The sequence below is a fragment of the Atractosteus spatula genome, chromosome 11 (genome assembly GCF_055471065.1).
Source record: "Atractosteus spatula isolate fAtrSpa1 chromosome 11, fAtrSpa1.hap1, whole genome shotgun sequence".
NCBI lineage: Eukaryota > Metazoa > Chordata > Actinopteri > Semionotiformes > Lepisosteidae > Atractosteus > Atractosteus spatula.
Window position 1 is genome coordinate 33929430 of NC_142716.1, and position 279530 is coordinate 34208959.

Consider the following 279530-nt stretch of genomic DNA (forward strand, 5'->3'; position numbering starts at 1 on the left):
TACCCCTCAGCAGCAAGGAACTGAGGTCTCTGCCTCTCGTCCTCTTGGCTGTGTCTGAAGTTGTGTCTCTGTGAGCACATGTCCGCAAGCTTATGTGTGCCTGTAGGGGTTTGCATGTCTGTGTGTGTACGGGGGGGGCTGAGGGCTGGCCCCCCCACCTTGAAGGGGCACCTGCAGCAGAGACCCACCACTCCCTCAGAGCAAGAAATATCGTTTCCCTGCTCCCTGCTGACACTGGACACTGCTCTGGAAGGACGCTCTTCCCCACTAGAAGGTGGACAATACACATTAGAAAAGACCCAGAGCAATAATTTGCACCAGGACCCCTGTGACTACAGTGTGCAGAGCCCCATAGCTCTTGGACAGTGACTGCCATTAATCTTCCTCTCCGACAGGCCTGGCCAGGGCACAGAGTGAACTATAGGGACTGCTAAAGAGCATCACAAATGAGCAGATTTTATTTCATTTCAGAAATAACACATTGATTGCAAATCAAGATAAAAAATAAAGCATACATATGTCTCAAGTTTAGCCTAGGACAAACAGCACCCAGTAGCTTTGTGTGGTATTGAATGTTGTGACGGTCTTATTCCAGACACTCACAAGATATTTTTTGCTTTTGCTGCATAGCAGTGATTGAAATTGTTGCATCAATAAATTACAAATGAAAGACTGAAGTGAGTGTGACTGCACACTCAATTACCTCCTAGCTGGAGCCTCAGTCTGCCTCCCAGGATACAAGCTGGTTTCCTGGAATTGCTCTTCCCTGGCTCAGCACAAGCCCAGATAACTGAGACATGGGGCCCTCCTCAGCTAGAGATAGGCTCTCATTGACCCATCACCAGTGCTCCCAGCAGGAGGTTCTTGCCAACACTAGCTGCTGGTTCCATGCTTGGAATGGAGTTAATCCTTCTTCTATTTTTTAACATTCAAATTTGGAACTGACTGCTAATAGCCATGTGACTGAAATTTGGCTCACCGCAACCACACATGGACCCATCTGACACCCCTGTCAGGCCTCTTCCTCTGTGACACACTGTGAGCCCCACAATGTCTCCCAGGAGAGTCAGCACTGATTGGAGGAGCTCTGTGACACGCCCCCTTTCAGGCCTCTTCCTCTGTGACACACTGTGAGCCCCACAATGTCTCCCAGGAGAGTCAGCACTGATTGGAGGAGCTCTGTGACATGCTCCCTGTCAGGCCTCTTCCTCTGTGACACACTGTGAGCCCCACAATGTCTCCCAGGAGAGTCAGCACTGATTGGAGGAGCTCTGTGACACGCCCCCTTTCAGGCCTCTTCCTCTGCGACACACTGTAAGCCCCTCGGTGTCTCCCAGGTGAGTCGGCACTGATTGGAGGAGCTCTATGACACGCCCCCTATCAGGCTGCTTGAATTCTGACACTCTATGAGCCCCATAACACCTCATTGAACGGTCAGCACAACGTATCTGAATCAAAGTGGAAACCAGTTTGCTGACTTGCTGTATTTTCTTTACAAAAACACTCACTTACAAGAAGAGTCTTGTGTTGCAGTTCATCCTCTCAGGTTCCCAGACACTAGACTCTGCAATATTCATCAGCTGCTGTCTTGCTGTCTGGAGACACCACTATATCTCTACAGTTCCCTTCTCCCTCTCTCCTTCTCTGACTCTCCAAGGTCTTTGTACGGTTCAGACAGTATTTTGCTTTATAGTCACTGTTTAAACTGTTGTAAACAGCAAGAGAACGTCGGCAATTCTGTATAAAAAATGCTTGTCTTTATAATTTGTCAATATTGCGTCCACTTTTATGGCATTCTAATATTTTTTAAGACGGAATTCAGGAATGATAAACGTTAACAGCATTATGTTGTACATTATGAACATGTCCAGCCTCTCTATCCCTCCCTCTGGAGCCGCCTGTAGTCTTCTGTCTGGCCTTAGTCACTATGTTACATAAGAACACAAGAAAGTTTACAAACAGGAGCAAGCCATTCGACCCTGCCAGCCCATTTTGTAATTAGTAACTAAATGAGACAAGGATCTCAATCAGCTATTTCTCAAAAGAATCCGGGGAACCGGTTTCTGCAACAAATTGGCTGTGTGTAGCTTGTTCCATACCCCCACAACCATTGTGGTAAAGTAATGCCTCTTGTTCTCAGATATAAGTGCACTTCCATATAGTTTCCACTTGTCCCCACAGCTTGGGGTTTCACTATTCATTCTGAAGAAATATGCTCGGTTGACATTTTCAGCCCCTTTGAGTGCTGAGCACAGACAGGACACGACTGTTCTTAAAGCAACAGTTAGAGATCTCCATTATGATTGAAACCACTTTGTACCAGGTCTCATTGGAATTTTCCCTGTTTATAACTTAAAAGGTCCAGTTCCTTCAGCCTGGCAGCGTAGTCCCATAGTCATGTGGGGACATTCCAGAGTAGCAATATCTGATCTGCAAAACTGTACAAGACATTCTAAATGAGGCCTTACTAGTGTGTTATACATTGCTAACATAGTAATGCTGATGCCTTGATTTCAAATCATATGCTTCTAACTATATATCCTAACATTTCATTTAGTTTGCCTTTTTAATTGCTTCCCCACACTGACTAGAAGATCTCAATGATGTGTCAACATGAACACCCAAGTCTTTCTCATAAGTAGCCTCCTGTAGCTCAGCGTTTCCCATAGTTTAGTTTTACTGCCTGCACGCAAATCCTCGCACTTGTCCACATTAAACAGAGGTTATAGCAGCATTAAGGTTAACAAACACATGTAGTGAGTGCCAAGAGTATAACCGCAGCCAGATTCCCATCCTTCTGGAACAAAGGATTGTTCTGTAATGTGAAGACTGCACTAAGACCTCTTCACAGTACAGTAGCTCCACTGGGAGCGGTGAGTGTCTCGGGGACAGGACAAGAAGGACAAGAGGACGTGTGATGTCCTCCGGAAAGTGTCTGCCTGGTCTGACTGCTGGACTGACCTCTTGTGCTGTTGAGGAGCTGCTGGGAAGGACCGGTCCTCTTGGTAAAGAACAGCACCCTCCACTCAAGGCTGTTAGGTAACCAAACACAGGTGTGCTTGAACTTTGAACAGGCAGTGGAAGAACTCCTATTGGTGAATAGACACGCCCTCACAAACACAGCACAGTAGGGAAACAGTAGTCTCTGCAGCGGTAAAGGCTGGGGAAAGGCATTCTGAATGCAGCTTGCTCTGGTGTGGTTTCTCACTGGGCTGTAGACGAGCTGTTGGACTGGGAAGATCCCAGTCTCTCCTATCCACTCAGAACAGATGACAGGGATAAGAATGCTTCTTGCTGTCGCGTCTTGACCCAAGAGCCTTCCTCCATTGTGTTCCAAAGCAACTGTGACCCCCAGAAGCACTGACGCCCCGGTTTGGCCAGGGACTCCATCTCTTTCAGAAAGGAAAGTGTCACCTGTTCTCTGTCACGAATGTACTTCTGCTTAAAGGTCTTATAAAAAAAAAACAGAAATTGGGTTTCCTTGTTTGTTTTCAAACTGCCAGATTTCCAAAAAATGCCCAGAACTGAGCTGAGATACAGCATTGGTTCCTACAGGGCAGAAGTCTTACAAAGTCTACCACTGTGACTCTGACAGAAACTGACTTAACCTACATCATTCAGAGAACCCTCTTTAGATGCAGGCAAAAGGTTCAGAGACACCCCTCAGAACATTTTACTGAGATTCAGCTCGTGGGAGCAGGACTATGGCAGGATCAGCGCCTCCTGCAGCTGGGACTGGGACTGGGTTAGATCTAGAGCTGTCCCCAGGGCTGGCGTTATGTGTCAGCTTGTGTCTAGATGTGCCGATGCTCTTGGACAGATTTTAGGTGCATTGGGAGAGTGATGCTGCTCGTACCGGTGGATTCTTCCCGCGCAGTAACCCTTGTTGCTTTCTGGGCTGTGTCTGAGCGTCTCTGCTTAATGGTGGAGGCCCAGGTCTGACGTCCCAGAGGACGATGAACTCCCACCAGTGGCCATTCTTCTATCCCCCCTGTCCTGATGGACAGTCTCCCCCCGTCACGCACTGCCACAGCCCCCTCAGAGACCAGAGGAGCCTGGCAAGAGCCTCGGTATCTTGGTGAGCCTTATTCCAGCGACCAGCTGCTCGGCCGTGTTGTACTGGGATACCCTGGTTCCTTTCAAGAAATGGATGGATGAGAAACCGGGCACGTCCAGCTCGGTTCATTGGTGGCAGAAGAAACATTTCATTTACTATAAGATCTGGTCTCCGGGGGCTGACCTCCCCTCTATCTGCGGCTGGGCCTCCCCTGTCTCCTCCTGCCATCTCCTGATTGGCTGCTGCCCTCCGCGACCTCCCGCTCCTTGACCACCACGACCTCTACGGGCCGCCCCGGGGGCAGCGGCGAGGCCCGCGAGGGAGCCGGGGGGGGCAGCCTGACGTGGCGCACCACATGACGTGGCCGTGGCAGGGCCCGGGGGGGGCGTGGGTAGCTGGGGGCGCCCGGGTAGGGGAAGCTTAGACAGGGAGGGGGGAAGTGGAGTCTGCGCACCAGGGCAGAGTGTCGCAGGATGGGAGGATGGGGGGGGGGCAGGGGGGGAGCCCTTGGCACCGCAGGAGGGGTCTCCATCTCCGGGTTGAGGTCCAGGAAAGCTGGCGTCACGCCGGTGATGGCACTGATCTGGTAAGCGTTGTGCCAGTCGGTCGCCGCTTGGCCAGGCTGGAAGGGGCTCAGGAAGGTGTCAGGGGGCACCCCCCACACAAACTTCCGGAGCAAGGACAGCCACCAGCCCCCCGAGATGGGGCTGAGGGTGAGGCGGGGCCACAGCGCCCCCAGCGCCCGCAGAGCCTGGCGGTTGGCGGAGCCGTACGGGTGCCAGTCCTCGGTGTGGTAGAGCTGGGAGAAGAGCAGGTCGAGCCGCAGGGCCGGGTGCGCCTGCAGGAAGTGGGTGAGCGCGCTCGCACAGCGGCTGGGCGGCTCCTCGCAGGGCGTGTAGTTACTGTACAGCGTGACGTAGCTCACATTGTCATAGACTGACAGCACAGAGCGGAGGTACCTGGAGAAACACAAGCACTTACACAGAGCCACACTGGCATGCAGTTACACTGGCATGCAGATAAAGTACCACACAGACATGCAGATACAGTGCCACACTGGCATGTGGTTACAGTGCCATGCAGATACAGCGCCTCACTGGCATGCAGTTACAGTACCATGCAGATACATTGCCATGCAGATACAGTGCCACACTGGCATGCAGTTACAGTACCATGCAGATACATTGCCATGCAGATACAGTGCCACACTGGCATGTGGTTACAGTGCCATGCAGATACAGTGCCACACTGGCATGCAGTTACAGTACCATGCAGATACATTGCCATGCAGATACAGTGCCACACTGGCATGCAGATACAGTGCCATGCAGATACAGTGCCACACTGGCATGCAGACCCACCCCTCTGCCCCAGCGCCTCACCCGTCTGTGTCGAAGAGCAGCGCTTCAGGGTGCAGGTGGTACAGGGGGCAGCTGCTGGCCTGGCCCTTCTGCACCAGGGCTCCGGTGGCCGTCCGCAGCTCGTAGAACAGCAAGTGAGTGTTGGGCCGCGTGGGGCCGTAGGGGAACCCAAACGCCTCGTAGAACTGGCTGTAGGGCACCCTGGCCTCTTCCCCCGTCCGGATGTGGTAGGGGCACTGGGGGCACCCCTGGGCATCAGACACCCAACAGGGGTCAAATGGCACGCAGTTCTGGCCCCAGCCAGCCATGGCACCTCACTTTCCTGATGGGAAGGCCGGGAAAGTGTGTAATAATAATCAGTCACTAGGTCAGTCTTGTACTTTGTGGAATAGAATATATTCACCTCAAGGCAAAGGTGCTGATAGACCTCAGCAATCAAGTAGTGCTATAGACTGGTTAAGAGCACTAGTTCCCGGTCCAGGTCCTGGAGGAACAATATCTCTTCTGTTTTTCTTGTTCCAACTAAGTTCTTAATCACTAGCTCATTGATTCTAGTCTTCTATATCGGACATCTTTGTAAATTGGCTTTCAGCTCTTAAAAAGTCAAGCAGGATTTCGAACTAGTTTAAACCATGTACCAGTTTCTAAGTTTCAGAACTGCACTTTTTCAGTTGTGCTGCCTGAAATGTAACTGACTGGATCCCAGCAGAAGGAAGAAATACTCACTGTGCTCATGTCTTATACTCTGTCACTCTCTCTGTGGGCGTGTCCGATACAGCGTCTTTCTCCCTGTGGGTGTGTCTGATTCTCTGTCATTCCTGCTGTGAGCGTGTCCGATACAGTGTCATTCTTCCTGTGGGCGTGTCTGATTCTCTGTCAGTCCTGCTGTGGGCGTGTCCGATACAGTGTCATTCTTCCTGTGGGCGTGTCTGATTCTCTGTCAGTCCTGCTGTGGGCGTGTCCGATACAGTGTCATTCTTCCTGTGGGCGTGTCTGATTCTCTGTCAGTCCTGCTGTGGGCGTGTCCGATACAGTGTCTTTCTCCCTGTGGACGTGTCTGATATGATCAGTCTGACCTGTCTCTGTTTGAGGAGAGCCTGTGTAATATTCTGTGTGCTGAAGTTGTTTTGGAAAAAGGACCCCTAAAGCTGTTTTTGACACACAGGACTGACCGAATAAACAAGTTAAATAAAAGTCTAAACAAACTCGCAGGTCAATTAAGTCATCAATTATCACTGAAAATGTAGATCTTATCTGGAATGAATACCAGGAGACAGTGTCCCTCCAGGACCAGTATTGGAGACCATCTATTTAGAAGACTGACAATACTCCAGTCTATGTTCCAGGGTTGATGAATCAGATGTTTAATTTGTCTGTAAGAAAATTCCAGATATTACTTTGTTCTTAAAGCAAGGTTATTACAGGTAGACCTCTACATTATGATTGAAACAAACTTTTTTAGAACCCCAGTTTTTTTACTACTAATCCATGGATTAAATAAATATGCTGACATTGCTGATTAAATCGACTGTGCTCTGAATGTAGTGGACCCGACAATAGATTATGAACGTGTGGAAGTGAAGAAACCTCCTCCAGTCTATTGTGAAGCCATGTCGGGCTCAGAGCAGTGATTTACTAACTACTGAACGGGTGGGAGAGCACACAGCACACAGAGTGCCCGGCGCTCTCTGTGACAGATGTACTGTTGCCACGGCTATGGCAACACCCCAGGCATGCTGGGCCACTCTGAGCAGCGTTCCTCCCCTCTCGCCCTCTGTTTGCACAGGCGGCCGCTGTGCAGGCTCCACTGTTCTCATTCTCGATTGTGATGCAAGCGCTTTAAAACTGAACATGATACTGATTTTCACTACAGCAAAAGGGACTGGCTTTTGCAGGAGCAGTGAGGAGTGGAGCCATTAGCAGCCATTAGACCTCTGATTTGCCTCATCTTCGCAAAAGGTATGGTGACTCAGTTAGATGCATCATCTATTTTTGTAACCGGCTGTAATTGAAAACAAAATACCATGGTCAATTAAGTTCCTGCATTTATATAGCGTTCTTCATCCTGGAGGTTCCCAGTGTTACTGCATAGAGGGTCAGGTGCTGATGTGAGAACTTGATTCACCAAAAGAATTAAGTGGAAATGTAAAGAAAGTGGAATGGTATAAGCCAACAGTGGAATCTAGTTAGAACATCACCACTCTCTCTAACAGTGCAATCTTTCTACAGAACAGTGTGCAGTTATTACACTGGAACATTGGTCTGGAAATTCTGGTTGACAATGAAGAGTGCCACTTACTGGTCAGCCAGTGCCAGTGGTTTTCCTGGGAGGTCTCCTAGCGCAGTACTGATCAGGCCCAGCCCTGTTCAGCTCCTAAGACCTGATGAGATCAGGCTGCAAGGCAGCACTGCAGTGCTTCATAATCTTGTAACCCCAAGTTAAGCTGCATCTACATGTAGAACGTTTAAGACATTGAAAACAATCTGACCTGTTTTCAACATATAAGAAACGAAAATCTCCTTGCTCGTGTGGCGGAGCTAGTTCGGGCACGGTGACGTCATCGCCCTCCCTGCGCATAGCAGGGACCTCAGCCGCCTGGGCTGGGGGAGGTCTCCTTTAGCTCATGCGGCTGACTCTCTGTTGTGTTATGCCAGAGACCCAGACTCGCGCCCAGGTGTTGCGGGACGAACTGGCGGGGTGGAGTGGCGAGGGCATGAGCCCGCGCGGAACCGCGACGGTCACACTCACATTGGGCAAAGGGCCATGGTTTTTTGCAGTGCAAAGAAGTTTATAGCAATATTTTTGCAGTGCTAGTAAATGAAGCAACAATAAAACCGCAGGAAGTGAAATGAAGAATAAAAAGTACTAATCCGGGACTAATAGTGAAACAGGAATCCGTGGAATTGTGGTAGATGTTACACAAAGAGTAGCGGGGGCCTGGAACAAGCTGCCCAGCCATGTTGCTGAAGAATGTACTTAGGTGAGGGTCCCTGCAATCCTTCAGTAAGCACCTGCATGAGACCCTCAGCTCAGTAAGCAGCTCAATCAGCCTCTGCTCAGCCTGTCTCATGTGCTTGTGCTCTAAGGACACCAGCATCAATGGCATCCAGACCCGTGCTAAGAGCAGTGTGCAGGCAGGCAGCTGAATTTGTTAACTGGTCCTTTGCCTTTTTATGCAGTGTATTTTGTTTGAAGCAAAAAGAATTGGGGGGCTGGGGTTCTGCATAGTGTGACAATCCTGAACTCAGTTTCAACTGGTAATTACCACGGTAATCTTCACGTTCAGTAGGTCGGGTTTTAGCAATTTGAGCAATTTAGCAACTTGCTTTTTTCCCTTCTTGCAGTCTGTTTGATGTTGTCTAGTGTCAAAAACATCTTCTGTATAATGTTCAAGTAGATAGCTGTGTCAGCATGCGTAGGCTGCAAAGGAACACGTAAAGCTTTATCCTATGCTGAAAGGAAAAGACAAGAGACACAATGTTTCGGCTGTGGAGCCTTCTTCACACACCTATATATGATATATATATTCCATATATAATATTTCTTATAGCCTCTTCCCTCAAAGGGAATTTGAACTCAAAAGATTCCTACTTTTTGCTCTATTCCCAGTTACATCCAACCTGGTTTTTCACCCACAGCACACCACTGCCCCACCTTTAACTGGTGCTTGTCTCCTCTCCTGTCCACCGCTCCTGTCCAGCTCCGTCTCTCCTGGTGTGTCTCGCCCCCCGTCTCAGATTGTGTCTCATGTATCTTGTGTCTCATGTATCTCCCTCCTCTCTTGGACTCTTGACACCTTCCCCTCTGCACATACAGGAGAGGTTTTGCTCTGCAAAAGGACAGAGGGATAACAAATAATTTCTCTGGTATCTGTGCTTCCTTCTCTGGCCTCTCTATATCCTAGTCTACCTAGTTCCCTCTCACTCTGTGTCTTTTTCACTTTGTTTCTCTCTCTCTTCCTCTCAGCTTGTTGTGTTTGCCTTGCTCAGGAGCAGTTGATACACAGCACCATAGTAACATTCATAGAGCTCTGAGAGTGAAAACTGGAGCTGAATCAGCCCATGTCCCTGACTCTCTTTCTGCCGGTGTGGTGACTGTCTGTCTGACTGTGTGTGCACGGCTTTCTGTGCCTGTCTGTCTGACTGTGTGTGCATAGCTGTCTGTGCCAGCCTGTCTGTCTGACTGTGTGTGCATGGCTGTCTGTGCCAGCCTGCCTGTCTGACTGTGTGTGCACGGCTTTCTGTGCCAGCCTGTCTATCTGACTGTGTGTGCACGGCTGTCTGTGCCAGCCTGCCTGTCTGACTGTGTGTGCATAGCTGTCTGTGCCAGCCTGTCTGTCTGACTGTGTGTGCATGGCTGTCTGTGCCAGCCTGTCTGTCTGACTGTGTGTGCATAGCTGTCTGTGCCAGCCTGTTTGTCTGACTGTGTGTGCATGGCTGTCTGTGCCAGCCTGCCTGTCTGACTGTGTGTGCATGGCTGTCTGTGCCAGCCTGTCTGTCTGACTGTGTGTGGCTTTGTGCATGGCTGTCTGTGCCAGCCTGTCTGTCTGACTGTGTGTGCACGGCTGTCTGTGCCAGCCTGCCTGTCTGACTGTGTGTGCATAGCTGTCTGTGCCAGCCTGTCTGTCTGACTGTGTGTGCATGGCTGTCTGTGCCAGCCTGTCTGTCTGACTGTGTGTGCATGGCTGTCTGTGCCAGCCTGTTTGTCTGACTGTGTGTGCATGGCTGTCTGTGCCAGCCTGTCTGTCTGACTGTGTGTGCATAGCTGTCTGTCTTTCTGTCTGCCTGTCTTTATTCCTGATTCTCTGTGTTCCCGAGAGACTGTCTGTGTGTGTATGTCTGATAGTATGCGGGCCTGATTGTCTGTCTGTTGTTGCACAGGGTTAAGTGACTAACTCCTGCGCCTATAAATACAAGGAATTAGTCAGTTTTTGTGAAGTATTGAAAATCCACCCTTGATGTATGAATTGAATCTCATTAATCATATAAATATGTGCTGAAATTCACTCAGTGATAACATATGCTGTTTTGATAAACAAATTAACTATTCATTAATAATTAATATTGTTGAACATATTCTACAGAATGCACTGACAGCATGTGACTCAGACAATCGCTAAGTGGTTTTCCATTTTCAGCTGTTGGTATAAAAATTGTTTACAAACCAGTGGCCGGCTCTCATTTTGCAATTAACAGATTAAAGGCTGGCATTAAGTGATATCTGGCGGTTTAAAATGTGTTTAAGGGCAGTAACATGGGGAAACATCTTTAACTGCTCATAGTCTCCGCTCATAAGCAGTTTTTCAGTTGTATGTTGCATATCTGTGTTACCAGCTGCCTGTGCAAATCTCTCTTTCTATCCACTGTGCCTGTGTCTGTGTATCTGTCTCTCTGTACACAGTGACTGTGCCTGTCTGCACACTGTGCCTGTCTATCTGCCTGACTGTGTATCTGTCTTTCTGTGTACCAGACTGTTGGAAAGTTTGTCATTCAGAATGTATAGATATTTGCCAAGGAGAGGTCTTTTTTCCAAACTGTCTCTTTGATTGAGGTTTTAATTGTCCTGCTCATTCCGGAGCTAGGAACAGTATCCCGGAGAGACTGGGTATTTACTTCTATCTCTGTTATTCTATGTCTTTCTGCTCTGCTCTGTGTGTTACTCTTACAAACGAGAGGAGCCATTCGGTCATATCTAGCCTGTCTGGTATTTAGTAGCTAATTGATCCAAGGATCTCATCCAATTTTTTGAAAGAAAGCAGTGTATCTGCTTTGACAGCAAAGCTGCATAGCTTGTTGCATACTTCCACAACCCTTTGTGTATAGTTTGACATGCATTGCCCTATTGTCTCTGCTTGTCGTTGTGTCCCCTGTTTTCACTGTTGGTTCTGAAGAAGTCCACTAGGCTGACTATCGGCGTTTTTGAGTGCTTGAATAAGGTCCTGTCATGACTACTTTTCAAGTACACACTGTCCAGAAAGGGGCTGTGGGACTCAGGGAAGTCATGATTGTCCAGATCAACTGTCCAGCTTTTCAGTGGGACAGGGCAAGGGCGAAGGTTGTAGGTGAGAGGTGGTGGGGTCACTGGCTGGATTTCGGACAGGCCAGCGAGAGAGACAGGGGCAGAAAGGGGAAGCAGGCGGGATTCAGTGGGATTCAGTGGGATACAGAGCTCAGGGAGAGGCAGAGAGAGAGGGGAGGACACAGAGTGAGTGTTTTCCTGTCAGGAAGCTGGCTGTGAGTCTCTGTGTGAAAGGAGACACTCTGACACGGTGATCCCCAGAGCGGCGCGGCTCCGCGCAAACACTTCCGCGCATTGTTCTGCGGCCTGCGAGGAGCCCGGGAGACTGGGGTCTGGCCCTGTTTCTGCCGGGGGAAAGCTCTGCCGCTCGCCGGGAGCGCAGTGGGCTCGCCGGTCCTGTCTTGTGATGGGCGGTTCGTGTTCTGACCGGGGGTCTGTCCCACAACGATGGCCTACACCCCACATGTGGTGAGTAGCCTCGCGACTCCCGTCTGCGTGCGTGTGTGTCTCCCCATCTGTCTGGGCTAGCTGGCCGTATGGGGGACACTCTGCTGGGCTGGGGTGGTAAAATCAAGGCTCTGAGAACAGCCTGAAGTCAATTCATTGCGAATTAATTTTGATCAATTTCCAGATCTTTAATTTGGGAAAGCACCTTCCTCTCTTAATAATGTCGGACAGTTCTGTGTAGCAGAGTCCAATCCTGGCGTTGAAAGGCTGGTGTATCTGTGGGTCTTCACTGCAGCTCGGCTTTTAACAGGCTAAGCCATCTGGACAAATTACACAGCTTCTTCAGCGTCGTCCACTCAGGTGTCGCTGCTTTAAAGAGAAGACCCGCTGACACACCAGCCCCTCACAGCTGCTTCGAAGATGTAGAAGTACTGTTGAGCAGAACATCCCCGGATTCATTGCAATTTGCCAGTGCCGAGTCAGGTCTTGAAGTGCCTGTCATTTTTTATTCAGTGTTCTTCTCTTCTCTGTAGGCCCCTTGACCAGGTCGTCGCTGTAAATAGGGATTTATTCTCAACTTTCTTGTCTGCTTAAAGAGAGGTTTCATATTTGAGCGGTCAGTGTTGGGAGTGTGCCTGGAGGCTGTCATTACACCAATGGCCATAGGAGGGCGCTAAACGACAACGGATAAGCTTGGGAGGGCTCGATTAGAGTTGAGCTTTAGCAATTGATTTCAGGATGTCACTTCAATACTTATATTTCTCTTTCTTCACACCTTTTCTCTGTGTGTCTGCCATCTCCCAGATCAGCAGAACAAATTCTTAATTGTTTTTAATTTTTAATATTTACAACAACAGAAGTTGAAAAATAATAACTCCTAGCATGGTTAGGCTGATGTGACTGTATTGCTGCAATCATATTTATCTAACTCCAGCTTCAAGAGTGAACTGTATTCAGCATTTACAGTGTATTGATGGTTTTGCGGTATTTACACTGTGTATCGTCACAGAGTAGTTTTGCAGTTCGTCTTGGCTGTCAGTGATATGCAGCATGGCTACAGATAAGCTCTGGGGTGGTTTATTTCAATGGATGTAGGAGCGGTGACTGTCAGGGTGTTCGTGAGTCTGTGAGGGTGAAGGGTTGTGTGCAGGTCAGGGTTTATCTGTGCTTAGTGCAATGCCTCTGCATACACAATTTGTTTTTGCAGTAGTAGGTTTGTGTGTGTACATCTGCAGTGAAAGTGCAGTGTGGGCTTAGGACTCGCTGCTTAATGTTGCCCCTTAGCTGCATAATAAAAGGATTATTTGGGATTATAAATAGCAAGGAAAGCTGGGAAAACCACAAAACAACCTTTCCCAGGCCAAGAAAAAGCCAGACGTGTTTCTATCAAGCAGCCACGCTTTTACACACTGTTGCCTATAGGTGCTGCAGAATGCTGTGTCTCTTTGGAGGCGTTTCATCTTTTTGTAACAGTGGACACCGGCAGGGGGATCTTCTGTTTCCATTCAAGACCAGTGTACTTTGGGCCAACAAAGCCCAACTCAGGCAAACTCAGTCAAACCCAGTTAAGTCCATCACAGTGCAGCCTGCCCCTTCCAGTCCAGACCAGTCCATTGAAGAACAACCCATCCCCTCAATGCATATCCAGTGCACTCAACTGCTGTCAGAGCCACGTTCAGTCCAGTCTTGCACTGCCCAGTGCAGCCATGTGATGTCCAGTCTATCCCAGACCAGCACCTGCTCTGCACACTATACGGGTTTTACAATCAGGCCTCCAAATAACTCTCCCAGTGGTTTGTCAGTGGCCTCACTGGTGACCTCAGCTCTTCAGGCAGCAGGGCCCCCCACACTCTAGCTCTGCAGCTGCAAACAGCTGTCCCTGCTGAGCTCCCACCCCTCTCAGGCACACGAGTCCTGCTCCTCACCAGGGCAGAGGGAAGCAATTGTGACACACGTGCTTGGAGTCTGGACACGCTGGGACCCCAGCTCCCAGGACCCCATGATCACACTGGCGTTGCACAGCTGCAGTGATGGGGAGAGGCTGTCGGTGAGAGGCAGTAGTACCCTGGGCGAGAGAGAAAGAGGCCTGGGGATAGCTGGAAGGGTGAGAGAGGTAGTGTCTCTGCCTGTGTAAATGATTAAATCTCAGTAACAAAGTGAATTAATTGACGGTATAGAACAAAATGGTCAAATTCCGAATTAAGCACAAAATCATGAACTTTGCTAAAGTAAGTTGCCATGCTGTCGAGAGATCCCAAGAATCGCGACGTGATGCGACCCTTCCTGCTCACTAGTCACCACAATGACTAGTGTACTGTGATGTACGAGCAAATAAGTACAGGTCGTGCAGCAGATGTTTCACCGCAGGAAGTTTCCAACATGATCTGCACGCAGAGTTATCAAGTAAGTTCCATTTATCGGCAAAACTGTCTCGAGAGCAATATTCCTGTTGGATTCAAATGTATTCACAAGCCTGATTGTTTACAATGTAATAGGGCTGCTCCACGTCACCAGAAATGTTATTATCTCGTTCTGAACCTCAGAATATCGCCTTGGGCATACCTGCAAATTTCATCTATTTTGTGATGTTAATTGGAGCTCTTACAGGTTACTGTGCATATTTTACTTTCATTGTGATTTGACATGCACTCATCAAATGCCGATTCTTTCTGATGCTGAAATATAAGAATAGCATTGCAGCTCCCCTTTGAAGCACACAGACCTGGCAGTGGACCTGGTTATTAGTACAGAGGTCTGTCATGAAGTCATGGAAGTTACCAAACTGGAGCTCGTTTGACAAATAAAAGTTATTTTGTGCTACATGATTGTAAAACATAAAGCAACCCCATGTTTTTTAAGAGATCTTAACTCAAAACTATCCTTTAACCTTTTATCAGAGTATGCTATTGTTCATTTTTTTTCACTGATGCCCTTGCCCAAAGCAACTTTCAGAATAATTGCTGACCTACACAATTGTACTAATGCAAAATTGTCATAGTGTACGGCTGTTTAACGAACAGCATGGAATTCACAAGTCGTAAAATAAGTTATACCCTGCCCAGGAAACAGCAGTTTCTCCAGACAGAGCCATGGACTGTACTTGACAGGAGGAGCAGTATACTTTGATCAGGGCAGCGCTGCATACAGTCTCAGCGGCAGCGTTTCAGAGCAAGTACTACTGTACCTGCAAACACACCTTGAGAGCAAAGTTCCGGGCATCCTGTGACTCTGCTCAACCCCATGGGAAACAGCCTGGCCCACAGTCTGTCCCTCATCTGCCCTTTTCTTACAGCAAATGTTATTTTTCCCTCAAGGCAGTTAAAACACATCGCCTGCACTTGCAGTCAGGATGATGTATGACCTTTAATTCCATACAGTTTAACGTTTAGCCACTTAAGAGTCTAACAACGCCTGATTCCAAACTGTAAGTCTAGTTAACTCTTTGCTTTGCAGGTCCTTGTTCAAGCTTTTTCATGTTAAAGTTTGCACTCTGAGATCGACTCATATGTACAAGGCATGCAATTCTACTCTCCTGGAACATGTTTCACTTGCAGACATGCGCGGAGTATCACTGTGCACAGAAGGAGCTGGAGTACAGCTGTGGGGCTACACAAGGTGACACAGAATCAGACACCAATACAGTGCAACTGTGGCACTGCTCTGTACATGCCTGTGAGTCCCAGTGTGCATGGCAGGATTAATATAAAACATAAGGCCTTCAGTTTAGAGTTAAATGAATCTTAATGAAGCTGGCTCGGAGTTTCTCTCTCCTGAGCAGGAGTGGGCCCAGCTGAGTCAGTGGATTGGCACCAGCACCGAGTCTGCCCAGGGCACCTTTAGGAATATATTTTACAGGCATCTCCGTAAGAGCAGGAACCCCCCCCCCCATCCTCCTCCAGGTGGAAAAGTCACTGGTACCCAGTGAAGGGATCTGAGCACTGGGGCAGTATGGTCAAAAGAAAGAGTGCGAGTCAGTGACCTACATGTAGCTGCTGCCCCTGAGGTTATTACTGGGCCAACCTTCTAACAGGGAGTCACAGCAGCTGAGGTCAGAGGTCAGAAAGGCAGGAATGGACAAGAATCCCTGAATACTTCCCAGGAATGAAACTGCAAGCGTGGGTGAACTTAGATGACAGCAGTATAATAACCATTGAGAACTCCCCCTCACTATCTGCATCTTTAATTCTCCCCCACTCTGCTCTGACAGTGCTTAGATATGCCCCCAGCCCCAAGCAGTAACACCAGGTGCACTCCTCACACCCCATGTCTGCCCTGTGATACTCCCAGGTGTCCAGCACCAGCAAGGGAGGATCTGTGGTGTCTGTGCTGGTGAGAGGACACAGCCTGATGTCGGAGTGCTGTGGGGGCTCACGTCCTGTCCACAGGAGAGAGTGGGGGCAGGACCCGCAGGGCAGAGGGGCGATGGTTCGATCCGAGCAAGCTCGTTCTCCGATGTGATGCCCTCCTTCAAACTCTGAGCTCTTCTCCTCAGGGAGGCAGCTTCTGGACAGTGTCAGGGTCATCCAGGGGTCAGGGGGTGGGGGGTGGGATGAGTGCCGTCGAGTCGGTGTCGACTCATGGCGACCCTATGGATAGCTCCCCCGTCACTATCCATAGAGTTTTCATGGCAAGACATGGAAGTAGTTTGCCAGGCCTTTCTTCTGCGCAGATAGTGCAAGTGTTGTTGCCATTGTCACGGAAACACGATCCTCCGCCACCAACACCACCCCATACTGCTGCTGCCCAGTATGGCTTATGAGAGAACCTTGCGCCCAATGAGGGACACGAACCCACTGAGATTATGAGTCTCATGCTCTACCAACAGAGCTAGTGGGGGCTCCAGGGGTCAGGACCCCTCCCTAACTAAGCACAGCAACAGTTACGGCCACACGCTTTCAGCATGTCTCTCTTCCAACACTACAAACTCAAATTCAGTTGTTTCCACAGAGCTTCATCGGCATGCCCAGTGAAACACAGTGTTGCCAGAGCAATAACAAATGAGCAAAAACATCCCCAAATGTTTTAGATTCTGTGCTGCTGTGCTGCTCCCAGCTGTGACTCCCAGCTCCTGGCTGGTGGTCAAACAGGATTCATTCATTTGTCCTTTTTTCTCTTTCCTCACTGGCGAGAGGAAGTTCTTACTGTGGGAGACAGGCAGACATCTTTCAGCACTGGGCACCTGGTACATGGAGAAGATTTAGAAAGAGGGAAACATGTCATTGTCCAAAAACCCTGCTTTTATGAGGACCGGAAATTAGTCAGACACAGGACACAGGGATTACTGGGACTAGTGGAGCAAAGCATACTGAGGACTCCACAATTGTTTGCTACTTCCCTGTTGCAGTGAGAACATTATTATTCTATTATTCTTCATTTATTCTTCATTTTATCCAGACTTATGTTGTACCCATTTATACAGCTGGGCATTTGACTGAAGCACTCCCAGGGAAGTAGGGGGGTACCTTGCTGAAGGTCACCAGCTGTGCCACACCTGGGATTTGAACCCACAGCCCCGACCTTTGTTCCACACGGCTCTCTCCTAGGCCTCTGCCTGGAGGGGTCATCCCACACTCCCCGGTACAGAGCCTCGCTGGACAAGCTGGAAAGCTTGTTTTGCCCAGGGCTGGCATGCCCTGCCGCTGACATGCCCCGCGCTGCAGCATGGTGATCCTGGCACAAGCCTGGCACTCCTTCCGCCGGCGCCCGCTGCCCACACGGTGAGACGTGGGCCGAGGGGGCGATAGTGCAATGCACAGCCCCAGATCAGGCTGGCACTGATGTCGTCGGGCCGGCACTGCAGGGGTGGGGGTGTGTGAAAAAAATGCCATCATATACATTGCTGATCAAAAAAACGGAATCAAAGGCATTTGTTAATGTTGAAGCAAACAGGTGATTTTCCACCATTCATTCACATCACTCCAGCAATCACAACTAGTGGTTATGTGTGAGCAATCACATCTGCCAGTTTTATTCCTCAGCTACACACAAACGGTACATCACAGTGACAAAGGCAGCAGCAGCAATTGCAGGAATCACCCAGTCTGTCCGCCAACTTGAGTTATCGTTCAGTGTAGAGACAAATGTGCCCAACTGGGGCAGGTGTGACAGGGCAGCGAAGCTTTCGAATGACCCCACTCCCTCGCCCCCCCCAGCTGCTAGTCGTGGGACTTGCCCCTGTCCTGCTGCCCCTGTCCGGGCACTGTGTGAGAGGGAGCCAGCATGAGCGGGTGGGCACTCATCACTGATTGCAAACCGAGACGAGACCCTTTGGAAGGTGGCGAACACGGGTTCGAGCAGCTCTTGCACTTTAAAGTCCACTTCTTTCTGGCCTGTGAGGGGAGGCTCGATGGCGGCCCACAGCCCACGTGGAAGAGAAGTGTCAAAGCTTGAAAAACACTTGCAAATGGTTTGACGGGCATTTCACCTCACCCTGTGTTCTTCTGTGTTTACATTTCAAACCCAGATTGACATACCCTGGTAGAATTCAAATATATTTCAATCTCCATCCATCTTCGGCTTGCTTGTGCTGGGGGTGAGGGTTGGGATATGTATGTGCCAGGAAGTCTTTTAAAAAATAGTGTTTATGACATTTTTCTTTTAAAAATACACTTTCAAGATATGTTTATCAATTTCCTTCCCTCTGGCAATCGAGAATATGATGACATCACTCTGCGAACGTTATTGTATTCTTTTAAACAATAGTGGAAAAGACACTGTCTTCCCAGGAAACGCTTCCTGCCCAGAGAGGTTTTGTTCAGGAACCGATGTTTCCAGTGTCATGTCGTAACTGCGAAGGTTTTTCTTAAATAGAACAAAAGACAGAATTTCCTCTATTTGCAGATTCAAAGATAAGCTTTAATGAAAATAAGGAAACAATTCTCCTTCATGTAAATAGTTTACACTGGTATAAGCAAGTAAAAATTTTAAGTTGCTTTAAAACTTTAAAGCTGTAGGACTGACAGTTCAATTTAATCATTCAAAGTAATGGCTGTTTTCAGAATGATGCCTTGAATGTATGTGATCACCCTGCAACTCACAGCTGTCAGCCCCACTGAAGCTCAGCAGTGTGAGCCTGATCAGTACCTGGATGGGAGACCTCCTGGGAAAGCTAAGGTTGCTCCTGGAAGAGGTGTTAGTGGGGCCAGCAGGGGGTGCTCACCCTGTGGTCTATGTGGGTTCTGATTCCCCAGTATAGTGACAGGGACAATATACTGTAAACAGGCACCGTCCTTTGGAGGAGGAGTAAAACTGAGGTCCTGACTCTCTGTGGTCATTAAAAATCCCAGGGTGTTTCTTGAAAAGAGTAGGGGTGTACCCCTGGTGTCCTTGCCAATTTTCCCATTGGCCTTTATAAATCATGGCCTCCTAATAATCCCTATCTGTGAATTGGCTTCATCACTCTATAGATAACTGATAGCTGGTGGGTGGTGAGCGTTCTGGCGCACTATGGCTGCTGTCGCATCATCCAGGTGGATGCTGCACATTGGTGGTGGTAGAGGGGAGTCCCCATTACCTGTAAAGCGCTTTGAGCGGAGTGTCCAGAAAAGCGCTATATAAGTGTAAGCAATTAATTAATTGGGCATAATGACGCATTCCACTGTGCCGGTCCGTCTTGAGAAGCAATTGCCCGATGCCCAGTAAGAGCTGGCATCGATGTCAGCGCCGTGGCTGGGCTCATCGAGAGGAGCTGAAGCGAGGCTCGCCAGTGCGGCCCGCTCATGAGGACCACCATGCCGACTCGACACGTCCACCGTTTGTTATCGTTATCGTTTGTTCTCTTCCAATTTATCCATCAGCTTTGCCACAGACCTCGTTTTTTTTTTTTAAATTGAAGGAAAGTTTCGAACATGTAGCGGTCCAAGCGGCGCTTTTCGACCAGCTGCCGTCGGCTGGCCAGCGGGGCGACCGAAACCCCGTCTCGTCCGCTCGGGAGCGGGACACGCGCGGCCCCGACAGCCTCGCCTCGCCTTCGTCAGCTCGTTCCGTTTTACAGGCGGTACAGTACAGTACAGAGACCTTTGGCACCGGCCGCCACCTCACTTCCCAGGAACAGAGCAACTCATCTATCGCGCAAATAACGCGTCTCACCTGTCTCGGTCTATACAGTTCAGTAGCGTATTTCATTCAAGAAGGTAATATACTGTTGATCATATGGGATGCAGTTCAGATGAAAAACGCTTCTTCCAGTGAATCACAGTCAGATGTTGGTTTTGTTTCAATGGCGTGTTTTTCGCAAAATGTGCTCCGCAGTAAACCATAACTCGTTTTCTACAGCCAATTTAATATCATATATACACAGGGACATTATTTAAATCGCTGAATTTCTCCTTCCGGCGCTTGTATCAACGCCAGCTGGTTTATATGATACCACAGCTCATGGCCGAAGTGGTTGCTAGTTTGCTGAAGTTATCCTGGCAAAGTCGCTACCTTCCTCTTCTTGAGATCCTACGGTACTGGTATTTATTGTCCTTTACATTTATTTAATACACGTTTCTATTGAAGATTTTGTAGTATTTTGTTTTCTGAATGAAAGACTGAGGAAGACCACGTTTTGAGTTTTCTTTTCACGAGAAGCTTATTTGACTTGAAAGCACAATGCTTCGAAATCATAGTCACTATATTTCGATCAGTGCTGTTGGTTCTCATCTAATCAGATTTCACTCCATCCATTTTCTTCTCTCCTTCTCATCGCGGGGGAGCTAGAGCCTATCCCAGCAAGTCACGGACAGAAGACAGGGTACGCCTGTCAGCCCATCGCAGGGCAGAGACATACACTCGCACTCACCGCTGGGCGCAGAAGCCCATTAACCGTCCAGTATGCCTTCGGACTGTGGGGGGACACCAGAGCACCCGGAGAAAACCCGAACACAGGGAGAACATGCAAACTCCACACGGATAGCATCCCTAAATCCGGAATTAAACCCAGGGCCCCAGCGGTGTTGATCCAGTAATGCTAAACACTGCGCCACCATTTCACCCCAAATTTCAATCGATTCCCCTCGATTCCAACGCTTATAGCTCAGGTTAGTTTCCCAATATAGTGTTGCTGATATTGCGCTATTGTCCTAGGTCAGAGTGCTGGTCATTTATAGAGGGTGATGTAATTTATTAGCAATTATTACCATCAGGTTAAGTAAGGTTAGAACACTAGGGATTAACAATGTTAATATATTAACACGGGCATACCTGTAACTGAGTTAAGATGAAGGAGAAGAGTTTTTTTGTAAGTAAGCACTTTTTTTTACATTAGCAGCTGATTTTACTCCTATCTTAGCTAATTGGTGGACATCTGTGTCAGCCTCCTATTTAAAGATTTTTAGTTAGACCAAGTGTATTAATGAAGCTTTATATCAAACACGCATACAATGTGGTTGTTACAGTATAAATAACCTTCAGAAAATATACGTAAGAGGTTTATTAACACATGCAGACTTGCTGTATATCGCTTTAGAAACCCGATGTATCTTGTTTATTAAATGTCCTTTCAAGATGTTTGTCAAGTATATGTTTTAAAAGAGGGGTGTCAGGTGGGGTGTTACCCAGAATGCAACAGGGGTACGGAGTCGGTGGGATTTTGTCCAAATTCAGTTTGCACCACTGGTGTCGTGATGGGCTCCCCTGGGAATCTCTAGTCCTTTTAAAGGGATTTCAAAATCCATCTCTGAAAGGACCCACATACATGTCGCAGACTGTCCTGTCGGTCGATGGAGTAACGATTTGGCACGGTTTCCTTGATGACTTCAAAAACAAACGCGAACGGGAAAAAAACTTTCAAAAGCGTGATTCGCACAAAGGTAAGAATTGGAGTTTTACTAGCGTTGTTTTTAGATATGTTCTAACGGGCTACGCAGTAGAATAGTTTTAATCAATTGTACATCTAGATGACAATCCCGTGTCTATATAAGTAACAGGTGGAGGAGGGTGTAGTGTGTATATTATGGTACTTGGAATATTAGCTCTACTTTATTAGTTGTAAATAAGTGCTTGAAAGGAGTAACTCTATAACTGGAGATGTAGTGGTTTTAAGGAACTCATTCTCGTATATTTAAACACAATTCTCAAGGACGTTTTGAGCATCACACTAATTATCCGAGTTGCTCCTTGTTGTTTGTAATTATAATTCGCGCCTTGAGAGATGGTGGTGTTTTATTTCTCCCCAACAAAATCTGGGTTAACCGCACTTTGTGAGCTCTTTTATAAAAAATGACCGTGGGGGAGGACTTCCCGCAGAATTTCCACACTCTTTACAGAGAGTTTATCTCGCTTGCTGTGGGTCTGATGCAACTTTGCGGCCCGTCAAGATCTCCTTGTAAACATCCGAGATGGTGCACCGTGGCATTCCCACAGAGCCTCGGCAAAAGCGAGTTTAAGCAATTTAAGACATCGCCAACACACCAATCAATCCGCCACGAAACCGCCGCGTTCCTACAGCACCTCCCGTGTGTGCCGAACATCGCACTCGCCACAACCGATAAGAGAACGCGGCACTTGAACCGATCAAGGACTCGCAACCTAGTCGCAAGATCGGTGAAATCACTCGTGCTTTTAAAAGGATGGTTTGCAGTGAGACGCTTCGAGTGTCCAGGAAGAGAACTGCTTGGCGAGTGGGGGGGGGGGGGTCAGTCTCGCAGAACAGCAGGGCTCTAAGGAACCGTCCGAACTGAGCCCAAATGTGTGACGTCACGATGCGGTCAGAGGTTGCGCAGGCCTGCGATGACGTATTCACCTTTCGCGTTTAATGGAACGGTCGAAGCAGTGGAGTGTACGAGGGCTTGTCCGGTATGAAAACCGGCGGTCCGGTCGTGATACCTGCAGAAAAGACTACTTTAAAATGTCACACCACAGTGTCCTTAACTGAGTGCCCTGTGTGCGCACTAGACACACCGAAGGAACCCGCCGCTCTGAGTTAAAGCAAATGTTTGAAAGTCGAGCATAAATATTTTCCAGCGGATCAGAAACACACTTCTTGTGTTTAGTTCATCTTGAGAGAGCGCTCTTCTATGTGCCAGTTAACAAACGTGTTGCTGAAATACTGGACGCGAGGGAGTGTGGGGCTCTGCTGTCGGTTGTTTCCTAACACGGGCTGGGATTCGGCTTAATGAGTAGCAGAGTCTCCCTGGTGTTTTTAATGACAGGATGCGGAGTTTAGTTCCCCTCTCTGCGTGTGCGTGTTTCTGGTCTGCGCTGCTGGCGGAGTGCAGCCAGCTGTGTAAACCGGCCCAGACCGCGGGGCAGGATCGCTGTGTCAGCAGGCTGTGGCTGCGGAGAGAGACGAAAACACGCCGGGAGAGAGGAGAGAAAAAACAACAAGGAGAAACGGCAAAGAGAGAAATCGCGAGCCGAGGGAGGGGGGTGAAAGGAATAGAATACTTGAACCCTTGTTGTTGAATCCGAGGGAGGGGAGCAGGGATGTGGGAGAGAACAAGGTTTACCGTAAGGCAAGGAGAGGGAGGACACAGTCGGAGACGAGGGGAGAGAAGGAGGGGGTGAAAAATGACTCGGCACCAACAGTGAAAGAGGACTCGGGATACAAGCTATGGGGAAGTGTATTTAAAACCGAGACCAGGAAGCCCCTCTTAATACAAAGGGAGGCGGGGGTATGGAACAAGCTGCCCAGCTATGTCTTTGAAGCAGATACCCTGGTTTCTTTCACGAAACAGCTGGATAAGATCCTTGATCAATTAGCTGCTGGGCTTCAGACAGGCTAGATTGGCCAAAGTTCCCCCCTAAATTATGTTCTTAGGAAGTTAAGAGAGCTGGGCAGAAAGATGAAAACACATTTAAAATCTTAACTACTCAGTCACTCCTGAATATTGCTTTTAGCCTTGGAATGAGCTGGGCAGTTGGGCAGCTCCAGTGTCTCAGTCACTCGCTGTGCCTCCTGTCCTGTTGGTCGTGTCTGAGAACATCTCCAGGATTCTCCTATGCCTCAGTTCATGTTGTTCGCCGGGCTAAAATACAAAACTGCCTCGCTAGATATTTCAGAAATACAACCGCTTTTCTGTAAGCTCTGCTCAAGGAGGACGGACCGAATCTGCTGTCGCACAGTGCCCATCGACAAAGGTCTGAGCTCAGAAGCCTACGCAACACCATAATTCTTCCCCCTTCACTTCCTCTTGCTTAGCTTGACAGCCCAGTTAGTAATGTGTGAGAATGGGTTTGATATGTAGGCCTACTCATTTTTGAGGGTTTTGTTTCTAACAGTTTATTGGACTTAATAAAGACTTTTATAGCAAAGTTAGCGGAAAGACTGCACTCTGCATTCCTCTATAGACTGCATGAAGAAATCAAGGACTACCTGGGGCACTAACTAGTCCTGGAATAGTGTGGGTGAGGTTGCATATGGTGATGGTCAGTGATTAACTTAACTGGCTGGGCAATTAGCAAGGACTGCGTGCTGCTGGGCGGTCCAGTATTTCCGATTGGAGTGAGAGGTCTTCCATCTGTATCTCTGCTATGGCTATTCATTGACTTTAGCACAGGAAGTCCAGTTCTGGGACAGTGCATTTTGTACCATTTATACAAAATGATTGTTAAAGCTTTGATAAATGCAATTAGACCATTTTTGTTTTTAAAATGTTCAACATGCAAGTAAAGATAATTTATGCACATCAAAGGCGGTAAGATCAATAAAGAAAATATATCGATGTCTTGCTAATACTTTAATTGAGGGGTTGCAAATGAAGTACAAGTGTACACTAACCAACCTTTTTGCACTACATCATAGTTTTTCCTTTACTAAGACCTTGAAATTCTGTGTTAAAGCACATACCTGATCATTAATTAAACCTGTTCAAAAACGTTGTCCATATAGTTCTCTGGTATATTACCATCATCAGTTACATCAGATGCTGTTGGTATTAATTTTATTCTTGTAAGACATTGCAAGTAGTAGATAAGGTGATGTATAACACCACCTTTGTTAGGACAACTTTTAAATCTTTGGCTTTGCATATTTGATTTCTTATTTAAACACTTTGTGCAGTTAGGTCATTAGGATTGGAGGTTTAATAAAAATCGAATGAGCCTCTGAACTTTGAGGACAGGAGTTGCTGTAGTTATCTGAACTCTTAGAAAGTCATATCTTGTGGCAGCCCCCAAAATGAAATGAAATAAAATCGAGGCGCAGCCCTGTTCTCATGAGTCCTCAGTCTGTGAGTCTGTGTCTCTCTGGACCAGTCTCCTCACACTGTCCCCTGCAGGGCTGAAGGAGGCTGAGTCAGCTGCGATCTCACAGCTAGACCTGAGCTCCTTTCACCTGGCTGGGCCTGGCCTCAGAGCTAGTGTGTGCGTTTGTGTGTTTGAGAGTATACATACTGTATTCTGTCTGGATGGCCAGCCTGTCGTAGTGTTATCGAAGCCCAAGTGCATTGCTATGAAGGCGAGTGCGTGGTTGTTTTTGACTCTGTGGCAGGGTGAAGTGTAAGATGTTTGTGCGTTGTCTGAGTGCTGCCTGGTTCCAGCTGAGGCCTGCCCTTACAGCTGCATGTTCCCCTGCCCCCTGCTCGCCCGCCTCGCCCCCCTGTGGAGACACAGACACCTTAAACCGGGACAGCTCCCCAGAATCAGCTGCCTTTTAAACCCACAAGCCTAGATTCCTGTGCCTGGGTTCACAGAGAGCCACAGAATGCGAGACGCCCAGAATGTCTGACACACAAGTGTTCCGAAACACCACGCGCAGAGAGGAGAGGAAACAGATCTGTTCTTTATTAAAGTATAATACAGATATCATGAAGAAGTTTTTGACGGTAGTGGCAGACATTTCCTCACACTGAAAATACTGCAAAGCTACGCCAGAGAATACTTGAACCACTCTCCCAGTTTTTGCAAAACTGGAGTTGCAAGTCGTTCCAATAATGGGGAGTGTAGGAAGGATAGAGGAATCAAAAGAAACCGTGAGAGATTCAGAGAAAACGGACCAAAGCCACCATAAGGGCATTGATCAGGCAACAGGCACACCTGTACAAAGTTCCTACTAAAAGAAGGCCATAATGTTTAGAGATCTGTATCTGTTGTGGGTCATAAATGAAGATGGTTGATGGGAAAAGATGTCGGGGATTTTGCTGCGGAAGAATGACCTCTGTTATCCTTCATGCATGTGATACTTGAATGGTACTGTACACACACGGACCGATATCCGGATGTGGAATTAGCATTAACCTGCAGTACCAGTGAAGCAGGGCCAAAGTGCAGCCCATTTCCCCTTGGCTGTTGTTTAACAAGGAGCCCATAAATCTGTAACTGCCCTCACAGAACATCGCTGACTCGGAGAGCTGTACAGTCCACAGTCACACAGGAAACCGCGTAGCGTCTGTGTAAATGAAGAGTCTCCAGCTCCAGCCAGGCAGTTAGGAGGTTTTCTGATTTGCTCTCTTATGTAGACGTGTCCTCTTCATTTTCTCTGAACTTGCTTTCTACTGAACTTCACCCCCACTCAGTATGTGAGACATTGCTAAGATGCACCGAGTCAGTGAAATGTTTTTTTTGTGTGCTTTTTTTCAAGCTCTCATTTTGCAGAAGGTGCTCTCTGTATTACAAACCTGAATGCAGAGAACCTGCTCCTTGTTGTGCCTGGAGCTTGAGTGTTCTATTTTGTTGCATTTAAAGAAGTGTTTTAACTTAACTGGCAGTGCAATAGGGCAGAATCAAAACTAGCCGCATCTTTGTAACAGTTCCTAATAGTATTGCTGTTTCTCTAGATGACTAGAGATGTCTTAGCCTTAAGTAATACTTCCATAATAGTTTGCTAAATGTCTAGCTGGCTCCATGATGGTTTATGTTGTAGCATTTCAGCTCTAGAGTCCTGGGTTCAATTTTGGCTTCTTGCACTCTGTGTGGAGTCTGCATGTTCTTCCGGGGATCTGTGTGGGTTTTCTGGCTACGCAGCTGGCAGAAAGGTGCAGTGTTTAAAACAGGAAGCAGAACTTCAAACCTGCATAGGAAGCTTATGAGAAAGAGTTGGGTGTAAATGTTGACGCATTATTTACATCTTCTAGCCACTGTAGGGGAGCAATGAAAAAGGTCATGAAAATGTTCTGATATATAGTTAATGGGTGGATAAAAACCTAGCACGATGTTTATCGTTGTTTAATTAGGGTCGTGTCCAAAATAGGAAGGAAATAATATATTGTTATTCAGTTCTTTAATTGTATGGTAGTTGAATTAGTTAATTAAGCTAGTTGTAAAGGTTGACAAATCTATTGGCCGTTTATTGAATTTTGTTTTCTGTTGGGTTTTTAGGAAGATATTGAGTTTACACTTAAAACTGAAGACAAGTTGCACAATCGATTAGTCAGCACTCTGCCGGAAATGGCAGGAGAATAAAGGAATTCTCCATAAACCCCCTTCTGGGCTTCATGTGCGAGTCCTAATCAACTGCAAACCAGTTCTTATCTCAAACAGACACTTTAGCTTGATTGCACAATTGGACCAGCATGCCTTCTAATAACGCACAGCACAGACAGTGCTCCTTTATTCCCTGTCAGCTAATCATTGCCAGCTCTTCTTGGGGCTCAATGGCTCCAGAAGAGTTTTGAGCGGTTGGTCTGCAGACCCGCTCCCAGCCAGAGGAGCCCACAGGACGATCCTGTCCTCCCGGAGCGCTCAGCCTCCGCGCTCACAGCCAGCCTCCTGGGGCACTGGGAGGGGCGGGTCTGCCTTTCTCTCCACCCCTCTGCACTGGCAGCTCCGAGAGAGAGAGCGAGAGACAACAGTGTTTATCCCAGGTCTGTGGCGGAGGCAGGACTGCAACGAGGCGCTCAGCAGGCTCTGCTCAGGAACGCACACCCACTCGGAGGGAGAGCTGGACGGAAAGGAATAATTACGGGACAGCCCTCCAGAGACTTAACTGCTCAGCCTGGAGGGAGAAGGGAACCCCTCAGCAGCACGGCCGTAGGCAACGCTGAAACCAGTGCAGACTGCGGGAGGAGAGACTGGGAGAGAACGCTGGGGGGAGAACTAGGACTGAGGTCCTGAGGACCTCCGAAGCCAGCAGAGCTCCTCGGGTTGGAAAGAGCCAGTGAGCATTAGGGATTCCAGCTAGACTAGCCAGAGTCTGCATCCGGATCAGCCACCAGCAACTGGAGGCAGGCGGACGCTGCCTCTGGGAACACCGGCTGGACAGACTGGGTACAGCCCACTGCAGACCAGCGCGCCACAGGCTGGCAGAGATTGGCCGGATTCGGACTCCTGACCCGCACAGAGTGGAATACAGGTCCGGAGGATCACCCTGGGGACAGAGCACCGCCCAGCTCGTCACACCTGCAGGAGCTGGAATCTGCACTCGGAGCTCCGACTGGGATCGGCACGGAGCCGGAGACTGGCCCCCAGCACTGGCACGGCTAGCTCTGAGACGCTCTCGTCTTCTTTCCTCGGGGCGACCAACGGGCTCTGGAGGAGTGTGGAGGAGCGGTTGCATCCGGCGAGGAGAGGGGATATCTCACGGGGATCATGTGCACAAAGAAACGCTCAGCGCAGAGCGAAGAGGTTACATTTTGAAGGCAGAAGATTACTGATTTTTTGCCTGCCTGCAGCCGACCACATCCCAGTCTGGAACATGCCCGGTCTGTCCGGAGAGGGGAGAGCGCAGAGTCAGTGAGGCTCCCTGCCTGGATGCCTGCCTCCCCCCGGCGCCCGATGATCTCTCACTACCCCCTGGCCTCGCTGCTGTCCTGGCCCCCTGGCACCCCTGAGGCCCCCAGCCTGGGGCTGGAGCTGCTGGGGGAGGATGGTGGGGTGTCTCTGCAGAGGTACCAGCCCCGCTCCCCAGACAGCACCCTGCGACACTGGGTCAGTGCGTCCCGCCCGTCGCAGGGCAAGGAATTCTGCCCACTTTGCTTTCTTTCTCCTGTGCTGTTGGCTAGCGATCTAGCTGCCTCTGAATGTGCTGGTCTGTCTGTCTCTGGCTTGATTGGCGTGACTGCTTGGTCTTTACCCTGAATCAGAGGGGCTGTCCTGGTGTTCCCAGGTGCTGAAAGGCGCTGTTCTGTTGTAAAAGTTTCTCCATCACTGATCATCAGCACCGATCAGCAGACAGTCTGCACCAGCCTTGAGCTTTTCAGTTCTCTGCATTGTGGGGTGTTTAGGACCCTGTAGTTGAGCTGAGTCGCTGACAGCCTGCAAGCTTACGATACGGATATGGAGAGGGCAAGATTGAGTTCTGTTCTCTTGGTACACATTCAGCGACAACATTGTACAAATCTAGTGATGAAATGTTTGAAGTAACTGTTTAGATTAGAGTCTATCTCATTCACTATCATGCCATTTGATTGTCAATTTGCTCTTGTTTCGTTCTGAACACAAATTAAGCCACTGCACTGGGAGATTAAAGGGACAATAATATCTAATCAGTATTTAATTCCAGTATTGTGCAAATTTGAGGATTGAGTGTTTGAAGCTACAGATCACATAGACTAAGATATGAGGTATATGAACCACATATATTAACCCATAACCGGATGGTTTTCAAAGAGTGGAAGAGAGATCTCGGCAGTTCATCTGGGCCTCGATCAGCCACCTCCTGTGTTGTTCAGGTTGTGGCAGTGCTTGGAGTTAGTGGTCAGCTGGCCACATGGGGTTAATCTTGCTGGCTGGTGGCTGCAGATTGCTTGGACGGGCTGTGCCTGTGGTTAGAGCGTGCCAAGAAAGGAAGGCGTTCAGTGGGAATCGAGTGCACAGTTCCTCCCCTGAACTGTGGCTGTCAGCACTTCTGGGCAGAGAAGCATCACTGTGTCACGAGGAAGGCTGACCCCACATTCCCCAGCTCCGAAAACTGCCTGTAACTGCAGATCAGGTTGTTATGACTGTACTGTAGCTGTATTACGTGGTTTGGAGTACTGTTCTGCAGGGTGTTCAGTAGCTCGGAGTCCAGTGCCGTTCTGCAGGGTGTTCAGTAGCTTGGAGCCCTGGTGCTGTTCTGCAGTGTGTTCAGTTGTTTAGTGCTAGAGAAACAGACTTTTTATTGTTCAGTAGATCAGTTCCGAAAGTCTTGAGTGTTGCTGGGGTTGAGTGCTGATCGGTTAAGAAGCCTGGGCCTCACGGACTGCATGAGAGCTACTCTGAGGGCTGCTGTGTCAAAGCTGGAGTCTGAGCTGGGTGGCGGTGTGTCGTGTGCGTCTGTGTGCACGCGCTGGCTGCTGGCTGTCCCTGACGCACAGGCCTGCTTTCCGGCTATTGTACCAGCCGGGGATCAGCCAGGACATCTTTCATTCCCTACTGACTGTATGCCCCTCCGACAGGGAGTCAGGGATTATAGGGATGGAGTGCTCCATTGTTCACATCACAGCCAGCCTGGCTTCGTGTGGGAGATCTCGGCCAGCTGCTGTCCTGCTGTCCTGCTGTCCTGCTGTCCTGCTGTCCTGCTGTCCTGCTGTCCTGCTGGGCAGGCCGTGAGCACACTAACATTTCTCTAGATCTCCTCGATGTTCACTGAATTCAGCTTGATGGCAATAATACTTTGATTTGCCAGGGTGTCTTTGGCAACAGCTACATGAAATATTTTGGAAACTATGAGATAAGTTAAACCATTTTGTTTCAGTTGGACAGCCCTGTGCATTCTCTTGTAAAAAAGAATCGCATGTGACAAAGGTGTGAGGTACTTGTTTTGCAGACTGGGTCCCATTCAGATGATTAATAAAGAAACGTGCAGTGAGGTTCAATATTGTCGTGACCAATGGAATAAGACTCCAAACATGACACATTGACTCATCACAGTATGCTGTCCAGAGGGTCTGTCCTGTAAGTGTGTGTTTCAGGGAGCTGTGAAGGGGTTCAGTGTCTCTGTTATTCTGTCCAGGGCTGTTTGTGTACTGCAGGCAGCAGACGGTTTGCATTCCGCTGAGATTATTGGTGCTGATTTCACACATTCTAGAGCTGTGGCAGTGTGTTCTGCTCTGAGTGTCTCGTTCCGTGTTCTGCGGTTTACCTCAGGTTAATGCCTAGACCCACTGTGGTGTGAGCCACTTCTGAGCTCCCTGCTCCTCCCTAGACCTCGCAAACCACAAAAACAGCGCAACCTCGTGACGCGGGAAGGAGACGGCAAGATGGGTCTTCCAGGTTACCTCGAACACGAACTCGGACTCGCAGAGAGCCCTGGAGGTGAAGAGGCGTGTAAAAATACTGCAGGCAGTGGACCGCTGGGCCAGTCGGCGCCGCGGCAGTGAGCGCAGGCCGGAGTTGGCGTTGCGGTGAATGATGAATAGTCGAGCTTTACTGCTGTCACACGGATGGCGAAGGTTGCCGGTAGTCAGCAGGAGTGTGCTGGCGAAGGCCGTTGTTTCTCAGGCCTGTCTGTGAGTGAGGGCTGAGGCCTGCTTTGAGGAGGGGCAGCTCGCTGGGCATCGCAGACCGACCTGGGTGTCGTTTAATGGAGGCGGGCGGAGGGAGAGAGCGAGGCAGGGCTCCTGGTTCTGCTGTCCTGGCTTTTATGGATTAGACGCCGGCGAGCTGGTTTAAGGAGCGTAATCTGATTTCCTCAGTTTATAGGGTTTAGCTGGAGGGGTATTAAAGGGGATGGCAGTTTTCTGTGCAAAAGCATTTCTCTGGCAGTGGCTGTGCTGTTTTTACCCGACAGTGAAGTTCTAAATGCCTGCCCAAGCTTGGCCCACCTGAGGATGGTGTCAGATGGCCTGGGGGTCTGTGAAGTGACCCTCTGCTGCCTCAATGCCTTGCGATGACCCATCCCAATCAGCAGCCTCTGTAGAACAGAACCGGCTCCAGCGACAGACCCCCGGCAGCAGAGAGTGCTTGACGCTCTTTGAGCCGTCATCCAGCGGGGTGTGTCTGTGTGTGTCTGTGTGTGTCTGTGTGTGTCTGTGTGTGTCTGTGTGTGTCTGTGTGTGTCTACTGTCGCGTCCCTGCCGAGCAGCCTGCAGTAAAACATCGACTCACACACCCACAGCACAAACACTGCATCTCCTCATGGGGATCCCTGACAATGAATCAAAGTCAGCCTTCATGCTGAAGTGTGGTCACCACAAGTCCCTGCTCATGTATCCCCCAGAATGCCTCTGTTCTGTATGAGTCCAGTGACCGATTATAACTGGCCATTGGCGGATACGTGCTTTTGATACATTGTGGCTTCATTACGCAGAAGACTCCGTCCGGAGAGGCTGGAGTCCTGAGCTCCCGGAAAGTGGAACTTCCTTCGGCTTGGTTTTCGAACCCTGCTGCAGTTTGTGAGCTTCCACACAGCAGGAGCCTGCTCCGTTTTCGCAAGAGGGCCGGATTAGGAATCTCTTCCTGGCCGTGTAAGAAGAAATGCCCATTGTAAACAAGCTGCCACCCACCCCCGTGCCTCGCCATGATCCCAGTCATGCGTCGGGTCTTACTGAGGGCTGGCCTCGGGGGCGGAGGGGGCGCACGGGGGCGCTGGAGAGGGGAGGGAGCGAGCCACACTTTTGGCAGCCCAGCAGGCAGTCTGGAACGTGAGGGAAGAGTCTGTCCCATTCGGAGAGCTAATCTCCTCGGAGCATATGGAGGACGGGGGGGCTGTCTGTGAGCGGAGTGCTGGGGTTCTGTAGCTCATTTGGGGCGATTCCAGCTGCCAGACAAGCCGTGCCCCCAGAGACACCGCGCTGGGGTCGGGAGACCCCTTTGTTAGGGGTCCTGTGGGCACAAGGGACAAAATATCCTCATCAGCTGGAGGGCATCGTTTTCCCTTTCTTTTCATTGCTGAGTTCGAGCAGTGCGTCGTGGTGAAACCCTTGAGCTGCTTTGAGCTCAGGGCTCTAAATCCTGTTCCTGATGTCACTCCTCGAAAACACACTGAGATATATCACATTACTTTTCATTTGTTGTCTGAGGCGTCGAGATAAGAGCGCTCAAGGTCCAGTGACCAGCCTGCTGCAGACATCTGAAGAATAATTCCTCCAGTCGCAAGCAGCACTGCTCGGAGCCATCAGCAGAGCCCTTATCTGAGCTGCGGTCTGCTTTGTCTCAGGGGTACCGTTTTAGAATTACTGAACAGACAATCATTTATGCAGACAATACAAGGAAAAGCAGAGGTCATGTAAAGTTTGTTCTCCCCCCCCCCCCCAAAATGGGCAACATTGAACTGCCTTCTCAAGACAATAGGAACGGAAGAAATTCCACAATCCTTTGCTTTTCTGTGAGAGTCGCGCTGCTCTTTCTGAGTCTAGTCTGGGGAAGGTCTTCACTGTGACACCACTGTCAGCCCTTTATCAGATCTGTCCGAGCTCCACACTAAAATGCAGACAGGCCCATTTTATTGAATGCATGCATTTGCCCAAGGGACAAAGGTGTCTTTCGTTTGCATTTACTCCATTAGGGGATGGTTTAACCTTAAGATTTCTTGGGGATCGCCTGCAGCAAAGCCTGAGACCTGTTTACGGTAGAACCCCAGCAGCACGTGTCCGAGCTGCTGCAGGTCCTGGAGTGCCTCTCCCAGGAATCCGGGACAAGGTGCGGGAACGCTGGGGCCGGACGCTTGCGGAGTGTTGGAATGGCAGGAATGCGTGGCGCGGAACGGGACTGTGACGGGAAGAGAGCGGAGCTGGGGGAATTTGGACTGCCGAGGGGGATTCTGCATTCCCTGTGCCCACAGGAATCGTGTGCGCTTCTGGAATGGTGGGGCTGTGGAATTTGTGGAATGCTCTGTTGATGGAGTGGGTGTGTTTCGAGATGGGGGGGTGGGTATAGGTGCACCAGCCCAGGAACCCAGAAATTGCACATGTTCACACCAATACAGCAGCCTGGGGGGTTTATCTGAGGAGTCACACTCTGAAACAATACAAACTATTCTGGTTGTATTAATGGCTTTGTAGAAAAACTGGTCTGTACAGACCAAGCTCACTGACACAGCCCAGATTCACAGCTGTTAATGGGGGATTCAGTTATCTTTCAGTGTACACTGTGGCCCAGGCACTGCTATTATCTAGACGTGCTGTTCTTTATAGTCTGGCCATTAAGCTGATATTATGCAGTACAGTGCATTGCTTGTGTTTCTCCAGTAAACCTGTACTTCCCAGCAGGCTGAAGTCATTACAGTAATCCGGTAAGCAGTAGCTGTTTCTGTGCTCTTGCGAAAGGATTATCAGCAAGTTTGAAATAATTATCCTTCATTTAAAAAGCCTGTTGAGACAAATGGTCTCAGACAAAAGATAGCGTCGACTGGGGCAGCCTGGGAACGCTAACAGGGAGGTTTCCAAAGATGATTTCACTAAAGCGATCTCCTGCCTTTCTGAAAGAAATTGTGCAAGTTTAATAGCGCTATGCTCGTGTGGAGGAATAGAGGCGTTAGAGGAGTAACTCCTACAAAGGGAAAGGGCTTGGGGAGAAATTTGATGTTTTGCAGCACTTTTTCTTCATTTTGAAAAATGCATCAAGAAAATAATCAAGCTCCTAAAATACAAAATGGCCATCCCGCAGCGTTCCCACCTTGTGGCTCGATCTGGACGGGTGTCTTGGGATGGGAGGCCTCCAAGGACAGTTGCAGCTGTCAGTGGTCTGGTGGACCAGTAGGTGGCGCTGTTTCTTCAGGCGTAGACTTGTTCCATCAATACCCATGTGTGGTGACCAGTGCTACTGTGTGATAAGAAGTGCCGCCCTATCGATGGGACACTAAACTGTCTGCTTGCTCAATAGCGATCTGCCCCACGGCGTAGTTTGAAGGAGACGAGACCCTGGTGTGGTGGCTAAATTCAACCCCAGGGTTGTACACGCTGGTCTCGCTGGAATTTCCTCTGCCTCCACCTCAACGCTCCGCCTGACCGGGGCTGTAGAGGGGCTCCCGATCCTGCACGCGGCGGAATGTCTCTTCTGTTCGGAAAGCTCTTTGGGATCCTTTGGGGTGAGAAGTGCCACAGAAATGCAGGGAATTTCTCCTCCCGTCAGTGGCCCCCGGGTTCTGTCACGCGCTGTGTGGATTGTGCTCTTTGAGCCCCTGGGAGAGCAGTCAGAACGCTGACACCAGCTCTCTCCCCTGAGCCAGCAGCGCTGCGTGCGCCGTGTGTGCGGTGTCGCGGGGAACAGGAGGGCACTTCCAGCGTGTACTTTCAGTCGTGCTTGTTAACAGTGCAGAATAAGAGTCGGGTTTGTTTTTGTATCAGTTGCAGCAATATCTAACCCAGGGCGGAGCGGTGGCTCTGTGGCTAAGGATCTGCGCCTGTGGCTGGAAGGTTTGCCGGTTCAAATCCCGCAGCCGGCAGAGGAGTCCTACTGCGTTGGGCCCCTGAGCAAGGCCCTTAACCCCAACTGCTCCAGGGACGCTGTACAATGGCTGACCCTGTGCTCTGACCCCCAGCTTCTCTCCCTGACTGTGTGCCTCATGGAGAGCAAGCTGGGGTATGCAAAAAGACAAATTCCTAATGCAAGAAATTGTATAGGGCCAATAAAGTCAATGAAGTGCTAAAGTAAACTGCCCTCATGAGAGTTAAACACCAGAAATTTGCTCAGGAACCTTTCTAGGGTTTACCATGGTGGAGCACAGCCTGCCTTCAGCAGAGCACCACAGTCCAGACCCGTCTGTGCTCCGTCCAGCTGACACTACAGCGCCACCTCTCACTCACTCACTCACTCACTCACTAGGTGCTGACACGGGCCAGCACGTCGTGTGAACGTGAGCCAGTTATTTCGGTGCTGTGGTCACCGTGGCACGTGCAGTGCTTAGCAAGAGGGCGGCTGCTGCCCTCTTGTGGACTCCTCCTTCTTTGCACAGGCAGACACGCAGGGCCGGACCAACAGTCCAACTCCATTCAAGGGGCTTCATTACAGACTGGGCAAAGCACGACGATTAATTACCGACGCGACGGGTGAATAACGGACAGAGGAGAGAGAAAAAGAAGAAAGAACGTGCATAAAACAGAGCAATCAGCAGGACTGAGAAATCGGAACAGCTGTCTGCTGATTGTCTGACCTCTCATTGAGGCCAGTAATCCTTAGCAAACACTCACATAACCAGCCCGATGTACAGACACTCCTGCCACACACAGGTCAACAGGGTAATTAAGCCTTTACTCCAGGTCAGTTCTCTGTGTGTTCTCTGAAAGCTTTTGGAACATGTAAAGTGCCAAAGAAAAGATTTTACCCCGGCAGATCGGGCCTCTTCTGTACTTATGCATTGCAGTTGCTTTGCCACAGTTTCTGCCACACATCTCCCTGCTTCGCCAAGCTTGTGCGATGATCTTATGGCACTGTACTACACTTTACTGTGCTCTTGCCATGCTTTCACCTTGCTTCGTTACACTTTGCTTTCACACTTGGATTTATAGTGCCTTACTGCACTGTAGTCTTTCTTTCCCATGATTTCACTGTGCTACAGCACTTCACTTTGCTTTTAGCATGCTGCACCTTAGCAAAGATTTCAGGACGGTTCTAGAGAGTCCGGTGGAGTTGACGTCGTAGTAGGAAAGGAGGGAAGGTCAGCTTCATGCTGGAGAAAACCCAGCTTGGAGAGAGAGGGAGAGCTGTCCTTCCTGACCCCCCCCCCCCCTTGAGAGGACAGCTTGGACACCCCACACAGCACCTGTCTCGCCTCCGTTGATCGTCCGTGTGCTGTGACCCCGGTGTAGCTCGCTTGTATGCATGTGAGTGGTTTCTGGCTGGTACTGTAACGCTGAAGACCTTGGGGTCTCTTGGGCCGTCTGCTAGCCTGCCATCCTAGATCTCTGTTCACTTTGCTGACCCAGTTGGGCTGCAACTGGTTTCTCAGCTCCAGAGCCATCCTTTCATTGGGCTCTCCTCTGGGTACCTGAGCAGCTCCTATAGCATCATATTCCTACATTCTCCCACCCAGCCCAATCCTTAACTCCTACTCCGATCGGACAGATGGATATGGAAATCTTTCCTGACGAGGTCTGGAGGTGGACGGCTCTCCCATAAGCAGCTGTGAGGGGGAGAGGAAGAGTGTGGAAATTTAATCAGTTATATTCTCATGTAGCGCCTTTCAGTACAGAGCACTCTCAAGGCGCTTGGTATAATTCATGTCATTAAAAACAGTACAGTGCACAGTAGGGCAGTACAGGAGTTTTTAAGAACTTCCCTCCCTGGAAGTTGCATTTACAGGATTTGGATTCTGTGTAAAGATGCTGGATTTTACTCCGCAACGAAAATATATCCCATTTATCCCTCGTATCGCGCAGTAGCTGAGGGTTTTTGCCTGCGCTGTGGCCCAGGCCGGCGGACACCGAGCAGCGCAGCTTGCTCGGGGGATGGAGACAGGATGTGGAATATTTCCTGGAATGTGTCTGTCACAGCAGCAGCGCAATAACAGACTCAGTGTTCCCCTCCGCTCGGCCCTCGTTCGCGTCTTCCGGAGCGTGTTGCGCAATCCGGCGCGTGCTCGGCGCTTTGGGAACTTGGGGAGGCGGGACCGGAGTCCGGTTGTGAACCGGGGGTCACCGGAGTGAGCGAGGGGGGGGGTCTCCGGCAGAACTGTCTCTTTCTCTCGCTCTCGGCAGGGGCTGGGGGGGGTCGTGCTCTGGCGTCGCAGGCGCTGCTCAGAGCGCTCACTCAGAGCGGGACTTACAACCTGAGTTTCCTACGGGACCCCCACGTTGGCAGCAAGGAAGCCTTTGTGAAAAGCAGCCTCGAGCCCCGGGGGCTCCTGGGGAGCTCTGGCAGTGCACTGCAGAGTTCATAGTGGAGCCGTTTCGTTTTTCAGAAGAGGTTTCAAACTGTTAATATCTCCCAGTGCAGTCAGAGCATAACCAAGGTGTATTGTTAGCAGCTCAGATATGGTGGTCCCTCTCTCCTTAGGGTTGGGTCATCACAGTAATGAGATGCACGAATATGGAAGTACTGTATCTTCTTGAGGCGCCTGGGTGTTTTTTTAATATATATAGTTCTCTTCAGATGAACATTTCCCAGGTCGTGGGATTTAGTTAGGAAGCACACTCTCTTCATCTCTGGGTGGATGAATTAATGGCTCGGTCGCTGGTCTGTTGATAAGCGGATTAGTCAGTTAGTTGGGTAGCGGGTTGGTTGGGTGGCGCTTTGGTTAGAGAACTTGTCAGGAGGGTGCTGGTGTGTTGTCTGGTAGCGTCTCGGGTGATTTACACCTTAAGGTTACAAACGAGAGGAGCCCATTCGACACGTTTAGCTGTCCAGGCATCTCATCCAGGCTTCCCTTCAAAGGAAGTGGAAGCCAGGGTATTGGCAGGGAATGTTTAACTCTCACAGGGGCAGTGTTTGCACAACATGGCAGGGTAACCTTTGTTCCATACCCCCACAACCCTTATGGTAAAGTAAGGCCTCCTGTTTTGGGTTTTAAATGCCCTGCCACATAGTTGCCACTTGTGTCCCCAGTTCATCTGCCACTGCTCATTCTGAAGAACTTCTCTGGGTGGACTGTGTCAGTGACTTGTATCATGTGCAGTCTTCTCTGTTCAAGGCTGAAGAGATTCAGTTCCTTCAGCTTGTCAGGTGTCGCCATTCCCACAGGTGTCCTTTGTGCGGTAGGTCTGAGTGAACCTGAGTTCCTTTTACGGAAGGGGAGCAGAGGAAAGGTTCCTGCGGTACCTGGAGCAATGCGATTAGCATCTTGGCAACATCCGACATCTCCTGCTGTCTTGGGAGTGGACGCTCTCCGCAGGGCGCGCTCGGTTTGTCAGGCCAGCGGTACACTCTGCAGTGCGCCGCACACCTGTGCTGATAGTCTGATTTCAGTGCCAGCAGACAGTGAGGGGATGCCAGAGCTGTCATTACTCAGAGGGAGCTCACTGTCTGCCTCACCGGGGCTCGGGAGTTGCACAACAGTAATTATGTGCAGGAAAAGTCTTGTTTTCAGGGATCTGTCTTGTTCATCCCCTGTCTGAAGAGTCTGAAATGTGTGCTCATTTTGTGTGTCACAGCATGCTAAGTACTAAGTACAGTATAGGTGTGGGGTAGCAATGAGTGAGAAACTTGCCAGTTAGGAAGAGTTACAACTCCTGAATAGGACCTGAGTAAGTACTGTGTAGCATGAAAAGGCTCCACTGCAGTTTCCTCTAATGCAGGGCCCTCAAGGACACCTTATTAAGGAGGTCTCGTTCAGTGTGGTAGACGGCCACATCTGGACCACAGCTGTCTTCATTGTTTCAGGCGGGACCACTGTAGCCTTATAATAACTGTTTAAAGAGCCGGTGGCTTCTTGTTTTTAGCTTTTTTTGAAATCTTGCGATGGAGGGTCATCCATGATTAGTGTGACAAGTTTCTTTAAATATAATCGCGTAGTGATCGCTAAAGGGATCACCCGGTGAGCTTGTCGTGCGGTCGGCGGTTGCAGCGATGGCCCGTGAATCGGGCTGTGCCAGCCAGGCGGGACTGCAGCGCTGTCCTGCCTGTGACTCGGCTGGCGTGCGCAGTGCGATGACATCAATCCCCCGACCCCCCCCACAGGGGGCAGCAGTTCCCAGAGGGCTGCCAGGAGTCGTGACCTCTCCCATCACATGCTCCTGCTTCCCAGGCCTCGGCTGCTCGAGACGGGGAGAGGGGTAGGGGGAGGCTTGCGGCTCACCTCTGTCGCCGTGGCGACGGAGCGCCCGGACCACGACGTCAAGGCTGGCCTGAGAAAGGCAACGAGCTCCAGCTGTGCAGAGCGGGGCTGCCCTGCAAGTGCCAGCCCTCCCTCCGGGATGCGCTTATATTGCACTCGGCTCTGTTTATTTACTAAAGGAATTACCGCGAGCACGTCTGCCGGGTGCGTAAGAGCTGCAGCGTTTGTGCTCTTGTAGCGTCCTGTAGTCTGGGACCGAAGCACGTTTCATACAGCTCCCCCCAGTCAGCACAGACAGAGTGCCGGACGCCGGGCTGCCCTTGTATTGATCCAGGCTCTGATGTTATCTGGGATGTACATGCTGTATGTGCATGGATCGCTAGTCCAGATGAAATGCTCAGGCTTGGCTTTAAGTTACAATAAGTTGGCCGGAGTTGAACACGGCTGCAGGCATGATGCTCACGTGCTCACACACGGCCTGGCTGGCCACTGTGGGCACTTCCCTTCACATTTTAACTGGCCCCTAGACCTGCAACATTCACATGCCAGGAGGTTTTGTTTGCATTATTGCATCTCATTTTGACCGTCTAATTCTCTGGGGGTCAAATGCCTTGCTAAGGGGGTGTCATTCAGTCCCTGCAGATGCGAGGAGGAGGGCCCCAGTTACGTCAAGGTCAGTTCTTTCGGTTGTTCAAAATGTCCCATGTCGCAAAACGTTTTTAAACCCCACTCCCTGGCATCCCCTTTGCCCTCTTGTACAAACGGATTGGCATCTCGGATTGTACATATTGTGTGGTTTGGGGGGGTAACAGAACCCAAATCAGTAGCATTTGACAAAAGCCACTACTGTTTGCTTGCTCATAAGAGGTTGCCCTACCCTCACCATCTTCATGCAGGCGTCTGCACCCAGTCTCTTCTGTGTTATGTACAGCATGGTGGACGAGATGCCACAAACAGGGGAGTAACTCCTGATTCCACCCTTTTCATGGATATGGGCGAGTGTTTGTGTCCCTGTGCTTGTTGTTGTTGTTCAAGTCCCCTTCCTGACAGTTTTCTTAGCACAAACCCTCACACCCCGAGCACCACCTGCTGCCCCAGGTGTGGAAGAACAGGATGTAGAAAAAGCTGCTCAAGATGGGATCCCAGGCACATTTCAAGATCGCAGTGTTCTCCTGTGTGAAATGTTATTTTATAATAAGCCTGCGCTTGGTTTAGTGGATTATACTACACTCTTACTCCTTAGGAAGGCCCACCCATGTGTTTGCCAAGAGACTTTCACATGATCTCATTTTTCCCATGATATTGGTATGCCATCACTGTACAATTACTAGACTAGAGCAGGAGAGTATCGGGATACTCCATGATAGATGTTTCTGGGGCATTCACTTGGTACCCCTCTCTTTCTCCTCTCCCTTTTCTCTAACCACCTTGTGTCCTGTCTATGTACATTTGACTGTCAGCCCAGTTTGTTATTATCTAGAACTTTGCTTGGTGTCCCTCATGTTGTCCTGTGAGGATCGTACTTGGAATTTGTGTGAAAATTCCACAGGAATGACCAGGAGCAAGCCATGGTAGAAAGGCAACGATCTTGTGGAACACTTCCCAAGGTGAACTTGCGAAAGAGTTGTGGTGATGTCAGGTTAATGATACGCCGGGATGACCTAGGTGATTCCAATTTTAAGGCATATAAAAATATCTTGACATTCACAAAGTGAAGGATTCTCTTCAGACGGAAGGGCATTGCTTGGCATTTCCAGTGTTCTTCCCATCTGCTCTGTGGTTCAAGGCTTTTCCAATGTGTGGAACTGTTTTTGCTCGCTTAAGGCCAGATGAGCTGAATGACATCACAATGCTGTGACATGATGCCTAGAGACCACTGTAAACAGCCAGGCAGCTACCTTTGTGATGTCATCCGTGCTTCAGCATGACCAAGGTTACATTAGAATGTTGGGGTCCACATCAACTTCCAGTAAACTCGACAAGCTTCAAAGACTCTTAACTAGCACCTAATTTCATATCTCTCTAAAAGTATTCTCCTTTTGTTCAGTTTAACCACTGGTTTATTAAATTTGTAAGTTTATTTTTTTTGTTCTTGGTAATGCAGTGTTTTAGCCAGGCTTCAAGGATAGGAGAGATGCTGTGCTGCTGGTTTAAGACGAAGAGGACTGTGATCACCCTGCGGCCTGTACAGAAGCTGCTTAGCCCTCGAAGATCCACAGAGGTCAGACAGGGGCAGGGAGGGTAGAAAAAGGTCATGGTCACTAATAGTACAACAGGGGAGGTTTAGACACAGATTCATGTAGTTCCAGGACAGCAGGAGGTTTGTGGTGGTCCAGTGAGCGATCGGTGAATTAAAAAAACTGCAGGCTGTCTCCTGAAGCCATTTTGCTCAAATCTCTTCCCCCTGTTCGTGGTCAGTCTGGTTGTTCTAGTTGTCTTTACTTGCTCTCAGAAAACCAAGACTCTGTTTTGTTTTGTGTTTTGGTTGCACTTGCAGTAGTTTGAGAATTTGCTGAAGTGATCTGTGGTGGGGCAAATGCAGGGACAGGAGGAGACTTGTGCTGTCTTGGGGTTAATAGAACCGGCAGCTGTGATTGGATGAAGAGCTAGTCAATCATCTCGTAAAGGGCTGTCACAGTCATTCTGGGCAACAGTCCCCAAGAAAACCCCTAGCATCCCATGTGAACCCCCATGATGTGGACACAGCCCTCTCCCTAGTGGACCAGTAGGGGGTGCTCTTCACTCTTCAGCGCCCCCCTGTGGTGACACGGTGCTGTCCTGGGGTGCTGTTCTTCAGAGGTGTTCACCCCATCTCCTGACTGCTTGGTCATTAGGGGATGGCTTGACAGCTGTTGAAAAAGTAAGGGGATTCACCCCAGTGTCCTGTCTCAGTCCCAGTCTGAGTCTAAAGCCTGTGGGTGAAGCAGTTTCTCATTCCTCCTGTGCGTAGTGTGGCTCGCAGTGGCTGTTCCCTGTCAGTGTACCTGTCAATTCCGCATCCAGCAGCGTTTAACACGTCTTCAGTCTGGAGCCCATTCAGAGCAGGGAGCGTCTGTACAGTCGATCTGCGAGGTCCTGGTTTCTCCCCTTTCAAAACGAGTACAACCTTTTTTTTTTTTGCTTGTTATTTTCTACTTTTGTTTTAAGCGCTGAATATTTGTTCTGTCCTATTTTCATCCTGTATGATGTTTCTGTTGAACGGGGGGGGGGGGGTGCGTGGCGACGGGAGGTTTGGGGGTTCAGTGCTGTGAACCCCCCCCCAGACACACACGCTCTTTCCCAAACATTCGGACAGGTGTTGCGCAGCTGCACACACACAGAGACACAAACCGCTTAGCTTTACACAAACAGTGCCAAAACACACACGCGTGACGGCCTCGCACGTTTGCCTTCATGACTTTCAGGGGTGGGCAGCAATACGAATAATAACAACAGCCACAACGCTGTGGCACTCTAAATGAAAGCAGCCTGACCATCGCGTATTGAAAACAGAAACCCGAGTACTTTCCAGGGTAAACCCCCGTGTCGGAGCTCAGTCGCAGCGTAGGAGCCGGGGGGCGGAGCTCCAGTCTTTGAGTAAACGGAGCGCCGAGAGAGACTTCAAGAGGGAGGGACGGAGGGGGAGTTGGGAGAAGACAGCAGAAGAAAGAGGAAAGCTGGGACTGATTGTGTGTGTGTGTGAAGAAGGAGGGAGAGAGAGAGGGAAGGCGAGAGTAGATGCGCTCAGACGGGACAATAATAAACGCTGGGGATCTGAAAGTTGTGACGCCGCGGCGCCGCGGGTAAGAGAAAGCCAGCTCTCATGCCCCGAACGGACCATGCGGGAAACGCTCACGATGAAATTCGCCTGGAAAGCTAAGATGGTAATTGGGACTCCGCTTTCATCGCACGGTGTTTTCTTCTTTTTTTCTCTCCGTGGGCTTGTGTGCGGGGCTGTTCTCCGTGGGACAGGATGGGTCGAGGAGGAGGAGGAGGGGGGGTTGTATTTGTCATGGGAAAGTAGCGGATGAAGGAGAGATAGGGGAGGGGACCACGGCGGGTGAGGCCAGAAAACATTGTCAAGTTATTGTGTCTCATAGTTAAGAAAAACAACGTTTGTGTCGTGCTTTTCTCTTCAGCCCGTCTGTACACGGGTGCCGTGGTCAGGGCCGTTTTGTGGGGGTGAAATAAGTCACTACAGCCATGTGTTTTTCAACACGGCGATAGCTAAAATAACAAACTGCCAAAAAACTGGGTTGGATGAAGGACGGACAATAGTTCAAGCTGAGAGCGCCTCACGGTCTGCAAGTTTTCCAAAGAGGCTTCCTCTGCGTGCACAGAGAGAGAGGGGGTTTGTGTTATTACTGCTGCAATTATCCCAAAGTGATTTCGGATGGTGTTGCACGGCGCTTAGTTCGCCAATACAATGTCTTTACAAGCTGAGCATAAACTGTTCAGCAAAAAAAAAAAAAACGGGGGCTAAGTCTACTTATTTCACAGGGGAAGAAGGGAAATATTTTCACCCGGTTTTTCTCCTGTCTGGTATGGGCATTCGTGCTTCAGAAGTTTCTGAACCTTCTCGCAGCCAGTCCGTTTATCCCGCTGTCTGCATTGACTGGTTGTGTAATGTTATTATTTCCCCCAGCTCGGAGACCGTTTTAGTGGAAACAGACCGACTTCAGGAGACATTATTTATATACCCTTCTTCTCCCCCACTGAAAAGGAAACGGCTTCTCGCCTCGTCAGGGTTTTCGTGGAAGTGGAAGAGGCGCTTGTTTTCGTCGCCGAGGCTCAATCTGGATTTCATTAAAACGCGTCTGTGCGAGAATGCTTACGAAGTTTTTTTTTTTGTTCCGCTGTATAGTCACTTGGTCTGTCCTGCTAGCAGCCATTAACCCGTAAGGCATTTAGCCAGGAAGGCGTCTGCTGTTCTGCGGTCCCCTTGCCGCTCAGACGGGCTTGTTACTCGCTTGCGGGACGGGACACTTCGGCGGTCCGACAGAGTGCTCTCGTCGTCCGGCGGCTGGGGGTCGCAGGGACGCGCCGGTCACCGCGGCAGTGTTGTGCAGTGTGGGAGTGCATGACTCAGTAGGAAAACTATGCATCCTGTAGTAATCTCTGCAGGAAATTTCACGGCCGTGGATAATACTTTTTCCTATTTATTCAGATTGTGTAGCGCCTGGCAGGGACGACACAATCTGAATCTGAGCAGGTTTCCCTGAGGGAGTTCTCCGATTCACTTTTCCTCACGACAGTCCCTCAGCAGTAGCTTTTCAACAACACTTTTTAAAAAAAACAAACAAAATAGGCGCTTTCCTCTGAGGTACACGAATGTATATACTTCTGTGCCTAATGGATGAGCCTTCAAAGCACTTCTGTGGTAAACTTTGAAGCGCTAATTGCTGTGCTGGCTCCTGGTACCTACGCTATGAAGCGTTTAGCTCGACCTGCTGATTAATGTTTTTACCAGGGGTCCGTCCGTCTCTTTCAGTTGTAATCTGAGACGGTGGGATATACAACGTCCAGGAGTGGCTAGAATCGTTTGTGTGTGCAGGGGGAGATGAGATACTGTTTAACCCTTGAGCTGTCCGTGGGCTTGGCTCGAGGTGATGACACTGTGCCCACGGAAACACAGGGGCCGTTGTCTCGACACCTCTCGCTCTTTTGGGACTGCGACTCGTAGCTGGGCATTGTAGCCTGGTCTAGCTAAAGACCTGAAATGTGTGCGACGATGTACCAAGAGCTTTGGGCCTTTCCAACTTGGAAAATGCCACTTTAATTCGGACGCCTCCCACCCTCCGCAGTCGCACAATCCAGGGAATACCTCTTCCCCCATTTTGTCCCGAAAACGACAAATAGGGTTTGCTGGTGGTCCTTTGCGGCAGTAGTGTTTTTCTTAGTGACCTCACGCATGTGGTTTTCATTTAAAAAGTTAAGAGAGGTTACAAACGAGAAGAGGCCATTCGGTTCTTCTAGCCGGTTAGGTAATTAGTAATTGATGCAGCTGTTTTTGAAAGAAACCGTGGTATCGGCTACAACAGCATGGCTGCATAGTGTGTGTGTTCCATACTCCCACCACCCTTTGTGTAAAGAAGGGCCTCCTTTTGTCGGTGTTGAATGCACTTCCCCCTAGTTTCCTCTCGTAGTCAGGGGAGGGTTTCGCGGTTTGCCCTGCAGAAGTCCTCTGGGCTGACCGTTGGTGAGGAGTGCGAGGACCTGGGTCACCCCACGCAGCCTAGCCTGCCTGCTCCAGGGGGGGTTCTCCACAAGGAAAACCCCAATGTTTTCATACAGGAGACCATGCAATTGCAGAGGGAAAGGGTGGTGGTGTGTGTTCTGGGGGGGCGGGGGGACTCCATTCCCGATACGAGACAGAGCTGTGTGTAGGAAAGAATTCCCTCTGCTTCCCAGGAGTGTGAGGTAGGGAGACGCAGACCCCACACAGAGCTGGCAGTGGCTCCTGGCTGTGTGTTGCTGCAAGCCCTCCTCTGTGTGGTCCCCCCTCCCTCCGTGTGTGTGTGTGTGTGTGTCTCCAGCATCATGAATTGTTCCCCAGCCTGGCGGTTTGTGGGGAGCAGGAGCATGGTGGCGCAAAACCACTAAAAAGATGAGTCCTGCTCTGACACCCCCGCCCGCAGGCACGAGCGGCTGGGTGGCAGAGGTGCGCCGCGCCTGCTGCCAGAACCCCTGGGCTGTTCCTGGCGCTCGACGCAAGCCGTGGGGCGTCGTGCCCCTCTGGCAGGGCAGGGGGTTAGTGTGCGGCCCGGACAAGCCTCACTGGAGCGTCTGGTGGCTGCTGCTTGTGCCGAACCGTGCCATCTGCTGGCGCTGTTTATTTTTCGGTTAATAATAACTTTTACTTATAAAGCACCTTTTTTAAACCAGGCGTGCTGTACATACTGATAAAGAGGAACAAAAAAAAGTACAGTACAAAGTCAAATAAACAAGAGAATACAGGTTTATACAGGTGTAGGACAATCGGACCTAGACCTTGATAAAAAGGAAAGTTTGACATTTGGATTTGAAGAGAGTCAAAGAAGTTGTCCCACAGAGTCTGAAGAGTGTTTTTCCATAACACTGGAGCACCAACAGAAGGGACACCGTCACCACAAGCCTGTGATTTAGTGCTGGGAACAGTGAGCAGGGGACCAGCCTCAACTGACCAGAGCCTATGGGAGGGAGTGTAAACATGGAGGTCAGAGATGTGCTGTGTGATGGAGCCAGACTGTTTAGAGCCTTGAAAGTCCGTAACAAGACCTTATATTGGTATTGCGCCTTTATAGGCAACCAGTGTAGAGACTCAAGTGTAGGAGTGATGGGTTGCCCAGGTCTGGTGTAGGTTAGTAGTCCAGCTGCAGTTTTGGACATATTGCAACTTGAGAAAAGAGTTGGGGAGCCCATAAACAGTTGGAATATCAAGCATAGATGTTATAAATCCATGAATCATGCACTCAGCATGGGACATTGATAGGAATTGCCTAATGTGCTCAGTGTTTCTAAGGTGAAAGATGATCTGGTGGAGTCCCGGCGAACTCTGCCCCCCCACTGGCAACGGGAGTGACCGTTGGCAAATTTGTTCTTTTCCCGGATCTCGTCTTGGGGAGGATCAGCCTGCTGATCTGTTGACCCTGGTGTCACAGGGAGACGTGTGTGTGTGTGTGTGTGTGTGGGGGGGGGATTCTCGGAAGCCCAGGGCCTTGTGCCAGTGACTCTATGCTCCCAGGGGGGTCGTGCTCTTTGGGAGAGGAAATTGTTTTATTTACTTTCCGGCTGTCGCAGTACCCCCTGTCTTCCCCGCCAGGGGTCGGCAGTGCCAGGCCAGGTCATGGCTGCCTTCTGCCTCCCTGGTTCGCAGCTCGTGTGGGGGTTCTCAGCCGTGTGGGCAAGCTGGAGAGTGTGTTCTGTGTGTTCTGGATCAGTTTCAGCTGAAGCACCAGGGCTCCCCTTTTCTCTGGCCCTGTTAGGCCTCTCCTGACAGTCTCTTGGCTGTCCCTTGCGCTCCTACAGTTGTGTAGATTTTATTTTTGTTTCTCACTGTGATGCTGATGGTGCTCTGTGAAGTAGGAGGTGGTATGGCCCTTCTCCCCCTGTGTGCTGCCCAATCTCTAACTTCCATGCCTTGCAGATATAGTCACTCGCAAATCGACCTCTAGGCTGTTTACTGTCAGTCAGAATGCCAGCTCTGGGAGAATCTGCTCTCGTCTTCTGGGAGCTTCGTGCAAGCTTGCTCTGCAGAGTTGTGTGAGGGCGTCACTTTCTCCTAAGGAATCATGGGAAGGGCAGGTGATGCCGCTGCGGCGGTGCCGTTTCTCAGGTGCTTTTAGGAATGGGGGATATTTTACAGCTACGGGTGCAGTCAGATAGATGGGCTGTGTGGTGTGTCGGTGAATCCTGTCCCCGCTTTTCCCCGAGGTGTAACAGTGTTTGTCTTCCCCAGCAGAGCTCGGTGCAGGACTGGGGGGAGGAGGTGGAGGAGGGGGCCATCTACAATGTTACACTGAAGAGGATCCAGATCCAGCAGGCAGCCAACAAGGGAGCACGTTGGCTGGGGGTGAGCACAGTCCCATCTGTTCTTTAAATAGTGCTTTTAAAGTCTTTTATACAGGGTCTCCTGTTCTTCCGTTACATGAAGGGTTGTGGGAGTGGGGAACAAGCTGCACAGCCATGTGCCTGGTGCCGTTAGTAATGGAAGGGGTTGTTAAATTCCACTCTGGACCTGAGCAATCTGGCTGCCCAACAGTCCCCACTAAACCAGTGTCCGATCTGGGGGTCTCCTCCATGCCCCGGAGCTGCTGCTCTGTGACCCCGACAGGCCCTGGGGCAGGTTTGTGGACGTCTCTGCCACTCCCAGGCAATTGGCTCCTGCCCTGTGGGTGGTCTCGGTGCCAGTGGTGTAATTAACATTGACTGTAGGATTCTTCACTGCAGTGGTGGAGTGCCAGGACGGTCTCTGTGCTGTTTGTTTTGATGTGATCGGAGTCACTCTGTGGGCTGCTGGTGAGTCTAGAGCCTGCCCCGCCAGAGATAACACTGTGCTGATGGAGATCTTGAGCTCCTGGTGTGATCATGGCTCTGGTGCTGTTACTCTTGCTGCGCCTTTAGTCACTTTTGAGTCATTCTGGTGTGTTTTGAAATGCGAGCCCCCATTGTAGAGGAGACACGAGTACTGTATCGACTGGCACACTGAGCATGGTAAAGGGAGCCTGGTCTCTAGGGTCACTCAAGCCAGTGGATGTCTGCTACAGCCTGAAAGCTGGGCAAGACTTGAGTTCCTGAGATTTTGGGCTTCTTGAAGGTGTTTGTTCTCTGTGGTGCCAACGAGAAGGCCAGAAGCCACATACTCCACTTTAGATTAAATAAAATCCAGGACATTTTCTACGCAATTGCTGTGTGGATTCATGGAAAAGCAGATAGGCAAGAAATAGCATTGCACTGTGCTTAGCACTTATTGGCAAGTTATTAATGTGACTGTAATGGAAGTCAGGAAAGACGGAGAACTAAAGTTGAGTCATCCAAAATGTGGTAGTGCTTTCATTCAAGGTGCAGGATTAAGGAGAATCTGTTTACAGACAGCTGGTGTGTTTAATAATGCTTTGGGAAAAAAACTCTCTAGAAAAATGAATCTGGAAGTGGAATTAAGGAGGTTAGATTGCATTATTCCATATGTATAAAGCACAATTAAGGGTTCTTTTAGGATACAGTTTATAATAATGGTCACCACATTGTACAGTAGGTTGTGTTGCTCTGGAATCAGTCCAGAGAAGAGCAACCAGATAGTCTGGGTTTTACAGCGAGGGGCTGAGACAACTGAATTGTTTTAGTCTTAAACAGAATGTTGTGAGGGGACCTGATAGAAATTTTCCCAATCCCCAAGAGATATGGCCAAAGTCAACCCAGTGGATTTCTTCAGAATCTTCAATGAAGGAAAAGCAGAGGGCACAAGGGAAAATGATGTGGATGTGCACTGATAACCAAGAAGAGGAGGCACTCTTCTTACACAAAGAGTGGTAGGAGAATGGAACAAGCTGCCTAGCCATGTTGTTGAAGCTGAAATCTTAGTTTCTTCCAAGACATGGCTGAAGGAGATCTTTGGATCAGTCGCTACTAAGTGACCTAGGTGATCTGAATGGCCTCTTCTTTCTTGTGAGCTTACTTCAGTTCTTAATGGTTGCCCCTGACCCCAGCTGGCTCAGGACTGTGACCTCTGGGATAAGAACACGTTCGAGCTGGCACCCCTGCAGGGCGGTCGGAGGAGCTGCCAGGGAGGGGGGCGGAGGCTGGAGATGGGAAGGGGGTGGGGCAAGTCCTCTGTTACTGCTGGCCCCTCCCCCTCCCAGCCCCCGCAGAGTGGGGATTAACCCCCTGGCCAGCTGCAGCTCCCTGGCGTCAGGGGTGGGGCGTTGCTGTTCTGCACTGAGCCTCGATGGGTGAAGGAGGTTGTTTGTGTGCAGGACTGACGTACTGAGCCGGGCGTGCGGAGGGTCAATACAGACCGCCTGAATGCTGGAGTAGATCAACACAGTGCTGAAAAACAGAGGGGGTCATACTCACGCAGACCATCTTGACTGTAAAGTACATTAACACCAGACAGAGAATGAGAGGGAGGAGTTAATACAAACATATCAGCTCACCAGGCACTGCAGAAGCACAGCTGGTCCTGAAGCTCACTGCCCCGAGCCACAGTGACACCAGCCAGCTTCAGGAGCACTGTTATACAGTCAACCCGATCACAGCACAAGACCAACAGCTCTCCATGCACTAGCCAGACGGGTTTCTGACCAGGGTAAGGGCAGCAAGGAGAATCAGACCCTGATGAAATATATGCCTGGCTTTAGAAACTGGACACAGACAGTCCTGGCTGTCCAGGGAGGGACCGTAGGCTGAGTCAGCCCTTTCTGCCACACTGCCCTGGGATTTTAGAATAATTGTCTTCCGTGAAATAGCCAGTCTAATCCCAGACTTCCAATACCTCCCAGAATCCGAGCAGCCACCAGTTTTACTGGGGGAGGAGAGAGGAAACTTTCCGCAGTCAAGTTTCCTGGCTTTTGTTTAGGCAACAAAGAATGAGCTTCAATACTAATACTAAAGATTTTGTTGTGAGGGTCTATGAAAGCATCTGCTCATTGCCCCAGCAGCAGTGGGATTCTGAGAGAGGGACAGGGGGTTAGCGTAGTCCACGCCTGCCTGCGCCACGCAGGAGAGGAAGGCCAGAGGAGTGTGAAACGGGCTGAGGGAGGGGGTGGGGACAGTGTGCAGAACTGGAGATACTGCCAAAAAATCTCTTTCACTTCTGTCCACTCGGATCAGCCCTCCTGCCCAGATGTAGTATGTTTTGCAAGAAAACGAGTGGAGAGTTAAAGAATGGCAGGAAGAAGGACCCCCCCCCCTCCACTTCGTTTCCTGGGGCTCGATGGAAGACTCTCCAGCCTCTCTCTCTCGTGCAGAGTCCCTGATCGGGGCAGGCAGACAGGCCGCGCTCCTCTTCTTCTCTGACAGCTCTAGCTGAGGGGGGGTGGGCTGTGATTGAAAGCAGATTGTGGTGTTTCCTGCTGCAGTGGGCTAACAGCAGCCAGGCCCTGGTCTCCCCCTCTCCACCCTGGTCCTGTGCGAATTTCAGACACGCCGCAACAGGACGTCAGGCCCTGAGAGATCAACACGAGCAGTGACGACCGGTCTTCTTGGCATTCCAGCGGTAAAGGATGACTCGGGGGTGATGATGGGAAACGTTATGGCCAGGAAGGAGAAGTGGCTCGAGTAGAAAATAAGTAGTTTGCTCAGGGGTTGAGCAAGGAAGAGGCAGACCTTGTGCCCCAGGGCAGGGAAGGACAAAGTTATCCAGGAGGTGTTGGTGTTTAAAGGGCAGATGTGTCACAGGTCCTAGAAAGAAGCACTGAAACCTCCATTGTCTGATCGTTTTCCGTTTAATTTGAACTGGAGATGTGTCCAGTGGGGCCTGAAAAAAACTCCTCCAGCAGTTTCCCGAGACGAGGGACATACCCAGGCACTGGGAAATTGTGTCAAGAGGACAGAGCTGAACAGTGACTAGTGACCAAGAAGTCTTACTGCTGTTACAAAGAACCAAACTAGGGGATCATCCCGATGGCAGTAAGATTCTAGAAGACAGTCCCCTGGATTTAGAGAATGTGGTCTTGTTTAATGTTCTCGGCGGCGGTCTGTGAACAAGCAGCACCAGTGGTGGATAGAAACCGAGCAGGCAACGGGCTTGGTATGTGTAGATTTTCATCAAGTTCCTCGTGAAAGACTAATTCTCAAACCGCAGGAGGTGGGCATTAAAGGAAATGCCTGTATCGGAGAACAGTCGCAATCTTTACAATCGCTGAATTTTCTTCCTGTTTTTCACTCTTCAGATGCGTGTTGCTCGCTGCTTGTCACTTACAGGCACCGGTCTGATGCTTGGCGTGTCTCAGAGCCCTGGGCCCTTGCGCGCGTTTTGGATGGTGTACTTTTCTCTCCCAACGGGAATATTGAGTATTGCAGGAAAGCTGAGTTTTTATAGAAGCTTTTGATCTCCGTCGCCCAATGCCAGATCTCGGCTGGGGTGGTGGAGTAGTGGGCTCGGGGGGGAAACGGAGGCATTCAGCCCCGATATGGAGAGAGGGGTTGGCTTGTCCTTCAAGCTCCTGTTGCCGTGGCTACGCATGCCGCTAAAAACTGGGCGACATGAGGAAGTGGCTCTGTGTTGACATGGTTGTCTTTTAGGATGGCCGAGTAGGAGATCCCCTGAATCACTTGGCTGTTTGCACGCCCAGTGAGCTGGATACGGGGGGCCTCTCGGCACGCGTGTGCAAGCTGTCCTGCAGGACGCGCCCCTGACCGATCCCCTGTCTCCTCTCGCAGGCGGAAGGAGACCGGCTTCCCCCCGGCCACACGGTCAGCCAGCTGGAGACCTGCAAGATCCGCAGCATCCGGGCGGGCACGCTGGAGCGGCTGGTGGAGACGCTGCTGACCGCGTTCGGGGACAACGACCTCACCTACACCAGCATCTTCCTGTCCACCTACCGCGCCTTCGCCAGCACGGCCGCCGTGCTGCAGCTGCTCCTCGACCGGTACGTCCGGGAACGCGCGCGGCCCTGCTGTCCGGACCTGTTCCCCCGTGCGCTGTAACGGTCTTCCTCCTCTCTCTCTCTCTCTCAGGTTCGGGAATGAAGGTGAGGGTGTGGAGAATGAGCCCCCCAGCCCCACTGACACCCGAGGAGCAGTGCGCAAGTAAGACCCCACCCCCCGGCTGTCCGTCTGTTTCACTTCAGGCCCTGTGCAGTCTGCCTTTTCTCCATGCCGATATGTATTTTGTTCTCATTTATACTGCTGGGCGCTGTGATGGAGTCATTGAAACCAAGAGCCTGGCTCTGCAGAGCAGGGGGTTTGAACCCGCAGCCCTGCAAAGCCCCGAGCACAGCCTCGCGCTGCTGTGGCTAACCCTGCTCACATGTAGTTCTGATGAAGCCTCGAGAGGGAGGGACTGGGCACGGCTGTCCCATCATTCCTTGCCTGTCGCTCTGTGGCCCCGCTGTGCCTCTGTGTCTGTACCAACCCTCCCTGTCTCCGTCTCCGTCTCCCAGCGCTCTGGCCTCCATCCTGCGCGCCTGGCTGGATCAGTGTCCGGAGGATTTCCAGGAGCCTCCGGAATACCCCAACCTGCACCGCGTGCTGGGGTACCTGCAGAGGGCGCTGCCGGGGTCGGAGCCGGCGCGGCGAGCTCGGAGCCTGCTGGAGCAGCTCCGGGGGCAGGCGGCCCAGGACCCCGACCCGGAGGGTGAGTGAGGGAGGGGGGCAGAGCGGGTAGCCCGAGCCTGGGCACGGTCGCCCCCGGCACAAATCCCGGGGGAGAAATCACTGGCAGGGACTGCACAGACGGCGCGGTTTACCGTAGTGCCACACTTCTGGCTCCAAAGCCTTGACTGGAGAAGAGCCACTGTGCCCATCGATCAGCTCCTCCTGGGGAGAGCTCCAGTGCCAGTGGGGTGTGGTGGGATGTCATGGGCATGGGCACAACTGGGCACCACTTTGCTCGCATGTCTCACCTTCCTGCCCCCCCCCCCCCCCCCCATTCAACTCAGGTGGTTTCCAAGGCAACACTGCCTTCTGCTTAGGAGAAGAGGAGGAAGTCGAGATCGAGGTGCCGGAGGACTTCCTGTCTTTCGAGGCTGACCTGGTGGCTGAACAGCTGACGTACATGGACGCAGTAAGTCTGTGGGCCAGGCTTGTGTTTTTGCGGTGGCGCGGAGGGTGTCTCCTCCTCCTGTCCTTCAGGGGGGTTCAGCGCTCTTCTCTCTCTCCTTCTCAGGAGCTGTTTAAGAAGGTGGTGCCGCACCACTGCCTGGGCTCTATCTGGTCCCAGCGGGACAAGAAGGAAAACAAGCAGAGCGCCCCCACCATCCGCGCCACCATCACGCAGTTCAACGCGGTGGCGGCCTGCGTGGTGAGCACCGTGCTGCGCGGGCGCGAGCTGCGGCCCAACCTCCGCGCCCGCATCATCGAGCGCTGGATCGACATCGCGCAGGTACGCCGCCGGGTCTGCAAGCGCCACTCGGGAACCTCGTCTTCAGCAGGCGTAACGACTCTGCAGAAGAACGATGGTCTTTAACTCGTTTGTGAAAGGGGTGAATGATGACCAGCATGGAGGGTAATCTGGACGTCAGCCCTGCTGCTTCGCAGCTCCGGGGCTAGAGGTGTTATTCCAGCATAGATCACCTTCTGTGTGGAGTTTGCACGTTCTCTCCTATCTGCATGGGTTTTTTTGGGGAGCTCTGGCTCACACGCTTCTCTAAATGGCCCCCACTAGGCCAGCTGGCTCTCTGGCACAGCGGTGGTCTGTGTGTTGGAGTCTGGGGGTGGGAAGCAGGCTTGTTATGGACCTGGAGCAGAGGCCCAGGCAGCCTGATTAGCTCAGGCCCCGTTCTCTTTATTCCAAAGTGCGTCCAACAGGTTATCAAAACGCAACGCAGTTTACCTCGCTAATTAACATTAGCGTGTGTACATCCAAGCCATCTGCCTCATTAGCATGACTTCTGCCATGTGCACACTGGGCAGTGCAGTGGAACTGGACACGGCCTCTGACCTTCCCAAGCTGCCTTGCGAATTACCTCTCCTCCCCTCAGGAATGCCGAATCCGGAAGAATTTCTCGTCCCTGCGAGCTATCGTCTCGGCGCTGCAGTCCAACCCCCTGTACCGCCTCAAACGGACCTGGGCCTGCGTGCACAAGTGAGTCACTGCTCCCGTCTCGGTTCCGTTGGTCCATCCATCAGTCCGAGTGCCTGCTGGTCTGTAGGTCTGCATCTGGCATGGGATGCAGCTTTAATCACTGTCATTCTTAAGGGCGTAGGAGTGGTCCCCGATAAGAGAATACTCTGTGCTTCTAGCTTGTTTGGTAGATAGCGATACAAAGATCCCATCCAGCTGTTAGCTCTTAGCTGATAGTGGCCTGCAGGATGTTGGTTTCTATAGGGTAGCTGTGCAGTTTGTTCCACTCTCCCGCGACTCTTTGGGTAAAGTGTCTTGTGATTTAAAAGGCTGTTCCACGGAGAAGCCCCTTCAGAGACGTGTCATGATAAGTTGTGCTCTCTGCCTCTCCCCTCCCCCCCTCCGCTCTCAGGGACAGCATGCAGACCTTTGACGAGTTGTCTGGTATCTTCTCGGATCACAACAACTACCTGACCAGCCGCGAGCTCCTCATGAAGGTAACCCTGAAAAATGAAACCGTTGCACCTCATCCCAATCCTCTGTACCTACACACACGCACCTTTGCCATGAGGGGTGGGAAAGGGCCCACTTTTTGAGATATTTTCTTGTCGCGTGCTGCTGGCGGGCTGCGTAGCTGTTTCTCGGGGAAGCTTGTGTGTGTGTGCAGTGAGCGAGCCCCTCTCTCTGCCTCCAGGAGGGGACGTCCAAGTTCGCCAGTCTGGAGAGCAGCGTGAAGGAGCACCAGAAGCGCACTCACAAGAGACTGCAGCTGCAGAGGGACACGGTGAGGGACAGCTGAGAGACGCCGTGAGAGAGAGCCTACGCCTCTGTGTGTCTGTGCGAGTGACGTATGACTACCCGTGTGGGGACGGTGCCAGCCTGGCTCTGCTCGCCCACCCCCACTGACCGCGTCCCCTCTCCCTTCCCAGGGTGCAATGCAGGGGACGGTGCCTTACCTGGGCACGTTTCTGACAGACCTCACCATGCTGGACACAGCGCTCCCCGACTTTGTGGAGGTGAGTCTTCGGGCACTGCCCTCGTTGCCCACTCAGCTGCCCCACTACTGCCCTCTTCGCCAACACCCCCATCCCTGCCCTCCTCCTCTCTCAGGCCAGGTCCGAACTCGCACCCGAGCCCAGACGCTGGGAGAGGCCAGGCGAGGGCAGGGAACAGAGGAGCTGGGGTGGAGCGCGCGTGCGTGTGAGCGCAGACTCTGACAGTGCCGCGTTTTCTTTTGCAGAACGGCCTGATCAACTTCGAGAAGAGGCGCAGGGTGAGTTCTTCACTGTCCTCCAATCCCCTCCCCCTTTCCTGGAGCCAAGAGTGTAGGGTATCGGGGAGACTCATCCCGCTCTCTCTCTCTCTCTCTCTCTCTGCCCCCCGCCTCCAGGAGTTTGAAGTGATCGCCCAGATCAAGCTCCTGCAGTCGGCCTGCAACAGTTACTGCCTGACCCCCGACCCCGGCTTCCTGCGCTGGTTCCGCAGCCAGCCGCAGTACAGCGAGGAGGAGAGGTAGGCCGCAGCCTGCTCCGCTCCTGCCCTGGCTCGGTCCCTCGGGTCCGTGTCCGCCGCTCTGTATTCCTGGCGGAGTCGAGCCTGATGCGCTGCCCACGCGCGGGAACGATTGCCTGACACGCTTGGTCCTATCGAACGACTACACACCGTTTCCAGAGCAACGCATTTAGTGGCCTAACAGCCTGGAGTAAAGACGTGCTAAAATCCGAATTGATTTGACCGTCATTTGCATATTGTAACACAACAACCAGGTGCCAAACAAACACAAACATTCTGAAAAGTAGCTGTAAATGACAATCTAGGAAAAGGGGGTGGGAGAGCGTACACAGCCCTGAGTTAGTATCTGGCGGAAGCTCCTTTTGCTTGAATTGCAGCCACGGTCCTGTTTGGGTAGGTCTGTACCAACACAGCACACCTCGATTGGGCAACGTTTGCCCATTCCCCCTTACAGCACGGTCCGAGCTCAGTCAGATTGGACAGCTTATGCCTTTTAGACAGGCCCTTTAGATTTGGACAGGGTTGGAAATAGGAGTAGAAAGGAGATTGTGCTGGTGTCTCATTTCCTCACTTATGTTCTCCCCTCCACTGTTGCTTTGCAGTTACACTCTGTCCTGCGGCATTGAAGGACTGGGCGACAGCAGCCCCACCTCCCCGAAGCCACGCAAGAGCATGGTCAAGAGGCTGAGTCTGTGAGTATGACCGACCCCTCCTGCCCAGCGCCGCTGGGGCAGGGATGTACTGGCCGGCTGTCAGACACTGACCGAGCCACACCTCCAGCCTGACGCATGGAGAAGTTTTCATTTCTCTTCTACGGTTTCTCTCCAACGCCTCCCTCTTGTCTTCCCTTGCCCGGCCAGGCTGTTTCTGGGGTCGGAGGCCGTGGTGAGCAGCACGCCGGTGAAGGAGAGCCCGAGGTCGCCCCCCAGTGGCAGCTCTGGGGAGAGCATGGACTCCGTCAGCGTGTCCTCCAGTGACTCCAGCCCCTCTGAGCCCGAAGGCAGCCTCACCCCCACCCACTCGCCTGATGGGCCCCCCAAAAAGGTACTGAAAAGCAGACATGGGGATCCCCGAAGGAGGGTGTAGCTGTGGCATGTTCTTAAGATACGGACAGCGGCCGTGATCGGTCGGCTCTCGGGAGGTAGGGCGGTCTGTATGAACCTCTCTCTCTCTCTCCCCAGCTCTCGGAGTCCTCGTCCTGCTCATCTCTGCACTCCATGGACACGTCCTCGTCCTCGGCCAGCGTGACGGTGCCGCCCTCGCCCTCCCTGCCCGCGCCCCCGCCCGCGCACCGCCGCTCCTGCTCCCTGTCGCCCACTTCGCCCAGCCCGGCGCCGCCCGCCTACAACCCGCAGGGCCAGGACTCCTGCATCGTCCGCGTCAGCCTGGAGCAGGGCAACGGCAACCTCTACAAGAGCATCCTGGTGAGGCCCTGCTGCTCCCCGTCTCTCCGTCGTGGGGTGCGAATTGTGCGTGTATAGCGCGGCGTCCGCGTGTTGCGCTTTGTGCAGTCTGCTTGGCCTTCAGAGGTGTATTGTTTGCACTGGCCTTCCTGTGCTCCTCGGCTCCTCTTCCTTCCTGCCCTGCTCAGAGAGCCCGGGAGCTTTCCGTCTGCCTCCGTCTGGGCACTCGCAGTCTCCCTGCACCCCAGTCCTCCTCTGGCAGCTGTGCCAGATTTTATTATTCCTTACACTTCTATAGCGCTTTTCTGGACACTCCACTCAAAGCACTTTCCAGGCAACAGGGACTCCCCTCCACCACCACCAGTGTGCAGCCCCACCTGGATGGTCATCAGCCCACTCTTCACACATCAGCTATTAGTGGAAGAGAACAGAGTGATGAAGCTAGAGAAGTTCAGAGATGGGGATTATTAGGAGGCCATGATCGGTAAGGGCCAATGGGAAATTTGGCCAGGACACCAGGGTTACACCCCTACTCTTTTCGAGAAACACCCTCGGATGAGCGCCCTCTACTGGCCCCTCTAACACCTCTTCCAGCAGCTTTCCCAGGAGGTCTCCCATCCAGGTACTGGCCAGGCTCACACCTGTTGAGCTTCAGTGAGGGTTGCCAGTTGTGAGTTGCAGGGTGATAAGGCTGCTAGCCCAGTGGGGGTGGGTCAGGTGTGGACGGCAGTGGTGTGGATTGTCGGTGACCCCTCTCCCTTTCTTCCTCCCAGCTCACCAGCCAGGACAAGACCCCGGCCGTGATCACCAGGGCGATGACCAAACACAACCTGGAGGGGGAGCCGGCGGACAGCTACGAACTGGTGCAGGTCATTTCGGAGGAGAGAGGTAGGCCCGCCTGCCTGGTCTGTGTAGGCTCAGTCTCCTTCACGCCTGTCCCCGTTTCCACCTCTCACTCCTGCGCGCCTCTCCGCCTGCCTTCCCATCATACTCTCGTTTCCTGGCTCGAGCGTCCGTGTCGGTTAGTGGCCGGGAGGCGGGTGAAACGCCCACCGTCGCCGCGGTGAGCCCTGTGGGGCTCGGAGAGATAGGCTCCCGCAGAAACGGCCACGCTCTCACGCCCTGCCCTTCCTGCGCTTTCAGAGCTGGTGATCCCGGACAACGCCAACGTGTTCTACGCCATGAAGAGCTCGGCGGACTACAACTTCCTGCTGCGACGCAGGGGCTCCCCGGGCCGGCCGGTGCAGCTGCGCAGCCGCTGCAGCTCCACGCTCCCGCGCGCGCAACGCCGCAGCGGGCTGGCGCAGCGGCTCAGCAAGGTCACGCTGTAGGGGGGGGGTCGGGACCCGCGCGGAGCCGGAGGGAGGAGCCCGAGCTGCACGCTGCTCTGGAGGGAATGCTGGGACTGGAGTGCGCGGACGCACGCACGCACGCACACACACGGATGTCATGGATGTACGCACCCACCCTGGGGGACACGGAACTTTCCTGCTCCACTCGGTTGTCGAGGAGATCGCACGTTGGGCACGGACAATCACTCCCCGTCTTCCAAGAGCACCTGTATCCCTGCCGCCTCCCAGCATTCCCCCTTCTCTCCGGGACCGGCCCGTCCAGGCTGGTCCCCCCGCCCCCCGCTGTCCGTGTGGACTGACTGACAGCTGGACAGAGCGACCGGCGGAGGCCGGAGATCTCCATGGACACTCCGCCACAGGAGAGGACGCCCCTCGTCCTCTCGCCCATCAGTATTCTTGAGGTTTTTTTCCTTCCTGACTTTCTTTTTGGTTTCCAATGAAGAAAGAAAAGAAGGAGAATTGACAATTTTCGGCCTTGTTGCCGAGTTACGCCGTGGTCTCCCCTGGCGACGGTTATGGCGAACGGACTTGCACTTTGCCGCTGTTTCTCGGGCGTTGTGGGAGGGGGGGAGGGGCGGGAGTCAGGTGTGACCCCCCCCACCCCCCCAGGGGAGGGGGCCGTCCTCCGTCGGTTCCCCCGCACGCCCCGAGCCGCTTGACGAACACCACACTTGGCGTTCCGATTGGCTCCTGTTGGCGTAGTTAACCGAGTACTTCCTCTTCCTGTGCCCAGGGGCTGGCCGTTTATCCAGTACGGTTGCACTTCTGAGTTTTGGGGTCCTGAAAGCCACCCGAAAATAGTTTTATTCGTTTTGTAAATGTCACAGGGTGGGGGAGGAAAAGTGACCAGAAAGTGAAAGCACAAGAGCAGCTGAGAATCCTTGTTACCGTTGAGCTCTGAAAACGCATACAGAGCACAAGAACAGAAGAATTGTGTGAGGGGCTTGGGGCTGTGGGCAGCGGTCAGGCAGTGAGGTACAGTGGAGCTCATCTCATGCCAATACCCCTCCGTACTGCTGCTGCCTGGACGCTGCCCCTCCCCACACGCAGGGCACGCTGTGGAGCACAAGGGCCAGTTTCCCTGTACGCAGTCCATCGTTTGAGCTTTCAGCCACGTGAAGAGCTATGTTGGCTTTTGCAACACTGTGCCGACTGGTGACTCAATCCTGTCTTGTGGACAGAGCAGAAAAGCAGCCAATGTACAGTACAGTACAGTACTGGGAGCTGGCTGCCCTCCCCCTGCCGAAGGGCTTTTGTTAAAACTGCCTGCAGGGAGACTGAATTAGGGCAAACCCTGTGCTTGGTTCTGAGATAGCACTTGTCACTGAGTTTTTTTAGCATCTACTTACATATCTATCACTGCCAAAGCAATCTTCATTAAAGCCTGCCATCTGCACATGCGACACTTCTTCTGCTTGGGATTGAGAGAGGGCTGAGTCACTCCGATTTTCTGATCAGAGCACCCCGTCCCCCTCGCTGCTCCCTGGCACTGGGGACCCCCAGCTCCTACTACACAGCTCCACACTGCCTCCCGGTGGAGCCTGGGGAGAGGGGTAGATCTTCTGCCGCATCCTGTCAGTCCTCATTTTGAGCAATGGTGTGCTGACACGCTTGTTCTGGGTAGAAAAGGGGGTTGTTCATAGTTCCATTTGCTTGCAGAGTTAGGATTAGGTGGCAGAGAATTTGATCTGCGTGGTTCTCACGAGTACTTCCGAGTCACTTTAAAACCTGAAGTTCTGTTTAAAAACGGCACCATTTGCTAAGACAGTGCAACCTTTGCACAGTGAAGCCCTCTGTAGAAAATGGAAGAGTCTGTTTTCTGCATAATTATTACCAAAGTCCGGAACAGGTTACTGCCATTCTCCTTGGGGGAGGGGGGTACAGGTTACCCCAGGGTCAGGGCTGAAGAGTGCAAGGGACTCCCAGTGGCTACGTCACCAGGTGATTTCAGTTTCCTGGAGTATATCACTTTTCACGAGAAGCACAGTGTTTTGCAGAGTTGTCGAAATGCTGCAGCACTACGTCATCTCCTGATCCCGCAGAGACACCAGTCCTGCATCTTGATGACTGAAGAGATTGACGTGCTGCCTTTGTTGGCCTTAAATTTCACCCGTGAGGTTTTTAGCCATTGTGGGTTTTAAGCTACATCTACTGCAGAGCTGTGACATTCCTGTGTGCCTCTCAGTAGAGCACTGTTTGAGCACACTACATGTCCTGTGGTAGCAAGGCTGGAGTCCGGAGCACAGCTCTCAGCACCTACCCACTCTCTCCCAAGAGAGCTCCGGTTAATGTCTTTTTTTTTTATAAAAAAGAAATGTATCGAAACACTAGTATATATATATACTACCCAGTTTTTGTAAATACTTTTTTCATATTATCCAGTTGTTCTGTATAGTTCCTGTTACCTAAAAATGAAGACGGTAGCAAAACATAAAAATAATTTGCAGAAAAAAAACAATCTGACTCATCTGCCTCCTTCCTTCCCGTTTGTCTGCGTGTGTCTGTGCGTGCGCGCGTGCTTTCTTATGAAATTCGCAGACTAGCTGACAGAGGAGCTGTCTGTTGTGAGGTCCGTGCGGAGAAACGAAAGCTCAGCGCAGGCCCTGGTGGTGTCGGGTCTTGATGCGGTTCCCCGACGCTGGCAGCGGGCCGGCACCACGGTGGCTCTGTTGTGAGAGTGTGCGGTGTTCGCCCATCTGGCTCAGGACGGAGATACCCAGAAGCCCTTGGGGCGAGCAACAGTGAGCGGACAGCCGAGTAGCAAGAGGGAGGACGCTGTCCAGAAGCGGCCAGTCGCTACCTTTAGAAACTTGGAAAGCAGACCCTAAATTAGCTCTGCTTTTAAAGAGCGGATACATTCCAGTGCTGTAAAGCAAAGTTAAAAAACCATCTTTAGATGCTTAAATAGATGACGCCCAAAAGCCAATTGGATTTGCACCCTTCCCCTTCAGTTTTGTTCTTGAGTTAACAGAAAACTGGGCTAATGTATTTCAGTCATACAAAACTCGTACACGAGGATCAATAGGCGCGCAGGCGCTACTGAAACAAACACGCCGAGTGTGACGGTCTTTCCTCCTTAAACTCAACTTCTTAAAGGCATGCGGATGCGCACAGGTACACTGATAAGGGTCTTGTTATTGCTGTCATGACAACATCCTGCCAACACAGGGCACCCACAGGGGCACGCCCCGATCACGGAGAGATGCAGTCGCCCTGGAAACGGCAGGGGGACACACCAACCGATAAATATGGTCATGGCAACGTCGGAGTGGAAGGGGAAGTTGTGGGCTCAGGCCGCGAGCACATGGCAGGAAGTGATCACAGCGGGATAAGCAGGGAGGAGAGGAGTCAATAGATGACTGAATCTGATTTTGTGCGACTTTGCTGTGAAACCATGACGACCGAGGGGCTCTGCCTTTTGCACCGTACCTCTGCGGCGCGTACTGTGGCTCTGAGCAAACGTGGAGGAGATGAAGGCCTTGAAACCGCTCCTCTGCAGCGCATTTCAGTAACTCCTCTCATTCCGGGCTGAACTGGACACACTGAACGGGACTCTAGGACATCCTAAGAAAGCTTACGAGGGTTGTAAGTGGCCCATCTTGCTTATTCCACTAGAGCAGGGATGCACAACTCCAGTCCTGGCATGCTTTCCATCTGAGCTGTTAATTACCTAATTGAGCTCGTTAGTGCTTAATTGGAGAGGTGGAAGCCCCTCCTGGCCGTGGACAGCAGGGTGCCTGTTGCTGTAGTCCCTGCGGTGCTGCTGGAGGTCTTTGGAGCTCTTGGGCGCAGGGTGCTTGTACAGTACAGAGGTGCCTCACTGGAGGGCTGCAGGAGCCGGACAGAGGGTCTTTGTCAAAACTGGCCCTCAAATTCATCCCGCTGTGTTCCCAGGCAAGGCAGGGGCTGGGATTCCAGGTCCATTAGAATAACATCACTTATGGCCCATGGCTTTTCTATATTATTAATATTTCTATAATATTATTTGTTATTATTAATTATGCAATGCCTTGCTAAAGTATCACCCCCTTTTGATAATGAGCCGTTTTATTGAATAGCAAAAGGGAGTCGGTAAAGAAGCAATCAGCATGGTAGGGTTTGGTTTTTCTTCACGGACATTTCTTTCAGCCGCCAGCTGGTTGAACACGCGTCGCTGGTTTGCTCCTTTTGGAATTGGGCAAACTGGCAGGTGCCTGGAGGGGGGCGAGTTCTGCGAGGGGCCGTGGGCGGAGAGGAGAGAGTGATGTTACCCGAGGGCATGACTGTGTATTTGTGTCCGAACTCTCCCCGCTGAGTGACGGCCGTCCCCCGCCGCAGCCCGGATCCCACTGCTGTCTGCTCTGCGCTTAGGCCTGGCCTGGGCCACAGAGCTACTGCAGCTCTGCTGGTGACAGTGAGGTTGAGATAAGCTTCTGTCAGCGGCAAGCACGGTGAGAAAAACAGCACCGTTTTTTAGTCTTGCTTAACTGGATTTTAACATAAAACTGAACTATGTCCCACGCGGCTGGTGAGGCCGGTCGATTCCTCTCCTATCTGCAGGATTGTCCTGAAGGAGCAAGGTTTTTCTGTAGGTCTTATGTCAACTTGGTTCTTAATGAGCTAGGAAAGGTTTATTCCATGCTGAAAAGAGAAGAAAAGAAATAACGTTTCGGCTGTGGACACCTGAAGAAGGCACACAGCTGAAACGTTGTTTCTTCTGCTGTCGGCATGGAATAAACCTTTACTTGTTCCTTTACAGACCACGCATGCTGAGGCAGCTCCCTGCTTGAACTCTCAACGAGCTAAACCAGCTGGTGACTGGCTTAACTGCGCCAATCTAACCGCTTCTCCCAGCTCCTCGGGGGCTGCAGCTGAAGAGCGCTTGAAATCCCCCTGGCACCAGGACACCACCCCTGCTGCCCGTGCTCAAAAGAACTGCCCGCTCTGAGCGGTGAGATCTGTGCACAGGCGCCGGGAGAATTTCAGCTCTTTTACTTCCTACTTTAGTCTTCCGAACACAGCAGTGGAGGTGCCTCCAAAACAGGAGGAGTGTGGAACAAGCTACACCCCCGTGCAGCTGAAACTGACACCCCAGCTTCTTTCTCGAAGGTGGACTAGATAAGCTTCTGACAGCCCAACAGGCTGGATTCACCAACATGGCCTCCTCTCGTTTGACACAGTTCTAACTGTAGGCCTTGCGCACTGGCTGCTGCAGAGTGTTGATTCGCACGCTCCCTAACAACCCAGCCTTGTTCCAGTCCCAGCTCATTCAGAATCACACAGCGGGAAACACTGCTGGTTTGCAGTGAGTAGATGCAGGATCTTTCCTCATCCACATATACAGAACGTCACCCTCAAATTGGGCAGATTTAACCCAGGCCCTGGCCTGTTCCTAAGATGGTGTGTTCCATTACTAAGGACTAATGCTGATTTATACCAGGAAAGGATCATCTTTCAATGTTAATAACTTAGTTATAAAGTCTTAATAGCCCTGTTGATCATTAACTATCTTTAGTCCTTTGAACGTAGCTCCTGCTGGAGGTTTCAGGGTATATGTTAAAGTAATGTGCACAGGTGAAATCTAGCTTTTAAGGATCAAGGAAGGGTTTAAAAACTCTCAGTAAATAACATTGGCTAGAGCCCTAGTCAGGGACACAGCTGGAATGGACCCTAGAAGATCGAGGAGGTCGGGATGCCTGAAGCTGAGATCTGGTGCGATCTATGTACCCAAACCGCAATCTAAGCATTTATACAATCGAATTAAATATTTAGGAGCAGCACCGACTAAGCCAGTGGCTATTAAAACCTTTTATTTGTAAACGATCATCATCTTGAGGCCTGAGTCAACAGCGTCTCTTTAAGAGATTTGATAAATCTTGGGGGAAAAAAAATGAATTGCCGATTAAGAAATCAATTAGACGAAGTGAGTGTTTCAGCTGTAATGAAGACTCTACACCCCTGCCCTTCCCAGGAATTGAGACTGAAATCCCTTTTGCACCTTGGCTGATTTTTAAGTCTCTTTCTCGTTTTCTTGCTGGCCTGGTGTCCACTCTGCCCCAGTGGCTCCTCCCTGGGGTTACCCAAGGACAAATCGACTCTGTTCGTGTTTCCAGGAAGGGTCAGTCCTTCTTCAGAGCTGGTCTCGGTCCTGGTTTAAGTCAGCTGTAAACCAGTCCTCTGGTCCCTTTAAGGAAGTTTCTTTCTTTCTTTTGTGCCGTCTGCGTGCAGCTGTCCTGCAGTTACCTCTGCGTCTCTGCTGGAAGACTCAGCGCTTTCCAGCTGAGAGTTTCTTCTGTGGCAGCATACACTGCTCATCACCTCTTGAAGAGGAACCAGAAACAGGCTCTGGTTTCCTCTGGCTGAAAATAACCTTTGGATTTTTTTTTTAAGTTGCAGAAGAGCCTCTCTCTTCCTGTCGTGCATTTCGGAGTCTGCTGGTTTCTCGTGTGTGCACTAATGCAGGTGTTCCCAGTCCTGCTGCACGCCTGCCTGTTTTATTGCACCTGCCAGCTCTTCAGTGTCTTATTAACTGCACTGTTTTTAGCTCTTAAACATATAGGAACTCAACTTCAACATTACTGCGTTTCCTAAAATAAAATCCCAAACATAAGAGCAGAAAAAAAAACCTTGCAAATGTTCCAATCAGGTAGGTTTTGTCCAATTAAGACTTAAATTAAGTAATTAAGGTCAGCTGGAAAGAAAACAAGAAAATGTGCAAGCCTACAGAGCTACCCATGCCCTGATGGATAAATTTAGAGGTTAAAAGAATCAGGCAGTGGAGCAAGCTGCAGCTGAGCTCAGCAGTGTGAGCCTGGCCAGTACCTGGATGGGAGACCTCCTGGGAAAGATAAGGTTGCTGTTGGAAGAGGTGTTAGTGGGACCAGTAGTGTGGTCTATGTGGGTCCTATTGCTCCAATATAGTGACAGGGACACTATACTTTCAAAGGTGCCCGCCTTTGGATGAGACTTAAAACTGAGGTCCTGACTCTCTGTGGTCATTAAAAATACCAGGGCGTTTCCCGAAAAGAGTAGGGGTGTTACCCTAGTAGCTAAATCCTGGCTAAATTTCCCCATCTGGCCTTTACCAATCATGGCCTCCTAATAATCCCCATCTATGAATTGGCTTCATTACTCTGCTCTCCTCCCCACTGAGAGCTGGTGTGTGGTGAGCGTTCTGGTGCGCTATGGCTGCTGTCGCATCATCCAGGTGGGGCTGCACATTGGTGGTGGTGGAGGGGAGTCCCCATTACCTGTAAAGAGCTATATAAGTGTAAGGGTGATGATGCTGCTGATGGTGGTTAAAATTAATGTCACATTACACACAGAAGCCACACTGTCCCTGGCTGCAGCGCCTCACTGGTGCCACTATGGGGCGCTGTGAACTCAAGCCTGTGGAGCAGAACATCAGGTTCCCCGGGGATGAGTTAGTAACAGCCTTCACGTGCAGTCCTCCTCACTGTTGGGCGGATCTTGGCGGCGAGTTTGAAGGCGAGAGCAGATGTCCATGGCCCTGGGCCTCAAGGGTGAGTGTCTCTGCCAGCTCCTCGCAGGAGCCGCCGCGTTTCGATTCTGGGGCCTGGCAGCCTTCTTCGCAAGGAGAAGTGAGAACGTCTGTCTTCAGCACCGAGGGAAACCCCAGCTGCGTCACGGAGCCCGGTCTGTTCCTGGAAAAGTGCTTCCATTACGGCAGGGAGGCTAGTTCCTGTTTGAGCGCGTGCTCGATTCAGCAATCGGAGCTTTTTGCTTCCCTGCTTTGCGGCTGCAGGCGATGGCTCGCCCCCCGCCCCTCTCTGACAGGACAGGCAGGCTCCCAGTCTCCTGAGTCGGCAGATTTTAAAGCCTGGTGCCCCCAGACCCACAGCAGTGCAAATCCCAGTTCGCTTCAACATACACAACGGAACCAAACTACGCAGTCATCACAATTCGCTGCAGCTGAGCTCTCCCTCTCCCTGAGCCCCCTTGCTCTCCCTGGGGTCTGCCCAGTGTGACAGGCGTCCGAGACCAGATGGCTGGGAGACGGGCACGTCCTGACACGGCTGCAGCACAGTCCCACACACAGGACCGGTCGCACACGAGAGGTCATTCAGCCCAGTATAGCCAAGCACCAGCAGCCATATCACCCTGCAACTCACAACTGATAACCCGCTGCAGCCCATCAGTGCGAGCTTGGCCTGTACCTGAATGGGAGGCCTTCTGGGAAAGCTAAGGTTGCTGCTGGAAGAGGTGTCAGTGGGACCAGTAGGGGTCTGTGTGGGTCCTAATGCCCCAGAATAGTGACGGGGGACACTACATTGTAAAAAGGCGCCGTCCTTCGGATGAGATGTAAAAACCGAAGTCCTGACTCTCTGTGGTCATTAAAACTCCCAGGGCGTTTCTCGAAAAACAACCCCTATGTCCTGGCCAGTTTTCCCATTACCAATCATATGATAGCTAGTGTGTGGTGAGTGTACTGGTGCACTATGGTTGCCGTCGCATCATCCAGGTGGGGCTGCAAATTGTTGGTGGTGGAGGGGTGTCTTCATTCCCTGTAAATCGCTTTGAGTGGAGTGTCCAGAAAAGCACTATATAAGTATAAGCAATTATTATTATTATTATTATTATTAACTGTTGGTTGGATCTTGGAATGTGGTGGGGTTGCCTGTTCCATCCTCCCACAACTCTGTGTGTAAAGAAGTGCTACCTATTCTTGGCTTTAAATGCACTTCCATCTGTGTCCTTAGGTTTGTGTCACACTGCCCATTCCAAAGAAGCCCGCTAGGCTGACACAGTCGCTATCTTTGATGATTTTTGAGCACTTGCATTAGGTCCCCTCGCACTCGTCTCTTGATAAAACTGAGAAGGTTCAGTTCTGTCAGCCTGTCATGCGGTGAAGGACTCCACAGCAGGCACACACAACCGCATGTTTCTGCTGGTATGGAGTGGATTAATACACAAAAACAAAGTGCTTAAAAAAATCAACAGGCACACAGGGCTCTTTTCCTAACAATAAACAGACCCCCAGGATGAAACAATTACATTATCCATGTCTTCCGGGCTGAGGCCGGCAAGCATGAGGAATCCAGAGCGCTCTGGAGAGTCAGCTCCCTGTGCTGGCTCCGGCTCTGGCAGGGAGAGCCAGGGCTTTAGCCGATCCTGCTGTTAGGCTCTAGCCTTGGCCAAGGGATGTTTATTATTGTTGTTATTCCCGGAAAGCCCTGCATTTGCTCTCCAAAGAGTGATGTCATTCACACATCCCATAATAGTCCCGCTGCTCCAGCTCTTCCGGCATGAGCTCTCCCTCCTGGTCGGCAGCACAGCGCCCTCTGCTGGGCCAGGGAAGTGCTTTCAGAAGTGCAAACTAGTTTACAGGATATCCTAGTCTGGGCCGTTTCCTTCCAGGTCCTCAAACCCCAGTAAAAATGATTGATGTAGGTGGCTAAACAGCACCCTTCCTCCCCTGACTCCGAGATGACATTGCTTTCACTTGTCAGGCTTTAGAACAGAAACTACTGACTTTTTACATTGTTCTGCTTATTGAGAAATTAGTGGCCGATTCCCCGAGTGCTATTCAGAGCTGTCTTTCAGTAATAATAATTGCTTACACTTACATAGCGCTTTTCTGGACACTCCACTCAAGGTGCTTTACAGGTAATGGGGACTCCCCTCCACCACCAATGTGCAGCCTCCTGTAGAAGTAGCACCTGAGTCTCCCCTGGAGTGACCAAGGGCTCTGCAACAGCACAGACACTGCCCACCACTCATCACTTAGGCCGAAAGTGGGGGATGGGACCCCAGGACACCGTGTACGGCTTTGGCAGCAGATGAATCAACCATGAATACTTTTATTACAAGCACAGGGGGTCCCTGCTTAACATCTCCAAATATTATGGTCCTCATTAAGGACGTTAAGTGGGGGAACCCCTGCTCTACACTTGTCTCCAACACATCTGAAAGATTACAATGGGAGATTTTTTTTGTTACTGGTGTTTTTTTATTAGATTGTTAACATTCCAAGCTTGAAAAAGACTTTTTCACAGGGGCCCCCTTGTGACTCAGCTTGTAAAGGCATTCCTCTGAGGGCAAGCTAAGATCTATGAGCACGGGTTCGAGGCTGACTGCGGCCAGGATCCCCCAGGCAGTGGCACAGTGCCGCTGGTGGCAGGGTGGGAGGGAAGAGACCCCTGGGGCCTCCCGGGTGCCAGCAGGCTTGTAATGCTGGCAGTGAGGGATGAACCTCCCCTCCAATCAGAGCTGATCCTCTGGTTGTGCTGCCTCTCACTGTGCTGCCTGCGACATGCTAAAAGATGATCGGCTCAAAGGTGGCTGAGTGGGAGGAGTCTTCTCCACGTCCTCTTTCTCCCCATGTGAGGCCGCATAAAAAAACCACAGTGAGCCATTCCCAGGCCGCTGGGTAAACAAACTGGCAAAGATGACTGGCCATTCCACGTGGAATCAAAGATGCCTTGACTGATAGACAACAGTGCTATTTTATAAAAGAACACTGGTTTGAGCAAAGGTTTGAACCAAGGGAAGAGAGCAGTCAGCTCTACTGATGCGCACACAAACCAAACAAAACAACTGCAGCCAAGTGCCTTCCTGTGTTTTATTGCAGCTGTGTAACGCTGTTAGTGCAGGACTTTGTCCAGGACTGGGAGGCCCTGGTCTCACAGTGTTCAATACTTCAACATGGGAAAGAGGGAGACAGGAAAAAAAGTTACACAAGGAAAGGGAAGATGAAGGTCACACGGAGAAGGGAGGTGGAAAAGACCAGCACTTTTCCAGAGGGTAGTTGTGTTTCTCTCTCTCTCTCTTTCTGCGGTTTCTGGGCACAGGGCTCTCTGCTGCCCCCTCATGGCTGGGGCGTGTAGCGCAGGTACTTCTTCCCAGAGGGCAGGTCTTTGGTGAAGACCCCAGCAGGGAAGAGGGTGGCTGCCTCGGCCTCAGGGATGTTGGGCAGAACCATGACGCACTCGCCAGGCTGTGGGACCGAGAGGGAGCCAGAGGTGAGGAAGAGGAGGGGCGAGGGAGTGGGAGAGAGCTGTGTAGCTGCTGACGCGTCGTTTCAAGTTTCACACCCACATTTAATGTTTTCTAAATAGAGTGAATGTTCACAGCGTCTCAGTCTAACATTCTGTAAGACCGGCGATATCCTACCTGTAACAGCCAGTTGATCTATTGCTGTATTTAACATGATCTAATTAACCCTCATTTGGTAACTTTATAACTCTTCTCCTAACTGGTCATGGTGTCTAGCACCTACTCAGAGGCTCGAGGTTTGACCTGTAGCAGTATATGACTCAGGACCTAGAAACTAGGACAGAACAGCCCTGGAAACCCAGGGCAAAGGTGCGGTTGTCCACCATGTGGACATGTTTTATCAAGGGCACAGGCAGCAGAAGGCTGGGGAGGGACAAAGGCTCGCCTGGGGACTGAACCTCTAGTCTAGTCCACATGTCGCTGGCTTCTGTGCTTTATCCACTGGGGAGGAGGAGGTAACCTCGGCTCATGTGCTCCACAATCCTGTGGGATTTGATCTGGGCTGCGCTTTCAGGCACCGACACTGCGGTGTGGCTCAGGAGCAGGGCTGGATGTCTGGAGCCCCAGAGCCCTGGGCCACGTGGGGCATGCCGGGGGAGAGAAACAACGCAGCACAACAGCGCGAGACTGAGGCCTGTCCTCGTGCACCCCTGCAGGGGTCATAGTGGTGAGAGGAGCCGAGTCCCAGCTGCCACAATCTAGACTGGGGAGGCTGTAAAAGAGAGCAAATTCTGCTGCTGGGGGCTGTGAGAACCGGTGGTGTCCTGGTCCTCCTGTCTCGTCAGCAGGGGGTTCTGGGACTGCACTGACCTTCCAGTCGACGGGCGTGGCCACGCGTTTCTGCGCCGTGAGCTGCAGCGAGTCGATCACGCGCAGGATCTCATCGAAATTGCGGCCCGTGGTAGCAGGGTAGAGGATGGACAGCTTCATCTTCTTATCGGGGCCGATCACGAACACCTGGAGGGGCAGGCGGACACATGGAGAGGCACGTGAGCTACGGGCCCCTGTGCTGCAGCCTGGCGCTGTCACCACGGCGACCGGGACAACTCACGCAGCGCGCAGTCAGGGGCATGCCGTCCTTGTCCCTCTCGTCGGGGTCCAGCATGCCGAGCTGCACCGCCAGCTCCCGCTTCGCGTCCGCGATGATGGGGAAAGGCAACTTGGACCCGGGCTGCTCCGTGTTATAGGCAACAATGTCCTGAGCAAGCGGGAGGGAGGGAGGGAGGGAGTGAGCACCGCGCAGTGACCGAGCGAGAAACCAGACCGCCCCCTGTACAAGCCTGATGGAAACTGTGTTGCCCTGAAGATGCCGAAGGAAAGACAGCCTAGGACTGCCCTGGCCAGCGCTCGGCACACAAGCCCTCAAGAGTGCAACAACCAAACCCACCACTAGGTGGGGCACGTGCACTAGCTTTCCCACTATTTGTCCTAAATGTCATTTACAGGCACAAATCCCCTAACAATTCCATCTTGTGCATGGGTTGTAAAAGTTTGTATTGCTGTGCTTAATGTTAAAGAGTGGGCTAATACTTCTGACTACTATAAAAATATATAGTTTATAAAGTGGAGGCATCTACATTATGTCTACAAGACAGCCTGAAATACTCGAACCTTACATCTTTGTATTTACTTGTGATGTAGTCTTATTGGCAATGGTCTTGATGCGAGTTTTAGCAACATTCTCCTTTTTAATACATTTTTAAAGTTAGGCTGTGCAACATGTGTCCAATTTGCATAAACTGATCAGATTTGCCACTTTCAGCTCAGGAACAGGACTGCAGTTCCCCCCACTAAAGCCTGTGGAGCACATTACACTCTGATGACAACAAAGTGACTGACTCCAGCCTGATGTATTCAAAGAGCTTCGCTGGCGTGACAGACCAGTTACAGCACTGCCACAGCAGAAGAGAGAACGGCCACGGTAAGGGGCGATACTGTCAAGCCCAAGAGACGCCACAGGAGAGTCAGATACACTGCACTGCAGGAGTGTTCAGCCCTGGTCTGGACCAGTCCAGGTAGTCTCAGTGGTCAGCTGTTGTTAAAGATGGTCAACACCTGTAAGCTACTGATGAATCTCAAGTGATCTGCTCCACTAAGAGAACTCTGGTCCTCGAGGGCTGAAGAGTACTTAAGACTTAATCGTCACACTGTCATGAAAATAACTTAACAAATCGCCCATTTACCTGATCATGGAAGAACTGCAGTCCGTTTCTTTAGAAACTGGAGAGTCCATGGTGACTTTCAAACCCTGTTGGATCAGGGCTCTCCAGGGCCCCAACAGTACTGCGAGTCTGACTCTCTCCGTTTCTTGGTCTTGAAGATACTGCATTACCTGTTACAGTGGCCATTCTCTGTTGGCGTGATCTGATCTGTCATGTCCACTGAATTCAGTTATGCACTGCTGTATTGGCTGTGTTGGCTTTTGTATGTAACTCTTCCCCCCCAGGTCTTCATGTTAAAAGCTCTGCTGACAGCGCACCTTGCTCCAGCCCAGGTGATCCTCCACGCTGTCGATGGAGAGGGCGATCATCTTGACATTGCGCTTGGCGAACTCCTCGCTCAGCTTGGCCGCGCGGCCCAGCTCCGTGGTGCACACTGGGGTGTAGTCCCGAGGGTGAGAGAACAGGATTCCCCACCTGCGGGACAGGCGGGACTGAGGACCGCAGTGACGGCACACCAGAGGTAGGTGGTCACAGGGAAAAGGTCAGATCGGACAGAGACGGTGAAGTTAGAGACCGACATGAGGGAACGGACGGGGAGAGCTCATCCCACAGCAGAGGGGAAATTATAGGAGAGGACTGTGTCACCGCTGGGCTCCAGAACAGCATCCGCACAGCTACCAGCAAGACAGTGGAGAAAGAGAGGGCAGTGAACCCGAGACAGAGAGAGTGCAGATCAACAGTACAGCCCGGCTGTACAGAGCTCAGTGTTTCGGGACTGCTTATCAGCACAGACTCAGCCCTTCGTACACAACAGGCTTATTCATGCTTCCACAGCGGTTGGCAAGATACACGCCCCAGAGACACAACTACGCAATGATATACAGATTCGCACAGCATGGCTGGCCGAGGCTGAAACTGCCAGATCTGAACAAGGCTAAATTTGGTTTTATCATGCACACCCACACCTGACGTGACATTATTGCCTACAGATATAAACATTTGCCAGGCCCTGTATCTTGGTGACCTTGTTGCTGCAGAAGCCCCGATGTGGGCATACATGTATACATTTCTCTGTAGCCATGTGCAGACGGGGAGGTGTTGTCTTGGAGATGGAAATCCCCGAGGACTATCGCCATCCCACAATTCCCCTTCGAATTCACTCACGTCACGAGTGAAGCACAGCGTCAGCTCAGCGGCTTACAATTCTGGTCCTGCGGGACCCCCGTGGCCCCAGATCTTTGATGCACCTGGACCCTTCGCCCTCAGTGCCCCCTGGTGACCCGGAACTGATCGGCCTGCTTGGGGAGACTTTTTCTTGCAGCGAGGCCTTGGTTTGAAAGCCAGCCTTGCTGAAGTACAGGGTTTCCAGCAGCTTCAGCACACAGGACTGCAGGCAGCCTCTCCCCATCTGGCTGATTAGGACCTCGCTCCCTTTATATACAAAAAGCCCTTAGCTGTGTGACCAGTTTCTGATGAACACCGTATCCTGCACTGTTCTTTCTTCTGCTGAAGTCCACCTGGGCAGACCTGAGCTCCCACAGCTCAGCCACTCTCGCGCTCGAACCGTGTTCACACTCCTGCAGGACCGCAGCCCTGGCTCTGCCCTGGCACCCTCGGGTCCCAGCGTGGCAAAGAAGCTGGCGGCCTGAGACTGCGCTTCCCTAGGGCCGAACGGGCCTTTCCAAGGACAGGAGAAGTAAAGGAACTGGCCAGAAAAATCACACAAACCCGGCCTGATTCGGACTGCAAGCAAGCGTTTACTGGAATTCGGACTGCAAGCAACGTTCAAAAGCCAGATGACTCAACCGACCGCGCACACCGAAGGGGGAAAAAAGGCAGCACAGATCTGGATCTTTGGGCTCTCCTCCGCCCCCGCAGGCCTGTCGGTCAGAGGGACCGAGACGCAGCTCACAGAGCGCATCCTGCCCTGCGGCCCCTCCCCCCTCTGCAGGAAACAGCAGACCAGTCCCATGACATCGTTCCCTCCCCACATAACGAAAGCCAGTCAAGAGCCACACCAGTGACACGGTTTTCAACAGCATGAGAGAATGAGGTCACTGAGAGAGGAGTGCTGATGAGGCAAAGGCTGGAGGAGAGGTGCTGACTGCTTGGCGATGGAGGCGTGGGACCTAGAATGTCTCACGTACGCACTCAGCCCACAAAGGACACAGAGGTCACAGTCTGTACTACATACTGCTCTCCTGCTAGCTGAACTCCAGCCTCCCCCCCCCCCCCCGTTTGAACTCGCATCGTGTCAGACCTGTACTTCAGGATGGACTTTGGAAACAGCGCCCGCTGTGAATAAAATCTCCCTTAGATCAATCCCATGAACTTCCGCTCTGCGCCACGTTCAGATTTCGATTAAATGGGAACAGAACCTTGCGAAATAAACATTACATGTGATGGGACATTTTCAGAGCAATCAGATATTGTAGATAGTGGGTATTCAAGCGCTCGCAGGTCTGAGAGTTGGTTAATGGACAGGCAACAGAGAGCACAGGGAAGGGGTGAACCACCTCAAACTGGGGTGACACGATTAGTGGAGTTCCACAGGGACCTGTATCAGAACCTCTTTGTACTTTTTATCGATGTTATAATGTTTATATCACTGTAACACTTAGTAGAATAGTCAGGTTTGCGGATAATGCAAAATAGGTAGATTATCAAACACTGTAAAACTTGAAAAACATATCCAAAGATGTATATAATCCAAGACTGGGGATATGCAGATAATGTTCAGTGTAGACCAGTGCAGAGCATTACATGCAGGTAGGAAAAACTATACAAACAAACAGGAAACACCGAGGCTACTTCTGAGAAAGACGTAAGAGTTTATGTTGGCCATTTCTATATTCTAGGTACATTGGGGAAGCAATTTTACTAGTGACACTAGTCAGACCTCATTTTGGGTAATGTGTAAAGTTTTGGTGACCGCATTACAAAAAAAAGATATTCCTGCTCTGGAATTATTCCAGAGAAGAGCAGGGATCTCCAGTCCTGCTCCTGGGGGGACCTGCAGGGTTCATAACACGCTGAGCCAGTTCAACAGCTGCTGGCCGAGTTCAGTTGAATGGGCTTTTCGCAGTTAGATGGGCCCAGTCTGTGGTGTTCGAACAACTCCGCTCTCCCAGCTGCATGGTTCTTAAAAAGAACCTTGTGAAACCTGCGCTGACTCAGTGAAACTCGGCTGTACTAGTCTATACTAGGGTTAGAGCACAAAACCACAAAGCTGCATCCACAGCTAATTGCGTAGAGTATAGCGCCAAAACACTGCCAGGACAAAGAGCGCCTTCTGATCGTATTCGGAACTTTAAGAGCTGCCCTGTCACTCTGCGTCTCTGAACATTTATTTAAATGAGTGTCTTAAAATTCCCAGTGAAGATAAAAGCATTCTTTCATTAAAATTCCGAGCAGAGAGAGGCCCTAAGGAGCAATGTCTCAAGAGATCTTTCACCATGCTTGAAACGGACTTTCCTCACTACCTCCGCTCATGTCTCGGCGAGAATTTATCCTCGGCTCAAATCAGACACCCCTGAAACAAACCGGTTTAGGCACTGCCCCCCTTTCAGGTTCATCGCAGCGTGTGAAACCACTGCTTGCAGACACAGCCGAGAGATGGTAATCTGTGAGCCATGTGTGCACTGAATTTGCATGAGTGCTGCCAAAGTCCTGAGCCGCTGTTCTGCTGACTGAGGCGTCTGCACACGTCCCAAGAGACCAGGCCAGGCCTGTTCTCACCCAGCCAACAGCTGCTGGGCGATGCTGACGGTCTTTCGATTGGCTGTCAAAGCAGAGGTGCAAACGGCACCTCACTCTTTGTGCACTTCCTCTCTCCTACGTACAGTACAGTGTAAATACTTGCTGCCTGCCCACGGCTCTGTGCTCAACTTTCCTAGCTCCCCTCCCTCCTCCCCAGCTGCACCCTTGTAGCTGCCTCCCTAGCTCATTCCTTGGAGTTGAGGGGTGTGTGACAGCGCTGATCTCCAGCCAGTTGTACTGAGTACACTGTCCCTTTTATATTCCTTGGCTCATTTCGTCCTTAGTAGAATTTGGCCAGCTCTTCGCTGAGCTGTTTGCTGATAGAGCTGTTTGCTGATAAAACTGAATGCTGCTTTCACTCGCAGGGCACCATGTAAAAAAAATCTAACATCCAGGTCCATCATATCCAAGCGCAGCTTGGACAACAGCTGTCTCACACACACGTCTGCTCTCAGAGCTGCACAGGCCTCAGCCTCACCGGAGCACAAGGAAGAAATGTGTGCACCCAGGTGCGTGGAGACAGAAACTTGGGGTCCTCTCTCCCCCTTTTGCCAGCGAGATCTCCGGCTCCAGAGAGAGTTCCTCGGAGCGCCGCGGCCAGCGGCTCCTCTTGGTTGTGATGTGGGAACACCGCAGGCGTGGTCAGAGGTGGGGGGGGACGGCCAGCCCCAGCTGGGACGTGTTCTCTGAGACCCGCCGTGTGGCTTGTGGTCACACGCACACCCCGGTCGGGGGGAGACCACAGCTCAGAGCGACAACTGGGTCGGAGGAAGAGCCCCCAGGCCCTGACCGTGAGGGGATCATGGTCACCAGCCTTGGCGGAGCCACAGACACTCGTCCACCAGGGACCGTCTCCAAACTGGTGCCCAACAATTCTGGCAGGAGTGTCCAGAAGAGGAGCAGTATGGCGCAGGTTAGTTTCGATCACACGCCTGCAGGTTTGCCTGGCCTGACCTGGCGGGGCACTCTGGAAGCTTTTAGAACAGGGGTTCCTCATCCTGGCCCTGGAGAACACACACACACTGCTGTTGTTCATTCCAGCCCAGCTTCGTGACCTCACTGAACTCTCCACTGAACCAGCAGCCCCCCGGGAAACTCGTTTTTCATTACGCGCGGACAGTTCTGCAACGTCCCCCCCGCGAATAATGAGGGATGAGGGCTAGTAGGTGTATCGTTAATACAACGTTAAACAACAGAACTCTGCGTGCCTGTCGCGGTAGTTATTTTAACATAACACGACGCGTTAGGGAGCCGGGCGTTAATTTTCTATTTTAAAGAGAATTTAAAAAGGCCATTTTTCGTTCGTCGTGCCACAGAAAGCGGAAGAAATTCTTAGAAACGGGTTACCGCTCTGGACTTGGTTTTGCCGCACAAGTTACACAAGTGATGAAGAAGATATTTATAAACATCATAAGAGTAGCGAGGCTTTAATAGTATGACGCTGTACAGCAGAACGACCCCACCGCCACCACGGCATCAAAACCACCACTGGGAGACATGTGACCACTCCAGGGACAGATTCCTCGATCAAAGGTAATAATAATAATAACACGGCTTCTGATCTTCGCCTTTCAAGCACCGTCCAGCCCTGGTTCACTGCAGCGCTCGGCCGATCTCGCCCGTCTCCGCTCTCGCCTGCCATGTCTGAATCGTGGGTGCGAGTGGATTAAGGCGAGACGCGCACACGCCACGGTTTAGCAAAGCTATTTCTCAACGCGAACAGAAAGTATACGATTATCACATAATACATGAAATCAAATAACGAAGTAGACTTGAACAACAAAAAAAAAACGGTTATAATCCAGTAAAGTAGCAGCCAAGCACAGCATTGTGCGTAATGTACTGTATAATCTCGCCCGCTGTTCCCGATTTACACACGCTCATACGCAGGCGCGGATAGAGAGTTACTTACGAGTCGCCCAGAAAATCGTGGAATTTAATCTTGCCGATGGTGGTTTCGGCTTCAAAGTTGGGGAACACGTCCCCCAGCAGGATGCCGGGCATGGCTGCGCTGCTACAGGGAGGGAGCTCGGTCTGCGACTGGGGCAGGAGCGCGGCGCGAGCGCGAGGAACCGAGGTCCCGCAGGCGCACGAGCAGGGGGCGGGACTTTGCTTCCGCAAACAGAGGGATGGTGCGTGCGGGCCGTCGGCCAGGTGTGTTTTAGTGGGCGTTTCCCGGGGCAACGTTGGACAGGTAGACCGCCCTGGTCCCGCTGAAAGTATTGGTCATGGTTAAATGACGGTTTTTTAAAACCTTTGGAACAATTTGGAACACGTTAGGTTCGGTTCAGTAGTTTAGAGATGGAAACTCCAGTATTGTGTAACTCTCAGGGCCCAAGGGTCGTTCCTGAATTTACTGAACCAGTTATATATATATAATCAGGTGGGTAGCTGCGTCAGCATGCGTAGGCTGCAAAGGAACAAGTAATAGGTTTATTCCATGCTGAAAAGGGAAGAGAGAAAACACAACGTTTAGGCCGTGGAACCTTCTTCAGGTGTATTCTTCGATATATATATATAATATCACTCGAGTGGTGTCCCAAGTCTTTACACACTCTTGGTTGAAGTGGATCACAGGCGGTTTTGCTCCAGGGCGTCTGGGCAACAGGTGTGTGTCGGACCCTGCTGATCTCTAATAAACCGCCGGCAGAACTAGTTTATAACAAAAGGCGAGTGACGTTGGTTTTAGACACTTGAATATATATATATATGAATACATTTTTCTCTTGCTTGTTCGGCTTTTCCCGAATTAGAAGTATATTTTTAATAGAATATCGGTTTTTAAAAAATACAATATATTGATCGCATTCTTTGTGAGATAATGAGTTTATGTATATATTTAAATAATATGAATAACATTCAGTCTATTCACAGCGCTTTGGGCTCAGTGAAGTGGCACAGCGTCACCTGTGTGGCTGCCTGACTTTTTATACCCAAGTATCAAATCCCGGCTGCTGTTTGAGGCACTGTGCTGCGTTTCCGCTGCCCACACTAGCAATGGTCACCGTGGCTTCACTGCTGGTACCGCCAGTCTTTAATGGGGAAGCACTGCGGCAGCTCCTATTTCCCGAAGAGCGTTGCGCTGGGAACAGTAAAGATGGCGTCGTTGTATCGTTAGGTATAGGAAGTTAAACGCTGTCACTCGTGTCCTGATGAAGTGACGGGAGGGGGAAAATTGTCATCGTTGTCTTTTTCCCTCTCCAGTGGGGCTGCAACACCGGCAGACACTGACCGAAGGAAAACAAAACCATGCCTTCGCCAAAAGCGAAAAACAACAGCGGACGCAGCGGTAGCGTACCGGGAATCGGTAACAACGGTCGCTACGAGTTCATGTCTCTAAACCGGACCCCCTCGCCGCACCTGCTGCAGCGGCAGGGCTCGGACCCCACGTCGGCCCGCCTCAGAGCCTCCGAGAGCCCGACCCGTCGACGAGGCTCCGGCTCCTCCAACGCCTCCTCGTCTTCCGCAGCCGGGGCGCCGCCGCTGCCGGAGGAGGACTGTATGCGCCTGAACCCGTCCTTCATCGGCATCGCGCTGAGCTCCCTGCTCGCCATCGACCTGTGGCTGTCCAAGCGCCTGGGGGTGTGCGCCTGCGAGGAGTCGCCCTGGGGCAGCATGCGCCCTCTCATGAAGCTCATCGAGGTCTCCGGCCACGGCATCCCCTGGCTCGCCGGCGCAGCCTACTGCCTGTACAAGAGCGACAGCGCCGCCGGCCAGGAGGTCATGCTGAACCTGCTCCTGGGTGAGTGGGGCATCGGCGCCCCCCCTTCTCTCGCCTCTCGCTTGTGGCCTCACTCACTGTCTCGGACCCTCGCCAGCCCTGTCCGTCACCTTCCACCCGACCTCCTTCCTCCTATCCTTCCATTAACCCGCCTGGCTCGGTGGCTCCCTGTCTCCCCCCCCCCTCCTCTCCAGAAGGTGCCCTACCAACTGACTAGCTCGGGTTTACTGTGCAGAAGGAGTTGTAGAAGGTACCCCTGACGTGCAGTACAGAATTATAAGTGAGTGGGTTTATGTGCTGTACAGGTCTTGCATGTATAAGATGGATAACTGGATTGGTCCTGCAACAGATGCTGTCTGATTTCTAGGGATTTCGCTTTAGGATTTGCAATTAGTGTAGCCTAATCAACCCTTCAAATATTCCCGGAAATGCCTTTCTCAAGCACAGTTGTCTCCAGCACTAGGTACAGTGCGGTGGTTCTGTGGCTAAGGATCTGTGCCTGTGGCTGGAAGGTTGCCGGTTCGTATCTCACGCCCGGCAGAGGAATTCTACTCCATTGGGCTCCTGAGCAAGACCCTTACCCCCCACTGCTCCAGGGGCGCTTTATAGATAGCTGACCCTGCGCTCTGTCCCTAAGCTTCTCTCCCTGTCTGTGTGTCTCATGGAGCGCGAGTTGGGGTATGTGAAAAGACAAATTCCTAATACAAGAAATTGTATATGTCCATTAAAGTGATCTTATCTATGTACAGGTAAGTGAAGACCAGCTGCTTTCTCTGTGCATCATACTGTCTTGTGCCCGTTGCTTATTAGGATAGGCTGTTCTGGATAAAGAGGTTAGAAAATTTATGGATTTCCAAGTGCACAATGCATAGCTTGATGCACTTCTGGTATTCACTTATACAGCCCCCGTGTAATGAACTATACAGAAGTGTGTGAGCTTTTTCTGACGCTAATGCAATAGCTTTCACTTAACACAGCTTACTCAGCCCAGTAAGTCACAGCCCTGCTGTACCATTGCTGTAAATGTGCTGTGCTGTGTGCTCTGAACTTCCTGGTGATACCCCTATTTCATTTCACCACGGGTCAGCGATCAGCCCTGCAGTGAAGGAGCAGCTGTGTCCACAATAGCCCTGATTCGAAGAAATAGTGTAACATAAGGTGTCAGCTCGGTGGGAGCTATTTGTCTTTATTGTCTGGCTGCAGTTAAAGGTCACGCCTCATTTCTAAAGTGTGTCTGTTTGCTGGACCTATACAGCATGATGATAAGCAGTGTTGATTCCAGCTGCTATTCTAATTCGGGGGTAATCTGGCCTCGGTCCTTGACAGCTGTGGTCATGTAGGCTTTGTAGGTCACTTTGAATTAGTTTTTAGCCATGAGTCTGCAAGGACTTGGAGCACATTGGAGTTTTGACCAGTATAGTGAGGTTTTTGGTTTGGTTAGGTCAGGAGTGTCCATCTCTGGTCCTCGAAGGCCTTATGGTGCAGGTGTTTTCACTTCCATTGAGATCTAAACCACCTGCTTCTGGAATTACCATATTGTCCCAGCTGTTGGGAAGTTGATGATTTGCAGGTGACCCTTAAAACAAACCCACCAGGGTTGACCGCCCCAAGTTAATTTATAAGATTATAATTTAACTTGCTGCCACTGACGTGTAGAAACTGCTCAGGCACGCTGAACAGTAAATGTGCTGCTGTACTAGAAGTACTGAAATGCTAGCAGTTGAAATTGCATTGTTGGTGCACTTATGTGTTGTGCTTTACAATAGTGCAAGTCACATCTGCTGAGAAAACGAGTACACGCTGTAGAGCAGCTCAGTGAGGCATGACAGGCGGGCCACTCCAGACCGTGACCGATGAAGCCTGGAGCTCCCAGACTCCAGTGGGCCAGTGGCTCTGTAGTAATACTCTCCAGGTCTGACATGACCAGGGATTTAACAGACAGGAGGGGCATCAGTACCGCCTCCCGCCAGCTCTGGCGCCCCTGCTCAGATCCCCCCCGATACGGTCAGGAAGAAGCCCCTCGTTCGTGTTTCAGCACGGCCCTGACACGCCCATTGGCAGGAATGGAGATTGTCCTCTGCCCAAGCAGCGCCTCTGCCTTTAAAACTCTGTGCGGGTGCCGGCCAGCAGCAGTCGGTCACATGTCTCAGACAGAGCTCTCAGTTCACAAGCTGCAGCTTTGTGATTAAAGAGCAACGGTTACGATTCTGGGACGTTTCTTGGAGTTTGGGCGTTTTCCCCATAGGTGATAATTTTTTTTTTGTTTTTGGACTTTGAAGTCTGCATCCAAGCTAAGTTTAGAACAGTGTGGTGCTGTTTGCTGTGTGAAGGACATTGTGATACTCCCCGTAAAGCATCATAAAGGAGAGATTGCTTCCCACATAAAATGAAGACGAAAAGCGTCAGGCAGCAAGGTACTCATTTGTTAAGACGACACTTATCCGAAGCGTTTGTGCCTGCTTACACAGACACGAGCTAGGGAGAAGGTGTCCTGGCACTGATGTTAATCTCTGGAGTCGATCAGAGCTGCTCTACCCAGCGTAACTCACGGAGAACGTCTGGCTGCTTGCGAGGCGGGGCGGTCAGGAGCTGGGGAGTCTGAAATGGGGACACAGTGGCAGGTGCACACCTAGCTGAATAAGTGGGCCACTGCACAGCGTTGGAGCTTTTGTGCTCGTAAGAGCTGCTGCTCTGAGCTATCAGCAGCTTGCCAAGTACCGTTTGTTTTCTGTGAAATTTATTGGTGTGTTTATGAAGGCACCAGTGTGAATGCATTATTTTGAACTGTAAAAAGATGTTATTTTGCAGCTACCCACATGAAACTGCACATTACATCACTGGCTGGGCTTTATGTTGATGATATCTATAAATCAAAGCGCTGAGCAGAGATGTATATTTCCCTAAGCATTTGGAGAGACCGCTGCCTACAAAAAGGGTTGATTCAAATCAGTGCGAAAACCCAGATGAAACATTTCGGGTGGCAGTGGCTGGATCCGATCTTTATTGAAATGCAGAACACTGCACCCGGCTCACTGCAGGTTCCACTTCACAGGGCAAACACTGGGTGTTGCCAATAAAAACTGTTCCTGTCTTTTTAAAAGGGGAGCCCAGTGTTTGACTTGATGGTGAGGATGTCTCACACATGAGCATGGTTGTGTGTGTCGTGCTTTCACGTGTACACAGAGAAGCGTGCCATGTGTATGTGACGGATAGACAGTGAAGAACAGTTAGTCCCAGTTAGGCTGCAGCACCTAAAGCCCGAATTGGGTCAGGTGGAGGCTGAGAGGCGTGCCTGCCCCCGCCGTGTGCCGCAAGTGACCGGTCTCTCTCTCTCTCTCTCCTCTCGGCAGCCCTGGTCCTTGACGTCATTCTGGTGGGCACGGTGAAGGCCGTGGTCCGGCGGCGCCGACCCGCGCACAACCGCATGGACATGTTCGCCACCTTCTCCGTGGACCGCTACTCCTTCCCCTCGGGCCACGCCACCCGCGCCGCCATGTGCGCCCGCTTCCTGCTGGCCCACCTGGTGCTGGCGGCGCCGCTGCGGGTCCTGGTGCTGCTGTGGGCCACGCTGGTCGGGCTTTCTCGGGTCATGCTGGGCCGGCACAACGTCACGGACGTGGCCTTCGGGTTCGGCATGGGGTACTGCCAGTACAACCTGGTGGAGGCGCTGTGGGTCTCCCCTGCTGGGCTGCACAGCACACTGGGACTGTGGGGCTGAGCAGGAGAAGGAAGGGGGGAGAGGGGTGGAGAAAGGGATTAGTAGAGATGGGAAGCAAGAGGATGGAGAGGAAGAGGTTCAGCGTACTATGGTGGTGTCAGCGCTTGCCTCAAGTCTGAACAGAGCACACCTGGTATTAAGGTTTGGTGGTGCCAAGGCAGGATTTTTACTGTGCTCATTCACATTTTCCTGTAAATCTACATATAGTCCAGGTCTCTAAGTCAAAAGATGTGCCTGTTTTGTGTGCATGATGGAGTGGGGATATGTTTGTTGGGCTTGAGGTGATAGGACCAGGGAGTGTGTACGTACCCAGATGATGGAGAGAAGGGCTTATCCACTTGTTCGCTGAGTTCATCACAAGGCACACTCCAGGCCAGCTTTACTCCTCTTCATACCAGAGCTGAGAAGAGAGAGAAATGGATGTTCTTGCATCACAAGAGTAATTCATTTCTCACTTTATCAGAAACATCTGTGATGAGCTTCAGCTGGACTGTAGCTGGCTTTGTGGTGTTTGATCAGAGCTTTAAAAACAAGCGTAGCTAAATCAGAGTGAAATAATCAATAAACACTTAGGGCCCCTACCTATACAGTATGTTCATTCTCCCCCTGCCCCCCAGCACTACGTGATATTAGACATCTGTTTTTTTAATGATGTTTAAAGTTGGTTGTCACATTTACAATGTCTTTGTTTTTTATATGAAGTGGTTCTTTTTTTTCATAGTGAAGACAAACGATGGTTAAACTGAAAGAAATGCCAGCTTTTTACTTGTTCAAGTATTAGTAAGTGTGTTTCTTTCCCCTTAGTCTCCTAGGGAGGTCTGTATTGTTCATGTCCGACTTTATTGCAGATTTGTATTTTGATACAAGTTTTATCCATTTTAAATTCCTGTAAATGCATTTTGTGTTGTAATTATAAATAAAATTCCACATACTGTATGCAGTAAGGCAGGGGTCGGCAAACTACGACCCGCTGGCCAAATACAGCCCGCTGTACTTTTCTGAGTGGCCCGCAGCTCACTACTGTTGGAATCTCGAGGGTTACTTTTTGCATCAGATATTGAAAATCTTCCGCCAGTGGACTCTACTTGTTAGCTCTGCTGCTCTCTCTCAGCACTAATGGTCAATTGCAGAACAACACCTATTTTACGATGCATTTTACTTATCAGACATTACCTTTAACCTTGGTTATGCCTGTGCTACAGCTGATTCTTACTGTAAATTCATTTGGATTTTTGTTGCCTACAGTGATTGGCTCAGTCACGCCAATGACGTCTAGTGTATACCATCTTGTTTGAAAGCAGGTCATGAGTTCAAACGGTTCTAAAAGGTATACATGTAACTGACAAGAGGCTAACTGTAAGGCATTCCTGCCATGTCGAAAAAAAGAAAGATCGATGCAGAAGGTAAAAAATTCAGCGACAAGCGGTTTAGAAGAGTACTTTTGTGTCCCATGGAAAGAAAAGGCAATGTGTCTTATCGCTGTGATTAAAGAATACAACATAAAAAGGCGTTACGAGAAAACATCAGGCTACGTTTTCGGAATAGACAGGAGATGGACAGAGGGGAAAAATTAGAACAGTTGAAAAAGTCGCTTCAGGGGCAGCAGAGAAAATTAGAAGAATTTTCAAGAGAGAAAATTAGAAGAATACTGTACGTTGTAGCTGTTTGAGCTAGTTATCGGGTATCACAGCTTCTAGCAGCAGCTGGCAAACCCTTCACAGGCGGTGAGTTTATTAACCAGTGTATGCAAGGTCGCGGAGGAGATGTACCCAGAGAAACGCAACCTATTCCTGTCGGTGAGTTTATCGGCTAGATAGAGGATTTCACTCAGGTGGCCCAGCAAGGTTAGTAAAAAAATGTTAGTGGCCCTTGCTCTAAAAAGTTTGCCGACCCCTGCTGTAAGGCATTAAAATGTATCAGGTTCTGTTGGTTCCGGTTCTCATTTGTTGATCTTTTAATGCCTTGCAGTATGTAAATGTGAATAAACACAGCTATAGTAAAGTAAATCAGTCAGCCCACTGGCAGCTGTGGAGCTGCATCAGAGGGAATCTGCTTTCCTCAGCGTGGGTAGATCCTACGGCCTGTTTCATCGTTGGCAATCAGGCACAGAGAATTACTTGCTGTGTTGATTTGTGTAACTGCTCTTCGGCTAGGTTTTGTATTTGAAGAGAAATATCTTTGCTTTTGAAGTATCGTTGTGATTTTACAACAGGTTCTGCAGCGATTTCCTTTTCCTACAAGGGCCTTGCCAGTGAGGCGCCAATACGAATGTTTAAGTTTTGATTTTCATTTGCAAAGTGCCTTGGGATTGTCCTGAGAGATATGATCTCTTTTTTTTTTGCCAGGTGGCTGTTAGTATGCTTGATCCGTACTGCTCCAAAGGAAAGTAAGCATTCCAGCTGGTGAAAATATGAAATTGTTAGCGGGATATGGACAGGTATCGCAGCAAACAGGGCCATAACCATGCACGGTGTGCAGACAGTGCAGCCGAGATGCACGGTTGTGCGTGGGTAGTTTTCGCTGGAACGGCTGTTGACCTTGGGAGGGTCCGCTAGTGACATGACCCAGGCTCAAACCCGCCATCGCAGAGCTTTTGCAAGAGCCTTTCCAGCTGTTCATCTCCCTGCCACACTGCTGCAGAGTCTGAGTCTGATGGCACGCTGGGTGCCTGCCGGGAAGTGTGGTCTGCCCGCCTCTCGCTAACATCGCTGGTGGCCTGCAGGCACGTGGCAAGTTCCTGAAGGAGCTGTTGCACTGCCAGGTGTGCCAGCTGTGACCCGCAGCCAGAGAAATCCTGCCAGAGAGCTTAGCCTGCACCCTGAAGCTGGGGGAATCCCGCAAGTGACCCTGGCTGGAATGAGCCATGTCACACCCAGAGAGCTCAATCTGCACCCCTCTCTGAGCACTGCTGCTGGTGGAGACACCTGGACAAACCCCTACGTTTCTTGTTTTCTTAAACTTTTCAGGCCCACTTATGATGAGGCTCTTTCGATAATGGTTCAGCTACTTGGCATCCCAGAGCACACGTCCTCCAGGGCTCTCTGCTCTAAACAGGTCAGTGTATTGTAGTCTTTGTCACCAGTTTTTTCCTGCCAGGCCTGGGACAGCGGCAGTAGGGGTGCAGTCGAGGTTCAGCTGTGGAGCACCTTAACATGTACAGTACGTCGTACTGGTCAAGCTGAGTGTGCTCCTCCACAGAGCAGAGGAAGCTGGTGAGCAGAGCTGAGGACAGGACAGGTGGCCGTCAGTGGCTTGCATGGCAGATGCAGTACAGTGAGACATGTAAGATAAGGAGTGATAATGCTATTAAATAATCTGCTTTCTTGGAAAATGACTTAACTGCATAGAGAGCTGTGTCAGGGGGTGTGAACTAGAGTGAAACCTTCCTTAATCGGAGATAAAGTAGGAGGGTTTGTGTTTAGAGATCACTTCTTCTTAGCTTCCATCCTGGAGTCCTCCGCCATCTTCTGCTGTAGCTTCTGAGCTTAATTACATTTGATGGCCAAACAAATTCCTTTAGTTAGGCCCTTTTCTGCTGTTTTCTGCACAGTGGTTTCAGAATGCTCTCTTTTAGGTTTGTTGTCGCCAAGAAATGTAGCTAACAGATGTGTTGGCTTAATGAATGTTTTTCCAATGTGTAATCATTGGTGGGAACTTTGCTACACTGTTTCACTACATTATATCACAGCTACTGGATATAAATAAATAATTCTGTATAACGAAGGTCCCGTTCAGGCCAGACCAGAGCAAATGCTAACAAATACTGTAAAGTGTGACCATCTTGATGTTCTAACGTGGGTGTCAGGATCAGCCCACTCTGAATCTGCTTAGAACTGCAAGGCAGCTACATGTCCAGGAATACTCGAGTTCATTTCACAACCGTGACTATTTATATGCACTTGAAGTTGTGAAATGGATTGTAAAAACAAAGAAGAGTGACAAAGTCCAGCTCCTCAAATCGCTCCCAGAATGAGAAAGAGTGAGCAGATCCAGCCCTCCCACAATGTGCAGTCTGATTTCTGCACAATATGTTGCGAAAGTGCCTGATGCCTGGGAACGGTTGATTGAAGCGTTAGGTCAGCCTCATTTCAGGACCTCAGGGTTTTAGGACAAGCATGCAGTCTGGGGTTCCCTGTGCTGACTTTACCATGTGCATTGTGAAGATTAGTAGTTTATATGCTATGGACAGCTAGGGAAACTGGTTTAGTAGCTGCGGTTCTTTAATGGTTTGTGAAGCATGGGTGATGTCCAAAATTGCACCCATTGTAGAACGGGGTGCCACTCGCAGTGCCCTGGTGGCCCGAGTCCGTCCTGTGTCAGACCTTCCTTACTGCGCTGCTCCACACAAGTGGGCTAAGTCGACATGGGCGTCCAGGACATTGCTATGAACGTGTTGCATCTTGGTGCACTCACATCTAAATATTTCTAAACAAATACTGACCTGCAATAAGTGAACAGGCACCAATTTCTAATACTGTGATAATAACTCTCGCGGTCGTTGTTGTTAGTGCTTTCCGGGGTGGCCTGTGGGTGGATCCCCTCACATCTCATTATGGTGGTAAGAAGGCAGTCCTGTATCTCCACCAGGTAATTATGCAGGGAATATGGTCACCTTCCCATCATCCCTTCTGTTCTGGTGGGGAACGTTGACATAAAAGGGTCAGTGAATCACCAGCTTTTTTATTTCTCCTTTGAGAAAGGGACTGTATTAAAGTTGATGGCAGCTCTTTCAGAAGAGCCTGATGAATGGCTGGTGTCTTGTCTCCTGTTGTTGTTTTGTTTTCTTCTGGTGTGGGGAAACCGGGACACTGACCTTGAATAACCTGCCATCTGTGCAGTTGTTCAGCCCTGGTCTTCAGTGCCACACAGCCCAGCTTTTCCCCCGTGTGGTGTAAATCTCCTGGAATCATCTCACGTCAAGACAGCTGCTTTCACAGCTGCCGAGGGCAGGAAAGCAGTTGAGGAGGGCCCAACTGGACGATGCTCTGGAAATGATCTGGAAGTTGTGCAATGCAGAGCTTGTAACTGCACACACTGTGCAGCTGCCCTCATGGTATTATGGTCATTACTGAAAAAGACTCCTTTATATCCCTAGTGTTTCTGGTCAGGATGAACAAGGTGCTGAACGTGTCCCACTGGGCTTCTGGGAATCCGCTGTGTTGCAATCCAGGACGCCATCTGCGAAGCCTGAGATAGATCTGTATCGAATGGGGACAGTGCAGCTAGAAAGCTGCATCATCACCTGCAGCTGACTTGTGGTGTTTTTGTTTGAATTGTCTTGTTCCCTGATTGTGGCCAAAGCACTGATTTTTACTTTTGTATATCCCATTGCCTTCTTTTTCGTAAGGGAGTGTACATTACAGTGTACAGTTGACGCACCTCGGGGCGGAGTGGGTCAGTGCCGCAGGTGTTGTCGTCAAGAGGCCCAAGCTGTGGAGGTGGAGGTTTGCTCGCGAGAGAGCTGTGCAGAGGAGCTCAGAAACGATTGACTGGGGAGAGTGAACACGCCGCTTCTCCTCTGCCTTGCGTGCCAGCTCACTCCAGTCACACCATCGTGGGAAAATGTCTTGAGTACAGATTGGCATTTGATTCCAGCCAGCCCTGAAGAGATGGTGTAGCGCGAGGAGTTTCTCCTGTCTCTCCAGGCGAGGCAGTGTGTTTCACCTCTTCTACTTTTTCTGTGTTATGTTTTGAACTGAAAGTAATGTAGACAAAGGTGGATGTTAACGAAGTTCTTGATTAACTGAATGTGGACTTAGTTCTGTGTGGAGGAAATAAGAGCCTGGGAGTATCCCCCATCTATAGTATACCTGCAATACATGTGAGTTCACCAGCTATAAAGACATAAGCCTACTGTATACTTGTCTGTGTAACTTATTTGCAGCATTTATATGTGTGAAAAAAAAGTGTGAATTTTATGTTGTATAAAATGAATATTAATTTTTTTGTTACATCCCAAAGAGACCATATTGTGATTCTTTGTATATTTTTTAAATAAACAAAGTGTGTGAAGTTGAAACAGCGTGCTTGTGTGGTATTATTGTAGCTGAGCAGACAGCAGCAAACTCCTATTATGAAGACAGAGGCTACTGAATGGATGTTATACAACCTGCTGCTGCTGCTTGTGCCCTTTGAGGTGTTATTTCTAAGAAGCCTAAAGAGTAAATGTACAAACTAAGGTCCTGGTTACAGTTCACAAGTTTGAACTATATTTCTGATGTGCAATGTTGGCTGGTTAGTTGTGATGCTGTGTATTGATAAATACAGATATGTTAGTGGGAATCTGACTTGTTCATTCCAGGTGATTTTACTCTGTAAGGACGATCCCGTTCCTGGTGACTTATTGCCATTCCACAAGCATGAAAGAGGCAATTGCTAATTAGTCTGTTCCCACTTGCTGTGTTAGACACTGTCTGTTGGTCACTGTTTGCTGAATAACAGCTTTTTACAGGGATTCACTTATAAACTCTTAGAATGGTTTCAACAATAACTATACCTTATACTGTAGTTCTTTTCACATGCATTTCAATGACCAGTCACATGCTGAATAATGCATTGGTGAGCACACTTGCTTTCACACTTCAGAAACGAGAAGATGTTTTTTCAAAGTCTGATGCGTGTGTGTTTCAGGCTGGGTAGACATGTTCAGAGAAACCATTATGAGAAGTTAGGTCTTCATGCTGTCAGAAAGTGATAATCGCCAAGTACAGGATGCCACTTCCTCTGTGACGGTACTGTGACCCATACAGATTACCATCATCTGCAAATGTAAAACCACTTTCAGTGTCGGAAAGACAAGTGTTTTAGCAGATTCAAATTCTTGCTCAAGGAGGCCTTCAGTTTGGTTATTGATTTTCATTGTTCTCCTTCTATATATCCCCACATACAGGCACTCTGAAAGCTCCCTTCTGCTGAGCATTTCCTTTTTATCCCGACTTCCTGGACCGGCTCTCATCCCTCCCTTCCCATCACTGTGCTCGCCTCATCCCAACCCTCCTATACCCTCTTCACCCACCCAAAACAGGGGGACATCATTCGGCCCTTATAGCCCACTCTGGTAATTGGTAATGAATTGATCCAAGGATTTCACCCTGGCTTCTTCCCAGAAAAGCCTGCATATCAACTTAAGCAACATGAATGAGTAAGTTGTTCCACACTCCCACAACCCTGTGTAAAGTAGTGCTTTCTGTTCCACTCCTTGTCCTCCGGTTCATATTTCCCTGTTCATCCTGAAGAAATCTCCTGGATTCCGTGCTTTTGGATTGGGGACCCATGTGATCTTCTCTGCTTCACAGGATTTGAAAGGTTCTCACAAACTCTTGTACACCAGACTGCAAGCATATTTGTGTAAAGTAGTTTTTTTTTTTAGCTTAATTCTGTTTTTTAGGAGTGACTCTAAACTGATTTTGTACTACCGCTTCTAATGTTTCTGTTTATTTTCTGCTAATATTTTTCAGTGTCTTGTTGTTTGTGGTCTGTGAAAGCACATTGTGGGTTGAAAGGATGTCCGCAACTGCTAAGCGGACGGTCGTGACTGCGCTAGGAGATGTTCGCCTTTTGTCCGATCGGTAGATGCCGCTGGGTTTTCCGTCACAAAAGTCACAACGGGGTTAAACCAGTGAGGAGGGGCCAGGGGAGACAGAGGCTCTCTGGCCTGTGCAGACGCTCAGGGGGGAAAAGAACAACTCACAGACACTGCAGAACGCCGGGGGGCAAAGTGCGAATTGCATCAGCTCACCATGCGACTTTGCCCACCTCTGGCTCCTGGGCTCACTCGGACCGCAGCGAGCGCTGTCAGCGCCAGGGAGCCCCTTCACAGCTGGCCTGTTAGACACCCAGGTGAGCAGCTCTTTCTTACTGTTGCTCTTGGCGACGGTCTTGCAGATTGCTGGTATGGCCCCGGGGCCAGAGTCCACATGCTCCGTGCCCAGGTACTGGCCCAGAGCAGTCACTAGTCAGGCTGTTTATCCTTCCCCCTGACTTGACCGATCTTTGTGCAGATTTCTTCCTGCCTCGCCCCGGGTCTGGCTGTGAGCTCTGGGTCACGGACATGCGCTGCGGGTTTGGTTCGTCAATGCACAGGATCAGCCCTCTTCTCCTGAAGTCGAGTAAACAGCACACAATTACCCACACCTGTGCACGGATATATATATAACTGTGCATGGATATATATATAACTGTGCACGGATATAGAACTCCTCTAAGGCAACTCTCTGCCGAGCAGGGCTGGGGCCTCCAGACTGGTGTTGCAGGAGAGGTTGAGTGAGGCACTGGGGTTAATTTATTGAAACATACTGAATAAGAAAGGTCTTTGGGGTTTTTCTCGGATGTTTGTGCTAAAAAAAAGCTCAGCTCACAATTCTTTTCTTTCTTCAGAACTTTTCTCTGCAAAGACTTTCCAGAATAACAACCCTGGACTTTACCCAGTAATAAAGTGGGTAAGACAGCCAACGGAAGACTCCCAGTTACAGACGCCCTCACTTGACTGAATGTCAGAAAGGGCTTTATTGTACCTCAGGTCGATAGAAATACGTTAATACTGCCAGACAACCTCGGTCCTGTGCTCTGACCCCCATTCCCTTGAATATCTTTCACGCCTCTCTCTTTTTATCTCCCTCCTGCCCCTCTGTCTGCCTCCGCTGTCGACCCGCGTCGGTGTCTTCCTGCTCTCCTGTGTCGGCCCCGCTCGCCGCAGACGACATGGTGCGGCGCGTCGCGGTGATCGGAGCCGGGCCCTCGGGCCTGGTGTCCATCAAGAGCTGCCTGGAGGAGGGGCTGGAGCCCGTCTGTTTCGAGAGCAGCGATGCCATCGGGGGCATGTGGCGGTTCAAGGCAAGGCCCGGCTTCGCTCGCTGGTGTTCCGCGAAACCAACAAGTCCGTATGGAGGTTTTCACGGATTCTGGCTGTTCGGGGGGAGAAAAGCCGTCTTTTCTCCGATGGACACTGCATTACACACGGAAGAGATTTCTTTGCACTTCATTCGCTTATGCACATTAGAAAAGTAGAATTATGAGTTTAAATCGCGTAAAATGAATAACCTTTTTTTCAGCTGGACGGTACATAGAATCTTGAGTGTGCAAGTCCGCGTTTCTTTTTTTAAAATTTTGCAACAGGCAATTTAAAGACTTATAGAGACTGTGAAGATCTTTTATAGTGATTCGTGAGTGAATATAATATATACAGTGGTGTGGAAAAGTAAGTACACCCCATGAAAAGGCTTGTCTTTTTTTACATTTGTGGACAAAAGGATATTTGATCATCGTTTCAACAATACTGATTGATAAAGTTGATCTAAGTTTAAAAAATAACATTGAAAAATCACATTTTGCACTCATTTGTACTATTTAAATCAACAGGAATGCAGTTTCCTTATGCAGAAAAGGTTAGTACACCCCTACCTTTACCATTGCATCAAATGCCTAAAATTAGAATCAGGTGCACCAAAACAGGTGCAAATGATTAGAACATCATTAGAGAGTAACTTGGAGGGCACTGCCTACTATAAACATCAGAAACCTGTGGTCTGGTTTGGTCTTAGCAATTGAGGTGCGTGGCTACATCATGCCAAGATCAAAAGAGCTCTCTGAGGCCCTCAGAAGAAAGACTGTTGATGTCTATGAGTCTGGGAGGGGTTTTAAAGCCATTTCCAAGCAATTTGTAGTCAATCACCCCACTGTCCAAAAGATCATCTACAAATGGAGAAAAATTCAAACCACTGGCAATCACTCCAAGCCAGGTCGTCCCACCAAATTCAGCCCAAAAGCTGACTGAAAGGAAGGTTCTTGCAGGAAATCTCCAAGAACCCCAGGATAACATCCAGGGATTTACAGGCAAGTCTTGCCTCAGTCAATGTCAAAGTGCATGAGTCAACCATCTGAAAGAGACTGCACAACTTTGCCCTACGTGCAGGGTCAGGAAGGGAGAAGCCTCTGCTCTCAAAAAAGAATATAGATGCACGACTGAAGTCTGCCAGACAACACCTGGATGAAGCTCAGGACAATTGGAACAATGTGCTCTGGACGGCTGAGACAAAGGGAGAGCTGTTTGGCCACAATGCCAGGGCCAGAGTCAACCGTGAATTCCCCATTGTACCAGAGAGTACTTTAGGAGCATGTGAGGCCATCTGTCAAAAAGCTGAAGCCAAGCTGTAAATGGACCTTGCAACAAGACACAAAAATCCACAAAAGAATGGCTCAAAAAGAAGAAATGGAGGGTTGTGGAATGGCCAAGTCAAAGCCCAGATCTTAACCCCATAGAAGTGCTGTTGGGGGGCTTGAAACAGGCAGTACATGCAAGTAAGCCCTCAAACATCACACAGTTGAAGGAGCTCTGTAAGGAGGGGTGGGCAAAAAGTTCTCCAAGTCGATATAGGAGACTGATAGACAATTACAAGACACGCCTACAAGAAGTGATTTCTGCCAAAGGGGGCAACACCAGCTATTGAAGCTAGGGGGTGGACTTATTTTTTCCACAGCAGACAATTGCATTCCTGACTTTTTTTTTTGTTGAATAAATGATTGCAAAGAATACTTTTCATTGTTAATTGTTAAATTAGATCACCTTTATCTATTAATATTGTTGAAATGAAGATCAAATATCTGTACATGCAAATATGTTGAAGAACACACACCTTTTCATGGGGTGTACTTACTTTTTCACAGCATTGTATAGACATATGCTTAGGGCAGTGATTTCTGCCTTGTCAGAGGGACCTGCACTTTACGGTGCTGGGGTTACAGTAAGGTGCTTACCGTCAGACCCAGTGGGGGCATTTTTTCCTACTTAAATTTCAAATCGAGAAGAGGCTTTTCAGCCTGTTTTGCTCATTGGGTAGTTAGGAGGTATTAATCAGAGGATCTCATCTACTGCAGCTGTTTTTGAAAGAAGCCAGGGTATTGACTTCTATGACATGGCTGGGTAGCTCGTTCCCCACTCCCACAACCCTTTAGGTAAAAAAGTACCTCCGTTTTCAGTTTAAATAGTAGATCTCACTTGTGTTCTTTGCTCGGTGTTTACTGTTGATTCTGGAGAAGCCTGCTGTGTTGACCTTAATGTCAGTGTCGGTGACCTTAATGCTCTTTTCATACTGTACTTGAGTTGGTTCCCTCAGAGCTGTCTCTGCTGGGGAATAAACAGACTCAGTTCATTTAGCCTGTCAGTTTGGGGCATTCTTTTAAGCCCAGAAATGTGTCTAGCTGTTCTTTTCTGGACAGTTTCTAGCACAGCAGTATCATTTTGTGAAGTTGATAGACGTTCTGCACAATATTCTGAAAAAGGTCTTACTTGTTTTAGAATGTTGTGTGGCCTCATGCTCTGTTTGCCTTTTTTATTGCTTCCACACTTTGTCTACCAGAGGTAAGTGATGTCAGCATGGACTCTCATTCATCTGTCAGGTGTGAGCTCAGTAATTCATTTTTGTTTCTAGGTCTATGTGCATTTCATTAGTTTCGGTGTCATCTGTGAACACAAACGATCACTAACTTTCGCACAAGAAGTGTTTTGCACTAGATGTAGTAAAAGTACATATAAAGTCTTAGAAATTGTGTAGTATCTGTAATGCTCTTAAATTCATACTCAGTTTAAGGTTGTTGGCCTGTTTAAAAGTGCTCTGTAAAATCTGGTAACATACAGTACAAGCAGACCCAAGAAATACATTGGACTGCCAAGTTACAAGCCGGAGGGTGTTGATGTCCTCTGTAGCCACTAGGTGGCGCACAACCCACCCCTAGTTTGCAGTGTGGCAGGTATGGGTGATGTTGGAGTCCTCAGGTGTATTGTTCTTCAAGTGAGAGGCTCTCTCTGGTCCCATTTGCGTACTTCTCGAATTCCCTTGCTCCAGAGCGCGTGGTTTTCACACTGGAGTGCTTGCAAAGAGACCACAGATGTCTTAAAGCGCCCTGCGCGTGCCAGGCCTCTCTCTCTAGCTCAGCCTCGCTCACGACTGCTCTCGCTCCCTTCTTGGCAGGAGAAGCCTGAGCCTGGCAGGGCCAGTATCTACCGCTCCCTCGTCGTCAACACCTCGAAGGAGATGATGTGCTTCAGCGATTTCCCCTTCCCCGCCCACTTCCCCAACTACATGCACAGCTCGCGCCTGCTGGAGTACTACTGCCTGTACGCCGAGCACTTCCAGCTGCTCCCTCACATCCGCTTCCAGGTGACTCCGGTGTCCCGGCCCGCGCTCCGCCCGCGGGAGGCGCCCTTCTCTGGGTCTCAGGGTCTCATCGCGGTGCTGCCCATGGTTTGCTCTGCAGAATGCCGCACCATCTAATTGCCAGCCGAGATATCACACACCCAGCTGCAAAATGAAGGATTCGACTCTGATTGCATACAACGCTATCATATTTTTACACGAATTTAGCACAGGTACTTAAGTGAATAGACATCTTACAACAGTGAAAACTTTTCACTCCAGGTCAGTAATTGCAAGTAGTCCCATGTTCATTCCTCCCTTATAATGCACTTAAGCATTATAGCTTCTACAATGTGGCACTAAAGAGCACAAAAACATTTACAAACGAGAGGCCATCCACTGGTTCTTCTGGCCTGTTTACTGGTTAGTAGCTGATTGATCCAAGGATGTGTCTGTAGAGAAGCTGGAATATCAGCTTCAACAACATGGAAGAGCTTGTTCCACTCCCCCACAGCTCTTTGGGTAAAGAAGTGCCTGCTGTTCTCAGTTTTCAATGCTCTTTCGTGTAGTTTCCATTTATGTCCTCTGTTGATGCTGAATGTGTCTGCTTGGTTGACTTTGTCAGTGCCTTTAGGGATTTGAAAAAACCCGTATCAGGTCCCCTCACAATCTTACAAAGCAGTTTCTTCAGCATGTCAGTTCTGCTCCCCAGGAATGTGTGTGAGTAACAGTATGTGCGCTGTGTGATTCCCTGTGGCTGTCAGACCACCGTGCTCAGTGTGAAGCAGCGCCCGGATTTCTCTCGCTCCGGCCAGTGGGAGGTGCTGACGGTGGACAGAGAGGGACAGGAGGAGAGCTTCGTCTTCGATGGGGTGCTGGTCTGCACGGGACACTATACTCAGCCACTTCTGCCCCTCGGAGACTTTCCAGGTAGGCGCAGTCTTCCCACTCTCCCCTGCAACTTGCCGATGATATGACCTGAGGAGGAAAGAGCTCGGCTGGGTAGTTATCTGCCGAACAGGAGAAGGAAGGCAGGAAACCCGAATCCAGAAACTACAGTAGCTGAGCTGGTACCTGGCATTTCTTGATGCTTTTTAAACGGCCCGAAACCAATGACCCTGTTCTTCTCACTCCATGGGTCAATGCTAGGCATCGCGACGTTTGAGGGACAGCACTTTCATGGCTGGGAGTACAAGGATCCGGATAAATTCCGTGGGAAAAGGGTCATGGTGGTAGGGATTGGAAATTCTGGAGGGGACATCGCTGTGGAGATGAGCAGAGTGGCTGAACAGGTGTGTACAGTTCCATGCAGTCTCAAACCCGCCCTTAAACTAAAGCTGAAGGCGCAGAAAGGTGACACTACAGAGTTGTGTGTTGCAACCTGCCTTCTGCAGTCCTTCAGAGACCAGCACCTGTACAAATTTACATTATTGCTTCGACTAGAGAACAGAACTGGTGTCTGACACACTGCACGGGGGCATTATGGTGTCTGATGCACACCGTGCATGGGGACAGTCTGGTGTCTGACACACACTGTGCACGGGGACAGTCTGGTGTCTGACACACTGTGCACAGGGACAGTCTGGTGTCTGACACACACTGTGCACGGGGACAGTCTGGTGTCTGAAACACTGCACAGGGACAGTATTGTGCATGGGGACAGTATGGTGTCTGACGCACACTGTGCATGGGGACAGTATGGTGTCTGACACACACTGTGCACGGGGACAGTATGGTGTCTGACACACTGCATGGGGACAGTATGGTGTCTGACACACTGTGCACGGGGACAGTATGGTGTCTGACACACTGTGCACGGGGACAGTATGGTGTCTGTCGCACACTGTCCACGGGGACAGAACTCCTGATGTTTCTAAAGTATTACACTGCAATGTTCTCTCTGTTCGCCTCTCACAGACATTCCTGAGCACCCGTAAGGGGGCCTGGGTCATGAGCCGTGCTTCGGACAGAGGGATGCCCCTGGACATGACGAAGATCTCACGGATCGTTGGCTTCCTGGCAGAATGGCTGCCTGCCTGTCTGGTGAACTGGCTCTGGGAGAGAACGCTGAACCAGAAGTATGACCACAGCGTGTATGGGCTCCAGTCACAACAGAGGTATTGAGCTCACCTGAGAGTCTGCGCATCTCCTGCAGCTACCAGAATGTGTTCCCTGTAGATAAAGTGTTTATTTGGTATTATTGTTTTGTTCATAAACAATTACAGTAAGACATGTACAGTATATAGCAAGGTGGATAGCAGGCCCTTTCCTTTGCTTAATGGTTTTATTATAGCCAGAGTAAATCAGAAATTCTTCTTAATTCTTACAGTGCATTTTGACATTAATGGCAAGTGATTACTCTGTAGGAAGCTGAAAGAACAGGTATCTGTAAAGGCAATTAAAGAAGGAAGAAAGAAATGTAATTCTAGTTAAATGTAGGTGTTTCCCAAATCTTGTATGGACTTAAATTCCAGGTGGGTCAAGTATCTATAACAAGACAAAACACCAGCTTTGCATGTGTAAGTCACTTTGGACAAGAGTGTCAGCCAAATGAAATAACGATATTAAAGTATGAGGTAATGATATTAAAATAACGATGAGTTAACAATGTTAAAGTAATGATGTCTGTGATCAGACTGTTTCTGTCTCAGCTGTGCCCTGTGATTTGAACTGCAAAGAACCCGTTTGCAAGCCACTGCCTCTCCTGCAGGGTGTTAAAACAGAGGCCGCTGATCAATGACGACCTGCCCTGTCGGATCCTCCTGGGGGCGCTCGTCATGAAGCCCCACGTGCGCGAGTTCAGGGGCTCCAGCGTGGTGTTCGAGGACGGGACGGTGGAGGACGGGATCGACGCTGTGGTCTTCTGCACGGGGTACAAGTACAGCTTCCCTTTCCTGCCCGCCTCCCTCTTCACCCTGCCTGGGCAGCGGCTGGCCCTGTACAAGCACCTCTTCCCTCCCGCCCTCCAGCCGCCCACCCTGGCTGTGGTGGGCCTCTTCCAGGCCAGCGGGCCCATCATGCCCATCGCAGAAATGCAGGTGCGCTGGGCGACACGAGTCATTGCAGGTAAGGGTCTCCCTCCTCACCCCCGAGCCCCACTCTCGACTGGAGGCCCCCCTCCTGCCACTCTACCGCATGTCAATGCGCAAGAGACAGCGACACACTGTGCTAAGGTGCGGGCAGCTCTGATTGCTAACAAAGCAGGCAGTTTGATAAGGGAAAGTCCGAGACTGCAGAACATTTTTCCTGCTGCGTGCTTCAAGGTCGGAACAGTCTCACAGAAAGCAGAGTTTTTATGAAACCCCCAGAGGTTACTCTGAGCGATCATCTGCTGTTGCTTTATAAAGAGAGCAGAGGGGGAGTGTCCACACAGTAACTCATCAGGACACCAAGGTATGAGACTCTGAAGGAGTTCAAATGAGCAGGATCGTCCTGCGACCAGAGGGGAAAGAACGCAGTGAAATCTCTGTGGCAGAGTGCTCTTGGATCGATTTTAGCATCGCCATGAGCCTTTCCAGTTGTAGCCATTCCTCGTACTCTCAAGTGACGCTTTAAGTGGTAAGTGATTTACAGGTTTGCCGTCTCTGAGAATGTTTGTTCTGTCGTGACTTAGGGCTTAACAAGCTGCCCACAGAGGAGACGATGCTGAAGGACATCCAATGTGAAACTAAGAGGATGGAGAGGAGGTAAACTGCACACAACCAGAGGACAGCACGTACGGTAGCTTGACTGTGCATGAGCACTGTACATCCCTCATCACTTCTGTAGTGCAGGTATAAAAGTGGCTGAACAGGCATTCATGGCCCCTACACTGTCTGTGACATCTTTCAGGACCTACCATTAAAACCCCTCCAATGGACATATTTTTAAGATTTTACCACCTTTTAATTTAGAATTCCTGTACATTTCCTTTGCCCTCTCAAACTGGCATCAGCTGTCACTGCCTTGTACCGGCATGAAAGGGGTGTAAAGCCAGCCTATGCAGCCTCTGAAACAGCTCACTGTCAGGTTTCATGAGCTTCTTCACACAGAGCAGGAGCCCACAGCACGAACAGCCCTGCCCCGGTGCCAGGCAGAGAGGTCATGTGGCTCCCTGATAACTCCGTGAGCTCACTGCTGTCCAGCCAATCAGAGAGCTGCCTGAGAAGCCACTTGAATCCAAGCAGACTTTGGACCCGCCTGTCCCTAGCAGTGCCTGGACAGTTGTCTGCCCCCCAGTTCAGACACGCTCAGACTAGTGACCCCTGGGCTGCAGAGCCCAGCCTCTCCCTGCTGAGCAGCTCAGGGGCCCCTTACGTTCTTCACACAAGCTGCTTTTGTGAAATTCTAAAAAAAAAAAGTCCATTAAAAAAAAATCTGAGGAAATGGAAGATTTTAAAAAAGCCATTTAAGTTCTGTGCACAGCAACAATAATGTTTAAAGGAAAAATTTGAATGTTAGAGCTCAGACTTCTCCTGCTCTAGGTTCCCTCAGCTGTGTGAGCTGGCTGACCGGCTGTCTCTCCCCGCACAGGTACACTGCGAAACTGGCCCCCCTCCAGGTGGACTACATCCCCTACCTGGACAGCCTGGCCGCGCAGATCGGGGCGCGGCCCAGCCTGATGGGGCTGCTGCTGCGGGACCCCCGCCTGGGGCTGAGTGTGCTGCTGGGCCCCTGCACCCCGTACCAGTACCGGCTGTCCGGGCCGGGCCAGTGGGCCGGGGCTCGCAGCGCCATCCTCACGCAGTGGGAGCGTGTGGAAGAGCCGCTGAGGACGCGCCGGGTCCCACACCGGCCCCGGGCCCCCGGCCTGGCGCTGGCGCTCAGGGTGTCGGCCGCTGCCCTGCTGCTCTCTGCCGCCGCCGTCGTCTACATTCGCGGGGAGCCCCCTGCCCTCCTGCGGGACCTCTCTGTGCTGCCTGGAGCCTGGACACTGTGAGGCTGGGCTGTCGGAGTCACGTCTTGTTAACACGTATTAACACATCAGCCTCTGCTGGGATAAACGAAAACAAAACTCACAAAAAAATCACAGCGCTGGTGCAGAGTGCTTGACTGTGTAACTTTCTTTCTACTATATAGCACGCATTTTCCATTCGTGTCCTCTGTACTGGACCGGGTGTGTGTGTGTGAGGTGTGTCCTCTGTTCTGGATCAGGTGTGTGTGTGTGAGGTGTGTCCTGTGTACTTGACCAGGTGTGTGTGATGATTAGATCTTACTGAGATATCAAAATCACGCAGATATCAAATGCCAAGCACCTCTTGTGCGAAACAGTAAAAAATAATGCTCTACAGATGACAAAAATAAATTTGAAATATCTCCTCAAACAAACCTCAGTCATTTGCCCCCAATTAATAACAATCACTCTCACGTGGGTGACACCCTATTACACACATGCAAATAATCGTTCCCTAATTGTTAACTAACCACTTAGTTCATAATCACATATAAAAGAGGTTGGAGACAGATGGTCAAAGAGGAGGAAGAAAGGTATCTCAGGCCCAGATAGAGCTGCTCAAAGGAGTAGAAGAAGACCTGGCCAAAGGATGCAGCCTGGTTTCACTCGTTCAGCTGTGGCATAAACTCTTAGAATATTCAGACTTGAGAATACTGTAGGTAAGAGATCATATATTACTTCAGTTTTGTTACTGTATGAAATGAATGGAGTTCTCTTTCTCATCCTTTTTGGCTGGCAGAAATGTATTGTTCCCCATAAAAGAACTGACAGAAAACCACTCTCTGATGGCCGAGACAAGGTTTGCAGTGCTGAACAGGATGCTGCTGCTGTTGAAATGCTGTTTGCAACTAATGTCATATATTGGCAGGAAATCCAGGCAGCTATGTTTGCAGACAATATTGCCTTTTCGAACGTCAGTAGTGTCAGTACTGCAACAATTGACCAGGTGTTGAAACAACACAACTTCAGAGTGAAGCAGCTCTGCAGGAGCCCTTTGAAAGAAGCAGTGACAGAGTGATGGAGCGGAGGTACCGGTATGTACAGGTAAAGTGGCATCATAGTTCTGTTTTGCCTTACATAGAGTCTATTTAATTTTAGATGCTTTATGGTGAATTATTAACCATATTTCATTTATTGCCCCCTTGGAGGATGATGCAAGTGGAAGCGAATGCGTTGCCACGGGTGTTTGTATATGTGAAGCTCCGTTCAATATGTGAGGAGGTGTGGGAGAAACCTCATTGGTTACAGGGCTACAGTTAAGGTGCCAGGTCAAAGAGGTGAGAATATACAGTGGTGTGAAAAAGTGTTTGCCTCCTTCCTGATTTCTTATTTTTTTGCATGTTTGTCACACTGAAATGTTTCAGATCATCAAACAAATTGAAATATTAGACAAAGATAACACAAGTAAACACAAAATGCAGTTTTTAAATGAAGGTTTTTATTATTAAGGGGGAAAAAAAAATCCAAACCTACATGGCCCTGTGTGAAAAAGTGATTGCCCCCCCTGTTAAAACATAAATCAACTGTGGTTTATCACATCTTTGGAAAGCTGAGTTCAATTTCTCTAGCCACACCCAGGCCTGATTACTGCCACACCTGTTCTCAATCAAGAAATCACTTAAATAGGACCTGCCTGACAAAGTGAAGTAGACCAAAAGATCCTCAAAAGCTAGACATCATGCTGCGATCCAAACAAATTCAGGAACAAATGAGAAACGGAGTAATTGAGATTTATCAGTCTGGAAAAGGTTATAAAGCCATTTCTAAAGCTTTGGGACTCCAGCGAACCACAGTGAAAGCCATTATCCACAAATGGCAAAAACATGGAACAGGGGTGAACCTTCCCAGGAGTGGCCGGCCGACCAAAATTACCCCAAGAGCGCAGCGACGACTCATCCAAGAGGTCAGAAAAAACCCCACAACAACATCCAAAGAACTGCAGGCTTTACTTGCCTCAGTTAAGGTCAGTGTTCATGACTCCACCATAAGAAAGAGACTGGGCAAAAATGGAACTCTGCCATGCAGGCCAAGACGAAAACCACTGCTGAGCAAAAAGAACATAAAGGCTCGTCTCAGTTTTGCCAGAAAACATCTTGATGATCCCCAAGACTTTTGGGGAAAATACTCTGGACTGACAAGACAAAAGTTGAACTTTTTGGAAGGTGTGTGTCCCATTACATCCGGCATAAAAGTAACACAGCATTTCAGAAAAGGAACATCATACCAACAGTAAAATGTGGTGGTAGTGTGATGGTCTGGGGCTGTTTTGCTGCTTCAGGACCTGGAAGACTTGCTGTGGTAAATGGAACCATGAATTCTGCCGTCTACCAAAAAATCCTGAAGGAGAATGTCCGGCCATCTGTTCGTGACCTCAAGCTGAAGCGCACTTGGGTTCAGCAGCAGGACAATGATCCAAAACACACCAGCAAGTCCACCTCTGAATGGCTTAAGAAAAACAAAATGAGGACTTTGGAGTGACCTAGTCAAAGTCCTGACCTGAATCCGATTGAGATGTTGTGGCATGACCTTAAAAAAGCGGTTAAGGCTTGAAAACCCTCCAATGTGGCTGAATTACAACAATTCTGCAAAGATGAGTGGGCCAAAATTCCTCCACAGCGCTGTAAAAGACTCATTGCCAGTTATCGCAAACGCTTGATTTCAGTTGTTGCTGCTAAGGGTGGCCCAACCAGTTATTAGGTTTAGGGGGCAATCACTTTTTCACACAGGGCCATGTAGGTTTGGATTTTTTTTTCCCTTAATAATAAAAACCTTCATTTAAAAACTGCATTTTGTGTTTACTTGTGTTATCTTTGTCTAATATTTCAATTTGTTTGATGATCTGAAACATTTCAATGTGACAAACATGCAAAAAAATAAGAAATCAGGAAGGGGGCAAACACTTTTTCACACCACTGTATATGGCAGATGATAATGTCTGTGAATCCTGGTGTGTTTTGAAACGTCACACTTTGTTAGAAGAAACAGAAATTATAGTAAAAACCAAGTAAGGCAAGCACTATGTTATGTAGAGTACAGCTGGTTTTGAAAAGATTTGACTGAACCCTTATTGATGGAAGATTCACTATTCAAAAATTAACTGTTAAGTCAATTTCTGTCGTAAACTGGGTAAAAATGTAAGCTGAAATAAGACAAGAACTAGAGATTTAAAGACTTTTGCAGCTCTACTGAAAATGAGCATCAGTAGTATGGTTTGCTTCCAAGTTCAGGTGTGAAGTTCTGAACCAAGTGTACAGTCTATCTACTCCCCAGTTCATTGGTACTGTACATAGAGTATTTAGAGACACCCTCCTGCTGAATGGTGTTCAGCTACAGAAATATCTATTTCCAGGTAAATGTGGACGTAGACAAATGGAAAAGGTGTCAAGAGAGTCTCTGTGAAAGTCGGATACCTGCAAAGTCATTCAGTGGTAGGTGTGGGTGGGTGTAGACTCCCGTACAGACCAGGACCCGGTCAAAAATGTAGACTTCCTGTCCATCTTTGCTCACAGTAACTACCTCCCACTGTCCGGAGCGGAAAAAATCCGGGCACTGCTTTACACTGAGAACATGGGTCGGAGGTACACACACACACATACAGTACAGACACAGAGGAGCCCAGTTAATTATGCTCGCACCTACCCTGCACGTGAACATCTCTTGTATATTGAAAGCCTGGGTTCTGGCTGTGACAATAGATGATTTAGTACTGTAAGTATTTCTGACTTTATAATGCCTGAAAACAAATATCCCAGGAACCTTTCCAACAACTCATCTTCAACGTGTTCAATGTGTTCTACCATCCATTAGCCTTCCTTAGGGCTGCTATGGAAATCAATTGAAATGTGACATTTCTTGAAGGCACATGACACATGGCACGATTATTTCCTCCTGCCCCTGTCCTTCATACTATATCAAGATTTCTGCTGCCAAAGAAATGAGATAGGCCATTTTTTACCTTAAGAGCACTCTTCACTATTGATATTTTTTTTCAGAATGACAACCAAATTTATCTCTGAATTATGCAAACTGTAAAAACACATAAAGAACTTGGCACTTGCAAAGTAACTCTCCCATTGAGCAGTCAAAACTGTGGGGAAATGACACCCGGTGAACCTTCTGGGTCTCCAGGTGTCGTGAGAAATATCAATTTAGTGTGTGCAACAGTAGAGGAAAATCAGTCCTGAACATGGTGAATAAGTACAAGAAGGGAATGAACAGCCACACCCACACAAGTGCTGCAGCTCTTTGTCACAGTGGGAAGTAAGACTGACACGAATAGTAAATTGTTCTGACCTGGAAGTGGATGTGAGGGCGCAGCTGGAAGTGCTCAGCGTACAGGTGGAAATACTCCAGCAGGCGCGAGTTGTGCATGTAGTTGGGGAACTGTGCCGGCACAGGAAAGTCGCTATAGGACATTATCTCTTTGGAAGTGTTGACAGTGACAGATCGATATATGTTGGCCTGGCCAGCCTCAGGCTTCTCCTGAGAGATAGAGGCAATGAGGGGGTAAAGTAATTAAATTGGGCAGTGGGTCATCATTGCAATGTGTGCCTTGAAAAGAGGCCAGAGAAGGTGGAAAACGTGAAATTTAACACTTTTGTTGAACCATTCATCTGAAGTTATCTTGACCTTACAGTACACAGTACATGTAAAACTATAATACAGAAAGACATGCCATTGCCATGAAACATACATGCATGGAGAATTTTCTTTTGCTGAAACAGATTTTAACTGAAAAGGTTAAAAACTCCAGCCTAGACCAGCGCAGTCCTAAAGTCTTAAAAATGAGCATCTTAATGCATCCAGTAGGTGAAAACATGCTGGCACTACCAAGGATAATTAACAGTATGATCAAGAAGGACTACTTAGACTACTGTCCAATTTAGAAGTTATGCACACAGAACTTTCCACTCGTTCGCTGGCAGTTGTACTGCTGTATAACCAGTATCTCCTTCTCAGTGCTGAAATAAAAGCTGTTCTCACCTTGAACCTCCACAGACCCCCGATGTCATCGCTGCTCTCGAAGCAGACTGGCTCCAGACCTTCATCCAGACAGCACTTGATACAGGCCAGCCCAGAACACCCGGCCCCGATCACAGCAACACGACACGCCATCTCAGCTGTGCGGAGAAGACAGGGGGCCGCAGAGAGAGACGGGGGGATTTACTCTGAATTAAGTCAAACTGCACAGACTGAGGGACGCTCCTGCACATCCTGCCCTTTGATACTTCTCTGACCTGAGCCTCTCATCCAGCTGTTTCCTGAAAGCAGCCGGGGTATCGTCTTCAATAACATGAGCTTGTTCCAGACCCCCACCACCCTTTACGTAAAGAAGCGCCTCCCTTTTCTCTCTTTGGAACTGTAGTTTTCACTTTTGTCCTCTGGTTTGTGTTGTGCCGATTCTGAAGAAGACCATTGAGTTGATTTCCACTATGCCCTTTTGAATTCTGGCTCTTAAAATGGGATTTCTAATAATTACCTCTGTACTTTAATTCATTAGTGGGAAAATATAAATGATGCAACCAAGATTACCATAAATACGTTTTTCTTGCAGCCAAATGTTGAAAAAATATTTTAAGTAATAAACCAGATAAACAACAAAGTTGTTTACAAGAGGTACTTAAATGAATAAGAGAGCTTATAAATGGATAAGAAGACAAAGTTTATATACGTTAATACGTTTCTGAAGTAACAGAGATGGAACGAGTTACCTTCTTTGAGCAGTGTGTTTTTTATTATAGGCAGTTCAGGTTATTGTCACATTCCTGCTGCTCTCTTAATGCTTTACATATTCCCCATTTATAAAACATTACAAACATTAAAAGTTTATTCAGACGCATACTCCATAAGAACATTTTTCTTACCCTCTTGATGTATTAAAACTTTGTAGAACAAGTCTTGTGGCACCACTTCTCTTGTCTTCTTGCCCAGACTGTTGAATGGCGGTGACTGGGTGTCTTTCTCTGATTTCCCTTTTCGCAACCTCACCGTCTCTGTTGTCCTGCCTCTAAACTCCCTGCATTTATCCTTTTCAAAAACTGTGACAGCCTCTGGTCCCTGTTAATTGGTTGCAAGTACAGTATGTAAGTCATGACCTGGCAATGAGCCTGCCAATAAGTTACACAAGCGCCCCACACCTAAAGCTAATTTCTTTTCACCACGGCTTCAATTGATTACCCCTCCCTGTCACTGATATTATTACTCCTGTCTGAATTCATACGGGGCTTACATACTGTATGTACATCATATTACACAAAATGCTCCAAACATAATAGAATTGACTTTAAGTATAAGTATACGCATTAGCACGTTACAAAAACTTGTACTATATAATTTTCATAACAAAAACCGCATTCCATTCTGTAAGGAGCCTGGGAGGGGCCATTGGGGGCCATCGCTATAACTTTCTGTTCTTACTGATGGCCCCTCCCAGGCTCCGTATTTTCCAGCTCCAGTGCGACAACTTTCATCCCAGAGCCTGGAAATGTAAGTTGCATGGACTGCTCAGCCCGTGCACTGCCGCCTAAATGAAATTAATATTCTTGCCAAACAGGAAAGTCTTGTCTGACTTTCACCGTGTAAAGTCTGAGCATACATCAAATTGAGTAGGAAACCAGTCATAAAAAAGGAAAATGTCTTACTCTGTGTACAAGAAAAGACATGGCAATTTATGACAAAATCCTACCTGTCTACCCTGATCTCCTCAGATCTCAGAAGCTACACAATGCTGGTCCTGGTCAGTACTGTACTGTTGGCCGCCTAGGAAAATCAAATTACTATCCAAAGTGGTGACAGACCAGTAGGTCTTTACCACAATTTCCAAACCAACGCCCCTGTATGGTGACTGAGGTCACTGCTGTAGGAGGTGCTAGCAAGCAGATTCCTCTGAACCTGATGTGATACCAAGGTCCTGACCACTTGGACATTAAAGATCCCCCTAACATTGCAAGAGCATGTTTGTTAACCCTAGTGTCCTAATTAAACAGGTCTTCTGGTTAAATTCTGCTCTTGGGTCTTCAATATCTAGCCTCCCTGAGTTTCCCCCCTCAATTCAGCTGCTAAAGTAATGTCTTCATTACCTTATGCCACCATGTGTCACTCAGCAGGGGGTTGTACTTTAGTGGAAGAGGAAGTGTTTTGTTTAAAAAGAGAAAACCCTTTGTGATCCTCTCGGATGACCAGCAATACAACAGATGTAAGAATTACTGATATCTGCCTTTTTCCACAGAAAACTACAAGACATCTCTCTTTCCTACCATTGATGTCAGCACAGGCCCAGAGTGCACGAGCTTCCAGGTGAGGACCAGAGCACACGGCGAGCAATCGCTAATTGTGTTAATTGCTCCTGAAGGCACATTCCTGAACGTGCAGAGTGTAACAGACAGCTGAACAAAACCGACCCTCAAACACTCTGAGAACCATTAGAAGACAGCAGGGTTAACAGAGGGGCAAACAGATACAGAGTTAAAGTTGGACTAATTGAAAAGTCTATGGATTACACACTACCTACTGTCATGTGATGCACGACACTGTTATACTCTTCTGGTCACGGGTGACCTAGATGGGATCATTTCTTAACATGCAGTTTTACTGGTCCAGTAGATTGTAAGAGGGGTCTGTGTTTGATGGGGTCAGCAGGGAATCTGTTTAAACTCCTCTCTGATGACCCGTGTAGTAGTATGCTCAACACATTCTGAAATCCACTTACTACCTGCAAAATCTCATCTGCAGAGAACCCATTATGCAGTCAATTGACAAACAATAGATCGGAATGACAGCTATGGAAGAGATTTCTAAACTTGCCAAGACCTGTCTGTATTACTGAACTATATTACTGACCTCTCTCGTCCCAGTCTCTAGCCTGCTGTGTGTGTGGTGAGGGGGTGGCAGTGCTCTGCTCTGGGTTATCCACAGCTCTGGGAAAGCATCAGTATTTACCTGGAGGGGTACCTGAAAAAGACTGATGATGCCTCTGTGTCACATATGCCCACCCAGCAATGACACCTCTGGATAAGACTCTGGCTTGCCTAGACCATGCTGGGCTGTGAGTTTCTGTAAGCATAGTAAACATGTTGTACCTTAAACATGGAATCGGAAGGTTTTAAAAGAGCCCATGAGGGAATGACTGAGCTCTCTTCAGCTTGCATCTGTAGTGTATTTAGACATCAGCAGAACACAACTGCAAGAAGTGCTGTAGAGACCTGTGTGGGCCTGGAGCTCTGAAATGCTGGCAATTGAGAAACGTGAGGAATTCTGTCAATGATGAACCTGAAATGCTGGAAGTTAGTGTTGGTGTTAGTGGGGCGAGTAGGGGGCGCTCATCCTGCGGTCTATGTGGTTCCTAATACCCCAGTATAGTGACGGGGACTCTATATTGTAAAAAGGTGCCATCCTTTGGATGAGACATAAAACCGAGGTCCTGACTCTCTGTGGTCATTAAAAATCCCAGGGTGCTTCTTGAAAAGAGTAGGGTGTTACACTAGCGTCCTGGCCAAATTTCCCAGTGGCCTTTACCAATCATGGCCTCCTAATAATCCCCCTCAATGAATTGGCTTCATCACTCTGTTCTCCTCCCCACTGAGAGCTGGTGTGGGGTGAGAGTACTGGAGCATCATCCAGGTGGAGACTGCACATTGGTGGTGGTGGAGGGGAGTCCCCATTACCTGTAAAGCACTGTGAGTGGAGTGTCCAGAAAAGCCCTATATAGGTGTAAGCAATTATTATTAACCTTGTTTTTCTCATCATAAAGTGTTTTAATTGTTCCTTTGTATGTAGCTGAGGGTCTGAAGTTGAAGGGGGTGACAGTGAAGAGGGTACTGTCGCGGGTGTCGGAGGAACAGACCGTGGAGAGGCAGGAGAGTGAAAAGACCCTATGCATAGCGGCGAGACGGGTGGAAGCCCAGGCTCAGCAGTTCAGGGAATGCCGTATAGAAACCTATGCCCTCGGGTAGCGGACGTGGGGCGACCAGATGTCCTGAAACCCGCCTAGCACCAGAACGTCAATGCTGAGCCCAGGCAGACTGAAAGACCCGTAAATATATAGCCCCAGAGAGAGAGAAACACCGGAAGGACAGCAGAAAGCCGAAAATGAGAGACAGGACAGAGAAGGAGCGCCCTCTGGCTGCAGAGGGCGTGACAGGTACAGGGTGAGTGCTCTGTACTGGATCAGTATGTAATGCTCTGTAGAGCACATATAAAACTGCAAACTCCACATCCTTCGCCACACATGAACCTCAGTCTGTGGAGCATGTTTTACTGGTGTCCCCTTGACCGGAAAATCTGAGACCCCAACTGTCAAGTGAAATAAACTGGGATTAGTAATTCTAGCGCCCCTCTCTACTCCCCAGGATTGGGTGACCTCAGGGTCAGGATTGTTTCCTCTTATTTCCAGTTCAACTTTTTTAGCAATTCAACCCGCTGTGCATCTCTCTGGGGGGAGTTTGCATGTTGTTCCTGGCTTTGTCCAAGTTCTCCGGTTTTGTCCCAGGTTTGAATGGTTTTTCTCTGTAGCCCAGCAAAGGCCTGGTGCCCCCTGCAGGGAGAAAGCAGTAGTGTGCCCTCAGTGCCACCTGGTGCTATCTGCTCCCAGGATGGCCTCTGGCTTGCCAGTCTCAGCAGGATAAGCAGCCTCCTGCTGGTGGAGGGATTTTCTGAGTAGTGGTGGAGACGCCAGCAGCAGAGGCAGAGCCTGGGCATGTTCTCATTGTCATCACATCTCGCTCAGCCCCAGGTGAGGGTGCCATGGGAGCACCTCCATCAGCACCCCAATATGGAAGTATTTACCTCTTCCCCCTTCGCTGTGAAGCTGTACTGGTAAAACATGTTCTTAACCTTTAGAGACGGCGTTTTTTATAGATCTTTCATCTCCATACATTAGATTCACTCCGAAGGCACACGTTTGCTCAACTATGATTTTTACAACAGGCTGCTTTTTTAAAATAAACGCTCACCACACAGGCTCAGACTGGTGACCCCTGGGGTGCAGAGCCCGCTCACCACACATCAGCTCTCAGTGGGGAGGAGAGCAGAGTGATGAAGCCAATTCATAGATGGGGTTTACTAGGAGCCCATGATTGGTAAGGGCCAATGGGAAATTTGGCCAGGACACCGGGGTTACACCCCTACTCTTTTCGAGAAGAACCCTGGGATTTTTAATGACCACAGAGAGTCAGGACCTCGGTTTTACGTCTCATCCAAAGCATGGCGCCTGTTTACAGTATAGTGTCCCCGTCACTATACTGGGGCATTACGACCCACACAGACCGCAGGGTGAGCGCCCCCTGCTGGCCCCACTAACACCTCTTCCAGCAGCAACCTTAGTTTTTTCCCAGGAGGTCTCCCATCCAGGTACTGACCAGGCTCACACTGCTGAGCTTCAGTGGGTTGCTAGTTGTGAGTTCAGGGTGATATGGCTGCTGGCATTTTTTGCAATTCATTGAAACCCACTTGTGAGAAGAATGTAAGGGGAGACTGGGCTCTGCACCCCAGGGGTCACCAGTCTGAGCCTGTCTGAACTGGGGGAAGATGACTGTCCAGGCACTGCCAGTTTCTGATCTAAGCTAGTTTACGTTAGGACATTTTTACACATTACAAGAATTTTTTTTTTTAACAAACACAAGTCCATATGCACTGCTGTTTCACACAATAAAATACAGGGAATATTCTGCTTAAAAACTCAGCTTCTGTGGGTCTACCTCCAGAGTCTGTATATTTTGAAGCTGGCAGAGACAGAGAGACTCTTAAACCAATAAACCAGTAGGTTGGGGAAAGACTGCGTTTCGTTGTGTGTGTTCCCAGAACTTCTCATGGGGATAAGACCTCATGTGTGTTAATACCAGCCTAGTGGTTCTCAGCTCTTGAAAAACCACCGTTCCTTGTGAACTCTAACTCACTCTGTGTGCAATATACAGGAATAGCACAGAATCATTTATTATTACAAAAAATGAATGTAAACACAAAAAGATGAGAATGAGACTGTGGCCTTGGCCTTTTCACTTCTATAAGAAGAAGCAGCGTGGCTTTATTTTATACAGAAGGGCAGGAACAATAAAATCAGTCTGTTAACATGGGATTGTATACATTAAGAGCAAATCAAAATTACTATAAAGTGTTAAGAACCTGAAACATCATATCATTAGACACCACCATCATCAGCAATAAAGTACCATTAGAGAGCCTGTGTCATAAAGACACATTCCATTCAGATACAGGTATAGGACAATTATAGGACAATTCCAAACGCGTTGTTTAAAGATATTAAAAGGCGTATATTTTTATGCTAGTAGCACAGAGCACCAGAGAGCTCTATGTGCATTATTTACTGTTAGAAGCCCAACAGTGACCATTGTCTTAATATGAGTCAGCACGGCCAGCAGGCTCACTGCTCCACTGTGGGAAATGTAGAGGGAAGAGGTCTGTTCCCGACTTTTCACCATCATTCTCCCTCCCGTCTCTGTCCCAGCCGGGGCAGGCGAGGCTGTGGAGGGCGTGGCCCCTGACGGTCGCTAAAAGGGGAGCCGCAGCCGGAGAGCCCCCAGGAAGGCAGAGGGGTCCTGCAGGAGGGCAGGGAGGTCCCACAGGAGGGCAGGGGGCTCCCCGCGAATGTAGACGACGGCGGCGGCAGAGAGCAGCAGGGCAGCGGCCGACACCCTGAGCGCCAGCGCCAGGCCGGGGGCCCGGGGCCGGTGTGGGACCCGGCGCGTCCTCAGCGGCTCTTCCACACGCTCCCACTGCGTGAGGATGGCGCTGCGAGCCCCGGCCCACTGGCCCGGCCCGGACAGCCGGTACTGGTACGGGGTGCAGGGGCCCAGCAGCACACTCAGCCCCAGGCGGGGGTCCCGCAGCAGCAGCCCCATCAGGCTGGGCCGCGCCCCGATCAGTGCGGCCACTTCATCCATGTAGGTCAAATAGTCGACCTGGATGGTGTGTCTCTGGGAGGCCACATACCTGCACAGGGAGCACAGGAACCACCTGGGTAAGTGCACAGGCCTCCAGCAGCAGCTGACCGCACGCAGCACGGACACACACCGAGACACACTCATTCACGACGGACAATTACAGAGAGGGATGCATGCCGTGTCATCATGAAGCGCAAGAACCCTTATTGGACTGTCTACTGCAGGATCCTTCCTCTGCGGAGACATCACAATTCAATCACCGCCAAGAGCATGGGTTTCCAGGATTTGGAATTTCCTGTTATTACAACAGGTGTTTGCGCTGTATCCCCGTGTTCCAGAGCAGGAGGGGAGGAGGCTCAGGAGCTTCTTTTACCCTCCAGATGTGTGCTGTCAGAGCCACAGTGGCCACAGCAGACTGAGCCTGCAAGGGCACAGGGAGCCAAGCAGGTCACTGTGGCGCAGCCAGCTGAGGTCACCCTAGCCAGCACCAGCTCAGAGCTCAGACTTGGCAGTGCAGATAGGAACTCTCTACAGCTTTTGCCACATGGGAACCCCAGACTCAGAAAGCCCAATGGGTTGTGGAGAGCTACCTATGACTGCGAGCAAAGCCTCCTCTGTTTCCCACATAATCACGACCACAGGACACGTCATTGAGAATAAAGTGAGGCTCTAGAGGATTGTGGAATACAGTACCCTGATGTGATATTTTACCTTTTGGCCATTATTTCACTCTTCCTCTCAATGTCCTTCTGCATAGTATCCGCTGGGGGAAGTTTATTTAGCCCTGTTAATCAAACGCATGATTTCAGTACTGTAGTGATACACAGGGTCCAGTGTTGTCCAGTGCAGGAAATCACTTCAGTACAGCAGGACTCCAGGAGTGTCAGGGCCACACATCTCATGGGGTCTCATGAATGGACTGACTTGCTAATGGTGATTCTGGCTGAGCCGAAACTTGTTTTACACCATAACTGCTCGTGTTTTTAATTCTTCTTCTTGATTCTTTTCCGGTTAGCAGTTAGGTTTTGTGATCATTGTCAAGGCTCTGCCTCAGGCAGTTATGTATATTTACTTTGCTATGGAAATAGTTACCTTAACAGGGGCATAACTAAAGTCCCATAGAGGTTTCTGAAACCAGAAGTCACCTGGAGTTTGTCTGAGGAGTATGCACTTGAGGTGTGTGTGTTTCCCAGTCTGTCTCGTGTGTGTGTGTGTGTGTGTGTGTGTGTGTGTGTGTGTGTGTGTGTGTGTGTTCTCCAGTCTGTCCCAGGTGTGTGTGTTCCCGAGTCTGTGCATGCGGGCGCAACAGTACCTTTGAAGATGCGTGTGGCCCAACGCGCCTGCATCTCAGAGATGGGCATGATGGCTCCCAGCGGCTGCACCAGGCCGATGATGGCCAGTGTGGGGCGCTCCAGAGCTGGGGGGAACACGTACTTGTAAAGGGACACCTTGTTGTCGGATACGGACACAACGAATGACGGCAGGAAGGGGAAAGAGATGCGGTATCCCGTGGCGAAAACGACGGCGTAGACGTCCTGCTCCACAGTGCCGTCCTCAAAGACGACGCTGGAGCCCCGGAACTCCCTCACGTTGGGCTTCACCGCCACGGTCCCCGACAGGATCCGGTTGGGCAGCTCGTCGTTAACTGTGGGGTGCTGACTGAACAGCCTAGGCAGGGCAGATGGGACACAGAGGGAGGAGCAGGAGGCAAGCAGGTGGGCAGAAAGAGGGGGAGAGAGTGAGCAGTTTGTCCACAAGCTGGTAAAGCCACAGAAAAACACTCACCTTTCAACACTTCACCAGATTGTTTTTCAGTTTCTGGTAAGATCTGATGCTTAGCGACGGCTGTCCTGTTTCCTATTCCTGTCTTCCCCGCGACAGTCTGGCTCAGAGAGGGGTGTGGGCTGGGCGCGAGGCTGCCAGTCCCTGGCCTACCTGTGCTTGGGCTGCAGTCCGTACAGGCTGTGGTTGAACCTCTTGTTCAGTAACCTCTCCCCCATGTTGTTGAACAGGCTAAGAGGCAGAATCCCCTGTATGATCTTCAGCAGCCTGCTGAACCCCATGTCTATGGGGATCCCGTTCTTCCCCACCCGGTTCAGGATCCACGCCCCACGGCGTGTGCTGAGGAGCGTCTGGAAAACCAGAGGGGACGCAGGGAGGGGGAGAAAAAGAAGGGAGGACGGAGATGGACAGAGGAAACAAGTAAGGAATGACTACACCTGATGTGGTACCTGTGGTGTATGGAAATATTTTCTAAGTTGCATTATTGCATGTGATCCCACTGCTAACACCAAACTCTTTAGCAGTCACTGCATCCAGGTTTCTAGGCTGACCGGTAAGAAACCTCACCTTCTTGGTCACTCTGCTCAACTCCACTGCAATGTCCCCTCCAGAATTCCCAATTCCAATCACTACCACTTTCTTCCCTTGGAATTCAGCAGGACTCTTATAATCCCGGCTGTGAAAGTACTTCCCTGTAAAGGTTTCAATCCCTGCAACAGACATGGGGGGGGGGATTAAATGCAGTTCTGGAGCTACCTAATTACTCTGCTGTACTTTAAACCAGGACCCTACATTTCACCTCCACTCCCCCAGGAGTCCTCAAAAAAAACCTGTCGTAGCTGTGAAAATACTGTGCACAGTGCGATACTGCTCTCATTACTGTTTAACATCTAACACTGATCCCAAACTTCAACCTCAGTAAAAAATAACTTACCTTTGTAACTACTTTTCCCTTTGATACGTTATCTTCATGCTCTGTTAAAGATAAACCTAGTTCACCTCCATGTAAAACTGCTGGCAGCAAAACCTCAGGTTCCCCAGATAAGACATTACCAGTCCACCAGACAGCAAAAGAGCTCAGTATGTTTTGTGATAAAATTGCACTGAACAAAATGTTCAAGTTTAGAGAGTGTACTATTACACTCTTAAAAGCTGTGCTCTATCAGCTTTGATTTCCCTTGTACTTTGTAACACTGTTCATGTTTAGGCCATCAGACAACCTGTACTTCTGCAGCACATGGAGGAAAGGAGAGGACAGGGTCACCTGGGAAATCTGTGAGAGGCAGGTTCGGGTGGACATGATGTCCTGTGCAGACCAGCACCCCATCGAAGATGGAGCTCCTTTCCCGTCCATCTTTGTTTACAGTCACCACATCCCACTGCCCTGAGCGAGAGAAATCCGGGCGCTGCTTCACGCTTTTCACACGGGTCTAATACAAACCCAAAGGAGAGGGAACACTGCTCATGTCACCGACCTTGCAATTTGTTAAAAGAAACAATTTCCGGTAATCTAGTTTTAGAACCTAAATCAAATTCCTCTATATCGTTGAATTTAAAGGACAGGAGAAAATAGCTCTATTGCCTTTGAAAATAGTATTTGGAGAGGTGAACATACGGCTCATGGGGAGAGCACTCCAGCTTCCTCGATGTGCGACCTCTCACCTGGAAGCGGATGTGAGGGAGCAGCTGGAAGTGCTCGGCGTACATGCAGAAGTAGTCCATGATGAGTGAGTTGTGCATGTAGTTGGGGAAGTGGGCAGGGATGGGGAAATCGCTGAAGCACATCATCTCTTTGGAAGTGTTGATGATGAGGGAGCGGTATATACTGGCATGGTCTGGCTCTGGATTCTCCTGAGGACGATATAAGAACAAGGGGGAAATTGAGTAGATTTAGTCAAATTACAAAGCCTTCCACAATCTACTGAAGTGCTTTATTGCTAAGACTGCCGAGTTTGATTTTCCCGAAGTAAGAAAAAGCATAATCTGTGTTACGATTAACTCATATTCTGGGTGCACATTCATTAGATGAACACATCTGCAAACACACACTGTATAGTGTCCTGATAACTGTGCAGACCCAAGTTCTTTCCAGGTACATAGAATCTGTTCAGCAGTGAATGCTGGAGGAACCTTAACATACCTTGAATCTCCACAGACCCCCGATGTCATCGCTGCTCTCGAAGCAGACTGGCTCCAGACCTTCGTCCAGACAGCACTTGATACAGGCCAGCCCAGAACTGCCCCCACCTATTATAGCAATGCGGCGTGCCATGGTGACTACAGAGGGAGCACAGACAAGGTAACTGGCTTTTCATCAGCTGAAGCAGGTGGAGAGCTTTTGACATGTGACACAGGACCAATGAGTCAATTAACCCCTCATGGTTAGGGGTGGTCCTGTGGTCTCTTGGTGTAATTAAAGCAGCTTGTTCTGCTTATGCCAGCAGACAGGCAGAATAGTATCTCTCAACAGCCAGGGATTTTATTACTAACAATAATTTGCAATAAATGCACTAATATGCCATTATGTGGAATGTGTATAGCCTTATATAACCAATCGGGGTCTTAAATTGTTTGGGTTCTCTGATCACTACTTTCTCCTACATGCAGTATTAAATGGATTTTCAAATAAGTTTTTCCTCATAAGTAAAGCAGAAGTTCACGTATGTACCTTGATCTTGACTTATAAGGAAGCACTTATTTACCCAGTTGTGCAGTTTTCCAAAGATCCACCTGAGAGGGAGGAGCCATTGGAGACCTGCTCTGTGTCTCCAGAAGGGGAGGAGCCACAGGCGACACACTCTTTGTCTCCAAAAGGGGAGGAGCCATAGGCATCCTACCAAGTGTCTAAAGAAGGGGAGGGGCCACAGGCATCATGCCCAGTGTCTCCAGAAGGGGAGGGGCCACAGGCATCCTGCCCAGTGTCTCCAGAAGGAAAGGAGCCAAAGGCGACACACTCTTTGTCTCCAAAAGAGGAGGAGCCACAGGCATCCTGCCCAGTGTCTCCAGAAGGGGAGGAGCCACAGGCGACACACTCTTTGTCTCCAAAAGGGGAGGAGCCACAGGCATCCTGCCCAGTGTCTTCAGAAGGGGAGGAGCCACAGGCATCATGCCCAGTGTCTCCAGAAGGGGAGGAGCCACAGTCATCCTGCCCAGTGTCTCCAGAAGGGCAGGAACAACTGGCAAGTTTAAGAGGAAAGCAGATATAAGAGGATTTTGAGTGGATTGCCTGATTGAAATACTTAATTTTTAGCCAGCAGCCATATCACTCTGCAACTCACAACTGGCAGCCCACTGAAGCTCAGCAGGTGTGAGCCTGGTCAGTACCTGGATGGGAGACCTCCTGGGAAAAATGAAGGTTGCTGCTGGAAGAGGTGTTAGTGGGGCCAGCAGGAGGTGCTCACCCTGCGGTCTGTGTGGGTCGTAATGCCCCAGTAGAGTGATGGGGACACTATACTGTAAACAGGTGCTGTCCTTCAGATGAGACATAAAACCGAGGTCCTGACTCTCTGTGGTCATTAAAAATCCCAGGGCGTTTCTTGAAAAGAGTAGGGGTGTAACCCCGGCGTCCTGGGCAAATTTCCCATTGATCCTTACCAATCATGGCCTCCTAATAATCCCCATCTATGAACTGGCTTCATCACACTATTCTCCTCCCCACTGATAGCTGATGTGTGGGGAGTGTTCTGGCGCACTATGGCTGCTGTCACATCATCCAGGTGGGGCTGCACATTGGTGGTGGTGGAGGGGAGTCCCCATTACCTGTAAAGCGCTTTGAGTGGAGTGTCCAGAAAAGCGCTATATAAGTATAAGTAATTATTATTATTATTAACTTTAATAAACGAATAAAGAAAACAACTCAAAAACTGTTTATTATCAATGGTTTAGTTATTGTAGGTTAACTGTATGATTGCTAATGGAATGACTAATTGATTGCAATGTGGGGATTTTCATATGGAGACTGGTTAAATATGAAGTGTGCTTACAGTTCACAGTTTATTGGAAGACCAGACTGTTGGACATGGTATCTGTGAGCTGGGAATGCTTGGGCAAAGAGAAAAGGAGAATGGTTTGAGATGTGTTTTTGTGGAAACAAGATAGCCGTGCCAGTCTGGAGAGAATTACCTACTGTAATTAACCTAATGCAATCAATCTAATGAAGCCAGTAATCACTCCCACATCTGTTAATTTCTCTGGTTTAATGTGTGAAGATTCCCACAGCCAGTCCACCACAAATGCCAATTTTACCCAGTTACTTTAATGAAATAAAATGAGATTATTTTCAGTAATATTAATATAAATATTAATAATATAAAAATGTTTCTACTCAGGAACATGTCACATAATTGTCTTGAAACTTGACAAACATAATTGACAGCCTAACCTGCTTCAAAATATACAAAGTATAAGCTGCTAAATTTTAATTGTGGGAAACTTTTAAAAGGTTTATAATCACTTCTGTTCAGCCTGTGAACTCAGGCTTTGAACTCAAATAATTGATTCATGTTTGAACTTTGAACAATGTACGTTCTTTCATAAAATAAGATGCTTGCCTGATCTACTTTCTTAAAAAAATTAGAAATTCTTACTAGTCAAGGACATTATTTGAAATTTCTTCAACCCCATCGCTGACAAGACCCCAAGAAAGTCTTGCAATGCATAAACTATCGCACTTTAAGACTAAGAGAGCCATGGCCATCTATCCAAATAACAGAAATAAAAGACTTCCCACGCTTCAGAAACAAATCAGCTCTAAAACTGGCATTCCTTTCAAACAACAGTATTCATAAAATCATCACTGTGTTAAATGTAAAAAACATCCTTTTGTAAACTATCAGGCTGGTTTGCAAAATCTCCTCGAGAGCCATGTTATTCATGCATTATGGTATTGACGAGCTGTGTCCCTAAGCGTTTTAAAGCAATATATACACGTAGTCATTCACCTGGTAGACGAAGAGCTTGCGAACACATATTTAATATCCTTTTTTACTGGCAATGGAAAGTGTCCATACTGCACAAATCCAGTGTGAAAGATGAATAGGGTCATTCTTATTGAACCTATCTCAATCAATCTAATGAAACCACTAATCACCCCCGCATCTGTCCATTTCTCTGGTTTAACGTGCGAAGAATCCCACAGCCAGTCCACCACAAATGCCACAACGGGCACTGGAAATGCGTTTTCAACTTTCGTGGGTGTGTTTCCATTTATCACGGGACACGCACAAATCCCCTCGCAGGTTCTCCTACCAACTAACCGAGCTCGCTGAAAATGTCGCACTCGGTGTCCGATTACTAAGAAGAATCAAGAATTAATATTGTACTAACTTACTATGCTTAGTGCCTCCGGGGTTTCCTTCCTGTGTGGCTTTGGAGATTCAAAGATCGCCTCTGAGGGCTCAGCGAGCTGGACTTGACTCGGAAAGGGGGAGGGCTGAAGACCAGACCGTGCCAAGTGACGAAAAGCGCTCATCTTACTCAATACTTTCCCTCACGCCCGTTAACCGCTTGTAACCAGGATATTGGTTAAGCGGAGCCGAAACCCGCAAAGCGGTTTAACATGGTTCAGTCGCTGGTACTGTATTCAGTGTTTCCGGTAGAGCATCAGAAGCAGGTGAAAGTCGAGCTGTTCAGCTCAATTCGCCGAGACGGTCGCGTTAAGTAAAAATGTGAAGAATTATCCAGTCAGCGTGTTAACCCATTCGAAAAGCTTACTATTTGAAACGGACCTCGGCTACTTCTTCTTTAGAGCTGTTGAAGCGTGTGTTTTTTGGCCAGGTCCCGAATATCGGTGCAGAGCGACTCTTACTTCCAAGGTCCAGTCGCCCCGTACGGACCTACTTGAACTCCAACCCTGTCAGTAATCGGAACCACGCCCGCGATACCCACCCTACACGACCACTCCGCTTAAATACAGGAATAATCACGGCTGTTTCACTGTTGTAGGCGCACCTCATCAACGGGCACGCAAAACCTTTTGGTTAGGTACGCAATTTGCAACTTATAACATAATAATAACATAGTGTCCATTTAAACGTACAATGTTTAAATGGTAATTTGCTACTGCCTTCTTGGTAATGCGTTATGTTAAAGCCTGTAAACTTTAAAAACAGTTCATTGAATTACTTCAACGTACTTCACGTTACCAGGGATATAGGGAATGTTCGCTTTCTGTGAACTCGTTGGACATTTAATACAGACCGCGACGTAGCTTTCTATACGTCTCATTTAACCGTTTACCGCCACCTAGTGAACATCGTTGCAGGTGTTGTGTTTTATGCAGGGCCTGACGTAGATGGTCATTGTGTTGCGGATATTCATACCACGGGGAATGCATACATTCTGTAGCGCCCTCGCCCGGTGGTGAGGAGGAAGCGCACCTAGGCGCTCAGGGTACCGCGAACCAGGCTGGGAGTTGTAGCCGGCGGAGTCTGAGGGTCAGCACGATGACCAGCAGCTGACCCTGCTTATGTAAATAGTGTTATATTAGTGTTAATTACAGCTTAATTTAATAGGATAGACGTGTTAGGCAACCATCTTAATTTCATAAAAAAGTAGTTATTATAAGGTACAGGTTTCGTATGCATTGGTGTCATGATGTCCAAATCTACAAATCTGTCACCTTCCGCTCACAGATACAAGCCCTGTTCAGAGATGAACATGATGATTCACTTGTGCTCTGTAAGGCTGGAAAGGAACTCCGACACGTGTATTTGTCAACAGTATAAATACTATACAAAGTTATTTTGGATAGACTGCAAAACATTTTAAGCGTTAAATGTACATTTAGATGTAAATGTTAGGTTTTATGGAGTCTGATATTATCTTATTCTTTGCAATATGTAATACGGAAAAAGAACACTTACTTAAAATTAGTCTGGTAGTAATACTGGGTAGATATCTATGGAAGCCCGTTTCCGCCAGGGAGTTAAAAAAAACGCGCTGTAGTATCTCGCAATTGCGGCTCTGTATCTCAGAATTCCGACTTTATATCTCTCCATAGGATATCACATTTACACAACACATTGGTCTGATGCTGCTCCCTTCTTTAATGCTTATGAGATGGAAATGCAATATGACTTGAAAAATTACAAAGCCCAAAACACCAGGGATGTATGTAAAAGCTTTAACTCGTTGTGGTCTGATTTGTTAATACCTCAGGCAGCGTGTTGTGTGTTTGTTCACTTATCTCTTTTTGGAGAGTTTTTTCCTCTTTTATTTGTGTCCTGCGGTGTTAAACAAACGTGTGAAGCAGAGGGCTACGCCCCGGTGTCAGCGCCTGGATGACCCTCCGCGGCGGCAGAGAGGCGGGGGAAGGAACGTCTCTATGGATCTGTGCAGGGAGGGGCTGTCGGGAGACACGAGCCTGAAATAGGCCCTTCCCCAGCACTGCGTTTAAAACACACACCGTAGGTCCTGCTAAAAACAAAATGCGGAATCCAATCTATATTCTTTGCTTATTCTAGCGTAAAATAATCACTAATATGCTCCGACACACTTCATATATGCTGGAAAATACTCTTTTTTCATGAGATATATATGGGCTTCTGTTGAAAATACGTTTTATAGTTAATATACCTACGTTAGCTGAAATTATACTCTGTATTTTTTATAGTTAATTTGTTTTTTTTATTAAATGTCTAAAGAATTTACAAATACAACTAGAGGAACAGAAACAGGTAAAAGAGAAAAAAACACAAAAACATAAAAAAATTAACTACCAGAAGTAATGGGGTAAATTCTATTTTTTACATACAGTATATCAAATATTTAACTTGCTTTGGAATTTTTCAATTTTTTATAGAATTTAAATAATGTTTTAACTCCATCTCAAAAGTACTAAAAAGGGAGTAATAATAATAATAATAATAAACTTTATTTTATATAGCGCCTTTAAAGGTGGCTTCTCAAAGCGCTTAAAAAAAGGCGGTAGCAAGTGATGAAGGTATTATTGCACCACTTTGATTTATGAATATGAAATTTACCCAGAATGACTAAAAATGTATTATACTTTTTCCAAATTTCCTCTTACACACTACAACAAAATATCAAAGTCCTTAAATCTAAAAACACCTTTAAATGCCTAGAAACAAAACTCTGCAAGTCCGTCCAAAACAGCTTCACATACACCTAACAAATAAATGCACCTAAGATTCTCCTCCAGCCCGACAAAATATATTCAGTATTTATGTGGTCTGGGCACGTTTTGCTTTCGTGTTAAAATTGGTACATATAACAGAGCAAAGCTGTGATTGCACATTTGTGCGTGTCATAACCTCATGGCTTGTGATTAATTAAGGTGTTCCAACACGTGGCAGGAGAAATGTAATGCAAAGTTCTAAATCACAGAAAGGATTATAGAATAACGCTTCACCGTGAAATGTTAATGCAGCCGTGTGATTTATCTTGCTCTGTTCCACTCTGCATCCTAAACGCCAGGGTGCTGTAATTAAGACTGTCCGCACAGTCTCGCGTGTCTTCTGCGGCACACCGACCGCCGCACTTCTCTGATTGGCTGGGAGGGCCCAGGAGGGGAGGGGAGATTTCGGACGTTCCCTGACGTCTGGACGGAATGACGTCAGGCGCCGTGGATTGGCGGTCTGCCATCTTTGATTGTGCTATAGGCCGCGGCGCGAGCTAGGCCTGTGTGAGCAACAGCAGCTCGGTCTCTCCCACGAGATTGCTCGAGACGCTCTAATCCTTTGGCGAGAACCGGGAGGCGAGGCGCAGGGGCAGACCGTCACCGTCCGCTCCACGGCGGCCAAGCACACAGAGGAAGAGGGAGTCGGCGAGAGAGAGAGAGAGGGGCGCAGACACAGCAACGGCAGCAACACAGGGCCCCAAAGGCAGTGAAAGGAGCCCGCAGTTTCTATTGTAACCTGCCGGCCGCACTGACTGGGAGAGCGGGCCGAGACCCGACGCTCGGACCGTGTGCAGCGGGAGAGGCGAGCGCAGGGACCGGCGGAGACAGGTGGGGGAGTCCGGAGCTCGGGTAGGCCCGCCGGGGGTGTGTGGTTCAGGGAGGCAGCAGAGGTCCCCGGTGCTGGAGCGTACGGACAGAGGAGACAGGGGAGACCTTGTGCCTGCGGGAGAGGGGAAGGTGGATGTGCTCTTGTGCGGTTAGAGGGGAGGAAACGGATAAGGCGAAATTAAAACCGGTCCTATTTGAGTTATGCGAGACGGGCTGAGTCGGAGGCGTTTTTAGTGGAGGGAAAAATGGCAGGGTTTTTTTTTTTTGGGAAAAGCGTGCTCATCCAGTCAGCTGCTTTGGCCGCCCGGCCCGTGTTGACGCAACCTGCCTGCTGGAGGCGAAGTGAAAATTTTCAGAAGCTGCTGGCCGGCCTCGTCTCGCCGGCGGGGACAGAGCCCTATTGTGGGGCTCGCCCGGCTTTGCCAGCTAACCACTGAGCCATTACACGCGAGGAAGGGCACCCGGCACCGCTGGGGTGATGCACGGTTATTTCAGGGGAGGCTTTAGGGAAATAGCACTACGGATGGCGATGAGCATGGAGATTAAGACATGACGTTGCTCCAGCTTCTTATCTGTCGGGGGGGGGGGTACATTGATTTTCGGTGCAATCAGGCCACAGGCGAAAGTCTTCGGTTTCTGTTGCTTAGATACTTTCACTATCCCTGCCTCCCCCGTCTTGTTCCGTAATGCCGCTGTCTAGCTGGTGCTGCCCGGAAGGACAGTCTGTGTGACTCACGACGCGGCCGGTCGTTACGGCCCTTTGTGATAAAAAAAAAAGCTGCAGTAATGCATTATTTCGTCCATTTCCGCCAGCCAGACTGCCATTGATTCTGTCTGAGGGGGAGGTGGGGTTGTCGATCTGTCCCGTTCGCCCTCTTTTCCTGTTTTTTTGCGCCACCCACATGGAGCGGCATTGCACCGATGTCGGGGTGACGGCTGGTAGCCCTGGCCTGAAAGCCGTAGTCAGACCGGACGGCGAGAGAAGGGCTTCTGTCTCAACCTGAGCGACAGACAGGGGCGTGGAGTCTGCCGCTCAGACGGCATGGGCGTGTAGCAAAGAGCCACCTGGCCCGGCGCTGAGCCCAGGAGCCAAGCGCGGGGAGCTCACGGGCTGTGCATCCCCTTGACATTTCGCCATTGAGCATCGCACCTGCTGGGATCCGTTCGCCCTCTCCTCTTGCCTCGACATCTTCACAAACTCATGGCAGTGTGCAGAAAGCTATTTTTTAGTTTTGGGGGTTTTTTTTAGACCCAAGAATAGGCATGTCCTTATCGTGCAAGGAAATGGGTCTTCTATAATAGTTTGAGGTCTAGGCTCCAACGGACTGGTAAAATGTTTCTTTTCAAACTGTTTTTTTGCAGGCAACATGGTAAATGACCAATGGGAATAGTTTTCTATGCTGTCTTTTGACGGATTAGAGTCCTGATAGATGACATGGGAAGCCTAAGGTTTTGCAGTAACTTGAACTCATTTTGATCCTTATTCTAATCTAGAAGATTCATCGGCCTAAGAGGTGCGAGTCACTGAAGAGCGGCCACAGGGTTTTGAGTTCAGTCCCCGAATGCTCAGAGCTGGTGGAGCTTTTGATGATAATGTACGGGTAGAATAGGAGTCTTTTAGCAATGGGAAAGACTGTGATCCTCACGTCCCATAGCACACTCAATTCTAAGTGAAGATCTCCATGCTGCAGGTGCATTTCAGCTCAGAATGCATTCCTAGGTGTGGGAGTATGTGTGTTTCAGTGCCTGAAGTAGAATTTGAAACGAAGAGGCTCGAGCACAGTGGGAAGGTGGTTTTGTCTAGAGCTTTGACCTGCACATAGTTAAAGGTATTGCACTTATTTGCGGTGGGAGGCTCTTGGTTTCCCCGTTAGAACCTTGTTGCCTCAAGATGCTGAGTTTTGGAGTGTATTTTGATTCCAACTCGTATGACACAACTGCATCAGTCTTACATGTGTGTTTTAAGTAGTATCATTCGAGAGGCTCCGGACACTTACTGTCTGTCCAGCTTCGTCGCTCCCAAGATGACAGTACAAGATGCAGTGGTGTCACTTGGCTGGCAGAGCTTGTGCCATGTATGATGTGTTGAAACATTGAAAGTTGTGTTTTAGACCATAAGTTTGCAAGATCTGAAAATCCCATGGAAGTAGAACTTTGTTTGTCTGTTTTTTTTGTGGGAGAAAGAAGGAATTATTTGGTTAAATGGGCATAAGGCCTTTAAGCCCAAATGCTTATATGCCACTGCCATGGTTTTTATCATGTTGCAGAGATCTGAGATGCAGGTCTTGGTGAACCCCAGCCTTTAGACTTTCTGTCCAGTGCACTGAAAATTAAGCCGATGAAAGCTGGGTAGAACTTCTAGCCTCTTCTCAGCACCTTGGACGTGGGTTCCAGCACTTCCCATGAAAGGCTAGAATTCTGTCTCTGCTGCAGGGTCTCTCCTGCCTGCAGGCTGTAGTCTTGGAGTGTACAGTCTTCACATCTGCCTGGCAGCTCAGTGGTGAGAGTGAGCTAAGCCTGACCCACGAGGAAGGTAGAGAGTAGTGGCTGTTAGACACTGGAGCTGGGCGCCTGGGGGATATATTCTGTCTCGGTGTCCCCACTGTCCCCCCCCCCCCAGATACTCGCTGGTATGCCGGCTGGGAAAGATGTCTCCTCTCCGTTTCCCAGAGCGGCCTTGAGCTGCTTTTGATACCCTTCGTCAGCACGGTTGAAATTGGAGTGCCCCGCCCCAGCAGACCGAGTGGTTTTTGCACCTGCAATCAGTGCATCTGCTCTGCTCATGATTTTTCTTATGGTATGTGGTAGGGGGCATGTTAATCAGGATTGACAATGATTGGTGTATAATGCTTTATATACTGTAGCTTAAGCGTGTGGAATATGACGCTTATCGCATGAGCCTCAACACTATTTTTAATTTTAGTTTTGCTGCAAAATAATGATGGCTAGTGCATTTGATTGCATTGATAGTTTTCTGCGCAAACATTGTAATGCTACTTTGGAAATGGCCTAGTTCTGGCCAGCACACAGAAGGTCAGGAAAAAGGATGTAGTAACTCTTTTCATTGGCAAGGTGGGGAGAGGTGTCTGTGTGTCTGTGTGTCTGTGTGTCTGTGTGTCTGTGTGTCTGTGTGTCTGTGTGTCTGTGTGTCTGTGTGTCTGTGTGTGTGGCCTTTTGACAGTAGCGATTGTGACCCCCTTGGCTTGTGTTGTTATGGCTGGACCGATGCCTCCCTTTTCTTTTACTGCAACGATTCAGTTGAGAACGCGTCCTTGACTGCCCTGCTCGTTCTAGCAGGCTTTATCTTGCGATGGTGACAGTGGCTGTCGGCTCAGCGCAGGGGAAGAGGAAATGATGCTCTCCAGACAATCTGTGCGCTCAGTCCCCAGCTCCCAATAATGACTGATCAAGAGTAAAATTGTGTTATCGTTTGCTGCAGCGTGTCAGTGGTAAAGCATGCGGGATGCCTTGCGCCGGCTGGACCACCTGTCTGCTCTTCGGAGAGCAGTGAGAGAGGGCAGTCTTGGTGAAGTGTGGCGTGAGGGGAAGTGCAGCACTCCGGCAGGCAGACAGCGGCGGGGCTATGAATTATTGAATAGCCTCCATGTGCTTTGCAGGAGACTCCCAGCCCAGACACTGTCACTCTTGCACTCTTATAAGCGGTAGCCATAGCAACCTGACATGCTTCATTGATTCAAACAATGCTGTTTTAAAGCTGCAGTGCCCCATGCTGGTTGTAACGTTGTGCTATAATACTGTTTGCTTTCCTTCTTCTCTCCACAGTATTTGCATTACTACAGGAGAAAATCAGAACAGTTTCCAAACGAGAGGAGGCTATTCAGCACGTATTCAGATTCAGGACCACGCTTGCTTGGTTGTTAGTAGCTTCTCAATGCTAGGATCATACCCTGCTCTTTCTCAGAAGAGCCTAGGGAGTTTGTTTTGACAGCCAGGCTAGATAGATGGATAGTTTGCGTCTTAATTTTAATGTTTCACTCTTAAGCTGCATGCGCACTGAGAGTCAATATGCTATCAGGAGCTCATTCTGTTAGTTCATTTATTCATACAGCGCTGATCAACAGACCAGATCTTTATATTTTTACATTAATAATATTGTATTTCTTGATTGTGATACAGTAGTAATTGTCCTTATTTTCATTATTTTCCGTTAATATGACTCTTAGAATTCATTCAGTCATTCCTAGACAGTATCATTTTAGTGGAAGTTGTTCATAGATAGTTTTATTAAGCATATTTCATATTCATCCATTTGTTGTGCACTACATTTCCATCTTGTTGAAAAAGATTGCATTAGTGTCTTGTTCAGCTACTGGCAAGTATAAATGCACCTCTTAAAAAAAATAAATAAAATAAACTAAGGCTAAATTAGGAAGCTGCAGGGGTCTGATGCACCTTAGCCTGGTTCTGGGAGAACTGGAGAGCAGTGTCACCTGTAAAGTCTACTTTAAACCTTTTCTTTTGGCCTCCAAGCCTTCCTATTCCTGATGGCCTGTTTGAGTCAGCCTGGGCGCCGTTCGTGTGCGCTTGATAGTTTCTTCATGCCTTCATCTCCAAACAAACTGTGCTGAGCACTGAAAAACATCTGGGGGTGAACTCGCCCTGAGTGCTTCAGCTCTTTTTTTTCCCCCGTGTGCAGTTTTCTGAATACCCAGTGTTTTTTCTTCTGATGAAGTGTCTTCACTGGTGTGCCCAGGGAGGTCTTCTGGCTTGATGTGGCTCATTGCATCAGTATTCTGTCAGAAGTGCACCAATACTTACAAAACTTTGTACGTTGTGTAAGTTGCCCAGCTTAATGGTGTCTGCGTAACGGAGTGAATGATAGCACTCGTTGAGCCGTCCTGTCAATATTTTAATTTCATCAGTGTACTTGCACTGAAGTCAAGAAATTCTTTAGCTGAAAGTATCTTGCAAAAACACTTTGTGTGTCTTGGAAAACTTGCCGGTAATGTAGTGGTTGGTTTATTTAACTGTTCTGTTTCGTTTTGCATTGCTCTCTTTTTGCATTGATAACTAAATTTGCCCCTCTTTTTTAGTAGCACAGTGTGGGGAGGCTGTACTGGAATCAGACTGGTGTCCCTGGCCTGGCGCTTACTTTGTGCCTCTTTGTCTGTCCCTGACAGGGGGCTGGTTCTGAGGGGAGAGGCCGGGGTATCAGACTCAATGAGTTTCCAGCGAAATGTCCGAGAAGTCAGGGCAGAGCACCAAGGCAAAGGATGGCAAGACCAAGTACGCAACCCTTAGCCTCTTCAACACCTACAAAGGCAAGTCGCTGGAGACCCAGAAAACTGCAGGTGAGCCAGGTTTGACTCCCTTCATACGCTTTCAGGACTGTAGCGCTGGCTGTGTGTAAGAGCAGTGCCACTGAACAGTAGAGGCTGTGCCTCTGTAACCCTCTATTATAATATGAGGGCTTGTATGAGCTTCCTGAATAGCTGATCGTAAACGTATGGATTGCTTGGTGAGGTTGGGTGCGTGCGTGTGTGTGTGCGTGCAGTTTGTGTGACCACAGTTAATTGTGTGTTCATTTGTGGGTTCACCTAGGTTTGTGCGCCTCTGTGAGTGTAGTGTTGAATGTCTGCGAGTGTGTGTGTGTGGAAGTGCATGCCGGTTGTTGCCGTCCTGAGTGTGTCTTGTGCCGTCGCCCGCAGTGGCCGCCAGGCATGGGCTCCAGAGTTTGGGAAAGGTTGCCGTCAGCAGGCGCATGCCCCCCCCGGCCAACCTGCCGAGCCTGAAAGCCGAGAACAAGGGGAACGACCCGAACGTCAACATCGTCCCCAAGGACGGCAGCGGCTGGGCCTCGAAGCAGGATCAGCCCGCCGACGAGCGGTAAGAGCTGGGCGCCGCTGCCCTGGGAAGATCCCGGCATTGTCATGGGTGGGACCACGGGACGTGCAGGCTCTCCACACCTGTTTAAATATCCACACCTTGAGGTTTACGCAATGGTATAATTCTACCAAAGCCCACACCTGAAGAGCGCTCCAAAGCTGGAATGTTGCATTTTTTTTTTACCTTTTCTGGTTTTCAACCTGTGCTTAACAACTGCTTGTTCTTTTGCTCAGCTTTCTACTTTCCACCTACTGGTGTATGACCTGCCGACATACTGTGATGGATAATATGAAACAGTTTATATTAGAGGTGGAACGCTTCATTACAGTAGCTACTGGAGCGTTAAGAAAAAGCAACATTTTTCTTGAAATAAGAATAAATCTGGATGTATAAAACCTACCTGAATTCATAATCAGAACAGCAATTTAGAATGCCCGCTTCCCTATAAAGCTTTGTTTCAAACCTTTTTAACAGCAGTGAAGAAGGTCATTCTCCTTATTAATTACATTTCAGTATCCACTAGGTGTTGAAAGTTGTGAAAAACATTCCTTAGAAATTTACAGACGAGGGGAGGAAAATGATCCCCGTCTTGTGCTTTTTGGCTGTAGATTATTTGATCTTGTCCATCTGTTCTGTGAAGGATCTAGTTTTAATCCGCATGTGAGTCGGTTGTTCATGCTGCCCTTTGTAATAAGTTGCATTGCTGTCAGTTACCAGGAAGTGCTAGTAAACACACTTCTCTGACAAGGCTGCTGCTGGCCAAGAGCACCATCAGGTAGTAGTATTTAAAAAGTGCTCATGGGGAAATTACAAATATTTTTGCAAGATCATGCCATTTAAATTGCCAAGATTCTTCTGGCTGCTATAATGGAACTTTTTAAAGATCATACATTAAGGGGATTGTACATTGACAGTCTTCTTAGGAGATATGTACAGATTTGAGATGGAAGTTGAGTGCACATTTAGAGCACACACCCAATCTTTCCTTCTGTTGCTACGGAGACATAGGACTCCTGCTGAGCACCCAGTCTGTTCTCTAAACATGAGGTGTTTTAGTAAAGTGTAATTTTATCATTGAAACATGCACCGTGTCCTGAGTCCTTCCCTTACAGAGTGATTTGTGTCTTTGTCTCCTGCCAGTTTTTCCTCTCGGGTCTCAGTTGTCTTTGTTGTGTTTTGTGTATTCTGTTAAAACCTTGGGATTTAAAAAAAACAGGCCACTGTTATGATATGTAGTTTTGCTTACTTTTGGTGTATTAAATTGTGCTGGGCTTTTTAAAGCTGTAAAAGAACACAGCTGGGTAATTTTAACTGATTTTTATCTGTAGTGATTCTCATGCCCGATGTAAGCAGGGATCTTATGTGAAGATGTCAAAGTGGCTAAGTAATCCTTCTGAAATGTTGAGATTCCCTTATGAAGTTATCTGCCGAGTGCTTCTTGTCATGATTGTTTAGTGTAGTAAGACCTGTGCCCGGAATACAGCCTGTTCCTGTCACCCATGCTGTATTCTGCCAGTGGGGTTCAAACCCCTGGCTGCTTTATACTAAACCCAGGGGGGCAGATTAAACTTGACCTGTTTCTGTTCAGGGGGTTAGGGGAAACTGGTAAACCTCAAGGAACATGCAAATTCCACATAGAAGCTCTTCCAGCGCAGAATTGAACCCAGCATCTTTAAGGAATGGCAGCACGCCCTGCCATGCTTGTGAAAGGAATCTGAAACACGGGATTCTAAAGCCGTTTCTGTTTGTTTCAGACAACAGGAGACCCCCCCTCCTCCTCCTCCTCCTCCTCCTCCCCCCCAGCCCAAACCAGGGGCTCCTCAACCTCAGGAGGGACCAGCAGGGGCCAGCCGGTCCTGGGCCAGTAACAGGCAGCCCAGCCAGGCAGACGGTAGGTCCGCTTCATTCCTAATCATCTGATCGCCCGGGATCTGTGGGTACCCGCCATAGGCCGGGATGAGACCAGATGGGTTGCTGGCACCATGTGCCACAGCCATGGCCAGTTTGGGTTTCTTTCTTTGATTTACACACTTATCGAGTGCTGACACAAGTCAAGAGAAGAGTCTTTGTATCAGCTGAAAAATACCACTGTGCATTAGCACATGTAGTGTTTGCTCTGCAGTTGGTTCCCTGATTTTTTTTTATCTTGCTTCCCTGTTTCATGCTGGGTTAACTCTGCAAATGTTTATTGCACTTTGTCCGGTAGTCATTGAATGAACTTCCCGCAAGACACTTTTTCCTTTTTTTTCAAGGTAATAGAAAACTTACAAGGCGTTTCTGTCCTTTGTTTAGAGAGAATCCTGTGGTGATGAGACTCAAGTTTGTTTGACTTTATCATTCATTATTGTCTTTCGCTCCTTCTCATTCAGTAAATCTTTGTAAGTTTCTCTTGTGTACATTCACATGTTTTCCATGTGCCTCTGACTAATTTGCAGCTGACTGGAAGACGGTGAAAATCAGAAGTAGTTTCTGACTACAGTCAGAGCTTCAGACTGTTCTAAAGGTGGTTGGGGATGGGAGGGAGAGCCTGTGCTCAGGGGAGCTGTTGCTTTGTGTTGCAGGGACCCCCAGGGTGAACAGCCACTTCCAGCAGGAGTTCCCTAGCCTGCAGGCAGCTGGAGAGCCTGAGAAACCCGCGGCCGAGAGGGACCAGGAGGAGGAGCCGTACGGACCTGGACCGAGCCTGAGACCGCAGAGTGAGTGGCGCCACAGTTAGTGGACTTGTGAGGTCCCTGCCCTCGACTAAGGAACTCCCGAGTCTGGCTTCTCATGACGCGTGGTGTCCGTGTACAAGCGGCATACATGTTGAGCGAAACACAAACGGAGGTCTGGTTGTGTTCTTATAAAAGATAAGTAATGAAAACTACTTCATGTGAATAATACGAACTGAAGATCTTTGTCGTAATCCCCATATGTGGGGGTTATATGAGATATTGAAAGCTGAAAAGGTGGTTTTTAGTATCTTTTTACACTTGAACAAAACTGATTTGTGCTTACAGGCTGATGGAAATGCCCGAAGGGACAGCAGCATGCACCCCACACAACTGTTTAGCTAAGATGTTGTGCAACAGAAGCTGCAGATGGAGTGTTCTGATGTTATATTGCAATCAGCAGGGGTTTCTGAGTATAGATGTCTTCAGATTCATTAACCTTTTAGTCCTGAGTGCCACTTGTTTGTGCAGTAGCTTTACATCCATCCGTTTTCTAACTGATTCTTCCAATACAGGGTCTCGGGGAAGCTGGAGCCTATTTCAGCAAGCAGTGGGCGCGAGGCAGGGTGGGGCATCATGGGGCAAAAGCACAGAAACGCGCACACTCACACCTAGGGCTGATTTTCCCAGAAGCTATTTAACCTCAACGTGGACTGTCGGAGGAACCCGGAGCACCCAGAGGAAACCCATGTGAACATGGGGGAAAAAAAACATAGAAACGCCACGCAGATAGCAACCCTGGTCTGGAGCTGAACCCAGGACACCGGCGCTGGGAGACGGCAACGCTAAACACTTCACCGCCATCACCTGTAGCGCTACATGTGTTCTATTTCCTTAAAATTAAATAGAGCTCAAATGCATTAAGGCAACTGTACAATCCTTAGTGTAGAGATAAAAAGCATTTTTTTTTCTCAGTAACCCAGCTAACCATAGTAAATTAACTAATCAATTCTAGCAATCACAATACCTTTAAGGGATGTGAACATTGTACCACTGAAATTTTGGCCATCGAATTACATAATAGTTACCACTGCTCTGGAATCGGTCCCGAGCAGAGCAATTGGACACATTCCTAGGCTTAAAAATAAGTCCTCCTCTGACGTGGTAAGAGAATGACTTCTTTAGAATATTACTAGGGAATCTGATTCAGGTCAAGATACAGAGAGCAGCAGAGGCAAACCTGTACATTGGAACCTCTGTGATGAGCTTCGTGCTTCTTTTTCGCGATATTATTTTCTTGCATTAAGCGCCAATATCCTGCTAATCTTGTGTTGCTAAACATGCTACAAGTTACCAGTTTCCAAGTGTTGGTGTCTGAAAATACACCAGCAATTGTTCTTCAGTTTTAGTCTTCCACTTGAACCTGCGTATTATAAAATAGGGACTGCATTGAAGAAACCGTAACCATATTTTTGAGATCTTAAAATTTGTTTCCGTTCTGAGTGTACTCATTCTGATGTTTAAAATGGGTGACGCTGTGGTCGGGGACCGTACCCTTACTGCAGAATTGTCTTGTGATTTCCTGCAGATGTGGCCAGCTGGCGGGAGGGTGGTGGCAGGAATCTGAACACGGCACCCAGCTCCTCAGAGACGGACAGCAAGGCCGTGGAAGAGGGGGTGGGCGGCAGCACGCCCTCCCCCGTCCCGGAGCCCCCCGATCCAAGCAAGCCCCCCAGCGAGCCGCGGGACAAGCGGGAGGGCCGGGAGAGGCTGCCCCCCTCTGCCCAGCTCCCCTCGGCCCCCCAGCACAAGCTCAACGGTGGGCAGCAGCCTCAGGCTAGCGTGGCCCCCCAGTTCCACCCCCAGTTCAGGGGCCTGATGCCATCCTATGTGAGTACTGAGCTGGAGCAGGTTAGACCTGAACCTTCTGTATGGGCTGTAGTAGGTAGAACAACCAATCATTATGATGCACGTTATTTATCATAATTATCGTGTTCTGGGGCTTTGGCCGGGCCAAAAGGTGAATCTGCGGACCTTGGGGAAAATGTGAATTTGTTTAGACGCTACAAGATACAGTTCAGAAGATGCGAAGTATATCCGCCCTTTTTAGACCTGGATCCTTTAGCCGGTTCTGTCTTCCTCGCTTACCTAGTGTGGCATCTGTTGCAAGCCAGGCTGATCGTCTCCCAGCAATCCAATTACATCATGGGGACCTCTTGTGTCAGGACCCCGTGTAGCAGGGCAGCACTTGAACTAATCAATTTCAAAAACAGCTCAGAAGTGCTAGTTTTGTACTGTATGTGTTAACACTTAAGTACATGGCGAAAGTTTTGCTGGGCTGGAGTAGGCAATGATTAGGGGTAATAGCTGCTGCCAGGCTACTGGGAGACTAGATGAACGCAGGTTGAGTAGTGTTGAATCAGACGCACATTCTCAGGAACACACGGACAGCTCCATTTCAGCACTTCATATATTTAAGTTTTGACCTTCCTACTACGGTTTATTATGTTCGTTATTCAAAATGTATTTTATGTCTTTCCTGTGGGACTCCTCATTTGCATTGTGAGTTAAAACAGTCTAGTCTTGTTGTCCTCATGCTACTATTTCTGACCTCTCTGTTTTGGCACCACTGACTCCTAAACGTTGAGGTGTCATCGGTAATATTAAATTCGCTTAAATATTAAACCTCTGTCAGTTTTTGCCCCCTTACATTTATATACTGTGTAACACAGTTATATTAAAGCAATGTATTTTGTATAATGCCGTTTATGGATCTACAAGCTATGGGTTAGCGTGGAATAACAGCATTCTGATAATGTGTATCTCCCCAGATGTTCCATGCTTATCCCCGGATGTCATATCCGCCTGTGCAAGGGGCTTACAGATACCCAGTCCAACAGCAAGATGGAGCAAAGTAAGTCCTCTCTGTGCTTCACGGATCACTGCAGTCGCTCTTACACCCTCAGGGGATTAAAGGTGCATCACTCTCTCGATTGTTTTGATCCTCCATTTGACGGGTTTCCAGTCGTAAAGTTCACCATTGGCTTCCGGATCCCGATGCTCAGTGTTTCCTTGTTGCTTATTTCTATGCCCGGGGTGGGATTCACTTGTAACAATCCTCCATAACCTTTCAAATAATGGAATGAAGTGTGTCTTTGCTCATTCAAGTATCTTGGATAACTACACAAGGCTTGCTCTGGCATCTTTAGATCTTGATGCGATGGGTCAGATCCTTTTTTTTTCTAATTTGTGTTCAATCATTTCTTGGTTCTGATTCTCAGCGTCTTTAAAGGTTCCTAGGACCTAGTACCTTTAACTTCAAGGCTTACGTTTGAATGTGAAATGTGATTCGATTGAAAGGGGAACAGGAATTGGAGTAGAAGACATGGGTCTTGATCACAACTCTGTCTGTGGATCTAATACTCCTTCCTCCTGCGTTGCCAGGGGCCCCAGACCAGCTAGCCGCCCGCCTCAGTCACACAGCCAGGCATGGTCCCAGGATGCCGACCGGCCCTCCATCATCAGTGCCACAGACCTGAAGGAGCTGGACAACCTGGACACTGATGCCGATGAAGGCTGGGCAGGTGAGAGTCTGGGGACAGGGGATGCAGGTCAGCAGACAGGGTGGAGCTGTGTGGACTTGGTGCTACAACATGGAGAGAAGAGGCGCGGGGATCTTTCTTGTCCTACAAAACCAGGGGTTGTTGCCAACTTTATTTCCGTCCCTGTTGCAGAAACGAGAAAGGAAAAAATGGTTAGAAAATGTCTTGGAAAGGTGACAGTAAACTGTGACAGAAGGCAACGAGAATGATTTGACAAAGCTAGTCTTTCCATTCAATAGAATAGTGACGTCATCATTTTCTCTTATTCAGATCCACATTACGAAGATAATTGTCTCACAGAGGTCTCATTTGCTACATTGTGATCATACTAGGGCACTATAGAATAGGTCTCAAACTTAACGCTTGGAGATATCAAAGGTTTGATCGGGGCTCAGGTCAGTCACAACTGGAGCAGACAGGCGAGTGTGATATGAGGATAGAGAATGTAGAAAAGTCAATATGGAAGGGATAAAAGCCTGTGGGAAATATGAAAGCATCTCCTAAAGTATAGAAAATGTGATCCACAGTAGCTGTTGATGTCTAGAGAAGGCATGCTAATAATTTAAAAATGAGTATTAAAGATAAACACTGGAGCTTTGTTGTAATGGTAAATTTGGTCTGTCTGTCTGCTGGATGGTCAGGAGCCCAGATGGAGGTGGACTACACAGAAAAGCTCAACTTCAGTGATGATGAGGAGAACCAGTCTGGGAAGGACAAAGGAGACAACTGGTGAGTGGTCCGGAGTTTTTCAGACAGTCTTGCTGTTCTTACTCTACCTTGGTGGATGCTGTGTTATTGGTCAGAGTCTTTATGATGTGTTACAGTAACTTAATGTGTAAACCACCAGCACGGATGTCTTAGTACCACATCATTTATAATGGGATGTATATTAGGTGAGACACTCATTCTCATTACAGAAACAGCTTTTCTTCATTTCTCAACTTAAATTAGTCCATCAGCATAGTCATTCAAAGGAGTGGGAAATTCTCACTGTGTATACGAGAGCTTAACGCTTTGCCCTGTGCCACAGGGAGTGGGTGAACAAGGTGGATGGCCTGCGGTCGCGCGGCTCGGAGGGAGCAGAGGGGTGGAAGGAAGGCGGCGAGGACAGGGCGAGCGGCAAGGCCTCCAGGGGCGACACCGGAGCGCCTAGGCCCCCCTCCCCCACCAGCAGAGGGCAGTACAACAAGGGCAGTCAAGCCCTCGAGTACCAGGTGAGGAGGAGTCCCCGGGACCTGCCGGCAGAAATGTGACTGATTGCCTTACCTCCCCCCGCCTTGAGGGAGGTGGGTGCTGCTTGTCTGTCTGCTTGTACTTGGACCTTTTCCAGACAGTGGCTGTGAGGGGTATCGCAATACCGGTCTGGCTGCTGCAGCAGTGACACAGGGAAGGTGCGAAAACTGGTACCTGACAGAGGTGTGACGTAATCGCAAGGCTTTCAGCAAAAGAAACGGAATTACTAGAGTGCGTCAAACTCGCGTCAAACTTTATTAGAAAGGCACGTTTTGTCGAGAAAAGGCGGAGAATCCTCAGCTTCAGCCACGGCCCTTTTGTTGCACAGATAGCCTGTAGTTTTATTCTTGGTGCTGATTTACCGCGCTGTTGCCCTTACAGTGCACTTTGTCTGCTGTGCTGCTGGGCTAATTCAGCTCCTCCCCTCCGTAGGCTGCAGGGCGTGTCTCAGTGGCCGGGGGGCCGCGGGCCGGGAAGCCCGGCTCCTCGACGCTCCCCGCCACGGAGGAGGACGCGGAGGCGTGGCGGCAGAAGCGGAAGAAGCAGTCGGAGCTGTCGGAGGCGGTGGAGCGCGCCCGGCGGCGCCGCGAGGAGGAGGAGCGCCGCATGGAGGAGCAGCGGCTGGCCGCCTGCGCGGAGAAGCTCAAGAGGCTGAACGAGAAGCTGCGCGCCCCTGAAAGGCAGCCCTCCCCCTCCCCCGCCCCCGCCCCCGCCCCGCAGAACGAGGGAGATGCCGCCGCCGCCGCCGTCACCGCCCCCGAAGCCCCACCGGCCCCGGCCCCGGCCCCGGCGCCAGCGCCACTGCCTTCCCGCGACGAGGGGGAGTCCAGAGGAGAGGGGCCGGAGGAAGAGCCCCAGCCCGCGCCACCCCCGCCCAGCTCCCTGGACAGGAGCGAGGGAGAAGGGCCCGTGACGGAGGAGAGCGCGGGAGAGAGAGGGCCCAGGAGAGACTGCTGCAGTGCGGAGGAGGACAGAGGTGAGGCGGCAGCAAAATCAGCTCCTGTCCCCAAGAGCTCCGGGTTGTTTTGTTTTTTATTGTGATGCTGTATACTACTGCATCTGCTACTGTTACTACTGCACACGTTGCTGCTCGGGAAGGGCGGCAGCAGGTTTGGTTCTTGGGGATAATACATTTTCATACACTTACCAGCTGAGGGGAGAGCATCACCCAGAAGTTGCTTGGTATTGACGCATCACCTCATGAATTTATTCGTCCTGTCACGTTGCATGGCTTTGAAAGTTGGAACTGGGATTCCTGGATTCTAGCAGTAACTTAAGTGTCAGTGCATGTTGGACAGAAGTCGGGAATTATTTCTTTACACGCTGTTACACGAGTTGTAGGAGTGAAGCTGTCGTTCTGTTGAAGTTAATTCTCAGAGGTCCTTAAACGTCTAGATCAGGAGAAATAAGCTGGAGAAAACAAATGTGCAAGATTGAATGCCCAGGCCTCCTCTAATTTGTACGTACCTCACTGATCTTTGGTTCCTTTCTAAATCCTAGTTAAACCAATTTGTCGAAACAGTTAGCTTTCAGTATCCTGGATTCTCATGTTTTTTTTGTGATGACGAAACCAACACTTCTGTAAATACTTGTTAATGACAGTGCATGTGTGGCATCTTGATCTTGGTACAGCTAAAGGTACAGCCAGTGTCCAGTTTCTAGATACAAGGCCATTGACAGAGGTTTCCCTGGCCTGTTTTCAGTGGAGGAGCCCCTGACTACGGTTTCCCACCTGGATCAGCCGAACAACGAAGACCCACCTGCCCTGACCCACGAGACCGAGGGTGAACCAGGGGCGCCATTGCGTCCTTCCATTACCTCTGGATACTCCAAGCAGTTCCAGAAATCCCTGCCTCCTCGCTTCCTCAGGCAGCAGGTACTGATGGGATACATGTGCTTTCTGCTTTTCAGCTCCTTTCAGAATCTGCTAATTCTTAGTTATGTCACTCACTTTTTTAATGGTAATGAATTCCTTTGTCCGACATATTTCAAAGATACCTGTAAATTGGAAAAGGGGACAGAAATATTTGTCACTCTCCTTTCTAATTTTGCCTAAAGACTTGAATTTCTTTTTTAATTATGGAAAGACTTTGTTAGTCTCTTAGTGATCACCCCATGTCTTGTAAAATGCTGGTTTGTGAATAGTTACACACCAGAAGCGATCTTTAAATGAATAAAGCAAATTGCTGGTTTGCTGTATGTGAAACGTTATTTCCACTATCATGCAATGAAATATGTATGTTCATATGCAAAAGTTTAAGGACTGACTGCAGTGAATTGTCATCTTTGATCTTCACTGTTTTAGAATACATGGAAATGAATGAAAATTCAAACCTTTTGTCATACAGTTTCTGATTGAATTAATGTAGATATAGACATTATATGAGGAATTAAAACTGCAATAGATGTTTCTGGATTAAATTAATAAAAATGAAGCTTTGAAACAGAACAGTACAGGTAGCAGATCAGATCATTAAATGCAACTTTCATCTCTAAAAGTTATAAATCACATTTTTACAGTATTAGTTGAAAGTAATAAAGCCGCGTATGTCTGTGTATTGTTTGTGGATGGACGTAGGATCTTTTCTCCTTGAAACCTTTCCTGTTTGTTCTTGTGTTGAATTGGTGTGGCTCTGTCCCAGGAGCAGCTGAAGCAGCAGCAGCAGCAGCAGCAGCAGCAATGGCAGCAGCAGCAGCAGCAGGGCAGTGCCGTTTCTCCCACGGGGGCAGCAGTGCCCCCTCCCCAGCACCGCTCCCTGTACCAGCCTCTGGGGCCACACCACCAGCACCTGGCCTCCATGGGCTTCGACCCTCGCTGGCTGATGATGCAGTCCTACATGGACCCCCGTATGATGTCGGGGCGTCCTCCTATGGACATGCCGCCAATGCACCCAGGTACACAGTCACCCCCTTCACCCACCCTTCCTTCACACAGAGCAGGTTATTTTCTGCGTTTCATCGAGTGGCACAGCAGAGTATAGCTTATGGCTGCATCACTGGTGCTCCCCCCCCCGTCCTCAGATTGCAGCACTTTAATTGTCATCCTCACTTTTGGTTCTGTTCATGCAATGCTGGAAATTCCCATTGATTTTTTTTTCAACCCCTCTTCATTCCTCTGCTGGAGGCCCGGCCTTGCATACATGGTGGCACCATGCCATTATTGAATTATAAAGCTGCTTTTTGTCATGTAGATTTGTGCACCTTGATGAGAACACAACTGGAATGCTTGAATTTATTATTCAGGATTTTTCCCTTTTCAGTTTTGTTCGTGTTTGTGGTGGTGGCAGCAGCATTTATGGTATTTATGGGCTAACCAGTTGTCCTGTGCAGTGGGTTGACAAGCCAGTGTTATTGCTCTGTCAATAGGAAACATTTCCCTTTCAGCCTGGGACCAGACCTGACGGGTGTTCTTATGTCCGCACAGGGAGGATGCCCCCCAAACAGCTTGTGCGCAGAGACCCAGCAGAAAATGCAGCTTCAGGATCGGACGCCTTTGACCACATATCCCGTCCCGTTAGGGAGCATGGACTAGCTGCTGAGCCGCGTATGGTGTGGGGCTCTGAGCCGTACTCCCAGACTGAGCCCCTGCCTGCTGCTACGCCCCCAAAAAGTCAGGAGGAAACCAAGGAATCCAGGTAAGAGCAGGAGTATTAGGGTACCTGTCAGTACTGTATGAGTACTTGTAGATCTTACCTTCTGACCAGTGTTATCACATGCAAATCAGTCATTTATCGCTGTTGTATCGATGATTGATGTTGAGTCATTTGGTCTGAAAAGATTAAATCTGAACAAGGAGTGTTTTTAGTTCATCACGAAATTAATAAGCAGTTAAAGGACTTGCATGAATTTAGATTCAGCATTAGAATGATCTCTAAAGAAGTGACTTTTGAAGAAATAAGACTAGATTTACTCTTCACTATTCTTCACTTCAAACAGGATACATCTTGAACTTTGCAGCAGATTGCCGTTGAATTTCATGTCCCTATGGGTCTCTGCTTCTTCCTTAGGCTGGACTCCGCTCTTGAGCTGGAGAGGAGTGTCTCCTCGGTGTACCCCCAGGAGCCCAGCCCCCTGGAGCCCCGCACCAAGTGTGATTTCTTCAGGGATGCGGCCGAGCAGGGGCTTGGCTTCCCCAATCGAGGGCCGGAGGAGCTGCCAGGGCTTCTGCAGTCCGAGAGGGGCCCCCTGGTACCGGTTTATGACCCACAGGAAGCCAGCGTGCCATGTGGAGAGGAGGGAGGGATGATGGGACTGAAGAGGAGCATCTCCCAAGGCTCAAGTCATTCCCTCAAGCTTGACGAGGCCCGCTTTGAAGGTCCATCTGTCTCCCCAAAGACGCTGGGACCGTCAGGAGCAGACGAGGAGTCTGAAGACAAAAAGGAGCCCTTCTCCCAGGGGCCCCCGTCCAGCAGCAGGGCCACTCCACCAGCCGATGGCCCACACAAAGCGGACAAGCTTCCTGTGCCAGCTGCGCCCAAACCAAAGTCGGAGACGCGATGGGGCCCAAGGTCCGGCCCGGGCCGCAGGGAGGGAGCTGGGAACGAGCGCCCTGTGCGCCGTTCGGGCCCCATCAAGAAGCCGGTGCTGCGGGACATGAAAGAGGAGCGCGAGCAGAGGAAGGAGCGCGAGGAGCGGCACGAGCGCGGCGACCGTCCCAGGAAGGACGGCGGTTCTAAAGCCACATCCGCGCCTCCTGGCGAGAACCAGAAGCCTCCCAGCGAGAGTAAGAGGGAGCCTCCTGCGGCCCCAGATCCAGCTGACCAGCAGAGTGGCGCGGCATTAAAAATCCGAGGGCCACAAGGCCCAGGTGGGGTGCCAGGGCTGGCTGCTAGAGACGAGAAAACGGATAAACCCTCGAGTGGAGAGAAGGTGCAACCAGAACCCAAACTGCCTTCTAGGAAGGAGTCTAACTTACCTCCCAGGGCCTACCGGAGGGAGGAGAGGGACAGGGAGAGGGACAGGGAGAGGGACAGGGAGAGGGACAGGGAGAGGGACAGGGAGAGGGATCGAGACAGGGAGAGGGACAGGGAGAGGGAGAGAGACTGGGCCTCAGAGCCGAACTACAGGGGCCGTGGTCGGGGTGAGTACTACTCCCGTGGGCGTAGCTATCGGGGCAGCTATGGCGGTCGTGCTAGGGGAAGCCGGGGTCGGAGCCGAGGGGAGTACCCTTTCAGGGAACCACGCTCCCGGTCAGACCTGCCCCTGGTGGCACCTGGAAACCGGGGTACGGGGTTCAGGCCTAGGGAGGAGAGCGAGACGCGCAGTGAAAGCTCCGACTTTGAGGTGCTGCCCAAGCGACGTCGGCGGCGTGGCTCGGACACAGATTCAGAGAGTGAGGGGCGAGACTCGGCCAGTGACACTGGAGCATCGGACCGCGAGGGCAGTGCCAAGCCCAGCCGGCCACCGCGCAGAGAGTTTGGGGCTCCTGCCCGCCGGGGATCAAAGGCCTTATCGAATACAACAGGGGGCGCCCCTTTTTGCACTAGTCAGCCGACAGAGAAGCCAGGCTCCCGGGAGGATGAGGTGCGGCCTAAGCCGGGCTTCTTACCCAAGGGAGAGCCCTCCCGACGAGGCAGAGGGGGCATGTACAGCCGCAGGGGCAGCGGTCGGGAGCGTGGAGGCCAGAGGTCGGCCCCTCTCAGGCGGCCGGGCATGAAGGATACCTCTCAGTGGCCCTCCAGGCCCATGGAGACCTTTCACCCCGAGGAGGCTGAAAACTCCAGGTTGGAAGCCAACGCCTCCGAGCGACGGCCTCCTAAGTTTGAGGCCAAGAAGTTCGGGGAGGCAGGCGGGAGTAGCCGCGAGAGGCCGCGCAGGCCCCGGCCAGCACGGCCCCCGAGGCAGGACAAGCCGCCGAGGTTCCGCCGGCTGAAGGAGCGGGAGGCGGCAGTGAAGGCCGGGGAGGAGGCGACCGCCACGGGCGCCGCGGAGCCCCCGGCCCCAGCCGCCGCCAAGGCTCCCGGGGGAGGCGCCCCCCCGGCGGAGGGGGACGTGCCCGAGCTTGCACCGGCGGGTGGAGCGTCGCCGGAGGGCGGGTCTACGGCCGTGGCAGCCGGGAGCAAGTCGCCGGACTTGTCCAATCAGAACTCCTCGGACCAGGCCAACGAGGAGTGGGAAACCGCTTCCGAGAGCAGCGACTTCAACGAGCGGAGAGAGCGCGAGGAAAGGAAGGGCGCCCCCGAATCCGCTGCCGCGGACCCTGCCGCTTCCACAGCGGCCTCCCAGAGCCCCGGGGCGCAGGCGAGGGCGGGAGCAGACAGCGGGCAAACCCCAAAACGCGAGGCGGCTGCCGCAGCCAAGAGGAGCTTCTCCAGTCAGAGGCCCGTGGACCGGCAGAACCGACGGGGGAATAGCGGGCCCAAACCTGGCCGTGGGTACCCAGGGGGGAAGGGCGAGCGTAGAGGAGGATCCGGAACCAAAGTTGGCCGCAGGGGGTGAGTTTCCAAAGTTTGGGGGTTTGGGAGAATTGGGGAGGGGGGGGGGAGAGATCGGCATTGATCCATGCCTCCAACCAGTTTTCAAAGATTGTACACAGCTTTGGGAATATTACTGCTCTGGTAATTGGAAACAAGTTACTGTTGACCCTGGATATCTTGTTAAACAAGAAAAACACAGGGTTCTTAAAGTAGTATTTTTATTTTCCATTTCGGTCAGTGCTGGTTTTCATAAAATTTGGTCTTCCACAATTATGCTTTAGCAAAATTGTTAATGCTTTGAGGAAGTTAAGCTTCACCTGCTAATGTACATCTCTTCACAACATTTTTTCTTCTGTTAAGATATCTGCTCTGTCAGATACTCCTAAGAGCTGGGACTGCTACTGTCAGTGAACACGTACTCACTTTTTTCTCTGGCACCCAACTCGTGAAGTGGCATGTTCTTTCCAGTACTGGAGGTGATGGTGTTACTGACCGTTCTTCATGAGGAGAAGGAGGCACTGTGCTCACCTGTGTGCAGAGATGCTCACATCTGCAATGTTTATAGAATGTATATATTGTATTGTGTATATATTTTTAAGATTTGAATGTTATTTGTTCAAAGCCAGATGTTGAGGATCCCCTGTTTTTTCCATGAATGATTACCAAGAGTTCATTGTAGGAGTTGCAGGAGTAGACAGTCAAAATGAAGCTGACAAATGGTGCTTGTTAATGTTTCTTCATTCTGGCCTGTCTTTTCTGAATTAATGTACATTTATTAGCATAACAGATTGGCATTTTATGAAAATGAGAAAAACATACACCTTTTATCTCTGCGGTCTTACCCTGCTAAATGATTAATTCTGTTAGAACTCATGGTAAATCATGTATAACATCCTAAACAGTATTCATTAAAATGTTCTCTAAGTTTCCGCTTTCCAATTAGCAAAATTCAGTCGTTTTCAGACTATCGAGTAAAGCCATACCTCGTTGGGCTGCAAAGACCTGAAAGCTGTGAAGTTGCCTGCATGTTCTAGTGTTCTTGGGGGCACACAGTGAGCATTGCATTGCCGTTTGTGCGGCAGTAGATGCTGGTGTGAGCTGCCAGTAAGCACAGCGTGTGGGTCAGTAGCTAGACCTCCTGTCTTCTTTTCCTCTTCTCTCTCCCTTCCTCCTGTCCTCTCTCTGGCTCTGCCTCCCTCTGTCTCCTCGGCTCGTGTGCTCAGACCGCTCGAGGAGCAGGCTCAGGAACTGACTGCTCTTGATCCAACCAGCAGCGCTGCCGCTCAGAACCCGGATGTGGCCCATGGGGGCTCAGCCCAGCGGCCCGGCAAGGACTCGTCCGCCAAGCGCAAGGAGGAGGCCAAGCAAGCAGCCAAGAAGCCCAAGGAGAAAGCCGACGCGCTGTCCCAGTTCGACCTCAACAACTATGCCAGTCAGTACCCTTGCCCTCTTTCCTGGACAGCTGCTGGAATTTCATACAGTCTTTGTCATTTAGTGTTATTTGGGGGGCTGGGGTCACGGGGTGAACTGCACTTGCACTGGGATGTACTTATTGGCCACTGTGCAGCTCAATGATTGCTCATGTCACATACTTAACACTTGAAAGCTTTGTACCTAGCCTGAATCGATTTTTCATTCCTTTCTGCTGTACCTAAAAAACCTGGTCCACATGAATGTGGGATAGTAAAGGGTTTTGAGTCAAAAATGAAGTCATGCATGGAGCTTTAAGCTGTTTCTATGCTTTTACTTGTGGCTAACTTTTAATTCTAGGGTTAAGAGATTAATCGTATTGAGCAGTCGGTTGAGAAAGCAGTGGGTTTTTCTGAGAAGAGGAATCCCTTAACTGCTTGAACACCTCATTCTGCCAGGTGTAGTGATCATCGATGACCACCCTGAGGTCACGACCCTAGAGGACCCCCAGTCCAGCGCTAATGACGACGGGTTCACAGAGGTGGTCTCCCGGAAACAGCAGAAACGCCTGCAGGATGAGGAGCGCAGGAAGAAAGAGGAGCTCAGTGTGCAGGTGCAGGTGATGATTGTGGCTCGGAGGAGGGGAGAAGAGAGGGATAATAGGGGGGGCTTCGGGGCAGAATCACACCCTTCTGCAGAGGGGAGGTTGGCTCAAAGATGGTCAGGATGCATGTGAGAATTTTGTTGATTGTATTAACATTGTCCAAAAACAGTAGGGTGACAGCTAATCAGTTTAAGAGGATTCTTATATCAAGCGTTTTATGTATGTTCCGCCTACAGTATAGTTTGTCCTTTGTCTTTCCGCATCTAATGCTTGATCGAAACCTTGTGTGTCTGTTTTGTCAGAACTGGACTAAGAAGGGTTCTGGTGAAAAAAACAGAAGTGGAGGCTCCAAGCTCCCCCCCAGGTTTGCCAAGAAACAGCAGCAGCAGGTGGCACCAGTGAGTCAGCAAACCCAGGCTCCCTCCCAGCCCACCGCCCCTGCCCAGCCACTAGAGGGTGCCGTGCCCTTGCCTGGTGGTCCAGATTTCCCTGGCACTGGAAAGACAATGTCAGCTGGTCAGGCACACAGTGCCCTGGGCACTGAGCTCTGGGAGAACAAGATGGCCGGTTCCGCCGTCCTCACCGACGTCAAGAAACGTAAGTTGGTTATTGATGCAGTCGGCACTGCTTTTCAAATTCACTGTCCCATGCGCCTTTTTCACCCTTGACCTGGCCACATGTACGTGTCAGAAGCCTTAAAAAGGCCTGTTATGTTTAAGCAATATAAGTTTGTTAAATTCTGTGCTGTTTCAGTGGGACCCATCAGCCCACCCCAGCCTCCTTCAGTCAGTGCCTGGAACAAACCACTCACTTCCTTCGCTGGCACGGTTACCCCTGAGGTGAGTCCTTCTATAATACAGCCTCCTTCATTATAATGAGAGCAGGGTGTTCGCTGGCAGGGGTTCCTTCACAGCCTGAGCCAGGACACGGGGGGTGCAAGTGTGACTTCAGACATTCGAATACATAGTGTGTTGCTTATATATATATTTGTGTGTTGTATAACAAGAGGCTTATCCATACTTGTTTTAGTTGTAAATGTCCAGTCCTGTCTGTGGACTGGCTGCTGATTTGCATGATTTACCCAGTGTGTGTTTTTTGGTGCAGCAGGGGGCCAAGCCTGCTCCTGACGGGGGTGTGGAGATGGGCATGGACAGTATCCAGTTTGGCGCGCCCTCCTCAGCAGGCAGCACCGACAGCGACAGCGTGCCCGCCTTGCTGGAAAAGGGGGCGGAAAAGCTTCCCGAGCCCAAGGAACAGAGGCAGAAGCCACCTCGGGCCGGGCCCATCAAAGCACAGAAGGTACTAGGGGCTGAGCTGAGCTGCCTGCTCGTGGGCTGTGACAAGTGTTAACTGAAGCCCTTGTCAAAGCGCGTCCTGTCCAATTGATCCATCTCGCTGTCCAGTCAGCAAATGGGAAGTCCTTGAGTTACTTGTAAATAGCCAGCTGCAATTCTGAGGTTGAACTGTTGAAAAATGACTTTTGTATGAGGTTGCATTCTTACAAATAACGGTTTTAAAAGTTTTTTAATCCTGTGTGGGGAAGATTCTTTTCAGGCAAGGAGATCTGTGTATTAACACTTTGCATGGAAGAGCTCAACTTAACTTCTTCTCTTTCACTCCCACCCGTTCTCCCTTCATTTCCTATATCCCCTTTCCTCTCCCTTTCTCCTCACTGTCATTCTTCCTTCTCCGCCTCCGCCCTCCAAGCTTCCAGAGCTCAGTCCCCCGGAGAATAAGGAATACAAGCCAGGCCCCATCGGGAAGGAGCGCTCCCTGAAGAACCGGAAGGCAGCGAAGGATGGCAGGCCGCCTGAGGGCGAGGGCACAGAAAAGGGGGCGCCGGGGGCAGGCAGAGGTCCAGACCCCGGTACCCCCAGCAAGGACAGCAAAGGTGTCCCGGAGCTGGGGGGCGACATCGAAGGCATGATCACCGTCCCGTCTGCAGAGTACGGGTCTGGGTCCAAGGTACAGCGCCGTCGGACTGGCAGTCACTGTCTTGAGCTGCAGCTCAGTGCGAGGCTGGTGACAGAACTTGCACTGGGGGAACTGTGCAAAGCCTTTTTAGTTCAAGCAGCGCCATGCCCGTCTGTAATATTGCAAGTATAGTATTGTTTTTATCATCATGGTTCTGAGAGCTTGAGGAGAGTTTCCTCTCCTCCACTCGACTCAACACAGGAACCAGTGTGCATTATACTAAATGGGTTTTTGGGGGTATATATACCTTTGATTCTCTGTCCTGAGGATGAAGAGGGAAGGAGACTTGTATGTCTTTTTTTAGTCCATTGTATGTATTGAGAGAATCTAAGTTCATGGCTCTCATAAACGTACGAGCAAACATTGTTTGAACACTCGGCATTAATGGGAAATGGCCTTTTCCGTGTTGCTCCTCAGGAATCAGTGACGGACTACACCACCCCCTCCTCCTCCCTGGCCGACAGCACCCCCACGGCCAGCGGCAAGATTGAGGAGAGCCTTGTCGCTAATGTGAGTACCGACTGGTTAACAACAGCGTGCTCAGCCCCTTCTGTTCCTGGATTGTTCATGAAAGTTCTAGATTTAGTTCTTGAAAGGGTTCCGTTCTAAGTCTGCTTATGTCAAACTTAATTTTGAATCAAACGGCGTGGTCAGCCTTTTTCTTATAGTCATTAGCTTTCCCTTAATCATCATTTATAAAACACGAAGAGACCCCGAGCTGCCCTCTATCGGGCTGCATTGGGTCAATAACATCATTCCGTTATTCCAAGAAGTGTGTCTTATATGAGCTACTGTGTGCATGTACAGGTCGCCCTTCCTCATGCTCTGCCTCTTCCCCGGAGAGAAGCCCTGCAGCGCAGTACCAGTCTCACCCCCGTGTCCCCTGCAACTGTTGACCTGACTCTTAAGGTAAGCACTGTGCACTCTCAATCTGACTTGGTCTTGGAGTAAGCTCTCTATGTCGTGTATCATCTTCAAGTTAAACTTACTCTGCTCGTCTCACTTTTGCCCTTTCTAATTCTCAAGCCTTGCCTGCCTTGATTGTTTTACTGATTGACAGATGGAGTCTGCACGCAAAGCCTGGGAGAACTCGCCCAGCATTGGGGAGAAGAGCTCTCCAGTGACATCCTCTGCCTCGCCCATCACCAGCGGCGGAGGGGGCAACAGCGCCTCCTACAGCTCCTTCTCTAGTGCTTCCATGTCCCAGATCCCTGTGGCTTCAGTCACCCCAACAACCTCGCTCTCAGGTAGTGCCTGCCTGCCACTATACTTCTGCTGCTTCCTTAAATGAGATTAAAACCTTAGTTCCCCATATAAGTACTTCTGCACTTCATAGAAGAGCACCCAACACAGCTCAAGCTCAAGTTCATGAATCCCAGATATATTTTTGTCTACTGAACATGGAGAGATGCTGAGATTTGCACAGATTACATGTGGAAGTACATATTCAGAATAGAAAGTCTGAATGCTCCAGCAGTTCAAGTTGTAAATATGAAGTGTAAATGCTTCATTTGTTTCAAGACTAGAAATGCATAAACTACAGAATCGGTTCTGCTGTTTTTTTTATAGGGTGCATTCTGTACTTTTTACGTAGTTCTGCCTGTATTAAAAAAACAAGAGGTGATTATTTCCTACCAGACACTCATTCAAGTTGTGTATTTATGCATGCTTTCTGAAACATTGACAAAAAACAAATGCAGTCAACACAATTCTTTTGTAGCCTCAGGAGCAATCACCAGTCCTGCAGTTAACCAACATGTGTACCCTGTAGTGATGGCACACTCTGCCAGTACATCTACATTTGCAAGTACACGAGCTAGACGTGATACATTGAATAACTGAAGGACTTCTATACAATTGGTCTTGATCGGAATCAGAAATTACTTTTACTACAAATAATATAGTATTCTATTACATCGTTTGTGGCACTTCGAGGGGTTAACCCAACGTTAGTGTAATGTGAAGTTGAGTCGGTGGTGTACTGTTACACCTGTAGCATAATCGGCTTCATGCTGGAGTAAAGTTACGCTTGGGTCTCGGCTGCACACTTGTCACTCAATGAACAAACTTTCAAGCAACTAACTGGTTTGAATTTGTTGTTACCCCCCTAGGATCTGGGACCTACACCACTTCCTCTCTGAGCACAAAGACTACCAGTACCTCGGACCCCCCGAATATCTGCAAGGTGAAGCCCCAGCAGCTGCAGGGCGGGGGCATGACAGGGGGGCACTTCTCCCAGTTGGGCTGTGTGCCTTCCCTCCTACCCCAGCAGCAGCAACAACAACAGCAGCAACAGCAGACACCACAGGTCTTCGTGTCTCAGTCTGCAGCAGGTAGGCCAGTTTCTGCCCATCTGGACTAACCCAGCACATTGGTTAAAAGAGGTTCCGAGTTGGTTATTGTCTATGAATTGCCTGTGTGTGTGTGTGTTTGCGCATGTCCTGCGATGGACTGGCACCCTGTCCAGGGTGTCGTCCCGGCTTTGCCCTGAGCCTCCGAGTTGGGGCTACTGTGTCCCATACCAGGAAACTGCCTTCGACTGTGCACTGATCAGTTTCACCCAGAAAAGAAACCAAACATTGCAGCATCAATACTTATCACAGAGGGAAAGAGATGAGACCCCTCTTAGACATCGGTATGATCCACTTCAGGTGTTCAAAACATCCTGCAGCTTGCTAGGTGCAAATTGTTCTGATAATTATTCATATTACATATCATATAAAGTTATTCATATTCAAGTACAGTCATACTTATATATTGAGAAGTATCAAGGATTTCTTGAGAAGAATGTCAGGGCATTGGTTTGAAAACCACATTGACCACCTTGAAGGGTTCACAAACTTTCAAGCACGACTGTATTAAGTTGGTCACAATTATCTCAAAACTCCAACAGATGTGACTCAGCGGTTCTAAACATCTGAAATTGTTCACCGTGCTGTGGTGTAGGGATCTTTATTTCCATTCCTTCACTGGATCAGCGTTAATTGATCAAAGCCCACGGGAGCCCTTCTGACGGGGGCTTTTTTACTTATTTTTTTTACCAGGTTCTGCAGCCCAGATCCCAGCCTTCTACATGGACACCAGCCACCTGTTCAGCACGCCTCACCCCCGTCTGGCCCAGCAGCAGGGCTTTCAGCCAGGGCTCTCTCAGGTACGACGGACTTCCTGCCTGTCTGCGCTGTGCTGTGCCCATGAGGCAAGGCAGCTTCTTAGCAGCTCTCTTCATAACCCCTTCCCTTGTTGCTCACTGAAGTCCTCCATTCAGCTCAAGAGAATCATGTTTTAATTAAAAATAGCCAAAAGACTGATTTAAGGTGGGATTTCCAAATCGTATTAATTGCTACACCAGTGCGTCCAGGGGATTGGGATGGTGTAGTATACCCAGTATTGATTCTTTGTCTTCCCCATTTTCTATCAATAATTACAACTTTGCTGCTTTATAGGGATTCTGCAGCATCCTTATAGATGATTTGACCATAAGTTTCCCTGCTGTGATACATCGCTTTGCTTAAAGCGAGTCACAAGATAATTCAAGATGGAACTAGTACATTCAAGTACAGAGAAGATTGGGGCACTGCTTTTATTTACCCATTTCTTTAAGTTTATAAACCCTCTTCGTTTTGATGTGCGCTCTTTCTCTAAGGTTTGTGCTGCTTAAAATGGTGACAAAGCAACCCATCAGTGATATCAGGAGAAATTTGATTCTTATTTTGTAACATTGTTTTTTAAAATATGCCAACTTTCCAAAGGAAGATACAGAAATGAGTTATTTTGCCCATGTTCCCTATAAAAGACTAGTTTTCCAGAGCAAAGCTAGTTAACGGTTTATCCTAGCATCTGTCCTGCACTTTCACGTTCAGCATGGTTCATTGTGAGATTGTTCTTAGTAAGCAGTCAGTGGGTTGGAGTAGGATGGATCTGATATTCAGTGCTTTCTTTGAATCTAGAAGTCATATCTATACACTTCTAGTCATTTTTGGGAAGGGGGATGTACGTTTGGGGGTGCTCATGCGTTGGCCTTGTTGACCCTGTGCTCTTCCCACTTGCTTGTATGGATGGTTCTCTTTAGGGCCGGTCTTCACGGCTTGACTTTCCCTTACAGCCAACTGCAGTGCAGCAGATCCCCATCCCCATCTACGCCCCCCTGCAGGGGCAGCACCAGCCGCAGATGGGCCTGGGCACTGGCCCGCCTGTCTCCCAGCCCCAGGACCTCTTCAGCTCTGCTCTGCAGCCTTACAGGTGATGCTCCTCCTGACTGTCTCTCTTGCACAGCTCGCCTGCTCACTTGCCCAGTCGCACAGATCCTGTTTAACCTGTCAGCATGTGCAGCTGTTTGTGCATGTGCTGTGCAATTGTAAATTCCTGTTACATCTAGTTTCTTTTGCAGAACTGTTTAGAATCAATTTTTTTTGTGAAATAAACCGGGCTCTTGTTTGGTTCCCTGTCTCGGTCAGGTCCCAGCAGGCGTTCATGCAGAACAACTTGTCGCAGCCCTCGCCCATGATGCTGTCGGGCACTGCGCTGCACAGCTACCCTGGCGTCCAGCCGCCTGACCTGGGCAAGCCCCAGTCCGGCCTGGCCTTCCAGCAGACCTCAAGCACCCAGCACATCCCCATCCTCTTTGAACCCCAGCTCAACCAGCCGTCTGGCCTGGGGGGCTCGCAGCTCATTGACACGCACCTCTTGCAGGTGAGTTAAGGGCAACTTGATGAAACGTATAAAAACCCATTCAAGAAGCCTGGGGGGATTTTGAGACACTCGAGTCAAAATAAACTGTCAACCCACAGTGCACAAAGAATTCCAGGCAAGTAGTAGACGCAATAAATATGTAATAGTATTTTAAACGTTATCACTAGGTCAGTAACCATGTACATTCATGAGATTTTTTTATCTAAAGTTTGTGGCGTCTTCAGAAAAGTCTTTGAGCCCTCTTGTGACTGTGGAGCCCCTTGTAGTCCATCAGAATGTCTCTGTGTTCCTGTTGTACTGGCCACCACTGGCCTTGGGGCATGCATAAGCAAGAGCAAAGCAAGAATCTTTAACGAAGAGCCATAAGAGTAAATAATAAAGGCCCAAGACGCAATGGCAGATTGCTTATGAATCTACTTAGAATCAGGTTTAAATATTTTCTTTACCCATTACAGAAAACCAAGTGTAAAGTGCTTATGCTTCTAAACCAATACTTAAAGCATGAATGGACCCATTATTTAGCATTGTGGACTTCCTAAGTGGGGAAACGGGTCCCTGCAGTCTCAGCCTTGCACTTGGCATTGCAAGTTGAGCCTGGGCTAAAGCTGCCGAAAATCAGAAAAATGTTTTTGTTTGGAAAGCCGCTGGGAGATGGGCTTGGCATCACCAAGGTTTCATCTTATTCTGACAGGTTGCAGAATTTGATTTCCTGGAACAATAGAAGGAACACAAGTACTTTGTCGACTGTCTTAAATACAAGGATCAGCTAAAGCAGTGATGAAATATATTATTTATTGCACTTTCTATTGCCAATCAAAATTGACAGTTACAAGTAAAGGCTCCTTTGCATAATCCAGGGGGTATATTATGGAGACTCATTGCATAGTAAAGTCTGTGCAGCAACCCTTTGAATTCAGTATTTTTTTTCTGCCCGATGCGCTCTGACTGAAAATGAATCTGTCGGTGTTGTTTTGGCAGGCGCGGCAGGGACTGAGCCAGCCCTCGAACCTGTACTCGGGGCAGGTGCAGCAGCCTGGCCAAAGCAGCTATTACAGCTCCACACAGTCGCCCAGCTCTGCCCTGCAGCAGGTAAACGTACCCACACACACTCACTCCGCCCAGAGCACCTATTACAGCACCCGGCAGTTCCCCAGCGCTCCTGCAGTCCAGCAGGTAAACCCACACGCCCGTACTCTCGTACAGCTGTGCACTACCTCACTTCCACACGCGCACATGTCATGATACAAGGAAGCAGTAGCCTTGCAACAACACATGCATGCACATGAACATCTTCCTGACCGTAAAAGGAGCATCTACACTCCATCAAGACAGACACGGGGATGGACAGGATCTCCCCTCTTCAAGCCAGAAATATTTCCAAGCTCCGCTCGCGCAGTACCAGCTTGCTGTCGGCAAAGTAACAGGATGATCGAGTTTTCCCTCGCTTTCCTGCCAGGTAACGGTCCCTCTCCCGGGCTCCCAGCTCTCTTTGCCCAATTTTGGTTCGACTGGGGGGCATCAGCCCCTGATTGCTCTGCCTCAGTCCTTGCCGCCGACACCCCCGCAAGCGCAGGCCCCCAGCATGAGCCGCCAGCCGCCTGTCAGCCAGCCTTTCCGTGGGCTCGTGGGGCAGAGTGGACACAGCATGATGCAGCCCTCCAGTAAGGTCAGTTGCGAGCTGATACACAGATTGCTCGAATGTCTGCACTCGGGTTTCTTCCTCCGTTGACTCGCCCACCCAGCCATGGCAAAGCCGTTTTTTTTAACGCCCAGGCTCACAGCTTCCAGTCGTGTCGGGGAGTCCTCCTTTAAGGGAATGAGGCTGGGCAGTCGTGCCCTTGCTTCTCTCCCACACACCAACGCCATTCAGCATTTGACATGCTGGAGCGTCCGTGCCGAACCTGGGGGAGTGAGTCATTTCTCATGGACATCACTGCGAGCCTGCATGAGGAGGTCACTGGAGTGTCCGTGACGTCGAGAGCACCCTGCTCAGCTATTCTCAGCCCACCTCCAGCTGCAGAATCAGTTGGGCAGTGACGTAATATGACCCAGGCTCAATCTAGTGACTTCTGAGCTGTAGAGTCCCTTTACTGATGGAGTCACTGCAAAGCCAAATCAAGCTTTTTTTTTTTATCGTTTTCCAGCTGGCTAAACTGAAGCTTGTTCTTACAGTTCCTGATAAACTGCCTAATGTCTAGGCGACCTAGTAAAGCATGAGTTGATGCGTGTCGTTTAACCAGAATTCATAGCAGCATCAATCAGGTGTTGCTTACCTTTGCTGTGCTCGCCTTGTGACCTGTGTCCGATTACTGCGTGTGTAAAGCAGGGGTTTCCAGATAGTCTTTAAAACAATTGACCTCTTTAACTATAAACGAATCGACAGGCGGTTTGTTCAGTTAAATAATTTAAAGCTATGACTTTGGATTAAAAAATCAGAATATTGCTTAGCTTTCAAGGACCAGTGTTTTTCAGTCTTTCTTTCTCAACTGATGAGTTGCTTAAACAATCATAAATAATGGGTGATCTCCGGTGACCTGTACGAACGACTGGACTGGGGATCTCTGGAGTGAGCATATAATAGGTTCTGTCTAATTACAAATATCTTTTAGATATTGGATGTTTTTCTTTTTGTACAGTCAGTTGAATCTGCTCCTGTGTGTGTGTGTGTAAGCTGAGCATCTTGAATTACAAAGTGAAAATCTTTAGATTGTGGGGCTTCTGCATTAGCAGTGCGCTGGAACTGACATGTGCGGCGACTCTCTCTGCAGATGTGCGAGGTAGATCTGAAGCTGTTTGGCAGTGGGATGGATGTGAAGCCGGGGACTCCCCCAGTCAGTGCTCGGAGCACCACCCCCACCTCCAGCCCCTTCAGGTACATCGTCCTCCCCAGCATACGCATGCTGTTCCTCCTGCCGCTCTGTCCTCAGCCCCGGCGTCCTGTCCCCTGTCCATCACTCGCCCTTCCTCTTCCTGCATCGTCTTCCCCCCATGCCGCTTCGCCAACCCAGTCCTGCTCCCAGTTCCTCCTCCGCTGACCAGGAATGTTGTGTTGTGGCTCGCAGGGCCAGCTCCACCAGTCCCAACAGCCAGTCCAGCAAAATGAACAACATTGTTTACCAGAAGCAGTTCCAGTCGGGCTCGGGGGGTGTGCGAATGCCCCAGCACTTCCCAGCGCAGTTCACGCCACAGGTGAGGACTTCGCTGCTACACTGTCTCTTGGTCACGCACCTGGATATGTTGCTCATCCAAGTGGGTTTGCCCACCACCTTCTCGCAAGCTAGTCACTTAACCATGTCTGCTCATTTTTCTCCTGAATAACATTCTATTTGTTTTGTACATTTGTTTAAGTTCCTAATTTATCATATCTGACTTCAAATGCAGAAATACCTGGGTACATATAACACCACCACCATTTTTTTTTACTGAAACCAACTAATCTGAGAGAATATCTTGGTCTTTGCATACTTGGGCAAAAGGTTTATATCAGTAGGTAGGGTGTGGTCACACATGTTTCGTGGGGAGAGGGTGATTGGTCTGGTTGAAATTTGTGATCCAAATCCAGCACGTGAATAAAACATTGGCAGTGAGGATTGCAATACGGAATCCTCAGGGATTGCAACTGTATCGATGTGCGGAAGACAAGATGGTAAATCCTGTGGACTTATAAAATAATGCCAGGCATTTTATTTCAACGCTTTACCTCTTGATAGCAGTTTGTTCAGTGGTGTAGGTTTTTTCACAGTGACTTTTATGGAACATGCACAGAACTAAAGCAGTCTACCCACTGCTAGAATGCAATGGACAGCAGGAGGTAGGCTTAGATAACTGAAATAGGACTGTTACAGAATACACCACCAAAGGTGCTGTCTGAAGATTATGGAGTCTGTTCACTCGTTTGTGGTGGCAGTGGGGATCAAACCGTCCTGGCAAGATGCAGGCACCTAAGCCAAACCTTGATGAAGCTTTTTTTTAAAAAAAAGGCAACCAATACCAAGAAACTCCCTGCTAAACAAGCAGATCACAGAGCACAGAGCACTGAGCACTACATATTTCAATGGAGCTTTAAGAGTAGGGTTTCTGTGTAGTGTGTGTGAAGGTAGAGTATTCAATGGTCAGAAACAACAATTGGAATCAAATAGCAGTTGCGTCATAATCAGCATGATAGGCAAGGGTCCTCTTAATCTTGTGGGATGCATACATTATTTGCTCAGAAAAGCTAAACCATGTCACCACTGCTGGTGTAACGTGATTTTTTCATTATAAATACAAATCTTGTCTAAAATTTACATGGAGTCAGTGTTCATAGAATCTGACACTTTGCGGAGAACGGTTTAATAGTGAAATGCAGATTCTGATGGGCAGGGTGAGAGTTGTTGGGTGTGTGCGGTTAGAGACGTGTACAGAAGTCTTCTGTATTGCGGATATTACACAGTTTACATTTTGCGTCTCTCCTTTCCCCAGATGCTGTCTCAGCCCAGCCTGGTTTCTCCATTGGTGCGGCCCCCCCACCACGGCAGCTCCTTTCCTGGGGGAGTGCAGAGGACGCCCATGGGCACTCCCATGTCCCCCTCCCTGAATGCCGGACTCATGCCGCACCCCCGGCCTCAGCACGCTCCCCGTGGCCCCCCTGGGCCTCCGCTGGCCCCCCGGGGAACGCAGGCTGCGCTCAAAGCGGAGCAGGACCTCAAGGTGAGTGGCGACAAGCCGAGGGCCACAATGGTGATGAGGTACCACACCTTGGAGTCGGGGCGTGGTTTACTAAAGCTCGCGCACATGAGCTCCAGCACGTGGAACTGATAGTCACAAAGACCATCGTTAAAGTGCTGCTTGATTGTCTCTGCTCGAGTCTATGGGCAACTACTGTGAAGAAAGTTCTCCCTTTAAGATTAGCAGTTTGACTCAATCTTAAATGAGATGGGAAAAGTGATTTACGAGTGGTATCCTTTCTTCTGCCTCTTCCACCTCTTCTCCGCTTTCCTCCCCGATTCCTCTCCCTCGCTGGGCCCGTCTCTCTCCTCCTCTCCCCCCAGGCCAAGCAGCGCGCCGAGGTGCTTCAGTCCACACACAAGTTCTTCTCCGAGCAGCAGCAGCAGCAGCAGCTCAAGCCCTCCGGGAGCAAGCCGGCGCGCGGGGAGGGCGGCGGGGGCCAGCCGGTCGACGGAGGAGCGGCGGTACCCCAGGGGAGCGCCCCCGAGCGCTCGGAGGGCGACAAGGGCCCCAGCCAGGCCCCGGCCCTCTCCATGTCGGGGTCCAAGCCCGTCCGCACCGGCCCCATCAAACCCCAGTCCATCAAACCCGAGGAGACCAAATAACCAGCTGTGTGTCCATCTGCCTCTCTCTCTCTCACAGGCTCGGGAGGATGAGCCAAGACTCGCTCGGAGAGCCGTGATCAGGCCCTCGCTCTGACTTGTTCCCCCCTGGGCTCCCGGCTATCCTGGAGTTTGTCAGGGAGAGGGGATGGGGAGGGGAGGCGGCAGGGGGTCGGGAGATGGCCTCCTGCCTCACAGAAAGATGGGGGTGCCGCTTACGGGCACTTTCAGTAGCCTTCCTCTCTCTCTCTCTCCCTCCCTCTCCGCCCTTCCCTGGAGAGCCTTGGAGAAGAGTGGGGTGCTGTTTCCCTACGTTCTGTGTCGAGATGGTGCCCTCTACGCCGCCGCACGGCGGGAGAGATGCCACTGCATTGGTATCTGTACAGCAATGACGAGAGAAAATTGCTGCTGAGTTTGATATTTTTTTATATATATATCATTTTTTCATGTTTTATTTTTGTTTTCCGGGTAGCCTTGAGTATCTGAGGGGTGGGCAGTTTTTTTTCCAAGAATCTAATTTCTTTTAGTCAAATAGTGAAATTTTAGGAAGTGAAAGTTTATCCCCCCCCTGAAGCAATGAATCTGAGACGTGTGAACTAACGTTGTGAATGACGAGCGGTGTAGCGCCACCTGTAGGGGCCAGGCAACGGCAGCCAGAAGGGGGCGCCACATACTCCTTTGTCACTGAACGGTTAAACTCCGCTTTGGCTTGAAATCGGGCTTTTTAAAAATGTTTTTGGGAAATTGAACTTGAGGTGCTACTGCTGTTATTGAAGCCAGTTGCCATTCTGCCTTTTCTGTTTTTATTTTTTTTTTCTCTAATGCAGTTTTGACTGAAAGACGCGATCAGTGTGTGTTCCAAAGTGAATAATGGGCTAGAAAACAAATCTTGAAAGAGGTAGAGCTGAAGGGGTGAGCCAGCTCAGCTGTGGGAGCTGCGTTAAACAGGGTTTGTTAATGCCAGGGTGCCTAGCACTCCCTTATCGGGGGAAACATGTAGCTTTACACCCAGGGAGCAGGTGGAGAGACGAGGGGAGGGGGCTGAAACTGCTGTTGATCCTCCATTCAGAGGAGAGCATGGGTGAGCAAGAAGAGGCTGGACTTCCACGCAAAACCATTTGATCCTAAAGCCAATCTCCTACACTGGTCCACTTGCCCGAGACACCAGGGGATTGCATTGTGAATTGCTGCTTAACGCTAGATTACGACACTTAAGTTGTTCGACTGGTCTTACTGTGTGTGGCAAAAAAAGGTACTAATGTTTCTAATCTAATGCGAACTTCCTCCTCCTCTAGGCAGATTCTCTGTTGTCTTTAGCTTGTCCCTCCGAACACTTATCTGCGTATCTCATAGCTGCTATAGTCTACCTTCCTCTCGCAGAGCCACCTTGCAAGATCTCAGCTCCATCTGCTCCTTAACATGCGAGCTCGCAGCAGGAGGTGCTTGGTATCTGGAGGGAGTGAAACCCAGCAGAAGCTGGTACATGTGGTTGTGCTTGTGCATTTATTTCCCCCCCTTCCTGTTTCCTGAACTCGTGTCTACGTTTGAATAACGTCCTGCTGCTGAAATTGAATCGTTTAAACAACACGCCAGTACGGAGGAGGGGGACATTACGCTTAATCTTGGCGAAGCACCCAAAGCATGGCAGTTCACTCCGACCACTGTCGCCTCTGAAGCCGCACGAGGTGACAGCCGAGAGGAGGTGCAGGGGGCTCCCGGCTTTTGCCGAGATACGCTGGAGAAAGGACACCCCGCGTTGCTCGGAGACTGAGCTAGAGGCCCCGCAGCCTTGCATTCCCCATCGCTCTCCATCACCTTAACACTGCTGTCCGTTCCCTTCCACTTCCTTCCTGTCCGGCCTGCAGCTGCGTCTGCGGTGCCCAACTGGCAGATCTGTCTACTGTGTGCGCCAGGGTGGCATTGTACAGACCCCGGCAGCCCTGTGGGATTAGACATTGTTCTGGGGAGGGAGGGAGACTGTTTTTGTTTCACTTGTACAGGGGTTAATCGCTGTATTAAATATGTACGGTCTTATTTACATTGGTTTGGTTACGGAAACTAATAAAATAATATGCTGTAAAACGGTTTGATAGCAGGTTGTTTATTATGTACTCTCTCAAGCTGTGCTCTAGTTGTACATGAGTGGAGCTGTCAATCAAATCTGCAGAAAAGTGTTCAAACTCGACATAGGCCTCTCTTTAATAATAATAATAAACTTTATTTTATATAGCGCCTTTAAAGGTGGCTTCTCAAAGTGCTTTACAGGATGACAAGAACAATAAATAAGAAGAATACACAAGATAAAGCACAATTACAATATATAGAGGAGACCGTGGATGGTGGTACTAAGAAAAGCAGAGGGGTGAAGAATGGAACCAGTTCAGTAAAGGCTTTTCTGAAGAAGAGGGTTTTGAGTCTGGATTTGAGAGAGGGTGACTCTGATATCCTTGGGCAGAGAGTTCCAGAGCTTGGGGGCAGAACAGGAGAAGGCCCCGTCACCCATACAATGTAGACGGGCTTGGGGGACAGTAAGGAGAGCAGAATTAGAAGAGCGAAGGTTGCGAGGTGGGGAGTAGGGCGATGATAGCTCAGACAGGTACTGAGGTGCCAAGCCATGCAGAGCCTTATAGGTGAGCAAGAGGATTTTAAAGTCCACATGGGATTTGACCAGAAGCCAGTGCAAGGACTCCAGGACAGGAGTAATGTGTAGTAGAGTTGTCTCTACAACTCTTAAGTAGTTGTAAAGGAGGAAACATGCAAGTTTTTCCTCTGCGTTATTAAATCATTGATCTTTCCAACAAAAGTATGATGCTTGTAAGCAAAAGCTTTGTCATTCCGGAGATCTCGGTTTTGTGAAAAACCTGAAAAGCTTGTGATCCAGAGAGGGGGTAAAGAAGCAACCAGTGCAAAAAGGCAGAAAATCCTAAGCTAAAGAAAATGTCCTTTCTGAGTTCACCACTAGAGGGAGGCCTCATCCTAGGATTCTCTGTGTTGGGTAAGACTACAAAACATTTACAGCGGGAGTGACAGAGAAGGTTGGCGTTTCATATAATGGGTGCCAAAGTGTGTTGTGGAAAATGGGCAGTTCCACGGTGTTGGGGGAAGCTTCTCCTTTTTGTGTCGTTTTGCCTCGGTTATGCTCAGTGTCGGCCTCTCTCTGTGAAGGAATGTATTTGACTCTCTTGGGCATGTGAAACCTTTTTACTATCTGTTTGAGTACTGGTCTGCAGTTGAGAGTAAAGGGTTGATTGACCCAGTCCTTTTAATCACACAGTTGAATTGTGAGCTTAAAGAAAGTAGAATCGGAGAACCTGACTGGAAACAGCTGTACACTGCTGGAATTAACCAGTAAAGGGGCTTACTCAGAATAAGTGAGCTTGGATATATTATTTATTGGCACACAAAAGTGAGACTGTAGGTGTGCCAGACACCCGTATCAGAGGAGAAACAGGTTGCTCTTTCAGTCTGCTGTGCTGTGTGGTGAGCAGTCAAGGTGGAGTCTATTAAGGAGTTGCCCGGACCCCTGGGTCAGGTGTCACAGTGACAACTAATTGCAATCCTGTTGGTTAACCTTTGCCAATCCTGATTCAGGAGTGCATAAAGAAAAATGTGCAAGTACAAACATAAAAGAACAGTCCTAGACTGCTGGCAGTCCTTGGGATTGTCTAGAATAAAACAAGTATGCAACGAGGGATTGGATGAGTATGCATACTCTTTATTTTTCCTTTTACAGCATATAAATCTATACATAATTCAGTATTAAATTAAGACACGCAGGAAAAAGCAAGTCTTGATACCGCCTTGTAGAACGGGTGTCAACACTAGTGGAGTTGCTCCTGTCAGCAGTGGTGGGGGCAGAGTTTGAAGGAGAAGGATTGTGAGTGACCAGGAGGATTGTCAGCACTGCTTGGCTGAAGTGAGCAGTAGTTGGTTAAAAAAAAACACAAGTTTAACCTTTACGGTTTGCTTGAGTTTCATGGTGTTATTCAGAGCAGCTTAACACATTTAAGTCAGTTCAAGGAAAAATTATCTTCAAATACTAATTGAAGTGTTTTCTTGCAAGCAGCTGTACATCGTTTATAGATTCAGTGCATTGCTTCACATGAGCAAATAGTTTTTGAAATCACGCTCCACACTTGGCAGCACAGACTGATCAGGACAGATTTGACAATGAGGCTGCTAGCAAGATACTATCATTGTGAATAGCGAGATTCTGCAAACTTGAATAATAGGATGTATCATGTTTAGTTGTCAAAAAACCTATGGATGATGCATGTATATATCCACTTGTCCAGGTGTACATATTATTTGTACTTCCTGAAGCCAAATGGACTGTGTGTTGGGGGGGACTGACCATTTTTTACACTGAGTTAGACTGCAAGGCTACTGTCCTGTTAAATTTGTCTGATTAGAAGAGTCTTGTATCTGACAGCCATTTGTCAGTTCCAAGCATTCATGCAGTTAACTCGCTACGCCTCGCCGTTTTTTTTAAACCCGGACCCCTTTCCTCTCTCTTTCTTCCCCCACCCCATCCCATCAAAGTATGCTAAACACTCACACAACAGACAAACGAACATCATAGAAAAATAATTAATCTGAAATGCACGGCCTGCGAGCATGGCCCATCTCCCACTCGTCACCTGCTCCTGCTCTTTCTCGAAACCAATGGCCCTCATCTCGGCTGGCAGTCTGGTCATCGCTGCCAGTTTCTCTGACCCTGCTTGTGCCATGGAGATGGGAAGAGTTGATAAATCTGGTAGTAATCTGATAAAGCCTGTCCAGGGAGGGCGAGAGCAGCTCGGAGTCTGTAATGGAGGCTCTGAACTAGAAATCTGCAGATGGAGGAGATGCCTGAAGGTGGGAGGAGTGTGGCGTGGTCTTGTGTGACGTGTGACGGGACGCAAGGTGTGTGTGCATGCGTGGCCATCCCCTGGCATGTGGTTTCTCATGTGGTGTGTCGGATGGCGTACGTTGGAGCATCCCTGTGTGTAGCTCAGTGGCCCTGCCTGCTCTCCAGCCGCACCTCGTAGCTGACCATGTGGAAGTTGTCCCAGGCGTACAGCTTTCTGCTGGTGGGGTTGTAGTCCACCATGCTGTTGTAGCGGTAGCGGTTCCGGAAGGGCACAGCCACGGGCTTGCTCAGGCCGCTCTCTGTGTTGAAGCTGTAGTTGATGGTGGTGTCGGGGGAGGTGTAGCTGTTGATGGTGTAGAGCGTGCCGCAGATCATGAAGGCGTTGGCCACCGACTGCTTGTGGATGTTGGTTTCCCAGCTTCTCTGCACCTGGAAGGGAACAGAAAGAGGTTGATTCAGCCCTCTGGAGCTTCCCTTGTTCCTGTGCAAGACCATGTGGCTTGAAAGCTTCTGCTCTGTGTCAGCAGTTGGCCTTTATCAGGATCGGGACAGTATCTCCTTGCGTGTTAGCTGATGTTCTGCTTGCTGAGCTCACTGGAGATAACCTCGGGGTGAGGTTGGCTACGCACCTCCAGAGTGTTGGGGTCCAGCCGGGAGATGACGATGGCGCCCCTGGCCTTGCTGGTGCTGTATATCGCCCAGAGGCCCTTCTCGTCTGCCGCCAGGTCGATGTCGGTGTAGCCGCCCCAGGAGTAGGGGTACTGGCCGTGGAAGCCGGCGTGCGGCAGCTCGCGGCGCGCAGCCACGCTCTCGGTGGCCAGGTCGTAGCGCAGCAGCGTGCGGCTCCGGCGGCGCTGGTAGTAGAGCGAGCCGCGGTACAGCGCGGCGCCCGTGCTCTCCACCGGCTCCGGCAGCAGCAGCACCTTGGTGGGGAAGCCCCGCGCCAGCTGCTCCTCGTCCTCGTAGCCGAACAGCTGGCGCACCTCGCTGCCCACCGTGTCGACGCGCCACACGGTCTCCGGGCCGTAGGGGGCCACGGGGAAGGGGTCCTTCATCCACACGCCGTACTTGCCCGCGATGCTGTCGGCCTTGCGGTGGGTCTTCGGCTCTCCCACCCAGACGAGCTCGCCGCAGCCTGCGGAGGAAGGCGGGGGGGGAGAAGGAAGTACTGGCGGAACAGGAGGAGGAGGAGGCGGCGGCGTCGGGGCAAACCCATGCACAGCTAGACAGTCTCGTGGCATGAAGAGCATGGGGAGCAAACAGGTTACACAAACCCTTCCAGACGCCCTGGCGAGAGACCGCCCAGGGAAATCAGGAGGGGTATTCACGGTTCTCCAGAAATTCCCAGGATCATGGGGAGGAAGATGTGGAGGAGGGTCTGTGAGCTCCCTACTGCTCTCGTTTCTGATGGAGCAGCTGCTTCAGGAGGGTTTTGGATCTGTGGGGGAGCTGTAGCGTGTGGCTTTGCAGGAACGGCTATCAGCCTAGAATCCCAGTGCACGACAGTACTGGGCCATTGTGGGCTGCTGCACTGCAGCCTGCAGCTTGTATATCTTAATGTAAATGAATATATAGTTCTTTTCCGCTATATTATTTTAAATTAGCATTAGGTGGGGCGTCGATCTTTAAATGTTTAGTCCTAGACTTAATCCTAAACTGATATCAATGGTGTTGCTGTGCACAGGGAGAGTTATTCTGTGGCCCCGCTGCGTGTGGGCAGGGGCTGGCAGCGCCATACCTGTGTCGCCTTCAGCAGGGGCAGGGCCTGGCCCTGAGCCTGCTGGGAGGAGTCGAGACGCAGGCACCTCTGTCACCTCTGCCTTGAATTCCTGGTACCCTGGCACGCTGATGTGCCAGGCGGGGTCTGAAACACAGAGAGAGAGAGACAGTTATACAGAGATGCCCTCACATGCAAGGGGGAGGCAGATTGTGAAACGACGATGGACAAGAGCAGACTGCGTCAGACTAACTACCCCACTTCCCTCGCTGTGATGGAAACGGGCAGAGTTCCAGCTTTCAGGAGGCTGGCTGAAGCCAGAGAGCTGTTTCGGGTGTTTCCTGGAGCAGGAGTGGCCTGTGACTTCTCTGTAGAGATGCTGGCGTGTATAACGGATGTTAGCCTGTGCATGGCAGTGATGCAGCAGTCTGTACAGAGCCGGACTGAAAGAGCTCTTGCCCTGTGTGAATGCAGGGTCCAGTACCTCTCGCCCCACTGGGGGATTCGGATGATCCTGTGGGCTGGGCCACCAGGCTGGACATTAGGTTAGATCCTGTGGAGAGAGAGAGAGGAGAATTGTTACAGATGCAGGGGGAGAAACCAAGTACGGGGCTCATGCAGAGTAACCCCCTCCCAACACTGGCTCCACTGCAATGATGCTCTGATTAAGTCACTGACCCAACTGTGCAAACATAGAACTGCTGACACAGACCTGGAGCCCTTGTGAAAAATATTTAATGCAAATAAATGCTGGAGCTCATCTCGATTGAGAAGATGAGGATGAAGCCCCTCCTTCATGCTGTAGCTCAAGCATGCCTGCTACTCTGGCTGAAAGGCAGGAATGCTCCAAGAGGAAACATACACCTAAGGTGGGGGGGGTGCTGGGTCTCCTACTGAACAGCTTTCCCAGCTGCTTTGGAGACTGGCAGACTGAACCCCCCCCCACCCCCCTCCAATGTAGTGAGCCATTGCAGCTCCCAGGTGGCAATGTTGTCCCGCTTCTCTGAGCCAGACTGGGCTCAAACCCCAGGAGGCAGTGCGAGTGTTCCCACAGCTGGGCGTGTTTACAATGACAGCGCCACCCAGAACTACACGGCGTGCGTGCAGCTGAGGTCAAGGATCTGACACCTGCTAAAAACCACTTGCCCAACAACTGAAGAAAATGCACACGACGAGTTAATGACTAAAATACTTGCATGTGCAGATTTCATTTTTGTAATTTGTCACATGTCTGGCGCTTGTGCACAGAAGCAACATTTGCAAAAGCGCGTTGTTTTGGAAAACATTTCGAGTTGTAGCTGGCCCTAGGTTCTATTAATGTAATTACTGAATGCTTCAGCCTTTTTGAAGTTGGAAATATCAGCCAGGCCTCTGGAGGGAGGGTGCTTTGTCTTGACTCGCAGTCAGTTGGTAACGTTTAGCCGCAGATTAAAGTTTGACACTGACAAATGATGGAGAAATCAGTGATTAAACCCAATTCTTATAAAACTGCAGCTAAGCTCCATGTGCGTGCTCAAGGCGGTCCTGTTCGGGATTGTATCGAACAGGATGGCCACTGGGGCATCTGGAGCAGCGCTGCGGACCTTGATGCTAACCATCTGGCATATGGCCTTTGTTGCCCTGGCAAGTTGTGTTTTCACTTGACAAGGGCCCTGGTATCTATTTCCTGCTTCCTGACCCCTTAAACACAGGACATCCTTGGCCTCTCCCAACCTCTCTGACCTCTTTTACAGCCTTAGTGTCTGGAGCACAGCATGACCTCCCTGGGTTAATGGTTCTATGGACTGATCTCTACCCTCCCCTGCCTTGACCGTCAGCTGCCCATCCTCCTCCCTCTGGCCTGGGAGGGTCTGCGCTCCGTGACTAACAGCTGCATTCTGCCTGAAGGGAAACCCCAGGTCCCTGAAAAGATTACATCCGTTTCATGATGACAGGTTCATGATCTGGGTCTTTTGAACTTCAACGCAATGCAGACGGCATTTCCAATCAATGTTTCAAGATGGCAAACATCCACTATGACTGGATCTGGAGTTATGCACAGTTTACTACTGCATATCCCACTGGAAGTATAAAAGCTCCCTCAGTGCTGGCAGCAGTTTGTCTGAATGAATGAGTTCCAGGATTCTGTTTGCCGCAAGACTGTTTGCAGATCAGTACCGTGGTCTGTCTGTTTCAATCCCACATTGCACTCTGCTCAGCTGCAGCTCTGGCTAAACTCAGCACTGAGCTCTCTGCACTACGCTGGCTCCGTCTGTATCCCAGTCTAACCTGACCGTTAAGCCGCATCCTCATTAGTGCTCTTGTTTCTTGCATTAGAACGGGCGCCGTACTGATACCATGAGGAACTGTAGACAGATATAGGATGAGGCTGGACAATCTTCCAGAATCCATACAGTTTGTGTCCTTCGCATTCCTAATGATCCCCAAAATAACCCCTTTACAACATCTATGAGGTGATAAGAAGAAGATTTATCCAAAACAAGCTCTCCAGAATAATTGGAGGAAATTCAGTTTCTTATTCCTGACATCAGATGTGTGCTGTTCTCTGGCTGCTAGTCCAGCTCCCCTCCCTGGTCATTCTCAATCTGTCACTGTCCTCCGGGACCTAAGATGTGCCCTCCTCAGACCTGCAGAAACCACAGCGGGGAGCTGGAGCTGCGACTGGCCAGGGACGTCAGGGCTGGTCAGCGAGAGGGACTCCAGCAGACCCACCAGCCTTGCCGTAGGGACAATCGGCTCTACCCCGAGTCTCGCATCCGCCAGGCTTGGGTTCGAATCTGCACTTGACTTGCTCAAAGCCATCACGACCACTGCGCCCTTCCACCACCCCCAGACCTGCCAACGCGGACGGGACGCCTATCCTGCCTGTTCAGGGACGACACTTGGCAATGCAGGGCAACAGTCTCGGAACCTTTTTATTAACATCCGAGCGGGCAAGGATCCAGAACATTGCACGTGGTGAGGGAATGACGCCCATGTCCACAGTACGAGACCTCCGAGACAGAGGGGGTGAGTGTGAGCTCTGGGGACGCGAGAGCAGCACCTGCATGAGCTGTCACACTGCCGTCAGTGAAGAGCACAGCCTCTCGCACACGAGAATCACTTTTTCCCCTCTTCCCCTCTATCCCTGCCCGTTTGCCTCTGTGCTGCTTTATTTCCCTTTCTGCCCCGGCTGCTCGACTCTCTCCGTACTCACCGCTGGGGGGTCTCTGGCCGCTGTCCTGCAGCGTGGCGGCCGGGGGGGCGCACTCTCCGGCTCGCAGCTTCTCGTTCTCCCTCCTCAGCGTGTCCAGCGCCCGCTGCAGCTCCTGCACCTGCCTGTCCAGCCTATCCCTGGCTCTCTGCAGCTCCCTCTTCTCCTGCAGCGCCTGGCTGTACGCCGCCTGCAGCCCCCTCTGCCCCTGCTGCTGCTGCCCCCGGGCCCCCTCCTCGCTGCCCCCTGCCCAGCGGCTCGCCAGCGCCTCCAGCAGTGCCAGCCGCGTCTTCAGCCCGTCCAGCTCCTGGCGCTGCGGCGCCGCCTCCTGGCCGGGGAGGGAAGGGCAGGTGCCCTCGGCGGGGCTGGGCACGGTGAAGGTGTAGTGGCAGCGCCCGTTTTGGTCGTTAGCCCTCCGCAGCGTCGCGCTGCTCTGCGCCAGCCCCCCGCCCCACAGCAGGCAGGACAGACACACGGCCACCGGCAGCCACATGCTCGACACAGGGCCCGCCTGCTCTGCCCGTCTCCTGCCCTGCGCCTCTGCCTCGCTCTGCCTCGCTCCCTCTCTCCTCTCTTCCTGCCCTTGTCCTGCTCTTCTTCACCGAGCTTTCTGCAACGTGGGAGCTCGGGTGCGCAGAGATGCGAGGCAGTCACTGAGAGTTCAGCGCCCTGTCTCTGCACCTGACTCCACACTCCTCCCCGTTTCCCCTGCCTCTCTCTGCCTTGTCTCTCTCCCTCTGTGGCGCACTGGAGTTATCCCTGATCTGTCCTGACCTGTCTTAGCTCCAGACACTCTGAGCGCTCGCAGGCAGATCAGGAGATATTTATACATCTGGGAGGGCGGGACGGTGAGGGCGAAGGAGGGAGGCGGGATGCTGTGTTTTGGGATTGCCGAGTGACAAGAACATTCCAGAGCAGTGTTTGGGAGCTCTTAAAGCGACAGTGTTTCTCTCTGTGTATGTTGTGAGGGTTATTGTGTCTGAGTATCCAGTGTCATTTCATGCACATCAGTTCATGCATTTTTGAAGGAAAAAGGGGATGCATCCACACCATACCTTTAACTGTATATTCCTTAGTTATTTTGGTTAAATCAAAATGTTGAAACCTATTCCATTTTTCCTATCGCTAGTTTATAAACTGTACTAGTTGCAGTAATTGCTGAAGATTGATGGATTGCTAATATAATAGCCTAAACAACTCAATTCAATGCATTGCTGTGCATGGTAATATAAGAAAGTACTGACCCAGGTGAATATTGCCCGTCCAGCTAAACGAGCAAACTGCATTAAATGCTAAAGCTCATTACTGGGAACAGTTACCAAGGGTTATATATAGAGAGAAGTAGATTACAATTTGTACTTTTTTGGCTTCTTTGAAGAAATCTAGTAGCAATCATGACATTGTGTATCTGGATAGTTCGAAAACCTTTGACAAGGTTCACCATGAGACTCGTCCTTCAATTAATGGTGCACAGCGCAGATGGACTCCAATCTGGCCCCAAGGTAGGACAGAGAGAAGACATTTCTGGGCTGGACGGGGAATAAAGTGGAGTCCCACAAGGCTCAGTGCTCGGACCACTGCTCTTCCTAAAACTCACACATAAAAATGATGGATGATACAGAGCTTGGTTGAATAACCAACAACCAGCGCAAAAGTAAAAAAAGGCAGACAGAAAGCCTATGTATGTAGCAAGAATTGCAGTATAGAAAAAAAAGTCTTTCTTAAACTGCACTGCTCTAGAGTAACATTTAGAGATCATTTCAGGGCTGGAGGCAAGGCGCTATGAGAACCCTTTTTTCTGTTCTTTGTGTAGATGTCCAAGAGGAGGCTTGACTGAGGTACAGTATGTTTGGGGAGCAGACAAAGGTAGAAACTCGGTAGAAGCAATAAGTAGAAAAACCTTTTTACACACAGTAAGTTACTGACTCATGGAATATGCTTTACGTTGTGGCGACAGACCCAGGGAACTCTCAAGTCATTGCCTGAGGCGGTGACAGAATTGCATTTTTATAGGAAAACGAACACCGATTCTGCCACAGATCTTTTTGTTGTGTTGTGAAAAGTCAGCCCTGAGAACTCAGGCCTTTTGAAATCTGAAAGGCCTTTCTGCCTCAGACAGACAGTTAAACTAAAGAAACACATCATCTACAGCAGATTAACTTGAAATTGATTTCAAACCAAATTAAAACATTTACGTTTCCTTTATTGCATCATGTCTGCGAAGTGAAGAATATTCTCCGATTCCAATTCATTCCCTTCCAGCCCCGTGTTGTGTTGACAGGCTGGGTGTCTTGAATATTCACTCTTGACAGACCCTTAACTATAAATCCAAGGGTGCTGTAAACAAGGTATTGTTTACAGACAGCTTTGCATAAACAGAACCATGTTGTTAAAAGTTTCAGATCGGATTGAATTTTAATGTCAGTAAGATCATAGCCTGATTTACTGTATGTGCTTAATGGGTTGGAAAAGAACTTGGCTGCATGTCGGAGCAGACCTTGTGCTGAGATTAAACGTGTTGATTTTCTTTACCCCCCAAGTGCGTTGCTGATCATTTTTTTATAACAGACCCAAAGCAGGATTTGTTTGAATTTCATCAGAACGAGCTCTAAAATGCTGTACTGTTCGTGACAAAGGCTGTTGTCTTTGTCTTTGATGCAGGTCTGTGGTGGACGAAATGAAGGAAACGCATTCTTTATTGGTATGAAAAATGTTCATCTGTAGGTCCAACACACCTTTTCAATGCCTCTTTTCACGTCTGAAGCTAATTTAACTTGATGGGTACACCAAACAGTGTCTAAGTCTAGTTGTAATGATCTTTTGTTTTTCAATATGGCCCAGAAGATCATTGGCTGCGGTCTCACCGAGATTAAACAGCTCTATGAGGACCGCTGCCGTGGTAGAATTCTGGCCATCACAGAGGACAGTCACCACCCCGGGCATGAGCTCTTCACCCCACTGCCCTCAGGCAAGAGATATAAGAGCATACGGACACTTACCACTAGATTCTTCAATAGCTTCTATCCAAAAGCAGTGAGACTGGCGAACACATTTAGCCATCCCCCTCGGACCTCACCTACACCATCACCATCTACCTCTTTATGATTTCTTATCTATTGCACATCTCCAGTCATTGTTTACACGTCTGTATTGTTTACATTCAAACTGTCTACATGTTTACTTGCACATTGTCTATTGTTTGTTTGTACATTGTCTTGATGCACTGTTTGCACTTTGTCTTGTTTTTTACAATCGAGAGACTTTCTGTAAGTAAGAATTCCATTGTACCAGTACCGGTTACATATGGCAATAAAGTTCAAGTTCAAGTTCAAGTTCAAGTTCAAGTTCAAAATGCAAATGTAGTTCATTCCAAATAGCTACTAGTTCAAATAATCCTAATCTGTTACACGTGTGGAGAAGTGCAGGGGATTACATCACATCACCACTTCCCTTCAGCACCTGCTAACCTGCACTGTGGCATGGCGTGTGCTCAGGGAGGTGTTGCGCTGTGCAGTGGCTGACTGACTAATGTCTCTTGTTGCCTTTTTTTCCCCCAAGCACCAGAGGGATCTTTCGGACTGCTCTGCCCAGAACTGCACAGGAATGTCAGGGCGCCAGTGTTCGGGGACGGGAGCTCTCAGGAATTCTGGAATATGCCCGCCGTGGGGAGCTGGGGATTGGATTTCCAGTTTGGGGAAGGTATGCCCAGAGGGGCAGCTGAAGGAGTGTCCTGTTACTGGGCAGAGAGAGCCAGCTCTTTGGCAGCGTGCTGGAACAGGGGCTGAAGCCTAGCGCCTTTCTCCCCGGAGTCACTCTGACTTGGCCTGTTTCCCTCGTCCACACTTCTCCTCTTCCGACCACGCTGAGCCTGCTGGGACCCATTCTGTTCTTCATCTTCCTCCTCTCTTCAGTTCTGTCCTGTTTTTCTTGAAGTCCTTCAATTCCACTGCTGTGACAAAACTCTTAAGACCTCTTTATGACCTCTTAGGAGGGCATTTTTGATAGTTTGTACTGTTCGTTCAGCAGCATTAAATGAATTCTGCGTGCAGCCCACTGTAGACGCTGCTTGAGCCATTGCTGTCCGTCTTCTCATCACTGATGAACCCGCCGTGTCGCTGGGTGACAGTCCTGGACCCCAGTGGCTCCACTGTGTTTGGAAGTGCTGGACACAGAGAGGGCAGTACATACAGTGACAAATTCAGGTCTCAAGATTCCACTTATTAATAGTACAGGACGTCTCCTCTCTGCACATTCCTGCACTTGGGGTTTGTGTGTATCCCCTCTGGGTAGGGGGACAGTTTAGTACTGCCCCCTTGTGGGAATGAGGAGCTGCGGTCTCTGCCTGCCCAGTGCAGAGCGAGTCAGCTCAAGAGACGCCCACTCCTCGCCTGAGTCTTCATGTTATTTTCTCTTCATCTGTTTTTCTGCATAAAATATCTCCTGGACCCTTACCTTCTTCCTTCCCTGCATTTTCCCTCTGTCTTTGTCTCTCCAACCTCCCCTCTGTCTGCCAGCTCCTTCCTCTTTGTCACCATTTCCCTGAGTGCACTGCTGTGGGTCAGAGCCCAGGTCCTGCAGTAATCACTTTTTGGTCCTGCTTGCCCTCTTGTTCCCTGACACTTGCCTCATAGGCTTGTTTTTGTGGAGCTGTCACTACGGCCTGAGGTAGGACTTACAGTATACCGCTGCTATTATAGTTTTAATGGGCTCTGAGCTCATTAAACAAGTAGTGTAACAAATAGTCTTTATAGGGCCAGCAGAGCAGCAGATGCCTGAAGGGAGGGTGACTTTGTGTGCCCTACAAAGAGTGCAAGGCAGGTCTGTAAACACACGGCTCTGAAGTCACATGCCTTCGGCCTGACTAGAAAGAACATCAACAAAGAATAAAAGGAGGGAGGGAGGCAGAGAGACTGAGAGGGGGGGAACATTCAGTAACGTTAGCAGACTGCTCTCCTCCCTCAGGAATTAGGTAATGGTTGTACACATTCTCACAGAGATCAAAAAGGTGTGCTGTATTTGCCAAGTGTTATGTTTAAAAAAGCGACACCATTTTTACTTCCAGCTGTGTCCACACCCTACGCCGTTCATGGGAATACAGCCAGTCGCCACAAAGCTGGCTCGCAGGCCGAGCTTAGATTTCTGTAACTGGGAAAACACCTGCTTAGCATTATTAAAGCAGAGCAATGTTTTTGTGTACTGGCCACGATCATCCGTCCTTTGCACGCCAAGAAAGATGCAAAACAATGCTTTCATAAAAGCAGCCGGCTACAGCTTGCTGCCCAAAGGGAGCACATAGTCATCACTTGGGCCCATACATCCCAGGCAAAAGATTTCTAAAAGACTGAATCTTCTTCCATTCACTTTGAAAGTGGACCCAGGACCAGGAAGAAAATCAGCTGGAGGACACAGCTGCTGTTTGAGGGAAAGGAAGAGCAAAGCAACTGTGTCACGTCAGTGTCTCACCAAGAAACAGGAGGCGTGTTCCTGAGCCCTAGACATACAGTATACATGTCTGAGCCTGGTGACCGTAGGGCAGCAGTGATCTTCAAGTCCCAAGAAAAGACGGGCAGTGGCCCGCACTAGTCAAAGCACCCAGGAAGGGGCAATTTGGAACAGCCACTCAAAGCTAGCCTGCTGTGTTTGGTAGGGTTCCACTTCCAAGAAGCACAGTCACCCAGTTAACAGTCGAATCAGCTGCTTTACCATGGTACCAGGAGTACGCAGCAAAAACTATGGGATCCCATGGGGATTTATGGCTCTCTTTCACATTTTCATCGGGAAATCCAGACCCACTTCCAGTCTGTCAGATCCAGGGTAGTGAAAACAATGGCTCGGGGAGGACGGGATGCTGGAAATACACCTGCTTGCCTTCTGTCTCCTTGTCCACAAGGCCTAGTGCAGACGAATGTGAACTGCGGACACCAGATTGCAAAGAGAAATACTGAAACAAGCCGCACAGTGGACTATGCAGATCTGTAATCGAAAAGCAATAACGATGTAATCCAATAGGCGCTGGAGACACGAGGCATCCTGGTTAGGAACAGGCTGTTCTGGAGCAGCCCCAGCAGCACCAGCAGCACCAGCTGCAGCGATCGCCCAGCTCCTCACCCTCTCCTCTCAGGTCAGAAAGAGACAGATCCCGAAGCAGTCGCTTTAAACCACTTTATTCCAAAGAAACACATTAAACAAGTCACAGTTCACAAACACATTAACGTCCTGAAATATATGCACTGAGGAGATATATACATATAAATTAAAAATGATAAAGATTAGATCCTAATTTACAAATTTTTCAGATATATTTATGAATTGAGAAAGGGAATGTTAGACCCATCTTATCACCACTGCTGTCAAAGACAGAATGACATAACACCATGCGATGGGCTTAATATTACCCCATCGTGTCTGGCGTTAGAGATCCCCAGCCCAAGCACACCCTCAGCCAATCAGTCTCACAAACATTGCAGCTATACATTAAACATCACTGTGTAACCTGGAATAACCCCAGTAATTACTACAGCTCCTGCACTATCTCATTTTATACTTTAAGACACACCCGCCTGCCCCACTAACACAGCAGCAGATAGTGATGAACTAGACTATTTTCCCTGTTTAAAGGAGAGGCTAATAAAACAGCCTACATACCTATAAGACCCAGTCCTGCATATTGCATGTTTATATCCAGATGAAAAAAGCTCATTTTGACCAAATATGAGTCTGAAAGGATTCGACATATAGTATACAAGCTAGGGGACCCTGGTTTGCCTCTCCATCCACCCTAAGGTTACATAAAACACACAGTCCATTACTGCAGCTGGCCCAAACAGATCTGAGGGAGTCAGTGCTCAGTGTGAACGCAACCAGGTCCCTCCACTAACCTCCGAAGTACCACAGGTCAGCTGCTAGTCTGGACTGGCTGGGGAGTCGGATTATAAAAACCTCTCACTGCTCCTGACCCAGACACCTGTCCCCAGTGGTCCACAGCCTCCCCTGCTCTCAAACCCAGAGGCTCCAAAGACAGACTGCAGATGGTGATGTGGTACTTCACCAAGCAGAGCTACAATACGGACAAGCACACATCAGCTCACAGGCACCCTCCCTCTTTCAAACAGGCCCAAAGTGTGTTTTCCATGAAAGGCAAATGTTAAAGACTTCTGTGAATCTCTGAAGAGGCAGGGAGTTGAATCAAAGCACCTAAATCAGTGGAATATCATTATAAAAGGATCCATCCCCAAAAGCTGGAGCAGACAGAAATCGCTGTGCTGTGGAACACAGGAAGTGAGAGTTGGTCAGGGTAAAAGCAGTTCCCGCTCTTCCAACAGCATGCTGTTCCCGTGATCCCTTTGGGCCTTGGGAACTGGTACTGGACTGTCCCACTGCACAGGAAAGGTAGGATATCAGTCTTCGGTCTCCAGGGCTGTGCGCAGGGGAGAGGGGGGAGGAGATGTGGATGGGGGAGACAAGAGACGGTTCTTCTCTCCTGCTGAACTGCAGAATCTCCCTGCTGCCCCTCTCCCACTCTTCCACTAGTGGTACTTCAGGATAACAGGAACTAGAGAGAGGGAAGAGATGGAGAACACATCAGTTTCCTGGGTGTGAATAAGTTCATGTTGTGGGTCAGCTGTGCGTGTGTATGAATGTATCTATAAACTCTGTCTGGATGAAAAAATGGCCACATCGTGTCCAGAACGGTGCCCTTTTATGTGTAATTAAATGAAGTAGTGAGGAACTCAAGCTGGATCAGTAATGTTAAGCACTGCAGTCCTTGAAAAGCAGACTTTTCCACCCCAGCTATGTGTGGGAGGTGTCAAAACTTACATTTCAAGATGGCTTCTACTTCCGTTCATTTTTAACTGTTTTGGGGGCTTAGGCGGCTGAAACTCAGTAGTTCTTGGGCATTTGAAATTAACAAAGGAGTGAATTTCCATTTCCAGGAAAACAACTAAGAACATAGGGAAGGTTATAAACGAGAGCAGCCTACTTTGGCACATCTTGCTCATTTGCTTATCGATAAGCTATTAATAATAGCACACTGATCCAGGGATCTCGCCCTCCTACTTCCGATAAGATTGCAAGGATCCCTGCAGCTTCCTGATTTCAGTCATAACCACGCAAAACCAAGAGCTCTGTGTATTCAGTGCGTCTTCAATGCTGGTGTGCCTGGTCTGTTTGCAGGGTTATTGAGTGTGTCAACACAGTGAAAGGGAGGCTCACCTATGATGATAAGCAGCACAATGACCACCACCAGAGCGATTATTGCCTTCATCTGTAGGTGGGAAAAGATTGATTCAGAATTACTTTTAAAAAAAGTATGAGAAAAAGGTCAACAATACAAAGCAAGGAACCCACATACCTGCACAGATCCATAAGTAATGGATCATGCTTTAAATCTGGCATCGATTAGTTACATCCTAGGACAGATACTTCCACAAACTGATCACCCCATAGTGGAGAAATGTGACCAATCCAATCACCTTACAGCACAGAAGCACACAGAGACGAAACGCACCACAGAACAGAAAAAGACTCTAGCACGGAAATGTGAAAAGCCAGTCCCAGGACAGCACAGGCAGGAGGAAGCCAGCCACACTACAGCTCAGGAATGCAATCCGACACTAATCATGCCATCAGAGACGAGGAGAGAGCCTTCACCTTGCAGTCTCGCCACCACATCCTCCTGTGTAGCTGCTTGGCGCGGCTGCTGAAGGCCGAGGCATTGTCAGACAGGCTCTCTGCACAGGAGCAAACAGAGCATAATCAAGAACGCACACGGCATTTTCCTTCTCACTTATCGTTTGGTAGCAATAACCTTCTTTCATGCATCCTTAAAATGTAGCACACTGGTACACTTTCGACATGGGCACTATCTACTTTGAGATCTTGCGTTTCCAAAAGGCCTATGGATCTCTGGACAGGCTTTATGTATATATCTGTGGATATTTCTACATGACCTAGTTGGGGGTAAAATTTCTTGTATTTACTGTGCCAGCACTTCCAGCCCCAGTGCATCTTTGTGGACAAGGCAAATAATCTAACTGGTCTTTTCTTGCCCCTGTGTCACTGTTCTATATCGTACTACAGCTGTAAGGCTAACGAATCCCTATGCTTCAGGTTGCTGTACAGTAGTGAACTTCAAAGATACAAATACACTACACAGCCCTTCAGAGTAAAGTCACACACAAGATACAAGCGTTTGTTGTTTCCCTGGCCGAACCTGGATGGCTCACACTACTTAAGGAATGTACCGATCTTCAGGACTTCAGTATTTTCTTTTTTTGGCAAGATTAATAAATGAATAATGGGTTTTTAAAGAGTAAAAGCTACTCAGCAAGTGTTAAACACAACGTGCAGCTTTTAAAGACAGTGCACTGCTGAAATAAGTGGAATTATGTGAGGGATCGGTGCAGCCAGGCAGGGTATCAGGGAAGAGGGAAAGTGATCCGTCCACAGCAGCACTCAGCTGCCCAGCTACAGCATGCCGAGGTCCTGATTCACCTGCGGAATGACCGCAGAGCCCAAGGATTAACCAGGGATTGTCTGGCTTCCTGTAATTCCAGCAATGATACTGAGCGTCCAGGAGTCGGCAGGTCGCGCCAGCAGTTGTGCAATGGGGGTGGCAGCTGTCCAGCTGGGAGACAGTCTGAGGTACAGACACACCCCCCAGAGGTCACACACTGCAGCACAGAGCCGCCTGGGCCTGGGCCTGGGCATTGCCGGCATTCTGACAAGCCACCTCCAACAAAAACAACGGCAAATGAATAGTGAAAAGCAAAGGTACGGGGGCATGCTCAAGTCTAAAGGGAAGCTGAACAGAACTTTTGAAATATGTGTTTGGTTTTGAAGCTTAAGAGTGAGCTGGACTGGAAAGGCTCAGTGCCCAGCTGCTGAAAGACTGGTCAGCAAATCTGGCATTTTGGACTGGCAGTTGAGAGATCAGTGACTGGAGGGGAGTTTGGGTTCCAGCAGCCCAGAGACAAGGGGGAACAAGGTTGTGAAAGTACTGGTAACACAGAGATAACATCTGTAGCGGTCAGTCAGCAGGCCTGTAACTCAGGGAATCACGAGTGTCTGTACTCGTGTGTGCACCTCTGTTCTTTTGAGGCTAACACTGTGTTCTGCTTTGGAAAGAAGACAGGCAGAAGACCGTTGATCTACAGGTGAATCAAGGCCTTAGGGTGCCATGGGCTGTGTGGCTGGGTGCTGCTGTTTGCTGCTCTTTATTATTCAGCACACATTTCTTCCATACCATTTATCAGCTGCTCCAGTTCACTGCAGATTTCTGACACAAGCATCTATGTTCATGTGAAAAAGTTCATCTGGCTCATCAAATGGATATTATGGAATGACAGACTTCAACATCAACCAACACTAGCTTAATAACTCCCAGTCTGTCCACAAGCTGTCCCCCGGCCAGTCCCCCAGGCCCATCAGTCCCCTTTCTCTCTCACCAGACTTGTCCTGCAGCTCATCCAGTCGCTCTCCTCTCTCGATCACCTTAGTGATGTTCTCCTGCATGACATCGATCACCTCATCCACCTGAGTCTGCACCCTGCCAGAGAGGAAGGGTTTACACTTAATGCAAAAATGTTTTACAAGCATGGAGGTTGATGTGCATTTTCTTTCCTTTAGAGAATGCTGTAATTAGAATAATGAGTAACTGAAATAATAACAAGAATTATATACCAGTATCAAATCAACAACATTGATTGTGTGATAAACGCAATTACTACCTCTGTTTGTAACTGTTCTTCTGTCCCTAAATTCAATGACTTGCTGCTGATCCTATTCTAAATAGTGCAACTTATTAAAACCTATATGATTTTACATCACGAGACCCCTTCCTGTTAAAATAACGGTTTCTAGGAGCCCCAAACTCCGGCATTTCATCTGTAGGAGCAGCATAGCCAGAGAGATGTATTTAGTACCATCCGCAAGTTACCTGAGCTTTTAACCAACAGCAGTGAAGATAAAAATCTAAATTTTTACTCACCAACTCCAGAAGAAATCTAAGTTTTTTCTGACATCCCTGAAATTCTGCTACAATCATTCCTTGACAAGTCTCCATTCAATAAATAATACTTTCCCTGCTCGATTTTTAGAATTTGCCACTACTCTATCTTCTCTTTAATTTTTTTATATAAACAGTGTGCAATCCACTGTCCGTCCACTTGCTCTGGTGAGGATCAAAGGTAAGGCAACTAGTAACAGTGACTCTAGTAACTACTCTCTTTCCTCCTCAGACATCAGTTTCTGACCTTTATTGACAGGCATGTCGATACGTTTCTTTTAACTGGAGAAGTACAGAAGCTGGAAGAAATGGTTTATTTGGGTGGTGAGGTGGGGGTCCCTAGGAAAGGGGTGTGGGTGTGGCATTGCCTACTATGAATCAAAATGATGGGACGTATTTGTGTGACGTGTACAAACTAAGCAGATAACTGGGCTCAGTCGAAACAAAACTGAGGAGACACTGAGGCTCGGTTTCACTTTCCTGGAGCTTCAGAGTCACTTTGGTCAAGGTGCTGTTTGGATAGGTGTGGCAAGGACCGGGGCAGCCGAGGGGCGCTCGTTATCACCACCGCCGACAGAAAGAAGCTTCAACGGCACACTTCAAACCTGCACACGTGCTCAGCTCCCCCGGCCAGGCGACTCACGTTGAGTAATGCGACTTCCAGGCTACCGCTCACAGACCAGTGCTGAAATCCGAAAGGCGGAACAATACAGAACGAAAGGCCAGGGGGGAACGCTGCTCGGAAATCATGTGTGTGAAAGTGGGGAGCTGTTTTTCCAGGCTGGTTGCCCCTAAGTCGGTGTTGTGCTGGCTTGCTCCGCATAACATCCCACAGGGGAACACAAACATGCCAGGTGGGGTCTCGGGGCGCCCCCTCAGTTTTTATTGTGCCGCTTTGTTGTCTCCCCATCTGCAAAATGCTTTTTATTCAATACCACCACTGCCTGGAAATGGAGAAAAAAAAACTGCAACACCTGCTTACATTACCGGTGCCCAGCCACTGCAAGCAGAGCCAGGACAGCCTGGCATGCTCAGCCTCCCAGATCAAAATCGGCGCTTTCCCCGCCTCCCTGATATATAAAGCAGGTGTCCAACACGACTCCTGGCTGAGCCGTAACTAAACATATCACGACCCAGCCGTGGCTACTGCGGGGCCTGATTGGTCAACAGCGGAGGTCTGGAAAAGAACTTAGGTTTTCTTCCAACTCCGAGACACTGAAAAACACACTGCAGCCACACTAACAAGCAGGCAGAGGGAGGGAGAGACGAATGGAGATGGGATCAAAGAGAGAGACCAAAAGCACTAGAGAGAAAGCGGTCTGCAGGCACATTGAGAACAGTATTATGATGCCTTGAAATGCTGCAGGTTTTGGATAACAGCTCCATACAGAGTCACACTGCACTGTGGACCCTTCACAGCAGCATAGCCTTAATTGTTTAATTTCATCATTTCACTACCAGATGCACATTTACATGTCTACATGTCTGCTAACTGCCTAATTCTAGTTGTAGGTGATGTATAAAATAAGAATCCAGAAAGTGCTGTATTTGAGTCTGTTCCATATTTTGGTCAGTGTTTTGTCTCTCCTTTAATTTCATAGGACAGGGCTTTTTGGATCACCCCTCCTCTATCCTGTCTGCTTCCCCAAGTCCAGTCGTGATGAATGGTTGATAATTCCACTGATCCACTTTGGATCAAGTTCTTCAAGACTGATCTGGTTGAAATAAATGTATTACATGTGCCTCATGACTACCTTCATCTCTATTTACCAGGCAAGCACTAGTAGAATTCCCCAATTCATCAAAACTGAATGCTCAATTTCCACAGTACACTAGAACAAGGCTACTCTGTGGTTGGTTATTCTAGTTTGCAGACTGCAGGATTCTGTATTTTATGTTAAAATCTGTAATTAGTAAAGAATTTGGAGCTCTGTGTAAAGAGTGCTGGATTGGGGTTAAATGGACTGCATTGTTTGGGCTGTGTTGTGTAATACTCTACTGATTTCATCAGCTCTGGAAAACCCCCTGGTGTGAGCCAGCAGTCCTGCAGGACCCGAGCGCTTGTTGTTGTTGTTGTTGTTGATGAGAAGATTACCTGTGGAAGGTGTCTATTACAGGAGCTGCCATCTGTGCCTACAGGGTGAGGTGTAATCAGAGCAGACAGCTGTGGGGACCACTCTTGAGTCACTGAGGGCTCTACTGGGCTGAGGTCACAGACGCCGGAGACAGAGACTACCATGGATTAGGGAGAGGGTGGCATAAATACACGGCCTTAGCAAATTAAAATAAGAATACCCTTATCAAAAAGGTATCGTAGATCGTCCCCTGTGCTCCACAAAATGTAATATAAATAACTCACATCTGTCCCTGCATGGCACACAAGGACAGGCTACCAGGAGCTGCTGTAATGGTGTCTGCATCCTTTTGTGCTTGGAGTTGAGTCACACACATTATTGTTATTCATTTTTAAATGGCAGGCGAAAGACCTTTCTGCATATAACAGTGTCTCTTGTAAAATCGGTAAGTTGAAAGGAAAGACTGGATTTTCCTTTGACACTTTCAATGAAACTGTCCACATCAATATGTGAATCTCACCTTAAGCATTCTGATACAGGGAGCAGTGCAGTTAACTCTGCTCTGATATGCTATGTTTGAAGCTAAGCATGCCTCCTAAGGGAAATACAATATGATAATCTTTCCTTGAATGGAGAGATGGTTTTCAGGAACAGTGGGAGGGATGTCCTATAGTGGCTCAACAGGACAGAGAAAGTTCTCCTTTCAGGCCTCCTCGGGCAATGTCTTGGCACAGGCAAATCACCTATGCAAACACAGAATTATCAAAAGGTCCGTCAGTGACTTACTGTCTGATCTTGTCATTTTTGGGTCCAAATTTAGGTCCTGTAGGTCCTCTCCTGACAAAACAGAAAAAAATGAAAGTGAGTCTCATTGTTACAGTTGCACCTCTCCAAACATTCCAGCCCAACACATTAGAAATACAAAAGGACACAGACAATCTCACCCAACAGACACACACATAGAGGTGCATTTCAGTTAACCAGCAGGAAGTGTCCACGTGTCACCAGTATACCTTGCAACTCTGAATACAGCATCGCTCCGCTGGTAACTGGTAACTGGAGAGGAACCAGCTGGGGGAAATGTGCACAGACACACAGCACAGCTACACACACAGAGTCAGACACACAGCACAGCTACATACAGGGACAGACACACAGCACAGCTACACACACACAGAGACAGACACACAGCACAGCTACACACACAGAGACAGACACACAGCACAGCTACACACAGGGACAGACACACAGCACAGCTACACACAGGGACAGAAACAGCACAGCTACATACAGACAGACACACAGCACAGCTACACACAGGGACAGAAACACCACAGCTACACACATAGCTATACGCAGAGACGCTGCATAGAGAGAGACACACAGAGCTGTAAGAGGGCGAATGAAGAGAGGATCACAGAAAGACTAAGTATGGGAGTGAAAGTGAAAGACAGAATGATGAGGAGCAAGACAAGTGAGAAGAAAATCGAAAAAAAGCAGACAGGGCACTCTTTGTGGTTTCCAATTCATTCCACTGGAAGATTTTCTTACAACCAGCTTCTGACTTTTTGAATTGTTAGTTAAAAGGATCTATACAATAATTGAGGTGCTGGTTGTAGTAAAATATTGCAATGGACAATACTGATAAAGCTGCTCACTGAACAGCCTAAGCAAGAGATTGAGATCAGCAGAGCTGTGGATGAAAGGATGAGCTGAGTAACTAACACAGCCTGCTGGTGAATGTTAAGTTTGCTTTTGTTTAGTCCTGCTGTGCTAGTAGGACATGATCCCAGAGTGTGCCAGCAGGAGAGAGCTCTGTGGTGTGTCAAGTCTTAAACACAGAACACACAGATATGCTGCTCTGGACTGCAGTTTCACAAAGTGTTGTCTGCCTTGCTCACACACACGCAAACAGGACAGCACACACTGACAGCACAGTCCAAACACACACACGAGGAGAGCAGGGCTGCAACTAGGGAACTCACAAGAAGAAGTCTTCCTCTTCATCCGAATCTTCCTCCAGCAGGTTCCTCTGAAACACAGACAGCAGCAGGTCAGAGAACTTAAACTTACTGAACCCTTAATTTCATGGAAAAAAAAACGTTTTTCCATTATATTTTTAGACTGCTTTCTACTGAGTCCTTGGTTGCAAATTTATCCAGTTTTCTGTACATTCCTACAATATTCACTTTGTCCCCTTTTTAAAAACAATTTTCCTAAGTCCTTTTTCACTTGTCATTGTTTATCAGACACTCTACTTCAACATAGAGCAGGAATAAGTGTCTTACGCATTTTCTTCCGAAACCCTGGCAGGACACAGCGTGCTGTGTGAAGTGGCTCTCATTTACAAGAGCACATTTCAGATATACGAGAAGAAACCCAGGCCTTCACAGTGGATTTCCATGCATTAAGAGCAGGAACCAAATGCAACCGTCAAGTGCAAGGCCTACAATTTGAACCAAGCCATGGTCATTGAAATAATATGCGTCAATAGCTCAGTGTGCAGTAGAGGCCACATGTTAATTTCTAACTACATGTTGCACAGTTTTAGAACTTTTTTAATGATCTAACCACAAATGGTTCAATTAAATGTCTCAGTTAGACTATACATTTACAAATTATGAATGAGCAAGGTGGCTCTCATCTGGTTAGAATGATAACCAGAAAAGACCAAGGATCCTATGTACCTGAATTTGTAAGGCATGTATATATATCAGAAAAGAGCTCAGGTTGGAATTCTGCACTGAAAGTGACAGCTTAAAAAAGGGGAGTCCACAGGCTACAAGAGTATAGCAAAGACATTACTAATTTGTGCCAAATAAGAATTGCGATGACTTTTCTCTCAAATCAAATCAATATAAAGAAACAGAAATATAAACTCAGGAGTGCGCTGTTCAGGCTCTCGGCCACAGTAAGGACAATGTACACTGACAGATTTGGAGCTCCAGAGATGTGATTTTTAATGCGAGGGCACAAATCCTACAGTATTTCTCAAGAACATTTTATTCCAGGAAAGAGGAGGAGAAGTCACGGCATTTACAGTCACCCTGTTACAGTTCTTTTGTCTGGAATTCATAGTCAATTATATTTTTAACATTCCTGCTACATCGACTGCTGCTCATTGCGACAGGATCAGTGTAATGTGTGTGGCTTGCGTGCAGAGATCACACTTTCAGGGAAAATGACCCTGGGTAAGGATTCCACCCTCCCTGTCTTCTAAAGACATACTGTATCATCTTGTCTTGCCACCAAGACATTTCAGCAGCTGCCAAAACCAACAGAAACGGCAGATGAAAAAGAGAGGGGCGCGGCCGTGTCATTATCTCAGGGCACACCGGGAGGATCTGAAAGACCGAGAGCTGTCATCGGTTGTGCAACATCCCCGCGCTGTGATCATCCTGGCCAAAACACGACGCGGGGCCGGCCGACGCTGGTGGCCCAGAAGGTGGAAGGGACAGGCAGGGATGTCAGGGACCCAGAAAGAGGAGGAGAAGGCCTCATCTTCCCCATATCTGTATCTCCCAGCTCTGCCAACCCCACATCACCCCAATGGGCACATCCGCCCCTCTTCTGTACTGTGTACCGTCTCCATTAACAAGATCTCAATCAGGCTATCCTCTGATGAGGAAATCTAAAACAGCCTAGTGCCAGACAGGTGATCCAAGGGCTAAGGTCTATTTATCATTTACATCTCCTCACGTAGTAGAAATAAGACTTTCATGTCTACGCCTGGGGTGCAGTTTTTTACTCTTCTTCTGGATGGGTGCTACAATAAACATGTTTTCAGTCAGTGGGCACTACCCCAGCGGGTGGAGGTTTGGTAAGAGCCTATGAATAACATCTCATTTCCTGTAACTGGCAGAATACCAACATGCCTTTGAGGTTTATATTAAGTGTTCCTGAAACCTGTTAACACTTCTGCCCCTTCAATGCTAATACGATCTAGCACAGAACTGTGGCATTGCTTAATGCAATCTATTCACTGATAAACACCCAAGTGAAATATTGATTTCATATATTAGCCATTTCTCCTTATTTGTCTAAATCTTTCCTGTTTTTTTTTCTACCTCGTGGCTTCCCACGTGAACCTATGTTCGGAAATAACACAACTCAAAGGCATTCATGTGGAAAATTAAGATAAATGTATCTTAGAAAGTTACACCATCTGTGAAAGATTTTATCACAATTTATGAAGTCACGTTACTGATACACCAAGACTACACCTTCACAAGACAGATGTCTTGAGATCAGACAGTAACCTCAGATGGGACATTTCACTCACTAGCTGTAATTAAATACAGTACTCAAATGCAATGTAAACAATATGCTGTATTTCATGCTGTCAACACTCCACATAAATACCCATAAAAATATCAATTTGATTATATCTAAAAAGGTTGGTGCCTGTTCTGCGTGGGATTAATGACTCGGGTTGTTGCTGTCTATATTAAGCCATATTAAGAACAAAAGGTGCACAAAATTAGGGGTTCATAGTCCTGGTGACCCACATACTGTACCTCCTAGCTGTTAAGTTTAACAGCTGAACAAATAAGTTGCTTTTCAAACTTTTTTTTCCTTCACAAAAACTGGTGATTTTAAGCTAATTTTGAAATGCAACTTGGGAAAGGCAACTGCTTAGGAACAAACAGTTTAGGGACCAAAACCAGTCAAAAGAGTTCAAATTAAACCCATTTTCACCAGCAGGCGAGTGAGGTCCTTGAACCCAAGGACCAGGACAGGGATCCCCAGCACTAAATAATATGTAAGGTGTGTGCACAGACTCTCTTTCCCTCCGTCTCCCTCTCTCACCCTCTCGCTGCGCACTGATCCCGTGACGTCATCGTCGTTGAGGTGGCGTTTGAACTTGGGCGGCATGGCGTCTCCGTGCAGCTCCTGTCCCTCCAGTTCCCCCTGCAGGCAGACACGGGCAGCGCAGCCCCAGTTAGACCTGGACACAGCCAACACTCACAGCACAGACAGAATATGTAGCACAGAGGCAACTCTTACCCTTTTTCTAATTTTATAAATATTTTCCCATAGTTTCTCAGTTCAATCCCCAAGCTCACACTGCCTCCTCCACCAGCCTCTTAGCTCCAGCCTCTTAGCTCCAGCCTCAAGCCCACACTGCCTCCCTCCACCAGCCTCTTAGCTCCAGCCTCAAGCCCACACTGCCTTCTCCACCAGCCTCTTAGCTCCAGCCTCAAGCCCACACTGCCTCCCTCCACCAGCCTCTTAGCTCCAGCCTCAAGCCCACACTGCCTCCTCCACCAGCCTTAGCTCCAGCCTCAAGCCCACACTGCCTCCCTCCACCAGCCTCTTAGCTCCAGCCTCAAGCCCACACTGCCTCCTCCACCAGCCTTAGCTCCAGCCTCAAGCCCACACTGCCTCCTCCACCAGCCTCTTAGCTCCAGCCTCAAGCCCACACTGCCTCCTCCACCAGCCTCTTAGCTCCAGCCTCTTAGCTCCAGCCTCAAGCCCACACTGCCTCCCTCCACCAGCCTCTTAGCTCCAGCCTCAAGCCCACACTGCTTCCTCCACCAGCCTTAGCTCCAGCCTCAAGCCCACACTGCCTTCTCCACCAGCCTCTTAGCTCCAGCCTCAAGCCCACACTGCCTCCTCCACCAGCCTCTTAGCTCCAGCCTCAAGCCCACACTGCCTCTCTCCACCAGCCTCTTAGCTTCAGCCTCAAGCCCACACTGCCTCCTCCGCCAGCCTCTTAGCTTCAGCCTCAAGCCCACACTGCCTCCTCCACCAGCCTCTTAGCTCCAGCCTCAAGCCCACACTGCCTCTCTCCACCAGCCTCTTAGCTCCAGCCTCAAGCCCACACTGCCTCCTCCGCCAGCCTCTTAGCTCCAGCCTCAAGCCCACACTGCCTCCTCCACCAGCCTCTTAGCTTCAGCCTCAAGCCCACACTGCCTCTCTCCACCAGCCTCTTAGCTCCAGCCTCAAGCCCACACTGCCTCCTCCGCCAGCCTCTTAGCTCCAGCCTCAAGCCCACACTGCCTCCTCCACCAGCCTCTTAGCTTCAGCCTCAAGCCCACACTGCCTCTCTCCACCAGCCTCTTAGCTCCAGCCTCAAGCCCACACTGCCTCCTCCGCCAGCCTCTTAGCTCCAGCCTCAAGCCCACACTGCCTCCTCCACCAGCCTTAGCTCCAGCCTCAAGCCCACACTGCCTCCCTCCACCAGCCTCTTAGCTCCAGCCTCAAGCCCACACTGCCTCCTCCACCAGCCTTAGCTCCAGCCTCAAGCCCACACTGCCTCCTCCACCAGCCTCTTAGCTCCAGCCTCAAGCCCACACTGCCTCCTCCACCAGCCTCTTAGCTCCAGCCTCTTAGCTCCAGCCTCAAGCCCACACTGCCTCCTCCGCCAGCCTCTTAGCTCCAGCCTCAAGCCCACACTGCCTCCTCCACCAGCCTCTTAGCTCCAGCCTCAAGCCCACACTGCCTCTCTCCACCAGCCTCTTAGCTCCAGCCTCAAGCCCACACTGCCTCCTCCACCAGCCTCTTAGCTTCAGCCTCAAGCCCACACTGCCTCCTCCGCCAGCCTCTTAGCTCCAGCCTCAAGCCCACAGTGCCTCCTCCGCCAGCCTCTTAGCTCCAGCCTCAAGCCCACACTGCCTCTCTCCACCAGCCTCTTAGCTCCAGCCTCAAGCCCACACTGCCTCTCTCCACCAGCCTCTTAGCTTCAGCCTCAAGCCCACACTGCCTCCTCCGCCAGCCTCTTAGCTCCAGCCTCAAGCCCACACTGCCTCCTCCACCAGCCTCTTAGCTCCAGCCTCAAGCCCACACTGCCTCCTCCGCCAGCCTCTTAGCTCCAGCCTCAAGCCCACACTGCCTCCTCCACCAGCCTCTTAGCTCCAGCCTCAAGCCCACACTGCCTCCTCCACCAGCCTCTTAGCTCCAGCTCAGCCTCAAGCTCCCACTGCCTCACCACCTCTCTCCCAGAACCTTAGGTCTAACCACTAACCCACACTGTGTTGACAGTGGAGAGGTACCATTTATCAACAGGGCTGTCACAACCAAAAATATGTCAAATTTTAATGATTTATGATTAAAATTTGAATTCTATTTTGTTGCCAGCTTTCCTGGCTGGTTTTTTGGAAAACTGTTTTCCCAGGAAATCCTGAGAGGCCAGAAGCAGCCCTGAGTTTTCCAGTAAACAAGGAACACAACGAGAGAGAGAATGCAGAGAGAAGGGATACAGAAAATGGGACAGAGCGCAACTGGGGCTGCAGGAGGAACTGGAGAGGACAGAAAACAGAGAGAGCGTGATGGATGAAAAAAGAGAGATAAGGATCAAGAAATACATTTTATTCAAAACAACTTACACAGGTGACAAATGTGATACATGGCCATATGGTTTAAATGCTTGTAAAATCAGGAAAATAAAACACTCATATTCAACACAGCAGCAAATATAACTAGTAGACAGGTATCTCAGGTTCACTTTCTACAAAAATAAATTGCTGTTTGTTACAGTGATAAAATAATTATAATTGATGGTGGTGGTTTACTCCAAGAGATGCACCTTGCCCAAGGGTTAGAGTAAGCCTATAAAAGGGTATACTGTAGATACCCCTTCCTATAAAGTCCCAAGCATACAGACTTTACAGATGACGTTTAATCAATGGCAGAGAATACCATGAACCTTGCCTAATTAACCCTCCAAAACATTGTTAACCCAAGGAGAGAACTGGATAATTTCCCCCAATTCAACACATAAATAAAACACATAGCAGTCTTAAAGAGGGTTTTGGTTGTTTGCAGGCATTCTCACTGGGTGCACCGATGCTCAGACATGCTGACAGTGATTACTCAACATTACTAATATCTACACAGAAAAGACAGGGCTGCAATGACACAACCTCCAGAGGCTTCTTGACAAGTGCAGCCACATGACTGCCCACACGCCCCCAACCCTTCCCGTGCACGACAGGAGTCTCCAACTCCTGAATTACAGGCGTGGTGGATGCCTTAAAAATCAGAGCAAGCTAATCCTGGTCCTGGAGACCCTGCACAGGTTACAGGTTCCTCTACATCACCACCGGGACAAAAGGACTGGAAAAAACAGGAATTCTGATCAAGCAAAGAATTAATTCCATTATATAGTTAGGAAATCATGGGTGTAATGAAAACCAGAAGACGCAGTGACAGGCTTTAGCTACCCCAGACTGAAATAATTAAGTGGAAATGGGTCCAATTATGCTCAATTTAACGATGGCACAGTAATCTCACGGTGGTGCGATGTGCCAGTCAAGGGCAAAGAGAAAACTCCCACAGCAACGACACAATGGCAGCTCACTCTTGATCAACCCTACCCAATTAACAACACCTCACTTTTTCTCCTGACGATTAGTCTACGTTGTGGAGCAATCAAGAGTCATTGCAGCAGCGGTGTCCAATTCTGTCAGTGGTTCCAAGCAGATCAGCGCTTTCCAAGATTTCTGGGCTCCAACCATAACTCCAGATATCAGACACTTAAAGATATCAGCAGCGCGGGGCTGGCAAGACATGGCTTACTTACATCCGTAACTGTCCCAGAAGGGAAATGTGCTTTCCAGGCAAGTAAAATACATTGGAACAGGTAAAGCTTCAGTCCATGCTGAAAAGAAAAGAGGCTTCTTCTTCAGGCTCCACAGCTGAAACGCTGTGTCTCTTGGCTTTTCCTGTCAACATGGCCTAAACCTTTACCTGTTCCTTTGCAGCCTACGCAGGCTGACACGGCTACCTACTTGAAGTAAAACACATAACACAATACATACAGTAACAGATGTTACACAACATGATCCCCTTAACAAATAAGAAACATACTTGCATAAGATGAGAAAAACGAGTTAGCGTCTTAAATAATCTTTACCATTTAGACAGAAAACTGAAACTTGATCCTGTGTGAGACAGATGCACAAGATACAAAATATGATCAAATCTAAGCATGATAAAAAATAAAGTAAAATGTACAATATCAATTGTCCAAATAAAGCAGGTTAATAGCTTTGGGAATAATGGGTAAATTAGTTCTACTGCACTTAAATCTGGGTAGTCTAAATCCATATCCTGATGTACACGCTCATATTCACTCTATAAAGGCGGGTCATGAGTCAGTGATTATACTGGTCTTCTGAAGTACTGGTGTGGTACAGATGTCTGGCAGCTGTAGCTGTTGTGCACCGATGACTTTACTGACTTCTTTCACTATCCTGCTCAAAAAGGAGTAATAGCACATCAACCTTCCCAACCCAACTGAAAGGCCAGAACCCCACGAGTCTTCAAACTGACCTCTCAATCAAACCTCTTAACTGCAGTAATTAACCATTTTAATTAGTTGATCCCTAGTCAATGAGTGCGGACTGCTTTATAAAGACAGGAACTTTGAGTTGAGACCACTGATGTGTGATGACCGAGTGAAAGAATTTAACCTGCTCATGCTAGAGAAATGCACCCTACAGGCGATTATAGTAGCGCGTTTAAAAGTCTTAAAAGAGGACATTAAGGAGTCAAATCTTGAAGACATTAAATCTTCTACGTCACACTTCGCACAGAGACCAGAACCAGGGAGCCTCAACGGAAATTAAGAGCAACTAATTTTAGTTCTGAGGATAGGAAGTACTTCTGTTCAGGAAAACGAGCCTGCGATCGACGGATGTGTCAGAAATTAACACCTGCACACACGTTGGACTAAAGACGAGTAAATGATCAATCTGTTCGACTTCTACATCAGAATGCAATGATAAATGTTCCTCAATTCTGAGGACGAACCAAGGGCAGTGCCAGCTGCAGAGACACACAAACCAGCAGTCGCCACTGTTTCAGTTTGAACTCAAAAATCTGAACTGAACTCGGCGATGACAGGCCAGGGGAGAAAGATCTTCATACCTGCGTTGTGACTGACGTGTCTATCGTCCTGGTCCACTCGCAGTCCCCGGGGTGTAAGCTCTCGATTATTCAGAAAACAACTGTCACTCTTCTTTCATCATTGAACGGCCTTTGAAAACGATCTGACCGAATAGCTGTGACTTCCAGCCTTGCCGGCCTGCAGCAGCTGTATCCGTAATTCAACTGGGAAACAGTCTTCCTGTTCACTCACAGCTGACCGGGAAGCTAAACAACTGTCTTTCGCAGATTCTGTATTCACCAACCAGGCACAGGGAATTACGCCAGTCCGCAGCGCTGTGGAGAGCGTAAAGTGTTACGCAAAAAGACTAAAGATCTTCGCAGGACAGGGCGTCACGTGCTGGAAGATTTCCTGTTGCTATGGGTACTGACGGAGGAGAAAGCGGAAGTAGCGGGATCAGATTGTGTGGACTTGAGCATCGTTGGCATTTGTTTCTAAATGCCCAAAACTGTGCACAGTCTACGAAAGAGTGAAGGCTTTTATAAAGCTTTACTCTTCCGTAAAGATCTGTGATGACGGCCCACTGCAGAGGAGAGAAATCTTGGAAGTGTAAATAAGTGGTTTTCGACAGCCTTTTTTTATTTTTGATTAATATAATCAAAAAATACTCCCATTTTCTTATGGAGTCGAACAGTTGTATGGGCCGGGTCACAGCTGCACCCATAATGACCCACCATCCGGTCCCAGTGCAGTCACATCCGAATCTGATTTGTCATGTAACATCATCCTCGCAGTGTGTGTATGTGACATTTTAATTAAACTCGAGACTTAAATTCAAGACTCAAAACATTCTTCTTTAGAATGGATTTTATTTTCGGCGTCTGCCCCTATGCCTTTCCACTGTATTCCAAATCCTTATTGCAATTGTGTTATTCTTCAATTTAAAATACTTTATTCACCCCCCCCCCCCCCCCCCCATTAAAGTGAGGGTGGCAATTTAATTCTGCTCCTGCAAAAGCATTGTGTGCTTTTTCTTCTTCTTCTTGCTAGAATATTATCATTATTGGTGTTATAATGATTGACCAGGTACGTATTGTTCTGTCAGCAGTAAATCACGTGAAATTGTAGTAATTTGACTGCCACCAATGTGTAAAGGTTCAGATGTAACGAGAGATGGTAAAGACATGGAAATCGTACCTGTGAGTCTGTATATACACGGCGCGTACCAGTACGCAGTCCGTTAAACGTAACTGGAGTTAGAAATACTGGAGCGAATTCGGAGCCGTGAACTTCTCGCACGTCTCCGCAGTTTCACCTCCGGGGGGTTTGGCTGAATGGAGTCCAACAGCTGGCGCCCTGCGGAATTCTCTTCTCCGTAAGGAAGTTGGGTGAAGGTCTGTGGATAGCTTCCCAGCTTCCTGCCGGGCCTCAGATGCGATATTAACACCCTGTCTGACTCGTGTTTGTGGATTTAGAACGTGGTATGGAGGAGGGGAGGTCATGGAAAAATAAAAACAATAATGACACAAAGGAATGCTCCTTGCAGTGGGTTTATGAAATAAAGGCCAGATTGTTTGTCCCAGGCTGCCACTGTGTGGGCAAAAAGTCTTGATTTCGTTATCCTGCGGTCCGCTTCCAGGCCTGCAGTGAAGCCTCACCACATCAAACAGGGAGACCGCAGCGATCGATGGTGATGTTCCAACACGGCCCCCTGTCGCACGGGATGGGACGAGAGCCACAGGGTGTCGACTGGGGCCGGTGTCACCTCCCCAGTCCGGTCCAGATGTGCGTGGGAAGGCGTGTCAGAAGGGAGAGTGGTGGGGGGGGTGTCAGCGGAGCTCCTCAGGGGTTCAACAGCTGTCACTGCTGCTCTCTTATGAACAGAGTGCCTTTGTGATTGTGTGTGTCGATTGACCCTCTTCACAATACTAACCATCCTGTGGCCCCTGTGCTTTGACTCAGTATTGCCTATTCCCTGCAATCTGTGTGGCAGATGTAGTCCATTCGTGAGAGCTCAACACCGAGGGCATTTCTAATACCCTAACATTTCCCCCTTTTCTTTCTTCCAGGTACAAGACGTACTGTATGGATTCCCTCTTAATATGGATTCGATGGTGGGATTAATCTGTTCATGGACACGAGATTCAATACTGTTCAAATGAAGCAGAAGAAAGTTGCAGAGAAAACAAAGCAGTGACAGAATGAAAACGGAAATCAACACAAAGTTGATGATGCAACAGGAAGTAGTGAAACGGGATGTGGTAATGTCAACAAGAAAACAAATAAAGGAACCAGGCCGAAAAGATTTAATTGGACAATTGAAAATGCTCTCAGATATGAAAGTGGACAGTTTCAGCACATCTTTCATCTTGCTCCTCTCACAATGATGGTGGCAAATTGAAATGACTTGGTCCTAAAGTTGGGAGGTTCGGTTTACTAAAGCATGCTACACCGTAAACGATGAAAGATAGGAAGGTGTTATGTCAACCAGTGAGAGGGATTTTGATGTTAAATTGCACCTCGAAGAGAAGCTGTTTCAGCCCAGCCGACTGCCTGCTGTTCCCTGATGGAAAAGGCCCAAAATGTCTACTGGGAGCAGGAGGACAGTGCTGACGTGGACAGGCTGCAGCGCCTCCTGGAGCAGGGAGGGACAGTGCTGCCCTGGGTGTCAGGCACCGTGCTCATCTGTTTAGAAAAGTGTCTTTAAACTCACGGCTTCATCTTGTTCTTAGTTATTTTTTTTTGAGGGTCCATCACGGCCACGTCTCAGTTATTGTTCCTTCCTGAGACCCTTGTTTTGGATATTTTGAAGTTCATCTTCTTCTGAAAATATCTGTTGGATGGGGTGAAATCTGGCTCTATACACTCGGGTGAGGTCTGGCCCCCGGGCTGTGGGATGAGGAGGCTGGCACCCCCATGCAGGGGCAGCAGCACAGGTGGAAATGGCTGGAGAAGGGGAAGAGGGATTTGGATACAGATCTAGAAATAAAGCTTTGAGAAGAGAGGTTGGGAATGATGATTTAGCACAGCTGGGATGAAGGACTTGGTTGTCATCATCTCTCCCAAAGCTAAGAGCCTTTAGTTACCCTTTCATTCTTACAAGGACAGGGTCCAGAGTCCTCCTGAGGGGATCCACCAGCCAGATGAGCATTCACAGACGACAGATACGGCTTTAGATCTCCTCTCTCTAAAGCTTAAGGAAATAATACTCATCCATTCCATTAGACAAAGAGATGTTGGGGCTCTCTGGACAAATTTGGTTGCATTGTTATTGTTTCGGATGGCTTGGTAGTAGCATTGCTGCTTCACAAACCCAGGGGCCCCGGGTTTGATTCCAGGCCTGGGGTGAAGCCTGCATGGAGTTTATGTTCTCCCTGTGTTTGTGTGGGTTTCCTCCCACAGTCCAAAGCTATACTGGAAGGTTAATTGGCTTCTGGGAAAATTGGTCCTAAAGTGCGTGTGCACCTTGCCAGGCCAGGCTCTGGCTCCAACACAACCCTGAAGAGCTTGAAGCCGTTAGAAGAAGGATGGGAGTTACTGTTTGATGTTCCAAACAAAACTAAACAAGCTACAAATGTGCTAGTGTTCAGAGTGTGTTTAAACTGCCCCCTCCTCCGCTAGCTCTGACAGGCCTCTTCCAGACCTCAGCGCTGGAACGTCTCCCTGCGAGACGTCGGAAATAAACTCCAGAGCCGCGCTCTGATGAGTGGAGCAGACTTCCTGATCCTTTCCGAGCTGGGAGGTAGGAGGGAGGCCGGGAATGGGCAGCTCTCCTCGCTTCTTTCCAAACACAGAAGAGCAGTCACCTGTTTTTAATAACAAATCGTGCGAGTCCAGGAATACTGTGACTGATGTGTCCCAGATGGTCTCCCTTTTTCCAGACCCCAGGGGCATTTCTTTGGGATAGAAGTTTATTTATCACAACTCCTCCAATCTCCACCCCTTCTCCCCCTTCTTTGAGGAGTCTTCTTGATGAATGTGGTGGGGTGCAGATAATTCAATGAACTTATGAAGGGCTCCATCAGTTTTTGTGTTAAGCTGGATTTACATGAACACAAAAATATATAGAGTAGAATAGAGTTCCCAGCAGGCAACCTGCAACATGACCTATGACCTTCCCATAATTCATTGCAGCATTTGGAATTGACATAAGCTGAATAGGAAATAGACAACACTTCCATCCTGAAGTTGTGCACTGAAAATAGAAGAACGACTTTTGTTTTTGAACCAATACTTTTTATACTAACAAATTCAGAGTACAGTTTTGTGATGATGCCATCAATTAACCACAGCCCCTATACATCTTCAGTGTAAGTTATAAAGTAAAGATAAAACTTTTCAGACACTGGACTCCCTTGGAAACATTACTTGGAAACATTACTTTTAGCATGTGTGCGCAGAGAAGTTTGATCTAACAAAGAATATATCAATTCTGGTTTATAAATAAGTGAACCTTTATAATTTCTAACAAATAAAATTAAATATGTCTTTTACCACACATTTAGTTCCGTTTCCAGATTATATATATAATACTAAAATCCCTGCTCATAAGACTCTTTGTTGTATCACCAAGCATCTCTGTCCGCATGTCTGATTATCCAAAGTGACCCAAAGGTAACTCCATCTTTGTTAATCTCACTGACCCTCTCTAAAAGAGAGCATTAATAGACCTACAGCCAGCTTTTTTATTTATATTATTTCTGCAGATGACATCAAGTCAGGAAGCAGAAATTTTCCAGAATCCCGAGGCTGGAAATTAATCTTGACCAATCTGTTTTGACATGAGAATAGAGAGGAAAGGTTACAGACAGGAGGTTCCAGCCTGCCTTGGCACTTCTGGCTACTGATTGATCAATCAGCCAAATATCTCTTGAAGCTATTTTTCAAGAGAGAGGTGGGCAGCTCCAGTCCCTGCAGGTTTAATTACTTAATTACTGAATTGAACTAATGTACTGAGTCTGAATCAGTCGCAATTTAAAAGTACCTGTCAAACCTGCAGGACTCCAGGACTGTGCTAAAGGATCACAGGCCTGGGGAGACTCAGCAGTAAGTAGGGAGCTGCCCTTGTTGCAGACTCAGTGCAGAGAAGGATCTCTTTTTCTCTATACTGAATGTGCCACGATCCGTATGTAAGTGATCATGTTATATACTGTGACCTCAATTCTGCAGCACTGTGAACTTCACACAGTGAACAGAAGAAATGCACTAACTCATTTTCTTTAGAAGAGGGATGTACAGTCTACCACAGGGCACCAGCTTGTCTTCTGGGGGGTACCACACATTTTTCACCGCAATGTTCCTGGGGGTTTGCATCTTGAGTTTGGTGCTTCTGAGAGGGAGGCAGAGTACACCCCATCACTCCCACCTTCCTGTACCCCCAATTCATCCATCTATCATCCATTTCCTAAACATTTCCTCTGATGCAGGGATGCTGGGGAGCCAGTAAGCAACGGGAGCAAAACAGGACGCACCCTGGAGAGATAGTCCCAGTGCAGGGCAGACACATACACATTCACACCAAGGCCAATTACCTTACCAGCAGGTCTTTGGACTGTGAGAAGAAACTGGAGAAAATCTACAAGAAACACAGGAAACCATACAAACTCCACACAGACAGCACCCCAGTTCAGGAACTGAACCCAGGGCTCCAGCGCTGTGAGGCAGCAACGCTACCCACTGCGCCATCCGTCCCCGATACTGACGTCTCCAAGTGTTTTGGCTCAGTTTGGATGCAAGTGTCTCCCGAGAACCATCAGGATGAATGTGATGGATGCCCGAGCCAAACACGTTGAAATAAAATGCTTCCAGAAGGTACTCATCTAACTGACTCGCAGGAAGAAACACCAGAACCTACTCACCTCCTGTACAGCACAACGAAACACACACAGACCACAGCCTCCCCCCTGCACACACAGACAACTTGCAGATCGGGTGTTTATGTAGACAAGCTGCATTAAACAGCCTCTGAGGCTAATTAAAGACCTGCTCTAAATTACTGCCAGCCTGTTTAAAAGGATTCAGCACATGTAATGCCAGCTATGCAGTGACAGTGGAGTGAGTGAAGTCGAACCTAGTTCCCCCTGTGAGCTCTGCACACCCTGAGGAAGCAGTGTGTGGAGGTGAGCTAAGCTTAGGAAACCTGCCTAGAAACGTTCATGCTGGTTTCCAGTGATTAAAACACATTTTCCTTAGTTCTTAACACTGACCTAGAGATACTTCAGGTGCGTTCTTTAATACACAGAGGTTCCAACAGTGCAATATTGACAATGGCACACTCCGATCTTTAATACTGATAAAGAGACACCCTGATCTTTACTACTGACACCGAGATAGCCCGAACTTTAACACTGACACACCTGTTCTTTAATTCTGATATCTAGGCACACCATTCTTTAAAATTGACACTGAGATACTCTGTTCTTTAACACTGACAATGAGACACCCCATTCTGTAATACCGATAAAGAGAGACCTCGATCTTTAATACTGTCACTGAGATAACCCATTCTTTAATTCTTTCTTTATGATATGATTATATATTTTAAAATGATTTCTTATAAATTTGTTGTGCATCCATGCAACTATGTTTTATACACACGGAGAGACTTACAAAAAACATACAAGCAGTACAAATATTACATAAAAAATATAACATTACATAAAAGACATCATCCACTACATAGTCCTCTCCCACAGGAATCCGCATAAATCACCAGAACCTGTAAGTTTACTCCCCCACAATTGCCCTGCGCCCTTATAACTGCACACACATAACCACTCTTGCTCTTGCCCATAAACCATTACTCCTTAATTGTGAACTCATTGATTGCATAGTTGGACTGAGTGTGGGATAAAGGAATTCCTCATTTTGTTACAACTACATTGAGGGACTACATGCAGAACATGTGAGGGATCAGAAGATATACTAAAAGCTAATCTCAAAACAGTCTTAATGTAAGCAGTATGAGCGCTCTGCCCACAAACGTAGAGCACTTCCTCAAGAGTCTGGACATCTCGGCTTCTGGTTGCACAGAAAGACTGTTTTTGTGTTTAAAACTGGCACTGAGACATTCCTTTCTGTAATACTGACACCGAGACACCCTGTTCCTTTTTCAATACTGAGACCATGAAACTCCATTTCCACATCCCAATGGCCAGCATGACTTCACAAAACTAATAAAACGACCGGATTGAAACACTTATGCAATATTAAAAAATGCAGTTGTTTTTAATAATAAAAAATAATACAGGCAGTCTGGTATGAAGATAGACTGCGCCGACTGTCTGAAGCTCGGTTTATAAGCTTTCCCCTCGTTATCCCGGGGTTTTAACGGTCCAGAAGGGGAGGTTTTACTGCCCCCCACGGCCCTGCCAGCCCACCCTCCCTGTAAACTTTCACTTCTCCCGGGGTCGGTGGGGGGCGGTTTGATGTGGCTTTAATGCCACACTTTGCAGATCCTCATAAATGCCTAGCATAACTCAAGAGTCACACTCCAGGTTGTTTTCACTTGAATGGGGGGAGCAGGCTGGAACCCCTGTGCTCCTCTCCCAAAGGCTGGAGCAGGGAGAGAAAGAGACAGGAGCCATAGGAACAGTACACTCCAGTACAGGGAGGATCTATCCACAATCATAGAATGGCGCCCTCTACTGAGGGGCTGCCATGGGGCAGGGGAAACACTGGCAAGTTGAAGGACCGCTGTCTTTATGCAGCTGTCTGTTTGACTTTTAAAGATTTCTCTAATGTGTCAATAGTTTGATATACTTTTCAGATGTTTTTCTGGTACAACTTGTGTATCTGCTTTGGTAGTGAATGTGAAATAAGCATGCCAGCAAAGCACCGTTGAATCAACTTTGTTATATTTAACACAATAATTGCTAATTAGTGATTGATAAAGCCCTATAGCAGTTTAATGTCCTTCTACTCTGTCCTCCAGGAGCATGGCTTTGTTAAACACCATGAGATGTGCTCTCTATGACACATGATGTGACTGTGAGCAGTCTGCCTTTGTGCTCATGTCTCTAATGAAAGGTATAGCTCACCCAATCATCACATCTGTTGAACAATATTGAGCACAAATGCGGTCTAGCCCATTCATAACAAGAAAACACTTCATTCATGATCTGTACTAGCTTCTAGTCTCCAGACTTCCCCCCCAGTAGGGCGATCATGCTGTATTTAAGATGGCAGGCTGGAGACAGGCGGCTAGGAGTGTGTGAAATGCTGCACAGCTCAGAGGGATGATAAATCCCAGGGCTGTGTGCTGGGGGAGTGAGTCAGTGCTGTGCGGCTCCCACACTCACACACAGCTGATCCATGTGTAGCATTGAGAGACGGCACCAGAAAGAGGAAGGTGGAAGAGGGGAGTGATAAAGAAAAAATTAACTTTCAGTGCTGTCCTCCCGCCATGCTCCGACTGCATTGTGAACAATTCATTAAGTTACATTTAACACTGTCCTTGGGAGAACACTGTGTGAGGTTTTTTTTATAATCCATTTACAGTGCAAGTAAATCAACTCCATTGCCTATTATCACGGGTGTTCATTTAATCATTAATCATGTTCTGTAGATGCGTCTCTTTCACTGGGCAATAACACAAGTGTGCATTTGTGTGACACTAGTCTGTGCAAGCGGGAGTTCGTTTCGATTGTTCTTGTCCTTTCTTTTTGTGGGTAGTGCATCATTGTGTGTCTGGTGCAAACAAGCAAACTCTGAGACTGTGTAAAATCAGGCTGTTTATTACAGGTCCAAGACACTGAGGGAGAGAAGTGGACTGTGTGTTGGCCCAGCTGCTAATCAGTACTAGAAATCACTTAGCCTGCAGACAGGTGGCCATTTCCCCATGTTCCAAGTGAGGGAACCAGGACAGGGTAGCTGGTAATGCCAGCTTTTATGGCTATTCATGAACTCCAATAAAAGACATTTTCTTTCCAGAACTGGCAACTGCCTACATAATTACCACCATGACTCTGATAAGGTGCTTTGTCGCCATGTCAGTGTTATGCATAGCACTTTAAGAAAAAATAACTCGTTTTGACTGAGAAAAGGCAAACATACTTAAACTTAAAACTTAAAAATTAAAAACACAGCTTTTTTCAGAAAACGTTTGCATCAGGGTGCTGAACATGACACGTCCATGCTGTGACACCTTATCTTCAGATTCCCACGATACATTGTTGATAAGACAGGCATCGTCTTGGATGGTGGTGGCAAGCGCTTGTGATTGGCTATAGCCAGAAGCTCTTAAGCCTCGGTGCATCTCGTCGCCCCATGTCCTGGTGATGTGGGGGCCTGTATGGCCATTTCCTAGCTGTTCTCTGTGTTCCCGAGTTGAGAGAAGTGTTCAGACATGGCAGCCAGAGCACGGTATCGGTGAGAGATGGAGTTCTTCACTTCCTTTGGCAACTCCGCATAGCTGGGAGAGGAAGGCAGAGGGGGTAAGGGATTGCAAAAGGTAGAAGGGGAGAGAAGAGGTTTGGAATGGTGTGAGGGAAGGAGAGGAGAAGAGTAAGATAATTAGAGAAGCGCTAGAGGAATCACAATTCCGAGGCACTGTAAAGGTTCTGATTTGCACAGCATGAGAAGTCATGTTCTCACGTAATAAAGAGTTGGTTACAGTTTGCTTATCAAGTGATCACCTGCCCATAATGGCCTTGGGAAACACTGTGATCTAGTGTTCTATTAGATTATTAACTGCATGCATTTTACAAACAACTGGAAAAGGTTGAGAAAACAATGACACTCACGTCTTGTCATACCCATCTGGCTGGAAACATGGGTCCCACCCAAAGTCCCTGGGTCCCCTGGGCTCGACAATGCGCCCCTAAGCACAGAGTAATACAGGTCAGAGTAATACAGGTACCATGTTCCAACTGCACAGCACAAACACGGTACCTCTGTGTTTTGTCACTGTAAACCCGTGTCTGAGAGTTTGAACATATTACAGACCCTCTGAGCATCAGTCCGTGTAAGTAAGTCAGTGTGAACATTACAGGGATGTGTGCCTCAGGAATCCAGAGGGCCCTGTGTGTAAATTGGAGGGTGTGCTATTTACTCTATGCTGCAGTCCTGACCTCTGTTTTCCCCCTGAAGAGCAACACTGGCTCCTCTTTTCCAGCGCTGTAGGCAAAGGTGCACAGAGCCCAGGCTGACTTGTCCTCAAACCCAGCCAGCAGCTTGTGCAGACCTGAAGGACAGATCAACAGAGAAAGAGGAGGGAGGGTAAAATCATGAGTGAAGCTTTTCATTTAATCATTTCGTACAGCATCTGGGAAGAGTCTAGATTAATAGACAGGAGCTCCCTTACTGGTGGAATGTTGGGGAAAAGGGACGGGGAAAGCAAGACTTACAGAGAGACAATAATACAGACAAGAGAGACGGTCAGTGTTTTACCTTCAGGCTTCAGCTTGTCCAGAAACCACTTTCTGGAAGAACAACATGCAGAGGACACAGTTAATTGTGGATAAAGACATGTGAATATCTTGTTACACAGTTCTTATTCATTTTCAAAGACCTATAATTGATCTTCTTTCATGACATCATCCAGGTGGGGCTGCACATTGGTGGTGGTGGAGGGGCGTCCCCATTACCTGTAAAGCGCTTTGAGTGGAGTGTCCAGAAAAGCGCTATATAAGTGTAAGCAATTATTATTATTACGTGCAGTGGACATAAATATGCTATTGAATATATGCTTCCACTCTTCAGCAAATTACACCTCTTGGCCACTAGAGGTCAACATTGCACCACCGACAACCTGTCAGTCCACTATTGCCCTGTCGCAAACACACACACACCATACTCACATATAAGGTCCCGGCAGCCCTCCTAGTGCTCGAAAACACAGGCAGGTGTCCTCCACTATCACTGGCCCATCAATCTGTGGGATTGTGATTAACATAAAGGATCAGTGAACAAGAGTGAAAACCTGAGTGTGTCTGTGCCTCATAAGCCTTTAAAACGTCACAGCACAAATGTTACAGACAAGGGGACGTCATTCCGCCAGCCAAGCTTGTTTGGTTGCTAGTCTGTGTTGTTTACTTTCCTGTGTGAAGGCGTGTTCAGGAATATGGACCTGCCTCAGACTTCCTCACTCAGTAATTTAGAGAAAATCAGTGTGCACACAGATCAGGCATGCAAAACGGTGTGATTAATTGCAGGATCTGCAGCCTGCAGGCTCATGTGTAAATTATACTAATAAAGAAGAGAAAATGAATACAAACATGCAAGATGATTCGAAGACCAAACCTGTCCATCCAATTTTACTCAAAATCATGTAAAAAGCAGCTCGCAAATCCTGAAACATCGCAGACTGATACACAGTAGAAGTCTTATTTCCACCCTCACAGTACACAAACTCCACGCTCTGCTGACCTGTCTGGCAGCCTCCTGGCACTTTTGTATGGAGATCTCATCAGGTTCGCCTTGGTACTCCGGCACTGAAACACACCACAGTAAAAAGTAATACAGCTCTCCTTGCAAGCAGCATCAGGACCACTCCCTTCATATTCACTGATGTGCTCTACTGATTGTCTGCAGTTACAGCCATACACTGTCTGAGCTCTCTCAGTTCACATCAAAAGGTTCTTTCTTGCCATAGCAAAACATTTTTATGTCTGGTTGCTAAAACACACAGGGACCAAGTTCGCTTTCTCTGTACTCACAGTCAATCTTCTTGGACACGAGCCTGTAGGGGAACTTGTCTCCAAGTATCTGAATGACCTGTGTAAGACACAGAGATTTAATACAAGAACTCGTCCGCAGCCACCTTCACACATTGCACAGATACATCGACACAACAGTCGATGCGACACTCGGGATAATGATGGGTTTTAAAGTTTCTTCCTCTCCCTAGCTAGTGATGCACCGTTGACGTACCGAATACTGTACTTTGCGCTCCTGAACGACAACAGTTAGAAAGAGCCAGAAAAGCAGTTAGCTCTTGATTACGACTGATTGCAGTCGGTTATTTTAAAAGACGTGCTGCTAAGCACGAAGAATAACATAAACCGAATGAAATGGGTCTAACTCGATATTACGTGTTGTGGTTCATTCATACACTAATCTTTAATACGGTGTACTCAAATAACTAACACAACTGGTCAAGCCAAACAGCTTTAACCAATAAGATAATAGCTTGGTCATATTCTTTCTTTCCATGCTCAACTCCTGCATTTTACTGTTTCCTCTCCCTCAGTTCTCACCTCCTCCAGTTTCTTGGCATTACCCGTCACAAACACCACCGACCTCCCAGCCGGCGCCGCCATGCTTCAACTTCCATCAACCAAGCCCGAAGGGAACACACAGACATCAACAACATCCGGTCCCGCTGCGTATCAGCCAATCATCTGACAGAATCCGGCAATTGGCCAATCGGAAAGCGAGCTAGGAGGCTACTCGCCGTTAATACGATCCAATCATATGTGTCGTAGCGGATAGTGTTCTACACTGATCATTGTCCGAGTAGGAAACAGTTCTGAGAACACATGTGGGAAGGTGGTATGCGATATGAACCTGGTGATTTGTAACTGTAGTTATAGATTTTTATAAGAATCAAGGTGAAAGGTTTAAACAGACGATTGAGTAAATGTTGATTACAGGATGTTGCCTGCGTAGCTAGGTTAGATACATTTTTTAAGTTACTCTCACTAGTAACTTGTCGAGTTTCTCCCACTGGTATCATTTTAGGGTGCATTTTACATGGGTGTCGTATTAGTGTTTTAACAGTATTGCAACAACTGTAGGGGTCACTAAAGAGTCCCTAAAAGTAAGATTACCAGAGATTCATAGACACGTCTGTTGAGCCTGGTTTATGGTGAGAGACGGTGTCTTCTCATATTCGCAACGTCTTTTATTTACTTCAGCATGGAGTTGTTCACAACTGTTATGTGAATGGCGTGCTAGCAGAATAGAGCAGTGTAGTGGTGGGACAGGTTAGTGGGAAGTTTAGCGCCTGTGTTGCTATACTGAGTCCTTGACACAAACTCACTCTCACAAATTCACAAACTCAAACCCTGTCGCTAACGCGGCCCCAAGATGAGTCTGTTGCCACGCACCGCGGAGGAGTTCAGCTCAGCGGAGTACTGGGAGCGCTTCTTCCGCCGGCGCGGTGACCGTGCGTTCGAGTGGTATGGTGGATATACCGATCTGTGCGGGGTGTTACACAAGTACATCAAGCCTCGGGATGAGGTAAGTATGTGAAACTACACGACCAGACCGTTCAGTGCTTGTTATCCTTGTTATTCTTAGGATTGCAGTCGTTCCTTCAGCCACAGACCGCACAACTGTGATAATAATTATAATGTACAAATTCTTGGATTTATTTAGTGCTTTTGATTTCAAAGGATCCCAGGAAGCTTTACTTATATGCTGGGCGAGTTGCAGAATCCCAGCAACCCCCCCAGATCAGGTGGAGAAATGAGAAATTGCTTCTCCGTTTTAGTTAAGGGGGGACTTTCCAAGGTCCAGATTGTACAACTGCAGAGTGAAATTTAGCCAGGACACCAGGGCTAACATCCGTTTCTTTTAAAATGTGCCACAGCATGTGTAATGTCCAAAAAGTCTGGACGTCTCATCTGCACGATGCGATGCATCCTGTAGCAGTGTCTCTGGTCATTGCGGTTTAGAAATTGAGGTCCAGACAGACAGAAGTTTTATCAGCAAATGCACCTGATGGCAACGTAATGATTGTGTAGTTTTGTTCTCGCATTTTGGGTCCTCTAAAACTAGGATAGTTGTTCTTGATCGTGTCACAGCCCAACAAGTTTCCCGTAAACATAAAAATGTAATTCAAATATTTGTTTCAAAGATTCCAAGAGCAAGAGGTGCCCTCACCTCAATGCCTTTCCTCATCTTCCTCCACCACTGTTAATAATTCCTTACGCTTACATAGTGCTTTTCTGGACGCTCCCCTCAAGGCGCTCTACAGGTAATGGGGACTGTTGTCCTCTCTCTCTGGAGTGTGTGTTGTCCTGGCATCTCCCTCTTCCTCAAGCTTTGCACTGCCTTCGTGACGGAATATTCCTTTTTTGGAAAACTGCTCCTCTTGTCTACCCGTACCAGATCCTTTCCGTTCCCTTTCCCAGGTGTTGGTGGTGGGCTGTGGGAACTCGGAGCTGAGTGAGCAGCTGTACGACGTGGGGTACCAGCGGCTGACCAACATCGACATCAGCGAGACGGCCATCGCGGCCATGAGCCAGCGCAACGCCGCCCGCCGCCCCGGGCTGACCTTCCTGTGCGTGGACGCCACACAGACGCCCTTCGAGAGTCAGCAGTTCCGCGCTGCCCTGGACAAGGGCACGCTGGACGCCATGGCCTCCGAGGAGGGGGGTGCCGTGGAGGGGGGCCTCGCGAAGAGGATGCTGGCGGAGGTGGGGCGCGTGCTGGGCGTTGGGGGGCGCTACGTGTGCATCTCGCTGGCCCAGGAGCACGTGCTCAAGCTGGCAGTGGAACACTTTGTCGGGGAGGGCTGGGCAGTCAGGGTGCACTGCCTGGACGGGCAGGGCGGCACCTCTGACCCCGAGTCGTCCTCCTGTGCCCTGCCCGTGTTCGTGCTGGTCTGTACCAAGTTCCGGCAGCCCCCTCCAGCTCCGCTGCTGGAGCTGTGCCAGGGAGAGGATGGAGCCGCCCAGAGACATGCCACGGTCCCCGCCTTGCTGGGGGCGGTCCGGGAATGCCAGGCCTACGCCCTCCTGCGAAGCCGCCTGCGCACGGGCACAGATCCTGCCCACAGCCCTGCCCTGCTGCTGCTCCACGCCCAGTCTGGACGGCCCCGGTACACTCTGCACGTCCTGGACAGTCCGCCTGGCACCAAGGTGCCCCGTGCCAACCACTTTGCCATCTTCATCGGTGAGTGAGACTGGCACTGCTCTGCAGCAGGACAGAACCAGACACACAAGCACAGGCAGGCAGAGGAAGGATTTTGCGTTTTCAAGATCTGGAAGTGGTGGTTCTTTTTTTTTTAGTATAACTTGCAAATCTGGCGTTCCCATCTTCACTCTCTTACCCCGAGTGTGCTTTCCTCTAAAAGGTGCACTTGCTGTAGCCATCGCAGTTAAGCATGCTACAGCCTCTGTGGTGCCTAAGTGCAAGTTTGTGTCATCACTTTCATTAAAACGTTATTTTCCTTGTCGTTTTAATAACAGTGGTGTTTCTCATACTAAAGTTTATTTTATTGTATAATTTAGATTAAGTGCCTAGAGAATGCTCTGTATCAAGGCACTATAGAAGAATAAAATTGATTGCTAGATAAAGCTTAAGGAAGCCCAGAGATGTTTCGTTGGTTGTGCACCAGCTCTTGGGGAATTCAGGTAACAGTTGGGTAAAAACACAGCGCAGGTGGGAGTCACCTGGGCTGGGACTGTAAGGTCCAGTCTGAATTTTGAATGCGTTTACTAGCTGAGACTTTGGAGCTCATTCTTCTGTAGTGCATTCAAAAAACACAGCGTTGCGCTTGTGCAGGATTAATTTTGACACATCACTTCACATCCTGTTTAATTCTTTTTCAAGGCGTGATCTAGTTTGAAGTTCCTTAAACCATTTTGTTTGTTTATTTAAAATATATCTGACTTATGTTAATTTCTACATCTTTTTTGTATTGCACACCTACTGTGGTCGACATAAAAGAAGCTTGCTGGAAAATCAGAATGAGTGGATTGATTGGCTGGTTGTGCCTGCAGTTCCTCAGGGCCGGGAAACCGATTGGCTGTATGGCTCGGCTGAGGGGCGTGGCCAGCTGGCACGAAGCGCAGCCTTCCGGCGGCTTGTCGTCGTGGCGATGCACAGGGACCAGCATTACCAGGACATGCAGGCTGTCCAATCAGAGTTATCGCCCATGGTGATGGAACTGGCTCCGCCCGGGATGCCGACCAATCAGCAGGTAAAGGGAGGGGCTATGACCTCGTGAGTCTGTGGGTTTGCAGCTGCCTCAGTCACCACCCGTTGTTGAGGAAAGCAATAAGCATTGTTGAGACGCGTAAGCAAAGGAAAGGAAATCCGCCTAGTAATGTTTTTACAAGTGAAGTTTTGAATTATCTATCAAATATGCTTCACATTAGAGAGCCATGTTTTATTTTTCAGCATAGTCTCCTCATGCATTCCGCTTGGCCCCTGAGCCAATCCTTCACTGTTTCCTGGCCCTCGTTGTCAACCCTCCTCCTCCTCTTCCTCTCTCCCCCCAGGTGCCCTTCCTCTCGGTGGGCGGAGACGTGGGCTGGCGCGAGGTGGTCCACCGAGGGGTGAGCTCCTTCAGTGGCGAGTTTGCGGTGGAGGATGTGCGCGGCGAGGACGGGCAGCTGTACCGGCGCCTCATCTTCCTGGACAGCGCCGGCGTGGTGCAGTCGGAGAGCCGGCTCGGCCAGCCCAGCGGTAAGGGAGGGTCTGGCGCACGTGCGGATGTCTTTCCTTCAGATGAGACGTAAAAACCAGGGTCCTGACTCTTTGTGGTCATTAAAAATCCCAGGGTGTTTCTCGAAAAGAATAGGGGTGTCGCCCTGGCGTCCTGGCCAAATTTCCTCCTGGCCTTTACCAGTCATGGCCTCCTAATAACCCCCCTCTATGAATTGGCTTCATCACTCTGTTCTCCTCCCCACTAATAGCTGATGTGTGATGAGTATAATGGCAACTTTGGTTGCCCTCGCATCATCCAAGTGGTAGTGAAGGGGAGTCCCCATTACCTGTGAAGTGCTTTGAGTGGAGTGTCCAGAAAAGCCCTGTAGAAGTGTAAGAATTATTATTTTTTCACAGAAGTCCCCCAAGGACATGTTCAGGGGACTCTCCTGGCCTCCCTCACCTCACGGTCTCTGCATGATACTCAGCTCTGGCTTTCCTTTCCTCTCCTTCTCTTCCCACGTCTCTAAATGTCTCTCCGCCATCTCCTTCCCGGATGCAGTCATGTCGCGTGGAAACTCGGCGCTTCAGAAACGCCTTCATCTTCCTGTACTTCTTCCCCCCGGTCCGGACCTCTCTGTTCACTCCTCTGACTCTCTCACTTGGTATCGTTATCCGCAGCGTCAACACGCAAGAGGAACAAGAAGAAGAAGTCCGGGCGGCCAGCCCCCACCTCGCCTGCAGCCCCCCCGCCAGCAGGGGGCGCTGCTGCCCGTGTGGACTCCAGCTTCCTGTGCTGTGCTCACCACAGAGTGATGGTGGCTGGACTGGCTGTGCTGCAGCAGGGAAACACGCACTGGACAGGTAACGGAGATCAGGCACAGGTTCCAGCCATGTGGCCTACAGGGGGCTTCAGCTTTCTTTGCGTAGAAAATGCATGTGTATCCCAGTTTGCATGGATGATACGCGTCATCCTCAACCTAGTGTAACTTTGAGCCTAGACCCACCATGTGTCCTTGTGTTCATCACTGCCTCTGTGCATAGATGCATGTCAGAAGGTTTCTGCCCATGAAGATGTGCCTCTGTGTTGCAGACTCCCCCGTGTCAGTGCTGATTGTGGGGCTCGGCGGGGGAGGGCTGCCCCAGTTTTTGCGAGACTGGGTGCCCAAGGCTAAGGTGCAGGTGGTCGAGCTGGACCCCGCGGTGCTGGACGTGGCCCGTGATTGGTTTGGGTTCATGCCGGATGACAGGTTGGGCGTCACTCTGGGAGATGGGCTGGAGCACATCAGCGCCCTGGACAAGCAAGGTCAGTATGACTTGACATAAAAATGGTGACAAACGAGCGCAGGCCACTCTGGCTTGTTTGGTAGTTAGCAGTTAATTGATCCAAGAATCTTACTCAGCTGTTTTTTTTAAAACAAAAAAATAGTGCATTGGTTTCAACAACTTGGTTAGGTAGCTTGTTCCAGTCTCCCACAACTCATTGTGTAGAGAAATGCTTTTTGTTCTTGATACAAAGACTGGGGGGTTGGAGATCATTCAGGGGCTTGTAAAATACTTACTATTAGTGTCCCAGATGGGAACTTTGCTGTGCAGGCAGGTGTAGGTCATAACACATTACACAATACATTTCACACAACATGAACCCACAAATTATAAACTTACATGTATGATGAAAAAAATATATAAGTACAAGTAAAGTAGAATATACTATCAGTTGTCCAGATGAAGGCGGTAAATAGCTGTGGGAATAAAAGATAGCTTGGTTCTATCGCATTAGAATCTAGGCAGTCTAAATTGCCACCCAGATAGGTGCTTAAATAGGGCTCCTATGGCTAAGTAACAGGTTGGGGTCAGAGAGAGATTGGGAGTCAACACATGGATGCAGAAACAGGCGAGGATTATGGGGATAAATACTTTTCTTTAACTTCATTCCCATTCTGATTTCTCTTTCATCCCCTCTCTTTAGTCACACCTTCCCCTTTCTTGTTTTTCCCTTTGACTCTGTACGTCTCTGTTCGTTCGAATGTCCTTTTCTCCCTGCCCATCTTTCTCCCTCTTCATCCTGTCATTTTCCTTCTTCGTCCTCGCTCTTACGGGGCTGTCTGTTTCCCGCAGGCGGGCAGTCCTATGATGTCATCATGTTTGATGTGGACAGTAAGGACCCCACACTGGGCATGAGCTGCCCTCCACCTGCCTTTGTGGAAACATCCTTCCTGGAGAAAGTGAAGAATCTGCTCACCCCCCAAGGTACTGCCACCCCACTGATGGAGACAATCCTGAAAACAATACATATGAACTTCCCACTTCCCAGACTGTAGTCCAGGGCAACAGCGCCGATCAGATCCTGATGGAGAATGAGGGACAATGACGCTGACAATGTGGTGCTCAAATACAAGGAATTCAATTCAATCAATGATAGAGATATTACAGAGCACCTCATAAACACAAAGACTGACCAGGAGCTACTGTATCTGTCAGCCTCCCTACAGCAGAGAGCCAGAGATCCCCTCTGCTCAGCCCTGCACCGCCGAGAGCCAGAGATCCCCTCTGCTCAGCCCTGCACCCCAGAGAACCAGAGATCCCCTCTGCTCAGCCCTGCACCGCAGAGAGCCAGAGATCCCCTCTGCTCAGCCCTGCACCGCAGAGAGCCAGAGATCCCCTCTGCTCAGCCCTGCACCGCAGAGAGCCAGAGATCCCCTCTGCTCAGCCCTGCACCCCAGAGAGCCAGAGATCCCCTCTGCTCAGCCCTGCACCGCAGAGAGCCAGAGATCCCCTCTGCTCAGCCCTGCACCGCAGAGAGCCAGAGATCCCCTGCACTGACAGCATCAGCTTGTTTGTGTCATTGCCTTGATCTGCATTGAGTTACAAGGTTGAATGGCTTCAGGTCTGAGCTCTCTCTTTCTCTGTATCTCACCCCAGGAGTGTTCATGCTGAACTTGGTGTGCCGGGACTCTGCCCGGCGGGAGGGGGTGCTGGCGGGGTTGCGAGAGGTGTTCCCCTGCGTCCTGTCCCGCGGGATCGAGGGGGAGGTGAACGAGGTGCTGCTGTGCCTGAGGGGAGACGAGAACACCCCGCCAAGCCCCCCTGCACTGCGCCAGGCAGCCCACAGCCTGCAGGAAGCGATCAGGGGGCGAGGCCAGCTCTGTGATCTCAGTCTCAGTGTCGCCGCCCTTCTGGAGGATCTGCATGTAGCCTGAGAAAGGGGGAGAGTAAGTGAGGGAGCATGTGCAACAGTGGGAAGCAGGTTTGGGCTAGGAGAAAAGAACGGGAGAGATGGGGTAAGAGACAGGAAGAGTATTAAAGAAATTCAGTCAAAAACAAACAGGAAAGGTGGGAAAGTAGGGGGAGAACAGAGGAGGAGCGGAGACAGAGACCAGCAGGAGCCGAGAGAACGGAAACGGTCTGGCCTCACCGTAGTGGAGCCAAGGCTGCCCTGGCTCTCCAGCCGACCTGTCATCTGCCTGGTGTCGCCGAGTCTCCAGATTGTCTTATTGAAAAACTTTGATTGCTTCTAAAGCTACTGCACTTCCAAGACATCGTGTGCATCTGATTTCAGAGCGAGAGTAAAATCGGTTGTGCTCTTACACAGCATTCTTGTCTTTCATGATTTTGGTTTGACTAGTTCATTCAGACCATTACTAGACTGAGGCAAATTCTCAAAATTGCACCAGTAACAATCGCTGTGAACATGCTCAGTTCATGCATTCATTTATTCATATATCTTTATTGTCCATCCGAAAGGGTGGAGATTTGTCCTTGGCTTCACCATAAAAAAAACAACAAATAAGTACACATTAAAAACAAGCAGTAGCCCTAGCCACATCTCACTCTGCCTGTCTTGCACTACTGTTACATTAGGTAGGTACATACAGGGAACAATCATTTAACTGATTGAACATCTGCACTTCCACGAGAAATCTGGGTGCACCCAGATAGAAATGAAGCTCGTTTCTGAGTTCAATCACTCCACTGTGACTACAGGCTGTTCAGATATGTTTATTTTGTGAAAGGGACTGGACATTTAATAATAATATCCTTACACTTATATAGAGCTTTACAGGTAATGGGGACTCCCCTCCTCCACCACCAATGTGCAGCATCCACCTGGATGATGTGACAGCAGCCATAGTGCACCAGTACACTCACCACACATCAGCTGTCGGTGGGGAGGAGAACTGAGTGATGATGCCAATTCAGAGATGGGGCTTATTAAGAGGCCGTAATTGGTAAACATTAGGGGGACACTGGGGTACCTTACTCTTTTTGAGAAACGCCCCGAGATTTTTAATGACCCCAGAGAGTCAGGATCTTGGTTTTATGTCTCATCTGAAGGACGGTGCCATTTTTACAGTATAGTCATCACACATCAGTATAGTGCCCATCACTATACTGTGGCAGTAGGACCCACACAGACTGCAGGGTGAGCGCCCCTGCTGATCCCACTAACACCTCTTCCAGCAGCAACCCTAGGTTTCCCAGGAGGTCTCCCATCCAGGTACTGACCAGGCTCACACCTGCTGAGCTGCAGTGGGTTGACAGTTGTGAGTTGCAGGGTGATACAGTAGTAGGGAGTAGAGAGTGTGATCCTCACGGATGATCAGACACCCATGTCTGATGAAGGCGAGGTGTCCTAGGTTTTATTGTCTTGGGCATTGTTTGGGATTTGTTTCTTCAAAAGTGTGAGTGGATGCTTCAAGAACTAGAACAATGCATTATTTGCACTTAAATATGAACAATATGGAATTGCAGCGTTATGATTGCCACAATGACATCTGTGACGTTTTTCATTCTCACAATTGTTTTAAATAAACTGGGAAATAAATGTAATTTTCCCCGATGCCACCAAATCTTTGTTGTGCGTTTGGACGTGTGTTTGTGTTACAAGAAGGTGGTTGGGCAAAATATTACACAGCGACATTGGAGGAAAAAAATCGTTTGTAAACCCCGCGTAATTTAGAGCAGCAGACAAAGAAGCCGTTTCCCTTCCATTTTATTGAGGTTGCTCGCCAACCTTAACCTTTGAAAAGCGGTACAGTTGTTTTAAGCAATGATGGGGTGTCCTGTTTCTCGTCCGCGAGCGATCTGTGTCGCCCCGGGTCCTTAACGTCTGACGCTAGGGGGCGCCACATTCATTCAATAACAAAACATGCTCGTCGTCTTTTAAAAGCTCGGAGTAAGCGCGATTAACAACCGGATAGCAAACAGCGCTTCTCCAAAGCGTTTCGTACTTAACGTGTTCAATGTATGAAACGTTAATATTTTTATTAGAGAAAATCGATTGGCCACCATGCTGTTTCAAGCGAACGTTTGTTTTTATTTTTTATCTCTATGGTTCGTTCTCGTTGTAACACACATCTTATCCTTTTGTCCTGACCCTGTAACACTTCTGATTTCGCAGCACGTCAAAGAACGCATCACAAGCATGTAGATCGCATAACACGTAAAATACTAAGGTACGTGGTCGTTTACAAGAGCTTTTCTCAACATGTGTATGAATTGCGGTGTGGGGGTCACCGTGAAACGTCCAGCGAGCGCTTTCTGATACCACTGCGTTTACCCTGCAATTGCAGCGCGCTGTCGCCTCACTGCGACACTGTCTCATTCATTCTGCGCTGTTAGTGTTTATCACAGCTGCCTGCCCGTCAGTATGGGCCTTCAGCGCTACATACCCCTAATTTCCCACAGACAGCAACTCTACCGCTGAGCTCTCCGGACCAGCGTTATTTATATGAGTCAGGCTTGCGGCAGAACTGCAGTCGCTGTAAACAGTGGGCGGGACTGCTGGCGTGTTTGTGGGCGTGGATTATATACCGCTTGGGTCCGGGGGCGGAGCCGTGACGCTCCTGGCAAGATTCGCAACCTTTCATTGGCTCCTGAGTTGTCCGTCTCTTTGGGGCGTGGAGCGCCGCTGCTAAAATCGCGCATGCGCAGACTGGGGACGAACCCGTTAGCTGTCAGAAAGGAGCTCCGGCGGTCCGAGGCGCTGACGTCGAACCGAGCCGAACCGGCGGAGGCTGGACCAGAAGTTGTGCCACGGCCGCTGCTTCAGGCCGTGGGGACTCCAACGCTTGGCCTGTCATTGACACGGGAAACCGGAGGGGGCTGGAAAGCAGTCTGACTTTTCCTTCACAGCGACCCAGAACCGAACCGCTCGGGGGAGACGATTCTAACCCAGCGGTACCCGGCCAGGCTGTGGGACAGCGGCGAGCCGAGGCGCCTGTCATCCCGAAGGCCAGAACAGACAGGACCATCCCTTATAGTCCGGAGACGACAGCCCGTCTTTCATAACAGGGTAATGACAATACTGTGATTGCACTCATAATAATAAACGTCGCTATAAGAATAATGCATCAACCAACTCGATATACGTGCGCATCCCAGTTCTGCATCATTCCTGGCGTTCTCTGATAAAACATAATCCGCTTTTGAAACGAGAAAACGTCCCTGAAGTTGTTCTGTAGCTGCCAGTGACAATGCTACTCTAATGATATATCCGCCAGTGTGTAACACCTCTCTCTCCTGTGCCCCTCCAGCCCCCCTGAGCGACACCCCCAGCGCCTGGATGGTGTGACTGGGCTCGCCAGTCGCCCCCAGCCCGGATAGTGATCTCGCCGTCTCGCCCCGGCTTGTCGCGCCTCTCCACCGCCCCACCGCCCCTCCGCCCCTCCTCAGCCCCCCGGCTGTGTCGCCATGGGTAACCGGGGGATGGAGGAGCTCATCCCGCTGGTGAACCGGCTGCAGGACGCCTTCAGCACCATCGGCCAGAGCTGCAACCTTGACCTGCCGCAGATCGCAGTGGTGGGTGGCCAGAGCGCCGGGAAGAGCTCGGTGCTGGAGAACTTCGTGGGGAGGCAAGTACCTATTCGGCTTACCGCTACCGCCGCCAACAAGGAACAGTAACGCCGGTGCGGATACGAGCCCTCCTGATCTCCCTGACGCCCTCTTGCACAGCGGCGCGCCCAGCACCTCGCCCGCGCTGTTTATATATCTGTGGTGCCAATGCAGCCAACTCGTGCTGTGACACAGCCGTGCTGTATTGTACAGGGCATTACTGACCTAATCCCATCTGCGCCCCTGACAAGGGAGCCTCGGGATTGTTCCCCCTGCAACGCCACAAGCACCCCTGGTTGCCAGCAGGCCCCACAAAAATCAAACAAACACACGGTACAGTCTGTAATGTAATGGGACAACGTTGCTTTCCTGATTGTATGGTTTGTACAATCTGTCAAGATTAATGCCATACAATGCGACTTTGCAAGAAGTACTAATGCAACACTAGAAGACATGCCTCTCTTCCAATATCAAAATCTTTTTTCAAATTCATATTCTTTTATTTGGGGATAAAAGCTTGGGTAAACAGTGCACTCTGCTCTTTTATGGGTGTCTAAAAGGAAATCCATTTCCCCCCCCCTAAGTATATGTAGAAAGTCCAGATGCAGACAGTGTTTGTGAAATGATTTAGTCTTGAATGGTCAGCACCTTCACTGTTCAGTGTAAACTGTGTCAGTGTCCCCCTGGTGTGCACCGTGCAGGTGGAGCTCTCTGTGAGGCCTCTGGCTGTTTTCTAAATAAACATGCTGGGCTGTGTTTTCATGATTGAGCCGTGCCCTGTGTGTGGTGCTCTGCAGCACATTCAGACACAGAATACCTGCACCACGACTTTAATGAGCACTCAGAGTGCTTTGCAAAGCCAGATTGCAGAAGGGCAGAGAAAAGAAAGTCATCAAGCAATTAGAAATCCTTTTAAAACCGTTTGCCAAAGCTGATGATTCATAGAAAAAGTGAGGCGCATACAATCTAAAAATATTTTGACTGTTTAGTGTTAATACTGGAACACAAATACAGAAATGTTCCAAGGAGTTGAAATGAATTAAGGATGATTTTCATATAGATGGTGTCTAATGTTAAGGGAGATCTGTCCTAGATAAACATTCCCTGGTTTTATGGACTCTGCAGTATCAGCTGAGTTTGCTATAAGGTAACCTGCTGTCAGCTATCCATTCAGCCATTTTTAACTTTACTTCCATCAGGGAGTAAATATGTAAACAGTAGTATTTACGCTTTGTAAGCGTTCAATGAGTCCGGCTATTGCTGTCTGCTACTATTACACAGATCATTCTTTTTTGTGCTTTGTAATGATTTGCATGGTTTTACTGCTAATGAAGGCTGGACAGAACATGTACACAAGAAGGTCTCCTGTGGGAATGCCGTGTTTGAAGTGCGTAGGTACACAGAGGCTTGCCTTTTTCCCCCCGCAAGATTTTCGGCAATGTGGACTGAACACTGTCCAGCTGGCTGAACAGACTGGAGGTCGGGCAGAGGTAGGGTGGTATGAGTGAGCTCCAGTGGCCTGCAGGCTGGAGGGGCTGCCGATCCTCTGCGACAGGGCTGTGGTGCCTGTGCTGTGAGACGTGAGGCTTGAAGGAAAGGGCCTGCCCTTCCTCGTTCTCCCTCGCGTGTGGATGCGGGGTTTGCAGCCATGAGCTGGGATGTGAAAAACCCACTTTTCACTCCTTCAATCCAGCGGTAGTGGAGGATTTTAACAGAAAGATACAGAAGGTTACAAATGTTATGAATCCCTCATAACTCGAATGGGTAGTTTGTCCCAGATACCCACAACCCATTACATAAAAATGCCTCCCATCTATAGTCATAAATGCACCTTCTTCAAACATCTGTGTTGATCTCATGCCCTTTTTTTCATTGTTGTCGATCTCAGTTCTTGCCTTTTTTTGATCTCAGTGTACTCCCTATTTTTATTCACTTTTTTTTTCATTTTTTGGGGGGGGTTGCTTACTTGAATCAGCTTTTAGGCTAACTAGATACAGCTCCTGTCTCCCTGGGAAAGGTATACATTTCTGACCCTGATTTATTGTAATCAGTGATTGATTGGTACTGGGATGAAAATGTGCAGTGTGTTCTTGAAATTGCGGAGTGGATGAGGGATGTGACCCCGAGACTGTTCTCACCCTGTGACGGGGCAGTGCTGGGTCGTTTCTTATCACTCCTACTGGAAAGAGAGTGTCAGTACTGAAATGCTGCCAGTTTTGAATGACCTAGCAGTTGTGTGTCGAGGATGCAGACATGCTAATACATTTGCATGCTGTCATGTGAACTACTGTACGTACGTTTTGTACATAAACTACAGTACATGCATGTACAGTAACCGTGCAGTCTGACACAAGAACATGTACGCATGAAGTTACAGACACATGGTCCACACATGGGCACTTGCAGTTTAGCATTTGCAGAAACATCCTCTCAAGCTGGTGGCATCTTGGCCTTTGAATGTCGATTAAAGGATAGACTCAATAGCTTTGGAGCATTAGCAGCATGTAAAAAGTAATGAAGGCAATAATGGAGGCATGTTTCTTTTTAACATATTAAACTATCAGATGCTATTTAACACAAATTACAGACTTGTTCATGCCAAATGAGATTCTTCGCTCTTTACCTGATTATCAGTTTGTGTTGTTTTCATTACTGTTCAGTGAAAAGTGACTTCTTGCAATCCATAACACAGCCCATGTCATTGCATTTCATAGGCTGATTTCTTTACCAGTTGTATTACATGACTGTATGATTTTCAGTTTATCAAGTAGTGTGTGTTATTCGTGAGGCTAGTTATAGTACACATGATGATGCCTAGATCCATACAGGGGCACTGAGATGTTTACAGATTTGTGCAATTACCAATCAACTGATCTTTCCCTGGGAAATATAAGGAACAGTTCACAGAATTAAAAAATGTAAAGGATTCATTTTTTTAATTACAAATGCACAACTAGATCTACAGATATATCAGCCTATATGGGAAATAACTGCAGATTGATAGGTGCTTTCACTATTTAGCAGACTTGTAGTCCCTTCCTCAAATCCAAGAGTCAGTCCGGTTTGAATGTCCAAGTTACCAAAACTCAGAATGGTGACATTACTTAACCTGTTTTGAATTTGACATCCAAGATACGGATGCTTGATATACCGTAAGCCTAAATAGTAAAATCCAAGTGTAAAAGGCATTGGTAAAGACATTCATTAACTTATAACCAAATATAAAATGTTTCTATTGGCAGAAAAACTTTTTTATTTCAGGATTATTTCTTTTCCCTGCCAAAACATAAAAATAATACCGCAGTATCCTTCAGAAAAAAATTCAAACCCTGAATACATGGAAATATTGTGTGCTCCGATATTCTCTCAATATTCCCTCAGTGTTACAAATATGAATCATAACACAGATCAAGTCTTGAATCCAAGGTGCCATCCATTCTGCATTGGCAAAGTATACAATCAGAATCCTTTTTACACTGTTATGCATATATAGTTTTGAAAAATAAAGCTAGCAGTTTTTTATGTTTATTAAATCTTTTTGCCACCATTTTGATTAATTGATCTTTCTTGATACACAAATGAATTTTGTTGCACAAGCACTAAGTCGGTTGATTGGACATAAGTAAGTGAATAATCTTGCTGAACGCCTATCCTAGAGAAGATCAAGAAAGAAAAGCACTGCGAAGCGCTGATATGCCACTCTTTTCAGGAGAACAAAGCTTTTGTGCCATCATAATGTTGGGGACTTTAATAAGTGACTTGCTCTCTGGGGTGTTCACAGCCAGCAATTTCTAACCTGGCAAGTTGCAAGCAAATGCAATCCATCAACGACATGGGTGACCACAAGTCGCAACACCTTATCAAAACTGACACATAATTATGCTCCACCTTTGTGAATATTTTCTCGTATCATCTGCATCGGAAATGCTAGATCACAACAAGTGACAGCAGCCTGACTGCAAACTCATCCTGAATTGATAGCGTTCCAGAGAGATGACACCTGTGAACGTGCTGCTTGTATAACAACAGCGTCTGAAATGGCTTTCCTGCTAGTTGAGAATGACTGTTGTATTGCATAGGCCTTACATGCCAGACTTGGACTGTGTTGAACATCTGTTGCATGAGCAAAGTCAACATGTGGCATCTGGAGCTCAGAGACCAGTGAACAGGCACACACATGTGCTGGTCCTGTGAGACAAATCCCTCAACACAGTTCCTGCAAGTTAGAGCAAGGCATGTGATGCAGTACGTGTTCAGCTTCTTCAGCCTGTAACTTTCACAGCAGACACCCTATTGATGAGCACCATTAAACATGTTTATTCAATGAAATAGAAAAGATATTGTTATTACCACGATATAACTTTGCAAGTATTTGCACTAACAAGTGGTATAGTAAGTGTCTTTTGATGATAGTTTGTATATTTGTAATTTTGTGAGCTCTTGGTAATACAGGAACGGTTTCTTTAAAGTAAAAGATACATTTGCTTGAAAAGGACTACACTGAAAAACCACACAGGAGTCCTGTGCAATGCTGATGAGAGAATCAGCTCTAGAGGAGATGTCTGTACTACTTTAATAAAATACAAATTGCAGGGAATAACTTGACAGCTAAATCTCTGACCCAGTTTTGAAAAATCAGGCCACAGTCATCCTTTCCTTCAAACACTGGCTTTCACCAGATCTCTCCCCAAAGAAACTGAATCAAAGCCTTCAGGCAGTCGCAGAGTCCACACCTGTCCAACTAATGACACTCATACAGTCATGAGAGTTTTTCAGAGGGGTACGGGTGCATTTCTCCTTCCCTAACAGACCATGTTCTTGAAGCAGGAGAGGTGTCGAAGTGCACAGCAGCATGGGTGACCTGAGGTCTTGGCTATGGCCATGGCTGCACGTCTTGTATTTGGAAAGAGGAGGGTTCTGCAGTGGCCAGCTGAGGTGCTCAAGCTCCTGAAAGGGAAACAAACCCACTGATCCAAACTTCACCTTCCGGTTTACTGAGGACCACAGGGACAGGCTGAGATTATTAAACACCAGTAAAGAGAATTGAGGGCACGACTGCACAGGGGGAGGAGGTGAATGTTTTTAACTGTCCAGCCCCCAGACGTACGGGATGCTGGTTCACAGAGCTCCTTTGATAAGCGAATTAATGAGTTCCTGGCATCGCGAAGGATTGATTAACACGGAGGGTAATGGATCCATTAGCTGAATGTGACTTTTCCTGTGTTCTTCCAGTATGCTCAAAACTCGGCAGCTAGAATTCTGACTCCCTCAGCTGGTTTCCTGTTGAATCTCACGGACTTGAATATATTGCTCTCGACCTTTGAGGCGCTGTAGAGAATGTTTTCCCCCTTACATTTCTGACTTCCTAGAAAGTTACCGCTCTTGTCATGCTGTCTAGTCTTCTGATGCTAGACTGTTGTTTGTCCCCTCTACAGACTCCAAGGCCTCCTGCACTACCTGGGCTGCTCTGCCTCCTCTTTCCCTGTCAGATCGGGAATTCTTAGTCTGTATTTTCACATTTCATCTTAAAGCCACTTGTTTAAACTGGCTTTCTTGCAGATTTGATGATGTAGTTTGATTCACTTGTACTTTTACCAGTTGTTTTTTAGATTGTGTATTTCTGCAAGCTGTATTCTGTTATTATTTAATCATTCTGATGAACTTTAAACAGTGTGTCTGCAGTAGGTACACTCACACCCGGGCTTTCTTTACACACATTGTACACACAAAAGTGCACACGCAGGTAATGACACCCCACACTTCACAAACACACTGCGCACCACTGAAGTCTTGATCCATACGGTCGCACGCAGTAATCTGCACTCACAGAGACGAGGAAGGAAAATGAATGATGTATGGTATTTCTGTCTGATGCGTGGTAATGAGTTTGGTATGAAATAGGGTTAAATTTGAATTGGTTTCATCTGGATGTGCTGTGACTCCCCCACCCCAAAAAGATCTGTATCATTTACTTGTGTTGCTAGGCAACTGCCACAATGAGTTGCAATTCCAGCCACATAATTGATGTGCACCCCTTTCAACCCCCCCCCCCCCATACACACACATGAACTGCAGTTCTGATATCACTGTGGAGACTGGAGGGATGCTCAGGCAGTGGGGCCACACTTCAGCACTCCAGTGCAGGCAACATGGACTGACAAAATGCACCCGAGGACATTTATTCCAAACAAGGGAATTTAGAACCGTCTATATTACTTCACCAGTTCACATGTTAGTGAGGCAGATCAGTTGAAATGTGCAAACTACTGCATGATTGTTGTTTCTGCTGCTGCTAATTCTCAGCAGTCTTGTTTCATTATGCAGATTCCTGCGTCTTATTTGCTGGACCTTCGATGCGATGCGATATGATGCGATATGGCACCTTTCACAACAAGGTTGCCCCCAGACACTTAACAAAGCTGTTTGACAATATTTCATGGCATTACAATACAGAAAGAGAAAAGGCCAGAAGACAACGGAGGAGAGGAACCAAAAACTCCTCTGTAAGGAGAAAAAAAATCTCTAGGGGTCCAAGGTCAACCGGCTGCCCAACCCCTCTGGGCATGCCAACATTATACAATTCTAAAAACAACTACTAAATGTGGAGCATTCAGTCTTCCATCATGTCCTTCGGTGTTTCTACAACCAATGTTTAGTTTGCGTAGTTTGCAAAGTATGTGCAGATCTTTCCTCCGTGTAGCAGAGAGAGCTGTCTTTTACACTGTGTGTGCCGGAGTGTAGAAGCACCAGCTGTGTCTGTGTGGAGCCTGGTTTCTGGACTTGGGAGAATCCAGGAGTGTGGATTGCTGTTAAATGGGGGTTTATTTCCTACATGGATCTCTCCCCTGTAGGTAATCTGTGATTCTTGAGAAAATAATAATAATAATAATTGCTTACACTTATATAGCGCTTTTCTGGACACTCCACTCAAAGCGCTTTACAGGTAATGGGGACTCCCATCCGCCACCACCAGTGTGCAGCATCCACCTGGATGATGAAAAGGTGGATCAGGTGATGAAGAAAAGTCATCAGAGTAATGAAGGATGATGGCACAGTCTAACCATACTCTTGAAGTCAGGTGTTTTTGTTCCAAATAAATATTTCCTTCTCGCTTTCAGAAAAGAAATAGGAAGTTTGAAGGTGTAACACCAAGAAACAACATTTCTATAGAATTAAAAGGATTTTTCTTTTTCATTTGTGCACATAGGTACAGAATTAAGGTTTGAATCTCAATATACGATGGGTTAGGTACAGTACATATTGTTTTTTCAAACATCTTCTAGAACTAATTAATTCTCCTGAATTCCACTTCTTGTTCTTAAATGCTACTTCCTAAGGTAACCGAGTGTTCAGTAAACACAGAAGAACAATTACTGATAAATCCATTTGTACTATCAAACAGTATTGTTTTGCACAAAATGCTACTGAATAACCATCTTTAAAAAAAGCAGGTGTCGGCACTTAGTCCTGGAACTAACCTAAGTAGTGTTGTTACAGGACTAGACCAAAACCCTAGTACTGTAGCGCAGTTCTGATGCAAACGGTGATCTTCAGTATATACACAAAAGCTAAAGAAGTGTTTTTTTTTGTGCTATTTTTCATGAAATGAGAGTATTCCTGTGCACATACTAAGTACCGTTGGTTAGGTTGAGATGGGTTATCAGTATGCTTTGTGAAATGTGATTACAGTTGTCACTGGATGTAAGGCAGCAGTAGATCATAAGGTACATAAGTATAGTCTGAACTGGTGAGGTGTGAGATGTCTTGAGCTGGTTCCACTAGCGGGATAGTAGGGGAGGAGAACAGTAGTTCCTGGGAACATCCTGGCTCAGTGCCCAGTGAGCATCCCTAAGGTACACTAGATAGATGCCTGCTTGGAGGTTCCAGTGAGTTCTTTATTAGTCGTTTCCTGTAGATGTCTACAATGTGGATTATTTTTCATCACTGGGCACTGTGCACAATCAGAGTGGGTCCTGAGGAAAATCTTGTTTGCCCCCTTTGCATTTCTCTCTTAAGGGCATCAGACCTTTTGTGTCAATTCATCATCAGGACCTGCCTGAATCAGGACTTTTTCCCCTTTAGGAATCAGCTAAAGATGTCTCGGTTGCAGACCTGCGAACAGCACCCCAGGGGTTCTGTGTATCAGTGTCTGTAGCCCAGTCCGGCGCAGGGCTGACCCATCTGTCACAGTGACAGACAGCTGTCTGCCCTGAGCAGGGAACTGCTGACTCTATGGGACAGGAGAGGTGAGAGAGTGTGTGCCCTTCCTTCCTAGCCTCCCCTTGGATTCCCCCTCACTACCACAGCTCTGTCTGCCCTGCTTGTCCGGTGTGGTGGCACAGTGGTGGGTGACAGACCCTCCTCACAGCTGTAGTGTTTCATAGCCGTTCAGGGACGCCAAATATGTAATCATAGTGGCTCTCTGAAGGCACCAGTTCTGTAGGGTTTGGGCATTTACTGAGACAATTATCAATTGTAGCAGTAAATCACAAAGTTGATTCTTTTGATGGCTTTAGAATCCAACCATGCGACATAACTCAAACAACGCACACACGCAGGTACTAATACACGAGGATACATTTATTAATACATAGAATATGCATGTAAACCTAACAGATCTTATCGAGAGGGTTATCAGAATACAAAAGGTATATATTCAATCAGTTACGAAGTGTTACATATATCAAGAGGACATACGTTCAGTATATCATTCATTAAGACCGTTTCGTAAAGTGAACTTGGTTACAACTTCTACATTAGATACTCAAAACAAGTACATAACTCTTAGGAATTAAATTGATATCAACTGGTTGGGATAACAATTGAATTCTCGAGCTGTAATGCATTGAAGTTGAATACTCATCCAATTTCTGGGGATTCAGATCTCCTGCGGGCACAAAGAAACAGTTGCAGGCTGTTGCTGTCCAATCCGCGCTGTCTGGCTCGGTGCCAGGCTGTGCTGTGCGGCTTGCGACGGTGCGCTGCAGATGCTCACTGACCGGCTAGTTAGTGTTGGCTTTAACTAGCAAAGTTTGTGCACAGGAGAAAAGATGACTGTGGGTCCCAGCAAGTCAGGAAGAGGACTGGTTCGTTCCTGATGAAGAGCTAGTTCTGAATGGTGATTCAGCTGTCCACAGTTCTGACCTGTTCACGAGGCCTGCTGCTGGTTACTCTCTGGCAACCTCCACTCTAGACTCTTAGAACAAAGGAAAGTTCTGGCCCTCGGACACACTGGCCGTTCCGTGGTTGTCCGGGCTGAGTCTCAGGATGGTCAGGAGGCGCGCTGCGAGAATGTCCTGCCCTTGGGAGCCTTCTGCTCCTGGGCCGTCCTGCCCTGGAATTCTCCTTTGAATTCCCTTTAGAACAGTCCACAGAATCCTCTCCAGAATCTTACTGAATCTCCCGAATCTTACTGAATCTCCCGAATCTGAATCTCCAGGCCTGTGTTGCCTGTTTTTACCTGGAGGAACTTCAGCTCGTTGATTGGCTGAAAGTTCCATGGGCATCAGAGTCCCACGTGGGTTACTCAGCCCTACCAGTCCCTGATTGGTTGATCAAGGTGAGATATGAGTCACTTAGTCCTGACACTTAGGAATGCAGTCCAGATGTCCATCCGGCACTCCCTAGACTGATAGGCGCCAGTGGATGACCATTGATCATGATAGCCAGACTTAGCTAAGTGCATCCCCCTTTGGGAGCTGTCCTAGGAAACCTTAAATCACCCTGCACTAATGGTCTCTCTGTGGCTGCTCCACAGAGATGAACAGAGAAATGGGGCCTCATTTGGGAAGCTCAGAAACACTTAATTCTGCCTTATTATTAAGCCTCGCCGCTACACAGCCTAGGAGTGTGTCGAATGTCAGGAGCTTCATCCTCGAGCCAAGCAAAATATCACCAAAATACTTCTACAATATCAGTCTTTTGTGCTTGCATTCTTGTTCTAGATTTCACTTTTATACTTTTATTCTTAATTTTCAGACATTGGAACAGCCAGTTTGTGCTTTGGGGCCAAAGCTGTGAAAGTCTCCAACAGTGGATGAATTGTCTGCATCAGAGGGCTGTAGATCCCCAGTCTGCAGAGGGTTACACTGTGCTGCATTTTGTCAGTGGCTTTCTTCAAAATACTCCTTTATGCCTTTCTGTTTGCAAAACTACAATCCAGAATCATCAAAAAAAAAACTTGAATGTTGTGATAGCTTTCTTTTGTAGGTTTCTGACATGAGTTGCTGTCTTTGTAGCAACCCTGTGTTCTGAAAGAAACTGTGAGGAGACATAGCTAGTGGTAGATAGTGAGAGGCAGAGAGCTGCCTCAGGGGACGTGGGGATATATAGATACTTTATTGTCCACTAGTGTGGAAATTTGTCTTTGGCTTCTCCCATCTGACAAGGTGTCAGATCACCCAGATGTCGGTTATTATGGGAATGACGAGGTTCCCTGCCTTTATCTTCATTTTCAATCTACAATACAGTGTTTTCAGCATCAGTGAAAATGGGAGCTCTCATAGGCTAATATCCTTGCTGTTGTTTGCATGTTTATGATTATACAGAGGGAATTGCAATCAGGGAATAAGCTATACATAGTAACATTTTAAATTATTGTCGTGATATCTAACTGATGCAAATCCCACTCAAGTGGACTGTTGAATGCCATTTTCTGATGATAAGAAAATTAAGAGGAGCAAATCCTAATTGGCTTCTGTATGCAGCAAATAAGCTTCACCCCAGATCAGCAAATAGCGCCTTTCAAATGCACGTTTCCATGTTTCAAATGGATTGAGTCCTATTATCAATAACTAGAAATGAAAAAGAATGTGTAAACTGAAAATTAAGGGAAAGGCAGATAATGCAGGTTTTCGTTAAGTGATATCTGACAAAGTCCAATGTTCACAGGGAGATCGTTCAGAAATCTCTCTGAACAGTTGTGCACCCTGCCCTACCAAATGCCACTGGCTGCACCTGATATGAAAGTAGTGCAGTGTAGGTCTGTATCTGACGTCCTGGATTGCGACTGGTTGGAGTGTGTGTGTATCTGTGGGTGTTGGGGAGCTGGTATGTGATTTGGGTCAGCCTCCTTGAAGAGCAATGACAAACCACGTCTGCTGCTTCTCTGTGCCTCTGTCACTCTCTCTCCCTTTCAGAAAACTGGGTCTCATCCCTTGGCCATCTTTTCATTCTCGCAGCCTTACTGAGATTCTTAATTAGATTTTCTCATCTCATTTTATAAATGAGGCAAAGACTGCTTTATTTTATAGTAAGCATTAGGTTCCCAATCGGCTTCAAATGGTTGGAGCTGATAGATTCTCACTTACTGTCTTACTTACTGACTATGCCATTGTCTTAAAATCCATATCTTTCAATGGGTGGCTTATGCAAAGCATTACATTTGAATGCGGTAGTTTTGAATGACACTAATGACTTGGATTTTGAGAGATATACAGTATGTATATGATTTGTGAAGTCTTAATATTTATTATTTTACTAAAACATAAGGTTTCATTTTTTATCACATTGACAGATTTCTGAGGTTTTCCAAGAAATCTGTTAATGCTGTTGATGCTGTTTAAAATGATGGAAACACAAATGCATACATAAGGCACTGCAGTCGGCCTGGAATATGTTTAGCTTTACTAGGCGTAGTAGGTAGAATAGATATTTAAATACTGGGGGCAAACGTGCACGCACATGTGGAAACGCTGATGCACTGAAGTACACACACATTTAGTATAGCGCGAGTCACCGAATGTCCTGCTGATGCTGTTCCAGAGAGGCTCACAGCAGCCTGAGTCACAGAGCTGCATTGCAGGGGTCTTGCTAGGCAGGGGCTATCCGTGTGTGGGTGTCTTGAGTGTGCCTCAGCTTGGCAGTCTCTGTGTGGCATGGAAGTTGACCTGGATGACTGATTAATTAATTTTGTGAGTTTATGAGTCTGCCTGCATTTGTGCATTTGATAGTCTGGTATACCGAGCATCAGAAGTTCCAGCGCTGAGCTGAGTGTGAGAGTTGACATTGGACGCTTTATTCAAAAAGTGGGTTTGAGTGTGAAGCCCTGTGGGGTGATAGTGCTGATGGCTGTGTGGTCCGGGGCAGCCAGCCTGAGATTAAAATCCTTGCACATGAAGCCGAGAGACGGCTTAATTTCTGCTACTTCAGGTTCACTCGCTGCACAGCCTTGAAAAAACACAAGACCAACCTGTACAGGCTGGAAATCTTTGTACAAAATGTCTTTACAACATCGTCTTTGTCTTGGTTTTTCACTGGGGAAAACCGAGTAACCTCAGTGTCATGTTATGTGTTGTATGAATAGGCCGGCTCCCAGTGTCCTAGCAGGCTGGCCATTGCATAATGAGGCTTTTCATTTGAGAGTTAGCTCTTTCATAATGGGACTGGGGCACAGGACTGGGTGGGGATCAAGGCTGAGACAGCGTGTGAACTGCTGGCGAGACAGGACATGGAGGAAACTGCCAGCACTTTCTGCTTGTGTTCACTTAGGCTTAATCTCCTCAATACACATGACTAGCAGAACTGGGGAGCAGGACCTCTGTCTGGACTGAAAGCTCAGCTTTGCTGTGGCATTATATTAGAATTAAAGGAGAGGCTGAGGCGTCTCTCTCAGTATCATGGTGAGGATGGAGTTCTTGTGTTGTTATTGAGAGATGAGAATGACGTGCTGTGGTGTCGAAACTATAGGAACTATATAGAAAGGTATAGAATTATATAGGTGTACAAGTTTGGAAACGAGGAGGCCACATGGTCCATCTTGCCTGTTTGGTAGTCTAGTATTTGGAGCATCAAAAAATCACAACACTTACAACTGCAGCACCAGCACAAAGTGTTCGATGTACTGACATTGTAATTAACAGACATGGAAAACCCTTGATTTATATTTGTCCTCAACAGGAATGATCAACACAAGGTCACAGACTAGCAGCATGTGTGGCCATTGCTGGAGGAAAACCAACTACGTACATCTGGGAAGCGTGCTTTGCAATAACATGTTCTGAGGGATGCTGTCCGCTTCCTCTAACAGATTCTGGACAAGCCTGTGCTTATTGACTGGGCTCAGAACCTCAGATGTCACATGTTGTCTCAGCTCATCCAACAGCTGTTCAGTGGAAAGCACGTCTGGCAAGTAGGCCCTCTATGACATCACCAATCCTTCTCATCTGGCAGGACAGCCATTGTTACACAGGCAGCAGTGGCCAGGTGGGGACGATTCATTTTGCACCATGCAGGTTGCAGTCACTTGTTGTGACCTGGCATTTCTGATGCAGTGAAAATGAGCTTGACTGATGATTCAGTAATAAAGGGGGGTTAGTGATCTTTTCTGTGTTCTTCTTTCTTGATATTTATCAGGCTTGGTACTCAGCAGGTTCATTCACCTCGTCACCTGTGCCCAATCAGCTCTCTCATGAATGAGTTTTTGTATTTCTGTAGCAAAGCTGAGCTTGTAATGGTCAATCATGAATGATCAACTCATCAAAATGATGGATAACATGTAGCCAATATCCAGTATCAATATACATTGTTTTTCTCCAAGCCGACACACAAACATAAGACTATGTTTTGTTTTAATATTCGGTGTAGTTATGTAAATCTAGAATTTCATTTAACAGCTTCATGAAGAGGCCCAAATTCCAGGCTTCGCCTTTCATGGAGTCCTACTCCTAACACCCACAATTCTCTTTGTAAAGAAGTGTTTCCTATTCTATATCCAAAATGTAGTTATTCCTTATCCAAAGTGTAGTTTCCAGCTTTGACCCTATGTTTTTGTTTGCTACTGAATTTGGAGTGGTCCACTGTGTGTGCATATCCCCTAGGATTTTATGGACGTGCATTAAACCTCTTCCAAATCTCCTTTGTTAGACTGAATATAGATTAAAGGAACTAAATATCCATATACAGTATGACAGTCACTTTACACCAGGAGTCTCTCTTGTTGCTGTTCTTTGAACTCTCTGTCAAGCTGTTACAGATTGTATTTTATTACAGCATTGTTATTTATACTGTTTTAAAAAAGAGGCTGTCTGGAGCGTTGTAAAAACAAACAAAACCATTCCTTTATTAAATTCCACACTTTTTACTTTATACCCCAGCATTGTCTTTGCTTTATTATTGCTTCTTCACATGCACATGCAGATCTCTTTCAGGCTCAGCTCAGAAGAACTGTGTATGTGGATTGTATAAACAACTTTATGTTCCTATTTCCTGCTTGGATCATTTTGTGTTTATCAACATTAAGTTTCATTTGCCAGCCCAGTTCACTCCGTATACGATTGACGACCAAATGTTTCCGAAGGTGCTGGTGGTGGAGCAGTTCTGTGCTGAAGGGAGACTGCTGGGGTGCCTGTGTCCCTGGAGTAGGAAGAGTGATTGCAGAGGGATCTCAGCTGGGCTTGCTCATGTCCTGCTGAGCTGCACCAGTGTGATGCAGTGTGTGGCGCTGTGCTCTGTTGTAGGGGAGAGCATGACAAGGTCATTGCGGGTGCAGCTCCTACACCTCTTGGGAAATCGTTCAGCACAGGAGCTGCAGCAGTGTGGCACTGAGGATAGAGAGAGAGAGGCAAGAGGGACTTCATACTCAGCAGGGCAGGGCTGTAAAGGGAGCTGATGCACACATTGTGCTTGATTAACACTGTCCGAGCATTTGAGTATATTGGAGTTCCTGTGAAGGTGAATGCTCTTGTAACCCCTGACCTTGTGTCTCAGCCTGGGCCTGGAAGCTCCCTTTGCTCCTTATCGTGATGACTAAGACATTCCCTGTCCTTGTGTCCTTTCAGAGATTTCCTGCCGCGAGGCTCTGGGATAGTCACCAGGAGACCCCTGGTCCTGCAGCTCATCAGCTCTAACACAGGTATGACATTCTCTCAGAGCACACCTGTGCGGCCAGCACACAACTGGGCTGGTTCAAAATAGCACAAACAAAAGCAAAATATACTGCCAATCGGACATGGTAATTAACAGGTTTTAAGTAACAATATTAAAGGAATATGGAATGTTGATGTGGCATGTGGATCACTGCAGATTCTCAGATTCTCATGTGAACAGCTATTGCCAAGATGGTTACATCAATGCAGCTCTGTCTGCAATACTAAGATGCTGGCAAACGTGAGGCCTTGTGTCTGTGATCATCTGAGTAACGCTAGCCGCCACCAGAGGGCACTGCTTTCCTTTCCATTAGTCTTGCATCAACTGTGCAAAGAAGGCATCTTTTCCAGAAAATCTGGGGACATTGTGAGGAGCTGATATCTTTAGTCTCTGTTTGGGTACCTGGAGAACATTAAGACAGATGTACATAGAGGGAAAGAGATAGTGTGGGTTAGTGGGTAGAGCTGAGGACTAGCCAGAGGGGCAGGAAGGAAGTTTAGGTTATTTCTTATGCCTAAGGAACTGAGAGAATGAAGAGCATAGTGCTCTACTAGATAGACATGACAGATTGGGAGAGGAAGGATGGCAGCATCATTTGGGAATGAATGAAGCTAGGCTTTGTCAGTGTCTTTAAGTCCTTGATCCTCAGAGCAGGTAGGACAAGGAGGTAAAATGACAGACGAGAGGATAAGTTACTGTACAGTATAAAACATGCAGGCAGTTTGTAACAGTTTAAGGATATTAAATCTTATTATCTCTGGCTGATTTTTTTCTCTTTGCTCTCTCCTCTGTCTCTTCTCTGCGTGTTTTGCCTCTTGTCTGTTTGTACAGAGTATGCAGAGTTCCTGCAATGTAAAGGGAAGAAGTTCACAGATTTTGATGAGGTTCGCCAGGAGATTGAGGCTGAGACAGACCGGCTGACTGGGGCCAACAAGGGTATCTCGCCTGTGCCCATCAACTTGCGGGTATACTCCCCACATGGTATGAGCTGTCTGCATCACTGCCTGTGTGTCTGTACCACTGCCTGGGTCCCTGCATTGCTATGCCTGTGTGTCCGTGACATTTCCTGTGTCTCTGTGTCTGTTCATCTGCACCATCCCTAAGTATCTCTGCCTCAGTCTGTGTCACTGTCCCTAAGAAACCGTACCAGTCTTTCTCACTGTCCCTAAGCGTCTCTACCTCAGTCTGTCTCACTGTCCCTAAGCATCTCTACCTCTTTCTGTCTCACTGTCCCTAAGCATCTCTACCTCTTTCTGTCTCACTGTCCCTAAGCATCTCTACCTCAGTCTGTGTCACTGTCCTTAAGTATCTGTATCATTGTCTGCGACACTGTTCCTAAGTATCTGTACCATTGTCTGTGTCAGTGTCCTTCCCTCAGCACCTGTACTACTGTCTATGTCACTGTCTCTAAGCGACTGCATCGTTGTCTCATTGTTCATCATCATCCATACCATTGTCTATGTATCTGTACTATTGTTTGTCTGTATTCCTGTGTTACTGTACCTGTAGTTTAAAATAAAGGTTGCTAAAATAGAGACAATGTAGATATTTAAAAAATTGCACATAGTGATGGAAGAAAAAGGCATACTTCTGTGATTCTGCAGTGAGATAGCGCTTTTCTGTAAGGTGCTCGATCACTGAGGACAATTAATCAAAATTACCTGCTCACTCACCGAGGGAAGTGCAAGCGAAAGCAGCCAAAATCTGCCTTTAACTGACTTTGTATTGAAATCATATTTGTATTTAATGGCTCACAAGCAATGACAAGAGAACCTTGTCCTTTCTAGTAATGCATGTGCAGAATATGGGCATGTGTAATAACACGATCTTTCTGCCTGTCTGCCTCTCTCTCTATTTGTCTTTATATATTTGTATCTGGGCTTCTGTCTCTTTTGTCATGTCTATCCTTGTCTCTGTGCGTTTGCGTGCAGTGCTAAACCTGACACTGATTGATCTTCCCGGGATCACCAAGGTTCCAGTTGGGGATCAACCCCCCGACATTGAGTACCAAATCCGGGACATGATCATGCAGTTTATTTGTCGGGAGAATTGCCTCATCTTGGCTGTCACGCCTGCCAACACCGACCTGGCAAACTCCGACGCACTCAAGCTGGCCAAAGACGTGGACCCCCAGGGTGAGACTGCTGTGAGGGTGTGAGAAGAACGAGAGAAAAGGAAAAGGGGCGACAAGGAACGCAGGCAGGAAGGAAAGGATGGTGCAAGAGAAAGAAGGGTGCCAGTGAGGGGAGAGAGAGGAAGGATGGAAGTGAATGAGGCTCCTTTCAGTTAAGAGGGAAAATTAATGAGTTGACAGAGGATGGGTGTAAAGTAGAGAGCATGGAATGGTTTGGGAGGAGTGGATGTTATAGTGAGGATGGATAGGAGAGCGGCTGTGAGGGGACAAGGGAAGGAAGAAGGAAAAAAGAGGGGGGTGTATGCGTGACAGAGACGCACGATGGTGTGGAGAGGGCAGTGTCTGTGTAGTGCAGGGGGCTGGGCTTTTTGGGGACATGTGGTGTGGTGTGCGAGCACCGTTGGTGATCTTTGTGGGCCCTGATCCTCAGGTCAGCGCACAATCGGGGTCATCACCAAGCTGGACCTGATGGATGAGGGGACCGATGCTCGGGACGTCCTGGAGAACAAGCTGCTGCCCCTGCGCAGAGGTTTGGCCCAGAGCAGCACGACCACTTAGTACAATACTGCACAAGAAACTCCTCAGAAATCAGCATCCTGCTTTTCTCCACCTTTTCCACATTAAAGATAATACAATCACCATTTTTTTGTTAAACCACCCAATTTTGAATATACTTTCTTGGGTATTTCACATTTTGGATTGTAGCTACGAACCTTTAACAGGAGACAATAAGAAAGTGTAGGCAGATTCCTCTGATCAGTCCAGCTTCGAGCTTCTCGTCTCTTATAGGCAGCACAGCCCCCTGCCAGAGGTTGGGCGCTGATCGGAGGAGAGGCGCGTCCCTCCCTGACAGCACCGCGTGCCTGCCAGCCAGGGAAGCCACAGGGGTCGCAGTGTTGCCGAGAGCTGAGAGAGCCCTGGCGGACGAGTCCCTGATGGGGCCTTACCCCGCAGGCCCTCAGCCACAGTCCTTCTGTCTTGTCTCATGCTGTCAGTCTCCCCTTTCCCCCCAGGGTACATTGGTGTGGTGAATCGCAGTCAGAAGGACATTGATGGAAAGAAGGACATCAAGGCAGCGCTGGCAGCAGAGAGGAAGTTCTTCCTGTCCCACCCTTCCTATAGACACATGGCTGACAACATGGGCACCCCATACCTGCAGAAAGTGCTGAACCAGGTCAGGTGGGAAAGGTGGAGAGAGCACAGAGAATACAGAGAGAGAAAGGGTCTGAGGACTCAGGAGGGAGACTGATGGAGATAAAGACGGGAAGGGTGTATTGGAGAGACAGTAAGAAAGGCTCAGCATTAGACATGAGTCTTCCATATAAAGTCTTCAGTAAAAACACAGAAATTAAACGGATGTTCAAAATTTAGTCCCTTGATATGAATTAAGAACCGTGGTCCCAACACAGATCCTAACTTATTGTCACCCTAACTTGACTTTAAACTTTCCTCAATCCAAATGCATGCATTACCTCGATTTGTGAATGAAAATGAAAAGATTTTCCCTGTAGAATGACACCACTTCTCTCTTTGTTCCTGTGTCGCAAGTATTCACACACCGTTCTGGCTTCCTCTCTCCGCAGCAACTGACGAACCACATCCGGGACACTCTCCCAGCATTCCGCAGCAAGCTGCAGGCCCAGCTGCTGTCCCTGGACAAGGAGGCGGAGGAGTACCGCCACTTCCGGCCCGACGACCCCTCGCGCAAGACCAAGGCGCTGCTGCAGTGAGCTGTGGGCCAGGGCCGGGGCTGGAGGGCGCAGGAGCCGTGAACCTCCCATATTAGAGGCTCAGAGAGTTGGAATAGTTCTAAGGAAATAAGCGTTGGAGGTCTGATAAAACTGTTTCGGCGATTTCTGCACAGGCCTCTCCCAGCGAGTGTCCTGTTTGTGGTGTGCAATCCACGCTAGCTGTGTGTTTTAGGAGAAATGTCACTGGCTCTTAGGCTTGACCGCCTTGGGGTGCGGATTTCTCCCATGGCCTCATGGCCTCAACAGTTTTACACAACAGCCTTTTGAAACTTAGTTTTTAAGTGTAGAACTAGAAAGTAGTTATCGAGCCTGCCCATCCTTTATTAGCGATTAGTTTAATTATATTAATTAAATTATCCATCTGTAATGCTATTAGTAATGCTAAAAGCAGTGGACTGTTTTGTGCAGAGTGAACATCTAACAGCATCAGAAGTGCCCAGATATGTCACTCTTCTCATTGAGCTCTTTAGCTCTTTATTTTCTATTATTTGTAAGTTTGTTGAATTCGTATTTTTTATACCTTTCACTCGCTGGTTTATTAAAACACTGTTCAAACTGCTCGCTGTTGGGTGATGTGCAGTGCGCAATGTTTTTGTTTTTCTTTTGGCCAACACAATAGTTGTGTGCTCCAGTGCATGTCGGTAGTGGATCCTGTGGGCGTTTACTTGCCAGGATCACCAAGGGAACATGCCCTTTCTGAGCAGGATCAATCCGAGACGAAGCAGAAGCGTCTGTGTGAACGCACCTGTTGTTTCACGCATCAGAATGGAAATTCTGCCTGCAAGAAAAAAGTCTGGTCATTTTTTGTAAATGTCCATTTTTTTTATCCAGCACAGCTTTGAGTTGGATGGCTGCAATCGAACATTTATCTAAAATACCTTTTGATCAAATAAAATTTCTAAAAGTTTTAGTACCATAGTGGATGTAAATTGAAATATTAAGAACAGATTAGCACTTATTAGAAACAATGTATTTAGAAAAATTGTCTTTATATTTGCATTATAAACTTAATATTGGCCCAAAAAAGTAACTTACAAGATGCATATGCCTTCAATGTATACAAAAGTTTATTAAGTCACTCTTATAGGTTTGTATAACAATTGTTTTCAACTAGTGTCAGCTTTTAAGGCTGGTATTATGTTATGATACCTGACTGAGCTAATAGATACATGTATGTTCTGAGCTGCAGTAAAGTGAAAAGTATAGATTGTAAGTATGTTCTGGAAAATTTACTGTATGCGGTTGGAAGTCTTTGTGTATAAATAGTAATAGAGCAATAGAGTGTAGAAATGGATGTAGGGCACCTGAACTAGGAGCCCAAGTAGTCCACAGACCCCAGGTTAGGACATGCTGATCTAATGGAATCTCTGATGATGTCTCGCAGGATGGTGCAGCAGTTCTCTGTGGACTTTGAAAAGCGGATTGAAGGCTCGGGTGACCAAGTGGACACTGTGGAACTTTCTGGTGGTGCCAAAATCAACAGAATCTTCCACGAACGCTTCCCTTTTGAGCTGGTCAAGGTTCGTCAGCCCAGCTGTTCTCGCTGCGATAGACCAGCCTCTCTGATGGGGTAAAAGGCTGTATAGTAGAGGTACCACACAGTGCAAGAACTCTGTAGCCATGTTTACAGAGGCAAGCTGCTGTACCCTTAGATTACCCAATGTATCACTTTCTTTATCAATGGGAAATGACTGAACCACACTGGCTTATTCTCTGTATAAACTAAGCCTGCACATGCAAGGCATTCTGCTTGTTACAACTATACAGAATTGCCTCTTGTGCTAAAGGTTCACTGTTCATCATCAAGTGTCAAAGACCACAGTAGTGTAAGTGGTCAATGTTCCAGATGACAAGTTTATTAGGATCTGTGTGACTTCTGCAGTTGTGATTTTGTTATCCAGGCAGAGCAGGTCAGACAAGAACAGGGCGTAGAGTTGGACACTCCTGAAAACCACAGTAGTGCTGCCAGTGTGGGTGATGTTGATATTGTCATGGGAGACCGTGTTCGTGTCTGGCAGATCAGACGTTGACAGATCATTTCAGATACAGAGTGAATACCACAGGCTGAGCCAATTCACACCCCATCTGCTTTAATTGTTCTTAAGACCACTGCGCCTGTTAATCAAAGTCAGTTTCAGGTGTTGCCAATGTTACATAAAATAATTATTAATTAAAATAAGTTATTCAGTCTTTACATTTAATATTAAACTTTAATTTACTTGAAGTACTGTGTACATTAAGATTAGTGTTATCACCATATAAACATTTATATGTGGTGTTGACTCTTTAATGTATATAGTTACAAATATTAGACGTAATGTGAGAATATGATCTATGTGTGAAAATAGAGATATACTGTCATGTTGAGTTCTGCACTGATTTATCATTTGACATTTCACACACACCAATAGAACAGAATTCTGCACAACAATAAAAAATGCATATTAAACCAGCACAGTCTCACAGTTCTGTGCTTTTGAAAAGGAATAGTAAATCACTTTCATCATCTCATTATGTGTTAAGAGACAAACACATAGTAAAAAAGAACTGCAAATTATACTTTATTGTACCTGACACAGTTCGTATTTCTGTGCGAACTTTTCTGTACCCCAGCTTGTTCACTTGTCACTTAGGATATACTGTAGAAGTTTCTCTTCAAGGCCTGAACTGATGTTCTCTGACTTACTTCTCTGTGACTTTCTTTTTTGTTAGATCAGATTTTCATTTTGATTTTAACAAGGAACATCTATGACTTTCTGTGTCTCTGTATCCTTCCCATGATTCTGCTGACAGATGGAGTTTGATGAGAAGGAGCTGAGGAGAGAGATCAGCTATGCCATCAAGAACATCCATGGCATCAGGCTAGTGTCCTCTGGGTCATCGCTGTTTCCTTGTCTCAGTGTCCTCTGGGTTATTGCTGTTCCCATGTCTCAGTGTCCACAGTGTCTTTTCTGGCTGTCCTCTTTTCTCCTCTCTTACCTTCTTTTTATCCTCTCTGCCTGTTCCTAAACCTTTCATAACTCTCTTAGTTCCTCCGAATTCTCCAGCTGTCTCCTCTCCATCCCCCTGACTTCCTCTCCCTCTCCCTGTTCTTTGTCACTCGCTCTCTCCGAGCAGGACGGGGCTGTTCACGCCTGACATGGCATTTGAGGCAATAGTGAAGAAGCAGATTGTGAAGCTAAAGGAGCCCTGTCTGAAGTGTGTGGACATGGTGATCCAGGAGCTTATCAACACTGTGCGGCAGTGCACCATCAAGGTACAGCAGTGTTCCTCAACCACAAGAACACAAGTGAAAGTGATAAAGGGAAACCAGTGATGTTCCCGGCTGTGTGCTGCAGTGCAGATTGTTGAACTGTGTAGGTGCAATTGTGCCTGAGTGACCGCATGTGTCATTGCAGTTGGGGACATTCCCAAGGCTTCGCGAGGAGACAGAGAGAATCGTGACCACACACATCCGGGACCGAGAGAGCCGGGCCAAGGACCAGGTCACCCAGAAACATCCCCGCTGGAAAGCTTTGCACACACCTAATTACCTGTTCACACTACTGACTTACTGTACATGCACATCCCCAGTCCCCAGACGCACACGCAGCCAGGACTGTTGGAGCTCGTTAGATGTCTGGTTTGCACTTTGTATGCACAGCCTTAAACACGCATGCAGACAGTGAGTTGACAGAAATAGGCAACAATAATTAACGCTGCTGGGACTGATAATTCCCCTTTCTCCTCGCTGTCAGCATTTCCATCTCCCTGAATTTGTCTCAGTCTCCTTCCCTAATTCTTTCTCTCCCTGTCCTTCTTCATGCCTGTCCCAATATTTAATTGCTTTGTCTCTTGGCAGGTGTTGCTGCTAATTGAGGTCCAGCTTTCGTACATCAACACAAACCATGAGGACTTCATTGGGTTCGCCAAGTGAGTCTAAGGGCACCTCCAGCTATTGAGCAATAGAGAGCATGTGAAAGAGGGATGTACAGAGAAAGGGAGTAACAGGTATTAAGTTAGGGACTGGAGCAGAGAGATGGAAGTCCAATATATTTAGAAGCTGAAAGCTCCCATCATTGTAGCAGAAAAGGCATTTAGGGAGCAAATGGTCTGAAGTTTTCATTTAGTCAGTAAAAATACCAACTGGATTTTTTCTTAAGTTCCTCTACCTTTGTCTTTTCCCTTCTCTCTCCCTTTCTGCTGGAATCTCTCTCTCTGTCTGCCTGTCTCCTGCAGTGCACAGCAGAGGAGTAGCCAGATGAGCAAGAAGAGTTCTGCCGGAAACCAGGTGGGCGCCTCCACATCCTCCTTTCCGCCACCCTGTCTTATCCCTCTTTCATCGTTCTGTGATTCTCCTCCTTTCCCGTCTCTCACTTTACCCTCTCTCCTTCCTCTGAGACCTCTCTCGTCCTCCCTCCCCCCACTCCTCTGTCTCTGCCTTTTCTCCTCACGTTTTCCCTTGACCCATCAATGTGGGATTTCAGAGAAGCAATATTCACCCCTTCCAGCAGGAAAGTGGCACACGAGTACGCTCTTGAACACGGTGTCGGGGATTGTGACTGGAGGAATATGATCTGTATACAGAAGGGACAAAAATATCTAATTCTGCAGAAACGCTGATCTGGAGACCCTCAGATTGTCTGTCTGTCTGTTATGTATTGTATACTCTATATTTATTTTTATGCATGAGCTTGTATATGTGATGATTCTGTGCTGGGTGTTTTTGGTTGAATCCTTGCTGTTTTTTGTTTCAGTTGACATTAACAACAGTGCTTCTTTTATTTTTTTTAATTCCTTTTTATTTGGCCCTCCTTCCTATTTATTTTTTTTACTCCCTGCTCTCTTGCCCCATTATGGTTTTTATCTTTAACACCCTTCCTCCCACCCCCCTTTATGTCCTGCACCCCCCCCGCTTGTCCCTTGTCTGAATCTCTGAGCAGCTCAGCCCCACAGCCTGCCCTGCTGGAGGGGCCAGGTGAGTACTGAGATGGGGACGAGAGTGGTGCAGTGGGGAGGCTGGAAAACTACAGTACGCGTTTAAAACTGACATCAAACCGAAGCAATGTTACACACGAGAGGAGCCTGTTTAGCAAACCCTATTAATAAGCAGGTGTGAGACCTCCTGGGAAAAACTAAGGTTGCTGCTGGAAGAGGTGTTAGTGGGGCCAGCAGGGGGCGCTCACCCTGCGGTCCATGTGGGTCCTAATGCCCCAGTATAGTGACGGGGACACTATAGTGTAAAAAGGCGCTGTCCTTCGCATGAGACATAAAACCGAAGTCCTGACTCTCTGTGGTCATTAAAAATCCCAGGGCGTTTCTCGAAAAGAGTAGGGGTGTAACCCCGGCGTCCTGGCCAAATTTCCCATTGGCCCTTACCAATCATGGCCTCCTAATAATCCCCATCTATGAATTGGCTTCATCACTCTGCTCTCCTCCCCACTGATAGCTGATGTGTGGTGAGCGTTCTGGCGCACTATGGCTGCTGTCGCATCATCCAGGTGGATGCTGCACATTGGTGGTGGTGGAGGGGAGTCCCCATTACCTGTAAAGCGCTTTGAGTGGAGTGTCCAGAAAAGCGCTGTAGAAGTGTAAGCAATTATTATTATTATTGTTGTATATTTGTCATTTATTTTATGATCCCAGAGCCCCAGAAAACTGTTCTTGGTTGCCGTCATTTGATTTAGCCTCATACTATGAATGTAGTTATATTTCATTTCCATCAGTGCACAGTGGTCCTTATCATTATTTTGGATTTGAAGAAATATCTAGAAATCATACATTTTTGTGTTTTTGCGAGCTCCAGTGCAGTTTGTATGAGTTCCTTATAACCTACGATTAGGGGCTGGGGGACGTGCAGCTGCTGCCTTGTTCCAGGAGCTTCTCAGCGTTATCTGGAAGTCAGTTAGAATACTTCCCAGATGTTGCAGCGGGCCAATGCTACACCTACCATATTCACCTGAAGTCTGCAGCACAGATAGTCTTGCATTCCACCATTTTACTGTTTCCCCTCAGCTGTTACAGTTACTTGATGGTACGCTACATGTTATTCTTAACTATGTTAACAATATGATTCTCTTTCATTCTTATTTAAAAAAAGGTTAAATGTACCCATTTTGATGAAGTCTGCAGGGGTATGATATCAGTGCTGCATACTGTATTTGGGGCTATCTGGTTGGATTGGCCATTAGGGTCCCAGCAAACACCCATTTCAGAGCACCAGCTTTAAGCAAGTATTGAAATTGCAGAATCATAACATAATAATACCTTTAAGAAACGAGGTACTTATTGCATCAGCTGCTGTTCCTGTCTAATACAGCATTTAAACAGTCTGCCATAAGCTCTCAGAGCAGGGCTGTGTGCTGTGTTGCCACCATGGAGGTCCAGATGTGTCCTGGATTTCCTGTCTTCTCCCAGCTGTACCCCAGTTCTTAATGACTGTTTTACTCTCTTCCCCTCTGCTGCAGTTGCAGGGCGCAGGTCCTCCACCTTCCAGTCAAATTGTACGAGCCCAGTTTCTGTAAGCCTTACTGCTGCCTTCCATATAACTTGTGTCTGTGGGGGCTGGCTGGGATGCTAACACAGAGACCTGCCTAAAACACCTACTACTGCTGTCACCCTGTCTGGAGCTGTACTCACTCTGACGCACCAAGAGACCCTCACTGACACACTAAGAGCTGCCCTCTCTGTGTGCTGATACACACTGCCATCAATTGTCTATCTTAAGGGTCCATAGCCACTATTTACATAACATTCCTTGTGCTGAAGAATTCAGCTATAGCTAGAAATCCTTGATAGCTGAAGAACAAGAAACAGTGGTGGATTAGACCTGGTGACTCAGTTAAACCTCTGATTGATTTGATACATAGTTGAACTAAAGTGGTTTCTGAGATTCACAAGAGTGTATCTTATATGTTACTTCTGCTTTCCCCTTCTCATTAGAAATTGCAGGGTAGTGCAGTGACATCTAAGAGCTTGTCTGATGTCTGTCAGTATTTGTTCTACGTGAAACACTGGTTCATTTGCTTATTTACATAATATTTATGTAATATTTAGAATTGAGCTGCAGAATCGGAGAATGTGAGATGAGCTAAAAACAAAGGAGCAATCTAAATTCTTTTTTGGTGTGTATAAAATCTGCAATATGGACTAGGAAATTTACACACTGTGTTGTTCTGTAGCTGTGACAGAGATAAGAGGCTCAGACACACGTTCAACGCCATAACCGGTTTTTCAATTGGTCTCAGAGTACAGCTCCTATTAATTCCAATGTAACCCACTCCTGATGCAGCTGCCTTTTGTATTCACCTCAAGTGGGAGGCATTGATGGCACAAAAATAGAACTAATTCACAGCTAAAGGCCTTAAGCGTAGCTCTTTCTGCTTAGGTTACAGACAGGGCTGCAAACTGGGGTTTCAATCAACAGTTTCATACCTTTTAACATTTTTATTTGCATCGTGAGGGGTGTAAATGAGAAGGGCAGTGGCGTGTCTTTGTACAGTACATCACCAGTTTGGCTAAGGACCTGAGGTGAATACAAGTGCCACTGTGTCTCTTTACTCATGAATTAATTGCAGCACAGGCGCCCAGCCCTGTGTGGGGGATGCACAGACAGGGAAGGGACGAGAGGACTGGTGTATGTGTGTTGTACTAGGCTTTTGTAATGCTGGATTTGGAGTGATAGATAAAGTGGAAGGAGTAGTTACTGACAGAGAAGTTGTAAAGACACCTAAGATCAACATGTTTCGTTACAGAGTGTTTAATTGTAGGTGCCTATAGGAGTATCCTGTTTGCTTACAGATGGGTATAGGGCCAGTGTGCTTATGTATAAAGGGCCTACAGGGCCTATGTGTATTTCCATAATTCCCATTTTCCAGCCTAGATTTCAGGCAGACTGCTGTGTTCAGAGCTCAGGGTCTGGGGATGGGTGTGTTTGCTGTAAATGTGACTCATCCTCATCTCCCATGGCCTTCACTGAGATACTGAATCAGTGTCTGAGGGTCTGACCAGCACTAACAGTACAATGTGTGTGTGAGACTGATCATATCTGAAGTATGAGCGAGAGAGAGCCAGACTGCAGTGGTGTGTGAGCGAGCTCTGCGTGACAGCTGGCACTGCAGAGAGGATCAGCTCTGCACTGGCACCATCTCTGTGTCCTGTACTCAGCCCTCCCTCTCTTAACTCCTTTCTGCTCTCCCTTCCTCTCACAGCCTTCACCTCGGCTACTCGCCCTCTATCTTGCTTGCCTTTCTGCATCTCTCTGCCCACTTCTGCTCTCACGGTCTCTCCTGGTTTCTTAAGCAACTTTTTCCACTGCCCCTTTCTCCGTCCTCTGCCACTCCCTCTCATTTCTTCTCACAAATTTATCTCAAATCCTCTTCATTACCTCCTTGTGCTTCCTTCTCCCCCACTCTGTTCACACCAGCGGGCCTCCTTGCAGTATGAAGTTTTCCAAATGTGTCTGTGTGTTTGTGGAAGTGGATGTTGTCTGTGTGTGGAGTGCACAATCTGCACTTGATTTCACACATTGTGGCTATATCAATGCACTGTAACATTATACCTACTTGGATGTGCAGTTCTAGGAGGATGTACACATATAGAATCCTGCATTTCAGTTATATATATATGCCTTAGATCTAGTACATAGATGTTATAAATATGCAGTTGTTTACCTTTGTATTTTGAGGAAAAATAAGTTATACACAGCATTAGTAGTTTTCGTGACAGTTTTCGTGAGATGATCATTCACCTCTCGGCTGAAACCTTTCACCAGTGCACTGTATGAGCCAAAATTAATTGGTTTGTATACTGTATACCGATCTTCACCGTGCACAATCTTTAATCTAACCCATCTCTTCATCTCAGCTGACAGATGCCAAATTCAACAGAAGACTATTCACCTTTCCTCAGTCTCCACAGGACGTTATGGCCTGTATTATATTTAAAAGACTTTTGTGGTTATCTTGAAACATAATATAAAATACCATAACCTAAGCATTAGGCTCCTCAAATTCTTCAGTATTCAGTGTGATTTTTGCAGCAGTTTTGCATTTCACAGCAAAGGTTTATACAATTAATAAATATGCAGATCCATTTGTCACAACAGTCACCCCCAGTGTTGGTCTGCTCAATAGTCTCCTTTGTCTGCAGCATTGGAATTTGTCAGCATGCAGTAAGATTAATTAATTAAAATGTGATTTACTAAAAATAATGGAGAATATTTATCATGAACTAAATTGTAAAGTTGTGTGTCAAAAGTAGTTGACATTAATACGTCTCAAACATTAAAAAAATTTTTATCTGTAATATTTTGTTAAATTATTATTGAACACAGGTAGAGCCCTGAATGCTAATATAAAGCAGTTTGATTTCTTTAGTGTATTTGTGGCCTAGGGTAAATGAAAAGTCAGTAAAGATATTGCATGCAAATGCTGATACAGAATCATCATTTGGGTCATTTCATTCATGTGTGCTGAGGCTGGAGATGGAGGTGCAGGCGAACACATCTCTGAGTGAATTTGGTTTTCTGTGCTTTCACTTAGAGTTTTAACAACAGCATCTAATATTCACACAGCCCTTGTTCATCACTGCCCAGGACCCCCACTGCCGTAGAGCAACACTGACACCGAATCAGCTCTCTCACTAAGAAGCAGGTCTAACTGTGGGTTTCAATAGTATGACCCCCTCTTTAACCCCTCTTTCAACTCATGTGAGGTCGTTGTGGCATGTGCTCTGACCTCTTCACCTGGCTGTGACCCCAGTTTGGGTGAAGGAGTGGGCCGAGTTGAGAGGGGCAGGGCACTTCTTTCTTCTTCGAGTCTAACTGCTGACCTCTCACCCCCGCAGGTCATCCGCAAGGGCTGGCTGACCATCAATAACATCAGTATCATCAAGGGAGGGGCCAAGGAGTACTGGTTCGTGCTGACGGCAGAGAGCCTGTCCTGGTTCAAGGACGACGAGGTTAGAATCGCTGTTTGCCACTACTCTACACTCTGTCTAGAACTGTATCTCCCTGTCATCACTCTTTTCTTCGTGTGTTCTGTCTCTCCTTCACCCTCTTCACCATCCTCACTTGCTTTCTCTGCGACTTCAGAGATGTTTAGTCTCTCCAGCCCTTGTGTGACCCAGACTGGTGACCTCATGAGAGTGAAAATGCTGTACAATGTGCATAATGGATTTTTACTGCATATGAGACTTACTATTACTCTTCTTATTACAGAATGGCATGAAAAGTTATACAGTACTCTTTAGAAGATTTAGCTTTGTTCTGATTGTGAGAATGAGTAGTATTCCTCTTAATCCTGGAAAGATGGCTATGCGCATGTACTCAAGTAAATTGCAAACGAGTTGGAATTTCAACTCCAAACTCTATGGTTAGGTAAGAGGGTTGTAAGAAAAATACTAGGGAGGGGTCTTTGAACTGAGCATTATTAGGGAAGGGGGGAAGTAGTGGGCTGCATGCTCTGTGTGGTGTCATTGAGGGACCACCTTGCACTAAGCTACAGCTGAAGGCATTACAATTGATGTCAATAAAGGAATGAACATCTGAGCTGTCCTTGATAGAGAGAATGGCAGGTCATTAGCTGAAGTGAGATAGAAGTGGATTTCCATGGATGGCGTCCCCTCTTAATGAGCAAGGGGCAGTCTTTCCAAAGAGGTGGTGATGGGTTTTGGCCGAGGACACGTCTTTTCCATGGCACCCCAATTGAGGTCTGTCATCTGGGGATTGTGTATCTTTCCTCTGCTTTTAACACTGCAGAGTGTAAAATAAACGACAAGAAAACATATTGACAAAAAATATACCTTTGCACCATTTTATATGAGCATCTGAGCACTGTTCACCAGCCAAGGGGGAGATCAGACTTCATAGCCTGACCGAGCCCATTCCTTTGACTCGCATTGTCCCGTGACTTCCCAGTAGGGGGAGCTCTTTATTGGATCGCAAGCCATATTCATTCTGTTCTGCTGTCCATTCGTCTGCGGGCATGTCTGTCTGTCCGGTGGGCTGCCGTCTGTCTGCCTGTCTGTGCCTGCTGTACAGGTGCAGGAAGTTCTGCACAGCAAGTGTAGACAGGCAGACACACGACAACTCCCTCAGCCAATGGCAGGGCGGGCTCCTGGATGACATCGCAGGGTGGGCGGGAGAAGACAGTGGGTGAGAGGCAGGCACTGCTGTGCACCTAAACTGACACGCACTCTTAACCCCCTGAAGTACACACATTGAACATACACAGCCTTGGCAAATATGCTCTCTTGATGCACATCTCACATGTCTATCTATTCTGTTACCTACACTGTCTTAACTATGCAGTCAAGTGTAGGCATTCTCACATGAAAGACAACTACAAGAAATATTGGACATGAAACCATAACTGTCATGTCAGAGAAAGGGTTAACTGTACAGAGCAAAAAAATATCTGGACCTGTCAGAGATCCTGTTTGTCCTGCATGGCCTGTGGAGAGTCCTCTGGCAACTCTCCTTAACATCCGGTGTCTTTCCTTCACTTTCCCCTGCTGTGTTTGCATCTCCTCCCCCTACTCTCTGTGTAAAGCTGCCCAGCCATGTTGGTTGTGCGGTGTCTGTTGCTCATTAGGTCTGCAGCCTCCCTCGCTGTCTCACTGCGACAGTCGGGGCAGTGGGGGCTGGTGTTTGGGCTGAGGAGCCAGTGTTTTTAACTTTGGTGTCACTAGATAGAGGTCAATTTTATCCCATGAATGATCTGCCTAGTCCTGGAGGGGATACAGTGACTTCTAAGTTTATTTCTAACCCATCTTTAAATGTTTAATTGAGGCAATTATTTAATGATCATAATCACTGCATTTCTCATGGCGCAAATAAACAAATGGAAATTAGTGACATCCAGGCAGTTTTGATGTGTTCATAGACCTTAATAGACCTGTTTAAGGTCTTTTTAAGACTACCTTAAGAAGTCTTAAGGTAAGTTCAAAATGTTTATGTCTTTTCATAGGTTTTACCTGCTTCAAATTTATTATTCATATTTACATTCCTTATTAACCTGTTTTATGACCATGACAAACTGTGATATAGCTTCTTAAATATGATGTAGACACTACAGTTTTACAAGCGATTGTAATGACTTCCCTTGCTGTTATTTTGCTAAGGGTTCATCTGCTTGCCAAACCTGTAACATGGAGCATGTAATCTGGAGAAAGCTGTACTAGACAATACTGCCCGACCCATAACGTTATACCCAAATTTCTGCACTAATAAAATGACGGAGTTTCTCATGTTAATGTGATTACTGACCTATAGATTTCTGTAGCCTGTTTTACACATAACGTGCTGTTTTGATTAACAAGTTACCACTAAAAGATTCAGTGAAAACATGCTCTCCTTTTTTAGCATCAGCATTTCCAATCTCCGTTACATTTCACCGATAACTTTTAAGAATGTAAGAAACGTACTGGTGGTAATTCAGCAGGGTGGTGTCTGGCCTGTATTTAAGGTGATGACAGACTGAGTGTCACATGTGCAGGAGGCGGTGAGTCAAGCACTTGACAAAACAGAAAATTATTTTTACTCATCATGAAATCCGTAAAAGGGCTTGAGGCCCATTTTTTTTGTCTTGGACTTAAGTCATCTTGTGCACACACAACCAAGTTTCCAATGTGTTAAAAGACTCCTAGAGCCCCTGCAGAAACCTTTAGGACTGGATAAATCACCTCTGGTGTACAGCTCTGGTGCCAGACAACCTGGGCTACAGAAGATGAGCTGTTTGGTTCCAAAGCGGTCTACACAGAGTCTCTTTCCTGTTCGCCCTCTGTACAGCACCCCGTTGTTGTGCTGTCCCTGCTTCCACTTATAGCTTCATGATCATAGCTTCATTCCCTCCCTGTTACTCTCTTTCGTTCTGGAAGCCCATATTTCACTCTGTCAGGGATTTCACACTCGGCTCTAGATCCTGGAAGCCTTCGTTCTCCAGCCAAGGGGCTTCCTCTTCTTGTGGGGACTGTGTCCTAAATTCATTTCCCCCCTCCTCCACCCCCTCACCCTGCGAGTGTCTCGTATATCAACCCCTCAACCCCCCTTTCCTCTCCACCGGGAGTTCAGGCATTTGGATCATTTCACTCTGACACAGCTGGAACAGCACCAAGCAAAACCCACACACTCCACACTCTTCGCTCAAAAGCACTTTTTCTTTCACTGGCGCTCTTGGCAGCAGCCTGCCACTGCCTCCACAATCAACAGGCTCACTGGAAAAGGTGGTCAGAGTCACGGGTATGTCCACACAGGCACAAGAAGACCTGAGCACATGCAGAAGCGCACACATATCACGCACGGGAGCAGATCATGTTCTTGCACATGTCAAGAAACACTTTATCACACATTTATACCTATATGCACGTAGGTATACAGTAAATGCATATGCCTATTTGCACATACCCCAGCACAGAATATGAAAAAAATAACCAGGGACAGAAAAATACAACCATGTCTGCTGACAGACATTCCAGGATATAACCCTCTATACGTTCTCATTAGAGCTCTGTGCAGGAGGCTGCCTGATGAGCTCCTGCAGTGACCCTCGCTGCGCTGTTCCCTATCATTAACCCAGTTTTTTTTTATTCCTGCAGAGCATGTCTCACACACTCCACACTGTAATCCCCGCCCAGTGCGGCAGGCCCCATGGCTCCCTGCAGCGCCTGTGCTGTAGATCCAGACTGGCTGTCTGTGCTGTCTGGCCTGCAGTCTGTCTCATTTTGTGTCCCTGTAGGTGTTGCAGTATGTTTACACATTGCATTAATCGTACCCGTTCTAACGTCTTCTGACTCGCCCTCTCTCTTATCATTTTTGTATGGTAAGTTAAATGACAATAAATTGCTACAGCTTTGGCAGGGTTCTCGGTTCCCTGGCTCTGACTTAGCCCCGACCTCACATTTCTAATGCAGTCAATTAACCTTATTCTGATGAGCTGTTTCTTTATCCCTTCAGTTCCTCCTAGAAGTGTCTACCACAGACACTAATCCTCCTAGCACTACCCCTTTTCTTTTCTGGAAATGTTGCAAATTGTCCCTAGAACTGTAACAATATGTTATATCACATGACTCACTAGTACTCCAGCCAAATCTCAAACGTGCCTCAGTGGCAGTCAGTATGGATTCCCTCTCTCTCCCTCCCTTTTTGTCTGTTATTGTCTCTCACCCTCCTCTCTTTTCATTTTTTTCTCCCCTTTTCTCTCTCTCTCCTTGTCTTTCTTTTCCTCCTTCATCGCCCTTATTTTTTCTCTCCAGGCTTTTGGCAGTCTTGCTGGGACTGTGCATTCCTGGCTGGAAAACTGTGTTTGTGTCCAGCTACCAGCTTCCAAGTGTCTGAAACTGTGTAGAGAAATCCCTCATCGCACGGCTGTTTCCACACTTATACTCCCCCCAGCCTGCTTTCACCTAGCTAGGCCTCCCCTCTCCCTCCTCTCGTACAGTGCGGCCATGATACACACTCTGTACTCCCAAGCTACACACACACAGGCACAGCATTCAGCTGCCTCCACCCAGTTCAACAATACAGCAGGACAGTCACAATGCGTAGGCAGAGTAAACGAACACCCTGTCATAGACAGATACAAGCACGCACAAGGGCACAGCTACAAATATTCCTCATATATATTGTAATACAAAATCCACACCTGTTACTCGAGCATACAGAATAGAATAGTTACATTCCACAAACAGATGAAAACTGCCAAAAAGAAAAATGTTCCCTCAGACTGCATATGCACATTTGCCTAGATGCTCAATTCAGCACTCACAGTGAAACAGTACACACACTTGAACACAACTGCTTAGGTGCAGTCTGACACAATACTTACTCACTACACTCCCAGTCTCTCCCTGCAGAGCACAACATTTACATACTGAAAGATAGCACAGCCAAAGGCCAGGGAACAGAGAAGTTTGTGAAGATAGCCTTATCACACTGGCCAGCTTTATACCAGAACTGTTGAGACAACATCTGCTCCAGCTATCTGCTGTATCCTGCACAGATCTCTGTAGACTGCAAAGAATCCTGTGCCGTCAGACACTACAATATAGCACAAAGGCTGGTGGGACACTCTCTACAGTGCTTTGACACAGCTTGTTTCCATACTGCCAGTTTCACAGAGCATCCTAGGCTCAGTGTACCCTATGATCCCTCTTGAGCTGGCTGCTTTCTCAGTCCAGCTAGGCCTCCGTCATTATAAACCTCACCCGCACATCTTAGACGCCATAGAAATTTCAACTCTGCTGTGTGTTGTTGCACACAGCAGCACACCTCAACCCAGTCTCGGAAAGCACATTATGAGGTCAGTGGGTCAAGGGTCATGAGTTTAACATATTTATTTGCTTTTCATAATGTAAAAAGGAACCGATTCACGTTTGTTAAATTTTTCATGGCAAAATGTGGTTTGTGTATTACTATATACAAACAAGCATTTTAGTTTGATGGTAATGCCGATAGCTCCATTATACTTGATTGGCTTGATTACACAGTCCCCCCATCCTGCTGGTTATTTCTCAGGCTTCGAAAAAAAATCTTCTGCTGGTACCACAAAGTAACTGGCTAAGTGTGGATTTGACTTTAGAATCTCTTGGCTGCCCAGCACACAGAGCTGTTTGTATTATGGCGGACTGCAGGGTAACTTCCTTGCACAGTGTGATTACGGTAAGCGATTCCGACTAGCCCCTCCGTCAGGCAACACGCTGTAACAAAATTCATCTACATTTACTTTGCCTTCCTCACTGGCTCAGTTTCAGCACAATACAGTTACCCCTTACCCAGCGCGCGAGGGACTGCAGCTGCCCCATCTTCTCACAGCAAACAGACCTGCAAATACAGAGAGAGGGGGCGAGAAAGGGAGAGGCAGAGAAGGGGGGGTGACAAACAGAACAAAGCCGAGTCAGACGGAGGTCCCGTGCATCCTGGACCAGAATGCACGGCGTTGTGTGCCTCTGTGTTTGTGAGTCCATGTGTCCTTGGAGCTCTTCCTTGCACAGTCTAACCAATGTGCAGACTACTGTACACCAGTATCATCCTGAACAGGTAGTCTGAACACTGGGACGACGGAGCAGGACCCTCCTCTTCCTCCTCCTTCTCTTTCGCCCTGTGTCGCTCTCTCCTCTCCAGTCCCGAAGACTGGATGGGGAAAGCCCGAGGGAATCGCATTGTCCCCAGGGACTGCGAAAACGGGCAGTCACTGCAGCGGTGTCCTGGAACATCGAACCTCACCTCCCCTGCCCCTGCCCCCCTTGCAGTAGTGTGCCCCCCGTCATCCTGCCGCCCCGTCCTGGTGGCGGTTCGTCCCCGGCTCTGTCCTGCCCTGTCTGCACGGAGGGGAGCTGTGTCTCGGTCTCTCGCGCTCTCTCTCTCTCAGGGCTGCGGCCGGTGGGCCAGTGTGCGATATCCAGTCTTGACGTGGCACATTTGCCGAGACGACTGGGGAATCTGGCAGTGGATTTAGGGAAGGGATATTAAAAAAACGAAAGTGGAGAGAGAGTGAAGGAGAGAGAGAGGGAGGGAGGGACTGACTGGCCTTATATGGATTCATGTGACCCTTGGGGAAAGACTTGGAGCGGTCTGGAGTTTCTCTCTCTTTCTGTCTTTCTATCTCACTCTCTCCATCCATATCTCTGTCCTGTTTCTCTCTTTATGTGTATATTTGTGTCCTCTGCTTCTGTGTCTACCTTTATCCTCTCTTCCACTCTTTCTCTCCCCGACACCAACTTTTCCCCCTCTCTTTCCCTATTTCTCTACAAATATCTCCCTCTCCTTCTCTCTCTCTGGGCTGTAAAGCGGTACCAGATGTTGCAGTGTAACGCCAGGCAGTCATTTCATCTTTTTTTTTTCTGAAACTCAGGCAGGAAGTGGGCCCCTCTGGAATGGAAAAAAAAATAAGAAAAATTCTGAAGTGTAGAAAGAGAGAGAGAGAGAAAAAAAGAGCACAGGGTTGTGGATATTGGTGGAGCAGTTCTGTGTCCAGTATCTAGTGATGGATAAAGGGACAGGTAACTGGGGCAGTTAAGACATTGCCCAGTGCCCAGTGTGGGACAGTGTGTGTGCTGGATGTCCGTGCTCTTTGATTAACCCCCGCCCTCCAGTTCTGATACAACTTTTCCGTTATCTCTCTCCCCCTGTGAGCGTTGTGTCTTTTTCACCCTTTCCCTGGCTTTCTCTCTTCGTCTCTCATCCTGTCCATTTGTATCTTTTGTCAACGTCTCTGTTGCAGTCCCTCCTCAACCCTCCTTCTCTCCAGCCCTTGATTCTCGCTGAAATTTTAGCCGTTTCCTGAGACCGAAGCCCCTATGAAAGGAAAGGGGGAGTTGGGTGGAGGAGAGGGGGATGGGGGGGTAGGACAGGGATTTTTTTGGAGAAATGCTGTGTTTCAGAGCCTCAGCCTGAGTAATGACTTCCACATGTGGGCCTTTTTGCTTCCTCTCTTATTCTCTCTCTCTCTCTTTCTCCCCAAATGCACTCACTTTCCCTGCTTGATCTCTCCTCTTCCCTGGTTTCTCTGTCGTTTTGTCTGTTCACATTAACCCTCTCATTCCATGTGCTGTTGTCTTTAAACATGCTCCTACAAGGATGTATTTTGGTTTCACATGGCCTGCTAAACTACCACTTCTGTGGCCTTTCTGCACCTATGCCCACTTCTTTCTCTTCCTGCACGTGTTGGAGCGTCTGGTCACTTGTGCTGGTCACCAGGTTACAGGACGTAAGCACGAGAACTACAACATTGACCAAAGCCACTGAAGAGCCCTTCTATCATAGCAATGCACTATGCTAATCTAGCATGAGACAGTCAGCCTATGTAACAGCCAATGCCCTTCCTGGTCTTAAAAGCCAACAGGTTTTATCGGTCTTCCAATGTCACTGCCATCTCAAGACTCAGTTAAAAGCAACTGCAATTTGTACATTGAGCTTGTATTAAGGTAATTGTAAGATCATTTGAAAACAAAACTTTAAAACCCTGTAACCACTGAGGGTCATGGTTGGCTACCACTCACTTAACTGCACAAATTCTTTCTAAATCGAGAAATGTCACATCATTTGTTCCAAGACTGCCAGTACCAACCCCTCTGGGACTTCTTTTTTTTTGTTTGTTTTCCATGTCTTGGACTTGAAATTAGCTCACCTCTATCTCCAGTACACGGTGCACCATTAATTCCCATAACTTTAAGGTGAAGAAAGAGTCTCTCATGACAAACCTTGTCACAGTAGTTCTGAAATATCCATATACAGGCCGTCATGATCACTGCAAGTGTCCGCACTCTCTGTGCAAGCCTTCAAAACATTGTAAAGCACCACCTTAGTAAGGGAGTAATGGAGAGCAAGGCAGTAGTGTGGACTGGTGGGCAGGGCTCTGGAAGTACAACTAGAAAGTTATGGGTCAAATGCCAGGTGAGCCTTTGCCTTTGTTACCTTGACCAAGGTCCTTGACCTCAGATTGCCCCAGTGACATGCCCAGCTGCAGAAATGGGTAAAACATGTCGTCACTTTGGATAGAAGCATCAGCCAAGTGAATAGGATGAATGTTGATTGAAAACAGAAAGTTGATTTCCCCCAGTAATTGTATTATTGTACAAATATGATTTGAGTTTCTCCCTAATGATGGATTATTTTAGATAATTACGATGACTGGCCTGTAAGTACCTAGTTCATACAGTACATTCCCCTTCTTGTGTGGCTAGAATTATATTGTACATTTTCAGATAAACTTGAAGTTGTCCAGTTTTAAATGACTGATGAAACAATTTTTGGTAATGGTGGATAAATGACCTCAATTATCTCTAATAAGGAACCCTAGGGAATATATAGAATTGGCAGATTTATTTTATTTTTAGTAAATTCATGCCAGAAGTCAACTCACTTATTTGCTTATTTTTTAAATAAGTAGCCGCTGAATTTGATGTTTCTTTTTCAATTCATGCAATGAAATGAGTGAAAGATTTGAATTTTTCTATCGTTAAACAACACACTTTTTATTCCAGTGAGAAATGCCTCCTTGAAAAACGTGCTTTAACACACATTGGACATGATGGATTGCAACCTTGGTAGCAGCCATGCTGGGGTCAGCTGTGTGGCAGAGCAGGTCCAGACAGAGCGGATTAGTGACGGCCCCTCTCCTGCCCCCTGCGGGACAGGCAGGTCGGTGTGTGCTGGGAGGTGGAACGAGACCGTCGTGAACGGGTGGGGCCGTGCAGCCTCGAAACACAGCAGCCAATGACACCATAATTAGCACTATTCTAATGGAACAACATTATCAATAAGATCATTTTGCCAAAGCGGTTGTTAAAATATCATACGTGTGAATTTAGCCTGCTTTGGGTACATCCACATGCACATAATTCATAGCCACTTCTTATCTTATACATTTTGTGGAGGGTTGACGCAGGCTGGACTCGATAGGCACAGGGTTCAAGGCAGGACTGCACCCTAAGGTGCCAGGCTATCACAGGACACAGACACACGGACACCTGAGAGATGCCAGTTCATCAAGCCAGCATGCCTGTGGAAGGCTGAAGGAAACCAGAGGACCTGGAATATGGGGGCACCCCAGCTCCACAATCCAGCCCGGCACCCCCACAAGCTGTGAGGCAGCAGCACCACCCACCATGGGTACTACAAACGCAAAAATGTAAAGACTGAGTTAAAATGCAGACAACACAAAGTAAGAATGCAGCACCATATCTTTTAAATCATACATTCTAAATGCAGAAGGACAAAACAGATGTTGAATCTTTCTGACTCACACTTATTATTGGCTGTGGAATTTTCTCCTCCCCTTCAGGATCGCTCAAAATGGGCCAGTGAGTTAAGGATGCACTGCAGAACATGCTGTGATGGGCCTTTTTCTTAAAAGCGCTCCCACTGCACCAATAGCAGCTTGTCCCCATGGTGATGAAACCCCGTTAATCAGAAATGTACAGCAGGCTTAGAGGTTTCCTGTATTACCAGGTGCTTGTTGACGAGGCTCCTGAACGAAGACACTTTTGTTAACACCCTGGCTGTCTTTCACTGTGAGAAAGACGTATCCGTTTGTTTGCAAGAAATGGCAAGATATTCTGTACTTTCATTAGCTCTGTTCACTTTCAGTCTCCTTCACCACTTGTGTTTTGAAAAATGCAGGACAAGCAACACCCAGCTACTCCCCAGTTTTTGTCTTCCCATATCTCTTGTGACAGTACAGGTGTGTGTTGTGAATGATGGGACTGGGAGCAAATTAAACTGCAACATCAGTGCAGGAGTTGGATGATTGACAGTCTTTGAACATGAAAGCATAGTAGTGGTGTCAGAACAGCATGCTTTACACATCTTACTTCAATGCTTACTTATATATCATATTTAGCAATAGGAATATGCATAGTATCTTCATTAGCAAAGACATTGATGAAGTAGATATCAAGCATATTTGAAATGTCATTTTTAGATGCTATTTTAATTTTTTTAATTCAACTTGGTCTCTGGTCTTTCTTTTCCTCTTGCAACTGAAGAGTGAAGGTTGGTTGGTGCTGGTCTTTGTTATGATAGTGTTCTACAACCTAGTACATGGTGTCAGCATATCATATAGCACTACACTCTAGTCTTAAATGAGTATATAATTATCGCATTACTGTAGCATTATCTACAGTACAAGATTGATGCAAAACTCTTGCCCATAGATTTTGTTATTACAGTATATCAACAGTCTTATGCGCCATGGAGAGTCTGTTGTGTAGAAGTATACTCTTATGTGACAGTGTTCTATAATGTACCAGAGGCATTTTGTGGGACAGTGTTAGTTTGGTATACATCATTGCTTTGCTGTTCAAAAGTGTCAGTTTAGATTTGGTCACTGCAAGATGGCTGTCTGAGGAACCATTACACATTCCAGTCTGAGTGAACCAGTCGGCCACAGTGTGCTGGAGAGTGCTTTTTTTTCCTCTCGGGCTTCCTTTCTCCTCGTTTCTTTCACTGTATCCCCCTCTCCATTACTCTCCTGTCTCTCCCTTTCTAGCCGTTTCGTGGCTGCGGTACGACTCTCTACTCCTCTCTCTTTCCCCTTATCTCCTCCTCTCCCTCCCTCTGCACCTTCCTGTCTCTCTGGCTGTCTAACGGATTCGAGCACTTTGTCTTTCTATCCCTCCTACACTGTGACAGAACACAGCTGCCAGAGACACCTGGGTTTTCCCACATTCGGAGAGCTTTAGCATTACATCACACTGGGCAATCTGAACAAAGCAGGAAACCACTTCAACTTGGAGAAAAACATAACATATTATTAAGTACACTGCTGAAGAAACAAAATAGTCTGAAGGGATGTTTAAGCAGAAGAATTTCTTCATTGCCATCTTGTCTCCCTCATTTTTATGTTAACAGGAATTCATCCAGAATTCCTATAAGAGGCCCACTGGCCCTGCTGTTCTGTAATATCCCTGCATGTATGTTGTACTTTTCATCTCGAAGGATCCTAAAGAGCTTGACATGCAGCAGCCACAGTGCACAACAAGTGAGAAACAGCTTCACCCATCGTATTATGGAGGAGCTTGAGGGAAATCTAGATGGTTCAAGCCAGGATTGGAAATTGAAATGCTCTCAGAAAGAGTGCCAAGGAATCTTTAATTGCCAAGTAATTAGGACCTTCAGGAAGAGGGAGAGGTTATCCAACTCATTGTCCTTGAATTGCTGTTCACAGTTATTGAGCTGCCTCTTCAAGCCTTTTCAAGGAGAACGTGGTTCTGAGGTTTTGTTCTGCAGGTCTCCGCATTAGAGCAAGGTTTATTTTTCATTCACGTTCCGTTTGCCATCTGCACAAGGCCGGGCGGTTATTGTGTGCTCTCATTGTGATTCTCAGTGTCTCCTGATGTTCCCTCTTGTTGTGTTCCCAGGAGAAGGAGAAGAAGTACATGCTGCCGCTGGACAATCTGAAAGTGCGCGATGTGGAGAAGGGCTTCATGTCAAGTAAACACATCTTCGCCCTCTTCAACACAGAGCAGAGGTGAGCCGCACACGACTCATACCCACTAGGTATTTGCGGAAATGGCTGGCGAGAATGGAACCATTTGTTTTGTAGAGACGTGTTCTCAGGTGGGAGAAAACGTGCAGGGAATCCTCTTGATTTAACACTGGTAACTAAACAAAGAAACAAGAGTCACGCATCACATTTAAAAATGAGCAGAAGCCTCACATTGTCTCCTGTAGCAGGAATAGAAGGAAGCTGTTAATGTGCCCTTGACTGTTTCCTGGATTGCCAAAGCCTTTCGTCCTCTTTATTGAATATTAATTCAACAGCATGTAGGACAGGAGAGGAAATATGAGTGCGCTAACAGGGCCTCATTAACACCGCTGTAGGGTGTACAATAGCCCACCATATGTATTCCAGCCTTTGAAGAACTGTTACTGGATTTAGCAAAGACAATGCAGGTGTATGTCAAATTATGTCAACATTTTTAATTAAAATGTGATAGAAGCATAATAAAAAGGCATATTGAGTTAGTCAGAAAGCTAACTGTAAAAAATAATTCCATCTGTAAATACACCGTGTGCAGAATGTTTCATTCCTTAAAAATATATTGCTAATACATTCTGTAAATGTAATCTAGTTTTAGCACTGCACTAGTATGTACATATGACTGCATACAGCATGTGCAGAGTAATGTTTATACAGTATATATTTGTTGCCGTGCAACATTAAGCTACAACAAAAATACAGTGCAAAGAAAAAATGTGATCACATTAACAAATGTCTGTCAGAAACTAAGGAACCAATAATCTAAAACCATTTGTGGAATAAATGGGTTAATCCAAGAAAAGGGTATTCTGAAGAATTAGCAGTCCAAAGTTGCCCAGACCCACTTATTTATAAACATACGAAAATACCTGAAAATATGTATCAAAAAGAGCAAACAGTGAACAGCACTTAGGAAACCTAAATATCGATGGCAGACACTTTTGTAAGTTGTCTCTGTTTATTTAAGGATGTACAGTATTTACCAAAGTTACCGAAACAATATCTGGGTGATGTGTCCAAATCTAAAAATATATGTAAAACACAGAGCAAGAGCTGAAGGAGAGTCCACAGGCTTTAAGACCCAGGAAGAACAATGGGCTTGATGAGACGCTGAAACACACCAGCCCTAAGCTGCAAGAGACCCTGCTCAAACTCTCCACTTCCCTGAGCCTTACCCAGCACCAAATAGCCTCGGGACTGCCCAGCTAAAACACCTACAATTACAATCAGATTACAGCACAACACAAAGACAAGTACACCACCTATTGGGACACCAACACAACACAAACCACGGTGTTTTGCGGACAGGACTGTATGGGGGAGGAGATTCAGTGTGTGGAGGTGGCTGCCCAGGGTGTTGCCTCGTGCCACAGCCAGTAGGATTGAACATCTCTAATGGGGAGGGAAGGGAAAATGGGGCAGTTGAATTGAATTGAACTTATTGCCCATAAGGAAGTTTGTCTTGCACATCAAGAGCTTGTGTCAAGAACTTATTAGCTCAGTTGTGTCATCTGTTCACTCTGGGAGTGTTCATTTTCTCGTTTTTAATTATGTAATTTGTATTTAGGGTGCTTGTAAGCAGATATTGATTTGACTGTGTTCTTGATCTTGTGTGAGTGTTTTACATTTGTCATCTGTCATTGCTGGCTGTGCTTTGGCAATACCTTTAGTGATATTACCAATAAAGCACTTTTGCATTTGAAGTTATAGGCATACACACACACAAATCTCGCTTTTCCATAAAAGCCTGGCTGAGTGAGAGGAGCCCAGCCCAGTTCAGCGACGCACACAGTACTGTGTCCTTCAATACTACTGTGTCGGCAGATGCCAAGCAGCAGCGGAGGGTTTCGGGGAAGTCTTGGTGATTGCAGGCCTGGCTCTATGGAACATGTGGAGTTTGTTTATAATTTGTACTGTCCAGGACGTCTGAGGGAGGGGACCAAAAAAATACCTATTGCAGAATAATTAAGCCCCTAATTAAATCCAGACCCACAGACTCAGAAATAAGGTTTCGCTTGTTAGGAAAGAATTTCTTTGCTAGCCACAAAGAGTGAGAGGGAGAGCATGGCACTGCAGCCAGGATTCTGTCACTCTGAGGCACACAGTGTCCTGCAGCGCCCCCTAGCCTCTATCTGTTGTACTGTTCCGAGTTCGCTGGCCAGGGGGGTCTACTGTGCAGTGTCCCAGGCTGACAGTAATCAAACCCCAGGAAACTCTTAAATTAAAACCAGCTAGGGATTTGCACTGCAGCTATTCCACAGGAATTCCTGGCTTTCACAAAACCGGGCGATGAAATAACAAATTCTGATGAGAACGAGAGAGGGAATGAAAGGTTTTGTAAATTGGTGGCGGGAGAGGCAGGAGGCAGGGCCATTTGCAGTGAGAGAGGGTAGAGCATGTGGGGTCTGTTCCTCTCACCAGGGCTCTGTGGTCATTTGTTTACTGCTGCCCTTAGACTCTCTCAGCTCAATGGCAGTCACTGTCCTGCGGGATATTCACAGGAGCGCTGCAAAGCCAAACACAACTACACCCTGCCAGGAACTGTTCCTGCAGCCATTCTGGGTTGCACTTGGCTCACGTTTCTCAACTTCATGGCTTGGAGCATGAGGTAAAATCCACTGCTTGGTGTGTTTACCTTGGGCCTTATTGTTCTTCCTACACTTTTAAAGAATCATGATTCAGCCTCAAACATAGAGCTATTTACTCTGACTGGGCAAGGAGATCAAGAACTGGAAGCAGGAGGCACTTCTTTACATGGACAGCTGCCAAGTCATATTATAGTTGTTGCTCCACTGGCATCCTTAAGAAAATATGGGATAGGTCAACTACAAGCTACTGGTTGCTTCCAGCTTCTTGATTTTTAGCATTGCTGTGCACCTAACCAAGTTGCAATGGGTTCTATATTTAAATTGATAGAATCCTGTGCTGGAGCGATCTAATGAAAACCACACTGGTTCCCTAGTGTTCCAGAAGTATGGTGTACAGTGCCTTAGGCCTCTTTCAGTACGATGTATTGCAGGGCTTTATTAAAACTCCTAGATTTGTATCATAAGAGAATGTGTCTCATTTTCAGCAGTATTTTGATTCCTAACTTTACATCAGCTAGTTTCCTTGGGGAACTGGTGATTTCTTTTGGTTGTCAAGTAGTCACATTTGAAGCAGGCTGTTAATTAATTGATCAGAGTGCAGTCCAATTTATCATTTAAGAAGCTAAAATGAACTGGATTCTTGATGTTGGGGAAATTGGAGGGCCAGCTCTCCTAGAGCCTGCTAGGGAGAATTTCATAAGCTGAATGTTAACACAACACGGACTGCTGGAGAGAAGGCACATATGACAGCAAAAAAAAAAGCGCACTGGACTCTCCTCTCTTCACTGGAGTTGGGAGTATTGAGTTTCCAATCAGAGCCAGTCATCCTGAGGAACATTTTCCACAATGGCAGGCTGAGCCCCAGATGGACTGTTTGATCTCCCAGAGCCTGTCTTCCAAAAAACAACAGGATAATTACAGAGAATATTTAACAGATGGCTTGCATTCCTGCTCTCTGCATTGCTGTGGGTTGCAGTCCTCTGCCTCCCCGTCATCCTATCGTGTATACAGTTCCAGAACAGACTGGGAAAGAGAGAGGGGAGTGTGCACTAGTAGCTGAGCTGAGAGACTGGGAGGGAGGCATTGCTGTCTGGTGTCAGAGCTGAGGAATTAAGCAGCTGTCTGACTTGTTGCTTTTTCTTTTGTGCTGGTATAAGTGTGCGCCAGCCTGGTTTTGCATGGCAGTGTGCTATGAGCATGGAGTTATTTTTTACATGTGCAATTGTGTGTCTACTGTACGTCTGAGTAGGCATGACAGTTTCTAAGTTGTAGAGGATGCTGATTGTCAGTGAGAGGTGAAGCTAGTTCCTTCTGATCTGTAAGGGACGTTTGCAAACTCGTCGGGGATGAGAAGTGAAATGTAAATGCCAGATTGTTATTGACGTGTGCATGTGAGCGGGTGTGTTTCTCCCAGAGTAACTCGAGCTTCTCCTGTCCCATTGGCAGGAATGTGTACAAGGACTACCGGTACCTGGAGCTGGCCTGCGACTCCCAGGAGGAGGTGGACAGCTGGAAGGCCTCCCTGCTGCGCGCAGGAGTGTACCCCGAGAAATCCTTTGTGAGTGCCTGCCCCCTTCCTGATGGAAAAAGCCCTTCCCTTTCCCTCTCTCACACCCTGCTGGCCAGGGCTGGATCTGGACCTGCACCCAGCTCTCTTACTCTCACTGTCACAGACAGTGAGATTGAAGTTTCAGGAGCGACAGGAGTGGAGAATGGAGCACCTCTGCTCTTGTCCTTACCTCCTGCTGTACTGGAGCTTTACTCTTAGTGTTACAGTGGTCTTGGCTGCTCTTGACCCTGCTAGGTGGAAGCATTGCACATTGGGTGTATCTGTTTGATATATTGTCATTTCTATCTGTATCCGATCGTAAATGTATCAACCATTAAGAGCTTAAAGTTTTAAGATCTGGAAATAAGGGAGCAAGCTGTTAATAAGTATAAGAGAGAACACAACAAAGTTCACTTTGAAAGACAGTGTATTTTTTAAAGGAAAGAGTGCAGAAAATGATCAACAGAAGTCTAAGTAATCAAGTAGATCAATTAAAGGCATCAGGTAGCACCAGTGATCACCAGCTCAATTAGAATAGGAAACAGCAGACACAGGGGCCTCCCAAGTCCTGATCCCTGATCCGGAGGGTCAGCTCCACTCAGGAAAACTTCTCCGTCTGAGTCCTCTCTTCCCATCCCTGCTCCTGGATCTGCTCTCCTTTTCCCATCCCTGCTCCCAGTCTGCTCTCCTTTTCCCATCCCTGCTCCCAGCTCTGCTCTCCTCTTCCCATCCCTGCTCCCAGCTCTGCTCTCCTCTTCCCATCCCTTCTCCCAGCTCTGCTCTCCTTTTCCCATCCCTGCTCCCGGCTCTGCTCTCCTCTTCCCATCCCTTCTCCCAGCTCTGCTCTCCTTTTCCCATCCCTATTCCCAGCTCTGTATTCTACCTTTCTGTCCCTGCTCCCAGCTCTCCTCTCCTTTCATTCCTGCTCCCAGCTGTGTACCTTCAGTACAGTACAGTCATTTTTTAGGATGCTTAATAAAAAAAATGTTTTTGGATAATCTTGAAATCTTTTAAATGATTTTTCTTGGATCCTGGGTTCAGTTGGACTGGACTGTTGGTCAGATAGACCTTTTTTTCTTCAGAGGGGGCTGCTTCTGACTGTCTTCTGTGTCCTCTGTCACAGGTGGACAGTGAAGACTCGGGCCCCTCCGATAATTTCTCCATGGACCCCCAGCTGGAGCGGCAGGTGGAGACAATCCGGAACCTGGTGGACTCCTACATGGCCATCGTCAACAAGTGCATCCGCGACCTCATGCCCAAGACCATCATGCACCTCATGATCAACAATGTAAGGAGCTATTTGACATGGGCGGAGCTTGGTACTTCACCACCATGTGTGTCATCTCAGCAGTCCTGATCCAGCTCAGGGCCACCCTGTGACACAGGCATGACACTACCCTGCTCTCCCTTTGGCATCTCTTTCCGTCTTGCTCTATCATCCTTTTCTTCCTCCTCCGAGTCCCTGGGTCAAACGCTTTTCTGGTAGCTGCTGGCACGTGCTCTCCCTCTCTCCCTCTCATTCTCTGTGTCGTCTCCCCAGTCTCTCTCAGCCTTTCCCCGTCTCCTCCCAGGTGAAGGAGTTCATCAACGCCGAGCTGCTGGCCCAGCTGTACTCGACCGGGGACCAGAGCGCGCTCATGGACGAGTCGCCGGAGCAGGCGCAGCGGCGGGATGAGGTCCTGCGCACTCATCACGCCCTGAAGGAGGCGCTGGCCATCATCGGCGACATTTCCACCACCACCATTACCACCCCCCTTCCGCCGCCGGTCGACAGCTCCTGGCTGCAAGCGGGGCAGGGGGGCTCCCGCAGGTACCACCCGCAGGGGGACGAGGGGGGGAGTTTAGAGGAGGAAGAGGGGTGGGCTGTTAGAATGAGGGGAGGAGTGTGGGGGCAATTAGAGATGAGGACAGGAGTGTCGGGGGTAATTAGGGGGAAAAAGAGGGGTGTAGGTGCATTAAGAGAAGTGGGATATGGAGGGCAGTTAGTGGATTTCAGGGGAACAGTAATTCAGTGTGCAGCAACCTACTCTATAACTATTACATCTAATTTGCGTTCTAGGAACAAGTAAAGGTTTATTCCATGCCGAAAAGAGAAGAAAAGAAACGCAAAATGTTTCGGCTGTGGAGCCTTCTTCACAAGGTTCCTCCGAAGGCTCACCTGAAGAAGGCTCCACAGCCGAAACGTGTTTCCTTTCTTCTCTTTTCAGCCTGGAATAAACCTTTACTTGTTCCTTTGCAGCCTACGCATGCCGACGCAGCTCCCTACTTGAACTAACTAACTGGGCGCTATCCTGTGTCCAAGCAGTTATTTCCATGGGGATTGTGGGATGGGCCCCCAGGCGCTGGGGCAGGAGACTTTCATCTTCCTCTGTGTCTCATAGGTCACCCCCTCCAAGCCCCACGGCCCCTCGGCGAATGCAGCTGGGCTCCAGGGCCCCCGCTCCCCCTGTGCCCTCGCGCCCTGGCCCACTTCCCCCCTTCAACAACAGTGCCGACGCCCTGCCCCCCCAGGTGCCCAGTCGGCCCAACCGTGCCCCGCCCAGCATTCCCAGGTGAGCACAGTCATCGATTCAGCCAGACGTCCTGCTGTTCTTTCTGTCAGTGTCAGGCAGGTGGGAATTGAAAGAACTCTTGCTGTCACACCACTGGTTTAATGCAAAGTTGTACGTTTCCCTGTGTAGGAAAATAAGGTAACCTACAGTTGATGGTAAAAATGATGTCCAAAATGCTTTTGTCACATTACAAAATTTGCTTGTGTGTATTAGTACCGCAGGCTTGTGTGCCATGAATACACACCCACTACAGAGTATTAATGCACTGTGTAGTGATGCACACACGCACTCCCAGTGTATTAACATTCCTGTGGTAAGAGCCTCAGTGACAGCAGTGGTTATTGGAGATGGGTGGTGTGAGTTTACCCATGTGTTTCTCATACTATACTCCCTCAGTCTAGACAACTCTCTCTCTCTCTCCCCCTCTCTTTTCTCTCTCTATCACATTATTCTCCATCCTTTCCCCCTCTCTGTCTCTCTGGTCCCACACCTACAACTCACACCGTGGATGGAAAATCACTTGATATTGTTTAAAGCGCATTTTAGTGGAGTATCAGTTCATTTGTACTGGAGTGTTACGTTTCTGGCAGGTTTATGATTATCAGAAATGTGATTTCATTCACAAGAAAAAAAAAATCCTGAGTTTGTGAAGATCCCGCTTCTGTCAGTGAAAAACACCCGCTGCTCAGCCCGGTTGTATTCAGGCTGTGGTTAAACTCAATGAGCTGCAGTAACTGTATTTTTTCCCACTCTAATACTCTTGATTTCTCTCTAACGGTTTCTCTGCTCTCTGCTTTCCTCCTTCTCTAACTCCCCGTGTCTCTTTCAACCCCTTTTTCTGTTTTCTGTGTTTCCTTGCCCTTTTGACTTCTGTCTCTTACCTCACATCACCTCCTTCTCTCCACCACCACGACTTCTCTGCTCCTTCTCTCCCCCCCCCCTTCTCTTCCTCCTTCATCACTCTTTCTGTCATCGCTGCTACTTTTGTCCTTCCTTTCTCCTCCCCCTGTTTCCGTCTGTCTCTCTTTCTCTCTGCAGCCGGCGGCCTCCTCCCTCTCCTACCAGACCCACGATTATTCGTCCTGGAGACCCTTCCCTCCTGGACTGAGAGGCTGCGAGCCTTCCCAGGGTCCCCCACCCCCCAAGCCCGACCAGGCTTGCCATAAAGTCCTGCATGCTCCCCACCCAGTGTGCCCAGTATAGCTCCTCCGTGTCCCAGTATAGTAGCCCTGTGCTGTGCCTGCTGTCATGGTGTTTCATTGTGTCTCAGTGCTGTCCTGCCTGCGGTCTGGTAGGCTGGGTAGGCATACCTCCTAGTTCTAGTTCTTTCTTCCCAGACCATAGCTGTTGGGTAAATTGTACCAGCACACTGATTTGCAGGGTCACAGTGAGTCTTAATGGCACAGAGTATCAGTGTCCTGGCGCTGCCCTCCCAAGACTGTGTGCCAGAGAGACACAGTGCCAATGCAGTACACACTCCCAGCCGCTGGCTCTGGCTGAAGATGCACTCACGAGCTCAAGAAAGTAGCCTGAAGAAAATAGATCGCAAATGATGGTCTCGGGCTCTTTCCAGGTTTTTGGTTTTGCAGGTTTGGTGATTTAGTGCACACATTTACTGTACCGGTTTGCGTCGGTGTTGCATTGAGGTCTAATTTGTCATACGCACCTCTGTCCATTAACGTACAGTGTGTGCACATGTCCGTCAGCGTGCTTACTGTATGTCTCTCACCTGCCTGGATGGCAGTGCTAGAGTAAGCTCCCCTTTATAGCTTTTGCTGATAGTTTGCTGGGTCTTTGTCTGGATAAAAGCTACACATAAGAATACAAGAGCATAAGGCATTTTGGACTTTGTGACTTTTTACATGAAGCTAAAGGCTGAGGTGACACAGTATGTTCATATACTGATCCTGGTTATTGTATGTTTACCACCTTATCCGTCTTTCTGCCTTTTGTGTTTGTTTATGACTTTCAAAGTATAATGAATTCTGTAACCGAGTATAGTGCTAATTGATTACTGTTAGTCTGATTACTGTATCAGTTTCTGGTGGTCTGTGTGTATCCCTGTCTCTTGTCTCTGTATGTGTGGCAGTCTGTCATTCTTCAAGTGCGGTTTGCTTGTTTTTTGATGCAGTACAATAAATGTACATCCATCGCTGTCTGCCTGATATCCTAACTGCCTGTCGGTGTATGTCTGTCTTTGTTGGTTGACTGTCAGGTGTTCCACACACAGCCAGCCTGTCTCTCCATCCGAGTGTGAGTTAACATCACAGACAGCGCAGTGTCGGGTGTGCTGAGAAGCCTGTCAGCTGGATCTTGTGATGAGGACTATGGCGTGGGGCACACAGTGTTTGGGGAGAGCAGAGCAGTGATAGATACACTGTGCCAGTACTACATGTACAAAAGTCCATCCCGGATTTGGGACAGTACATCACACTCCGCCTCCAACCTCCTGGACTGCTGCAGGACATAGATGATCTTAGTATTGCATGCCTGGGAAAAAGATTGTTGTAAATGAAATATTAATAATATTGACATATTGTACTCTCCAAAGCCAAGGACTTGATGTTGTAATTTTCTATTAGCGATAATGGGATGTATGCGCGCGTGTGCCTGTGTGTCTGCATTTGTTGTTGTTGTTGTTGTTGTTTCTGTTGTTCAGGTCAGTTTGAGTCATAAACACCGCATCTTGACCGGAGGAATTCCTTCTCAGTTCTCCGTTCTGTCTGATAAAAGGGTCAGGGGGTGTCCTGGCGGGGACGGTACGGAGGGAATGTGTGAGTGTAGATCTGGTCCTGACAGCTGCTCCTGAGTTTGCTTTCACCAAGCTGAAAAGCAGATGTTTCCCACGTCAGAGCTGCCTCAGAAAGTTAACGGGTGTGGGGCCACTCACTAGTCCAGTCTGCCAGTTAAGATTTGCAGTGCCATAGTTACAGCGCACTATTGTGTGTACTGCTGGGTTCTGATAAGTCATCTCTATGTCTGGTATACAGTATATTGTACCCTCCGTAGGTATTGGGGAAGTGGTGTCAAAATTGCTGTTTTTGCTGTTTGCTCAAACAATTTGGATTTGAGATGAAAAGATTAATATGAGGCAAAAGTACAGAATGTCTCATTTAATTTTATTTTTTTTCTGTGCATATGTGCTTTAGCGTTTTAGATTAAATAAAAATGAAGGGCAAGCTGTGGTGTTTGGTAGAAAAAGAAATATTTTGTCAGTATTGTGCATTGGTGACAGATGTGCAACAGACGCCCCCATTGTTGAAGACAATTGGATGTAAGAAAGTATTGATTCGTGTGCATTGTTCCCACCTGACCCCTGTCAGAACAGTGTCCTGATGACTCCTGTCAGTGTTCACCAGTGGGATGCCATGAGCAGCCTAGCATATAGAAGCTGGTCCACCCACAGCCAGTTCTCACCCTTTAGATCATATCGATTAGTGTTGGTGACTGTTCCAGCCTTGCCTTGCTAAGCAGACAGATGGAACACCAGGACCAGGACAATCTGCCAGAGCTACAGTAAAAGGTGTCACTGGAACTCTAGACAGTATAAATGATCTTTCAATACCATTAATTTTTGAACTGGTTCCAATCCCCAATGCTCAAATAAGACATGAATGTTATTGTGTGTTTTTTTACATTAAATGTCTACACTACAGTATACACACAGCAGCTTTGATATGTGTCTGTGTACCTGGCACTTATACATTGTACACCTGGTGAACAAGTACTTATCAGAACCACCCAGATTAGTCTATTCCAAAGAGACAATCCTAGGCAAGTATGGGTTGATTATCAGACAGCTGTGTGATTAATATAAGCCCTGGTTGTTAGTGCAGATTCTCTGTTACTTAGGCACTTAGGTTCCAGAGAGTAAAAGGACTTTGGGTCAGACATGTAGCAGGGCTTCTCCGAGGCTCGAGATTTCTGTGGGCTGCTGTGAGCGAACAGTGATACGTTCATTCATACAGGACGGCCTTCACTGCCTGCTGTCTCCTAGCAGAGCGAAGCCCACAAGTGCATGGTGCAGGTGACATTGTGGAGCTCTGGTATGAGCTAGCTTTGCTGAGATGTAGTGGGGGGCTTTGGGAGTACTCCTGTATATTATAGCTCCAGATTCCTCGCCTTGTGTTTAGGATTTGTAATCGTATGACTGCTTCAAGCCTCTCTGTCTCCCTTGCAGTCAGTCTGTTTTGGAGTCGAAATGTTTGCTTGTCTTTTTCTCTGAACACCCAGTCCAGCTAGCCTGCCCTGCTGTGTCTCTGTCTGCCTGCTGGGAATAGTGCCTGTGCCTCCAGCCATGCCTCACCTCCCCCAGCCTGCCCCCATCCTCAAGCTCAAAGTCATTCCATTGTGTGCAGGCTGGGGGACCCCCTGTCCCTGCCTTCATCTCCCGATCTGCCCCCCACCCCTGTCTTCTTTACTCTGGCGCTGTGTCAGTCTTTGTCTTTGCTGTAAGACTGTCACCATGATGCTGTCCTCTGAGCCGACTGTATTAGGCTGTATATAAATATTTTGGGGACGATCCCTGACTGTAGACAGTGTCTTATGTAATCCTCGGCCTCTCTATATCTCTCCAGTTAAACTCTTGCTGTTCAATAAAACCTCTGGCGTTTCCAGTCTCTGGTCTGCTGTCTTTCTTTGCTGGTGTCTCCCTGCTCTCCACTAATTCTGAAAACAGCTCAAAGTGCACTGCAGTTGGACATCAGCCATTCTGTTTTGTTCAGTGCCACATAGATGATTTTTACTTTCTGGCAGAATGCCCTTGTAAAAGAGTCTTCTCTCTCAGTAGATTCCCTTCTAGATAAATGAGCAGTATACTGTACACTATAGGAATCTTTATATCTATATATAGGAAACAGTCCCTTTTGCCAAGTCTGTTCTTTAGTATTTTATTCTTTAAAGATTTTTTTTTAAAACAAGCAGTGTAGTGCAGTGTTCTGAATACAAGGCTTCAATCTGGTTTCAAGTATTCACACATGGACAGGTGAGTGTCTGAGGTTCTTGACAATACTGGTGTGAAATGAGTAGCATGAGGGAGAACTTGATGCCCTGGTAGCAGTGTGCTCCAATTCTGTCCTTGTGGTGTGATGTAAGCTCAGCGTCCATCTCGCCTGCAAACTCTGTTTCCTTCACAGTGCCCTTATCCAGTGTGTTTCACCTGAACATGTTCCAACTCACTGCACAACAACAGCCTTGCAGATATATTATCAGTTTTACTTCTGCCGGTAACCATTGATCGGTCTGCATTATTAATGGATTCCCCCTGTCTGTGTTCTTGTCCAGGAGACTTCCGCCAGCTGTCCCCTTGAGGCCACCGCACTGAGCTCCACCCCTCCACCCAAACCTCTTGTCACAGGTCCCACCCTTTGTCCTGCCTTGGACAGTGATCTCTTAACATGACGACTGTCACGTCAACAGGACTCTAGTCCCTGCCTTGAATCAGAGTCACCCACCTACAGTACCATCGCTGCCCCCAGACATCTTTTATCATGAGGGTCTGTCAGTAGAAGAGTACCCCACTTCCCTCGCTATTCTCCACGTTGTAAGATACTTGTATTTATTGCACGTTTGCAATCCTGGCTCAAGTGCGCCAGACTTCAAACTGGACTCTGCTTGACTTGAATGATCTCTGTCCTGTCTGTAGTTTCTACTTACAGTACATACAGTATTACCTGTTATTTAGCTGGCTGCCAACCTGAACTCCACATCTTTTCTGTGCTGTAAAGCGTGTGCGTCTGTCTGTATGCATCAGTGTGCCCCCCTGTAAATAAATACTATTACAAATAATGGTTCCCCCGGCCGAAATAAACAGTTTCTTTTTCATATCTGTTTTTTTATTTGTTTTAGCCTGCCCTCTTCAGAGTGCACTGCTGCTTGCTTCTACAGCGACAGTCCCCGTAAGGCCTGAGTAATTCTTGAAATTATACATAATACAAAACAGGTGGCTGCAAACAGTAAATTTAATATAGACCGATGACAGGAATAACATTAAAAATGTTTGGCTGATCTTGGAGAAAAAAAAAAAGTTTTTTAAAAACTCTTTGTGTTTGCCGATTATGATAGCTACAACTCTGAGCTGGGTGAAGGCTGTTCGAAGCTCCTATTAGCTCCACATCCGATTTAAGTTCAGTGAACACGACCAAGCTGGGCAGGACGTTGCGTTTGGTGGGAAGGTGAACGTCGTTAATGTCCAAACACGTGACAGCTGTGTTGGCGAAGGCTGGTCAGGCTGCCCTGACCTTCCGAAGAGTGAAATAAAGAATAATACGAAACCAAGTGCTGACCATTTCAAACAAACGCCTTATCTTTACTCCAGAGTAGCTCGGTAAATAAAAGATATAAAGATAAGCGAGGCCGCCTCGTTTACAATTTAAAGGGAAAGGCGTGCGGGGGAGTCCGCTGTTTGAGCTACGTTTCTTCCTTCCTGTTCAGAGCGGCCGTGGTTGTCATGGAGTCCAGAGTGGACACTGGGACGGGAGCTCTGAGGCGGTATCCACACAAAACACAATTAGAAAAAAAAAGAAAAAGTATAAATCCAACCAAAGAAGGAAGATAAATACGAAAGGAGCCCCTGGAGAACAGCTGCGAAGCCCTCCACACTCCCCAGTGCGGGGAGATCCGGGGACCTTGGAGTGATGGATCAGCCGGCGGCGTCTCTGGCAGGGCAGGGGGGGCTGGAGAGCAGAAAGCCGAAGACGGGACACAAGCCCAGGGCCGGCGAAGTCAAGGTGAGAATCTAGTGCCCTCTAGTGGCGCGACACGCCGACTGCACTGGGATTCGTATTCCTGCTATTCTCTCGGCACTTGCACAGCAAGGTATGGTAGGTAGTGTGGCTTTTTTTTAGTGTATAGGTTTTTTTAACATTTCCCAATCGATATTTCAGACACCCTCCGATGCGTGCACAGTTTCCTCATCAGAAAAAAAACTAACGTTGTTATTCAAACATCAAAAACACATTTAAAATTAAAAGGACTAAACAAAAGTCAGTTTTGTGAACAAAAACATTAGCCCTGACATGCCAGAAGGTCTGGAGACACATTCTGAGCCACCAACCCTAAACAGGTCCGAAACAAAAGCATGGCAAGGTGACGGGGACGAAAGGCAGTTCCCACTAAGGTTTATTTGAAAAGTAGCTGTGTAACGGCAGGCAACAGTACCTTGTCTGGAAGACAATTTACAGTTCAGACTTTAATAGGATGAAGTGAGAATGACATATTTCAAAAATAAATAGAATGACACCACTTCCATCTGCTCTGCTGGGGGGAGGTTAGCTGTGTGCTCAGTCGTGAGCAGCGTTATCAGCAGGATTTAAGAGTATTTGTAGCTGGAAGCAGTACGTGCGATCCCAGCCTCCAGCGTGCGATTCCTTGCTCCCGCGCTCACCCGCTGGGTGTCCGGGGGCCCGGCTCGCTCCGCCCCTCCGCCCACGGGCCAGCCTCACTGCAGGAAGCGGGACAGGTCCTCGCGGATCTCCGCCTCGTCCCAGGGCCCCTGGATGTTGTCCTTGTGCCGCTGCAGGCGCAGGAGCAGCAGGGGGCACAGCAGGGCGAGGGAGAGCAGCAGGGTGGCGAGCAGCGCGGCGCCCGCGGGCGTCAGGCTGGCCACGCCCGCCACGCCGCCCAGCGACACCAGCGCGGCCGCCCAGGGGTAGGCGCCGGGGCGGCGGGCGCGCAGCCGGTGCAGCAGGCAGGGCCAGAGCGCGAACACCAGCAGGGCGGCCGTCAGCGTGGAGAAGGCGTGCAGGGCGCCGGGCAGCCGCGAGGCCAGGCAGACGGAGGCGAAGAGCGCGGCGTTGAGCGACAGGCTGCCGGGGGGGCTGGGCGAGGCGTAGGGGAAGGACACCAGGTGCGCCAGCAGCATGAGGGCGGCCATGGCGTGCACCGTGTCCGTGCTCACCGACTCCGTCAGCGTCTTCAGCACCGGGGAGAACCCGAAGGTGAAGGCCAGGAAGATGGCCGCGCTCTGCAGGTCCGCCCAGCGCGTGCGCGCGCACCCCCGCCGGCCCCCCAGCGCCTCATAGGCGCCGTAGCCCAGCAGGGCGCAGGGCGCGCTGGCGGCCAGCAGCAGCAGCGGGGGCAGCTGGCCCTGCTCCATGCAGGACCACAGCGTGAGGAAGATGGCCACGCAGGACAGCTGCTGCGCCACCAGCCCGGCCTCCCGCACCACCGCCCAGTACCGGTACCGCCGCACGCCCACGTTGTGCCGCAGCTCCTCCAGGAAGCGCCGGTCCACGTAGTTGTCGGGGAACGGCTGCCGCTCGTACAGGACCTTCCGCCACGGCACCGCGGGGGTGGATCCAGGGTCACTCTCCGCCCCCATTCTGCCCCTGCGGGAGAGTAGCAAGGCTGTGAGGGCTGGCACTGCACTGGCACTCAGACTGGGCCTGGCCCTGAGACTGGGACTGGGATTGACACCGACTCTGGCACCAAGACTGCTCTGACACTGACATTGGCACCAAGACTGGCACTCAGACTGAGACTGGGATTGACACTGACACTGACACCGACACCGAGACTGACATTGAGACTAGCATTTGGACTGGCACCAACACTGACATTAGCACCAAGACTGGCACTCAGACTGACACTGGCACTTGGACTGACACTGGGACTGGCACAAAGCCTGCACTTGGACTGACACTGGGACTGGCACAAAGCCTGCACTGAAACTGACATTGAGACTGTACTTGTACTTGTACTGACGCTGGCTGTAGACACCCAGGCAGCTACACCCGTCACACTGACAGCACGGACAATGACCAGCACACATGAATCACACACCTCGCAGCACTACTGACAGTGCGAACGGCACAGCACAGCCGGGAACTGCTGAAACACGCCACTCCTGACCCACATGTCAGCTCTGTTCACGTGCTGCAGCGGATCCCTGTTTATGAGTGGCTGGAGTGCAGGAATCGCTTCCCAGTCCTGGTGCTGGAGACCCTCAGTCCCGTTAGTTTTTGTTCCAGCCAAGCTGTCAGTCACGCCGTTGAATTTTTTAATTGACTTAATGACATGATTAATTTGACCTGTGTGACTGTTTTCAGACTACAAACCTTCAGGAAGCAGCCTTTTAACCATTACACTTCTTAATTAAAATCAAATCCCAAACTCTTGAGTTGAAAAAAAAAACACTTGCAAATGTTACAATCAAGCAGCTGATGAATTCAATTAAGGCCTCAGTGAGGTGATGAAGCTCAGCTGGAATGAAAACCCGCAGGCGTGTGGGTCTCCAGGACCTGCCCTACACAAATGACTCTACCCAAAGGGTTGTGGGGGTAGTGAACAAGCTGCCCAGCCACGTTGTGGAAGCTGATATCCCAGTTTCTTCCAAAACACAGCTGGGTGAGATACAGGGCCAGTTAGCTGCTAACTACCAGACGAGCTACGTGTGCTGAATGGCCTCCTCTCTTAAGTGCACTAAATTAAACTAGGGCGGCACAGTAGCGCCGTGATGAGCACTGCTGCCTCGCACCGCTGAGCCCAGGGTTCAATTCTGGACCCGCGGTGCTGTCTGAGTGGAGTTTGTATGTTCTCCCCGTATTCGGGTGCGTTTCCTCCGGGTTCCTCCCCCGGTCCAAAGGCCTACTGGGAGGTTAATAGGCCCGGGTGTGACCGTGTGCGTGTCCTGCGATGGACTGGCTTCCCGTACAGGGTACACCCTGCCTTGCGCCCGTTGCTTGCTGGGACAGGCTCCGGTTACCCCGCAACCCCGAACTAGATGAGGCGGGTAGAAAATGGACTGCAGGAACTAGCAGGTACGGGCTACAGCATGTAAAATACATCTCGGTATTTAATTCAATCTCCCTGAGCTTACCTGTTATCACAACGCCGTATGAAAAAACATTTCCATTTCTCTGAAAAATTCCATAGGTACCTAGCATGTGTTTCACTAGGAGAATAAAAGTCCCCCCAAAACAAACGTAGAAAACAGGAAGCAGTGAGTGATAGGCTACCACTGATTTCACGAGTGTTATAGAGCGACCTGCATCTGCGAAGTGTCTTCAGTAGCCGAGAGCGCCCCCTGTCGAGGAACTGTTAAAGCACCATTGAGGACACTCGAGTCTATTAAGAGGAGAACGGTGTTTCGATAACAGGTCTGCCCAGTAATAAACGTTAGCACTTATGCTTTATCTAAATGTTATCGTCTGTTCTAATTGTTAATCTAATCTGGAATAATAATGTAATTATTATCTTCCGCTCCTCTAAACTGTTAGCGTCTTTCTTCTGATAGCCTGAGGCTGAGCGCTGTCTCTGCAGCCTGCAGGTCGAGAAAGTGTCGGGAGTCGATGTCCAAAAGGGAGTTTGCAGGTGTTAAACAGGTTATAACTTTACAGCTGCTCAAATACTCTGCGTTTTAATGCTGTATTCACGGCATGTCACCCGAAAAGAAGTATTAAACTGAATAATTAATAACATTTCAAAGAAGGTCCGATAGTATGGGTCGGGGTCTTGTCTGTGGAGCCGTGGGCGCGCTCAGGGCGGTCTCGCCAGGCCCGGCGGTTTCTCAGTAGGGCGGCTCTCTGTCTCTCTGCCACAGGTAACCCGGGTGAATATCGGCCCCCCCCCCCCCACTGACGGCCCCCCTGTCCCGGCTCTGCACGGTAAAGAGTTACACACGACCCGACACGTTCATTTCGGGTGTTTTGCAGAAAACGGAGTCTTTTTTTCCCTTTGGGGGAAACAAATGGCTCTTTTAGAGTCTCGGTGGGTTAAAGTACAATGACACCCACTGCTGGTCAAAAATAAACAGACTCCTCCGCAATGTGAAAAGATCACGGATTAGAGCTTCTTGTAATTGGCGGAGCGGTTGGAAGGTTGCCAGTTCAAATCCCGGAGCTAGCAGAGGAATCCTACTCCGTTGGGCTCCTGAGCAAGGCCCTTAACCCCATCTGCTCCAGGGGTGCCGTACAATGGCTGACCCTGCGCTCTGACCCCAGGCTCTCTCCCTGTCTGTGTGTCTCATGGAGAGCAAGCTGGGGTATGCGAAAAGATAATTCCTAATGCAAGAAAATTGTAAAGGGTTAATAAAGAGATATTATTATTATTATTATTATTATAAAGGATGGTCAGTGAGAACTGATGGGTCGTGGGGAGCCCACGCGCATGGGACAGCACCCGCGCCGTTCAGAGCTGCCGCCTCCACCTCCGGGATCCCGGCACCAGACCCAGGGACCCTCCAGACCCAAACGGTACTGCCGCTCTCCTGCGCGACGCGTCCCCTAGGCCTTAGGCACGTCCTTCAGCTGCGGGCCTGTAGCCGCGGCAGCCGCTGCCGGAGCAGCAAAAAGGTCACAGACCAGAGGAGCCGGTCGGCCCGTCAAGCTCGTTCAGCTGAACAGTCCGCAGATTTTAACACCCTTTTGTCCGTTGGTGGTCTTCGGTGTCGTTGCTCCTGACCCCTCTGCTGCTCCCCAGGTTGGCGGTGGCGTGGCCGGTCTCGTGCAGCACGGGCCGGGGCCGAGAGCCGGAGTCCGGGGGCAGGAGGAGAGTCTGCTGCCGCCCCCCCAGAGACAGGACCAGGCCGGGCGGCCGGCTGCTCAAGGCCAGGTGAGACGCCAGCGGCAGCCGGGGGGGCCGAGGCTGTGCGATCAGTCCCTGCTCTGGTTCTGCCGGCTAACTGTGGTGTCCTTCCCCCAGGCTGAGGCCCCTGTGTCTGGCGGACGTCGGTGGCCCAACCGTGGGTCAGTGTCAAGGTATCGTCCCTGGACACTCGTGCGGTCAGCGCAGGACCCCGGCACCCACAGTCCTGCAGGTAGCCTGGACAGAGCTGCGGCCTCTGGTCACTGGCCATCCTACGTTTCTGTTCACCTTCACGAAACTGGCTTCAGCCAAGGCTGTCGGGACTAGGCCATTCACAACTCTCCAGGTTTCGCTGTCTGGTCAGTTTTCCTCTGACAGGTGTGAGACAGGAGCTGTGATTCTGTGCCTTTCTGCCCAACTGTGCAGGGCTGAGGACATACAGGGAGGCAGGCACCCTCTCTAGTGTGATGAAGATGGCTCACCCTCAGCTGGTAGGGTAACTGTAAGAGCAGCACAAACACTCCCTCTCATTCCAACACCTCGGGAAAATGTAAAAATAATACAGTCCAAAAGGGCAGGAAGACTTCATTGTTCACACTGAACTTATTAGAAAGAATATATTATAGTGTTCTCCTCTGTCCCATTTAGTGATTCAGGCCATTGCATTGCTCAAGGGGTGATAGTCACCACTGTTAGGCTTTTCAAGAGCCTGGCCAAAGAGCGCCAGCTTCTAAGCCACACCGAGATCTTCAGCCACTCTCAGAGCCACAGCTAAGGGGGACCTCAGGATTGTCCAACAAGGTGAACTCAATGGGCTCAATTCTGCACCTCAGTCTTATGTAAAATACTCTATTAATGCACACAGTACTGTCATACATTTGATCATCCTCACCTACCACCCTTCATTAAACTCATTTACACTTTCAGTATCTTCCTGCATTATGAAGGTCCTATTGTGGAGTTCATGTAGGTGCCTTGCCTTGCAGACTGCATCTCCTGAAATATTCACTCCCAGAAGATGGCGCTGTCTACTGGGCACCACTGTGGACAGGAACTGCAGTAATGTGGAAGCTGGTCACACACAAAGAAACAGGAGCCTTTTTCCCCGATTCCTGCTGCAAGCAGTCATTTATTGTCTGTATGAAGGCACTGCCAAAGCCGGTCACCCTGCGACACAAATTTCAACTGCACTGTCACCTCATCTACGCGAGCAGAGTGACGTCTCCCTCTCAGAGCCAGCGGCGAGCACACTGACCCCTTCATCTTCTAACACGTCACTGTGCGCCATCTCTCCAAGCTGGTTAGTAACATGACCCAGGCTCGAACCCACAGCACATGAATCAGGGCGCAAAGGTAAGTCTCTTTACCAGCTGAGCCACTCTGCAGCTTCTTCTTGGTTCGTTTTATGAAGGTCTGTTTATTATTCCTTTACACATTTAAATAATTTGGAATCTATGTAGAAAAGTGAACTGGAAAAATATACACACGCTTAATGAGGTCAGTTGAACATTTCACTTGAAAAAGAGGAGAACCCAGAATCTGTCATGTCTCGGTGCAGCAGGTCGGGGTTCAGGGGCTCTGAGTCTCAGGGCAGCAGGTCGGGGTTCAGGGGCTGTGAGTCTCAGGGCAGCAGGTCGGGGTTCAGGGGCTGTGAGTCTCAGGGCAGCAGGTCGGGGTTCAGGGGCTCTGTGCTATGGTGCATTAGTTCGGGGCTCAGGGGCTCCGAGTCTGTGGTTCATCAGTTTGGGGCTCAGGGGCTCTGTGCTATGGTGCATTAGTTCGGGACTCAGGGGCTCTGAGTCTGTGGTTCATCAGTTCGGGGCTCAGGGGCTCCGAGTCTCTGCAGCAGGTCGGGGCCCAGGGGCTCTGCGCTGTGTGGAACAAAAGCTCATGAGGGCTCACCCTCTGGGACTAGGACTGTTTCACAGTAAGAAGCCTGGCACTATTCAGTCAAATGTGAAACCTCCTTTTCAGCTCTGGCCAGCAGCCTCTTGTTGACGTCAATAACACTGCTATCATGTGAAAGCCCTTTCCGTCATCCCAGTGTCTCTCTTCAGTCACGTGGCCAGGATCTGAAGACGTGCAGCCTCATTTCAGATTGTTTGCATAGCTGTGCACATGGCTGCCGTGGGCTGTGCAGGGAGCACAGCTTGTAAAGGGGATAAAGTGAGCAATGTCACTAATCCCTCAGGGCACATGAGGAGTAAGCCAGAATCACTGCAGACTTGTACAGGCACAACAACGTAAAAACGTAAAACAATGTTTCAGCAGAATTTAGTCATAGGAGAGTTCCTTTTTGCAGAGCTACCTATGGGGGAGGGGTATGCATCATGCCTGCTAATCACATAAACGGCTTCTGCTCTTTTTTTCTAAATTCATAAAAATGCAATTTGATCTTTAAAAGAAAAAATTAGATCAGACCAGTCTCTCTTTGACACAACATGTAACAGTCCCTCTTAACATCAACCATCTTCCAAGACAAAAAGAAAACCCTCAGGAGCAGAGATAATGAGCCCTGATGAAAAGAAATCGCAGTTCGGGTTTTTGCTGGAGGTATTGTAAGGTTCGTCTGCTGAAGCAGCGATTTGCCTTCACACAATCCATGACGAAGCACGTGGGCGACAGTAGCGCTCCGCTCTTGAGCTTGACCTGTCTTTTCAGTTGAATTAAACAAGAAGACCACTGGGCAGAGAAATCCAAGAGTGGGGACAGACTGTAGAGGAGTCGGCGTTGTGTCCAGGAGCAGCCTACCGCCCACCTGGCCCCCTCCCCCAAGCCCTGTGAGTGGCGCGCCGGGCCGGGCCTGGCTGGGCCGCCTGTCCCCCCCCCCCCCCGTCCGGCTGCGCTACGTGCGGCTCCTCCTCTTGTCGTCGAAGAGGCTGCGCAGCAGGTAGACCTGGACGCCGGACACCAGCACCATGACCAGCAGGTTGGTGCAGGACCACAGGTTGACGCGCTCATAGTTGCTCTCCTGCAGGTTGCGGTCCCGCGCCTCGAACGCCCGCAGCAGCGTCTGGATCTGGACGCTCTTTCCCAGCCGTGCCTTTACGCTGTTGATCGTCTCCTGGGGGGAGGGGAGGGAGAGAGGCGGCGTGAGGCTGCAAAGGAGAAGACCCAGCCCGTCTGCCTGCTAGCCTGCGCGGGTGGCTCAAGGATCACGTGCGCCTGGGCGTCAGCTGTGATAGAGCGGCTGTGCAGCCTGTTTCCTCCTCCCGCCACCCTTTGCATAAATTCCGAACAGCTGCGCCAGGGCCCGAGCGGTGCAAACCTCTCTGCCCGGCTCCCCACCCTCCACACCCCGCTGTCAGAAGCAAGAAGGAGAAGGGGCAGGAGGGGAAAAAGAAGGCTGTGACCTTCTAGAAGTCACAGATATGGACTTCAAAAGAGTTCATTTAAAAAGAAGTGAATCCGACGAACCCGCAGCCAGCAGTGAAGCACCACTCACAGTCACGACAGGCCTGAAGCTGCGAGCGTCGTCCCTCCCTGTTCCCCTCTGACCAAGCGGACGGCCGCCAGGCTGGGGTTTATTACACTGACTGCGCGACGGCATGTGACCAGGAACCGGGCGAAGGCTTGGATCTGTTTGAACCCAGGAGGACAGAGCCTGCGCCCATGTGCTGTAACAGAGGGGGCAGCTGGCTGCCTGTGCTCACTGCTGGCTCGCGGCCAGAGCGCTGTGACCCCAGCTCCAGTGCAGAGCTCTCTGCTAAATAAACACAGGGGACAGAACGACCTGACCAGTCAGCCCAAGCCCCTGCCCGGACCGGGGGGCACACACTGAGTGGGGCCAGGCTGGGAGGGGCCTGACTCCTGGGGCAGGGGAGAGGGGAGAGGGGAGCAGACGTACCATGATGTCCTCCAGCTTCATGTCCAGCAGGTCTGTCCCGTGCACGTACTCCTTCCAGTCCTCTGGGTCTGGCCCCTCCTCGGCCTCCATGTTGTCCAGGATCAGCTCGAAGAAGACGATCTTCTCCGACACGGAGCTGAACGTGTTGTCAAAGCAGAACATGTAGTCTCCATCCTCCGCCTCCACCCTGCGAGAGAGGCGCACAGCTGAGCCCAGCGCAGAGCGAAAAGCGGACCTGGGTGCGAACAAGCCCAGCAAGAGCAGCAGGGCGACGGCTGATATAACTCAGCAGTTTAAAATTCAAGAGACCTTATTCAGCAGAAAACCTGGAGTGATTTTTCTGCAGAAATCCTATAATGGTCACTTGCACAGGAGTCTCACCAACCCTCCTCCTGGAGACCCGCAACCCAGTTCTTCTTACAGATCACAATAGAACCCTCACCTAATGCCTGGGAGCACCTTGCTTAAGCAACTGATCAGTTCAAAAATGTGTCACTGAAAGGGAAGACTGGTCCTTGAGGACTTCAGGAAATTCTCATTTTTGTTTCAAATGATTTCGAAACCAACCACCCGCTTAACTGATCGCAGTTAAATAGTTCCAGGCCCTTATTTAGAAAAATAATTTAAAAGCTGCCAATAAGAATGGAGGGGCAGGGGCTCTCCTGGACCAGGGTTGGACGCCTCTACTGTAAAGGAATAACAAAGGCTTTAAAACCACATATGCAACACGGTGTACTTTTGATCCACCTCACAGAAAACTGTAGGAGGGATGGGCGGGTTGGGCTGCAGGGACGCAGAGGTGGAGATCAGCACGGAAACAACGTGCTCCTCCAGGAGGCGGGTTCGAGACGGTGGGTACGTACGTGTGCACGCCGTCCGATTTCCTGTGATCCCTCACCAGCACGTTCCCCGCCGGCGAGGACAGGTAGAAGTCGACATCCAGCCCCGCCCCGTCCAGCACCTGGAGCCCCCGGGCAGAGCCGGGGAGGAGAGAGGACGCCTGTGAGCCCTCACACGTGAGCGCGGGGGAGAATCGCAGTCGGCTTTCCCCGAGCTGCCCCCCACATTCTCACTAGCGGCATCGACCACGCCATTTCTGCTGATCACTAACATCATAGTATCACTCAGCCCAGCGAAGGTAGAAAAGCAGTGTGGCGCAGGGAGGCGAGATGAGGGCGTGTATCCTGAGACATGCACAGCTGGGCGAGCGATCTGACGACAGGCGTGGTGATTCATGGGGCTGGGAAACGCGCAGTCCTACTATTACGAAACAACCCCAAATATTTGAGCACAGAACAGCACTGCCTACGACTCAACTCCGTGCCAGCCATTTAAAACCTCAAACCGTTAGAACCCGCTGCCACACAGGCTGTTCCGAAGACTGAGATGTTTCACGATCAGTTCTCGCCTCACAATACCACCTCCCCCCACCCAGTCGCTATTATTCTATACAGTATTGAGCTTTGCTCGCTGAAAAGTATTTTTACACTACAGGGCGGCTGCAAACAGAAACGGCTCACATCTTAAAGACGGACAAGATCGTGCTCAACAGGAGAAGAGTGCGGAAACGACAATCGAGCAGAAGAAGAATCCAGCCGTCGTCAGGTCCGCATATATACAGCTGCACGAAACAGCAGGACATCTTTGACTCCAGGTACATTAGAACTCCACACTGGCGACAATGGTAAGGAAAGGGAAGCACACACACGCACGCAGTCTGCTTCTAATTCCGGCAGATGACTTGAGCACAGAGACACCGCATTCCGGGTCCTGCCGGCACTGTCAGGAAGGTGAAACGGGAGAACCCCTGGCCATTGGGCTGCTGTCTGGGAAGTACGTCTCCGTGCAGACGCAATAAAGCAACATCCCGCTGCCCAGTGCAGCCCGTACATACGGAATGAAATCGGTAGTCGAAATGCCCCTTGTCGGTAACATTAGCCAATAGTTCTGAATCCTGGAGACCATCTGAAATAAACGAAACCATCTAATCGCTCGAACGAAAACTGTTCAGGTTCAAAATTGGCGCCGCTCGCAACAGCCGCTACTAGCAACTGCACTAATCCCTGCGATAATGAGCGTCTTGCTAACAGCACATTTATTACCGCTTGTATTTTAAGTACCCGTTAGATACCTGGTACTCGATCTCAAGGGAGGCATCTTTCTTCATGGTCTGGTAGAAGCACTCCTTGCGGCCGGCGGGCAGGGTGAAAGTGAAGTCGCTGTCCAGGGACTGGGAGAAGGCGCAGGCGAACTGGACCCGCATCGACACACACAAGGACAGCACAGCCAGTACCGCTAACACGTCCATCCCTGCTCCACACCCCCCACACACGCTGCACTAGGACTAAACACGCCGAGACAAAACACGAACTGGAGTGAGATCCTGCAAAAAAATAAATAAAGAAGAACACTCGGTATTTCTGATCAACACAGCAGAAATCACGCACTTACAATCGCAACTCGCCGAAACTTCCTCGGGCAGCCCAGCCAGTGAGCGCGAGGCGCAGCGAGGGGAGGCTCTCGCAAGGACCCCTTGTCAACCAATCACAGCTCGGCACAGGATCAGAGGTGGACTATTCTAAATGCCTGTTTCAAATTGATTAAAAGTCTAAAAAAAGCCTAACATTAATAAAATGTTGATTATGATGTATTTAATCAGGTGAAGAAAATCTGTGATGCACTGTTTTCTCTGAAGGCTGGGAAATCCTTCAGTAATCGTGTCTCCCAGTTTCTGGTGGAGTTTCTGGGAGTAGTAGTTTTTCTGTGCTTCGGGGGGGCAGAAATACTTCATATCCCAGTTCGCGTGAGCAGATGTTTTTCTCTTTGAAAAAAAACGATTTATAGATGTTTCTGCACCTCTGCCTTTCATGATGGCGTTGTTAAAAGTTACAAGGACCAATTTTGTAACGCCAGACATGTATTTTGTTGTTTTAAATGGTTGCTATCTCAAGTAATATAAATAATATACTGAGGGGTTTTTTTTGTGTGTGATGTAGAAAACTGACGTTTTCCCTGGCTTCCAGCCTCAGCCTGTTAACACAAGTGTCGCTTCTCTTCTAAAGTACGTAACTGCTAACTTCCATTCCTACCCATGTCGTTTCTCTGTTGTACTGAAACCACACGCTGATCTTTAGCTTTCTTTTAAATTCTGGAGAGATGGAAAAATGCTTCCATGTTTGCATCGAAATTCTCAGTTTGTAGGTTGTTGTCCTTGGTCTAAATTATTTTCAAAATGTATTTAATGCTCGGTTAACGGTTCTCTTTCCCTGTCCTCTGTATTTGTAGTGTGTAACTCTGACATACATAAGCAGGATTTGTGAAGCAATTTGGAGTGGTGGTATGTAAAAACACCTTTGTATTAGCAAACCTCCAGACAGCTGTCGAAAGAAGCAGGTCTTGACTCTCCTTTAATCGTGAAATCGTGAAATTCTCCGTACAGTCTGTTGCACAACTGTGCTTGTGCTTATTACAGTATTAATAAAAGGGGGGGGGGGGGGGAGAGAAAATTCGACGCGTCGCACGTCAGAAGTTCCAACTCAGCTCGAGGACAGGCGGAGGGGGTGGAGCTCTAACGGTCGCGTCACGAGATGGGGCGTGAATGCAGGCCGGGGGAATAAACCGTAGCAGCGCGAGAGGCAGGAGCAGCTTGAAGAGAGACCGAGAGGAGGGAGTGTAGGCAGGTGGGGGGTAGAGTTCACACGGTTATTACAGCCTGGCGTTTCTATTTATCCCCTCTCTCCCGTGTGTCCGTTCAGGTCTTCGAACAAATAGGCTTCCGAGGGGAGCGGAGTCGGTATTGCCTTGCCATTAAAACGAGGACACGAAGAAGAAAAGCGAGGATGTCCGTCCCCGTAGGAAGATGATGAAGGAGCTGCGCCGTGTGTTGGTGTGCCTTATTCTCGCTCTCCTGTGCCGGTGAGCTGGGGACATCTCGTTTCTTTACTGGGGCAAAACGGTTTTATAATAATGCTTGTTAATTAACCTATCCCCCCTGTCCTTCTCTGCCTCATCTGTAGACGTGTTTGAACAAAGACGGGTTCTGTGTTTCTGCCCGCCGTGTCAGTCGAGTGAAGGCCCTGGGTGCACTGGGTGGCGTGTAGCTAACAGGATGGATGTGGCTACCGCCAGCTGCCGGTATCGGGATATTGGCAGGGATTTAGTAATAATTTTGTTATAGTGCTGTTGTTTTTTTGTCCAAAGGAAGATTCGCGGTGTGGTATTCCTCGATGACATCAGAGGATGTTGTGAGCTGGACACCGCTTGCTGCGTTCTTGAAATTGACAGCCGCCTCCTGTCCGTCTTCCGTGTGCCTCTCGGGTTAGTCCGCAAATCACACGCATGGCCAAAAAAAAAAAGTCTGTTCAATTA

The 279530-nt window shown here is 48.6% G+C and overlaps 16 protein-coding genes across 42 annotated transcripts in view; 7 read left to right on the forward strand and 9 right to left on the reverse strand.

Moving 5' to 3' along the window:
- Window positions 1-4247: 4247 nt before the first annotated feature.
- LOC148823892 (putative deaminase APOBEC-4) lies at window positions 4248-5726 on the reverse strand. Its single transcript, XM_088928164.1, has 2 exons — window positions 5440-5726; window positions 4248-5016 (listed from the first exon to the last, which is right to left on the reverse strand). Exons 1-2 carry the CDS (start codon window positions 5724-5726, stop codon window positions 4248-4250), a joined length of 1056 nt encoding a protein of 351 aa, XP_088784290.1.
- A 22674-nt stretch (window positions 5727-28400) lies between these two features.
- On the forward strand, window positions 28401-61215 carry rgl1 (ral guanine nucleotide dissociation stimulator-like 1). Of its 3 annotated transcripts, none has more exons than XM_088926927.1 (18): window positions 28401-28672; window positions 47734-47844; window positions 52152-52360; window positions 52449-52520; window positions 52874-53067; window positions 53372-53496; window positions 53599-53814; window positions 54413-54516; window positions 54908-54992; window positions 55190-55279; window positions 55425-55511; window positions 55736-55768; window positions 55886-56007; window positions 56610-56699; window positions 56868-57051; window positions 57189-57431; window positions 58184-58298; window positions 58554-61215. In XM_088926927.1, the coding sequence occupies exons 1-18, from the start codon at window positions 28496-28498 to the stop codon at window positions 58739-58741; spliced, it is 2445 nt and encodes an 814-aa protein (XP_088783053.1). In that variant the 5' UTR covers window positions 28401-28495; the 3' UTR covers window positions 58742-61215. The 3 variants fall into 3 exon arrangements, with proteins under 3 accessions (XP_088783053.1, XP_088783054.1, XP_088783052.1); XM_088926928.1 differs by lacking the exon at window positions 28401-28672 and adding an exon at window positions 42961-43177 and having other exon boundaries at window positions 47731-47844; XM_088926926.1 differs by lacking the exon at window positions 28401-28672 and adding an exon at window positions 42988-43177.
- An 8090-nt stretch (window positions 61216-69305) lies between these two features.
- Window positions 69306-77778, reverse strand: prdx6 (peroxiredoxin 6). The gene is made up of 5 exons (XM_088926931.1): window positions 77591-77778; window positions 72237-72393; window positions 70809-70955; window positions 70568-70714; window positions 69306-69698 (listed from the first exon to the last, which is right to left on the reverse strand). Exons 1-5 carry the CDS (start codon window positions 77680-77682, stop codon window positions 69570-69572), a joined length of 672 nt encoding a protein of 223 aa, XP_088783057.1. The 5' UTR covers window positions 77683-77778; the 3' UTR covers window positions 69306-69569.
- On the forward strand, window positions 72404-89136 carry plpp6 (phospholipid phosphatase 6). 2 transcript variants are annotated; one of them, XM_088926930.1, is made up of 3 exons: window positions 72404-77211; window positions 78883-79420; window positions 82750-89136. In XM_088926930.1, the coding sequence occupies exons 2-3, from the start codon at window positions 78928-78930 to the stop codon at window positions 83115-83117; spliced, it is 861 nt and encodes a 286-aa protein (XP_088783056.1). In that variant the 5' UTR covers window positions 72404-77211; window positions 78883-78927; the 3' UTR covers window positions 83118-89136. The 2 variants fall into 2 exon arrangements, with proteins under 2 accessions (XP_088783056.1, XP_088783055.1); XM_088926929.1 differs by lacking the exon at window positions 72404-77211 and adding an exon at window positions 78214-78286.
- A 1768-nt stretch (window positions 89137-90904) lies between these two features.
- Window positions 90905-105259, forward strand: LOC148823896 (flavin-containing monooxygenase 5-like). 4 transcript variants are annotated; one of them, XR_016093721.1, is made up of 10 exons: window positions 90905-90956; window positions 91813-91949; window positions 95084-95272; window positions 96013-96178; window positions 96398-96540; window positions 97166-97365; window positions 97959-98314; window positions 98862-98934; window positions 99761-101225; window positions 105180-105259. XR_016093721.1 is itself a non-coding variant. In XM_088926933.1 (9 exons), exons 2-9 carry the CDS (start codon window positions 91818-91820, stop codon window positions 100164-100166), a joined length of 1665 nt encoding a protein of 554 aa, XP_088783059.1. In that variant the 5' UTR covers window positions 90905-90956; window positions 91813-91817; the 3' UTR covers window positions 100167-101366. The 4 variants fall into 4 exon arrangements, 1 of the variants encoding a protein (XP_088783059.1); XR_016093723.1 differs by having other exon boundaries at window positions 96064-96178; XR_016093722.1 differs by lacking the exon at window positions 105180-105259 and adding an exon at window positions 103531-103547.
- On the reverse strand, window positions 103563-105574 carry LOC148823897 (flavin-containing monooxygenase 5-like). The gene is made up of 3 exons (XM_088928165.1): window positions 105165-105574; window positions 104455-104663; window positions 103563-103740 (listed from the first exon to the last, which is right to left on the reverse strand). Exons 1-3 carry the CDS (start codon window positions 105294-105296, stop codon window positions 103563-103565), a joined length of 519 nt encoding a protein of 172 aa, XP_088784291.1. The 5' UTR covers window positions 105297-105574.
- Window positions 105575-111166: 5592 nt separating this feature from the next.
- On the reverse strand, window positions 111167-119346 carry LOC148823898 (flavin-containing monooxygenase 5-like). Its single transcript, XM_088928182.1, has 9 exons — window positions 119190-119346; window positions 116001-116137; window positions 115523-115711; window positions 115125-115290; window positions 114428-114570; window positions 114014-114210; window positions 113391-113746; window positions 112790-112862; window positions 111167-112127 (listed from the first exon to the last, which is right to left on the reverse strand). The coding sequence occupies exons 2-9, from the start codon at window positions 116130-116132 to the stop codon at window positions 111686-111688; spliced, it is 1698 nt and encodes a 565-aa protein (XP_088784308.1). The 5' UTR covers window positions 116133-116137; window positions 119190-119346; the 3' UTR covers window positions 111167-111685.
- Window positions 119347-122446: 3100 nt separating this feature from the next.
- prrc2c (proline-rich coiled-coil 2C) lies at window positions 122447-158645 on the forward strand. Of its 15 annotated transcripts, none has more exons than XM_088926934.1 (34): window positions 122447-122828; window positions 127970-128140; window positions 128498-128675; window positions 130430-130566; window positions 131237-131371; window positions 132915-133216; window positions 134158-134240; window positions 134771-134910; window positions 135570-135657; window positions 135959-136142; window positions 136594-137137; window positions 137865-138037; window positions 138804-139056; window positions 139586-139796; window positions 140169-142595; window positions 143801-144009; window positions 144446-144606; window positions 144894-145188; window positions 145345-145430; window positions 145696-145890; window positions 146299-146556; window positions 146983-147075; window positions 147373-147474; window positions 147626-147812; window positions 148677-148898; window positions 149610-149716; window positions 150668-150804; window positions 151020-151254; window positions 152233-152427; window positions 152711-152920; window positions 154023-154126; window positions 154317-154443; window positions 155716-155943; window positions 156285-158645. In XM_088926934.1, exons 2-34 carry the CDS (start codon window positions 128026-128028, stop codon window positions 156564-156566), a joined length of 8403 nt encoding a protein of 2800 aa, XP_088783060.1. In that variant the 5' UTR covers window positions 122447-122828; window positions 127970-128025; the 3' UTR covers window positions 156567-158645. The 15 variants fall into 15 exon arrangements, with proteins under 15 accessions (XP_088783060.1, XP_088783069.1, XP_088783061.1 ...); XM_088926943.1 differs by having other exon boundaries at window positions 152233-152343; XM_088926935.1 differs by having other exon boundaries at window positions 145699-145890.
- Window positions 158646-160257: 1612 nt separating this feature from the next.
- Window positions 160258-167129, reverse strand: myoc (myocilin). The gene is made up of 5 exons (XM_088926950.1): window positions 166329-167129; window positions 163617-163685; window positions 163154-163279; window positions 162045-162550; window positions 160258-161844 (listed from the first exon to the last, which is right to left on the reverse strand). The coding sequence occupies exons 1-5, from the start codon at window positions 166816-166818 to the stop codon at window positions 161557-161559; spliced, it is 1479 nt and encodes a 492-aa protein (XP_088783076.1). The 5' UTR covers window positions 166819-167129; the 3' UTR covers window positions 160258-161556.
- Window positions 167130-172473: 5344 nt separating this feature from the next.
- Window positions 172474-189494, reverse strand: vamp4 (vesicle-associated membrane protein 4). The gene is made up of 8 exons (XM_088927354.1): window positions 189282-189494; window positions 184218-184319; window positions 181394-181440; window positions 180195-180245; window positions 176774-176874; window positions 174978-175057; window positions 174540-174591; window positions 172474-173877 (listed from the first exon to the last, which is right to left on the reverse strand). The coding sequence occupies exons 2-8, from the start codon at window positions 184281-184283 to the stop codon at window positions 173852-173854; spliced, it is 423 nt and encodes a 140-aa protein (XP_088783480.1). The 5' UTR covers window positions 184284-184319; window positions 189282-189494; the 3' UTR covers window positions 172474-173851.
- An 8465-nt stretch (window positions 189495-197959) lies between these two features.
- Window positions 197960-201543, reverse strand: itpa (inosine triphosphatase (nucleoside triphosphate pyrophosphatase)). Its single transcript, XM_088927786.1, has 8 exons — window positions 201438-201543; window positions 200898-200955; window positions 200608-200672; window positions 200040-200113; window positions 199630-199661; window positions 199311-199423; window positions 198984-199060; window positions 197960-198652 (listed from the first exon to the last, which is right to left on the reverse strand). The coding sequence occupies exons 1-8, from the start codon at window positions 201498-201500 to the stop codon at window positions 198544-198546; spliced, it is 591 nt and encodes a 196-aa protein (XP_088783912.1). The 5' UTR covers window positions 201501-201543; the 3' UTR covers window positions 197960-198543.
- A 155-nt stretch (window positions 201544-201698) lies between these two features.
- mettl13 (methyltransferase 13, eEF1A lysine and N-terminal methyltransferase) lies at window positions 201699-209144 on the forward strand. The gene is made up of 8 exons (XM_088928034.1): window positions 201699-202422; window positions 203319-204081; window positions 204912-205111; window positions 205413-205599; window positions 206242-206424; window positions 206654-206866; window positions 207679-207810; window positions 208483-209144. The coding sequence occupies exons 1-8, from the start codon at window positions 202270-202272 to the stop codon at window positions 208758-208760; spliced, it is 2109 nt and encodes a 702-aa protein (XP_088784160.1). The 5' UTR covers window positions 201699-202269; the 3' UTR covers window positions 208761-209144.
- A 2310-nt stretch (window positions 209145-211454) lies between these two features.
- On the forward strand, window positions 211455-264409 carry dnm3a (dynamin 3a). Its single transcript, XM_088926951.1, has 21 exons — window positions 211455-211855; window positions 212097-212414; window positions 227172-227245; window positions 228091-228240; window positions 229191-229394; window positions 229824-229922; window positions 230407-230567; window positions 230977-231119; window positions 232529-232664; window positions 233938-234005; window positions 234262-234400; window positions 234543-234629; window positions 234986-235056; window positions 235363-235414; window positions 240970-241083; window positions 252982-253091; window positions 257138-257249; window positions 258364-258528; window positions 258812-259050; window positions 259622-259792; window positions 260831-264409. The coding sequence occupies exons 2-21, from the start codon at window positions 212254-212256 to the stop codon at window positions 260898-260900; spliced, it is 2526 nt and encodes an 841-aa protein (XP_088783077.1). The 5' UTR covers window positions 211455-211855; window positions 212097-212253; the 3' UTR covers window positions 260901-264409.
- Window positions 264410-265735: 1326 nt separating this feature from the next.
- On the reverse strand, window positions 265736-269758 carry pigc (phosphatidylinositol glycan anchor biosynthesis, class C). The gene is made up of 2 exons (XM_088926952.1): window positions 269610-269758; window positions 265736-268119 (listed from the first exon to the last, which is right to left on the reverse strand). The coding sequence occupies exon 2, from the start codon at window positions 268110-268112 to the stop codon at window positions 267231-267233; it is 882 nt and encodes a 293-aa protein (XP_088783078.1). The 5' UTR covers window positions 268113-268119; window positions 269610-269758; the 3' UTR covers window positions 265736-267230.
- A 2655-nt stretch (window positions 269759-272413) lies between these two features.
- Window positions 272414-277688, reverse strand: tmed5 (transmembrane p24 trafficking protein 5). Of its 3 annotated transcripts, none has more exons than XM_088927916.1 (5): window positions 277614-277688; window positions 277294-277506; window positions 276026-276123; window positions 275163-275349; window positions 272414-274379 (listed from the first exon to the last, which is right to left on the reverse strand). In XM_088927916.1, the coding sequence occupies exons 2-5, from the start codon at window positions 277468-277470 to the stop codon at window positions 274161-274163; spliced, it is 681 nt and encodes a 226-aa protein (XP_088784042.1). In that variant the 5' UTR covers window positions 277471-277506; window positions 277614-277688; the 3' UTR covers window positions 272414-274160. The 3 variants fall into 3 exon arrangements, with proteins under 3 accessions (XP_088784042.1, XP_088784043.1, XP_088784041.1); XM_088927917.1 differs by having other exon boundaries at window positions 277610-277628; XM_088927915.1 differs by having other exon boundaries at window positions 277294-277671.
- Window positions 277689-278795: 1107 nt separating this feature from the next.
- The window catches only part of suco (SUN domain containing ossification factor), a 41633-nt gene continuing 40898 nt past the window's right edge, over window positions 278796-279530 (forward strand). For 3 of the 5 annotated variants that reach the window (XM_088926953.1, XM_088926954.1, XM_088926955.1), the window contains exons 1-2: window positions 278890-279077; window positions 279363-279479. In XM_088926953.1, coding sequence (XP_088783079.1) covers window positions 279022-279077; window positions 279363-279479 — 173 coding nt within the window. In that variant the 5' untranslated portion in view covers window positions 278890-279021. Of the gene's footprint in view, window positions 279078-279362; window positions 279480-279530 lie in introns of all 5 variants that reach the window. The other 2 variants (XM_088926956.1, XM_088926957.1) reach the window with 1 other exon arrangement.

Coding starts and splice junctions, on each gene's coding strand:
- LOC148823892 (XM_088928164.1), bottom strand. CDS start 5,726: ATGGCTGGCTGGGGCCAGAACTGCGTGCCATTTGACCCCTGTTGGGTG. Junction 5,017..5,439: donor CTGCTCTTCGACACAGACGG/GTGAGGCGCTGG, acceptor GTGTTTCTCCAG/GTACCTCCGCTCTGTGCTGT.
- rgl1 (XM_088926927.1), top strand. CDS start 28,496: ATGCCTGCCTCCCCCCGGCGCCCGATGATCTCTCACTACCCCCTGGCC. Junction 54,517..54,907: donor ACCTGGGCCTGCGTGCACAA/GTGAGTCACTGC, acceptor CTCCGCTCTCAG/GGACAGCATGCAGACCTTTG. Junction 56,700..56,867: donor ATGGTCAAGAGGCTGAGTCT/GTGAGTATGACC, acceptor TTGCCCGGCCAG/GCTGTTTCTGGGGTCGGAGG.
- prdx6 (XM_088926931.1), bottom strand. CDS start 77,682: ATGCCCGGCATCCTGCTGGGGGACGTGTTCCCCAACTTTGAAGCCGAA. Junction 72,394..77,590: donor CACGATTTTCTGGGCGACTC/GTAAGTAACTCT, acceptor CCTGTCCCGCAG/GTGGGGAATCCTGTTCTCTC. Junction 70,956..72,236: donor ATCACCTGGGCTGGAGCAAG/GTGCGCTGTCAG, acceptor CCGCTTGCTCAG/GACATTGTTGCCTATAACAC.
- plpp6 (XM_088926930.1), top strand. CDS start 78,928: ATGCCTTCGCCAAAAGCGAAAAACAACAGCGGACGCAGCGGTAGCGTA. Junction 79,421..82,749: donor CATGCTGAACCTGCTCCTGG/GTGAGTGGGGCA, acceptor TCCTCTCGGCAG/CCCTGGTCCTTGACGTCATT.
- LOC148823896 (XM_088926933.1), top strand. CDS start 91,818: ATGGTGCGGCGCGTCGCGGTGATCGGAGCCGGGCCCTCGGGCCTGGTG. Junction 97,366..97,958: donor GGGCTCCAGTCACAACAGAG/GTATTGAGCTCA, acceptor CCTCTCCTGCAG/GGTGTTAAAACAGAGGCCGC. Junction 98,935..99,760: donor ACTAAGAGGATGGAGAGGAG/GTAAACTGCACA, acceptor CTCCCCGCACAG/GTACACTGCGAAACTGGCCC.
- LOC148823897 (XM_088928165.1), bottom strand. CDS start 105,296: ATGGCGTGTCGTGTTGCTGTGATCGGGGCCGGGTGTTCTGGGCTGGCC. Junction 104,664..105,164: donor GGGGTCTGTGGAGGTTCAAG/GTGAGAACAGCT, acceptor TCTATCTCTCAG/GAGAAGCCTGAGGCTGGCCA. Junction 103,741..104,454: donor GTCAGAACAATTTACTATTC/GTGTCAGTCTTA, acceptor CCATGTTCTCAG/TGTAAAGCAGTGCCCGGATT.
- LOC148823898 (XM_088928182.1), bottom strand. CDS start 116,132: ATGGCACGCCGCATTGCTATAATAGGTGGGGGCAGTTCTGGGCTGGCC. Junction 114,571..115,124: donor GCCTCTCACAGATTTCCCAG/GTGACCCTGTCC, acceptor TGTCTGTTGCAG/GGATTGAAACCTTTACAGGG. Junction 112,863..113,390: donor GGCCACACGCATCTTCAAAG/GTACTGTTGCGC, acceptor TTTGATTAACAG/GGCTAAATAAACTTCCCCCA.
- prrc2c (XM_088926934.1), top strand. CDS start 128,026: ATGTCCGAGAAGTCAGGGCAGAGCACCAAGGCAAAGGATGGCAAGACC. Junction 139,057..139,585: donor CATGCCGCCAATGCACCCAG/GTACACAGTCAC, acceptor ATGTCCGCACAG/GGAGGATGCCCCCCAAACAG. Junction 145,891..146,298: donor GGCCCATCAAAGCACAGAAG/GTACTAGGGGCT, acceptor CCGCCCTCCAAG/CTTCCAGAGCTCAGTCCCCC.
- myoc (XM_088926950.1), bottom strand. CDS start 166,818: ATGTGGCTGCCGGTGGCCGTGTGTCTGTCCTGCCTGCTGTGGGGCGGG. Junction 163,280..163,616: donor ATCCCCCAGTGGGGCGAGAG/GTACTGGACCCT, acceptor TCTGTGTTTCAG/ACCCCGCCTGGCACATCAGC. Junction 162,551..163,153: donor CCCTGCTGAAGGCGACACAG/GTATGGCGCTGC, acceptor CTTCCTCCGCAG/GCTGCGGCGAGCTCGTCTGG.
- vamp4 (XM_088927354.1), bottom strand. CDS start 184,283: ATGCCGCCCAAGTTCAAACGCCACCTCAACGACGATGACGTCACGGGA. Junction 180,246..181,393: donor GAAGAGGAAGACTTCTTCTT/GTGAGTTCCCTA, acceptor CTGTTTTGTCAG/GAGAGGACCTACAGGACCTA. Junction 173,878..174,539: donor TGTGCTGCTTATCATCATAG/GTGAGCCTCCCT, acceptor CCCTCTCTCTAG/TTCCTGTTATCCTGAAGTAC.
- itpa (XM_088927786.1), bottom strand. CDS start 201,500: ATGGCGGCGCCGGCTGGGAGGTCGGTGGTGTTTGTGACGGGTAATGCC. Junction 199,662..200,039: donor GGGCTGCCGGGACCTTATAT/GTGAGTATGGTG, acceptor TTGTTCTTCCAG/AAAGTGGTTTCTGGACAAGC. Junction 199,424..199,629: donor GGACAAGCTGAAGCCTGAAG/GTAAAACACTGA, acceptor TCTGTCCTTCAG/GTCTGCACAAGCTGCTGGCT.
- mettl13 (XM_088928034.1), top strand. CDS start 202,270: ATGAGTCTGTTGCCACGCACCGCGGAGGAGTTCAGCTCAGCGGAGTAC. Junction 204,082..204,911: donor CCACTTTGCCATCTTCATCG/GTGAGTGAGACT, acceptor TTGTGCCTGCAG/TTCCTCAGGGCCGGGAAACC. Junction 206,867..207,678: donor CAGCGCCCTGGACAAGCAAG/GTCAGTATGACT, acceptor TGTTTCCCGCAG/GCGGGCAGTCCTATGATGTC.
- dnm3a (XM_088926951.1), top strand. CDS start 212,254: ATGGGTAACCGGGGGATGGAGGAGCTCATCCCGCTGGTGAACCGGCTG. Junction 230,568..230,976: donor TGCAGAAAGTGCTGAACCAG/GTCAGGTGGGAA, acceptor CTCTCTCCGCAG/CAACTGACGAACCACATCCG. Junction 235,057..235,362: donor GACTTCATTGGGTTCGCCAA/GTGAGTCTAAGG, acceptor TGTCTCCTGCAG/TGCACAGCAGAGGAGTAGCC.
- pigc (XM_088926952.1), bottom strand. CDS start 268,112: ATGGGGGCGGAGAGTGACCCTGGATCCACCCCCGCGGTGCCGTGGCGG.
- tmed5 (XM_088927916.1), bottom strand. CDS start 277,470: ATGGACGTGTTAGCGGTACTGGCTGTGCTGTCCTTGTGTGTGTCGATG. Junction 276,124..277,293: donor CCCTTGAGATCGAGTACCAG/GTATCTAACGGG, acceptor CGGGGGCTCCAG/GTGCTGGACGGGGCGGGGCT. Junction 274,380..275,162: donor TGAAGCTGGAGGACATCATG/GTACGTCTGCTC, acceptor CCCTCCCCCCAG/GAGACGATCAACAGCGTAAA.